This window comes from Carassius carassius, chromosome 48 (genome assembly GCF_963082965.1).
Source record: "Carassius carassius chromosome 48, fCarCar2.1, whole genome shotgun sequence".
Lineage (NCBI taxonomy): Eukaryota > Metazoa > Chordata > Actinopteri > Cypriniformes > Cyprinidae > Carassius > Carassius carassius.
The window spans coordinates 1,248,831-1,488,830 of NC_081802.1; the positions used below are offsets into that span (position 1 = coordinate 1,248,831).

The window sequence follows — 240,000 nt, forward strand, 5'->3', positions numbered from 1 at the left end:
TTAAATCTTTAATTATAATCCAATGTCAGAATTCCTCTGAACTCATCGTCAGCGGTTAATTATTATTATAATTAATTGTTATTAATTATTGCAGCAGCTACACACAGAGAAAGCGGATCCAGAAGCTCAAAGCTGCTACAAGCACACAGACTGCACTAGTGAGCGCTCGCGGCTGCTCTCTAGGTAGGCAGCACACTAGGTCTCGGGACGCGGCCGGGGGATAACGGCTTCTGTCGCGGCTCACCTGTGAAACTCAACGCGAACTTCAGCCGCTGTGACCGGGAGGAAGCCCCGTCGGAAGGTTTCGGTGCCGCGGGGTTTTGTGCTGGTTTGAGGAAGGGGAGGCGCCCAGCTGCGTCTCTGGGTGCTTCTCAATTCTTATTTGTGCATCCTCGTTTCCTCTCCTCGCTTCCTTTCCTCGCGTCTCAGCTCCGCCCCCTGTAGGATGCGAGGGAAGGCTGCAAGGAAAAGACGCGAGGACGGAGGGATCGAATGAAAGCTTTTTTTACACATTGGAATCCTTGATCACTCGAGCGTCACTTCGTTGCGTCATCAGCAGCGCTCAGAGGATCTGCCCTCATGTTGTTGAAATTTGTTTATTTAAGAAATTCATAATAAAGAAAGATACCCTGTTGAAATATGTGAGGTGTGCGGTTTATATAAACTGCAAAAGTAAAGTAGAAATCAAAATTATTGTGACCGATGTGAAGGGGGAGGAGAATTTATACGTGCGTCACGTTTTAGTCGATAAAACTCTTCCGCATAGGATGCACCTGTGTATCCTCGCTCATGACTCCTTTGGAAGCCTCCTCCCTCCTCGATCCTCGACTCCTCGCGGTGCAATAAGAGAATTGAGATGTCCTTCAAGATGGCTGAGCTCGATCGGTTTCCGGGTCATAGGATAGAGGACGGAGGAGAGAGGAGACGAGGAGGGATATTGAGAAGCACCCTCTGTCTGCCCTCGCTTGCAGCGAACATCCAGTGACTCCTTCCGGTGCGGCAAAATAAAAGCCTTTTGAATTAAATACCACAATTATTAATTTAGTTACTTATAGTTATGTATTTCATATAGTGCTATTAAGAAGTATATATTATTTACTGTATTTATTACGTAAACATTAATGCATTGATATAAAGGATAATACCTTTTTAAAGGATTTTTATTATGTAAATAGTTGATCATTCACGCATACATGTATTATAAATTATGATTATATGCATCTTAATAGTTTAATATTAATTATCATTATTTCTCAAAATACTGATAACGTATTAGCAGACTGTAATAGTTATAATGTCAAATCAAATTATTGTGTAATATTAAATATTTCACGTTATATATACAAAAACTTTGTGTACAAATAATAATTATATTTTTTATAGCATTTAATTTAATATTTCATGTTATTTAAATGACCTATTTACCAAAATTGCATATATATATATATATATATATATATATATATATATATATATATATATATATATACATTTCTTAAAATGCTGTAATAACAGACGGACACAAAATAATATATTTTTTAAACAAACAAGTACCATACAGTTTTATTTACAATCACAGTAACACATTTTGCAGTAATAAATTATAACTCCACTATAACATATTCATTGACGCACATTCTCTGAAACACTCGTCGAGCCGTATCCCGGATTTTCCTCTCACAGTCCCGCGTGACGTAAAGGACAACATTCCTACTCCGTCAGACTGTGATCGTCTGAGATCAGAAGCTGCTGTTTTTCCAGATGTTTCTGAGCAGCTCAGTACACCTTTACATCAACTTAAAATAAATAATAAAAAATAAATAAATAAATAATTTACAATATAAAATTAAATAAATCATTTTTAAAATCTAAAACATTTAAATGTTTAATTATTATTAGCGTAACATATTACAAATAATAATTATAAATATTATAAATCTACATTATATTAAAGCATGCATCAAAAGTGATCAAAAACATTGACATCGACAGTGACTTGAACCATTCCGATGGGAGATAATCTGCTGAAGGGGGAAAAAATAAACAAAAGTTTTAGCGGTTATTTGTTGCGTATTGACAACTAATAACACTTTGCCGTGATTAACAAGGATGTTTAGCGTTGCAAATAAGTTATTTTGAATTTGAATGAACATGTTAAGTCTATGCATTTGCTGCTTCATGTTGTTTGAAGGTCATTTCTTCTATGGTAGCCTACTCTTGTGATTTTTTATTTAAAAAAATTGTTGTCTTATCCTTTCTTCTTTTAAATAAAATAGCATGGATAAAATTGAAAATACTCTTTTAATTTAATAAATATAAAAAAGCCTAAACATTTTTCTACAACTTTGTTCTACAAATATTAGCAATTTTTAAATAGCTATTGTAGTCATACCAAAACATCATATTTGTTTAATAGTAAAAATTAAAAGTAATTTAACTACGTTTAAAACTTATTTCAGTTGATGCAGTAAAATTAAATAAAATTTAACATTTTTGATTAGTTTAAGTTGAAATAGTAAAATGCCTATAAATGGAATAAAAATATATAAAAACTAAGACATTTAACAAAACAAATAGAAATTACTAAAACTTTAAAACTTAAACTTTAGACCAAAAAAATACAAAAACATGAATATATATTGAAATTTTTAATAAACATAGATTAGAAGATGCATTTAAAAAACTACTTGTTAAAACTTTATAAAATAAAATATATAGCTAAAATAAAATTAAAAATAATTAATTTCAAAATATTAATAAATACTAAGAGAGTAATAAAACAATTATAAAAGACAAAAACTTTGAAACCAAAAAAATTAATAAAAAAAATCTTAATATTAACAAATAATAAAAAAGTAAATATAAAAAAAAATACAACTTTAAAATAAAGAGGGAAAATCCAAAACAAAACAAAAATTAAATGGAAAATATGAATAAATACTGAGCTAATATAGCAATGGTACTAAAATGACACTGCTTTACTAACATGCAATACTTTACATGCATTTCAAATGACAGATGAGTTTTAATGGTAAATATTTATTTGTTTTTATGAAAAGCTGTACAGAACATTTTTCTGAAACATGAAAAAATAAAACTACTTGATTGTCACACTTTCAACCTTGTGGCTTCTACCAACTACTGATGACACGATACAAAATACAGTTCAACAAGGTAGTCTCACGTCAACAAGATAGAAGATATATTTCATGTTTTATATTTGGATCACATATGGAATGATAAAATAACACAAGAGCAGTGTTAACACAGCTTTATCTTGCTTTGGTTGATTCTCTTGCTTTGCCTTTCGACCTTTAGAGCCATAACAAGAGCATTGAATCTGAAAGTGTTCTGGCCATAAGTGCAGAATCCGGTCGAGTAAAAAGTGCATCAAAGCTGCTGGAGAAAAGACAGCAGATACTGCCGAAACCGCACGCTCAAAACATTCAGAACTAGAGCAAGAGGCTTTCTGAAGGATGGAGGAATAAAAAAAAAAGCAGCTTAAAAAAAATAATATCATCTAGGATATAAACTAAATGAATTGTAAGCTATAAACTTGCAATTGTGAGAAAAAAGTCAGAATTCAGGTAAAAAAAAACAAATTCACAATATTTTTTTAGTGATTGAAGTAAAAAAAAAACTATTGTGACATAAGCAAAATAATTTAATCTCGCAATTCTTTTTTGTGCCACTGAATAAAAGAGTTAATTGCAGCTTTTATTTAATAGATTTTTATATGATCTAAGATATAAACTAAACGAATTGTAAGCTATAAACTTGCAATTGCGAGAAAAAAAAGTCAGAATTGAGGTAAAAAAGAAAAAAAATTCTCAATATTTTTTTAGTAATTGAAGTAAAAAAAAAAAAATTGTGACATAAGCGAAATAATTTTATCTCGCAATTCTTTTTGTGCCACTGAATAAAATAGTTAATTGCGGCTTTAATTTATTAGATTATTATATAATCTAAGATATAAACTAAACGAATTGTAAGCTATAAACTTGCAATTGCGAGAAAAAAAAAAGTCAGAATTGAGGTAAAAAAAAAAAAATTCACAATTTGTTTTAGTGATTGAAGTAAAAAAAAAAAAAAAAATTGTGACATAAGCGAAATAATTTTATCTCGCAATTCTTTTTTGTGCCACAGAATTAAAAAGATAATTATGGCTTTTTTATATAAATGAATTATATAATCTAAGATATAAACTAAAGAACTGTAAGTTATAAACTTGCAATTGCGAGGAAAAAAAAGTCAGAATTATTAGGTAAATATCACAATTTTTTTTTTTTACTTTTTATACCGTAGCTGAAAAAAAGACAATTATGGGATATATACACAGAATTGCTATATTTTTTTGTTTTTGCCACAGAATAAAAGTAATTGTGGCTTTTTACAAGATAAATAAAAACATGAGAACTACGAGATACAAACTCAATTCTGAGAAGAATTGCAATATATAAAACTCGCAATTGCCACAAAGAATCTAAAAATTGCGAGAATCTAAAATCTAAAAGTCGCAATTACTTTTTTTATTTTTCCTTCAACAAAAAACTATTACGAAATATAAACTAAAGAATTGAGAGACGTAAAGTCAATTATGTACATGTTCCAAGAAAATCATCAATTCTGTATTTTTTTTCTGCTATGGAATAAAAACGGTAATTGCGTTTTTTTTTCTTTTACTCACAATTCAGCCTTTGTTTCCCGCCATACTGATGAAAAAAAGGCATAATTGCGACATTCTGAGACCTAAACCTGAAGTTGTGAAAAAAAGTTTCGAAATAAAAATGTAAGAATTGCGAGAAAAATCTGAATCGTTAGTTTACCTTTTTTAATTCTGAGGCAGAAACAAGCTTCCACAGTAGTTAATCGCCTTGAGTTCTGCCAAATATTCTTCCTAATGCAACAAAGAGCAAGTTCAAGCAAATCGATAATTGGCGAAAAAAGTAGTCGCGTTATATTTTAAGTGCAAGAGCAGCTGCCGAAATTCAGCATCTTAAAAGTTCGCAAAACATTTCATGAGCAAAGCACAATGACACGATAGTTGCTTGAAGCTTCATACAAAATGAAAATACATACTAATCAGTAATTAAGGAGAACAAAATAAAATATATATCTCATATATAACAAATCCTATATTGTCTGAAAACGACAATTTGATGACACAGAAGAAACTCATACAAATGGAAACATTTCAAGTACTTTGAAAAAATAAACACTTTGTTTCCTCGTGACCCTCGTATATATATTTCATCACGGCCATATTAAGGAGTATATATTATTCTATTTTACTACCTAATCAAAATACATATATATATGCTCATGTATATAGAAATGTAGTCTCTCAACGCTACAAATGTGCATCTCATTTCTTCTTCCGATCCTGGGTGCATCGGGGACAGAACCTGGAAGAAGGAAAAGAGACGTTGGTTTTTGATGTTGGAAATGGAGATATTGACAATTTCTGGTTAATAAAGCCACGTACCATTTCCCTTTGGGTTTCGTTGTTAGATCGACGCAGGCGAAGTGAAACCACTCAATGGGACACTGTTGAGAAAGGCACTTTTGTTAAATAAATACTATGAGGAAAAGCTAATCAACGGTTTAAAGCGTTCGTTTCTCACATCTGTATTGTCACATCCGATCATTTCTCCGTAAGACACTTGGTGGCACAGACAGTACGTGGGTTCATTGGGGTCAACAGGCATGTCTAAGACGTCTGACGGATGAACTGGAAGGATGGACTCAGAGAACTCAGGTCTGTGGAAATACAGAAAACAATGTAAATGTCACGTTAAACCTGCATTTTTGAGTGAAATATCCTTTAAAGGAAAGTAAGAAGGCCATCCAAGATTAAGATGAGTTTGTTTCTTCATCAGGTTTTTAGAAATGTGTCATTGCATCAGTGTGTCATCAATGGATGCTCTGGAGTGAATGGGTGCCGTCAGAATGAGAGTCCAAACAGCTGATAAAAACATCACAGTAATCCACAAGTTGTCTCCTGTTGTCTCTCACATCCTAATCCAACCACATATTTGTTTCAAAACAGATTGCAGATTTCTCTCCTCATAAAGACTAGAACACTTTTTCACTGGAGGAAATGTTATTTTGGTTAAAACGTCTAAATGCTGGATTTGTTTCATCTTTTGTCTTCTCCAGATGTTAAGTGATGGACCGGAGTGCTGTGGATTATCATCAGACTCTAATTCTGACGGCACCCATTCAGATCCATTGGCGAGCAAGTGATGCAATGCTACATTTCTCCAAACAAACTCATTTAGATCTTGGAGGTTTTCAATTGTGGGTACGTCTCACCTGTTCTTCGTTTTCTTTTTCCGCGGCGAGTCGTCGTCGGAAGATTTGCGTGCTCTTCCTTTCGTCCGTCGTTTTTCCTTCAGGCCTCCTCGAGCGCGTGCCTCTATGAAGGACAAGAGTTCAGTTTTAATCTCCTCGTATATCATGTTGATTATGACATTTGTTATATTTGACCAAATCGAGCGATGTTCTTACTCTTGGCCGTTCTGCTGTCTGGACTTTCGTAGCCGCTGACGTCCAACTTTTCCTTCAGCTCATTCTCAAAGCGAGCGAGATCTGCATCGAGCCTTCGGATGTGTTTGTCCACCTAATGAGAAAAGCCTCATGTATTTTTATCAAAATGAATGCAGATTCCCAGTGCAAATGTACAATATTTTAATCAAACTATTTTAAAAAAGCATTTATTGACTATTCAATACTACTTATAATGTACATTTCTATTATGATTCGGAATGAGAAATACTTTTATCTGATGTCATTTTTATTTCTTTATTAATGTCAAAACAAATGTCAATATTGCATTTTTCTTATTTTTATCTGTTTAAAAAAAGGTAAACTAAAGATCATATATATATATATATATGCATATTCTACTCAAATATTTTAAAGTGGAGTATAAAATACAGAAAGTTCAGAAAAAAAATCTTGTTCTTGATAATTAACCCATTTCTACTCAATATTTTGGACCGGTGTATAAAAACAAACTGTATATTTACTATACTAAATCTGATTTTTGACAGTAAAATGGTTTCTAATCAATTAAATATTTCATGAATGAATGTAAAATATACATAATTATACCTACTACTAAAAAGGTCTGTGATTTTTGACAATAAAGTTATTTATATTTAATTAAATCATTAATAGCGGAGTATAAAATAAAGAAAATGACATTTACTATAAAAAATATCTGTGGTTCGATATTTCAGAGCGTAAAATATGGAAAATTATATTTGATACCAATAACAATTACATGAAATGTGACAATAAAACTGATTCTACTAAATATTTTGCTGATTATAAAATACTGAAAATTAGATTTATTATAAAAAATTCTATGGATTCTATGGACCCATTTTTTTTTATATATTTCAGAGCTTAGTATAAAATATGGAAAATTATACCAGTTTCAGTTTATTGTCCCCTAAGGGAAACTTGTCTTACAGCCAGGTAAACACACAGGTAGCACAACAGGTAAACACCACATACACATACAAATAACAATACAACTACTAATTAAAAACACTGTTACACTACTACTCATCTAGATCAAGAATTATGCAAGTTTAGCAACCGAATTGCACTTGGTATAAAAGAGTTCTTTGTCCTATTTGATTTAAAACGAGGGACTCTGAATCTCAGGCCTAAGGGGAGGACCTCAAAAGAACAATGAAGGGGGTGATTTACACAATCCAATATGGCATCTGCTTTCCTCATAACCTGCCTCTCATAAATATTTGTCAAGGAGACCTGTGGGCAGCCTATTGACTTACCAGCCACCTTTACAATATAGCTGAGGTTATTCTTTTCCCTCAGGCTGATGCCCCCATACCAGGCAATAAAAGCAAAAGTAAGGACAGATTCAATAAAAGATTTATAAAATAAAGACAGGATAACCTTATCAACATTAAAAGAGTTAAGCTTCCTTAGGAAGTACAATCGTTGTTGTCCCTTTTTACAGATCATCTCTGCATTTATGTTAAATTTAAGTTTATTGTCTATCACAGTGCCCAGATATTTGTACTGCTCTACCACCTCTATGCTAAAACATGTGGCTGGATAGTATTAAAAGCAGAAGAAAAATCAAAAAACAAGAGCCTGGCATGTGTACCAGGACCCTCTAAATGTCTATACAGGAGATCTAAAAGTGTAATCTGGGCATCCTCTACCCCTCTGCTAGCCCTATATGCAAATTGCATGGGGTCCAGGGCCCCACCCACCCTGAACAGCAGAAGCCGCTTTACAATCCTTTCAAATGACTTCATGACCAGTGAGGTCAATGCCACTGGTCTGAAGTCATTTAGTGTGCTCACAGAGTTGCCCTTTGCCACTGGAACTATGATAGACTCCTTCCAAGCCATTGGGACCCTTCCCTGTTCCCAGGACATCTCAAAGATGTCGGCAAACACCCCACAGAGCTGCTCTGAACAGCACTTCAACAATCTCCCAGTAATTCCATCCGGTCCTGGACTCTTATTTACTTTAATTCTCTTAAATACAGACCTAACCTCCTCTTTTGTAATTGAGAAAGGAATAGATTTTACCTGAGCCTGTTCCTCGGTTAATTTCTTTAGTTTGTCTGAAAAGTCATGAATATCAAAACGTGAAAAAAAGGTGATCAATGCTTCAGATAACTCACTATCATTTGTATACATTGGCAATTGGACTGATTTTTTTTGTGTTTTTTGCAACCCTATCATTCTTTTCACCCCATCCCATGCTACCTTCAGGTTGTTACTGCCCAGTCTTTCCTCTATCTTATTTTTATATTGCAATTTAGCCTTCTTGATTTCTGCTCGGACCTCCTTCGTTGCCTCCCTTATTTCATGCTCATCCCCGTTATGAAAAGCACTATGCTTTTTCATTAATACTTGTTTCAATGAGCTAGTGACCCATGGCTTATTATTTGCATACACTTTGACATGTTTTTTTGGAATAATAGAATCCACACAAAAAGAAATATAGCAACATACAGTATCAACAAGCTCATCGATATCCGAAGCAGAGTCAATGAAAACAGACCAATCAGTGCAGTCAAAACAACCTTGTCATTTCAGAACAGACTCTTCGTCCCAGATCTCAATCTCTCTAGTTTTAACTTCCCCCCTCTTGAGTATAGGTCTGTACACCGGGATGAGATTAATAGTACAGTGATCTGAAGATCCTATGGGAGCCAGAGGAGAGACCTTATAAGCCTCCTTAATTGAACCATAGCAATTGTCCAAAGTCTTATTTTTTCTAGTTGGACATGTGACATATTGATAAAAATTGAGGGATTTACTCAGTTTGCAATTATTAAAATCCCCCATAAGCAGACATGGGGCATCCGGGGAAAGAGATTGAAGTCTTTGAGTCACTTTACGAATAATATCGGCAGCAGTTTGTGTGTTTGCTTTGGGATGAATATATATTACAGTCACAAATATCTGGGGAAATTCTCTCGGGATATAGAACGGACGAACGGAGATGGAAAGCAGTTCGATATCAGGAGTGCATATCTTTTCCCTGACGGTGATGTTGCTACACCACCGCTGGTTTATATATACACACACTCCACCACCCTGAGATTTCCCCGTGACTTCAGAGTCTCTATCCATCCTAACAGGCGCCCAAAGCCGCTGATCGATAAGTCCGTGTCGACGTCTTTAGACGACAGCCACGTCTCACTGAAGGCCATAATACAGGCGTTCCTGTATTCCTGTAGATAGTTCGAATTTGCTTGTAGCTCATCAATCTTATTTTTGAGTGACTGAGCATTTGCAAATATTATTGAAGGGAGCGGAATACGTCGTATTTTTTGCTGCTGGTCGCTACAACAAGAGTAGCGCCCTACTCTACATATTTACTACATATAAATGTTCTGCGATTTTTAATAATAAAACTATTTCTACTCTATTAAATATTACAAAGCTTGAGTATAAAATATGGAAAATTGTAATCACAATTACCAAAATAAAAAAACTTTACTTTTTTTAAATTAAGGTTTTTAACAATAAAATAGATTAGAAACATATTCCATATAAAAAAATCTTAAAAAAAAAAAAAATCACAAACGAACTTCTAAAATGTGTAAAATTTCCTCATTTGTAATTCGCTTTGGAAAAAAGCGTGATCTAAATGACTAAATGTAAACGTAAAATCGCGAATCGTTTACTCACCATTTCATACGTCTGCATGGCGAGCTGCACTTTGTCGTCGCTGTATTCTTTGCATTTGCTGAATCCGTTCTGGATCTTCTGCAGGTGCTCCACTCTCTGATCCGGAGCCAGATTCCGGACGTTTTTAATGTATTCTTCTGCGAGCTTATCGATTTCACATTTCTTTTCTGCAAGAAAAGGCGGGAAAACCCAGTCAGATATCCACCAATGAGCTGTAAATGCTGTGCTCTTGGTCAATCGTGTTGAATGGTCAGAAATGCTCCCTAGGTAGTCAGCACACTACGATTGGAGACCTCACCCTCGGCTCTGTTGTCAAGTTCCCTCATGAGTGTGAAGTTTCTCTGGAGCTCACAGGGAAGGTTTTCAATGCCTAGGAACATAAAAAACACATTTGTTGTTGAGTATACTGTTTACTTGCATGAGGAAAGTTTTGGATTGTGTCTCTGTTTATCTTAGAGCAGAAAACACGTGTATTAATTTCATAAACACATATAAAATCCCACTTAAGACATGTAAACAAAAGGTTTGTTGACAATTTAGCATGTTGTTAGCATACTGGCTAACTACTTTTTTTCCCTGTATTCATAACTCGCTGTGGTTTTACAGTAAGTTACATGTATATATATTTACATAAACAACAAAACTAAATAACAAATTAAACAAATCTACACAGATTCATGCGGTCGAAATTAAGCTAATCACTTTGTAGGCTAGTAAACTACGGCGCTAATGCTAATCTCACATTAGCCATCAAAGCATCATCAAACTGGAGCTTTGAAAACGCCTTCATTCCGCTTAAAATGACGCTAAATCCCGGGTAAATGAAGAGTACTCACTATCGAGATAATGTTCGAGATAAATCGCTGTCGCCATGGTGACGATCTTCACGAGTTCGAAGCGTGTTTTTCTCCCACAGTGCGCGTGAGGTGGAACAACATTGGTATGTCATGAATAATTAATGAGGCAGCGCTCTGCTAGTGGCTGATAGGTGGGGGTTTTAAATGCCGTGTTTTGATTGGCTGCCAGTGGGGCTTGGCTCATTAGCGATCTTTCCATGTCCATCACCACAGATCGATAGATATAGCAATAAAAAAAATATATATATAAATGATAATAATATTTTATCTTACCTAATATTTTATATATATATATATATATATATATATATATATATATATATAAAATATATATATATATATATATATATATATATATATATATATATATAAATTAATTATATATATATAAAATAAAATAAATTATTAGATATGCATCATGTTTAAAAAATTACTTGGATTGGATTTAAAAAAACATTTATCGAAAGCAGTTTATATATATATATATATATATATATATATATATATATATATATATATATATATATATATATATATATATATATATATATATATATATATATATATATATATATATATATATATATATATATATATATATGCATTAATTTTTTTTCCTATAGGGAGAATATAAGGGAGAGTATTCTGTACCCGTGGGTTGAGAAAATAAGAGAATATTTAAATTAGAAAAACTCATTTTGGTAAAGTCCAATGGTAACAGATAGTTGTAGTTATCTTTATATATTTTTATAATGATCAATCAGTATTCAAAGTGGCTTTTCTGAAGTAATAACTTCATGTCTGTGATGATAGATATGAGGTTGTACAGTAGAGGGCAGACTCGTCTGAAATGTGATGTGAGGCTCAAAATCTTTATTATGCAAGACTGATGCATATCTAAGGACTGTATACTGTAAATAGGTTTATGACTGTTATATATATTGGCATGCCTGTTAATAAATGTATTTAAACAGCTCTTACGACACAAGTCATTGGTCATTAATCTTCCTCACCTGTCTTTACTTTTAACATGCCTGGTAAAGCAAATGTTGATTTAGATGCATGTTATGTTGGAAGCATTGCTTTGCAGAGTAAATCTTTTCAACTTTTTATTTTGTAAAAGGAGAAACTCTTACAAAAATAAGGAGAGGTCAACTAAGGTCCATTAAAGACAGACTGGGGAGAGTATTTGGATTTTGTCTCTTAGTGTTTAAGCCCCACTAGGGGTTTGTTGTGTTTTGTTGTGAGCGCCTCATTTTTGTATAAAGTGAACTCTATAAAGCACTGCCATTTTTTCCTCCGGCTTTTAAGGAACACAGTGTTCCACCAGCAGATGGAAATTACACATTACAAAACCAGAAAAGGCAGATGGGAAAAAAAGCTTAGGTGCTCGATGTAGAGGAATCAAGCAAATGTTTGACTCTGTGGTTGCATCAGTGCTTTGAAAAGAATAGGAGACATACGGCGTTCTCTGCAGAAATATACAGGAAGGAGGCACAATTGAAACAGGTGCACAGGGGCCTGCTGGCAATCAGGTACACGGCCTGTCATTAACCTAGAAGTAATAGACCCTTCAGCTCATGGAAAGCAACCTCTTTTGATTGTTCGAAACTGGTAGGTGGAGAGCAGCTTCTCAGTAACCAGGGAAGTTATAAAAACTCGGCACAATCGTGCTGTAAATGGTGGCAGAGTTGAGAGATTGTAGTGTGTAGTTAACTGTGCATTGAGAAAAATGGCTTGGATTGGATTTAAAAAAAAACATTCATTTAGCTGACGCTTTTATCAAAAATGGGAATTTTCAAATGGGAAAATCCCAAGCAAAAGAAGGTATTTTGGAAAATGCAGCAGTATTTATTCCATCCCTACAAGGAAAGTCAATGGGATCCAAATTCATTTGGTTCCCAATGTTCCATGAAACATCTTAATGGTGCTTTTAGCAAAGTTAGCTTCCAAATGGGAATATCCCAAGCATTTTGTCACATATCGCAAAAGAAGATATTTAGAAAATTGCAGCATGTCATCCATGCAATGAAAGCCAATGGGGTCCAAAAGTGGTTTGGTTCCCAACGTTCTATAAAACAGATTTAATCAAAATCAGTTTCTAAATGCGAATATCGCAAGCAATTGATCACATATCAAAAAAGAAGATATTTTGAAAATAAAAAAGTTTTTTATTCTGTACACACAATGAAAGTCAATGGGGTCCAAAGTCAACATTCTTCAAAACAGCTTCTTTTGTGATCCGCAGAAGAAAGTCACACTGGTTTGGAACGACTTGACAAACTAATTTCCAAAGTTAAACTGTGGTTGTGGGTAATATCTGTGCCAACATGAGGTCACATTTACAGTTATAAATGCATTTGGCAGATGCTTTTATCAAATGCATTCAAGGTACACATTTAATCAGTGCTTTCTTTGGAAATTGAATGTACAACCTTGTAATTGTTAGCATCATACTCAACTGTTTGAGCTATGGGAAGGTGTGCTAAAGTCATGATTAAAATAACCCTAAGATACAGAGTGGTCGGTTGACAGAACCTCCGCACCTGAATATCCAGTAAGTCCAATCTCTTAATGGAAAGTTTCTGCGTTCACACTTTTTCCCTGCATATTGAAAAAATTGTGAATCGTCCCAGGATGCAAAACGCTGGAATGCTTTTCAATCCAGTAACCCAAGTTCAGGTGGCATTTCTGCTGATCCACCTCAAATCTCTCTTGCCTTTGTTTGCCAAAATTATTGCACGCAGGATATTGGAGCCATGCGTTTGATTGATAAAGTCTAATTGGTCGGATAAAATGCACACACAGCAGTCTGCTGCGGCGAAGGTAGATGTAGTGCTCAGTTTCCCTCACTGTCACAGACCTCGGCATTGTGGAGATATAAACGTAATCGATGAAAAGACTCGCGCTACCTTGACAGAACCTGCCATTTTCACCGGGGCTTTAAAAGTCTCCATAAGGTCAGGGCAAATCCAAGAATTGACATCAATTGATGGGTTTTCTCAGCTCTTCTTAGGTGGAGAAAATCTTTTTTTTAAACCTTATTAAAGAAGGGAATTTACTTTGTTAGCTTGTGTCGATAACACTTTTTTTCTTAGTAGTTTAGTCTGAGTTTGGATTTAGTTTATCTGTTGCATAAAGATGCTATAATGTGCATAAAATGTCCCGAAAGCATGAGAAATCACACTCCATGATGGTGCCTTTGTTTTTGGCTCAATCAAAAAATGTGTAGATAGTGGATGCATGTCAATCATTTTTGCATGTTCAGGATTGGCTGATTAGGTTGGGAGGGAGAAATCTGAGGAGGAGTCCAGTATATCTGTTACATAATTTCTTGTTGTTTGATCTCCCATCATATAGGACTTTCTTGTTATTATCCCGTAATTGCAACGTTAAAGTCTTTGATTTGTAGTTCTGTCTGCCAGAAACATGCTACAATAGAACCTAATTACACATTGGTGCAAAAAATTCTTTCAATCTACAAATAACATCAATTGGTTATCAATTGTAAGTGCTACTTGTTGTTGCATACTGGTACAAATAGTGTGCAATTTACTCTAGGCTTATCACTGGTTAATGGTCAGACGATAGTTAGCTTCCAAACACTGGTGTACGAATCCTTAAAAGCTATTGTTTTTGATGGACAGCTCTCCCACGCCTTTCGCTGATTGTGATAATTGCGAGTGAAATTATGTATGAATGTCAACGGTTTTAACATGCAAATGTGTTTCCATGAATGGTGCGCTCAAGAGAGAAATGGAGCTCCAACTGAATGGAGGGGACAAAATGGAAATGGGGCGCGTGACTAGCCGTCCTGTTCATTAGCCATCCCATTAATTATTTTAAGTCTCGCCTTGCCACAGGTTCTTCGTAAGGTGCCACACTGTGGTTAAGATGCAGAACAAAGGACACTCAATTACAAACAAACGTATCACATCTTTCACCATTAGACAGCTCTTATAGAATCTAAATAACATGTTTGTAGACATAACAAAGCTTGAGTGATAAGTCTTTAGAGCAGCTTTCCTGTCAACGGTTCAAGATGACCAAATTAAACGACTGTAACAGCGCTAGTGGGCCTAAACAGACCTTCTGATTTGACCTTCACCCATAAGTCTGAGTCTTGAAATCCTATCAAGACACCTGGATATAAAACACATCCCTGCTGACAAAATCAATCTCGAGGGTGATCCACTGCATAAGCACTTACTACAAACCATCAGGGCAGAAACTGTGTGACTCCAGGCAGTCTAATCACTGGAGGAATGCAGTTTGTGCCTGTCAAAAGCCATTTGTCTAGAATTTCGTTGTTGTTGGTTAAAAGATAAGTCTGCTCACTTTCAACCAGCTTTGTATTGAAACTATGTCTGTAGTAAAAAATGAAAACGAACAGTGTGTACTCTTTCTCTTGCACCTGGATATCCACATTTATTTGTCAGCAAAAGGATGCAAAATACATCATTTTATGTTTTCAAAGGGATTTGTATTCTCGCCCATGGACAGTTGGATCGACTTCATAAGGAGAAACAGGATATAATGTTCCCAAATAATGTGGGTTGTTTTGTTATTCACATGTATCATTATTTTCTACGCTTCTTTTGGTTCTTCATAAGGCCATTGTAGGAGTCATTACGCTGCAGGGCCCAGCCTCCATCAGGATTCATCGGAGACTAAGACTCTTTGAAAAGTGATCAAAGACTTCACATTTTGGCCTGTGGTTTCCAAAATTTGTCCTGGTTTGCAAAATGGTGGCTCAGATTGTAGTAAGGCTTATGTTGGGTTAGCTCGTCTTACAGAGTAACCAGTGTCCAAAATCCCTCTAAAACCATAGATGACTAACTAGACTCAAGCTAACCACCTTGGCAGGGATTTTATGTGGGATATCAAGTCCCTTGAATACTAGTTCTGATGTATCTAGTGTGTGCGGACAGGCCTATTTAATAAGATTTGGCAAAAAACCTGCATTCAGTATGCCAAGCAAATTGGAAGCAATTGACGACAGCGACCTTGTGTTGTTTACTACACCGTTCATTTATCTCGAGATCACGACTGTGACAGGTTGCTCGTGTCCTACAGAGAATCTGTCTTTTGAATGATTCATTAGTGTTTTGAAGACACAAACGGCAAAGCTAAATCAAGCCCTTGATTACCAGTTTTGAACATCTGTTTCGTTCGAACTTGATTTTCTTTGTTTCCAAATGAATGTTTTGGCTTTGACGACTCCGTGTGCGATTCCGAAACCCCATTGTTTCGCTGTGATGTGCTCAGTATGCGTGCAGTTGTTGCTTTTTTGTGGTGCGAATTTTACATTATCGATGCTAATTTGATCCCCCCACACGTTTTGGTAAACAAACAGGCCTAAATATGCGCATCTCCCAATACACGGCTCTCGTGCACTTCGGAAGAGGTAACTTAATCTAATATCAAACTTCAGAGGGAAGGTAATTAGCGTCTTCCCTCATCAACTCAATGATTACAGGCCTAATACTCGACATTGTCATGAAAAGTGCCGCCTCTCTTCACACTCAGCAACCATCAGCTCTGTTTTTACAGTAATTATGCAGATTAGATGCTAGTTACAGCAGGTTGTGTGGTGAAGGCCCCTCAGAGAGATCAAAAGGTTGTGTTTTTTTTAATATGTCCGTGGGGGTATGAATATTTACGTCTGACACTGAGAGGTGGGGGTGGTTGCAGAAAAATGGAAAGCAGGCAAAGGTCATTAAAGCTTTGGAACCAGTTTAATTTTTTGACGAGCTATAATTAAATTCCCAAAATGGTTTGACTCAGATTTATTGAACTAAATAGGGAAGAAAAGCCAAGCGCACCTGCGGTTTCAGAGGTGTTTTCTGGTGAGCGTTCAGATCTTGAGACAGATGTTTTTGACCCACTTTTCCCATTGTTCCCTGATGCTGAGAAAGGGCATACAAATGAAATCATCCCTAGTGATATCTGAAAAGGGATTGTAATGGGTTTTAAGCCTCTATGACCATGGAAATGGGGACATCAGATGTTAAAGGTTCTCCATTGAACCACAGATGCCAATGTAGAGCCTTTATTTTTGAGTGTGAAATGTTGCATTCAATTTAAGTTTAACGTGCACAAAAATTCTGCTTGTGTTTCATGAATGAGGCACTTTGGGATGTTTCCATGCTTTATTTATGTTAGTTGCTTTGAAATCTTAATGGAAGTGCACTTTGGTCCTTTACATTATGTTATGGGATGATGCATTATGAGTTATGTGTGGTTTCAAAACAGATGTTAGGGACTGTTTGCATTCAAGAACATTTGATGATTAAGGAAACTTGTGAGAGGATGTCACTGACCTTTCTTTATTTACATCTTGAGCACTGTTTATTTTAATCATTATATATTGTTTTCTCAGAGTGAAATGCCTTGCATACTGCATTGCGTGTCCTTTGTAGACTCGACGATTGATTGAAATGTGCAATGGTCTAATAAATTCGTTTACACCACTATTCATTGGTCTGTGCATGTATCTGTGTTTTTAGACGGACCAGAAATGGGGAAGACGGTGACAACAGAGGAAGAAGGTCATGAATACGACACGGACGATCTTCCAGACTACTCTCAATTACAAATAATTGCATTGGATTATTTTGCACAGGCCTATTTCACAACACACAAATGACTATGTTCTTAAACTCATTCTACTACTGTTAATGAATTTGGAGGATTGTAAATGAGCGACTGCATACCCAAGATTTACAGACATGCCAAGGCCTTTACAAACACAGTCTGAGCGAACATATGATTCTCTCTAAAGATGTGCTGCAAGATCCTTGAACTTATTCACTGTTTACGGCTAAATATATTTGTATATCTTTGTATAAAATCGACTCTTGTAGTGGTTTTTACATAAATTCCGACTGCATTTTAGTAGGAAAGTTAATGGTGAATTATGATTTGTTGGCAAAAATGTTCAATGTACAGACTTCAAGTTATGCGTATGCATGCTTAGTAAATGAGACCCATTGTTCGTGGCTCCTTTTTGCACGAAAAGCGGAAAGTTTTGAAAGCACTTGAGCTTTGAGAAAGTAAATCGGGTGAGTTTTGACTTTTAAAACTCCTTTCAAAGTGCCACTGACAAGCACGTCTTGTGTAAAGCAATCCCAGTTAATTAGTCATTAGTGGCTCGCCAGTCATTCAAAGGGCTGCTTTTATTAGCTTTTGTTGTTGTAGATGAAGAGTTGCCACTGATTTAACATGGAGAGACTATGATGGATAACCTCATTTAGCCACAGTGGTGACTCCTAAACAGGTGTGACTCATTACCCTTGTTCCCTTTATCAGATCACAGTAGACTATGTGTGCCAATTAAACCCTTTTTCTTGCCAAAGATATCAGGAAACCTGTGTTTAATAACAGCAGTCATTATTTCACATATCAGCACTCGGGGCTCTAGTGCCCTCGGCGCTCGCTCTCGGCTCTTTTTAACTTCTAGAACCCCTTGTCGAATCCCTCCCTGTGCACTGCCCCGTGTGCCGGTGCAAACAGACACTTGACGTGTGATGGAAGCGACGACGTTTACCGTGCCCAGCTTGATGGATGTCCCTGACGCGCCGGCTCTTGCTGCATTATTACAAGCTGCATATAAACCTCTCTTCCCCAAACTTCATTATCTTCCACGTCCACACTCGTGTAAGACAGTCGCAGTCGTTTTTATGAAACTGACTGCACAGGTGTCAGCATTGTGTGTCGGCCCGGGGACATTACAATGCGCTTGATATTGCAGCCGTCGTGAATGACACTCTGCCCTTGAGTAAGATGTTGACATTTCCGCCACTTGTTCATACATAAACCCATTTTTTTTGCGTGATTGACAGTTTGAAGCCAAACGCTGACTATTTATGTGTTCTGATTTGGGCTATCCATTCGATCCGCCAGCATTATACACAGTGGGTTTATGAACCCATACAGATGGTAATTTTAAGTGCTGGAGTGTTAAATTTTAGTAAGTAGCTATGGAGTTTATTTGTATTTTTTTTTATACATTTTCTTATGCAGTTGCTTGGGTTTTCTGGGTGGTTTTTATCTTGTTGCAATGCAGTGTTTGTTTAGAATATTATGATGCAATTTATTAGGGTAGGTCAGCATCATTTTGAGCATTTAAATCACAAAACAACAACTGTTTTTACTGTCTAACCCCCTTTTTTGCATTATGAGGAAATCAGTCAATGATTAACTTATTGTATGAAGCTGTTCCCATTTAAAATAAAGATGAGACAAGTTTGCAGTAATGAGTCTGAGATGATTTTCAGTATAATGCAGTTAATGCAAATGAGGAGCTTTATAAAAACTCGTTTGAAATCCCCCAGACAAGTGAGGAATTCAATTACAGTTCTTTGGTAAAATTAGATGGTAGATGATGTTTCAGACGGAAGAGTGCTTGATTGATGTCATCTGCTCTACATGTGTTTACTCGTTATAATCCATTCTGATGGAAGAGCATTAATATATTTTTTCCCCTTATCTTTTCTTTATCTTTATTTCATCATTGTCTTTTTCTAATGAGCTTTTTCTATCTGCTTCGCCTCTCGGGGCCTCCAGAATGGATGTTGTTATTCAGCTGGCATCTAGCTTCATCCATGCTGTAACTTTAATAAAGTCTGGAATACACTACACAACTTTTTCTCCAATTTACAGTCTGGACAAGTCTGTGCTAGTTGAGTAAAGTCAGAGCCAGACTGCAGATTTGAGATGACAGATTTCATAGAAAATCACGTAATGTGTAATGAGCAGGGTTTTTTTTAGCATCAGACTCTGATTCCAATCAGTCAGTTTTTTTCAAAAATTTTTGATATTTTGATTTAAAGTTACACATAAAAAGTGTGAGGCACTTTTTATGATGGATGGATGCACTTTTGTGGGCTTCAAAATCTTTACAGCTAGAGAAAGTCATTCTTGGTTTGGATTCTTGGTTAAGAATCCATATTTTGGGGGGGGGCATTGGCAGGCATATCTCCAAGTCCCTTTTAGTTCTGTTGGGATTTCAGAGGCCATTTTGATGCTTTTTGATCTTTTGATATTGTGTGATCAGCAGGAGCTTCAAAGTTTGGCCGAGCTCTAATTTTCATAAAAGCGTAGCGTTGACAGAAGTTTGTAAATGAGTTTGTCTACGAAGCGAAGACGCCAGACTCTGGTGGGAACATGCACCTGTTTGTTCAGCATCTTCACAAGCTATAGATCTCAAAACATTTAATTGGATTTCCGTTCCGCACAAAGACGTTTTCACTAACAATAGCCCAACAAAAAGCCTAAAGCAGCCTCCCAGGAAATATCAACAGGGTTTTTAAGTTTAAGAGGATGTTGCTTTGTATTTCCTGCTATTTGCTTTAGATCAGCAGTGATAAAAAGGCAACATTTGCACACAGCATTCAAAAGATATCTCATTAGCCTCAACCCGACACTGGTGTTCAGACGAGAGTATTAGCCAGAGAGAAAACAGATCAATCGCGCTGATAGGGGGCTACAATTCGTGACAAGTTTTTCTTTTGGGGGAGTGCGCCACTTTACATATTCATTAGCATTGAGCTTGCTGTTTTTCTCGACTCATGAATGGAATCGCAGTCGAGAAGATGGTTGTATTTGTCCACCATTCTTTGGCTACAATTAAGTCTGTCTAAGAAAGAACTGGACCTATTTTTGACTCTCTTTCTTGATAAATAATGGAGGGACACTCAGCGTAAACAGGCCGAAACCCATTTTGATGGACAGAAACAACTGGCAGAGTCCTTCCCAAGGATCTTATTGCAATATTTGAAGTCCTTGGTGTTGTGTACAAAGCAGATTTATGCTCACGTGCCCAGCTGGTTCGTTGAGCCAAGCCAGATATTGCCAGTAAATCCATGAAAACCCTGTAAACACTGTGTTACAGGTGTGTTTTCTAGTGCATTGCATCAGGAATGCGTTGCTTCTTGCGTAAGCACCTGTCCAATGCTAGTCATTTCTAAGCAATGTTTTTGACATACAGTGTTCATGGTGAATTTAATGTAATTCTCTTTCTCTGTTCAACTCACAATTTGCTGTAGTGTTAAAGCAGGGAACATTTTGTCAAACAAAGCTCAGAACACGCAACGATATTCCAGTTTTTGCTTCACATCTGAAGGCCAAACTCAGGCAATCAGAACAGGACTGTTTACACATGCTTCTGCAGACGGAGATGTAACATTGGTCACACAAGAGTTATCCATGTAAATTTATTGAAAATAGAAGATTTGCCTTTGTGAATTCTTCCTTGACTGTAAAATATTTTATAAGAGTATCCTGCTTTAAATTAAACGAGTCAAATGTTTTAATCAGAAGGAACATTAATGGACAATTTCAAAAAAGTCTCTCCTCATAAATATTAATATTTTTAGCTAACATAAATTTTTAATTATAAAAAAAAAAGATCTATATAATTCATTGAAATATTGTTAATGAGACTATTTAAAATTTATTGCATTTGTTATGAATATTGTCTTTGACTATGATATGGCGGAAAATTATAAATAACATTTCTCCAGATGCCATCCAGGTATATTTGAATGTGCTAACTGATGGTTCCCATTTTCTGCAATCAATTTCTCTTCATCTATGTGTTATTATACATGAGTAGATTGATTTTGGATTTAACTGTGGTTAGGGCCTCTCCCATAAGGTTAAAATAAAAAGAAACCAAATGGCCAACCAGTTATAGTGGTGGAGGTCAAGTAGTTGAGTACAAACGACATCTACTGGTGTAGAAAAGATTTTTACTCAGAAATTAAGTTAAACATGGAATTTTGAAGTAGAAAACCGAAATGGTAATTTCTAATAAAAAAATTTTTTATTTACAAATGAAGGGACTCATATGCAACTATTAAAGAAGGTTCAAACGCTCACTGATGCTCCAGAAGGAAACACGATTAAAACCTGGGGGTGAATACTTTTAGAATTTGAAGTTCAGGGTAAATTTTACTTATTTTGTATTCTGGGAACATGTAACTATCTTCTGTAGCTTCTGAAGGCCAGTACTAAATAAAATAAAATAAAAGATATTTAAGCAAAATAAGAAAAATGTACACCTCACCATTCTGTTCAAAAGTTTTCACACCCCGGCTCTTAATGCATTATTTCCTTCTGGAGCATCAGTGGGTGTTTGAATCTTCTGTAATAGTTGAGTTGGAGTACCTCGGTTGTCCTCAGTATGAAAAGATGAATCTCAGAATCATACAGCCATTGCTGGAAAGGGTTCAAATACACAAAACCAAAGAATTAGTGGGAGCTGAAGGATTTTTCTGAAGAACAGCAGGCAGTTTAACTGTTCAGGACAAACAAGGGACTCATGAACAACTATAACTGTAAATCATCCAGGCAGCAACACAGTATTAAGAATCAAGGCGATGTAATCTTTTGAACAGGGTCATTTTTAATTAGAAATATCTAATTCAGGTCCGTAATAAAAAAAAAATAAAAAAAAGCATTTTGTACGATCCCTCTTATTTTGGTAAAAAAAAAAAAATGACATTTTGCAGATTCTGCAAGGTGTATGTAAACATTTGACCTCGACTGTATTATTTACCTTGCTTCAAACAAGCTTCTATTTATATATATATTTCCAGGTTGTGAGTTTTAGGTTGCTGTATTTATAAAAAAGTTTCATTGTCAGATTCAGCCACGAGTTGTTTACGGCCGGACCTGTTGTGGCAGGAGTTGGTCGGCGTCGCAATAAGTTGCTCTTCAAGTCTGCTCGTGTCTTTTGAAAGAGTGTTTTATTAGCCTCAATATATTATGCACACACCCATCTAACACATACATTCTCCAGATGATTTTTAAACCACCCTACAGTCCTTTAAAGACGAGCTAGGACTGAGAAATAAGCCTGTGTTCATGTGTTGGTGTTGCATCACTGTGAAATGTTCTATTGTTTGCAGCCTCTTTCCAGCAGTTTTAGTTATTCACATATGTTTATATTCGGACGCAGATATGTTAGAAAAGGCTTTGGGCAATTTTTCATTTATATGTATATATTATCTTGCAGGTTCAGAAGGTTCTGAATAATTTATATGAAAACAAGAAGTTAGCAAGTGCCACTCACAATATCTATGCATACATATATTTCTGTTTTTAATTATTTACAAAGATTTGCATTTGTCAGGGCAAACACTATAATATTTGAAGGTGTGTGTTGGTAGAGTAATTTACAACAGCGTCGATGGCGACTCTGCCAATCAGAATCAAGGACCGGAACTATCTGTTCTATAAAACCATTTAAAAACCACCCACAGCACCTTAGTCTTCTTGAATTGGTACATTTTATCTGGTGAACAGTATTGTTGCTTTATGAAAACTTTGAGCGTGAACTTTGTGATTTAACACCGATTGGCCACTTTGTTCACACTAGATACCCAAAGAGAGTGTTGAAATGCCTGTCATTCCCGTTTCTGACACACTTGATGGGCCATATGTGGTGAAAGGTCTCTTCGGGAAGCACTGTGTCTCTTGGCTGTCAACACTGTGCTCATTTGCTGCCTGCATCTGCTGCTGTCTTTCATTCCCAACTATTCCCCAAATGATGGACCTCCTGCGCTCAATATGGAAAAGCCTCAGCGGGGCGTCACAGTTTCCCATAATCCTCCCTGTGCCTGATATTACGCCTCATCCAAATCCTCGTCCAATTTTGCTCTAAAAAAATTTTGACTACGAAACTTCAGACGCCTCACAAACGCGGCGTAATGCAAAGTCTCTGGTGCCGCGGCGGGCTGTTTTTGGGAAAGTGACCCTTGAGGGTCCACTGGGCAAAGAGCTGTGATTCGTTTTTGACATTTACTTAATGCCTTGGTGTTTTCATCAGGATCTACTGTGAGGATAAAAACTCTTTCCTGCAGGATGGTGAGGATGATGGAGAAACTGCAGCGGGGGGGCCGACTGCTCCATCGTTTGCAGGTAAATGCACGTCTGGGTCAGGTGTTCATGGGAAATATTGAGCGGTGGATGTTATTCAGTAAAGGGTGGTTTCGATGTATTTGGATCATGGGTTGTATTTGGTTTGTTTATTCTGTCTGCTGGGTATATTTTGTCATTATTTCTTCTGAACGTGCATGCTTCTCTAAAAAGCAAAGCTGGGAAAAAATACAAGCATATATATTTGATTTTGTTTGGGATTAATTATTTGATTATGTATTTTTTTTAGGGCTGTCAATGTAATGCATAAATTTCTGCATTAATTATTCATATCAAAAATATTATTTAACATTACTGAATCAACTAAAAGCATTCATTTATACCCACTAAACTAATTTTAATGAGTTGAAACCAAATAGAAATAGCTATATAAAGTAACACTTGAGGGTTAACTATTGAGTTAAGTTTCAGACAGTGTTGTTGATGTAGTCTTTTTTTATCAGCTTCGCAAAGGAACATCTCTAAACAACACAGCAGTGATTTATTACTGCGAGTGAGTCAGTGATTCATTCATAAATATTCTTGCTTCGATTCTGAATGCAACAGCCGTTGGAATGAATCAGTTGCATGAATGATTCAATGACTCGCTCATTAAGACAGTGACTTACAGTTTTAGTTTCATATTTAGTGTCATTAAATTTTTTTAAAAATCATTTCATATTTAAAAATTCATTTAAAAAACATCAATACCCATTTATTATAATTATTTATGAAATATTGAGTTATTTATTATTTCTAAAGCTACATTTAAAAAAAAATCATCTTTTTTTGATGGTAATTTCTCAACTCAAGTTGATTTTAAAATATCTATCGACTTAATGTTTTTATTTTTTTAAGGGGTTTAATTTGTAAACTATTTTTTTTAAATCAGAAGGCATCACTGTCTTTAAACGGTGGTTTAAAGCACTTGATCATGAAGCGTTCAGCAGGCTGTGCACGTGTCAAACGTCAATGGCACTCTTTGGGATTATCATCCGTCCTCCTGTCCTGATCCCAATTCCTTTCTTGCTATGTCAGATATTTGCATGCTGATGGTTCATTCATCCATAATGTTTGCTCTTATCTCCTGTTCTCAACACCCTTCGGTGTGAAATACAACATGACACTGTAATCTCTACCCACTTTCAATAAGATCCTACCAATAAACCCATAAGCCTTTGTTAAATTTCTCAGAAAACAGAGCATCTGTTTTTCCAAATGATTTGAGTTTGTGATTATGTGATTAACACTAACTGTGTTACTGAAACCACGCCTTCTTTCTTTGCGTAAACATTTGGGCAGCATTACGCAAATATTTCCACACAGTGATGTAGAGATGTGGGGGCGTGTCTAAACGAGGTGTTTTAGGGGGCGTGGCAGCGTCTTAACTTTGATAAAGAATATCTCTTTGGGTTTGAGACTTTACAGATCTTCATGCAGAGCTTGTAACACTTCAAAGAGAAATTGGGGGATTTAAGGTGAAATGGTTACTAATGACTTTGTAGCAACACTTAAGGGAACAATTGAATAATGGCCTCATTAAAATGTTAAATGGATTTTATTGGAAAACTGCTGTAGGAATCTAGAATATTGCCTGTTTGTTGACCTCTTTCTTGGTGCATGAATGAAAGCTAACAGCATTGACATGAGCTCATTTAGCTGATTGGAGTGACGGCATGTTTGAAAGGCTATTAATAGCGTTGGTGTGTACAGTTGGGTGATATTTCCCTCCCCTCCGGCTTCATCCTCGTGGTAGTGCGAGAAAAGATGCAACAAGCCAGGACTGTAAAGACACTTGAAAGCTGTCATTCGTCACTAAGAGTGTATTTTGTCTGTTTTGTGCCTTTAAAGCATCTCGTGGGCTGTGTGGGGTCTTGGGGGAAATGTGGCATGAAGGAAACGTTTGTGAATCAGTGGCGCGTCACTGAATGTTTAACTGTTGAAATGAATTCATAAAAAGCATTGACTGCAGCCAAAGCCAGGAATGAATCTCATACGATGTTTCAGATGTCTAATTGTGAAAAAGACTATTGGTTTACACTGAGATGACGTTGTTCTGCAACATCCTTCATTTGCATAAGTCTCCTGATAACGCATTTGTTTGGTTTTCAAGCACTAAATGTTCAATGCTCCATTTTTTTTTAGCTACGTCTGTGAATCTTTATGGAGAGAAGTTCTCCTCTCGAGTGTCCACTGAGTGTTACTCATCCCACAATCACAGTGTTAATGTCACACAGAAACAAGTTATGAGGAGATTTGCCGGCATGCGCCTTACTGCTTCCGAGGATTCATTCGTTTCTCGTTTTCTTTCATTTCTGTGAAATTGAGGCCTCGTGCACAGCGGCAGGTATGCATCATCGTATACGTGTGATATGATTTAACTAGAATTCATTACCGAAAGCTTGACTCAATTGAATTAGCATGTGCTTTTTCAACTCTTTTGATAATGGACTGAATGAGTCTGTTTCCGAACTCTGCATGCCCAACAGTTGTTTACTTGAATATCTCGCACAACTAAAGAGACCATTACGCCAACCTGCCTATTAAAGACCAGTGGGTCTTTTTGTAAAAGTCGTAATTACTGTAATGTGAGCATTTCGCTATTTACAGTTTTACTTTGTTATGACACTCCAGAATTACTAAGTGAGCCTTTAAATGCATTAGTCAAGAGATGATCCATGCAATGCTAACCGTATTAAACTCATTCAAGAGTCCTTCTCACTGCCGTAATTTAGATACAGATTGTAGTTCTGCATCTTCACATTCTGGCTTCGAGGAGAACGCAGTAATGCATCTTCATGATTCTTGGTGAACTTGTAGTTTTATTTCTTCTGATTGGAGCCATCAGCTCGTATGGATTTCCTGACACTGTGCATGTCTCAGGCTCAGATGCATCACGCTGTTCTTTCAGGGTGAAGATGAATGTTGTGTTATCTTCGCAGTTTGAGCCCGCTGACTCATTGTGTTCACATTCTGTCCACTGCTGCTCAAGAGTAATTAACATACAATGCATAATAATGACCACCGCTGTGCAGAGTACCTGGGGCACGAGGACGTCACGTGTGGAATAATTAACACCGAAACACTCATTTGGACACATTTGGGTCCCTTGAGACGCAATCTAAATACTAAAAACAGTCCGAAGGATGTTAACAAGCCTTCTACTGACGTGTGAACTGGTAGAAATGACAGTGACATTATTTATAGCACAGTTGCTTTATTGCATCAGGGAAATATGCAATATTAGTTATAACTTAAATTCTTCCTGTAGACCGATAGTGAAGGCTCGCAACGCAAAAATCGACTTCCAGTAAAGTTCTCAAATGTTCACCTTGAAATCTAACAAGCTGTTGTTCACAGGACTATGTATTTTTTTACTCTTGTGAAGAAATGTTTTCCTTTAATGGGAAACTCACTCATATTTTAATATCAGACTCTCCTGTTTAATCAAGTTATTTCATAATATGATTGTTTGATTGTATCATTATTGTTTTATTACACTAATATATTTAATCAAATAGACTGGAGTTGGCTTCACATTCATCAACACCCGCTTCAGAAACAATGACAACAAATGAGATACTTGATGTGTGATGCCCATATGACAAGATAAATGAATTAAATATCAGAGTATTTACTAATAAAGAAGAGTGCACCAAAAAAATTAAATATAGCAAACATAGTGTTCGGCTTTGTGATGTAGCGCAACAAAGGCTAAAAGGCTAATACTTCACCCAAAAATGGAAAATTAGCCCATGGTTTACTCACCCTCAAGCCTTTCTAGGTGTATATGACTTTATTCTTTTTAGACGAATCCAATCAGAGTTATATTTAAAAATGTCCTGGCTCTTTATAAGCTTTATAATGGCAGTGAATGGCTGTTATGGTTTTGAAGCCCATAAAAGATGCACTTTTTTGGGCTTCAAATTCTCAAACCCCATTCACTGCCATTATAAAGCTTGGAAGAGCCAGGATATAGTTTTTATGTAACTCTGGTTGGATTCATCTGAAAGAAGAAATTCATATACATCTAGGATAGCTTGAAGGGAAAACATTCATACTTTCTTCCCCTTGATCTCAGTTAATGTTCCACAAATTCAGGCCGTTATTGATGCCACAGCCGAACACTGTTCTAATTAAATGTAGCGTCATGCTGTAATTTAATGTTAAACAGATGTTTTTGACGTTATTATCTTTTCTCCAGCAGGAAGCTCTTCATTTCAACTCTCCAAGTCTTATCACTTGTCTTTTATTCTTCCCTTTCAGGAGGAAACATCCAAAGCTGGAGGGAAGAACAAAAGACCTAAGGGTAGGAAGGCAAAGTGAAAACCATCCTAGAACTGGAATGAAGAACAGGTTGACGACTAGGAATGCTGATAAATAAAATAAAATAAAAATGCTGTAATTGTGTTTTGTAATGGTTTCAAAGCATTCAATGTTATGATGAGTGTTAAACAACTTCAAGGTCATATCAGAAATATCTTGTGTATGCAGTTGAGTTTAATGGTCTGTTGCTACGCATTATTTCACACTAAGTGTTTTGTCTTATGAATAAAGATTTTTATGAATTGCAAATGAGGGTTTGAGGCTTGCCTGAAGTCACAAGGACAAACGAGTGTGAAACCGGTAATAGATACCCCTGACATTCATCAGCGACCTCTAATCAGTTTTTTCCCCGGTTTAATGATGCTCTAATAATGTAATTTAATAAATCCTGATAAAAGTAGTTTGAGCTTTTCCAGGAGCATCATACCAAAAAGTGCATTTGAGGAGACTTCTTATGGAAAACGACAGCTTAAAACAGACCCTGAAAGTGCATGAGATTTGTCATTCCCATTTTTGAGTATCAAACATCCATTGTCTAGTCCCTTGGAGAATCGCTCTGCAATACTGCATTTTCGCTCATACTTATACTTTTGAATATTGCATGCTATTTTTTATCATTCAAACTTTGCAGGGGCCAAAGTCCACTGCCACCTGGTGAGTTTGCAGCGCTATGACTTGAATGCTAATTGTCCTTAATGAGCTCATGTGAGAATAACTTGATCATTTTGGCGTGCGATGTTCTAATAAGCAGATGCTAGGTCACGGGAGGACTGTCTGAATACCAGTCTGGAATTGCAGGCACTTGCCTCACAGTTTGGTGGCGTGTCTTGGAAAGCAACTAGTTGGTTTGCTAACATCCCTGAATGATTTCAAGTCTTTGCTCAACCTGTGGAGCTCAGAATGGTTTGCAACAGGTGAATTCTTCTGTGGGAATGAGTCATCCAGCTACTCGAGTGCTTTTTGACGTCTTGTCTTGGTTCCGCTCACAGGCGCACACACATATCATTGCTGTCTTCCTTGTTAAATACCATTGGGTATTTGAGATTCTGGCCTCTTTTGTCTCTGCACCGCTAGTTTTCTCACTTTCATCCTCCCTGCATGCATCTATTCCCTTTTCTCTGGACTATTCTTTCATGCCTGTCTCTCTCTCTCTCTTTCCTTGTATTCCCACTCTTTTTCCTTTCAATGAACATTGACACACCTTTTGACTGTCAGCGCCTACTCTTTCAGATTCAATTGCTTGCTTTGACTCGAGGGGCACTGCTAAATGCTTTGGTGATCTTTCGCTGTGACATGTTTTCTATGTACGAGGATAAATCTGACTTGCATGCAAAACTTGCTCAGGTTCTGTTTGGCACCTCATCTTTGCCCTGAAACATGGACGTTTTTTTATTTGGTCTACAGAATCATGGCAGCCAATGTGAAAATCCTTTTCCAAAAGGACGAATCTCGGCTAATACGGTTTCTGGCAAGGAATCAAGCTTCTCTGCAAATAACTCTGAAGTACATAAGAAATTGCAATGCTGCACATTAATGTTTTTAGATAAATCAAACAAAAATGCTAATTGTCTACTTGACCGCCCCTCAGTCTGAACAAAAATCTGAAATATAACCAACAGATCTCTCTTATTTTGGGCACAGTATCACATAGTGTAGATGGCATCTGGTGAGGAATTGTGCTATACTTGGAGAGAAATTTCTTCTACACCAGGCAACACCATTCACTCAATGAAAATAGATCTGTGACTATGCTAACTGCCAATTACATGTCCAAACAGTTCTTGGAGAAAATATTTGTTATGATGTGCAAGGACAAGAAACAAGCTAATGTTTGGTTCAAATAATTGCAATGCTGTGTTCCGGCAGCCTAAACCATACCTCCAGAAAGCGAATTGTTGATTTTTACAGGACAAAACTCACTTAGGGCCTGTTTTGCCCAGGAATCGTGCTATATTTGGATATAAAGAACTCCACAATACATCAGACAATACCATGCTGTGCATTGGCATTTTTCAAATATTTAATGCCAAATCTGTGACATGCAAATTGCCAATTTGATGGCCAGAAAGTTCTTTGAGTTTTATTGTGATATGCAAACCTTAATTTCTGCCAAAGAATTGGTTTATCTTTGGTACAGGTAGTTGGATGGTACACTTGAACATGCAGTGCTGTTTTTCGCCAGCTTAAAACATATCTCCAACTTGCTAATTATTGATTTGACTGGAAAAAACTTGCTCAAGGACTGTTTGGCTTCCCATCAGTGCTCCAACTAACCAGTGTCTTTTATTTCCCCCACAGTTAGAACAGTTTGCCCAAAAGACAACTCTATCGTATTATGGCTAATACAATCTCATGAAAGAATTCAAACTGTGCTTTACTACAAATATCTTTACAGAACATTAGAACATACCATGCTTTTGTTTAGGTATATTTTAAGCCAGATCTCTTTTAATGCTATTTGTCCATTTGATGTGACTCACTGTAAGAGTAAATGCAATATTGAACTTCGCAACTCGACTTTACCAAATAATATCCCTCTAAACATAGACACCAAGAGAGAGCCATTAGCATTGCATGAAATTGGCTTATTTGCATAGTGGATAAGGAACCTTTCCCTTTTGTATCCTTGGCAGACAGCAATATTAATGAATAATAATAATCATTGGAGAAATCAAATCAGCACATTAGCTGTCCTTGGCCTTGAGGAGCAAGAAGACCAGAGCAGAATGGTAATTCATGTTGTTTTATCATCTCAAGTGGCATTGGGAGATGGCCATTGTTGTTTGTTCAAATAAGGGTCAGGCCTCTTCATCTCTGGAGATCAAACATCAGAAGGGAGCAGACCGAAGCTTGTTTCTTAAGAGTCTCTCCTACTTCTTTAGAAGGTGATAGAGCAGATCCCTGTTGAAATGATTTGCAGCTCTGGGCCTTTGGAATATGTGGAATTCTACTTCCACTGCAAGAAAAATACAACAAAGAACTTGATTGCTATAAAAAGGCTCTTAGCCTCTTTTCCACGTTATCTTCTTCTGGGACCTGTCTCTATGTTAGCATTAGCAACATGAAACGCCACAACTTGTAACAAGACTATGAAAGCATGAACCCTTTGAAAACCATCTGCTCACAAAAAAGGTGTGGGTTAAGATACAAGTTGGACATGGGTCTTATGTCTTTATTCTTTAGAATAATATGCATCTATCAGTCAGTGTCAGTTTTGATTTCATGTTGACTTTTGAGTCATTAAACCAGTTTCCGGTTTAGCGGAGAGGTCTTCCGGAAATGAGTTTCACTGTGCTTTTATAGCATTTGTTTCACGTTTTAACACCACACTTATGCTAATCGAATGGCTCCCCAGCCTCTCAAGTGATCCTCTTAGGAAGTGATTGATATCACTATGGGGACTAGGCAAGAAATCCCGGGTTAAGAGCCCAGGGGTTAATTAGCACTTCATAATTTAAGTAGAATTACACGTTTAAAAGGGTTTTAGACAGAGTTTAACTGCACAACTGCTGGAACTAATGGAAGTCAAAGGAGCTGCACCATGCAGTCCCGCTAAATTGGATTTCACAGATGCACCATTATTTCAGTATCAATGTCATGCACGTGTGTGTGAAACGCAAGGGCAAAGTGTCTGTTATCATGGTGCACAGCTGAGAGAGCACTCACAAGGCTAAAGTTGGTCTTTTGTGTCAGTAGGGAAATGACTCATGCAGGAAAAGAAGACCACATCTCTGAAAGCGAGTGTAATTAACATTTTTTTTTTTACTTTGAACAGAATTTGTGAGCGTGTTCAGGAAGAGGAGGCGTACTGTACATGGTGTGTAATTTAAAAGTGCAATTATGATGCTTATTTGTCATGCCTTTGACGTCATGTACGCAGCTGATTGAGGCATTAGCATTTAAAAAAAAAAATGTAGACGTTGGAATTTACTCTCTATTTAATTGGGAAATCATGCATACTATGTAATGTATGTAGCTGAGGGACAGCCACTGAATAGGAAAGGACTGCTTTGAAGAAATGAACCAGCCCAAGCTTTGCCTAAAAGGGGATGGTAATCACTGCTGTCCATGGTTCTGAATCCACTGAACAGTGCAAGAGCACAAATACTTGAACAGGATTTCTGTTGGAATTTCTGTCATCATTCAAAACCAGTCCTAAAGAATCTGAACAACACTTGACACCACTGGCAATTTTTTTTATTACTATTATTTACTTATTTTTTCAAAATATCTTCTGTTATGTGGAACAAAGATGGGGGTTGGACTAGAAAAATACTGAAGTATCATTGCCACTGTAAACATATTAATGAGTGTTAATAAACTGAATTTATTCTTTAAAAATGTCCCAGTGCAACCAAAAATGCAATTCAAGACAGATTATCTGAAAACAATGCATAATGTTTTTGCTTCATAGGTAAATTTATGTTGCTTCTCAATGCATGGGTTATTCATACATTTAAAATAACTATTCGAGCAGAGCAATGTACTGAATCACACTCCTGATCCTGTATGATTGTATAAAACATAATATTTTGTGTATTTGGACACATGGAGAGAGAAAAGGGTTTATTGCACTGTACGCAAAAATCAGATCTTCACAAAGGTTAATTTGCTAAGTGTACCGCGCGAATCTCGGGATCTGTCTAAGGACACCGCGGTATTTAGAGAGGCGCGAGTGCGCAACAGTTGACGTGCACGCCTGACGGGAACGCGCTATTCTGTTGGAAACTCTGCGCTCGGTCTCAGTGCGAGGACTTGACAGCTTCATGGAGTTCCCACAAGAAGGAGTCGTTACATGTCATGTGTTTCAGCTATTGCTGTGGACGCTTCAAAGATGCGCGCGCTCCGCAGGCGTTTGGAGACTCCAGTGGGAGGCTTGTTCTGCCGCGCGCTGAAGTTAACACAACCCTAAAGGGATGTAAACTCTCCTGTCACCAGCGTCAGCGGGAAAAGGTTCATATGATGACTTCAGACCTGTTGCTGGTTCTCAAAATGTCCTCGATCTGACAATGGTTACCTGCTTCAATTCTTCAAGCGCCAACAGCACGGCCGTCAGCTCGGATGGGGCTCCGTTCCCCGGGTACACGATGGTCATTCTGGCGATCCTCATGATTACTCTGGTGGTCGTGGTGGTGGTGGGGAACGCGTTGGTTATTCTGGCCTTCGTCGTGGACAAGAGCCTCAGAAATCAATGCAATTACTTCTTCCTTAATTTGGCTATATCGGACTTCCTTGTTGGTATGTATAAGCGTGCATTTGATTAAACTCCTACTCAAAATGCTTCGTATGTTTTTGTGTTTTGTATTGCAATTGTGCATGTGAATATAGAATATTCAATCATTTAAAAATTATCTCTATGCGAATTGGGGAACCCGTTTGTTCTACAGGATCAAAGCATACTGTAAATCCCATATACTACTCTACATCTTATTAGATCTGAGGGAATACTGGCTCCAAATGAGAGTCAGTGCAAAGAAAAGTTTTGTAGATTAGGCTACACCTTAATTGATAAAACACATAAGTGTAGCTGATGATAAGTGATGTAAAGTGTGTGCATACACGATGCAATTTAATAACAGCAAATCAAATATGCAAATGTACAAAACGAATATTTATATTATCCATGTATCATTCAATGTTGATAATCTTAAAATGGTCAGCAGTGTCCAATATATTGGTCTGGTTTTTGTGCATTGGTTTCTCTCCCAGTTTTACAACTCACTAGTCATTAGTAGGCCAGACCTCTCAAATTCACAGAAACGATCATGCATAGTTATTCTAATATATATTATTTATTTAGCAATTTGGAAATTAAGTCGATTGGGTCAGTTTTCTTTTTGTTTCTGAATTTTGAGTAGATATTGTATGAATTAAGTGTTTGTTTATTAAATTGTATTTTCTGTATTGTATCACCATTATATTGAACGATAAATCCCAACAATGGTCGTCCAATAAAGCTAACTACATCCAATGTTCCCAATGAACCATTTTTATAAATTCTAGTAACTGGAAGTGAATGGGGATCCATTGACAAAGACTCAAATTTCCCAGTGAGCCATACATTTATATTTAGACCATGATCTTGGCACACTTTCTTAGCAAAGCGAGGTTGAAAAAAAAATAAACGTTTACATCCACCTGCAGTACTGAGACGGAGAACTTGTTCTTTGCTGCTCAGTGGTAAACAAGCACAATAAATTATTGCCTTGGATTAAGAGTGCATTAAGAGAAGAGATCCTATCTGCGGTTCATTTCAAGATCGGTGCTGTCTCTCGGTCTATTCACCAAACCCTCTCGGCCTCCTTGAGTGTTTATTTGTGTCTCACAGGCATTAGTGCTCAGACGACGTAGCGCTCATTGCTTTCACAGTGGAAGTTCTTTGAATAAAGAGATAGGAGGTGCCGCTCTACCTGAAAACGTGCCTATGTAGTTTAGATAAAGAGCCCAACAAGAGCGCTGCTTTTTCTTCTCAAATGCCAACCAGCTCAAAAGCTCTAGATAATAGAGCCCACAGATGAAAAAATCTCAGCATCCTTCAAAGATTAGGCAGCGATGAGATTGCTGTTTTGTACGCATTTGTGAAAAAGCTTTCTCTTGATGCCGGTGCATTGACTTTGTGCTCTGAAGGGCTTTCATTGACACAAGCCTTATTGTACCAGCCAAGGTCTGTATAATACAGTAAAATATGCTTGTGTCTCTTTCCAGGGGCTTTCTGCATCCCAGTCTATATGCCCTATATCTTGACGGGCAGGTGGATGCTGGGCCGTGGACTCTGCAAGCTGTGGCTTGTGATGGACTACTTATTGTGCACGGCTTCTGTCTTCAATATCGTCTTAATCAGCTACGACCGCTTCCTGTCCGTTACCCGAGCTGTAAGTATCAACATCCAATTATTCTACAAAAAGTAATAGTCAGTAAATGTTATTGCATGGTGTTTTCTTCAGTGGAGCATAAAGGAAATAGGTTACTGCACTGGCTACTGCTTTCCAGAAATTGAAAGTGAATGGGGATCTGCCAGGTTACTTTAGACTTTAGATCGGATTGAGCTAGTTTTATCAGGAGTCTTCAGCATTGCATTAAAACTATTAAAGGTTGACATTTTTCTTGCTTCGTCCACCATATCGGGTTTATGTTTTCTCAGCGCAGTGCATTCTGATCAAGTCTTGTCCCATTTTTTCTTGAGATTTGTAAGCATTTGAGATTGACCGATATATCAATTTACCAATATTTTCCCCGATATTTAAGCATTTTACCATAATCGGTTATGTAATATAAGAATCACCGATAAATACCGGCATCTGCTGGGTGTTTTGAGAATTGTGCGCTGGATCGACATTGCAGCGCGTCTGACACGAGACAACAACGGCATGCAGGTACTTGATTTACTGTAGTTAGTAAACATTATTTAACATAACAGCCGGTTATGCACAAATTAGATGCATTACATACAGTAAATAAATACAACTCTATGGAAATGTATTATTTATTATCGCGTGAGCGATCACAGTTTGAGTATATAGTTCTGCATAGATAAACCGTGCTGTCAGCAAGCATGTCATAATCTAAGGACAAAAACAGTAATATATTTGATGTAACATTCCAGCTGAGAAATGCAATAAAATATTATGTTCTGTTCGTTATATTCCAATTTTCCAGAGAATATCATTCAGTGAATTAACATTATCCAATGAATTATTCTTGACATTGTAGCTATTACACACCTTATAAACCTAAAACGGTAGTTTAAAATGAAGTGGATATGACTCCTGTCATTTATTTATTTTCTCCATTTGAAAACATTAGATATTCTATATTTATTTTGCGTAACGTTATTATTATTATATATTATATATTATTAACGTTGTTTCTGTTGATGCTTTTTATAAATAAAATGTTTTTGTTGTTGCAATATAAAGATTGAATTTAACATGAAAGATACATTTTCAACACTTAAAAAAAAAAGATTTGACTGAAAAGAGGAAAAACCAAAATGAAGTATGTTCTTACTTCACTCAGTCATTTATTTACTTTATAACAGTAAATAAATATCGGTTCCACATATCGGTTATCGGGCACATAAACATGCAAATAATTGGTATCGGCATCGGTTATAAAAAAAAAAAAACTATATTGATCGATCATTAGTAAATATCTTATTTGTTTCCAAGAAGAATTTGCAGTGCATCATCTGAGACACAAAGCCAAACTTGTAATTCCAGTATTTCGTTTTTTTTTTTGTCCATAATGCTGTAAACGTTTTATGTTCTTCAAATATTCCAATTTGTTGTCTCGCACAAACACATGCAAAGTTTTCGCTTTGTGCCTCAGATGATGCGCTGCAAGTTTCCCTTTTTGTCTAAAACAAATGAGTTGTTCACAAAACCCACAAGACGCTGAAGACAGTGCTATTGCAATCAGATGAATAATAAGCGAATGACTTGCTGCCCCGTTGATAGATCTTAGATAAGAGCGGCCCACCAGACAGATGAAGCCCACATCCTCTGTGGATCCAGCGTTTAACTGCTCTGTGGTCATGAATTTTTCAGTGCAATTTACTGCAAATATCTGCTATGTTAGTCATGGACAGCATCATCATTTTATATTCATACTTAAGACAACAAGCTATTAAAAAACCCAAACTTGGGCTTTGCTCCAAAACCAATTGAGCTGTCTTGTGTTCACATCCAAACTGAAATGAACCTCATAAATTACCAATTTAGAAATGTTTTACAGTATACCCTTCAAAATAGAGGTTACACAGGGAGGTTTTCACAGCAATGCTGTAGAAAATCCACTTTAGGTTCTCCAAAGAAACTTTCAGTGAACAGTTCCTAAAAGAACAATTAAATCACCTAAAGAATCTTTTGTTAAATTGAACGTTTGCATTGAAACATTGACAGCAATAATAGCCTTTATTTTGTGCATGCAATGCAGTATAGATATGCTTCCGACCTTTTAGAACAGCTTTTGTGTAAGAAGTGCCTTAAAATACTTATAGCTCACTAGAAGATGGGTTTTCTTTGTAATGAATGTAAAAGGAATGGGAAGTATTTTTTAGTTCTGTATTGCACTGCACCGCTGTATTGTTGCGTAAGTGTTTTTTAAGTTTCCATCTCCAGTCGTTCTTGTAGTTTGACTGAATTCAGGTTTATGACTGGCACGCTACGGACAGCTATTATACACCTCTATCTCTCTTATATATAGCATTGGGAAGCAAGCGGATCAAAGTGTACATTTATCTGTCCAAGTGTAATGCTGTCACTCTAATCAAGATTAATTCATTTAAATCTCTTGTTTTTGAGCCAGATAAATACTGCTCTGATTACATTTTATCATCTGAAAGATATATATTGAACAAATACCATGCACTTGAATTGCTTTTATGTAGTTGTCTTTTTGTTTGTGGTTCTAAACTGGTTTTTAAGCAGTGGCTGCCCATCGATTAAATACGGTAAATCATAATTTGCTTGTATAGTTTTTAAGTAGCTGGATCTGAAGTGGATGCACACCAGCTCTTCTGGTGAAATCATAAAAGGAAGGAAGGGGAAGGAAGTTCAAGATGTTTTCCATTCAGTGTGTGCATTTATTTAACAGCGAAACGATTCTGAATTTGGGTTCTTGAGGTCCTTAAATAACCGCTCCTCACATACACAGAAACTGTTGAGCAAAATAAGCTCAGAAAACATGGGAACGATGCCCTACTGTGAAAGACGAATGCGGTGAGTGAAAAATGCCTTGTTTCAAGCGGCTTTTGACGTTCCAGAGCACCGTTTGAGCAAATTATGAAATGCAAATATTGATTTCCTGCTGAGAATATAGTATCCAAAAATATTATGTGCTCCAATATCAAATTTACGAGAAACTGCAGAAACTTCAAAAGTAATTTAGCTGCTTGTGATTGAATATCTAAAGCATTACTTTTCATAGATTATGCAATGGCATCTCAGCAGTTTATTACGTGGCTTCATGCATAATGCATTAGAATTTGCATATTTCACGAATACATTTCTTATCCAGCTCTTCTGAAGTACTTATTGTTTAATGTCTTTACTTCCTGTTGACAACATGTCAATGCGCTTTATCTGTGATTGCTTTTGAAAGAGTGACGATTCGTCATCTGTCATAAATGACAAAGTAAATTGCTTTTCAAATGATATTTCAAAAAGACTTAAATAGTAGTTTATATGTTAGTATTAGTGGCATTAGACAAAACATGTCTGACTTCATTTATTTATCTCCGACTGCATGTGTTACAATAAAAGTATTACAATAATCCATAATTAAATGATGATAACTAGTGGGAATTGTGTTTAAACAACATCTAAATGATTATTTGAATCTAAAGTAGGCAAAATATAATTTTGGTACCACTTTCCTTAAAGCTTTTATTAAAAATGCATTATAAAAGTATTTTTTTATGCATTTTTAATCATGCATTGTGATATATTGTATAACCTCATGAATAACTGTAACCACATTATAATACACCTTTAGAAAGTATATATCATTAAAACTAATTTAAGATGTAACAAGGAATTTGCAATTATTATTATGCATTTCAGCTTTGATTACACTTATTTTGGGAAAATAAATAAATAATGCATTTTAATGCACATTATACATATCTCTTTAATGAATTATACATAAAGGCTCCAATTAAAGTGTTGTCATCATTTCTTATATTCTGTTGATTTGGGGGTGAAATATAATCTGGACAAATGTGTTTGTTTTTTTCAAAAGCTTCGTGTTTATTTAAATGCTAATACTTGTTGAGTGAGTGGCACATGAACTGAAATGGGCATCATGTCAACAAAACGTATTAAATAGCTCCAGTTCCCCAGAATCCAGTTCAAGGGTGTTAGAAGGTGTGAAACACTGTGATGTTTGTCTTTAGGTACTGTTACCATCATGTTCCTCACTCCCTAAAGACTGTTACTTGCTGTATTATCAGGACTGAAATGGCATTAGTTCATAACAAGAAAACACCCTTGAGAGCTCTTGTCTTTTATGAAAAGATGATTGCTTTCTCTGGTTGTCATTTTGTAAATGACTGAAATGAAAAGTGTTTTGGGGCTAGACTTTAGAGAGCGAGGTGCGATGGCGAAAACCGTCACACTGTCCAACAGCGAAGACAGTTACGCTTGTCAATTATACACTGCTATATTTCAGAAGATTTACAGTTAACTTCAAAGGCCTCTAAATTATCAACATGATCGAAACTTTTATTGAATAAAAAAACTTTGATAGTTAATACTTTTTTTTTGCAAGTAAAAGGTAATTTAGTATAATTGTGCAAACCTCTCTTGCTGTGAAATCTTCAATGATTTTTATAAAGTAAATGTAAAAATAACTTTGATATAGTTTGTGATATAATTCAAGATGGACTGAAGCAGCTTCACTTTGATAATCCAGACATCATTTTTTAGACAGATCAAATATGATCATTAGGCTTTTAAGGAATGTTTATTTGTCCATCTCTCAACAATCAGCCTTGAATTGCATTATAGGTTTTGATCATAATTGTTTATATATATATATATATATATATATAATTTTGCTTGTGTTATTGCCAACTGCATACATTTTGCCACAGGTGTGTATTTTTATGGGAATTTTACTATTTTATTTCCTTTAATAAATCTGTTTTGCACTTGGTACATAAAATTATTCCCCTCTCAGGACCTTAAGGACAAAAATGTGCCCATTGAAACCTATTAAAACTTTTTATCGCAATGTCATTTAACTCTAAAATGATGCATTTTTGTCAGTAGGCTTTCATTCAGTTGGCAAGGTTTTAAAAATTAATTGTTGCACTATATTTATATATATATATATATATTTTTTTTTTTACCAGATGGTGGCATTTTTCTTTTCAGGTTTGGCCTATAAAGCAAATACTCGCTTAATTCCTGTTTTCTGCTTCTGCATATTATATTAAAAAATGCAGCTATAATTGTGTGGGTGTGTGGTTTGTATTTGGGTCATAAAAAAAATTGTGTGTGTGTGTTCTCGTAAAATTTGAGAGAGAAAAACTCAGCATCAGCAGAGTTTTGCTGGGATCTAAAGGGATAATTTGGTACTGCGCCCAAACAAAATCTTACTGAAAGATAATTTTTTGAGATATCAACTTCAAATTTGGAACACAATTTGTTTAGATTTATGGCTTTGATTGTCTAGCAGGTATAGAGTTCAACATGTTTCATAAATATATATTTTATATAAAACATTGTTTATAAATAATTTTCATAAACCTAAACCAACTTTTTATTTAAATTTTTTTTTTCACTTTTTATACTTTTTTTTTTACTTCGGCAATAATCTGGCATGGGTATTCTTTAAAATGAGACCAAACTTAACTCTGCCAAACCAAAGTTTGTGCTTGTGCTGCCAAACCAAAGTTTTTTGACATGGACATTTTAGTCCTCTATAGACCTATGTGTAACTTTTTTTTTAATTGACGCACCAGTATTAAATATCATCCTTCTAAGATATATTATGAAAAATTATATTTACATAATTTTATGTAATTATCTGCTATAAAGATAACTGATTTATATAACAAGCTCTCAGAATTTCAGAAAAATGTGGCTTATAAATCTGAGACTTGTTGTGTAAATCCTCCTATTTCCCCTTCTCTTTTTATAAAGGCCGTAGACAGAAAGGCAGATTGCTAAGTTTTGAAACAGAGCCACAGGAAGTTGTTTGCAATTTGCAATTTGCTCAGGGAAGGAAAAACGGTATTCATGGTGTAAAGTGATTTAGTCACTCGTCTTGATCTTTTATTAAATGTAAATTCTAATTTTCATGTCATCAGATTATTCAGACACACTGATTAATTTATAATAGCCATCAAATTAGTCCAAATCATTAACCCACAGTAAAACCTGGCAAAAATGAGTTCCCTTTCCACGCTGTGCTCAGAATCCTAGGCTGTGAATTGAATAAATCATGAAGAAGAAGAAGAGGCAGTCACACTGTGCATGGATTTTATTGAGTGTGATGGCTGCCAGGGATCACTCCCATGCCAATTTATGTATCTCTCTCTCTCACTTGACTTTAATATTTCGTCTTGTTCCATAGGTGAGGTACCGGGCCCAGCAGGGCGTCACTCATCTGGCAGTGGTCAAGATGTTGGCGGTGTGGGTTTTGGCATTCCTCCTCTACGGACCAGCCATAATCTTCTGGGAACTGATGGTTGGAGAAAGCATCGTTCCAGAGGACGAATGTTTCGCCGAGTTCTACTGCACCTGGTACTTCCTGCTCTCCGCGTCTACCTTCGAGTTCTTCTCTCCATTTATCTCCGTGGCCTTCTTCAACTTCAGCATCTATCTTAACATCCAGCGGCGGAACCGGAGTCGATTGGCGCATGTGGAAGCCGAGAAGGAGGACGGCTGGAGGGTCATAGATGGACAGAAATCATCCGTCTTCTTCGTCAAAACGCGCAAGGTGTCCTCAAGCGGAGCACCGGCCGTTTTGGACGTGATCGAAGACGACGAAGAGGTTTCGCCATCGTCAAGCGGTGATCCCAGCAGCACCCAATCCGTATCTTTAACAATGAAGACCACCATTAAAAAGCGAGGATTGTTCAGTGGTTGGGTAAGGACACGTATTATACGAGCGCAGGAGGCATCGAGTCAATGCGCCCCTTGCAGAAGCGGAGGACATGCGCGTCTCTCGAGGGATAAGAAGATTGCCAAGTCCTTGGCCGTCATAGTGTGTGTTTTTGGGGTGTGTTGGGCACCGTACACTCTCCTTATGATCATACGGGCGGCCTGCAGCGGTAGCTGTGTGGAACATCATTGGTACGAAGTCACTTTTTGGCTCCTTTGGCTCAACTCGGCAATCAACCCTTTCCTCTACCCGCTTTGCCATAGCAGCTTTCGCCGGGCCTTCGCCAAGATTTTGTGCCCTAAGCGGCAGTCTGTTCGACCACACGAGGAAAGCCCTTCCTGCCAGTGACAATCTGATGGCAACAGAAGGGATTTAACACTTTCACACTGAATACTGAAGAAGGAAATAAAAGCACCAAGGCAAGAAAGCGAAACATTTCCACCACAATAGAAATCCGTGCCATTTCTTGATGGGAGTAGCATGTTTTGTTCTTCTTTGATGAAACTTTCTGACTTGAAGAACTGCATAAACCATGGATATAAACAGTGCTGTTGTTATTTATATCTCTTGTCTTGCAAAACAAAGGGGCCGGCGTTGTTCCACTCTTGTTAGCTAAAGTAAGTTGCATGTTTTGGGACATCTGTGGTATAAACAAAAGTGATGCAGATTGTGTTCAGAACAAATTCAGTTGACAGTTTCGCCCATATTAACTTTATTTACTGGTTGTTGTATATTCCATTGACTCGCACAGTTCAGCGGAGAAGAGGTGATCCATGAGAGACTGCATTTCAACTCAAATATGTTCTACTATTACTATCTTCAAAGAGACACTCTGAAAATCTATATCACCTGCTATGGACAAAGCTGAAACCATTAATGTTTTTGAATGGGTTTTTTGTGAAATGTCTATTAAGTTATTGATATATCAGTTAACAATAATCAGATGAATACACTTTAAATGGACAATTCACTTGGAAGTTTCATTTTATCATTTGAAGATATTTGCAGATTGTCTGTAGTATTTTTCTCAAGTTTTAATTCTCATTTTTATAAGCTGAAAATCTTACGAATTTCAATCAATTCTTATATGAAATAATTGGAATGTAGCAACTGTGTCATGTGGACAATTTTATATCATTTATAACGATTTTAATCCCTTTTATTAAAAATTAGCTCTCTGGACTTTCTGCAATTTCTTCTTTTTGTGTTTCATGGATGAAATAGTGTCACACAGCTTTGAAAGGACATAAGAGTGAGCAACTAATGAAACAATTTTAATTTTGCGACATATTATCTCTTATTATTTGTGTTTTATTTTAGTTTTTCTTGACAAGATTCATAGTTACAGTGTCAACGTCAACACAGATGAAATCATTAAAATGGCTGTACAACTTAAAATGTTTTAAAACTTGTTTACAATCATTTCAGTGTTTTTTAAATGGTTTTAATATTGTAAATCCTTAAACACAATACACTTTCTTGTTTTGTGCATGGCAAGTTTTCATCTTAGACCATTCAGTCTGTGCATTCAATTTCAAAGTTGTCAAGTGACTTCAGAAATCATGTTCTTTATGGATTCAACCAAGTTATCCAACTGAGGCCAATTTCATATGTGTAGCTACGAGTGAGAGCCTCCCGAGTTCTTTGAGATTAATTTTACTGAATTTGTTTATATCACAGAGGGCAACATGGATAATCTCCCATAGACTCTAGAAAAACTTCAACAAGGTCCAAAGGCAAGGGCAATAGGATGATCTTTCATATGATATTCAACCATATTGGTCAATACTTATAGTCTAAATTATAAAGCCCCAAAACATCTAGCAATCACAGGTATTATTCTGCATATACCTCTAAAAATCAGGTCTTATCCCTGGAGCAATTGCTATGCTTCTGTGGCTCTAGTCGGCATTTTGCTTCAGTGAATTAATAAATGGCTTTTTTTTTCAGATGGCTTTGAGAGTACTCCATTTATCTGTGCTGTATGGAGCTCAAGTTAATTAAACCCCAATGACAAGCATCCTTATCAGATCCTTGACTTTGAAAATCTAGAATCATGAACATGGTTGTTTACATGATCAATGGTTTGAGCATTTAAAAAGCAGCGTTTGAAGTGACTTCTTGATGGCTCAAGAAAAGATTTGGTTTAATGTATCTTTCTTGCATGTTCCTTTTGTAGTTGTGCACCAAATAGAAAAGCAGAAAATTGTCATGACAGTTGGGGAGCGGGAATGTTGGGTTTTAGATTATTAGGCATTGTGTATATGCAAACAATTCTACAAAAACTATCAAAGGGAACGTCTGGGAACAAGTCATACCACTATCGAATCAGATCAGCATGAACCTTCCCTCAGAGCATCCCATTGCCTACGGATGATAACCTCCCACATGAATGTGTGGATGTGAGGCTGTCCTGAATTTACGCTGATAGAATAAGATGCACAAAAATAAATTTGTGGCCAAACTCCTTTGAAGATGTTCCACTGAACTGTGGAAGTCTGACTGACTCAAGCTGTTAGCAAGAACCAAGTTAAAAGGTTTAACCTTACAATGCATTGTTGGGTTTAATCAGGGGCTTATATCATAATTTTCTGTATGATTAGCGCCTTCACAACTATAAGAAGGTAATTCAACCTACTGAAGGCAAGCTTAGACCACCATTCCGTTTGGGGTTCAGGCTGGTTTATGATAGTGTGATAGATAGATCAACCATGTTGATCACCTGCAAAACTTGGCTGGTAAAACATATCTACCAGTATGGTCTTTCTGATAAAATCAAATGATCATTGGTAGTTTTATTGGCAATGCTAGTACTGGCTAATCCCAGCAAAACAGTCACCAGACAGAAGTAGATAAATTAAAATCAACCCGTCTCTGGATTGGTGGTTGGGTGTACTTGATCATAATTGGATTTTATCAAGGTTAATACGTTTTTGACCATGATTTGCTGTCTCTACTGTGGTAAAATGTAACTATTATTATTAAATTCTCCTGCAAACTTTAGCTGGTAAAACTTGGCAAACAGCACATTTTTTGATGTCTTTTGAAGTCTTACTGGTTTACCTAGTTAAGTATTGTGGTACTTTTTTGTGGGTGATGTGTTCCGGCAAAACAGGCACCAGACAGAAGTACATTAAAAAAGATCCCATCTGGTAGCTGTTACAATGTGATAAGGTATGCATATTTGACGTTGTTTTTTTGTGTAGAGGAAAACGTGCACACAGTCACAACACAAGTAAATTTGTGCTTAGGTGGAACATAGATCAAAACAGTTTGGGAAACACTAGGCTAGATGCCCTTCCTTAGATTACTAATATTTAAATTATTGGTCCATGGGCTTCTCCAATGCCGAATATTATAACACCTAATTACCAAAAGCACAAGTGGCTCCAGGATTATGACTCAGATTTTGTGAGACCTTTGCAGTGATTATCACAGGCATTCACCCCATTGTTCACCTTCCAGCAGGAAGGCATTAAAGTTAACAGACAGTGGCATGGTAAAGTCAAAAGCATGATAAGGCAGTAAAGGACACAGTTTGCGCCAATTTAAAATCATACAAGCACAACAAACTCGACGGGGGTAAGCTGTCCTGCATAGCAATTGGCTGTGCTTAATGTGTCATCATGTTCATATTATTACTTTACGCATTCTATTTTGCCAAGATTAATATGTTTTTGACCATGATTGTTTTTATTTTGCACTGACGCCCCTGAGCAGACATGAGTATTAATTTGGTGCCAGTTAAAATTTTCTCCGGTCGTGCAGCGTTTGCTGTGCTTTCTGTGGTAAAATGCAAGTTTGATTAGATTCATAGTGGGCAACTGGTTCTTGAAAGTCCACATTTTTCAATTTCATCCTGTGAAAAACCCATTTAAGGAGTGTTGTTGTTGTCAATGTATAGCCATATTCCCCATCAAGAGAAATGTTTTTTTTTTAAGTTAAGCTCCAAAAACTGACGATAGAAGGCAACCCTTACACTATATTCTCAGTCTTTTGAAGCCATACTACAGCTTTATGGCAGTGCACGGATATTGTATTTTGAATTTACTGTATTCTAACACAAAAGATATGAAATGACATAAAGGCAAGTAAGTGTCAGAATTCTTGTTTGTCCCATGGGACTGTCACTATCATTAGTATGATTTGGATAAAGACATCTACTAAATAACTGCTGGCTTACGATTATTTATAGCCTACTTTTATTTATGCTTATGAATGATGGTAACTTATCCAGACCTCTTTACAAATGTTAAAAAGCCGCCCTCCCACACACACACTCTGCTGCAACAAATAAGAAAGATTTTCTTTAAGACAGATGGACAGTTAATTTGTTCCAGGACTCTTTTGTCCTCTATTATCTGAAGGTTAATCTTGTTGAAAGGTAGGAATATTTTAGCTGTGGTCAATCAGTGCTTGTTGTCAATCCCTTGAGGTGAAGTACCACCTTTGATCGAATCAGAACATCCAAGTTCCCTTTCATTTTTCAGCCTTGACATTTTTTTTCTTTTTTTTTGCGATAAGCTTAAAGCTGATGCAATTTTTAGTTTCAAAATAATCTCTTGTAATCTTAATATGCAGAGACAGCTATAAGTAAGGCTTTTGTAGGTGGATTTCCTCTGAAGTGTGGCTCTATCAAACCACTGTTCTTTTGCATCAATGTGCTTGTCCAACCAATGATAAACAGGGGGAGAACTGTCTGAAAACAGTCATTATTTATGCATTATTTTTAGGTTTATTTTCATATTGATGTCCTCTGGGTCTGTACATAATTGGACTTTAAACAAGTGAAAAATTAAGACTACACTATAAACTCTTATGTATGTATGGAATGGAAAACAAATATGCTATTCGAAGATATTTTATAAAAAAAATTGCTTGAAATACTTGTGAACTTTTTTTGTAGGATGTTGCTGCAATGTACTAGCTAAATGTGTAAAACTAAAATCACAGTTAATTTACTTCATCATTAAGACTTGAAGCCTGTCTGGCTTGGCTTGGCCTGACAAAAACTCTATAACTTTTACTGTCATACAGATTCTGTATAGAGAGTTTATCTCTCTCAAGGTAGAAAAACTTGGGACTTGACTCTTGCCTACAAGGTGAAGACTTCTTGTCTTAACAGGGGACGAGGTTGGATTTAATGTGCACTGGAGTGGAACGTGGTTAAGTGCCATGCCAGAGAATACAAGGGAAGTGAAGGAAATATGAATCTGGGTTACGGGGATTCATTTAAGAGCTGCAAATTCCAAGGACATGTTACTGGAAGATGTAATAGCAGGTGAAAAGGGTTAGCATACTGTTATGTTGTGTACACGGCAAACTTTTTTTCAACAGGAGAACTGTCCACAGTGACAATGGCACGATTCGCCCCATGCTCTGGAGCCCAGTTATTTTTAGCTCCGTGCTGCTCCAGTGAATTTTAAAATGGCTTTGGCAGGTTACTGTGCAAATGGTTGAATAACCAATGCATTTTGATTCATGGTCCTAAATTAATTCCCAGTCCTCATTCCTGAGATGATCGGATAACAATTTTAAGTTCATATTTAGATTTAGAAGAAACTGATTTTAAGAGATAGACTGCCAGAAATTGGACCCTTGGGACCAAAATGCAATCTATGAGAGGCATTTGGATATTTAAAGGCCAACTGCGAAAACAATTATTAGATAACCTTTATTGAGGAAAGACATAATTAACAGTAACTTGTCTATAGCACTGAAGGTAAGAGAGCACCAGATGAAATGGGAGAGGGCAAATAATGAATGGCATTGTGTATCGCTATGTTGTTTTGTTAGTAAACAGCAGCTTAAAGACGCCCCATTCTCATTCGCAGTGGGGGTGCTGTCAGTTGGTGGGTAGGCGTTCAAACTGGACATTTGTAGTAATGTGACAGTGACACAACAGAATAGCATTCGGCTGGACTTTCAGTGCGATTTTTAACCAAACCAAAAATGGTTCTTCTATTGAATCGCAGTGAAAACCCTCTTTTAAAGCTTGAGTGTAGGATGCTACAATGGAACTGCAAAGGCGTTTGGGCACGGTATTTCTTTTATGCCAAAAATCATTAGAATATTAAGTAAAGACCATGTTCCATTAAGATATTTAGTAAATTTCCTACCGTAAATATACCAAACATTATTATCATTAGTAATATGCATTACTAAGAACTTAATTTGGACAAATTTAAAGGTGATTTTCTCAGTATTTATATTTTTTTGCATCCTCAGATTCCCAAATATTGTCCTATACTAACAGACCATACATCAATGGAAAGCTTATTTATTCAGCGTTCAGGTGATGTATAAAATCACAATAAAACCTTATGACTCTTTTGTGGTCCAAGGTCAAATATCTATTGTTACAATACGCATCACATGATTGACAAGCTGTTTTCTTTGACAAAAATGCAGTATCAATTTGACCTAAAAGCCAAAATGGAGAAAAATGTGTTTTCAAACAAAAACATATCAGTGTGAGATCTTTAGGAGCACTGGATGATTACAGACAGAAGTGTTAGAGCAGGGCTGGAACTGAACTCTGCAGGTAAGTAGATTTCCAGGAACAGGATCGTGCACCCCTGTGTTACATTATTCAGAAAATGTAAAATAAAAAAAACTAGGTTCTTTTGGGAACCCAAAATGGTTTTTCAATGGCCGGGGTCACCAATCCTGCTCCTGGACAGCTAGGGTCAATGTCTTCAGGGTAACTTGGGTGTGTCTCAGGAAACCCGTTCTATGGCATCACTGCGAAAACCTCTCTTGTGGTCTTTATTAGAGTGTATAGTAGATTGTGGGCATCTAAGTATGAATGGTATGCACTCCCCTGTTGATTTGTTTGCTTTTAAGAGCCAGAGTCACTTGGTACGTGTCCAACGCGGAGCACTTACCACACTCTGGCTCACCAGCGCAGTCTGGGTGTTGAAATCGTGGGTGTGTGGGAGCCTCGGCCAGCGTATGTGTGATTGGGGGTGAGTGGGAGGAAGAAAGAGAGAGAGAATGAAAGACAGAGTGAGAACGAGCGACCTTTCCTCACTGCAAGCATAACAGAAAGGTCTAGACGGCCGGGTCCCCACTGCAGCACACTAATGACTGAGAGACAGCGGGAAGAGCAGATATTGAGTGCGTGGGCGGTCTGGTACAAACACACCACGCTCTGCACTGAAAGCCCTTTTTTTTTCCTGAAACACTAAAGACGAGCTTGTTGCTCTCTTTTCTAGCACTGGCTGTGTGAAGAACGTAATATTACGGGTTTTCAGAGGCGTTGCTGAAAACAGCACCTAACACATAGAGGTCACAGAGTGAAAACAAATCAAAAAGAAACAGCCAGAGATATTGCATCTGTCATCAGTTGATAAATCAAAACATATTTTAAGAGTGTGGTGCACTCTAGTGGGTAAACGGTGATGCACAACATACTGGCGACTGATACAATGCTGATGAATATGGTAATAATAACAGAACAATGCCTCAATTTAACTACTTTTTTGGCGCATCTGTGCATTTCAAACATGATATTGTCTTGAATTATTCATAACAGCAACATACAGATGTCTATACAATTCATGCATTAATAACTCAAATTGATTGTGCCACGTACAAGAAACTATTTCCATCTCGTCGCTTCCATATTATAAAAACAAAAATGCAAATAAACCACCTATAAACACTAATTTTAAATCTTACCTGGTGCTTGCCGTTTGCCTTTTACTGTGATGGGTGTTTTTGGCACATTATGTTAAAACCACAGTAAAGTGGTAAATCATTTAGAGTTTGCTTCTCATAACAGACAATGGCACAACTTAATATGTAAAAGATTTATTGGATATTGCATACAAAAGACAAATCAAAGTAAAATAGATTAATGAGACGCTTTTGATAGGCGCCCTCCTCTTGTAGGCTTTCGTACAATTTATCCCATAACAAATTGGATTCATAGTTCACAATTTATGGCTCATTTTTTTATGCCATCATCTTTTGATGGTAGTTCAAATACCAGCTTTTACTTTACAGTAGATTACTACAATCACAGATTGACAATTTCGTATTAAATATACCAAAGCACATTGTATCCGTTACATTAGTCACAGCCCCGTCTAATAAAACCTGAAAGAACAAGGAAATGACTTTCCTCATGAAAACAGTGTTCGTAAGTAAAAGAAGCTACATTTAAAATTCAAAGATGTGCATGTGTTTGATTTCACGTCATATGAAGTAAACTTAACAAAAAGGTAGATTTTATTAGCTCAGAGGCCAAGTAACAAATGTACACAAATACAACTTTACTTGAACTCAATTTCTCTTGAATTTAACAAATCTGTGTGCCCCAATTTACCCTTGATATGCTATCAAACAATTGGTTCAAAGAACCTTCGAAAGAACCCTAAAAAGTAAACGTAGATAATCACCCCATTAAAATAAAAAAGTTACGCAATGAATTTCCTTTAAAAAAAAAAATTCTTAAAATGCTTCCCAGGTCATTTTTTTTTGTACACACCACACTGAATATATTCACAAATTTATAAGACGGTTAATGTAAGTTTTAAATGTATTTAAAGTCTCCATGTGCACTAGGATTTAAAAAATCCTTAGGAAAAAACTATCAAAAATATATGATTGTAGCTAAAAACCAAACTGCTGTATTACGCAGTTTGCGTGAAAAGTTGAAGCATTAACTCTAGAGCTCACAGTAACACTCTTATAAAAATATTTGTCACATGCATAATTGTCTAAGAAACAAATTGTAAAACTTAAACGCAACCGAAATCGACAGGGTGGATGGATCCAGATTACTCACTGGATTCAGCATATAAAGTACGGGTTTTAGTTTTTTTTGGAGTGTCTCAAGTAGGTTGTAATTTGAGCAAAGCAAGAAATAAAGGGATATTTTACAAGTCAAATTGGTTTCATTCATTGTCCATTTTTTATGTGGATCTGCATGAGCATCTGCGCTTTTGTAAAAGTGTATTGATTCTGGTCCAATTTCAATGCAGAATTTAATAACTATTAATCACATGGTAAATTCAATTAAATTAAACATTTAACCTGAATTTTCCTTCATATTTGAATAAACTGAAAGTGTTTTTAATATTTGAATGAACTCTGAAACACTGTACTCATTAACTTCCATTGACTATTTAGATGGGGGGGGGGGGTTGTTGGTTTCAAAAATGTCTCGATCACTGATTCCAAAATACATAATACCATGTAAAGCATGAATCGATAATATTACTTTAAACAGTTTAGAAGTCAACGAAACAATCTGGTTTCGTTTCCACCCTGTTAATGTGGTTGGCGAAGCACAAAAACATAAGGTACGCTAAGCTGTCAGTTACGCGCTATAGTGCACTACAGAACAATAATAATAATAAATCCCCCATTCATAACCCTGCAGTGACGAGAACACATTATTCATTGACATGAATATGCTGATTCATTAGTCATCGGCTCGCATAAACACTCTCTGATTTCAGGTCATTTGACTCATTCTCAGATGGTATTCACCAAGGCTATGTACTGGGATGTCGCCGCCTTTGGGAAGTGCTTTGACTCCTACGGCGGGCATCTGGAAAGACTATTCATTGATTATCTGCGGCTGAAAACAGCATAGTTTGCCGCAGCTCAAGATTAACTGGATTTACAAATGAGGTCCGTACAAATAAAGGATAGAGGGAAGGGTGTTATGAACTCATGATTCGAAAAATACAAAAGTAGTGGCTCTACAAAAAAAGATAGAATTGTGTGGAGGAAAACACTAAAGGTGCACGGCTCCATCACATGACGGCACATTCTCTGGATTGGATCTTTGGATCGCCCTGGAAAGGAGCAAATTTGGTTATAACAACCTCTCAAGATCGTCGTTCTAGATCTCAAGTTGTTCAATACCAACCTGCTTATGGAAGAGATCTTCATCATCATCACCGTTCTCCATTTCTATCACGCTTTTCTTGACCGTTCGCTTCGCCACTTCCTGGAAACCCAAGTTCACATTTTGTAATTGGATTCAAAGACAAAGAAGAAAAAAGCCAGAAATATGTTCTTTATACCTCTCCGCTTGAATTGACCAGTAAGGTGAGGATTTCTTCTCCGGTGCCCCAAGAGCTCTGGCTCTTCCACAGCAGGTCTGAAGGAGGACTGTGGGACACGCCGGCGTCAGCGGCCCACACCTTGCACAGAACCAACAGTTTAACAATCTAGTCAACGTCCTGAGAGAAAAAAAATTAAATGAAATACGGTCCTATTTGCTTACATTTACTGTCTGACCAGCCTTCAGGACAAACTTGGGACTGAATTTATAAGCGATTTCCTCTCCATCACCAATTTGTCTCTTTAGTCGCCAGCTGCCCAGAGATTGATCCTAAATTTGGAATTTAAAAAAAATATTATATGTATGTAATATATATATATACACATACACACACGATGAATTCGTTTTTTCCTTTGTTCTTTTGGAAAGCAAGGCACAATAAAGTAAAATATTATTTAAACATCACCGTACTATGGAAGCCCATTTCTGACAATGAATTAAAAAAAATTGAATAAAATGTAATTGTGATTTCTCACTTTTCTTACCTAAAGTCAAAACAAGAGATTTAAACTTGCAATTGCGAGAAAAAAAAAAAAAAAAAAGTCAAAATTGCAAGTTTTATTCTTGTAATTTTGAGAAAAAGTCAGAATTGTGAGATAAAAGAACATCACAATAACCTTTTATCTTCTATTCATTGGCAGAAACTGGCTTCCATATACTTAAGTAGTTGATTTCATTAAAGGGTAACTAAACCCCTGGTCAGAGCCTGACTCCACCCACTGACAATATTTGAAAAATGCTGAAAAGTGGGCAGATCACAGCGGAGATAGAGGGGACGAACCTAGGGCGGGGCTGAGCGAGCGCGGCGTGATCCTGAGACTCGCAGTGACGGATTGATTGACAGCTGCTCAGAGACGCTAAAATGGAGAGTGACTGTAATGACGCAAGTAGCTTTGCAACAGAGCGATCATTTGAAGTAGAGGACTTTTCTCCCCCACTTTCACCTGAAGTGGAGGGTGTCGAGGTGTCTGTTCAAATAAATTCGAGCCGCTGGCTCAAACTGCGGTCTTAACTCCCGCACCGCATCGCTTTTCAGCGCGAGCTGTGTGGAGAAGCCCATTTCCACCTCCATTGCGTTGGAGAAGCAATCCCTATAACTATATAATTGCTATGCTAAATAGATGCTATATTAGTCTATCCTGGTCGTTACCAATACTCGCAATTCCAGCTCCTGACTCACTACAGTGATTTTGATGGTTTTATACTGCCAAGGGCGTGGTAGCTCGTACCAAGGGGCGTGGTGAGCTGGAAACTGCTTACGTCACTTGCCACCGCAACATCCAATAGGAAAAATCAACTGCAGTAGCCACCGTTCAACCTGAAGAGGGCAGCACTCAGACGTTTTTACACCATATATTGTAGAATTAAAACACTTTATACTCAAATGTCAAAAAAGTTACTCGAATCAATGAACAGGACTAATAAAGCCCCATTCTTATAGATCACTAACTAAAAAAAGTTGGTTTAGGGTTTAGTTACTCTTTAAGTTTTGTGAAATTGTATATTTAAATATTTTAAATGAGGCATAGTCTAATTAAATATGCACTAATTTGCATACTTTCCAGAACAGAAGCCAGGTTACATTTTTTTTTAGATATACATTTTTATAGAGATCACTTTGGATTTAACTTCTGACTCCACAAATCAGAAAAATTGCCAGATGCCAGAAGAAAAAAAAGTTTTTAGAAATAAAATGTATGATCAACCCCCTCAATAAACACCTTCAAAATATAGTCAGGATTAAAACTGTAAAGTTTGGTGTATTTAAGTGCTGCTGAATGTGGAGAAAAAAAAAAACGTAAAGAAATGTACTTCCTTGATGGCTGGCACTTTTGGCCAAAGGCATGTTAGAAGGGACGTTGAAAGCCTAGCAAGTATTTTTGCACACTATTTAAAAGCTAAAATGCTCAAAAATGCTGTCATGGTTGGCAACTCACTAGCTTGTATAAAATCAGTTGAATGATATATGAACAAACCCTTCTGTAAAAACTTAAAACATAGGAATAAAACTAAGTTTAAATGCTGTTGAAGTGGAGATATAAACTCATTAAAGATATGTATTAGAACTGAAATATAAAGATGCAATAAGTAGAATAATAAAATCAAACGCATGATATGAAAAAACCTGAATCTGAAATAATCTGCATACAGAGTGCAATAAAACATAACAAAAAGTGGTTTCTTTCCACTTCATTTTATATAAAAAAAAAAAAATAGCCCAAAATGTCTGAAGTGTATTCACTTAATACATCAAGGGAAACTTGTGTAATGTGATATTTATTACGTTCTCCCCAAACTCCCCATTGACTGTACCTTGTCAGAGTTGTTCCTGAGGGTCACAGATTTCCCCTCCAGGTCGATTTCCTCGATACTGACGCTTCCTGTCGCTTCGGCCTCCTGACTGATCTGGACTTTAGGAGCAGTGGTGGACGCTTCCTCCAGCTCCACACGCTTTCTCTTGGCACGGGAGCCACGTGAAGACGAAGAAGTGCTGCTCGCTGTGGTGCGGGACACTGTGACCCGTGAGGACGGGCTGGGGGACAACTTCAGCCTAGAGGAGACGGGACGCACATGCGTTTAAACAAACAGGAAATCACGTATGTGATTGTAAAAAGTAAATATAGAAAAGATGAACCGCACCATTAAAACTAGGGATGCACGATATTGGATTCTTGCTAATATCCGATATTTTTAAACTCATTTTGGCCGATACCGATATATTTTCTTTTGTTTAAAAACAACAAGTCTCCGGTGCAGAAATTATGGTTAGATTTGAAAAAAGAAAAAAAAAAAAAAAATTACACATTGAATGAATAAAACTGGATATATGAAATTAATTTATAAATATGTTTGACTTTTTTTATTCAGCTATAGCTTCTGACTTTTAAATCAAAATACACTCGTGATTTTATGAGATCGAACATGCATTATTCAGAAACACAAGCTTCTTGTTGATATGTGTATTTTGTTTTCATTTTGACTATCACACACTGAATGATTCATCTTTGTACGTACATTTTTTTAATTAAATGCAGGGATCTAAAACAGTGAATCTAATCATCATTCATGCAAAAGCTCACTTCAAGAAGACCACACCGTTTACGTGATGTAATCGCTAGCACACTGAGTTAATCCTCTTATTGGCATATTTTTTTAATATCGGGCCGATGCCGATATTCGCACTTTAGGCCATTATCGGCTAATACCGATATTGAACCGATAATATTGTGCATCCCTAATAAAACGAAATGTTTACACGACTTCGCTGTCATCTTACCTTTCCATCCTATCATCTGTGCTCCAAATATCTCAACTGCAGACTATCTTTAATTCGTCTCAATCTCCCAGATGGTCTAAGCTGCCTGGTCTTCAAGTCTTCCTGTTAAATTAACTCTCTGGGCTCATGTTTTTCGACAGAGCCGCTTTCGGTTCGCTCGAGTATGAGTGAAACATACAATTATCATTCCAGCGTGACATTTTACAACCTACCCTGCTCTTCAGACACATCAAGTATGTCAAGTATGAAGCACAAAAAAATGTGAAAAGTGTTTGCCGTTTCTGAACAAGTTATGGACTGCAGCTATCCATGAAAGACGATAATAATCAACAGATGCAAAACACTCAACAACACCTAGTTTGTGTGCATCGTTGACAAATGCTTGATTGTGTCACAAAACCAAGTGGCTTCCTACCTTGATGGCATTTTTTTCCCACAGACTTGTCTAAAGCACTAGAAAACCCTAGTAATCTGCCTAATACTCGTGTTCAAACACGTTTCATAAGTTAACATGTCACCATTTGTAGACAAGGTACAGCATTCTTAGGTCTTGAAGTCAGTTTTGAAGCATTCTGGACATCAGACACATGAGAAACTTACTCCAATGTGTTTGATACTTTCTGATGCTTTCTCAATAAGCAGCACTTTTGGCCACAGGAAAGGGTGCGCGATAATGACAAAAAATCTCAATGTTTTCTAGAATATTTTCGATAATACGTTGAAGATATGTTGTTGAGCATGTTACACACATTTTGTACGGTGGTTAGTTTGCAGGAGTAAAAGAAGTTTAAATAGATTTTTACCTTTTGTGGGCATTTTTACCTTTATAAGGCTATTTTTTTTTACGTAATTAAATGTATGCATCATTTTTTTGGGGTCAAATACTTACATTTAATCAATCAGTTTAAACAGTAAGAAACTACACAATCTAATGAAATCGGTATCAACAAATTTTTGTGTCTGTGATACAGAGATGGCACAGGATCTGCATCTGAAGTGTCGTTTACATGAACCAAAACAGACTGTTTAATGCAGAACATTAATGCAGTTATAAATGCATAGTTAACGTTTTGATGTTTAAAAAAAAAAATTTCAATAGTGATATTATATAGTGATATAATTTTGGGGCGAGTCACTGAATCACTCATTCAACCGATTATTTGATTCAGTAACGCAAAAGAGTTCTGCTGTGGCTTAATTTGAAACTAGGGCTAAAATGATTAGTCTGTCGACTAATATTTTTGTTGTCAAATTGATCTCATATGAACTGTAAGAGCCTGCAATAACACTGTTTGACCAGTGTGGTGCTGTATTCAGCTCTCACAGATGAAATTCAAGAGGAGACTCCGAACCTGAAGCAGAGTTTAAATGAATCTGTAAAAATGTCCTGTGCACTTTACTCTAAATAATTAAATAAACACAACAAATGACAGTGGTGAGAAAACAGCGGTTAAGAAAGCATCTGATCATAGCAATGTTGATAAGTTTGCAACAGCTCTGCAATCGGCTCTTCAGTCACATTATGTTTGTTTCAGCCCTTTTTGATACTATTTTCATTGACTAAAAAAGAACTGCTGTGTGTAAAATGTGAGTGAATTAATATTAACTGTTTATGAGACGGTCTTGGAGAAAAAAAAACTGTACTCTTTATATTACCCATTTCAGAAGATATACATATAAAAAAAATCATACGGGGAAAATATTTGCACCATTATCTCTAATTTTGTGGGAATTGTAAATGTATTTTAACAAACTTAATCACGCAGTGAAAGCGTGAACTCTAAATGCGCTCGTGCAGTAGTCTAACCTACATCTCAAATCGCATATAGTTTAGACACTTATGATATTATCGTAGATGATATATCGCACTCCCCAAACCTGGCCTGTCTGAATGGGTTTCAAAAGCCAAACGCCCAAAAATGCTGTTTAGGATGGCAGCTCACTTGGCCTCCATTTCTACATGATTATTAGTTTGAGCGTTTAAAGACGTGGGTCCTGTAGATGCTCACCTGTCCTCCTCGCCCTCCAGCAGCTTCCTGTAGGCGTTGATCTCCATGTCCAGGGCCAGTTTGACGTCCAGCAGCTCCTGGTACTCGTTGAGCTGCTGCTGCATGCACTCCCTCAGCTCGGCCATCTCACGCTCTTTGTCATCCAGCTGTCGGCGATACTTGTCCCGGTCGCTGGATAGCATGTCCTCTAGCTCGCGGATGCGCTCCTCAGCGGCAGACGCCTGCGGTGGGGCGACAAAAAACAAGTTGTGAATGACGGGTAGCAATTCATCAGGCCATTTCTGCTGCTCAGTATTTGTGGTCGACCGATATATAGCCAAGGCCAATATATCGGCCGATATTTGGCACATATCGGTCGACCACTATTCAGCACAACAGTGTGGTGTTTTCCTCTAACACTACAGGAGAACTCAAAGAGAACAGAAGTTTAAACTCAAAAGGCTTTCAATTTGGACATTTAGACTTTAGCTTTAGGCCATCTGTACCTGTTTCTGCAGAGCGCTGAGCTGATAGCTCAGGCCCTCGATCCTCATGTGAGCTTCCTGGAGCTCCTCGCGGGCCGTGAGCACTGCCTTATCGTTCATGTCAGACGACACCTTGGCGTTATCCAGCTGCAGAGACAAGATTTTAGTTCACACACAAACCACGTTTCCAACAGCGAGTTTATTTGTGAAGCTAGTGTTTCTGACTTTGGCCCTGAAGGTCTGCTGGAGCTCGTCCTTGTAGATCTGCACTTGCTCCTCGTGCTGTCTGCGCAGATCCTGCAGCGCCTGCGCTAGCTTGAACTCGTAGTCCTGCCGTACGCCCGAGTCCACCTCCACCATACGCTTCTCACGATGCCGGCGAGTCTCACGCACCTCCTGCATCACACACACGTGTTACATCTGACCTGGGCACAGATTGACTAGAAAGCAATGGTTGGCCGAAATTGCAGGTGAAATTAACTAATAATTAATACTTTACTAAATATGTTTAAATGTGCAAATGTCCCTGTGGCTCAGTGGTAGAGCATTGTGTTAGCAGCGCAAAAGGTTCTGGGTTCGATTCCCAGGAAACACATAGTGGTAAAAAGTCACTTGGGATAAAAGCGTCTGCTAAATCATTTATAGCACAATTGTTTATACACTTATTCATTTGCCAATTTGTAATTCTCCTGTAAAATTTTTTTTTTTTTTTTTTGTCTGTGTGTTGTTGTCTCTGTTTACTGGAAGCTTATGTCACTAAAACAAATTCCTTGTATGCGCAAGCATACTTGGCAATAAAGCTCTTTCTGATTCTGATTTCTGATTTTCTAAATGCATAAATGTAAATGCAAATGGGCGTTATTTAATTAAATATGCACTAATTCACATGAAGTCGATTTCAAAATTCTTGTTTAATTTTTTTTGACATACAAAGGGAACTCCGGGTATCCCTTTTTAAGTCACTCCATAATTCAGAAAACACTTTAAACAGCCAGAAAACAATATATTTCCATTATTATATTTCCATTATTATAATCAAGAAAGTTATATAGGAACAAATCCCTCAGTAAAAACCTTCAGAATATAGACAGGAGTAATTAAGTAAAGTCTGTTGTGTGTAAGTGCCACTGAATTGGAGATTTATGGCTCAGTGTTGGAGAAAAAACTTATTTTGAGAACAGCCTTTAAAAATATGTATTATATTTGAAATCTATTGACACAAATAGATAAAGCGCTATAAAAGGAACATGTAACGGTGTCTTTTGGATGTTTTCTTTCCATTAGTCTGAAAAAACACTTAAAGTGAACTTTAGGCCAAAAAGCCCAAAATCAAAAAATTAACAGGTGCATGATTTTTTGCCTGCAATGTCTCGCATTAACTAATTGGCCAATATTTTATCCAGACTTTTATTTTGACACCATTGGGACTTTTATTTTGACACCATTAAACTGACCTCCTCAAACATGCTCTTCCTGAACTCCAGCTCCTCTGTCAGACTCTGGCAGCGGTTTTCCAGATCCACCCGTGCTAGCGTCTCCGTCTCCAGCTGTTTCTTAGCCACGCCGTGAGCGTCTTCAGCCTGAAACAGGAGACGAACGCCTCCGTTAGACCTCGTTCTGAAGCCGAGGAGGCTGAAATGTGGCTTGAGGGACTTACTTTGGCCAGCTGAGTCTTGAGGTCGGCGAGTTCGGCAGACAGGGAGTTGTTCTCGCTGAGGGCCGTGTTAAGAGCCGCCTCTTTCTTGTTGTACTGCGCTTCCAGTTCCTTGAGCCGAGACTGAGCCAGAGCCAGGTCTCCATCCTTCTTCTTAAAGCTGGAAAACAAATTCAAAAAGAGTCAAAATCGATCTTTAACAACGGCTGTCAGTGGATTAATCATGTTTTTGGAATTAATTTAATTCATCCGTTAGACGGTGTGAATAAAGATGTATAAAGTAGAGCTTTAACTGTACTACGATATAACAATAATAGTAAATTAGCTAAAATAGTAAATAAGTTATTATAACGAAATAAAAACGCAACAAGATATAAAACGTAAACATATCATAAAAATACGCAATATACAATTAATGATACATAAAAATGTCAAAAACAAAAGGTTTTTAAAAACTACAAATAGAAACATTAGAAGAAAACAAAGTTAAACAAATTTAATAAAAATACACCCTTTAAATATAGATGATAAAAGTAAAATACAAACAATACAACCCACATGAAAAATTATTAATTTATTTTATTAATATAGTAACAAATATTACTAGAAATATACTTTTTAAATGTAAACGATAAATGTAAGATATAAATTTAATACAGACCACAGTATTAATAATGTGATATTATATTATATAAAACAATACTGTTGGCTTTTATTAAAATAAATATACTTTACAGTATTTATCGCAAATTAGAATCATATTAATGAGGGCTGGGTTTCACACGCTTCTCAGTGAAACAAAACATTTAATCCCTCTTCAAATTATTTCCTATATTTTTTTTCAGTAGCTACGACACGAGCTTCGCTAACATTTCATATAACGTAATTCAGATTCTCCCCAAATGCAGATAAAGCTGGTGTAATCTGCGTGACAAGTTACAGATGTTACACACACACTGCTGTGGGTAAACCAGTCGCCCACAATCAGGCACCTTGCAACAGCCACTTCCTGTTTATTTGCGCTCATTAGCCACGAGATCAACCGAACATGACATCTTAAGCAAATGCATGCAAGTTCTGTTCTAGTCGAATTATACAAAGCAGCAGATGGAAGCGGGTTTAAACCAGGTTAGTTAAGCCCAACTTATGTTTAAAGACCACTTACTTAAAGCCTTATGGGTAATTAAACTAAAGCAATAAGCACAGTGAAGCCGTGGTTTACAGTGAATTTATAACATAGGCATGACGCTTCATGGGGCTTATTGCTTTTATAAAACGGCTAGTAAGGTTTCACAAAATAAAACAGAGTAAATAAAGTGTAATGATATTAATAAAAACAGTATTCTTCCACCAAATAATGTAGCTTCTCAGAAACAGGTGTGGTTCTAAGAAAGTGGTTGCCGAGCAACACACAAATGTAAACAAAGGTGTATGTTTGGCTCAGCCAATCAGAATCAAGGACTGGAACTCTCTGATTTATAATGGGAAGGGTGTTTTCACATAACAAGTGTGTTTTTGAGTCGTACTCACTTGCGTGTGACCTCCTCGAGATCAGAGTTGGCTTTTCCCAGATCGATCTGAAGTTTGGCTCGTTCCCGCGCCGTTTCGTCAAGCACTCGCCTGGTGTCCGCGAGCTCGGCCTCATAAAGAGTCTTAATCCCAGACACCTAAGCGAAAAACACACCATCAGTATCATCGTTAAATTAAAGCAGGAAAAACAAACTTTCGCGCTTTTAAATTTTTTTTTTTTAAATAAGATAAACGATTTTAAAAACGTATTTGAAGTTTATTGTATAAACGTAAGAAATACACTCGTTTTAACATGACACATTTTTATTTATATTTAATTTTAGTAGTAAAACAAAACAAAATAAACTAATTAAAAAAAATGTAAACACTATACGATAATTTTTATTTAGTTTAAGTTGAAATACTAAAGCTAAAATTAATAAACATTAATATATACATTAAAAATGACAAAAACTCACAATCACTTACTAAAACTTTAAATTAAGGTAAAAAAAAAAGAAGCCCATTTCTAAAACAAAATGTTTCTCTTTAGCTCATTTAACTTTTTTGCACATTTTTTCATATTTCGTTTACATTTGTGTGTGGCTTATAATTTACAATCAACAAGATTAAACATTTTTTTATAATATATATTATAGTATAGTAAACTTTTATTCTTTCTTTTAACCTATAGTAAGGTTTCGCGTTGTCCATATTTTTACTTCTGTTGGTGGTTGAAAATTAACACAATGATTTTTTTTCTTACATTTCAGTGCAATTTGAAACATTGTAACACAAATATGCCTTATAAATAAATAAATATTACGCTTGTACTACAAAAACAACCAAGGAAAATTTGACTTGATAAGGCACTGAAAGACCTTTTAAAAAATACTGAAAGACCTTTTTTTATTATTATTAAAATGCACTCGGAACTTGCATCAATGATGCCACAAAAAAAAAAAACACTGATTCAAACACATAACAACAAGATGATTTCAGGAGCCTACAAGTCCTTGAGCAACTAAGTTACTAGCAGACATTATTAGTAAATAAACTAAGTTTGAGAGGAAAGTGCATGACAGAAAACAAGACTTTAAACCGCATTTAAGCCATTTCTTTCCTCATGTCTGATCTATGAGGGGTGCAGTTTGATGCGGTCACCATTCAGATCAGATTCAAATTTCAAAAGTGCATCTGGCCACTCCCAGACTTTGAGGAAAACGCCCAAACACACACTCAGGAGTCCAGGACAACACATAAAAGTTTAGGAATCACGCTTTCTAACGTGAATTTGATCACACACACACACACACGCATTGCTAACTGATCAACCCATGCATAAATAAAAAGAAAACGCACAACTTAAGAGGCATGTGGAGACAGTTAACTGGCCACTTTATAGAGCTCACATACATTTGCTTTTACATGCAATGCATTTATGAAAATAGATTTGCATTCGCAAAACACGGTTTTCAATGCACTTGCTTGATTGTGTCAAAATGCATAACGTTAACTTCCTCGCGCGATTTTTCAAATGCTGTGCCATCACTCAACACACTGCTAACGTTTTAATGATTTAACGCATACTAGAAGCGCTAAATCTACACGCAATGTCAACGAGAAATCCGAGTTAAACGCTTCGGAACGGATCATTGCTCGAACAGGCAGATCTATCGCTCGTGAACGCAGCACAAAGGAACGGCTCCGCACCTCTCTGGTCGAGACTTCCTCCTTCTCGGAGACTTTGACGAGCAGCCGGTCGTTCTCGAGCTCCAGGGAGCGCACGCGGTCGATGTAGACGGCCAGGCGGTCGTTGAGCGCGCTCAGCTCCTCTTTCTCCTGCAGGCGCGTGATCCGCGCGGGGCTTAGCGGGGTTTGGGCGGCAGTCGCGCGACTCGACTCGCGGCTCGGGGTTGCGGTCGCCATATCGCTTCACGCTAGAGATCCACTTCAGCTCAAATAAACACTTCCTCCCCAGTTCCACTTCGGCCCGGTGTACGCAGCGGCCTCCGAGTCGCACTTGGAACGGTTTCCGGTGGTGTTTGGTAGTTTTTGTCTGTTTTGTGAGTTTTTGAATGAAACCGTGTTTTGTAGTCCAAGTCCTGGTTGGCTGTCTCTGACACGGAGGTGTGAAAAGAAAATGGCCGCCGCGCTGCTAACATAAAACCGCGCCAAAATTCCGCCAAAGTGGTTATGGGAGTTGTAGTACGAAACCCCAAAACCTCCAACAACTATGTCTGTCATTATTTTTATATTAAAATAATATTGTTTAGATTTTCGAAGAGCCTTAACGAATTTTTTTTTTGCTTATAATTCACGAACAACGAGGTGGAAACGACTTTTTTTTTAACTATGTTTTGTGTTTTATCTTTTTTTTTTTTTACTTTTGTTTGTGGCACATGATTCACGCATTGATTTTTCAATTTCAATTTGAAACAAAATTAAAATACTACAAAAACAACCAAGGAGACTTTTAAAGGCAATTAAAAGCGTTTAAAAAACCTAATAAAAGCTTTTTTTATTTTTGGAATTGTAATGCCAAGTATATTCGGAAACATCCAACAAAATAATATAAATATAAAAAAAATATAATTCATAATAAAAATAAGCAATATTTTTTTCTTTTATTATTATTTGTATTATTTTCCTATTTAGAGAAAGAATGCAGAATGAAAATAAAATGTGATTTAATTGTCACATTGATTTTACTTAATAGAATGGTTCTTTTATTATTAGGGTTAAAAAAAACACATGCATTAAAATAATAACTTTAAAGTAATCTCTCGTAAAGACGAACTCCAAAAGACCGTTTAGTCTCTTCTAGGCGGCGCCACTTATTTTTCCCGCGAACTCTTTTCTTGCTGTCGCGCGTGAAAGGGCAGCTTCCGCCCCGCAGCGGTCCTTCCGGTCTGGACGCCATTAGCAAAGCGCAGGTATGAATCACTAGAGAACCTCGAGTGATAAAATCCCGTTGATATCTTATCAATCGCGTCCCAAACCATCCCAAAATCCCTCGTTTTTTTAATATAACTCAAACCGAGCGATCTCCAGCCATTATTTGTGAAACTAAACCGCGATGTTTGTTGGTTTTCCACCTCAGGTATCCGCGACTTTACCGCTGTCATAATAAATGAACCGCAATATATATAATATAAATGTGACATATTCGCACTTATTATGGAATATTATAATATATCCTGACTTTAAGCTGTTCAGTCGGCCGCCTCAGCACACATGACAGTGTTTTCACATCAATGATGTTATATAAAATCTTGTTTTTCTCTCTCCACAGACATGGCCATCAGGTATCCTATGGCGGTTGGTCTTAATAAAGGCCATCCAGTGACCAAAAACCTCTCCAAGCCCAAGCAGAGCCGCAGGAGAGGCGTGAGTCACATCTATCACTTTCTAAACCTTAATTTTAAAGATTGGTTTAACCTTCAAACTCGTTTAGCTGAATTCAAGCCTTCAGAAACCAGAGCAGAGCATCTTTTAACCCGTTAACTACCACTGGCCCGCCGGTGGGTCTATTTGCCATTACATGTTTTAAACCGTAATATCTTAGTCTGAACCAAAAGTAATCTTGACAAACTGTATATCGTTGGAAAGCATAAAGACTGTAATTTTGATATTTGGTGTCTGGTGATTTTTGAAATATATTACAGAGCAACAAATTTATTAATATGCAAGAAGAGTACTTACTCATCAGAGTCAGAGAGTGTGTTCTGACCTTTACTTTGAAAAAGTGATAGATGAAATTCAGCATAGATGAAATCATGAAAAATCCTTATTCCTTTTCAAGGAGAGTTTTCAAAAGATAACATCCATTGTGTGTGTATGTATGTATGTGTGTATATATATATATATATAGATTTTTTTTTTTTAAAGGTCTAAAAGTGTGTTTTTTGAATGGTTAGAATAAGCAATAGCTTTTTCTTTTTTGATGCATTGTGAACTATAACGCAAGTCCAGGGTTCTCGTAGCAAGTCTCTAATGTGTTTTTGAGGTCAAATTGAAATCAAATACTGACATACTGACCCTTAATGCTTCTGATTGTGATGTCTACTACTTAAATATTGAGAGAAGTATGTAAAAATGTTTCAGGTCACAAACCATTTATGGTAATGAAGTCGCCCTTAAATGGTTAATAATGGGGTTTGATGGTCATCTAGTGGAAAAGTTTGGTACTACGCCCAAACAAAATCTCACATCAACCTTGTGTAACATAACTTTTAATTTTGGTTTGGATTTTCTAGCAGTTTTAGAGTAAAACATGTTTGTAAATATTTAAATTATATTTTCATAAACGTAAATGTCCATAACTTTTGTTATATAATCTTTATAACTTTTTTTCACTTTTACAATAATCTGCTTTAAAAAGAGACCAACCTCAAGTCGGTGGACCAAAGCATTCAACATTTATAGTTGGAAATGTCATTTTCAAGTCTATGCTTAAAAACTGGAACTGACAGTTAGCAGGTTAAAGTGACCTTGTTCTTGTGTTCCAGCGTCTGACCAAACACACCAAGTTCGTGCGTGACATGATCCGCGAGGTGTGCGGTTTCGCGCCCTACGAGAGGCGCGCGATGGAGCTGCTGAAGGTGTCCAAAGACAAGCGTGCGCTCAAGTTCATCAAGAAACGGGTACGAGCTCAATTTCATTTATAAGCGACTTGTAGTGTAATAGTGGGAAGAAATGTCCCTAAAAAGCTGAAAAAATTCACTTTTTTGTTTTCCCATCAAAGCTTTAATCGCATCGCAAATCGTGCCAGACAAAATTGGCCTTTTTTTTTGTATTTAGTTTGGTTATATATTGGTTAGGCGGATCATGCTTGGAATAAAAACATTTGAAACAACTTTTACAATTTTGTAAACAATTTTTACAACTTAAAAAAAAAATGTTATTGTTGGGACAAGAAATATGATTTTGTAATTCTTTTTTTTTATATATAATTAAAACGTTTAGTTCAGATTCTGTTGTTCTCTGATACTAAAGGTTGTTACTGACATTTCTCCATATTAGATTGTATTTAATTTTTTAAAATAATTTTTATTAAATTATTGCATTCTATATTTAAGATTAATTTATTGCTTTTCAATGAGATTTTTATGCATATTAGATTGTATTTAATTTTCAATTAAGTAGATTTTTTTTATTTTGAATTAGATTTCAATTAAATTGCATTATATATTTGTAAGATTTTTTTTTATTGCTTTTGAATTACATTATTTTTGCAAATTTGTATTTAAAAAAATTATTAGGTTTCAATTAAGTTATTTTAGTTTCGAGATGCTTTTAAAGTCTTTATTAATATTCAGTTTTTTTGCATATTAGACTATTTTAATTTAATTAGATTTCCATTAAATTATTGCATTATAGATTAAGATTTCTTATTTTGAATTGAATTTATTTTTGCATATTTATTGTATTTTAATTTTTTCAATCAAATGTATTAATTTCAATTAAATTATTGCATTATATATTTTTAATATTGCTTTTGAATTAGATTTTTATTTTTGCTTATTAGATTGTATTTTATTTTTTAATTACTTTTATTTTGAATTAGATTTCAATTTCTTGCATTATATATTTTTAAATATAAATTAGATGTTTTAGCTGAAATTATATATATATATATATATATATATATAATTTTTTTCTCTTTTCAATTAACTGTCATAACTAGAATGATCCTGCTTCTTACCTTGTTTACATGTAGCAACCACTAAGTTATATTCAGTACAATATCCTCATGATCTGGTTGTTTTTCATTGTGTGTGTGCAGGTGGGAACTCACATCCGCGCCAAGAGAAAGAGGGAAGAGCTCAGCAACATTCTGGCCGCGATGAGGAAAGCTGCTGCTAAGAAAGAGTAGCCTGTGTAATGATGAATAAATCTGTATGTGTGAAAACAAGCTTTAGTCTCCTGTGCTTCATTGAGATGCATCAGTCGACTGGAGTAACTGAAAACACCACAGTCAAATCCATGGATCGCAAAGTGTGTTTAACCAAATAAACAGTCCATGTGTTGGGTATTTAATGTCTAGAACCATAAAAATGGATAAAAACAAACAGCAATGAGGTAAGCTTTCTACTGAGAAAGAACATCCACACAAGCTGTTTCATATATATTTAATGTTAATGATTTGAGAGAGTACAATTAAGGCAGTTATTTACAAATATGACACGAGATGTGGATATATAATCCTCACTGGAGGCTGCATTGCAGCAAGTTCAGGATCCCAGAGTCTCTAAAGGGTTTCGGGAATCTTGTCCACGTCGCTCAAGACTTTCTGATCCACGTCTCACGAATCGAGAGGCAACGGCATTAACCTGCTTCTGTGGGTTTAAAACTAACAGCGACAGACAGAAAGCACCGATTAACCTGGATCTGTGTGCTTGTGATTTCCTGACACAGATGATTCATAATCACAGCATATCGAAAGTTAAAAAAAACGCGAATTATTATTATTGTCCAGAGAACACGATTTTGTAGATCTCGCTGTAGTTTTCTACGAAATGCACTTCTAGTCCTTCAGTGATGTATTCTGCCAGGTCTGAAAAGTCCTTTCTGTTTTCTGCAGGCAGGATGATGCAGGTTACGCCACATCTCTTCGCCTACCGGAAAGAATTAAACACATTAGTGTCAGTTTTTTTTAATTTATTGAGATTTACGCATCATCTGAAAGCTAAATAAGCTTTCCGTTTGAAAATCTGGAATCTGAGGGAGCAAGAAAAGCTTAATGCTAAGAATCATTAAAGAAAGTTGTTCACATGAAGTTGTTAGCAATGCATATTACTAATGATTTTGGCAAATATACAAATCTTGCACAACGCGGAGTGGTCTTCCTCTCCGTTTACTTACAGCGATGGTCTTTTCCTTGATTCCTCCAACAGGCAGGATCTTCCCGGTCAGGGACAGTTCTCCCGTCATGGCCACGTTCTGACGCGCTGGTGTGTCGGTGGCCAAGGACAGCAAAGCAGTCACAATAGTGCATCCTGCACTCGGCCCGTCTTTGGGAGTTGCACCCTAAACAGATTCCCAGCTTTAGTTATGACAAGAAACGTACTGCTGTTTAACACTTGCACCTCTTAACACACCTGAACAAGGCAATTAATTAAAGTCTTCAGGATTGCTAGAAACATCCAGGCAGGTAGAAGCATGTCATGAAACAAACAGCGGTGAGTTCACTCAAAAATTAAAAAAATCCATAATTAATGCACCCTCAAGCCATCCCAGGTGCATATGACTTTCTTCTTTCAGATAAACACAGTCGGAGATCAATTAAACGTCCTGGGTTTTCCAAGCTTTATGATGACGGTGAATGGGTGTTGATTTTGAAGGCCTAAAAAGTGCATCCATCCATCATAAAAAGTGCCTCACATGGTTCCATTGGATGAATAAAGGCCTTCTGAAGTAAAGCATTTGTGTAAGAGAAATATCCATATTTATAACTTTATAAACTAAGTTATCTCTAGCTTCTGTCATGTAGGGTTGTAAAGATATTCAAACCAATCCGACCAAAAGAGTACGAACCGTTGGTGGTGTATCGTGTTTTTTTCCTTAGTGGTTTGAATATCGTTACAACTCTATACGACAGAGATAACTAGAGATTATGGTTTATAAAGTTTAAAATATGGATACGTTTAACACACAAATGATTGAGAAGGACTTTATTAACCCCTCTGAGGCGCTTTTTATGATGGATGGATGCACTTTTTTTCAACACCCATTCACTGCCATTATACAGCTCGGAAGAGGCACTTTTTGATATAACTCCGATTGAAAGGAGAAAGTCATATACACATAAGGATGATTTGAGGGCGAGTAAATCATGTCGTAATTTAAATTTTTAGGTGAATTGTGAATTAGGTGAATTCCTTTGACGTCTACTTTAACCTTATACTGCAGGATTGTCCAACCAAACTCCTAAAAGGCCACTTTCCTTAATTCAACACACCTGAACAAGTGTTCAGGAATACTAGGAGCCAAACTCTACTGAAAAGTGGCCCTCCAGGAGCAAAGTTGGATAACTTTGGACAACGGCAATCTTCACCTCAGGCACATGGAGGTGTATGTGGGAGCCCACAAGGAAATCGTTGTCGGGTTGTTCCTTCATGAGGAACGAGCGCGCAAATGTGTAAGCAATCTTGGCGCTTTCTTTCATCACGTCTCCCAGCTGCCCCGTGAGCTCCAGCGATCCCTCTTTGGCACCATCTTTCCCTTGCGGTTCTCTCGGTCGCCTCAGAGATGTCTCGATGAAGAGCGTTGAACCCCCTGTTGGAGGAGAGTAGAGTTGTTTCTTTAAGGGTTTGTGGACTTAACATCTTTAGGAGTGTCCCCACCAAATCTGAGCGTTGTGAAAGTTGGCTGGAAGCTAGTGTACCAATTTTTGGCGTGAATGTTCTTGGTTGAACCCTTACCCATTGCCGTCCACGCCAGTCCCATGACGACTCCCGGCGGTGTGACGTCATACATCCGGTCCACGGTGAAGATGGGCTTCCCGACGTAATCCTGAAGGTTCTCCGGAGTGACGTTGACCTCCGTTTCCTCGCAGTTGACGATCCGGAACGCTACTTTCCGGAACACCTGCAAAGGTACCAAACTTAGCCACACTTACACAACCCCTCAGAAAGACGTTAGTTGTACCTTCTCGACTTGCTTCTGAAGGTTCCTGACGCCGCTCTCCCGGCAGTACTGTCTGATGAGGACGCTCAGAGCCTCAGGGGTGATTTTCGCCTTCTCCGTATCCAAACCGCATAGAGTTCGCAATTGAGGTACCAAGTATTTCTGTGGTGGTTTTGAAGACCGGGAAAGGACTAAGTATAGTCGAACTCTTGTGCCAACAGCATTGCATCCAATAAAACTGACTGTTCATAAGTTATTCCAGTAAAAGAGACAATCCCTTTGAAGTGACTTAAGAGTTTAGGTGGGGTTTGGCTAAGTCGAACTCTGATGCCAACTTCAATTCATGCAGAGAAACAGTTAAGAGTTTGGAAGGCCACTTAAATGGACAATCGCCTTGAAGCAACTTAAGCGAGTTAATTGACTTGCTCACGGCTCACTAACAACCGCTCCTGAACCAGCAACCTTCCTTTTTATAACAGATCCAAACTGTATATCTGACCCAAAAAACGTTGAGTTTCAGGTAAAGGGATCACCAGGTAAACGTACCTCAGCTATAGCCAGTTTCTCCTGAGCAACGTAGCCTGATATGTTGATCATTTCCATTCGGTCTCTCAAGGGCTCCGGAATGGTGTCGAGAACATTGGCTGTACAAATGAAAAGCACCTGAAAACACCAATGAAGATCCAATGAAACCAGAGTCTCCTTCAAACGAATTTTTGGATTTTTGCTAGTTTATACCTTAGACAGGTCAACGGGGACATCCAGGTAGTGGTCAAGAAAGTTAGCATTCTGTTCTGGATCTAAAAGCTCAAGAAGCGCCGAAGATGGGTCCCCCTGGTAACCTCGACCTATTTTGTCCACCTGCACAACAAGAAGGTTAATACAGTATCAACATAATTAAAATACCTAAATTGTAGTATAGAGTAGGGTTAAGATTCGATGTGCATGTCATACCTCGTCAATAAGAACCAATGGGTTTTCAGTCTTGGTTTTCTTTAGACATTGGATGATTTTTCCCGGCATTGCACCAACATATGTTCTCCTGCAATGTACAAACATAAAAATGTATTTTACGGGATACATGAAAATAAGCACATAATGGTCATTATCCCATACCTGTGGCCTTTAATTTCCGCCACATCTGTCATGCCTCCCACGCTAAAGCGGAAGTATTCGCGATTAAGGGCTCTGGCGATTGAGCGGGCTATACTGGTCTTTCCAACTCCAGGAGGCCCATAGAAACACAAGATCTTTCCCTGTGTGCTGCCTCTTAGCTGGCTTACGGCTATGAACTCCTGCATGAATGAACAATGACTGGGGTTTATAGGATTAAGAATGCACATTTTTCCCCATTCTCAGGGAATAAAGGTTGAGGCGCTCATGCTCGTGTTTTACCAGAATGCGCTTCTTGACGTCCTCCATTCCATAGTGGTCTTCTTCCAACACCTCTTTGGCTCGAGCCAACTCTAAGTTTTCCTCGCTGTTGGTGCCCCAAGGCATGGAGGTCAGCCAGTCCAAGTAGTTACGGGTAACACTGGGGATTTTAAGAGTAAAAAAAAATAATCAAAGTTTGAATTAATAAAATACCACTTTAAAGAGGTTAAGTTTGTGGAACATGGCGGCTGGTTTGTTGCTGGTCTATAAGGTCAAAACTAGGTCAACCAGCTTCTAGTCTAACTGAGCAGCCATCTAGTGCTGCTAAAGACCAGCTAGAATCCATGTACAACCATCTTAAGATGGTTTTAACTGGGTTTTGTCAACCTTGTTTCTGGTATAAGGCGGTCTGTCATGTTAAAACCAGATCTATCAGTTTGTAGTTAAACTGATAAACCATTTAGAGCAGTTTGGAACAACTAATGACCAAACAGAATCCGTGCACAACCATCCTAAGCTGGTTTTATTAACATTTATGTGGTTCTAAGGTGGTCTACTGGGTCCACCAGCGGTTAGTCCAATGGATGAACCTTCGAGAGCAATTTGGAGTAGCTAAAGACCAGCTAGAACCCATGTACAACCATCTTAAGCTGACTTTAATAACCTTTATGTGGTTCTAAGGTGGTCTACTGGGTCCACCAGCGGTTATTCCAATGGATTAACCTTCAAAAGCCGTTTGGAGCAGCTAAAGACCAGCTAGAACCCATGTACAACCATCTTAAGCTGGTTTTAACTGGGTTTTATCAACTTTGTTGCTGGACTAAGGTGGTCTATCAGGTCAAAACCAGGTCCACAATCTTGTAGTCCAACAGATCCACCTTTTAGAGGAGTTTGGATCGGATAATAACCAAGTAGAACCCATGTACATCCATCTTAAGCTGGTTTTATTAACTTTTATGTGGTTCTAAGGTGGTCTACTGGGTCCACCAGCAGTTAGTCCAATGGATAAACCTTCAAAAGCAGTTAGGATCGGATAATGACCAGCTAGAACCCATGTACATCCATCTTAAGCTGGGTTTAGCTAGGTTTCCATCTTCCTAAATGCCAGATCCTTGAATATGGCTATTATTATAGATGGGTCAATTCGTTTACAACCATGACAAACTCTTACTTGAACTCTGAGGAGTGGTTATCTAACAGTGCCAGTTTGTTCAGCTCCTCGTTAATCACGTCCATGATGTGTTGAGGTACAGTCCGATCCTTCAGCCTCTCCCTGAACTTCTCCTCGATGGCGTCTTTGTCCTCTTTCTCCAGACCGAGCTCCTTCTTAATGATCTTCAGCTGCTCCTGGAGGAGGTACTTCCTGTGCGTCTGCTTGATCTTCTCTTCAACCTGAGCATCGAGACGAATGGGCATAAAATGAAAGGAAACCCAAAAGAATAAGCAACAGCGTCCCAAGAACTGTATTCATGTGTTCCCTCACCTCCCTGCCAAGACGCTGCTGTAGTTTACTAAGCTCGTACTCTTTCTTCAGCAGCGAAAGGGCCTTGTAGAGTCGTTTGGGAATCTGCAAACACAGTTTTCACGTTAAGATACTCATAAATGTTCAGAGAAACCTGTTTGGAGGTCATAAACGTACGTTTGTTTCCTCCAGGACGTCCTGTAGCTCGTGCGATTCGGCCCCGGTCAGTGCCGCCCCCATGTCGCTCAGGTAAATGGGATTGTCCACCACTCTCTGACCCGCTTGCATCATCTGGAGCACAGACTCTCTACCAAACAAACGACAGACGAGCAACTTCACTAATCGCGCTTTAGCTTGCCATTTGAAACACCTTCTTTACCTGTACAGTGGATTCAGAGCAATAATGTCACGAATAGTCTTGACGATCTCCGCAGTCAGGGCCTGGTTTGAGACAATAGAGAGTACAAATTAATTCTGAAGAGGTGACAATAAAAAAAATTAGTCAATTATTAAGACATTTTATAATAATAAGCTTTGACTCAATTAATTAAAATGTAAAAACTTCAACCAAATGCTAAAGACAAGATTTGTTTTTAGTTTGAGTTGAAGTACTAAAAAAATAAAACTGAAATCAAAATTGAAAAACATTGACAATTTAGTTTGCATTTTAAAATTAAAATAAAATAAAAACTATACCCATTTTAAAATTATGACTGAGATAGTTAAATAAATTTAAACTGCTAGTTGATAAAGGCAACATTTTTAATTTGTGTTTAGTTTAAGCGTAAGTACTAAAATGACTAGAACAAATATAAAGACAAACATGAAAAAAAAAAAAAACTGTTAGTTTGAAGTTATTTTTGTACTTCAAGCTAGCAAAAAAGTTTTAAATATATATATTTAACATTGACTGAAATTAAATAAAAACAATATTTAAAAAAACCCCTTAAACTTAAGGTAGCTGCTTAAGGCAACACTCATTTACATTTATAGTTAAAATAAAAAAAAACTGAAATCTAAAAAAACTAACACTAAAACGGAAATAAAAACATAATAAAAGTGACAAAAACACTACAAAGTCATAAAAACTTTAAAATATAATTAAAAATAGTATTGAAAACTACAACGTTCCCAAACGGACACGGACCTTGACCTCTTCTGTGACCTGGAAGTCCTCGTGGACCACGTTGTCCACCTCCACCATGAGGACGCCGGGCGGAGGAAGTGCCTCCACCATAAACCCCGCCTCCTGCACCTTCTCCTCCATCGCCTCCGGCAGCGACGCCGAGTCCTTGCGCAATCGTTTCTGCTTCCTCCGCAGAGCTTTCGGCTGCTCGCCTTCTGCCTCCAGCGACTCCGGCTCCACGTCCAGCTGCTTATTGATGCGGATTCTGGGAAACAATGGACGGAAAGGTCAGAGAACTGTCCTGGACTGCATCGTCTTCAAATACCATCCATTTTAAATAATATTAAATAAAAATTAAAAAGACTAATTTAACAAATTCCTACATTTTTTATTTCCCTCTAGAGGTTCATGATGGAACTACAGCTGTTATAAAAATGACAATGTAAATTAAATACATAAAAATAAAAATAGAATTTCTATTAACGTTAGATTAAATAGAAATAATAAATATTAACATTTATTTTTCCCTAAATTAAAAGTGTCAATTATTTATTTATTGTCATTTAATTTAAATATCATTTGTTACGTAATTATGACGGCATACATACTGTTATTCTATTTTATCTTATCACTAGCAAAGCCTAGCAACTAATCTAGGACATGTGGTACAATATGGTAAATCATACTAGACGCAAGATGCCAAAACATGCTAGCAATATGCTAAATCATGTGATAAACATGCTAGCAATGTGTTACCATGTTAACTTGCTAACATGTTAGCTATGTTTTAAAAGATGTTAGCAACGTGCTAAAACGTGATAAGCTAACAATATCATGCTAGCATGCTAAAACATAACAGTGTATTAAAACATGTTAGCTGTTAAAAAAAAATGTTAGCGACATTCTAAAACGTGATAATCAAGTTAACAATATCATGCTAGCATGCTAAAACAAGTGTATTAAAACATGTTATCTGTTTTAAAAGATGTTAGCAGCATGCTAAAATGTGATAAACATGCTAGCTATGTTAAAGTGAGTGAATAAGTGACGTGACATTCAGCCAAGTATGGTGACCCATACTCAGAATTCGTGCTCTGCATTTAACCCATCCGAAGTGCACACACACAGAGCAGTGAACACACACACACATTGTGAGCACACACCCGGAGCAGTGGGCAGCAATTTTTATGCTGCGGCGCCCGGGGAGCAGTTGGGGGTTCGGTGCCTTGCTCAAGGGCACCTAAGTCGTGGTATTGAGGGTGGAGAGAGCACTCCCCCCACCCACAATTCCTGCCGGCCCGAGACTTGAACTCACAACCTTTGATTGCCAGTCCGACTCTCTAACCATTAGGCCACGACTTCCCATGCTAACTCATGATAACGTGCTAAAACATGCCAAAAATGTGCTAAAACGTGATATGCTAGCAATATGTTAAATTGTACTAACAGTGTTCACTGTTTTAAAACATGTTAGCAATATGCTAACCGTTTGCTAAATCATATTTGAAACATTCTAAACCATACTATCAGCATGCTAGCATCATGCTACATCATGTGATAAACATCTAGCAAACATCTTAAATAATGCTAACACCGGACCTACGATGTTCACAAAGCCGACAAAAAAGTGGGTTAAAAAAATTAGAGATGTTCCGATACCCTTTTTCTCTTCCCGATACCGATTCCGATACCTGGGCTCAGGGTATCGGCCGATACAGAGTAGGGATGGGCGTTTTCCACAAATATCACATTCGAATATTTGAGCTCACAAAAAACGAATATTCGAATATTCGTTTATTTAAATTAAGTTTAATGAGTCAGACATTATTTTTCAGCAACATTTGTTTTCGTCATTTTGAACAAGCTTACAATAAGCTTGAACATTACACCGTGTTTTGTAGCTGAAAACCTTTAACAATGCGTGCAAACAAACAAAAGTACAGATTAAAAGCAAAAAAAAAAACAAAGAAAAAAAAAAAAAAACGTAAAGCAGCCTGCAGCAATTAGGCTATTGTACAGAATGAAAAAGTGAAAAGTGAAAGTGAAGTGACATTCAGCCAAGTATGGTGACCCATACTCAGAAATTGTGCTCTGCATTTAACCCATCCGAAATGCACACACACAGAGCAGTGAACACACACACACACTGTGAACACACACCCGGAGCAGTGGGCAGCCATTTATGCTGCGGCGCCCGGGGAGCAGTTGGGGGTTCAGTGCCTTGCTCAAGGGCACCTAAGTCGTGGTATTGAAGGTGGAGAGAGAACTGTACATGCACTCCCCCCACCCACAATTCCTGCCGGCCCGGGACTCGAACTCACAACCTTTCGATTGGGAGTTCGACTCTCTAACCATTAGGCCACGACTTCCCGTAAAAGTAGCTTACACTTAACTTTTAAACTGTCAGCAAATCTTTTTTGCTTTTTTTCTATTGTTTCAAATGTTCTTGTTAAGAAATACGGGCATGTAAACATGATCAGAGGAAAGTCGGCTCCTTAGTCTGTTAACAATAAGGCCGGCCGCGGAGAAAACGCGCTCTGACGGCACAGACGTTGGCGGGACTCACAAATAACGGTGTGTTAAGCGAGTACGTTTTGTGAAGCGCTTCGTGTTTTCGTTTCACCACTGAATACGATCCTCATCTGGTGGAATACATGGCTCCAGCAAGAACTGTTCCCACTCGTCTCGGCTGGACTCTCTGTAATCATCGCTGGAGAACTGGCTCAGCCTTTTCAGACGAGTGGGCATTGCATCTTCTTCATCGTGGCGACTGCATCCGCACCACTCGCATCAAGGGAAATGATCCGATAATGTTCAAAAAAGTTTTTTTTTTCTTACTTCTCTCATGTTTTCATCGAGAAACCTGAGATGTTTGTGCCGAGGGTCTAGGGCAGACGCGAGAAGAGGAGTTTCCACTGTATTCTCCAAGTTAGCGGTGTTTATTCGTTGCTTGAGAGATGCAGCAACAATGTTCTTGAATTCGGTCACTTTCTGTGATTCTCCACGGCATATTTGAAGTACTGTAGAAGACCGCAGCTCTTAGGGGGGCGTTCACATATCGCGTCTTTTGCATGCTCAAGTTCGTTATTTCCAATGTATGCGCGCGGTATGCGCGCTCATAATGGAAGCGACGTGGTCGCGATGCGCACGCGGTGCGACGCGGTCCCGTTATTTCCAGGCGCGTCCGCACAGCATTGAGTTAAAAACATCTCAACTTTTCAGAATGCCGCAAGCAAACCGCGGGTCATGTGACAAGAACTAAACATTCAGCTTCATCCTTTCCTGTAACAACGTTGAAAGCTCAGCCAAGATGAAGGAACAGCTGATCATAGCTGTATATGGATTGCCATTTTGAAATAAATTTAGTAGCAGAGCTACTGAAAGCGATTTTTTTTGTGCTGCAAATCCATTTATTCTTTGCTGAAATTCCCGCGTCTTCATGGAGAGAACGCGTAGCCTCAGGAGCGCTTCTGCCCGAGCGCTTTGGAAAGAAGGAGAAAGCGGTGCGCATAGCCTTTTCCACGCCTTATTAGGCACGATATGTGAATGGCCCCTTAATCATTCATTAATTATTTTATGCTTGCATACACCTTCAAATATGCCGTGGAGAATCACAGAAAGTGACCAATTTAGGTTTTATTGTGAATTTTATTTTTTTAATTTTTTTTGCGAAATTCGAATATCATTTTTATTTATCGAATAATTAGAGCAGAACGAATATTCGAATGTTCGACTATCCGTGCACATCCCTAATACAGAGTACTGATCCGATACCTGGGTGTGTATCTGTATTTACAGCTGTATATACTACTAGCCCTGTGTAAATTGCTAGAATTATTTTATGGTGTGCTTCAGACTTATCCCTTAATAAAACATGAACAAATGCATGGTGAACTACTGTATTTATTACAGTATTTTTATTATCTGACATGAATTAGTCAGTAATATTTATTTTCGTAAGCAAAAAGGAACTTCAAATGCATCCAAAAAATAAGTCTAGGAATATAAAAAGTTCTATATTAATCAGATAATCTCTTTACAACAAAACAAGTAAAAAACAAGCAACCGTCTAGGCATAATTATTATTATTAATGGAGACGTATTATTATTACTACATAGAGACGTAGCTAAATCTACTGTAGGCTACAACAGTAGCTTAATATATTGTCAATTTACTCCGGTTAAACCGAACATTTATTTTGATGGGTTGCCATGAAGATCTTTGAGTGTCTGTGGTTGATATGACAATTTTCTCAAATGAAACGGTAAATTCTCATGAAGTGACGGTATATGCGTTCGTGTCCTCATATAGTGACACAGGGCAGAAACTACAATACAGCGAGCTCCCGTGCATCTGCGCCCGTCACCCACAGAGATGGAGAATTTACATTTTCAGCACCGACTTGGTAGTGAAGTGCCAGTACTTTTGGCATCCCTAGTCGCCGTTTTACTGTCCGGTTGGTCCAGTCTGAAATACTGCTAAACAGCGGACATACCGCTAACGCGTTTTCAACCACATTTCTTCTTCGCTGCTCCAAACAGGGGTTGCTTGTGGCAACACAGCACAACTTACTGTGTTTGCAATGCATTCTGAGCAGCGAAGAAGAACAGTGCAGCGGTTAGGCGAATCTAGCGGTCATAACTAGGTCTTGTTTAAGTGACCAGTGAATAGCTACATGCTGAATCAGGCTAAGAACTTTATAAAACTCCATAAAAAAGATCTGTGAAAACTACCAGCCACCTAGCAAAATGTTAGTAACCATAGCAACTGCCAAGCAACCACCCAGGATATCCTAGCAAACACCTAGCAACACCATAGCAACCACTCCAAACACCCTAGCAACCACCTAGAAACACCCAAACAACCACCCACAACACCCTAGCAACAACTCATAACACCCTAGCAACTACCCATAACACCTTAGCAACACCCTAGTAATCGCTTAGCAACAACCACCCACAACACCCTAGCAACCACCCAGAACACCTTAGCAACACCCTAGCAGCCATTTAAAAAACCCTAGCAACTGCCTAGCAACACCCAAACAACCACCCAGAACACCTTAGCAACACCCTAGCAACCATTTAGAACACCCAAGTAACCGCCTAGCAACAACCACCCATAACACCCTAGCAAGTACCCATAACACCTTAGCAACAGCCTAGCAACCATTTAAAACACCCTAGCAACCGAGAGCTTAGTTTTGCCACTACTTTCAATTATTATTAATTGAAAGGTCTCAGCTAACTCAGGCGGTAATTCAATGTAATAATATAGCTAAGGATGTAATATAACTAATAAACAAACAGTGAGGCGAGGTGTCAGATTGAGCTTCACCTTCTGTGTCCCATCACGATCATCCGAAGCTTGTCTCCGAGGTCCTGCATCTCGTGGATCTGCACAAACGTCCCGGTGTGATACACCGCATCCAGACTCTCCACCACGTCCGACTCATTACTGACAAACACACACCACAATCAACACTAATCATCAACACTAATTGTCTTTATGTGTTCAACTGGTGTGTGATCACTTACTTGTCATCTTTCTTCAAGAAAACCCCAGCGTACGGCTGAGCGAGACGCACTTTACCCCTCAACAGCTCCACCAGTTGCTTGTTTTTGACCTAAAGATGGCAAAATATTCACAGACGCACATATCTTGAGTGGTTTCATTCAATACTTAAAATGCAAAAAGTTACAAATAATACATGCATTCTTTCAATTAATCAATAAAACCTAGAATAATCAGTAATATTTATATAATTATATGTTGGTATCCCCTACACTGCTGTAAAGAACTCAATGATTTACACTAAAAACATCAAAATTGCATCATATGAATATCAGCATCTGCACCAAAATTTCATATTTTTTTATTTCAGTTTTTCCTCCATATTCTAAGACTATATGAGTCATAAAAGCCTGATGGATACAGAACATAAATGTGCAAGCTTTCCAAAAATAAATAAAATAGTAATAGTGTAAAAAAAAAAGGTATTATTTTGTGTCAGGATTTAGAAATAAAGCATTGAGTTTAACATTTCTTCAAATAATAACCATTTTTTTAATTATTTAATTTTTAATAATAAAATAAAAATAAAATAATTATAAATTAAATCATTGTATTCTAAGTTAAATCATTATTTTATTAAAATAAATGTTATTATAAATTAAATAATTATTTAATTAAAAATTTAATCATTTTATTTAAAATATATTTATATATTTGTAATGAATGCATTTTTTTTTATCCGATTAGTCTGTTAAATAATTGATCAATTGCTTATCAACATAATCGTTCCCTACTTTAAGTCATAAAATGTGAAAATATTGCAAGGAAACTTTTTTTTATAGATAATAAGAGTCAATCACATAAAAAACTACTTCTATCAACTACCCAAAAACTGATAAGTACCCCAAGGTCAAACCGATTTAAAGTACTCATGGAGAACTTTCTAGATGCTCCATTCACTCACTCACACACACTCAGTGGATGACGAAATCCTCAGCAAACAACAAACACACAGTAAAGCACAAAAACATCAGACTTCCACGTCTTTAAACGCAAACTACACCGACGTATGTCACGGTTTAGTAGTTGTTCAACTTCTGATGAACGTTAGTCGGTCACCTCGATGATTTTGATGAATCTGGGGAACACCGGGTTCCTGTTAACGGCGATGAGAGGCACGTTCGGGAAGACCTCGGGCACGAGCATCGTGGTGAGCGCTGTCATCTCCGGTGGAGGAGGAGGGTAGGGGCCTTCATCACCTCCGGACTCATCATCTCCAGAAGATCCGGCGGTGCTCTCGGCTCCGTCCTCCCCAGAGAAGCCACTGCCCTTGTTCCCGAACAGAAAGCGCCTCTGACCGCCGCCATCGAGGAGTGCGGAGCCCGCCGTGACCCGACTCCACCTGTCACTCAGCACGGATGCCGCGATCCTGGCGTCGCGTAAGGACTTTCTGCAGGAGACGCTGGAGTAGGAGCGCCGGAGGTGGAGGTGGAGGAAGCGGCGCGGGAGCAGCGCGTGTAACCCGGCTCTGATCGCGACTGAAGCGGCGGAGGACGCGCTGCTGGACGCCGGACCCAACGATCTCCACGCTCGCATGTACGCCGCCATCTTTGATCTGGAGGATTCTATGCGAGGAGCACGTGACCACGCCGCTGTCTAGTTCTGATGACGCGACGCCACGCCACGCCCCCGTGTTTGCATATTATAATGAGCATCAGAAGAATGAACCTAATTAATATTATGCGGTCGATAAAATACAAGAAAATATTATAAATACAAAACCAAGACAAAAACAAAATGTTGCCGCTTATTAGTCGGTAAGTTGGTTTCTGAATTAAACCATAATTTCGAATTTAAATAAATCTTAAAATGGTACCAAATTAAAAAAAAAATTATGTGCTATATGTATATTTTTTTAGCCTGTTGTGTTGTTTGTTTGTTCTAGCTATTCCTAAATTCGAAATCTACATATTTATTAGTCTATTAATGATCCAATTTCAGAGATGCGATTTATTTTACCATCAAATGAAACATTAAACTGATAACATTACAGCTGAAATTATACAAATATGCCATGTTTTTAATTGTACAAAAACTAAAAGAAAATTATTATTAATAATATAAAACATAATTTCATGTTCTGTGAAAAAATCTCTGTTAAGGCTAATATTGGTGGAGTTGTTATATTATTTCTAGTTATTAATTTATATATATATATATAAAATTTAACTTCATGTTGATTGACCAAATATTTTTTTTCTATCCATCTATTTCACCAAAACTCATATATGAAAATCATATGTGAAAATATGAAAAAACTGAGTAATCTCTAAAATTATTTAAATTTTCTTATTTTTTATATTTGCTTTTTATTAATTTCATGTTTTTTCATACTCTTTACTCTGTAAAGTTTTTCAAATATTTGAAGAATTCTTACAGTGCATTGCTTTTTATCAATGTTTTATGTTTTTGCAAAAGAAAAAGTCAAAATATTATTTTTGCATTTGTCATTTATTTTTTTGCAACAAATTGAAATAAATAGAAAAATAGATATTCATTAAAATACAAATAGATTATAAATTAGAGATAAATTAATTATATAAATTTTTTTATAAATGCTTATAGGCTGGAGTCTAAATATTTGTATCATCTGTATATATATATATATATATATATATATATATATATATATATAATGAAAAAAAATGTTTGCATGAACAAATGTACTTTTCTTTCTTGCAAAAACAAATTTTTTAGAAGTCTGAGAACTGATTTCTAGAAATTTCCATTCGTTTTTTTCTTTCTTTCCTTCTTAGCAAAAAATAAAACATTTAAATAAAATAAAATTCCTATTATTTTCCAAAAATGAAATTAAAAATAACTATTCATAATAACCCAAAAATAAAAAATTAAGTGTTTTTGTTTGTGGGTGTATTAGAGGTATGTCTCTGAACTAAAACTCAACATGAGCTCATCATCAGCAAACATGGCAACATGAAATAAACAGCCTTCAGACTCTTTCTTAGTTAGATTATTTTATTTCTCCAACAGGATAATACTGGCATTACTACAGTCATGTGGTTATAAATCCAGAAGACAGGAGTCCAGACAGTGTTTGACCAGAAGATGGCATTCAGAGACAAAAAACCATCAGATGAACAACAAACAGCACAGACACGGATCAGATTTCATTTCTACATCCCTGACTGATCATCAAATACACAGAAACATATCAGAAGCGCTTTTAAAACATTAATGTAAAGTTCACTGAAACATACCCTAATTTTCAGTAGAAGTCTTACTTTTTTCAAGCAGCTTATGCGAAATAAAATCTTGGCATAATACAACATTACAAAAGCTTTTAGCAGAAATTATTAGCAAACTTTTTTTTTTCTTGGATTTCTTTTTTTGTAATTTTTTTCCCCACTATGTTTGTTGTAAAAACATCGAAAAAATTATAAAACCATATGTATTTACATTCATAAAAATAAAAATTCCAAAATCAGTGCCAAATGTTACATGAATGCTTAACACAACTTAGGTTGATATTTTTTATTTATAATGTATATAAATCGTTTGACTTTTGTAAATACTTGTTAAAAACTTTTTAACGAACTTTACATATATATATAATGTTTGCTAAAATCAATTTTGATGAGAGAAAATATAAAGTTGACTCAAAAGGAAAAATATACATTTAAAGATTATCATTATAAAATTACTTTAAAACTGCACATGTAGCACAAAAATTTCAGATCTCGGTTAGTTTGTATTTATTAATACCATCATCAAACTTTACTGGATGTATAATTAAAAATAGATTTTGTATGAAAACATGTTTACACAAAAATACGCATGTGTATTTCATTAAATAAAACTAGCGTAAACATTTTCTTAATAAACCCTAATTTAATGTTCCAAATTATTTTTTGCAAATTAAGGCTCCAAGTCAATGTTCTAAATGGTCCACCCAATGTTCCAAATTAAGGCTCCAAGTTAAGTTAATGTTCCAAGTTAACATTCATTATTAATTATTAATTATTGGCCAAGTAACTGGATTGGCAGTTTTCCAGATTGGCCAATTTAATGTTCCAAATTAAGGCTCCAAGTTATTGGTCCAAGTTAATGTTCCACGTTAATGTTCCAAATAAGGCTCTAAGTTTTTGGTCCAAGTTAATGTTCCACGTTAATGTTCCAAATTAAGGCTCCAAGTTATTGGTCCAAGTTAATGTTCCAATTTAATGTTCCAAATTAAGGCTCCAAGTTATTGGTCCAAGTTAATGTTCCACGTTAATGTTCCAAATAAGGCTCTAAGTTTTTGGTCCAAGTTAATGTTCCACGTTAATGTTCCAAATTAAGGCTCCAAGTTATTGGTCCAAGTTAATGTTCCAATTTAATGTTCCAAATTAAGGCTCCAAATTGAATGTATATTCATTGCGTGACCCTGTTATAATTGCACTCATATTCCTCACTTGTGGTTTGTTTCGAGAAGCACAGTTTCCATGATGATTTGGTGGCAAAATAATAACTGACGCAGTCGAGAGCAGAGTTCATGCTGGACACGCACATCGCGCCATGAACGAAATTATGTGCGAAAAACTGTGCATCGCAGTCGTGCCCATGAACCTCCAAGAGGTGCTTGAGGAGAAAGCCAAAGTGGAAGGGAAAAAAACAAATGACGAAAACAGTCAGATTGGCGGCGATGATATACATACACTGGAGCTTCTCACAGCGGGAGCCGATTCCCAGCTGTTTCTTCAGTTTGAAAATAACTCTAAGGGAGCAGAACAACATGATAAGAAACGGCACAAGGAACCCAATGATGTTCATAGACAAAATGAAGCTCAACGGTAATGCAGTTTTTTTGTTTTTCTGAAAGCACTTGAACGTATCATTATCATCATTATCTTTGAACTTATCATTATCTTTCTGTTCGTCCACGCGGTGGAACGCGGCGCTGAACGAGCACGTGACCAGCCAAATGAGCACACAAACCACCAACGCGTTTCTACAGCATAAAGCCTCCCGCGCTTTTAATGGATACTTGATGGCCACGTAGCGCACGACGCTTATAGCGGTGACCGTGAAGATGCTGACGTACATGTTGACGTAATAAGCCGACACGAGGACGAAGCACAGCTCTTTGTACTTTTGGTCATTGAGTACCAAATCTACCCAGAAGTAGGATGCGATGCGGACGGGGAGGAGCGCGAGCACGACGCAGTCGGCGATCGCCATGTTGCTGATGTAGATGTTCATATAGGTCCATTTGGTTCTGGGACGTCGGCAGAACATCACCAAGACGTAAATGTTTCCTGGGACACCGAGGATGAAGGTTGGTATGAGCGCGACCAGCTGGAAGTTCTGGATGCCTGTGGTGATGTTCAGCGTGCAGCTGGACATCTTCAATCTGATAGAAATAAAAGAAAATGAAAACATCTGGCCAAAATACACATCTTAAATTACTTTTAAATATATGCTGTAAACACTGAAGCAAAATAAAATCTAATTGAATGGGATAACTCGATTTTAGAATGGTTTAATAAAGTTTAAATATATGAAGTGGCATGCGAAAGTTTGTGAACCCCTTGTGGAATCTGTGAAAATGTGAATCATTTCAACAAAATAAGAGAGATCATACTAAATGCATGTTATTTTTTATTTAGTACTGTCCTGAGTAAGATATTTTACATAAAAGATGTTTACATATAGTTCACAAGACAAGCTGAAATAATTAAAATAACCCCGTTCTTAATACTGTGTGTGGTTTCTCAGATGATCCACGACTGTCTTTCTGTTTAGTGATGGTTGTGCATGAGTCCCTTGTTCGTTCTGAACAGTTAAACTGAGAACTGTTCTTCAGAACAATCTTTAAGGTCCTGCAGATTCTTCAGTTTTCCAGCATCTTTGCATATTTGAATCCTTTCCAGCAGTGACTGTAGGGTTTTGAGATCCATCTTTTCACACTGAGGACAATTGAGGAACTCAAACACAATTATTAAAAAAAAGTTTCCAACATCCTGTGATGCTCCAGAAGGAAACAAGATGCTTTAAGAGCTGGGGGTTGAAATCTTTTGAACAGGATGAAGATTTCAAGAAGAATTTTTTTTCCATTTAGTTCTGCCCTTCGGAAGCAACAGAAGATACTTGCATGTTTCCCATAAAACAAATTAAGTACAATTTACCTTGATCTTCGAATTTCAAAAGTTTTCAGCTCCTAATCCATGGTGTTTTCTTCTGGAGCATCAATGAGTGTTTGAAACTTTTTTAATAGTTGTGTTTCATTGCCTCAATTGTCCTCATTGAGAAAATACAGTATGTATCTCAAAATCATACAGTCACTGCTGGAAAGGGTTCAAATATGCAAAGATGCTGGAAAACTGAAGAATCTGCAGGACCTGTACTGATAAAAATGATTTTGTGGTGCAGTAAATACTACATAAAAACAAATGTAATTTCTACATTAAATAACTAAGTTAAGTGAAGAAATAAAACATATAAAGTAAATTCTATGTTAGTACTCAATTTAAGCTTGTAGAAATTAAAGTTGGAACTCATACGTATATTTTACTTGGAACCGTTTGTTGTTTACAAGGACTCTTTAGGTAAATATCAAAGTTATGATCCCATATTTCCCATCATGCAATGGGACATGAATAATTAAAAATGTTACATTTTTCACTCTCTTGTTGTTAGTTGTTGTTTGTTTTAGTAACATACTGTTTTGTGACACCTGGAGTTCATTTTCTATTCAAAATGACCCATTCATACTCAAACACTTTTGTTACCATCATTGTGTGTGGTGTACCATGTATTGAGGTCTTTGTGTTCATTTGGATATACATTCACAAAATCAACCAATCAGAAAATAAGAGGTCAATTGTGATTGGCTGTTGGTCTCCAATCAAATCGCTAGTAGAACCAAAGCCCGTCTGGTTCATGAACGTTTAGATCATTTCATTTTCTAATTAGAATACAATAATTAATTATTATTTTTTTTTCAAAAGAAAAAATGTCAAAGCTCTTTACATTCTTTGCATGTGATTTATCAACACCTAGTACATCTTAAAATATAAAAAATATGAAATTATGAAAAATAAAAGTTCCAGATGGACAAACATTAAATGCATAAACCAGTTTGAATAAACTATATCTTAAAATAAATTTAGATGTAGGTTGAAAAAGCCAGTAGTTGTACAGCTTGAAGTGTGAAGTTTATTCTTGTACACAGATATGGCAGTACACATGAAATTCATGTATATATTTGTCATTTAAACTAATGTAAACAGAAATCCTGTCGCCCCCTCTAGTGGACATTAAGTGTTAAGGCCTTCATTGCTCGGGTAACAAAAGTCACTAGGATTTTTTGGGAAGTTAAGTCTGACCAGTTATACAGCAACGCGAGTCAGACGAGTCTGAAGATCTGAGCTGAATTTGGTGAAACATTAAAGTCAGTGTCAATTACTCTCATAATAAATAATAATAATAATGTTTAAATATATGTTGGCTTTCTCAAGCCCAACAAAGAAGACTAAGAAGAGAAACATCATTCAATTTAGTATGTAATAAAACTAATATTACTAATTTATTTAATAAATTTAACTATATTAATTTTCACAATTATTTATTAATGTCACACACACATACCTAGTGCCTTTTGACTTCAAAGATGAGAATGGTAAATGTTACAGACATATTATCATGGAACTGTTCAGTCTATTATTGATTTTTATTTCCACTTCACTTTTATCCAAGGAGACAGAACTATTTGCACTGTATTTATCAGTGGGACAATATTCATACAATACTATAACCTAGAAATAATTTAAATGGGTCACTTGCAAGTCACAGCAGCAGGAATTATGTGCCCAGCTACATCTGATTCAAATATTATGCTAATTAACAGGGAGCGGTGGTTTCACACATTACAGTGCTTCACTCGCACTGACTCTTATTCTGCCTGAAAGAAAAGACCGAGCTGAAGGTTGAGCGATTCGACCAATCAGATGAAAGGAGCGTTTCAGCTCCGCCCACAAGTGCGCATGAAATATTGAAGCCATAAACCGATTTGTAAACCCCAAAAGACAAAATGAGATATAGAGCCAAAAACTCATTTTCCGTTTAACGGAAAAACGTTATTGAATTATAAATAGGAAATGATAGGGCTTTGGTTCTACTAGCGATTTGATTGGAGACCAACAGCCAATCACAATTGACCTTTAATTTTCCGATTGGTTGATTTTGTGGCACACTTGTAAGGCTGTTGTAACTTGAGCGAGTGTAACGGGTTGTATATAGTTGTTAAATTCCTGCATAAATGGGGACAGAGCCATCTGCTGGCGTCATTTGGTATTGCGCCACGGCGCTAAAAGCAGCGAATTCTGGGTAATCCACAGCAGAACATTTGATAACTGCTGTGGTAAGTCGCATGTAAAACGCTGCAGAGACAATAATAGCCTAAGTGCTTTAAATATCACTACACAATGTTTTATTTCACTGTATTTTTATTTTGATCCAACTCTGTTTGTTTGACGTCGAGTGAGTCATTAGTTTTAGAGGATAATGTTAAATGTGGTATATGTTGCATGGCTGCTGCTAATGCTATTCCTCCTCCTGATTTACTGTGTGTCGTGTAGGGCTGTTTTATTCTCTGTCTGCGATGTCATTCCATTCCTGATTCGTGTAGTTTCCCCCTTGTGCAGGTAATATATTGAATTTGATGTTTATTTTTGTTGTGTGAAAAATGTATGTTATATAGCAGCAATATTCCTGCTGAAAACAATTTGCTGTTTTATATACTGTGTTTTCATATAGCAGAAATGCTTTAGAAGCTGGAGATTTTATTTATTTTATTTTACATTTTACTGTGGAAAAGACAAAGAATTGTGAAACATGTACATTTGTACTTTTGTTAAAAAAAAAAAGGAAGAATCATTCCACTATACGATCACATTTGAACCAGTTTAATAAAAAGAGCAGAACATTTGATAACTGCTGTGGGCTGTTTTATTCTCTGTCTGCGATGTCATTCCATTCCTGATTCGTGTAGTTTCCCCCTTGTGCAGATGTTCCACATACACAACGAGACTGAAACATAGAGGACCGTCACATTGGTGCCGTGACTGTGAGTGAGTGGACGTCTGCCTGCCATTGACGGACCGCTGTAGCTGTGGCTTCGTTCGGACATCGTGGACTGCCGTTTCCTGAAGAGGACATTTCTATGTTATCCTTTGCACATTAGAAAAGGACTCTAAATGCTCTGATATTTTTTTTAATAATTTTGATTATTTTGGGTCAGTTTTCTCTTGTTGATCTATTTATTTATTTTTTTCTCTTTCCCTGGTCTTATTGTTTTGAAGCGTAGTCATAATGAGCGAAACAGGACTTAATTCGCCAGCTCGTACTCCAGCTTCTGTTGGTAGGGGGAGAGGTGTACTGCAGATACCTGCTTCCTTTCTTGGTAGTCCTGTTGTTGGCAGTGATGTTGCATTAGGAGTGAATAGGGTTGACTTTTCCATTGGCCCCCCTGACATCACAGATATGCGTAACCCACATAGGCAACCAGTCACTAGTTCAACACCGCACACTGAACATGTTGCCCCTGATTTGTTAGATCAAGTAGGCTCAATTGCTCTAATGATTGGAGAACAGATAGCCGACAGTATTATATCTCGTCTTAACCCACCGAGCTTGGGGTCAGACACACAGAGCAACCCACATACTGGCAGTACCACTCTGACTCGACCTTCCAACAATGTAGATCTATCCCAGGCTCACTTAGTCACACACAGGAACGTCAAAGAGCCGCCTTCCTTCAGAGGGGATGGATCTGACTCAGTTGACATAGAGGAGTGGGAAGATCTAATGAGAGCTTTTGTTAAGAAGGGAAATATGAATACTGCCGAGCATGTTGAGGAGATACTTGTTCATCTGCGGGGCAGAGCAAAGGACGTAGTAAAATTTTGGATTAGGAACAGCGAATCTGACACCCAAACCAGCCCCAATGCCATTTACAGTCTCCTCCGTAAGCATTTCAGTTGCAGTCAGTACTCACCAGTTCCCCTCTCTGACTTTTATACCACTTTGCCTAATGAGAATGAAGAGCCTTACGATTACTGGTTGAGGCTAAACAAAGCAGCAGATGTAGCCTCTGAATGCCTGATGGAGCAGGGCAAATCGTTTGATAATCCAGGAACAGAGATTGCTCACATGTTTATCCGCCATTGTCCCAGTAAAGATTTGGCTCTGACCTTTCGATCCAAGTCTATTGACAAGTGGTCCGCCCATGAAGTGCAAGCTGTGTTAAATGCCCATAAATCAGAGTCCAGCTTCAAACCTGCTAGCATGACATGTTATGGAAGGACTGATAAAACTAATGTTTGCAAAGTTGATGTTAATGCAGCTTCTGTCGCTTGCAAGGACTCTGGATCACAGCAGTGTGGATCTACAGAGCAGGCTAATCTAGAGAGAGTGATCGACATGCTGGAGAAAGTTTTAATGCGCAATTCCTGCATACGACAGCCTAGCTCAGGTCGACGCTATGTCAGACTCCCAAGGATTGATGGTTTAGACGCCTTACCTTGTGCTATCTGTAACGATGGAGCTCACTCTGCCCTAGTCCACTGCCGTGAGCATCGCTTGTGTTTTCAATGCCTGTCACCCGGCCATGCCCGACGCAACTGTCCTGTGCCACGGGTTACTCTGCCTCCGTCCAATCAGGGAAACTAACAGATCTGCGCGAGGGGGAGGGCAGTGTAGATCTAATTAGTCAGCCTCCCATTTGTAATACTGAGGATTGTGAGTCTGTCTATGAGGTACAAAAAAGTATTGCCCCTTCTGACAAGACTGTTATTTTTCAATGCTTACAGCACGTTCCCATGACTGATAGTCTGTTCTATACCCCTGTGTCTGTCGAAAATGGTCCAACACTGAAAGCACTGATTGACAGCGGCTCTATGGCGTGCACCATAAGCGAAGCAGCAGAAGCTAATTTGTTGAAAGCCAATCCTACCCTGATAAAGACCCCAGCTGATAATGTCGTCGTTGTTGGATGTGGAGGTCATAGAGTTAACCCCAAAGGGATATATGATGTCACAGCCTCCGTTTATGGATGTAAAATGATGATCTCTGTTCTGGTTGTGACAGGTCAGACGGAGGAACTGATTCTTGGCAGCAATGCTATCAAACCGCTGTTGACTTTACTGAGGACCACCGTCGGCTACTGGAAGTTGATGAACATGCCAAGTGGAGATGGAATGGATGAATCCTTTCAGTTTTTGTCTTTACTTTCCAACACAGAGAGGTGGAAAGGAACTATTGTGCCAGACAAAGTGGGTACAGCCAAACTTAAAGGCAGTGTAACATTACAGCCACAGAGTGAATACCTAGTTTGGGGTAAACTCCCTAGCAAGGCCATGGTATCTGTGGGTAGTACTGTAGTCATAGAGCCCACTCAATCTAATTCCAGGTCTAAACAGATCTGGGTCGGCAGAGTTATCACACCACTATTTGGTGATGGCTTAGTACCAGTTAAACTAGTTAACCCCACTAATCGCCCTGTTACACTGAGAAGGAATGCAAAAATCGCTGATGTATCCCCATGTATTGCAGTAGAGGATTTCACAGAGGTTGAAAGTGTCCAGTGTAACATCCAGTCAAGTGACCAGTCCTGTCACATCTCTGACCAACCACTACTGTCGGAAGAGGAGTTGACCAACATTTTGAGGGACTTGGGATTGAACGATTTAGACCTAAGTGCATGTGAAGTCTCTCTCGAGTGGAAGAACAAACTCCTCCGCATAATCACAGCTCATGAGTCTATATTCTCAAGGAATAAGATGGATTGTGGCTTGGCCAAAGATTTCGTGCATAGGATCCGTCTGGTTGATGACTAGCCGTTTCGTCTACCTTATCGTAGGATACCACCAAGTCACTACGAGAAGCTCCGGACAGCTCTGAATGACATGGAGGAGAGTGGCATAATAAGAAAGTCTAACAGTGAGTACACATCACCTTTGGTAATTGTGTGGAAGAAAAATGGTGACCCCAGGATCTGTAATGATTTCAGATGGCTCAATGCCAGGACAGTAAAAGATGCTCATCCTCTCCCACACCAGTCAGACGCACTCGCTGCTCTAGGTGGAAATGCCTTCTTCTCCACTATGGATCTGACATCCGGTTTCTACAATGTGCCACTACATGAGGAGGACAGAAAGTATACAGCATTCTCATCACCATTCGGACTCCATGAATACAATCGCATGCCACAAGGCCTCACAAACAGTCCCGCTACATTTATGCGGATGATGATGTCGATTTTTGGTGACAAGAACTTCACCAGTCTGTTGTGTTACCTTGACGATCTTTTGGTCTTTGCTCCAACAGAGCAGCTTGCACTCGACCGACTGGAGATGGTGTTTTCCAGGTTGAAGACTCACAATTTGAAGCTCTCACCAAAGAAATGTCATTTTCTGAGAAGATCTGTGAAATTCCTGGGCCATATCGTAGGTGAAGATGGAGTCTGTACTGACCCTGCGAAGGTTCAGGCCATCACTGATGTGCAGGTGTCTGATTTAATGGACTCCGATGGCGTCACTCCTTGTCCTAAGAAAATCCGATCATTTTTGGGTATGGTGTTGTATTATCAACATTTTATTGAGAGATGTTCGGCCAAGGCGAAGCCCCTCTTCAAGCTCATCTCCCAGCCAGACACGCAGTGCCTCAAAAAGAGAGGGCGACATCCTAAAAAGAAAGTTGTAAATGTTAAACTCACACAATCAGACTGGACTGAGGAATGCAAATGTGCATTTGAGACTTTAAAGCATGACTTGCTTACAAGTGTAACGTTAGCTCACCCTGATTTTGATGACCATTTCATATTGGCCGTAGACGCATCTTTCGATGGGTTGGGAGCAGTACTCTCACAGATCCCCAGAGGCAGTGACATGGCGAGGCCAGTGGCTTTTGCGAGCAAGACACTTTCACGCTCCCAGATGAACTACCCTGCACACAGGCTTGAGTTTTTGGCCCTAAAATGGGCAGTATGTGACAAATTCCATTACTGGTTGAAAGGTCGTCATTTTACAGCTTGGACTGACAACAACCCGCTCACATACATACTCACCAAACCAAGACTCGATGCATGTGAGCAGCGATGGGTAGCGAAGCTGGCATCCTATAGTTTCGATTTGAAGTATGTGCCAGGAGCTAAGAACATAGTGGCAGATGCACTCAGCAGGGAGCCTTTTGTCAAGTCCAGTGTCAGCCATCGCCTTGTGACAGAGCCATATCATGCTTTGTTGAATCAAATGAATGGTGTGATGGATGAAACAGTTCAAGATGCTTTCAGATGCACAAACAACTGCCAACTTGTGAGTATGGATGTTGAACCAGGCTCTGATCTCTCCCACCCTCTTTCTCAGGGCAAGTTAACATCTCAGGAAATCTCCGCCCTCTTAGATGCACATTGCTCTGGTGGGACAAGTCGTATAATTGGGACGGGGGTCATCCCTCATTTGGAGAAAGAGGATTGCACCACTGCTCTGCCTAAAAGCGCTCTTCTGACTATGCAGGAGCAGGACAGCACCGTGAGTAGAGTGGTTTACTATGTCCAGAGACACAAGAGACCTGACAAACGTGAGCGTACAAAGGAGCCTCGTAGTGTGATCAAGCTGCTCAAGCACTGGAACAAACTCACACTGAAAGATGGAATGCTATTTAAAGTGAAAAGAGATCACAACATGAATAAGCAGCTCTATCAATTCATTGTACCAGATTGCTTAAAACAACAAGTTCTTCATGGCATACATGATGCCGCAGGTCACCAAGGACGCTCACGTACACTCTCATTGGCCAGACACCGTTTTTTTTGGACAGGTATGGCGCATGATATTGTGCATTATGTCAGAAACTGCAAACGTTGCATTGTTGGTAAGACGCCGGAGCCTAATGCTCGTGCTCCTTTGGAGAACATTCACACCACAGAGCCCATGGAATTGATTTGCATTGATTTCTGGTCAGCAGAGCAGGGAGATAAGTCTGTTGACGTTCTCGTAGCGACGGATCATTTCACCAAGATGGCCTTTGCTTTTCCTTGTAAGAACCAGTCAGCAAAACAAGTGGCCCGCCGTTTATGGGATGATATTTTCTGCATATATGGCTTCCCGAAGCGTGTGCATTCTGATCAGGGGGCTAATTTCGAGAGTAAGCTCATCAAGGAACTGTTGGATATGGCTGAGATAAAGAAATCGCGCACTACCCCTTACCACCCGATGGGTAACGGGATCACAGAGCGTTTCAACAGGACCTTGGGGAGCATGATCAGAGCCTTACCCCCCAAGTCCAAAGCGAAGTGGCCCCAGTCATTAAGAGCGCTGACTTTCTGTTATAACTGCACTGTCCACGAAACAACCGGCTTTGCTCCATTTTACCTCATGTTTGGGAGGATTCCCAGACTTCCGATTGATGTGATGTTTCAACATGTTCTAAAGAACGATCTTGTCATTACCCATTCAGAGTTTGTGTCCCATCTCAAAAGAGACCTGAGTGAGGCAGCAGAGGTTGCTCAGAGGCACAGTTCAGCCGAACAGGCTCGTCATGCTAAGCTCTATGACCGCAAGGTAAAAGGCTCTCCATTGACTGTTGGTGACAGGGTTTTGTTGGCAAACAGAGGTGAGAGAGGAAAACGGAAAGTTGCAGACAAATGGGAGTCAATTCCTTACGAAGTGTTGTCAGTGAGATCGGTAATCAATGTCTACCGTGTGAAGGACACAGTCACTGGCAAAGAAAAAACAGTTCATCGGAACTTGATCCTTCCTGTCAGTTTCTTGTTGAGAGATGATGTAGTTGACCTGTTGTCTGATTCCCTGTCAGTTGGAGCTGGAAGTGATCATGGTGATGCTTTGCCTCAAGACCAACTTGACAGCGATGAAAAAACATTGCAGTGGATTTTGCAATCTGGAAAGAACGCTGGACTTAATGAGGTTGTTGTCGACTTACCCGGTTCATCCGATGCTGTAGAGAATCCTGCTCTCGTGGATGATGTTGTTGACAACAGTCACGTATGTACTGGCCGTGACAGTGATGTGAGCCAGTCATCATTCTTGGACGATCAGTCTGCCCACAGTCACCCCATACAGCTCCCCACAGACTCGCCAGCTGATGCACACACACGTGTTCCCAGTAGTGTAGACTCAGAATCAGTTGAGCCTGTAATTTGCACCCAGCCAAGGCGAGCATTCCCGGGCATGACTATGACTAGGACTGGTAGGACCATTAAACCTCCAAAGAGATTAATTTGTGAGATGAATGACCAGGTTGTGGAAGATTCAAGATCTTCAGTGAGTTCTTTTGTTACTCTTATGAGACATGTTTTTGCAGTGTAGCCTTAGACTTTATAATGTGCCTTTTGAGTAATTCTGTTCCTGAGTGTGGACAGATACTCCATTTTTCTCTGGAGTTTTTGAGCTGTGTCAATTAGGAGAGGTGTACACGGCATCTCTTGTGTCTATGTTGAGGTTTAGGTTTTGGTACCACCCTATCCTTGCATATCTCTGTAGGAGGAGTTTTGTAACTGACTATAAGACAGTCACGCTCAATGTAATTCTTTTTTTTTTTTTTTTTTCTCTCATTCCCTTCTTTCTTCTGTTTTCTCTGTTTTGGTTGCGCTTCCCTGATTTAGCAGAAATTTAGGGGGGTGTATGTAACGGGTTGTATATAGTTGTTAAATTCCTGCATAAATGGGGACAGAGCCATCTGCTGGCGTCATTTGGTATTGCGCCACGGCGCTAAAAGCAGCGAATTCTGGGTAATCCACAGCAGAACATTTGATAACTGCTGTGGTAAGTCGCATGTAAAACGCTGCAGAGACAATAATAGCCTAAGTGCTTTAAATATCACTACACAATGTTTTATTTCACTGTATTTTTATTTTGATGCAACTCTGTTTGTTTGACGTCGAGTGAGTCATTAGTTTTAGAGGATAATGTTAAATGTGGTATATGTTGCATGGCTGCTGCTAATGCTATTCCTCCTCCTGATTTACTGTGTGTCGTGTAGGGCTGTTTTATTCTCTGTCTGCGATGTCATTCCATTCCTGATTCGTGTAGTTTCCCCCTTGTGCAGGTAATATATTGAATTTGATGTTTATTTTTGTTGTGTGAAAAATGTATGTTATATAGCAGCAATATTCCTGCTGAAAACAATTTGCTGTTTTATATACTGTGTTTTCATATAGCAGAAATGCTTTAGAAGCTGGAGATTTTATTTATTTTATTTTACATTTTACTGTGGAAAAGACAAAGAATTGTGAAACATGTACATTTGTACTTTTGTTAAAAAAAAAAAAGGAAGAATCATTCCACTATACGATCACATTTGAACCAGTTTAATAAAAAGAGCAGAACATTTGATAACTGCTGTGGGCTGTTTTATTCTCTGTCTGCGATGTCATTCCATTCCTGATTCGTGTAGTTTCCCCCTTGTGCAGATGTTCCACATACACAACGAGACTGAAACATAGAGGACCGTCACACGAGCGTGTGTCAAGAGATGAGCGCGCACAGTATTAAGAGTTTGAGAGAGAGTAAATTTGTAAATTTACTAGCCTTTTCTGAGTGAAAAAACTTATCAAGTGTTTCCAAGTAGATCCTACTCTAAGGTTTTTACAGTGTGGAGGATTTTTCTGAAGAACAGTTCTCAGTTTAACAAGGGTCTTATGAACAACCATCACAAAACAGAAAGATCGTGGATCATCAAAACCAAGGGTTCACAAAGGTTTGAACGGTTATTTTAATAATTTCAGTTATTTTCTTTTTTGTAAAATATCTTACTAAGGATATTACTAAATAAAAAATAACATTCATTTAATATGATATCCCTTATTATGTTAAAATTATTCACATTTTCAGATTCTGCAAGGGTTCCCAAACTTTCGCATGCCAATTTATATATATGTATATATATATATATAGAGAGAGAGAGAGAGAGAGAGAGTAAAGGGGGGTTAATCATATGCAGAGCAAAATATATTAAGGCTATTAAAAATATACCAAAAAAAAAACAGCCAATAATATATTCACGTAAATATGTTTAGAAACATATTTTAGGAAATATATTTTGCCAATTTTAAATGTTTTTCAAAATAAATTTTCCTTTTTTCTTTTATTTACAACTGTAGGAAATTGTTTGAAATCAAAGTCTAGGAAAATCAAGAAATTGTAAACAGAACACTCTTTATAGTATTCTTCATGTTGCTTATAGCCCAAACTTACTATTCTCATCTGAACTAAGAATTTTACATATAGCCTTTAAAAAAAGAAAGAAAAGAAAAAATAATAAAAAATGTGAAATATAATTAAACTGCATGTACAAGTAATTTCATGTTATTATTATTATTAATTAATAATAAACAATAAATACAACAAGCCAAAACATACTGTTCTACTATAATCATGAAAGTACTTTCAAAAACCTTTGATATTTAAATAATATATATTAACAATAAAATATATAATCAGTTTGCATTATGTTTACAATGCTGTTCTTGTAATAAACCTTACTGTTTGTTATTTTAAGGGCATTTTTGTTGTATAATAAACAGCTGTGCTATAACACGGTGTTGTGTCTTTATGAGTTAATAAAACGAGCTGTTGAATGAATGAATTCACTCATTTCTATACAGCGCCATCTCTCTAGCAAAGCATTATGGGAAATGTATTTTTGATATTAATGTGTTAGCTATATCAACTTACATTTGTAATTATATATATACACACATACATATTGCACACTGATGTCAGTAAGTGTCTTTGCTCGTGTATTTCTGTTTCTAAAGGATGCACAGATGCACAGTGTCAGGTGACCTCATTGTGGTTTCTAGCCTAGTTGTAAAACCTGTTGTTTTTTTCTTCCCTCTCTCTCTTTCTTTTTTGTAGATCTCTTTATAGGTCATGCATTCTATAACGCAGTGTAGTCTTTCTTATTTAAATACAATTCTTGATTAATATGTCATTAAAATGTGCCAGAACTGAAATTCAGAATTTGTAGATGCACGACATGATTCATTAAATCAGATAAATTACTAATAACTTCTTATCGCAATGGAAAAATGTAAAACATTGCCATTGTGAAGTGTGACAGACAATTTTAAAAAGAGAAGTCCAGCCAACACACACACACGAGATCATCACTGAAAGAGTAAAATCATCAAGAGACTCAACTCACCGTTTCTTGCGCTCACCTTGAGAAAACAACCGAGATCTGTTCCAGTGGAAGAAGACTCATATATATCAGATCAACATCGGAAATAAAAGTGTAAAACATAAGTCCTTAAATGCAGTGCATTATACACAGATCTGTGTAATGCATGAGACAGAATAAGATCTCTAGCATTGTTCAGAGCTGATAAATTCGTTCTGTGTGGCTTTCGCTTTTGTTACCGTCTTCCTCCAGGCATTTCAACAAACCTGTCTGTTCGAACAGTTCGTTCAAATGAACCGATTCGTTCGAGCGCAAAATGAAGCAGCATCCAAGCGGCATTTTACTACTTTTTTTTTTTATGAATTATTTTAAGAATGACTCCCATTTCCTCCCACTCCCGTGTTGTTGTTTTTCTCTCTTTCATTTTTTTCTCGGAATCTGTTAGTTACAGTAAAAAATACTGTACAGATCACAGCACGCGATAAAAAATTCCAAATATAGTTTGTCTTTGTTCTTTATTGAACTGAAAGCCAGCTTAAACAATGCACAGTGTGTGTTGCACACACATTACAGTTCATGGAAATCATCCATAATAACGTTTTCTATTCAAATTTATTTTTTTCGTTTGAAACTAGACATTTCACTCTTTATATTTATCATACATGGAAATTCACGAGTTCATCATGGACTGTGAACGCATGACTCGCCTTGGATGAGTGTGTGTGTTTTATTAATACAGTTATGTTTCCCTTTCATAGGTCACTTCGATGCTGCGGTGACGTCACCACGTATGGGAACACCTTCGGTGTGACGAATGTCTGAAGCCCTATACCATCCCGCCAATCCTATTGGCCAAATAGCGCGTGGCACCGCCCAGCATGCGTAGGCATATATATACCTGGTGCCGCGCGCCATTTACCTCAGATTTCATTCCTTCAGTACGAAGCGAATCTTCTGTGCCCTATTGTCTCGCATTCTCAGCGATCGTCACGAGCAGTATACTCCTCTCCGCGGACGCGATGAGTTTCAAGAAGTGCAAGGACCCGTGTACCAGGTACATCGTTCAGGGGGACACTCATGACAGGTGCGTAGTCTGCCTAGGCTTACACCACGCACAGGAGGCGCTTAGCGGCCTTTCTTCATGCCCCCATTGCGATGGCCTGCGACTCAGGGTCCTTCGCTCGAGGGTAGATGTGTTCTCCGATGTCGCCGTGTCTAACCCCCGCCACACCACTTCTGCGACTGCCGAGGCACCGCACGAGGTGATAGCTTGGGGTGACACGTGTGACATGGAGCTCGAGGACAGTTCAGCGATGGAAAATTACTCTCCACATCGCTCGCTCTCCCCTACCCTAATACACAGGAAAACTTTTGAACCTGTCGTCTTTTCCTGTGAGGATTTACGGCCCACACCGGGGGCATGTAGTGCCATCTCCTTCGGTTGTGACCGCCATGATGACGACGTTCTTTCCACTGCGGCCTCGGGGTCCGAGGACTTCGCGGCCGACACGAGCCCTCTCCCTCCTAGTGGACAGGAGAGGCGTGTTTCCCCCTCCTACAGTGAGCTGTTGGATGTGGTTTCCCATGCAGTGGGTACATTGGGGCTGGAATGGGAGGTTGAGAAGGCCGAGGCCCAACCTTCTTCGAAGCTGGACGACCGTTTTCTAACTAGTCGGACACCTGCGCAGCCCCGGAGGCCTTTACCCTTTTTCCCGGACCTCCACCAGGAGGTTTCGAGGTCCTGGAAACAGCCGTTTGCGGCGCGCATCACGAACGCTGCGGCCGCGGATTTCGCCACCATTTCGGGCATGGCGAGTCACGGCTATACAGCGATACCGCCGATGGAGGAGACTCTCGCCGAACATCTTGCGCCTAATTCGGCCGCGGCGTGGAAGTCCCGCCCCCTCCTCCCCTCGAAGGCGTGTCGAGTCACGTCTAGTTTAGTGGGAAAATCCTATATGGCCGCTGGTCAAGTGGCTGCTTCGCTTCATTCCATGGCGGTCCTTCAGGCCTACCAAGCGGAGCTGTTAAAAGGATTGGACGAGGGGGACGGCATTACACCTGAGGCGGTCAAGGAACTACGGCGAGCAACTGATTTGGCGCTTCGTGCTACCAAACATACTGCTCGAGCAGTGGGCCGTTCCATGGCTGGATTAATTACGGTTGAGCGCCACCTCTGGCTTAATCTCACCGATATAAAGGAAAAGGATAAATCTTTCCTCATGGATGCCCCTGTGTCTAAGGACGGTTTATTTGGAGAGGCGGTCACTTCAGTGGTGGAGAAGTTCACAGCAGCGAAACAACAATCAGCCGCTTTCCGCCAGCTGATTCCCCGCAGACCCAGAGAGGTTGAACGCCGTCAGGCGCCCGCGCGTTCTCGCTCAAACTCCTCTCACCGCCAGCGAGTGCCCTCTCGGGAAGAGCCTTCACCTATGGCGCCCCCTCGCAAGGACTGGGGCCCTAGGGTTGTTCCACCGGCTCAACAACGCCAGCGAAAAAGGTTGAACCTGAGTTCGACGGCCAAGGCCTCTCGTTCTCGGGCACATAACAGCAGCTCCTGATTTTTTCGCTGCCTGCCAGGGACTGTGCCCTCCGCTAGAGAGCGCTGTTGGACCGCTTTCGCGCATCCAACACTCTCATTGCAGTCCCCACGCTCAAACCCTGACTGTTTCGCCGCAAACAGCGCCTCGAACAGCATTGGAGCGAACTGTAACACCAATCGCTTCCTCAGACACTATGCACGATCCAGTTTTCAGAGCTCGAGGAGCGCTTCAAAGGGTCTTCATCGAACGGCCCGTCATGACGGCTCGCTCAGCCGCCGCTGTTTCGCTAGCGGCAGAGCCCGATGCTCAATCTGTTGGCCTAATTCCTGCCGTGGACACGTTTCAGGATTACGTACAACGAGATACAACGCCTGCTCTGCATATACTTCCCCTGTGCACGAACACCGTGAGTCTTTCGTGCCCGGACATTTCTATGTGTGCAACAGCGTTGCAGGAAACGAACATGTTGAAACCGCTAATATTGTTTTTTCTCAATGGCATTTTCTCAATTGGCATTTCTCAATGGGTGTTACGCACAATTTGTCACGGATACACCATTCAGTTTCGGAAAGGCCCGCCCCCTTTCCGCGGAATTCTCTCCACGGTGATGAAACTGATGGACATGGCGGTGCTGAGACAGGAAATGTTAGCTCTACTGAGCAAAGGGGCTATAGAAGAAGTACACCCCTCTCAGATGGAGTCAGGGTTTTACAGCCGTTATTTTGTGGTACCAAAAAAGGACGGCGGATTACGACCCATTCTGGATTTACGCCGTCTAAATCTTGCACTCAGGTCGAGCAAATTCAAGATGTTGACGGTAAAATCTATTTTGTCTCAGATTCAACCAAACGACTGGTTTGTCACGATCGATCTGAAGGATGCTTATTTTCATATTCAGATCATCGAGAGACACCGGAAGTTCCTCAGATTCGCTTTGGAGGGCAAAGCGTATCAGTACCGCGTTCTTCCCTTTGGCTTAGCGCTAGCTCCCCGTACATTCTCAAAATGCATGGATGCAGCTCTGGCCCCGTTGCGGCTCTGGGGCGTCCGTGTGTTAAACTATCTGGACGACTGGCTGGTGTTAGCGCAATCTCAGACTCAAGCACACTCTCATCGAGATATTGTGCTAAATCATTTACACAGCCTGGGTTTGTTATCATAACTGTATAAAAACAGGTGTGTATTTTTAGACTTTCCGGGCAGCGAACTCCTCCCACGCGGGTCCCTCTTTAGCCAATCAGAGTTTAGCCTGTAGATCGACCAATCATAACCCGCCCTGGGCGTGCCTACCTGGATGTTGCGTCATCAGCGCGAGAACACTGTTCAAGTCACGGTTCAACAGGTGTTTGTTTAACTAGCCTAGTGTTGATGCATTGTTTTATTTCTGCATGCTTACTTTAGATATTTTATTTCTAGTCTATAATCCATTTAAAATGTTTAATGCATGCGTGACGTACACTTTTCTGTAAACTGAGCCCCCAAATTATTTTTAATATGTGGGGGATTGGGACAGCACATTTTTTTCTTTGATTTAAAGCAGTGTAAGAATATTTACTGTATTGCACAAGTTAGTTCATAATTTAATATAATTTTCACATGCAATTTTTCATTTTCTGTTACACTTTATTTTTCTCTTCATGAATCCATCAAAAATTCATGCAATAAAATACATATAACTGAGGTAAAAGAAGGCTTGAAGTCCAAAAGTCATTGAAAACATTTAAAAACCAAATATTAGAGAAGTAAAATATAAAAATGCTTCAGGTCCAAAAATTAAAAAATTAATTGTTTAAAAAGTTAAGCAAAAACAATTAAATGTTTGACAAACATTTAACCTGCACAAAAGTTTAACAGAAACATGAAAAAAAAAAAACATTAATAGGGGTCATATGATGCCTTTTTAAAGATCATTATTTTGTGTATTTGGTGTCACAGAATGTGTTGGCATGCTTTAATGTTCAAAAAACAAATTATTCAAATACTGTACATTACTGTAGGTACTCTAAGCCCCGCCCCTTTCAAACGCATCACAAAGTCTCGCCTTCTGACAAGCGCAGTCTGCCCTGATTGGCCAACTGACCCAGTGCATTGTGATTGGCTGAACACCACAAGCACTAGCCGGAAAAGTAATGCCCCTTTCCATAATCGCGAGCTTCATCTTTCAAAATAAATGTGAAGATAGTTAATAATGTCCTTAGTTTTACCATCAGTTCAAGCTGAAAGAGGAACAAAGTCGTGACAGACAAAGTGATGTGTTTGTGTACACAAGCCACGGACGGTTAAAGTGCCCCTATTATGGGTAATGAAAGTTTTCCCAGATCTGAACAAACAAGTGGGTGGGAATAAATATGCATATGTTTCAGTTTGACTTCACTTTGAAACAGCTAAAGATTCGTTTTAAAAATGACTCGTTTTCATGACTCTGAGTTGACTCTTTCTTTTGAAAGACAATAACTTTATACAAGGTGCACTTTAGATTTTGTGTGTTACACACTGCATGAAGAAATTCCATAAAAAAATCCATAATATGGGCACTTTTGACTCCACTCTCTCTCACACACACAAACTGCACAAAACTCTGCATTTGCACAGTCAATAGCAAATACTTAAACTAATAACAAAACATACTTACAGTATCTGATTTAGAAACGCCAGATTGTGCTTATAAAGTCAGAATGACCTCCTCTCCTAAATTTAATGAAACTGTCGTCCATAAAATGTGTTGCTGTTCTGTAGTAAGTAATCTTAAAGATTCCTGAATGCATCTACTTTCGGAAGAACAAATAAAGTGCTTTTTTTTCTCCCATTTTTTTTAAATACCAGTTACACAGTAAATCTTAAACACATCTTAAAACAACAACAACAAAAAATTCACAGTCATTTTTTTATTTTTATAATATAATTTTAATAAGAACAGAACATAACAGAAGTGTGCTGTAATAAGTCAAATGAGTGAATAATTGTGCGATAATATTTACTTCTAGTACGTCTCACCAGTCTTTCTCACTCACAGTCTGTCAGGGACAAGGAGAGAAAAAGAACATTAGCACATAATAACTAGGCTCATACATTATATTATTTGAATATTACACATATTATTAATGAAGTCACTGCTGCTTTGTAGCCCTTTTTTAAAAAAAGAACATTTTAGCTACTCGATAACAAAAAATAAAGGTTCAGTACCTCAGTTTTGAAGTCACATTTTGAAACATTTTTGGTACAGCTTTGTATTTTTTTTTATTAAACAATGGTTTACTGAACAATTTGTAGCTCTAGCTTTAAATAAACTAAATTATAATGAAAAAAAATGTCTTAAGGATAAGAACTATCTCAGCCAATAAAATAGAATAAAAATAATAATAAATAATAAATAAAATGAATCAACAGAGTTCAAACTATTAAATACCGTTTCGATTTATTTTTAGATTTAATAAACAACACGTGAAAATATAATGTAAATTGTAAACATAAAGAGGAAGCCAATTTCCATCGCCACTAAATAAGAACTAAAAGTGTGACTTTTTGCATCACAATTTAGACTTTTTTCTCAGAATTGTGTGATATGAACTCGCAATTCTGACTTTTTTCTCAGAACTACAAGTAAATTGTGCAATTCTGACTTTTTTTCTCATAACTACAAGTAAATCTGGCAATTCTGGCTTTTTTCTCAGAACTACAAGTAAATCTGGCAATTCTGACTTTTTTCTCATAACTACAAGTAAATCTGGCAATTCTGACTTTTTTCTCATAACTACAAGTAAATCTGGCAATTCTGACTTTTTTTTCTCAGAACTACAAGTAAATCTGGCGATTCTGACTTTTTTCTCATAACTACAAGTAAATCTGGCAATTCTGACTTTTTTTCTCAGAACTACAAGTAAATCTGGCGATTCTGACTTTTTTCTCAGAACTACAAGTAAATCTGGCAATTCTGACTTTTTTCTCAGAACTACAAGTAAATCTGGCAATTCTGACTTTTTTCTCCTGTTCAGTAATCGCAAAAGACAGCAACTGAGAAAAGGAGAAGGACGGACGCGGGCGGCCCTTCAATCCACTCTGGTAATGACTAATAATACTAAGTCAAAAGAAAGAGGGCTAAGATTTATATCCTGGAATACAAAGGGGATGAATCCCAGTGTCAAAGCCGGCAAAATACTGTCACATCTACAACTTCTTAAGGCTGAGATTGTATTCTTACAAGAAACACATTTATGCTCAAAAGACATTCTTCGCATTTAAAGGGCTTGGATGGGCCATGTATTTCATTCTAAATTCTCAAATTATCATCTGCAAATTTGTCCAGTTTGAACCTGTTACAACTATATCTGACTCGAATGGACGTTTTGTTATAGTTACAGGAAAACTTTACAATATCTCTGTCATACTGGCCTCTGTATATGCCCCTAACTGGGACAATGACAAATATTTTATTACATTTTTTGCAAGTTCTCTCTAATGTCAGTGACCATTTTATTATTATAGGTGGGGACTTTAACCTAGTGCAGGATGTTTGCTTAGATAGATCCTCTACTTGATTTCTCATCTCGACTGGTTCTTTCGGATCCCTGGAGATTTATGAATTACCAAGATAAAGCTTTTTCCTATTTTTCCCATGTCCCTCAAACTTTTTCTATAATAGATTTCTTCCTGTTACATAACCAAATGGTGATGCGTACAGCATATAACATCCTGTAGTGATTTATTATCTCTGACCATCAGTCGAGATAAATCTGTGTCTAGGAAACTACATGTTTAGACCTCGGAGATTTCCTTCCTTTAAACTGTCAAAGGATTCATTTACAGATTTTGCAAAGTCTCAAATTGATTTGTACTTTGAACTTAATTAAACTTCTGAACTTGGATTTTAATACTGACTTACATTCTTCTGGGAACTCGTCTAACTCTCAGCTAGCAAGTCTAGCTGAAGACCTGGGCGCCTCTATTACCGAAGCAGAGATATTGGTAGTAATTGGGTCCATGCAATCCAATGAATCTCCAGGCCCAGACGGCTTTATGTCAGAGTTCAGAGCGTTTAGACCTTCTCTAACCCCTTTATTAGCAGCATTGTATAATGACTCCTTTATAGTAGGCCATCTCCCACCAATTCTTAATAAGGCCACAATTTCCATTATGTGGAAGTTATCGACCAATTTACCTGTTAAATGTTGACTTTAAAACTTTATCAAAAATTCTAAACCTGCGTCTCCAGAAGGTCTTACCATCTCTAATTTTGCAAGATCAAACAGGTTTTTCCCAGGGAGACATTCTTTTTTTTATACAAGGATTGATTGTTGTTTAATACAAGGCTTCTTAATATTTTGTATGTACTCCCCTTTCTCAGTATCTCTGAAAGTCCTTGTATCCTTGGATGCTGAGAAAGACTTTGATAGAGTTGAGTGGGATTATTTCTTTTGTGTTTTAGAAAAATTTGGCCTGGGGTCTAATTTTATCTCTTGGATACGGCACCTTTACACCTCGGTTCATACAAATCGCATGCAGCCTTCTTCGTTTCCTTTACATCGAGGGATACCACAAAGCTGCCCCCTTTCTCCTCTTCTCTTTAATTTACCCATAGAGCCTCTGGCAATTTGGCTTCGTAATCTGGTGTAATTAGAAGGTATCCCTCATTTTGGGTTAACTCAAACTCTCTCTTAATACTGATGATTTAATACTTTTTGTCTCCAACCCTTCTTACTCTATCCCTCCTATTCTTGAAGTTTTGGCCAAGTTTGGCCACCTCTCGGGCTATAAAATTAATCTGCAAAAACGTGAACTATACCCTGTAAACCCTGCAGCTAGAGAACTTTTGTTCTCCCAATTTCCCTTCTAATTATCCATGGTGGGTTTCAAATATTTAGGGATATTCTTTACTAATCTATATGGTTGAATACTTAGCCTTTTTTTTTTACTTCTCATTGATCGAATTAAGGAGGACGTGACAAGGTGGTCCACACTCCCTTTGTCCCTAGTCTTATTAAAATAACCACATTCCAATTTTTATCACTAGATCTTTCTTTAAAAATGTAGACCGCACAGTGCAGCCATTCCTTTGGGGGAAATAAATTACTAAACACCCACGACTTAAGAAATCTATTCTTCATCTTCCCAAGTATAAAGGTGGCCTGTCTCCAACTTCCCAGCTCTATTTTTGGGGGCGTGTAATATTAGTAAGATTTCTTACTGGAATAACTCCCACTTACCCAAAGATTATCCACCCTGGGTTCATGCCAAAACTTCTTCAACTAAATACGATTTACATTCTGTTATCACTTCTCAGCTTCCAAAATTACTTCTAATCCAGTCGTTTCAAAAACACTTAGAATTTGGATTCAGTATAGAAAATATTTTGATTACACAGAGCGTCTATATATATATAAAACCATGCTTTCTCACCATCTTGTTTGGACCGTATATGGGTATGTAATAGTATACACCCAGAATATGCACTAAACAGCTTTTTTGATCTGAAACCCAATGATAAACATCTTATCTCAGTCATTTGTAACTTAATACATTGATACCTGAACTTTCAAAGCGTTTCAAAGAGATTTGGGTACATGACCTCTCGATTCCTATTTCAGATGAACAGTGGGCATACATCTTATATCGAGTGCACTCATCAATAGTCTGCGCCAGGTATGGTTTGATTCAAGGCAAAGTACTTTACCGAGCTCTCTTGACAAATGCATGATTGTAATAAAAAAAATTCCAGACAAGAATGATGCTTGCAACCGTTGTAAACAAGCTCCAGCTGATCATGTGCACATGTTCTGGTCATGCCCTTGATTAGTAACCTTTTGTTCCAATGTGTTTGACACACTGGGAAAAGCACTTAAATGTTGAACTGAGTCCCAATCCATTGACAGCACCATACACCATTTACTCTAGTTCCATTACTCTGGTAGCTAGAAGGAACATTCTCCTTAAATGGAGATGTGCCACTTCCAGTATTCTTCCATCTTAGAAACATTGCCAAGCTACGAAACATGTTATCTGTTTCTGATGCAGAAAAGCTAGTTCATGCATTCATGACCTCTAGACTGGACTATTGTAATGCACTTCTAGGTGGTTGTCCTGCTTCGTCAATAAACAAGCTACAGGTAGTCCAAAATGCAGCAGCTAGATTCCTTACCAGGTCAAGAAAATATGATCATATTACCCCAATTTTACAGTCTCTGCACTGGCTACCTATTAAGTTCCGTATCAGTTACAAATTATCATTACTTACCTATAAGGCCCTAAATGGTTTAGCTCCTGCGTACCTAACTAGCCTTCTACCACGCTACAACCCATCACGCACCCTAAGGTCACAAAACGCTGGACTTTTGGTAGTTCCTAGGATAGCAAAGTCCACTAAAGGAGGTAGAGCTTTTTCACATCTGGCTCCCAAACTCTGGAATAGCCTTCCTGATAATGTTCGGGGTTCAGACACACTCTCTCTGTTTAAATCTAGATTAAAAATGCACCTCTTTCGTCAAGCATTTGAATAATCTATCTTAAATGGTGAGTGTAGTTGTATCTGATCAAATGTGCATTCTTATTCTTTAGCTTGGGTTAAACTAATTAATTTTACTTTGTTGGATCAGCAGCTATGCTAATGATGTCTCTATTTTTTTCTATGTTTAACTAGGATTTACACAAGCTCCAGTCAGGATCCAGAACACCTGAGAAGAGATGATGCTAACCCTCAGAGGACCCCAGATGATGCAAACCCTGAATCAACAAACAGAACTAACAATTATTGCTACTTACTATGCAATCACATTATAATTGCAGTTAATAGTGTTCATCGTTTGGTTGACTATGTATTGTTTTAATATGTCTGAAAATTCCTGTCATATGCAAATGAACTGATCACCACTTATAAGCTTAAAGGCCATGTTGCAGGTTAACCACCACTTTCGATTAATGGGTACATAAATCCCTAAAGATATGTATAGCATTTTTAAAATGTCTCAAAAATGGTCTTAAAGACCTATTTTTTAAGTTTTTGGTATTAACGTTTTTTTTATGCAACTCGGTGATGACGTCACATTGGGAGAAGTGGAGCAAAGGTAGCCTCAGTCTAGTATGATGTTGCATTCCAGGTAACCCGTAAGCCGTGTTTTTCCAACCTTAAACCCGTGAAAGTGCACAGGAACGGCAATCAAACCCATGACTTCCCACCCGTGAACTCGTACTAGATCGATGTAGGCTACTCCGAGTTCCAACGTCACACAGCACGCGAAACAACGATAGCAGCCCCTACGAATAATACTGCCTATGCAGTTTATGCAAGTGGCACACGTTGAAAGGTCAATGTAACGTTGCAATAAAATAAAAAAATCTAGTTACAATTCCTTGCACTCAGAAAGTTTGGCGTAACTTGCCTGGAACGGTACAAAGTCGTTAGTCGTGGTATGAAATAGTGATTACGAGCTCAAAAACCTGCCTGGAACGCAGCATCAGAACTAACGTTATAGCGACTGACTGGGCTGAGGAAGAGGTGGCAAGAGCCAACATGTATGATGACCTGCAGCTGTGTAATTTCGAACCTGCCAGATGTGAGAGGGCAAATGAGGAATTGTTAGCCGCGTGTGTGTCGCTGTGTTTGGCAGGTGCTTGTGTGGGTGCTGTCCCATTGAAACCGAGCTGAAAAGCTTGTGCTGTAGGGAAGCGAGTGCGTTTGGGTCGCTGTTGGTCGATATCTATCTATCTGTCTGTCTATCTATCTATCTATATCTATGTATTTATCTATTTCTCTATAATCTGCGCTATCTGAATACTCTCGTCTACTACTCGTCTCTCTCTAGTCACTCTCAATGCTCTCAAGGCTGGCTTTGGTAAATTCTCTCCCCAACGCAGTGTTGCCAGATTGGAAATGCCCAAGTATCGTACCAGAAGTTCAAAATTATCGTATTTGGAAGAAAATTATCGTACACGAGTCAAAAGAGTTATTTATCTATTCTAAACCAACAACATTTCGACACGACCTGCAAATTACCACAATAGATAAGGCGTATTGTTGGACGGAAGCAGTGAGACAAAATACTATCCCATTATTTTCAGTGACTGTCTCGGGCGTGGCGCATATTAAAACATATTTAAATGATTTTAACACTTGCTTTGTCGCATCCAGTTAAGAAGGAATTTAGCTGTTTCTGCGTGGTGCAGTTAACTCCACATCTGAGCCGCTGTCATCGGAATCCTGCGTGTTGCCAGATGTTGAAGGGGTTCTTTCTGTCATGGACCCAACTATTGCTCGTTGGCTTTAAAGCAGGGCACCCTCCAGCATTCTTAACACACTCTGAGGTGCACACGAATGCATTTAGAGTGTCTGTAATGAGCCGATTTCGTGTATGAGTAAAGAAGCCCTATGACTGCAACTACCACCATTTAAATTTTCATAAAATTCTGAAATTATCGTACATTACGGGATTTTTTTCATTATTGATCGTACATCGTACAGAGGTGAAAATTATCGTACAAATACGATAATTATCGTACGTCTGGCAACACTGCCCCAACGTGACGTGATGCAATGCATTATGGGGGAAAGGAGACCGCTGTAAGATAGTACCTACTTTTTCGTATTATATTCCGTTTTGTGATACCCAACAACATAAAATACAATGAATAACAGTTTAAATGTTTATTACCAACAAGCAAATTGCACAAATTCGTTAAAAAATTAACCGTGCAACACGGCCTTTAAATATTGTAGAAACTCAATCTCCTGTAAAGTTGCTTTGCAATGGTTTGTATCGTAAAAAATGCTATACAAATACACTTGAATTGAACAAAACATTTTTTTTTTACATTAAATTGGAGAAATTAAGGTTTATGCTTCAAAGTTCCCTTAAAGCTTTCAGTATACCTGGAATCCCTTCTTGAATTTCATTAAAGGCCTATATTGATCAGTTTGATGGAAGTTTTTTTTTTTCTTTTTTACGCTGTCCTGACAAAATGCCAATAAAATACAAACTTGTAATTCCCACCGTTTTTTTCCTCAGAAGTGCATGATATAAACTAGCTATTCTTTTTTTCTTTTCATTCTTTTTTTTCTCAGAATTACTAGAAAATCTTACAATTCTAACTTGTTTTTTCTTCTCACAACTGTGAACTAACATCACATAGTTCTGGCTTTTTCTCAGAAGCACACGTTTACATTTCACAGTTTAGACTATTTTCTTGCTTAGCAAGTTTAAATCAACAATCCTGAATTTGTAACTCGTAATTGGGAGTATATATCATGCAACGCAAAAAAAAGGGAGAAAAAGTTAATTGTGAGATAGTCACACCTACCTTGTTTTATTTGTTATTCTGTGGCGGAAACTGGTTTCCATATTTCACTAAAAGGCTCTTTGGGGACCTTCTATGGCATTGCTGCGAACCCCCCTTTATGTTTAATTAAGAGTCTCTGAAAGTCATGCAACAGTTTGTATAATGATTGTGCAACATTTGTTGGAAAAGTAAAGCCAGAACAGCCTACTGTTAGCCTAATTCTCTCTCTTTTTTGAATGACATTGACAATGACACATCAATGTTAATCTTTTAAATGAACGTTCCATTTAACATTCTAAGAAATGGATATTTAAACAGTCAAAACCCACATACAACACAAGGAAGCAAAGTAATGTGAATTTCCAGTAGTCGATCAGAAGCACAATAAAAGAAATGTATGCTCCTGATGAAATCTGGAGAAAATCCGCTGTTGATGTTCTCAAAGCCTTTAGAGGTGAAGTCCTAGATAATGGGTCAATGCACCAACTTGCATGATCTTTTCCAGACCCACTGCAGAGAGAAATATAACAATATAGATCTTCATATGCAGATCAGATCACAATAACACACCCCCTTTTCTGCAATAGCAATGTGAACTTTTATAAATCTCCATTTGTTCGTTAACTTTTAAACGCATCAATATGAGATCAACAATTTGAACAAATGATTTATTGCTGTTGTGTAATTAATATGTAATCCATAAAAAAAGTAACCATTTGATATGATCAAGCACTTATTGAAAATCTACAAATGAGGTTATAAAATGCTTATAATCTGCTGATAATTGCATTAATCTGATTATCCCCGTCTACAGCAGAAGTTGGACATCCTGAAAGTCGCATAAACAAATTCCAGTAGACAGAGCTAAATAAACACTGGAGACAATGGCTTTCCTTAGCACTTGATTTATTCAAACAATGCCAAAGCCAGTCTCACAGAGACCACTTTGAATTACACATTAGGCAATAAATAGATCAAACAAGAGGTTTACTGACATACTGATAGAAAAACAATAACAATTTAATAGTGCAATACAAATTATGAAAGTTGGGTTTCTTTGCATTGTGGTTATTAGACAGTGGTCGAGGCGACTTTTAGGTTGCGACGTCCCGGCGACTGGACGAAATGTTGTGCGAATCCATTTGCACGAATCACTCCAACGAGGAATCTCAATTTCAGGAAAAAAAAGCATGCATTCGTTTCGAGCAAGAAATTCCCAGGCGCGTGTTTCACCGGGAACCAGCAGATGACCAAGATACCAAAACTGAGGTGCAGCAATCCCATAATGCATTGCGAGTCAGTTTCGGCCCTGAGCGAGAGGTTCTTAGCAGCATCCAATGCCTCAAACCCTCAAAACAGCACCCCCTCCAGGACTGGAGAGCGTCTCCACATTATAAAGTGCTCTCGAACAGCTACACGTTGCTTCTCTCTTGAACATATTCCAACATATTTATACGAACACACATATACACACGCACACACAAATCATGCATATTTTGGACCACGCCGTTTTCGTCAAGAATCGGATTCATCTCCTTATGAGTCCTGAATGGAAATGCTCCGTTTAGGTTTGCACAAACATGCGCTTGGTTCAGCCATAAATCGGACGCTTAACAATACAACGTCCATCTCTTTTTTTGCACAAAGTTTATTAATTTTTCTCGGATTACGATAAAGACCAACAATGTTGGACTACTTCGTCTCCTTAATGTATAAAAAAAAGACAAAAAGTTACAAAAACTTGTTAAATACCTGATTTTAGCGTTTCTTGTGCATAGACTATACATACAATAATACTAAGGGCTGGCTAGCTAGCTTAGCACTTTTTTAGCGTTAAACCAAACCAGTGATTATCGCAACTCCTTAATTCGATATCGTTATTAAAGACTTTATTTTTGTAATGTTCGTAAAAGTGGCCAAATAAAGGCGCTGCGATCAGTAAGGGTTGGTTAGCTAGCTTAGCTCTTTTATCGTTAAAACTTAACCTGTAATAAATCGCAAGCCTTTTTTACGGAAAAAAAAATTGACGAAGAACAAACAAGACAAAGCTAGCCATTTAAAATAAGGAACTTGGGACAGGAAAAATGGACAAAAGCTATTCGTGAAATTTTATGATGCTCGTAATAACGATCAAACAAAGGTGCTGCAACGAGTAAGAGTTGGCTAGCTAGCTTAGCTATTTTTATCGTTAAGCCGAAACCAGTAATATTGCAACCACTTTATACAAAAAACAAAAAACTTAAGACTGAAAGACTGAAGAAAAAGACATTTATCAAAAATAAGGAAACTCAAAACATACGAAGAAAAAAAAAAATATTTGCGACATTTTTGGATGGTTGTGAAAGTGATCAAACGAAGGCATTGCAATGAATAATAACCGATGAAATGCTTTTCCACAGAAGTCCTTGACACTCCTCAGAGACAAACCTGTTGTCTTTGGTTGTTTTTTTGGGAGAGTCGCTGTTGCGCTAACACAAACTGAACGGCTGCGAACGAAGATACACCCGCGTTTCGTCAACACCAGTGTTTCAGCGAGTTTAGCAGCTGGGGCATGTGCAAATAAAGGTCCTTCCCAGCATTCCTTGCAGCAGCTAGTGGATCTTTAAAAACGTTTTTTGGTGCTTCTTTCCAAAGTTCAGATGGATGATATCTCTTACGTTTCTTTGTACCTGAAATGCCAAACAAATAACGTGATTTTCTAATGCTTTCAGATGTAAAAACATCAGTGTAATATGACCGTATTTACCCGCTTTGTAGAGTGAATTTGGGAAGGGCTCCGAGAGACGCCAGCTGCTCTTCTAAGGCCACGATACGCAGGCCAATATAGCCAGACGACAACAAGAGCAGAAACACCCTGAACGAGACAAAAGGTAGATTAAACGCATGTTTGTCATCAGACCTGGAGGACGTGTCATATCACGCTAATCATCACATTCCTGTACTGCTGAAATCTGACAAGACGAGACTCGTTTGACTGGCAAGAAGTTACATTTTGACACATAATCAGGCTGAGAAGAATCTCGTCGCTGAGCTCAGGTCACTGAAATTACAAGAAACATTGCAGCCTACTGACAGAACTGGTTATGCTGCTATAGCTGACAATACGACCGTTTAACACAAGTGTTTGTTTAATTCAAGTAGTTTTAAAACCAAGGTGTGTCATCCAATTCAAAAAAAAAAAAAAAGTAATTATTATTATTGTTATTATTTGTAATAATACACATTTGTTAATACATTATAAAATGTTATACAAATATGACCAATTTAGTAAATATTAGTTAAATACTTATCAAACACTAATTATTTTTTACTAAAATTCTTTAAGCTAAATATTTTAGTAAATACTTAATATTTAAAAAAAAAAAAAGGGAAACATTTGCATAACGTTCATAAATCATGTTTTCATTTTTTTCTACAAATTATTTTTTACTAAATATTCATAACATTTATAAATTATTTTTTTCAAGTATTTCATAAATGTATCTAGTCAGCATTTATGAATGTTCTATAAATTATTTGAGTAAATATTTATGTATTTTGGAATAAATAAAATATTGCATTTAGAAAATATTCATATAACATCTATACTTTCTGTAAAAAAAAAAAAAAAAAAAAATCTTAAAAAGATAAATGTTTTAGTAAATATTTGCATAATTTTTACTAATTAATTGTTCTTTTATAAATGTACGAAATATTTGCATAATGTTTTTGAATATTTTTTCAGTAAATACTTTATATTTTAGTAAAAAAAAAAATATATATATATATATATATATATATATATATTCAATAAATTGTTTTTAGTAAATATAACAAATTATTTTAATACATTTTAGATATTCTTTTTAGTAAACGTTTACTGTAACATACATTTTGTTTAGTAAATATTTGATAAACTTTTTTATAAGTAATAGTATTTACTATAATATTTTTTTTTTTTTACTAAATTCTAAATACTGAAATGATGGAAATATAAAAAAAAAGTAAACTGCATATTTCATAAATATTTTAATATTTACAAAATTATTTCATAAATGTAATAAAATGTATTAATCTTTTTATAAATATTTTGTAAATATTCAATAAATTATTAAAAGTCAATATTTCCAAAATGCACATTTTTTTGTCGTACACCAATTAGTGTTAAATCTATTTTGGTGAGTATTTCCTGTAATAAGCGACTGGTGTGTTTTCCTCACAGGATCAGGTAGATGAGCAGCACAGTGTTGAGGTTGTTGACTTCTCTCTGGACGAGGAGAGACCGCGCTCGATCCGTCACGCTCCAGACCCACCAACTTCCTGCGGCGACAGGAAGCAGAATCTCTGTTAGCCAATCAAACACATGCTCACTCAGAGTCCCTGAGATGGGTGTCGTACCGGTGTCTTCGTCCCCCGAGCTCTCGTCTGGCGTCCGCGCTGGGCTCTCGATCGCAGTGTTTTCTGAAACACAGAAGCGGACAGTGTTTAAACACACTCATCACACGGCCGTGGGACGTTCAGTGGGACGTCTGTACGCACCTGGAGCGAGTCGAGACATCGGAGGAGACGTCTGGAAGGACTCGTCCAGACTGGACTGACTGGAGCTCTCCTGAAGCCCAGAGCGCTCACTTACCACCGCTCTGACCGCATCCAGGCTGTTCTCTGCCGATGAGAAGAGAGGGCTGCTGTTGGCACTTCCTTCCTGTCAGAGAGCAGAGCGGCGAAGCGTCAGGAGCGAATGAAAACAGAAGAAATAACGAGAGCAATCGCTCACTCACTCACCTCCAGCGGAGCACAGACGGATCGCAGAAGCTTATAGCAGCCTTCCCTGTTACGCAGAGACACGAATAAATACTGCAACACACAGACACAACAATTCATGTGATTTAATAGCGATAATAATTATATTAATAATCATTTTAATAAATATAATCTTATTTTTATACACCGATTTAATACATTACAGATACAAGTCAATCTCAAAATAAATTAATATATTAATATACAACAGATATAATTAAATCTCTTAATAAAATGTTTAAGAAATACGTATTTGTAAACGTAAATCTCTAAATAAATAAAAAAAAAAAAATATATATATATATAGAAATGGAAAGAAAAAGTGATGTAATATAGATGCAGTATTATAGAGAGTAAAACTCAAAATAAAATAAAAACTGATCAAATATTTCAATAATAAAAAAAAAATTATATATATATATATATATATATATATATATATATATATATATGTGTGTGTGTGTGTGTGTGTGTGTGTTTGTGTGTATACACATACATTTAACAATATTAAAATAAAAATAAATAAATTATTTAAAATTTGTTTGATTAAAATAAATGTATAAAAATATAAAGTCTTGGGAATTTTTACTTGTGCATTTCTTTGCATTTAATTCCCATTATTCTCAATGCTTCACTTTTTTATATAAAATGTAATGCAATGTAACTTAATTACATTATTTGTATTAATTTGAATTATTCAGTACATCGCACTAAAATGACTGCAACATTTATTTTCATTAATTACAATTAAATGTACATTTCCACAAAAAATGACTGCAGTACATTATTTTTTAAATAATTAGCATTAGTCAGTACATTTCACAAAAATTTACCGTGATACATTAATATTGATAATTAACATTAATCAATACGTTTCAGAAAACATACATTTAACCAGTCTTAAGTGTCTATTTTTAAAGCTGAATAAATCATCTCTCCATTGGTGTGTGGTTCAATATTTGTCTGAGATACAACAATCTGAAAACCTGGAATCTGAGGGATGCAAAAACATCTAAATCAAGAGAAAATCATCTTTAAAGTTGTTCAAAAGAATTCTTAACAATGCATATTACTAATCAAACATTAAGTTTTGATATATTTACTGCAGGAGATTTACTGAATATCTTCATGGAGAATGATCTTTACTTAATCTCCTAATGATTTATGGCATAAAATAAAATTACGATTTTGACCCATAATGCATTTTTGGCTATTGCTACAAATATACCCCAGAGACTTAATAATGCTTCTTTTTTTTATTAATCAGCATCATTTTTTTTTTCACATTACAGTAAAAAGTATTTCACAGGAAAAAGGGGATTTTAGTAATAGCCCTTAAAATGCACTTGCTCTGTTGATTCTGGTGAGTGTTTGTGGATCTGACCTTCTCTCCGTCTGAGGTTCGGATGGAGATGGCGTTTGGTACGAGCAGCGCTGTGTTCTGCTTCTTCAGGACGCTCACGCTGGCGACGGGAACCAGCAGCTGAAACACACACACACACACACACAGGAGGCTGTTAAACTGGGCTGTGATCGGGGCTCAGGGCCTGTGGATCGGAGGCTTCCTCACCTTGGTGTCTTTGAGCAGCACGGAGGAGAAGAAGCACAGGCTGCTGTCGGTGATGTACAGACGGCCGTGATAAGGCACTTCCTTCTGCAGCGCACACACGTAAGCTGGGACACACGATAACACGCGTCAAACGGAGACTGACGTCACAGACACGCCTCAGATCCGTGCGTGAAGATAGATAAACTCACCATGCAGCAGGTCTTCAGTCTCAGGGACTTCTGGGAAGAGTCTGTGGAAGGTTTTGTTGTGCTTCATAAAGCTCTGAGAAGAACGAAGGAAATGGGAATCAGAAGTGTTTTGACGCGTCACACTCGAAGACATTAATGAAACGTGGTCTTACACTTCTTGAGTTGAGGCTCTCGCTTCTCTCCAGAGGTCTGTCCATATCAAGAGTGTGAGAGCTGACGATAAAACGTGTATAGAATTAATTTGATACATACAGCTTTTTATACTTTAGCATTTCTTTTTTAAATATATTAAATGTTCTTTGTATATGAAAACCCAAGATATTTTATAGATATAAATGTACTTTGCTTTGAAGAAAACAATGTATTTTTTAATTAATTGTCCCTTTGTTAAATGAATAAAAAAAACAACTTTATGTATTAAAATTACATTTTAGATATCGGTAAAGGCATAAAACATTTTAAATATTATAAACATATATTTAATATTTTATATTTAATAATAACTTTTTAAATAGAAAAATAAATAGTATAATTTTGTCTTTTATTATTATTTATATATTTACTTATTACATATTGTTTAACGACAACGTATTAAATGTAAAGATATCGGTACGTTTTAGATATCTAAAACGTGTTTGAAATATTATAAATAGTATAATTAAATACTACATATTAAATATATCCATTTATTTTTCTTTAAAAAAAAAAAATCTTTTTTTATTATTTATTTACTTATTTTAGGTTTGTTTTACAACAATAAATGTAAAGATATCGGTACATTTTAGATATCGGTAAAAGCCTAAAACATGTTTGACATATTATAAATATATACATTTAATATATTATATTTAATAACTTTTTTTAAAGAAAAATAAATTGTATAATTTCTTCTTTAATTATCAATTTGTTTATTTATTTAAGGTTTGTTCTAAAACAATAAATGTAAAGATATCGGTACATTTTAGTGTGTATATATATATATAATATTTATATTTTAATGAACATTTCAATATTTTATTAATTGTATATCCACTATTTTTAAAGACACCATCTAGATTTTCTTTTCTTTTTTTACACGAATACACCACTTATTTTAGATATTAAGATAATAAAACAAATAAATATTTAATATAATCATTTTATTGTATTTTGTTTATTTATTTATTTATTTTCACACACACACATTTTTCTCTAGATTGAAAAGAGATATTGGTAAAAGTCCTTATAAAACCCTCCTAAAATGGTTTTATTTTAATTTTATTCCCACCCATCCATCTATATTCAACAGCTTGCTAACAGTGTTGTATTGACCACTGAGTGATTGTTAGGCCGGTCTACAGAAGCAGAGCTGGTTAAACACAACACTCTTGTACCTTGGCTGGTTCAGGCTCTTGGTCTCCAGCTGATTTTCCTCCAAACTGAGCGTCTTCTTGCTCCCCAGCTTGCTTTTGGTCCTTCCCTTCTTCACCTTGGCAGGGATCGTCCCGGCGTCCACCGCATAGCTGTGAAAACAGCAGAGAACCACTGTCAGCTTCAGACTACGCCGCTCACAAGCTTAAACACTGCCTGACTTCACGAGGTCACACCAACAGATGGGAAATACTGGGCATTTAATAAGGTCAACACCATATCTAACACATAATGACATCAGATCAGCTTTACGAGTTTCTCTGAGCGTTGATACCAGTGTAATGGTTAAACAGAGTCAAACAACGGGAAAGCAAATATATTATAAAACAGGCCAACAGCACTTCACTCCGACCTCAATAACACAACCACAGCAGTAAAAACTCAAGAATAAACACTACAGACTGAAAAACAACCTTCAAAGCAAACCCCGCACCAATTTTCACTTGGAAACTGCTAGTAGAATTCAACAGGTAATACACTGAATGCAGCCCATTGAATGTAAACCTACTCTAACAGTACAAATACTCCAATGCTCTTGCTTAGAGAGGACTTCCTTACCTGTAGAGATTATTTCCATGCCTGCGAGATAAGCGTAAAGTCAACGATCTGTTCATTCTCAGTACAAAACTGGCCTCAAGCCATAACGCTGGAGTCTGATGCTCGGCCAAAAGCAATAAATAACGAGTACAGGCTCAGTCTAGAAAACACAGGGCTGATCTGCGGCCACTTTCCAGTGGGAACTGCTGCCTTCCTCTGTATGCAAATGAGAGGGGCGGAGCTAGAACTCAGCTGTGGTCTGCGGTGGCTCCAATGGGAGCTGCTCCCTTCCCACTGTATGCAAATGAGTGGGCGGAGCTGAAGGCTGAGTTCTGGTCTGAGGTTGTGCTGCTTTTTCCTGTATGCAAATGTCAGTGGGCGGAGCCTCTGACCTCAGATGGTGTGACAGTAATGAACACCTGCACGCAGACGCAGGAGCTGCAGGTGAAAACATGCTGGGAAACACTGGACAAGAAGTGAAAGCATTTACAGTGAAAATGAGATGATTTTATGAAGCGAAAGTCGAATCGCTGTAATTCTTCACCTGAAGGAACTCAAAGTAACTGCTTCCTCATTCAGCACTGAGTTTTTTTTTGTAAATATCCATTTTGGCCGCTACATATGTGAAGCACAGCTGCTGGAAACCACGTCACCTTTCCCAGTATTCAGAGCCATTACATTTATGACTCGATGACAAACTGGTGACTTGCTGAATTATATATAAGTTAAAAGACAGCACATGACATGTAATGATAACACTTACAGTCATATGACTATGTATCATACTCTAACAAGAAGGAATTACGATATTTAATTTGCTTTAAAGTACCACTTTTTTTCTACATGAAAATATATTGTGTATATCCATCTAATATATATATATCTAATATATATATATATATATATATATATATATATATATATATATATGTGTGTGTGTGTGTGTGTGTTTGTGTAGATAAAATCACTTATTTTCCTTCATTTAAATAAAAAATATAAAGAAAATTAATTTTGTAAATGGCAAATATATATAATACTTGTTGAAAAATGGTAAATATTTTTATTTTTTCTTCTCTTTCTTTAAATATGAAAATAGCAGATATATGTATATCTTACATATGTAATTTGTTTGCAAAAAAATACATTTTATCATTTATTTATCTTTACTTTTATTTTATTTTTTCTACCTAAATGAAAACCCCTATTTTTATATTTTGAAATAGCCAGTCTTTTATATATATAAATAATTTACAATTTATTGTTATTAAATATATATTTCTTTTTTTATATTAATTTAATTTTAACAAATGTCTATGTGAAAACAATATTATCAAAAGCTAAATAAATAAAATTTCTTTAAACAAATTAACGTTTTTTTTTTAAAGAAAACTTTTCTTCATACATAAACTTGCCACATGTACACACACACACACACACACACACACACACACACACACACACACACACACACGTATAATAACATTAAAACCTATTACCCAAATAAAAAGAAAAATAATTATAAACAATGAGCAGGCATGCAGGGCATGTCTTACTCTATAACGATGGGCGTAACGATTACGAATTACTCGCAAATGCCACGGAAACATTCCTGAGTTTATATGCGAGCCAAAACAGAACAAAAGAATATTGCGACACAAGGAAGCTGGCAGCCACTGAAATAACGTCTAGAACCTGACAGAGTTCAGCCAGCTATTGTTTGAGCGTTTCATCTCGAAACCTTTAGATGCCAAAGCAAATAAATGTGGCACGCAAACACATTCAAAAGCAGAGCCGCACCTGCAAGAGGATCATCTGTGTGTGTGATAGAATAAAATGGGAATTATAACATTTTCGTTTTTAGTGCTGATATTGATTGACTACTTTTATAATTTCACCAAAATTATTAAATTGCAACTACTACTACTACTACTAATAAAAATGGATAAAAATACAAATAAATAAAATTATACTAATAACTATTATTTAGTAGTATTAGTATTCCGTAATATATTATTTGATCAATTATTTTGCATAAAGGAAATTAAAGAATGTAATAATGAAATATGTCTCAAATGGTTGTTCTTATAACGTGATTCTGGTAATACAGTAACTTTTTCCTGTATTACATAAAATATTTACACAAAATGGTTTAAGCATGAACTACAACTTCTTTCGCTTTTGCAATCAGCGTAAAAACACTCCACACGAGCTCTCGATGTATTATAGACGCTGAAGCACACGTCATATTGCAGATCTATTTTAGATAGCTTCACCTTTAACCGGCATCAGTAAACCCCCAACCACAGTGTTTTCTCATGTCTGAGGTTGTGTTTTCAGGCTAAACACAGGCATTTTAGGAATCTGCCGCCCTGCTTTGGGCGTTTGGAAGAATGAAAGCCGGCAAAGTCACCTGAGAAATGAAACCGTTAAATAAACCGTTTGATTCAATGCCATTATGATTTCAACTGTGTCACTCGGGTTGAGTGGCACTAGAACAATAATAAAGCACCATGAGATCCTGTTTAACAGACATATATCTCATGCACAAACAATGAACCTCGCCACTTCTATTTGGTCTGGAGCTGCATAGTGATTTAAAGAGGAGATAACGAGCATCAAACATACCTCGCTGATTCGTCTGATGCTAAATAGATACAGCGCGAGACTCGCAGAAATGCCATGAGAGCTCAAACCAGATGAGATAAGCAACAAGCAGTGGCATACATACCAAACAAGGAAATGTGTTGGAGTTCAAGGCCAGTTCTCAGCGATAAACGCTTATCACGCTCGCCTTTGTGCTGACTGCGAAAGTTCAGTCTTTGCAAATGAGTCAAAATGTTCCAGAACCTCTGGTTTTGGTGATTTAATTGGCACGAACAAAGACAGAACTAGTCAACGTTTAGGTCTTTAAAGTGGTTTGTATTCGATCCGCTAGCTATCAAAAGAAATCCCCAGCAAGCTATCAGCTCAACGGCGTATTCGTAGCTTCTCACGATTATATATATATATATATATATCTCAGAGTTAAAGAAGTTCGAAATGTCTCCTACCTTCCCAAATCCTCACATGCAGCTGTATCCAAGCAGTTTGGATCCTTCTCGCCATCCATTGCGGCGTCTTCCCTGCGCTAGCGACTATTGAAACGCTTTTGACCAGCTGGACTAGATGCGGAGCAATAGGGTCTAAAGGTTTCCTTTACAGCTGTTCCGTTACACAAGCGCAAGCCATCGGAAATAAAGTGAGATAATGAGGCACAGGAAAACCAAAGTGGGAGTCCAAGCAGGGATGAAGGATCCTCTGCCGGCCTCCAACCACAAGTGATGGAAGATCCCACAGTGGCCCATTTGAATCCCATTGAAGGAATGCAAACTACTGAAGACATGCAAACAAAGCCTCGCTGGTGGCCAGCTATTGTCTTTGTGATGGTGAAGAAACCCATGGGAGCTCCACAACACTGGGAGCAAGGATCTGATTTGGCCAATACTGGAAGAAAATAAATATTTGAAGGATACTGGAAAGTTTCTGTGTGAACCCGAAATAGCTTTCCAACAGTTAAATTCTGACTTTTGAGAGTGCCAAAAATGGTTACTTTACAATTAAGATTTTGGTATTTTTTTTAATCAATTAGAAATCTGAAAACAAACGCAAAACGATACATGAGAAAACGGACCAAAATCTTAAGTAAAACCATTTAAATTCTCTGACTTAAAATGAAATGGTTACTTTGAAATTTAAAGGCTTTTTTTTTATCCATTACAAATCCAGACACAACAAATGCAAAACATCACATGGAAAAACTGACCATAGTCCAGTTTAAACCTTTGAAAACGCTAAATTTAAACTTTGAGTGCCAAGAAATGGTGACTTTGAAGTTAAATAAACAAATATTATTATAATATATATTTTATAATAAATTACATATCCAAAATCAAATAAATGCAGTATAGAAACTAACCAAGGTCCAGTTTAAACACGTAAAAACAGCTAAATTCTGACTTTAAAAGTAATTAATAATAATTTAGATTTTTCTTATTCAATTAAAAATCCAAAAGACAAAAAATAAAAAAAATTCCATGCAAAATGATTCAAGGAAAACCAGAGCAAAACCCAGTTTTTATGTGAAATAGATAAATAAAAATACTCAAATTATAGTTTCGAACAACATAAAAATGAATGATTTTTTGTCTTTTTTTTATGTTGAACGTCTAAATGGATATTTATTGTAGTAATTTTTTATTTTACTTTTAGTTTCAGCTAAGGAAGTCAAGATAACCATAAGAAAATTCTAAATGTTGTAAATTTTTTTTCTTTTTATTACCACTGAACCTTTTCTCCATCTGACTCCTGACCTGCTTGTGCCATTATAAAGATGATTCATCTCTGGCCTGATGCACATTCACATACTCAAGCCTTCAAGGCTAATGTTTGTCAATGGAAACGCATTAGCTCATATACATCATCAGCTGCACGGTGACTCACCAAAGATAGCTTAAAAGATCCTTGTCCAGGCCTGAAAACAAGAAGTTCTGCATTTATTTTTAATCAGGATTCCTCAGGGCGTTCTGTACTTCTGTTTAAACAAGACGCCATGTTCTAACGGAGACGTTTAAGTGAATGTTTACCCAGTTTCATGCTAGCATAAAGGGATATGGAGAACATCAGGTCAGTTTTCATTGCATAAGCACAAGATTTTCACGCTCTGTAAAACACAAGGGTACTAGATCACCATTGGTTGACGGATGGGAGGAACTGTCGACTGAATGCAATTCAAGATTAGAGATCGACCGATATGGGTTTTCTATAGCCGATGCCGATGCCTCGAGGTCAGGGTCAGGCGATGGCCGATCTGTGCTGCCGATTTTTAGAGCCGATATCTTGAAGTTTTCCCCTTCATTTGCATGCTAAAATGAAACACTAATAATAAGTGGATGCACAACATTTCTAAACTTCAAAGTCAATCATTTACATAAAAGTTTTAGAGCATTTATCAAGTAGAATTTTTCAAGTTTGTTAGAACATAAATGTAAACTTAAATATACATCTAAATAAATACAATTTAAGAAATAAAAATCAATTAAACTGAAAAATAAATATCTAAAAAATAAATAACAGTAGTGCTGCAAACACACTAGCATCCAGCAACATGTGTGTTTGGTATAAATGACACAGAACATCTAAAGTGCATTCTAATTTCAAACTTACATCGCAGTCTGTTCATTATTAAAATAAAGTAGAGTCAACCAAACATTTAAAAGGTTACACTGGTCAGTTTAACACTCTGCTGTTAGACCAAGGACGTTTTTGCTCATGTGTAGAGAATGATCTGTCCGTCTAGTTTACATAAAAAAAAAATATATATATATATTATAGTTTAACATTCAGATACATTGCGAATATGGAAACATTTGGATATGTGCAGAACGAGACGTGAGCAATAACCTCCAAATACATCTCGTCAAACCGGCGCTCGCATCATTTTTCGGATCAGCAAAAACAAAAAGGCCAAGACAAATAAACATACCTTTTGTCTTTTTTTATTAACATTCAATTATTAAATTAAAATATATGAAATCAACTTAAAGTGCACATGGCATAATATCTTCTTTTTAACATAATAGCCCGACTTCTCATCTCCCAGTGTGCTGTGATGAAGTGAGCAGTTATCGTCACAGAGCTCTCCGTCCCCCTGGACGTGCAGTTGCGTTTTAAAATACAACAACGAGCACCACAAAACCATTTAAAGAGGCGCATTCAGCGGTCTCCTTGACAGGAAACAGTCAGCGAAGTAAAATGATCTCCAACGTATGGCGCGCGCTCTTCATTTGATCAAATGATCATAATCACATCTATTCATTTTACAGTCCTGCTACTAGCATTTTATTCAGACTAAAACCCCTTTAATTCGGGTAGGAAAGCTTTTTTCCAAGTGGCTTTTGCACATAATAATAAAAGGTTATTAATTGATTGTTAATTTAAACGACGATCGATCATGGAAATTATCGAATATTGACATCCCTAAATACAAATGAGTTGGATGGAAAACTGGTTATTGTCTGCATCAAACCATGCTTCCGAACAAATGTGATTCACGGTTCTGGGCAGCTCCAGGACAGCTGTCTCTCCGAGCGAGGTGCTGTCTGTGAGCGGCGGAGTAACGGAGCCCTCAATCACGCTGCAGTGTTTGTAAGAGCTGACAACTTCTCCACCCCATTTACAGAGTGAAATCCTCTGACTACCTTTATCTCCCAGGACTGTTGTTGAATCTTCCAAAAGTTTTGGCTTGGGGTCCTTCACAGCAGAACTTTCCACGCACCAACAACGGGCTGCCCACCGACGTGCCTGACTTTAAATCGGCGCTACTAAACACGGATATCGGCCGATGCCGATATATAACAAAATGACAAATATCGGCCGATATATCGTCGACCTCTATTCAAGACCACTGACAAGAAGCGACATGTAAATCAGAGATCGACGGGTTGAATTGTGTCAATCCTGCACACCAGGAAACCACAGATCATTTTCAAGAAAGCCTCCGTTAGAATTCAATAGTTGAGCAAGTCGCGTGTTACTCGGCTTGCAAAATGATTGGACATGAGAACACGGCCACACCACTCGTAGAGAATAAAAGGTCTTTCATCAACGTGTGATAAATGAGCTGAGTGGGTGTTTGCTGAAAAAACTGTGAAACCACATGAAAATTTGAGCTGCACCATTTAACCAATAACAAACCACACTGGGTTGTCCTATACATCTAAAAAGAAAAAGAAATAACATCTAAACACAGAAACTACATAAAGTCCAAACTTCATATTCATACACCAAAACTTGGTCTCAAAACTCAAGATGACTTAAAAAAAAAAAAGAAAAAAAAAAGGTCAAACTCTAAGCAAGACTTTTAACAATTGGTGTAACCATGAAACCTGATCTAACATTGTCAAAGAAAGGAACAGAACAAGGTTTAGGCCTTTACATCTATCGAGCCATGATGTCCATTCAAGAGACAACACCAATCCCTGTGGACAAACAACTGCTTGCCTCTTGTGGACCAAAGCTATGACAAAGAGGACATTTGTGCAAGTCATGTGACCTGAATGCATCTCACTTCCTCAGCCTAAACAGAAAGAGGTCTTTCTTTGCATATACCAATAGAGTCCAAAAAAAAAAGAAACAAAAAAGTGTGGAAAACCCAGACAGGAATCACATGCAACAAGTCATATTTTGTTGTTGTGGTTGTTATTATAGCTTAGGGGAACTTTGGTACATCATGCAAGTGATGGGTTTTTTCAGTAAATGTGCTAAAGGTACAGGGTTGTTTTCACCAAATCCGTGTGAAATGCTGGGGACTGCAACGTTGAGTGTTTGCTTGACTTTCACAGGCAACATGTTAATGAAGAATCAAGAATATTGCTTTGAATTTATACACTAAGAGGCAGAAAGACGTTAATGCACTAAATCCAATCTTAATCATGGGATCCCAACTGATCTTCTAAAATGACCCCGAATCTATCCTAACAATGTTCCTGATGTAGGAGCGATGCTCAAAAGCAGTTGTGCAAGACCTCAAGTATAACTCAACGTCCTTTACTGATCATCTATATGAATGATAGTTTTCTTATCAAGGTCCAGAGAAGCTAATTCAATTCCAATGGGAAGCCAAATTAGCCCGGACAGCTTGCTCACACCTGGCACAAGCTTTTGGGCTAAAAATAGACTCTGATAGATAACGTGACCCACATATGTTGGAATACCAATACAACTGAGGGTCTGCGAGATCATCTGTTTATTTGGTCAATCTAAACCACTTACTAGGGCATTGTGATGTCGACATTTACCACATGCTGTAATTTAATTATGACACATTCCTGCTCCAAATTACATTTAGCACCATCACTGAAGACAATGCCGTTTGGTCACACTGAAGGAGTTAATTGAAAACACACAACTTGATGATGGTTAGGAATTTAGAGCATACTGGCAATGTGAATTGGTTTGTTTATGTCACAATTGGAGATGAGTGCTACACTGGTGTAAGTATAGCTGGACTGAACTGATATATTAATAGGCATATTTTCTTTCAAATGGATCAATGTAAAGCACAAGTAACCCACTCATTGGAAAATGTGAGTCAGGGAAATCAGCTCTGGTCTAAAAGTATCCCAGTAATTCCTTTACAATAACATGAATGATGCAATCCAGGTACAGGACCGGCTTAACGACTCTAGTAATAACCAACACAAAGACTCAAGTCCACACAGGAAGCTGATATTATAGAATGCTGCATGGCTATTTTTTTAGGAGTTTGGAGGTTTTCACGGAGGCTGATTTCGTAAATACAATAAAAAACATAGTGTTCAGATATGAATGTATGTCATATATTACCATATACATACACAATATTAAATATGCACCATTTGTTATACCATAATTCACCATGGCATGCAAAACACACACTGGTACTAGCATGATACATCAAAAACAGCATTACTATTATCAGCCATGGTAGATGGCATTTTACCACTGTATTTACTTTAAAAAAAAACATACCGTGACAGTACCATAGTGGTTGTATCAGATGCTATTTTAACATGTACCATAGTATTTCATAGTAATCCAATGCTCTACCATGGTATGGACCTGTTTTTTTTTTAATAAACACCAATGTTTACATCTTCACTGTACCATAAATGGAATGCAGTAAAAAGCATTAACGACATGGATATTTAGGAAAGGAAAAAAGCTATTTTTATACTATAAAAGCATATAAAGTAATAAATAAAATGACATGTAATCTGTATTTGAATAAGATAATCAGTCAAAGGGAAGCAATAATGTCATCACAAACGTACACATATAGGGAGGACTATAGCTATAAAACATCATCAGTCTGACCTATATCAATAAAAACAACGCACATCACACAACCTTATCAAAACAGACACACTAGTGCCTTTTAATTATAATATGAACACAACATTAACATATGTAAATGAGCTGCGAATAACCGGATGTTATGTTACTCACCTATCCTTCATTAAATGCTTGATTTTCGATATGGCGCTCTCGTCGAGCTTTCTCAGAAACGTTTTAAATCTTTCCCTCTTGTTTTCCAGCATTCTTCCTCTACGCAGATCGACACACGCCGACAAAACACGCCGGTGCACGAGGACGCGATGATCCGGTTTCTCTCCGGCGTCCCGTCCGTGAACGCGGCCTCATTAACAAAATGAGACAAAATCGGACCAAGCGCTGGCGGCCAATCAGCGCGCATCTGATCAGCCGCGGAGCCCAATCAAGGCGCGACACTAGCGCTCTAACTCCGCCTATGCCCTTTTATGGGCAGGACGCGTGTTTGCATGCAACGGGGTGGTAGGAGGGAGGAAGTCAGGGTGGAGAACTAGTGTGAAAGGCTGATTGTACACTTACAGACCAGTCTAGTGTTTTAAACTCTTGTTCTCACGTTTGAACAGGTCATGAGCATCTAAATGTTCACTAGTGATGGATTTGAGACATCTATTTATTATTTTTATTTTTTTCATTTCGCTTATGTGAATCACACATATGAAACTCTTCAGTCCCCCGGCTGCATAATTTCATAATCAAATCATGCCCTACTGCAGAAATGATCATTTCAACACAATGTTCCACGGGATCATCTCATCGCTTTTGCACACATGACCGTGTCACATGACATCTCATGACCTGCATACACCCTTACGTATATGCATAAAACATAGCGGGCGCCATGTGTGTGCAGTGTTTGGAGGAAGAAGTTGACACATCAGCTCATGTTACACTCTCCGTCTGAAAAGAAAAGACACTGTACATCTACCAGATCCACAGCCAGTTCCTGGATCTTCCTCATGGAGACTTCAGTCATGAGCCCAGTTTATTCAGTATAATTATGAGGTTGAGAATACAAATGCTGTTTGTCAAAAATAGGCTTTAAATGTAATTCCCAGTTGATTTCAAGACTTGCTACATTGCTTTTCTTGAAAAAGAGGCAGCAGATATTGCCAATCACTACATTTTTATACAAAAATATAATGCAGTTGAATGAAAAGTTCTTTTCTCTGCTCTGCAGTGAATGGGTGCCGTCAGAATGAGAGTCTAAACATAATTCACAACTACATAATTCACAACTAATCCAGTTAATCTTGTGAAACCAAAAACCGCGTTTGTAAGAAACAAAGACACCAAGAAGTTTTAAACATTAAACAGTTGATTCTGGCTAAAATACGAGTCCATAATCTATTGATAATGTGTTCTGGTCTGAATCAGGTGAGAAATCTGCACAGATCAAGCACCGGATGTTGTGGCTGGGTTTTGATGTGAGAGATAACAGGAGTGTTATTATGGATTATGGACTCATATTTTAGATCTTAATGCTGGATTTGTTTCAGCTTTTGTCTTCTCCAGATGTTAACTGATGGACTGGAGTGCTGTGGATTACTGTGATGTTTTTATCAGACTCTTAATTCTCATGGCACCCATTCACATCCATTGGTGAGCAAGTGTTGCAATGCTACATTTCTCCAAATCTGATGAAGAAACGAACTCATCTACATCTCAGATGGGCCGAGGGTGAGCAGATTTCCCTCAAATGTTCATTTCTGGCTGAACTACTCCTTTAGATCAGCTACATATTTGACCAAACACAGCATCTCTGTTGTGATCAGCGTCCCCTCCGACAGCTCTATAGACAGATGGTCTCCAGGTTCACTTCAGGTGTTCGTCCGGCTCTCTAGTGTCACCCATAAGATCTCTAGCTCAACCGGTTTTGGGTTTCCACTATAAGCAGGGCCAGAAGCCGCTCACCTGTGCAGCGTTGCCTGGCTACACTCATCTTTAATTTAACACGGCAGGCCCGAGTACAGACGGCCGCTTACGCCTCGCTCTTCACCATGCAGGAGTCCGAGAAGACGATGTGCGACCCAGAGCCCCTGGAGAACGCAGAGGCCATGAGTCCAGACACGCAGGACTCTAAAGGACCGGCGGGGGACGAGGAGAACCTGGGACCCGTCCCGTCGGCACCGCCGCTTCCCCAGGAGCATACTCCGTGTCCGAGGCCCAAACTGGTGTTTCACACACAGCTCGCACACGGGAGCCCCACGGGACGCATTCACGGCTTCACCAACGTCAAGGAGCTTTACGCCAAGATCGCAGAGGTCTTCAACATCTCCGCTTCTGAGGTACAGCGAGTCTTTGCTACTCTATTTTTGGGGGTCAAAGGTAAACGCTTCTGGTCTAAAGAGAGATGTTTGGGACATTCGTTTCTTGGGAAGTATGTTGGAGTGCTTGTGTTCCTTGTGCTTAAATTAATTTGCTAGATAATATATCACCATCACATTAGTTGTCTTGATCATTATGCATATAAACATTTATAATATATATATATATATATATTTATCTCTGTCACTAAATTATGTAAAAATATTTTCATGTATGCCTGTCACTAGTTAATAAAAAATCAAGTAAATAAATAAATGTTACATCTTCAAATATGTCAGTGGTTAGAAGTTGTTGTTTTTTGGTATATGCCAGTGGCTAGTAAACAATAAATACTTGAATTCAACACATTAATTATTAAAAATAATAAATAAAAATGGTAAATGTTTTCAAATTTGCAAGTGGCTAGTAAAGTTAAACAAACAAACAAACAAACAGACAAACAAATAATGAAATAAATGTTCTCCTACATCTACTATTAAACTGTTTCAACAAAAAACTTTTTATTAAATTAAATAGCTTGAACAATAATAATAATAAAAAACTATTAAACAAAACAAAATTCCAATGTTTTAATTTTGTGTTTTAACATTACACTGCTTTATATATATATATATATATATATATATATATTATTATTATTATTTAGTTTTTTAAATGAACATACCAAAATGTTTTCTCAAATACCTGAGAACTTACCTGAACTTTCTGGAAAGTATATTTTTATTCCATCAATTAGTTGAATACTTGCGTAAATAAATAAGCTTTGTATGTTGTATGTAATATATAGATTTTAATATAAACATACTGATTTTTTAAACGTATTCGCGTAAGTATTTATATAAACTATAAAAAGAGTCAAACTATTCATAAAAACGTATTAAACTACTATTTATTAACCAAAAACACTTAACGATAAAAATCACACAGACTTTAGGAGAAAATGTCCTTCAGGAACTTGTTATCAAGGATCAAGGTCAAGGCGGGAAAAATTACGTTTTTATCTCAAACCGAACAGTATGAAAAAGTTTAAATGATCACGTGAACAGTTAAGCGTTAAAACCGATCCTTACTTACATTTATTTGTGTCTAGTAAATATTTTAATGGAAATTAACAAGGAGACTCGCGCCTGAATGCTAGCAAAGCAAACATCTGTGAACATTGTAATACGAATACAAATAAAGTTTTAATCAACGTAGAACGATGCTAACTCCATATTGACACACAATATTAGTTATATTGGAGAGTTACCGTGAAAGTACTAGTTAACCGCCACAGCTCTAGCGTGTGTGGTGCGCGTGACTGGGACCACGCGCGCGCGCTCACGGTGGAAAAAGCCGTTAAGGTTCTGCTCTGGTGTCTGTTTTTTCTCTCAAGATCCTCTTCTGCACGCTGAACTCGCACAAAGTGGACATGCAGAAGCTGCTGGGCGGTCAGATCGGTCTGGAGGACTTCATCTTCGCGCACGTGCGGGGAGAAACCAAAGAGGTGGAGGTCGTCAAAACCGAGGACGCGCTCGGCCTGACCATCACCGACAACGGCGCGGGATTCGCCTTCATCAAAGTGCGTTGACCAGAGTAACCATGGTAACCGGCTAACGGTCTCCTGGAAAACTAGTGTTGAGAAGAGTAACATTTGAGCTCCCGCGAAAAAACAAACAAAAATAAACAATAAAAGCAAAACAAAAAAAGAATGAATGAATGAAATAACTTTGGAGATTTTTTGAATAATTACGACCAGTTTGGTACAATTAAGAAGTTGACCCTTTAAAATGAAAATAGAACAAAAATTACAGAAAAAAAAGAAATAATGAAATCAACCAATCAATTAATCAATAATACTTTAGGAATAATTTTGTATGGAATATTAAAAATCTTAACATTTGAGCCCCCGAAAATACAATAAATAAATAATAAAAATTATATATCATTATATATATATATATATATATATATATATATATATATATATATATATATATATATATATATATATATAATTTCTATCATGTTGTATGTTGTTTATATATATATATATATATATATATATATATATATGTATATATATATATATATATATATATATATATACACAACAAAATAAAAACAAAAGCAAATATGAGAATGAATGAAATAACTTTGGAATATTTTGGACCAGTTTAGGAATATTAAGAATTTGAGTCTACAAAATGGGAAAAAAATAAAGAAAAAAAATTAATAAATCAGTCAATAATATTGTAGTAATATTTTTGGGGCAATATTGATTCTTAACATTTGAGCCCCCAGAAAAAAAAAAAAAATGCAATGAATGAAATAACTTTGGAACATTTGGGTGTAATTACGGACCAGTTTTGGAAAAAAGTTTGGAATATTGAGAATCTTAATCTAAGCTCCTAAAAAAATTATAATAAAAAGGAAAAAAATTATAATAAAATGTAAATTATATATATATATATATATACAGTATATACAATAGAATAATAAAAAAAAATAGAAAAAATAAGAGAATGCATGATTGAATGAATGAAATGAGTTTGGGAATGTTAAGAAATTGAATTAAAATACAAAAAGGGAGGGGGGGGGGGTAAGTTAAATTGCACAAACAGCATGCATTTTGCAATGAAATGTTACTTCTGCATGGAACTTAAACTATATAAATACATATACAATAACAAAAGAAGTAGAAAAATTAAACAAAGCAGTTAAAAATACAATTAAGTTATAAAACAGTTACAAGCTTGTAAGAAAAACAGTGTATTTAAATGTAAAACAAAATAAAAAACAAAAATACACCAGAATCGATAAAATATCTCTATTTTATATTATTTTATTATGTTTTACATGATTATGCAATAGATGTTTGCATATGTTTAAGAGGATAAAGGAAGGCAGCACCATCGACCGACTAAAGACGGTGTGTGTCGGCGATCACATCGAGGCCGTTAATGACCAGAGCATTGTGGGATGTCGGCATTATGAAGTGGCGAAGATGCTGAAGGAGCAGCTGAGAGGAACACCGTTCACCCTGCGTCTGGTCGAGCCCAAGAAAGCCTTCGGTGAGTCAAGCAAACACATCTGACGCTTCGTCAGAAGATCCACACCTGATGCCAAACATCTCAGACACATCCACTCACACTGGAGCTTATGTTTAGGAGAACAGCGCCATCGTGTGTTCACACTATATTAGAGTAGCGTGCTAATGAAAAATTATAATAACAATATATTATTTTATTATATACATAATATGTGATTAAAATAATTATTTTATTAAATCATTGCACATGTATTCATTTAAAAATGTACCATATAAAACACAATTATTTATATTTACGTTTAAAACATTTAATGTATGTAGTATGTTAATCATTGTTTTGTTAGCTGTAAACATATTTATTTATAGAATATTATTTAAATGTTTACACACACATACACACATCTCATTAAAATATTTACACACAGCATATTAAGAAATTAATTTAAAACAAATTGTTGTGGTCTTATATTGACGAGTGGAGCGCCACCGTGTGGTCAAACAGTGGAAAATAAATGTAATTTAAATTTGCAAAATGCGTTTAAAAATATAAGTATTCTATGTTTTTTTTAAAGAAATATGGGATTTGAGTCATACATAACTATAGTTATTTAAACTAAATAAAGTTTGTCAATACAAACTTTCAGTTGGCCTGAGAAAGCCGGACCAGAAAGTTTGATGGTTTTCAGTCTAAACTCTTTTGAAGTTTAAAGTAGCTTTAAAAGCTTAGAGTTTGAATGTTTTGAAGGCAATACAGTCTGTCAGAGATAGATATATATTTAAATATTTAATATATAAATGTACAACATAAAAAAAAGTATCAAAATATGTAGGCTAATGTTGAAGACAGTCCTTTTGTCTTAAACAGCCGAATTAAAACATAAAATAACATTAAATTAATAAAATCTAAATGCTGTGATTAAATGAAAAATTTGTTTTGAATCTCCTACTTGACCAGAAATATATATTTAATAATAAACGCATATTTACATATTTATTGTTATGAGATCTATACTATTCATTTACGTTCTATGTGTATTTTATAGAGAGAGTAGGCCTAGCCTACGTTATGTGTAGCCTACTATTAACATTAATTTATAAAAAATGTATTTGTTTATTTTATATACAAGAAAAACACATTAGCCTAGCTTTCAGAAAGGTTTCAGCAGCTCTTGAACACAAACAGGCCATTTAATCAGATTTATATCGTTATGTCACAGTGACCTCAAATAACTGTGAACTCTTGAGCCTGAAGAGGACATTTCCTCAAATTGTACTGTAAATAAGTTCAGTTTTAAAGACCGACATCGACGGAAAAGCGCCATTAATCAAGGAAGCGTCGGAAGGTTTAACAGGAGCTGCTTGAGAAAGCAGGTTCAATGCATTTGAACCGCGTCTTTATGAACTACTAGCCTTCATAAACGAGCTAGTAATTAGCCCTCGCGCAGGTCTGAGTAATTACAGACTCAAAGCAGTAAATAGTGATAATTAGCTGAAGCGCGCGCACAGCAGCCTCTGCTGTCGGTGACAGACAATTACTGCCGTTAATAATTGAAAGGCCTTTGATTATCATTATAGCATTAGCTAATTGGATGTTTTCGAGTGATGGATTAGCCTTTGTGAGAGAAGCGCGCGCTCAATCCCCTCACTGTGTTTGTACATAGAAGATCAAAGGAACAAAAATGGCCGCCACTGGCTAATTTTCGGCTAATGCATACCTTAGCAAGCCGTGTCTTGCTAAATAACTAAAAAAGGAGTGATTCCTGGCTACTCTTCAATATAGCACCACAATAGTTTAGTATAGCTTTTATGCTGTAGCTATTTTAAAGCGATATTGTCTTTTAAAATTGGGTTAGTGAAGTTATCCTTTTGTTTGTGGCTTGTAGCAAATCTAACTCCTGTTTTAAAGGTTTAGCTTGACTGTAGTTGAACTATTATTGTAAATTAAAAGCATATACAAATTACGGGGACAACTATACTATATATATTATTCTACTGTTTACTGATTATTGTTATATCATAATAAAGATAAAGATATTAATTAAATAATTTAATTGTTAATTTATGTTAATATATAATACATATTAATTAGTGATGTCAAATGGTTAATCATGATTAATTGATTTAAATTAATATAAATTATATATATATATATATATATATTTTTAAATGCTGTGCATCAGTGATTCATTATTTTGATTTGCCAGAAAAAAATATTTTGTATCATTATTTAATATAATATTATATCATAGTTTTAGTAATTTGTTTTTGTCATTTTGTTAGATTTTGTTCCACATCTATATAGTTTTCATTCCTTTTTATTTTTCAGTTTTAGTTTTAGCTATTTCAGTACATGAAGTAAAACAAAACAGAAATCGATTGATGAAATTATATATTATTAAATATCATGCTTACATTTACTGTAATCCCAAAGCGGATATGAGTCGCGTGATTTCTCATAATTTTTTTTCAAAGCCATAACAGGAAACAGGAATTCATCAATCGCTCTCTTGATGATTCAATCTGTTTCTTCCGTTGCACCCACATCATAACAGATGGCGATCGCTAATGCACTGAAGCGATTGAGAGGTTGAGTGTGTTTGTGTTTGTGTTTGTGTCGATCAGATATGATTGGCCAGAGGACGCGAGCACCAAAGTCCAGCGAGGGAAAAATGGTGAGCGGGAAAGAGACGCTGCGGCTGCGCTCCAAAGGATCGGCTACGGTGGAGGAAATCGTGAGTCAGGCTGCACATCCCAGGCCTTTTCAACCTTAATCTTGCTCTCCATCTTCAACCATTTGTCTTTCAACAGCCCAATGAGTTCGAAGACAAGGCCATCGAGAAGGTCGACGACCTGTTGGAGAGCTACATGGGGATTCGTGACCCCGAGCTCGGTGAGATTCTTCTGAGATTTGGACGTTACCGTAAAAGGCCTGTGCGACTCGAGCAGAACCTCTCTGTAATTCCCATGAATTCGGTGCATTTCATCACAAGCTTCATTGGAAGCATTCCATGGCCTCCTGGGAGCCACTCGTTCCAAAAAAAACGAATTATAGGAAATAGTTCACCCAAATTAGCTGGCAATTGACTCATCCTCAGGTCATCCGAGATTTAGCAGGTTTTAGTTTCTTTGTCAGATTTGGAGAAATGTAGCAATGCATCACTTTCTCTGAAGTGAATGGGTGCCGTCAGAATGAGAGTCTGATAAAAGCACCACAAGTAATCCACAGCAGTCCATCAGTTAACATCTGGAGAAGACAAAAGATGAAACAAATCCAGCATTAAGACATTTTTACCTCAAATGGAAGTCCATAATAACACTTCCTCCAGTGAAAAAGTGTTCTGGTCTGAATCAGGAGAGAAATCTGCACAGATCAAGCAGCGTTTAAACCGCTCTAAACAAATTTCACTGGAGGAAGTGTATTTGAGTTAAAAACATCTTAATGCTGGATGTGTTTCAGTTTTTGTCTTCTCCAGATGTTAACTGATGGACTGTGGATTATTGTGATGTTTTTATCCGCTGTCTGGACTCTCATTCTAATGGCACCCATTCATATCCATTGAGGAGACACTGATGCATTGCTAATTCTCGATCTTGTGTCCTACAGCGACTACCATCGTGGAGGCCGGGAAGAACAAGAAGAGCCCAGATGATTTCGCAGAGGCGCTCGACTCTGTTCTGGGTGACTTCGGCTTTCCTGACGTCTTTTTAATTGATGTTTGGGAAGCTTTGGGAGACGTGAAGAATGGACGCATTTAGAGGTAATGCCTGACCTAAGATATTTTGAAGGGAAAAAGTTCTTCCTTTTTTGTCCTGTAGTAATTTTTACATAAGTATGATTTTTGTACATTTTAATTTTTTGTATTTAAATATAAATTTAATATATAAATATATTATAATATATATATATATATGTCAAATATAAAAAAATTAATTGTTTAAATATAATTATAATATTAATAAATTCATTTTATATATATATATATATATATGTATATATTTTACTTATTGTTTTTTTTCTTCTGATCTTTCATTTAACGATTAATTTGCATTGCCTCAAATGTGCGGCAGTTTTCATAAATCGTAAAAAAGAATAAAAGTATATTTCGGTAATTGAGGGCTTCAGACGAAGAACCATATAAGTCCATATTTTCAATTTTTGAATAATACATTTTTTTTTAATTTGGACTCTGAATATTATATTACTTTTTTTTTTTTAATTGAAGATAGACAACAAAATCTTCCCAATTCTAATGAGATAGGATTTTTTAGTATCAATCTTAAAAATAAAAAGTTAGAGTAATTTACATTTCTGGAATGTGGAAGAACAGTATATGTCCAGTTAATGTGGAATAACAGTATAAGTCCAATTAATCATATCAATTTAAACCACTGGAGATTTAATTCTTTTATCTTAGTTTTAATACAGTAACAGAACCTTAAAGAAAATATTAAGCATTTATTTCTTTCAATTTCTTTTATTTTTTGCCAACGTAAATCACAGAACAAAAACGCGGACAATACGGTACGAACAATGAACAATACATAGGCCTACTTATAGTACAGAAAATAAACGTCAGTACAAACAAACCGTACATACTTACAATAAACAATACATACAAACAATAAACAGTAATAACGGTAAACAATACATATTTACAATACAGACATACATCATCTTCATTCCATGCTGGTTCCATATGCTAGTTTACCATATATGTCTTCCTTTTTTTGGTTCTAAATAAAATAAAATAAATACCTATATATTACTATTATACAACATAAGATAAGGCATACAAGATAAGCTACAGCTACTTTTATGATTCATTTCACACAATATACACAATATATCCCACCTTTCCCTGCACATGACCTACACATACCAGGCTACTCTTCACATTCTAATGTCCCATAAAGTGCTTGGGCCTCCGCTGGCATGTAGGCTAGCATTTTCATAAGGTCATGGTGCTTCTCCTTCTTGATGGGCAGAGGGTCCTCATAAGCACGAGCATACGTGGTGGAAAACAAGGGAGCTGGAGGTGGTTGATTCTTCCTCTGTTTGGTGATCAGCCAATGCTTCCATCCCTCGTAGAGGCTGTGGCTCCCTTTTGTGTGGACACACCATGGATCAGTAGCTGAAATCATGATTCAACAAGAAATTCAATAAAGATTCTTCCTTCACGCACATATCCCCAACACTGTTAATCTCAGAAAACCAGTTTAGTTTTAGTCTAGTTCTTTAGTTCTTTAGTTTTTTACCTGTCACTTTCAACCACATCATGGATGTGATTAGGAAGCCAGGTGGATGCTTTAATGTTGCATCAGGGAGCTGCCTGAAGTCCGCACATTTCATGTCAATTACTTTAAATGGATGCAGCTGCCTGGCTCCACGGATCATCTCGGCGACATCGCTGGGGGTGTGGAGTGTGGACACCTTACGCCTCTTGTCCAGCGTGGCAAATGAACGGTCACAGGGAAGGAAGGAGTGACCAGACACCATGAACTTCTGCTCTATCTGACTGAAGTACCCTCTAGATACGAGTAGGGCCATGAGATTTAGGACTCGCCAGTTGTTGTTCTGCCCACAGCATCGGTCACTATAGATGATGAGCTTCCGTTCCTTTGCCTGGACTAGGGGAGCGAAAGATGTTTCTGCCCACTTCAAAAGACAGCTTGCCACCTCGATGGAACCTCTGCGAGCGATGCCCTCATGCCAGAGGCACATTGTAGGAGGTTTGTCAATGCCCATCTCCTGGATACAGAGGTTGTAGTTGGCCAGCTGCCGTTGATAGTACACGTTGGAGTGTGTCAGGTTTGGCGTGAACACTACCCCCTGCATGTCAATGCAAATGACATGGCAGTCATCATTGGTTTTGGCCCACTCTGTGTCAGCCTGCAACTGGGTGTACGCTTTTTCGCTTTCCGGTGGTGAAGCTCACTCTCGGCTGCGATCTTCAACCTTTCTCCATCTGTTGTAGCAGCTACTAATTTTGAGAACAGGGCGTCACATTTTGCACAAGTATCACTTCTTGGCTGCCCAAAACTGAGGTTTTGCTGCTTGAAGATGTCCCTATAGAGCCAGAACTTTGCAGTGGATGCTGGATTGTTTTCCTTGTATAGGCGGAACATGCGGAGCAGGTTTAAATCAGGACTCAGGTACTCCCTCTCCACATCTCCCTTCATCCGTGAGTAGTGGTTCAGTTGGCGTGGGAAGCTCAGGATGTGCTCTCTTATCCCCTCTCTCACTGCAGGATGAATGCTATGAGGCCTAAAAAATAAACAACACAACTCATGAACAAGGGAAATATAATAAACTGGTCTGTTTTGCACAATTGCATCGTTTCTGTGACAATAAAATTTAATATAATTGTAAACTTTTCTCTAAACTATAGGATTTTGTTTTTCACAAACAATCATTAAAGGGATACTTCAGGATTTAGCATTTAGCTTTGTATTAGTAGAAAACCAGTAGTATTTTCGAATTACCATGCTTTCTTCCCTCATATCCCCCTGAGATGAGAGATTTATGTATTTTTTGTCTGGAAAAAATCCTCAGATGATGCAAAAATTGTCATTGTTTACATGCACACCTTTTGTTTCAATCTAACTGAATTCATTCTGATTGGTGAATCTAAATGTTATGTTTACATGAACGCTAAACATGTGATTGATTGATGTGTGCGTTTTAGCATTGCAAAGAAAATTCCCGCTCCTCCGTGAGAGACACGAGACCCGTGCGTCTCACAGGTGTTGCTCACCAGTAATCACGCCACCGGCCTCGCGCCGTTCTGCCGCGGCCCTCAGTCTCGTCCTGCTCGCCACAGTAAACACAGTGAATGGCAACTGTAGAACGCAAAAGCGAATCCCGGACATTTTGGCCAATCTTAGCACTTTACCTCTGATATCGATCTCAAAGTGCAAGAATATGTTTCCTGACTGGGCAACAACAGTGAGCTGAATCCTAACCATTACAGTTTGTGCATGCTGGCGTTATAGGGTGGCAAGGCACCCGACGCCCTATAATGCCAGCGTCCAGTGCACCATTAGATCAGGCAATGTTGTAGGGCAACTGATGCTGACATTGGTGCAGCTTTAAAAACTAACAGGACGAGAGCATGAGGTCCTTCAAGATTTTTTTTTTTACCTGTTCTTATGTTTTCCTCTGAAGTCCTCTAATGGAGACCTGACTACCTGCTCTGTTCCCTCAGACTGACTGCCTAACTTTTCTTGAATAACCTTTTCAAAGATCAGTAACTTTAAATAAATATGTTATGGACAATGTATTTAATTAAAATCATGCATGTAATAAAAAGTTAACAAATGGAAAAAGCTAGGCTGTATAAAACTTGCCTGTAGGCGACTGTTGGTCAGTTGAAAGACTGACATAAATGTGAGCTTACAAACAGCAAGTCTTTGGCCTCCTTGTTGCATATGGTACTTGAAGGTGTACTTCCTCTTTGTATTCTCAGTGTCGGGCCCACGTGGTCGTCTGCGACTCACCTTGTGCTAGAAGTAAAAAGACATATTGGGATGATCAGTGATCAGGCACATATGCAGTCTTAGTGAATTAAAGGCATACAGTAGTATTCAATTCACTGGTTATTTCATGGGCCTACATTGTAATGCATTGCATACTGTTGACATGATATGGTCATGAATTGCTTAAGTTAGCATACCTGCATACCAGCTGGGCTGCACCTAAAGCGTTTCGATTAATTTCTCCGTGGTTATAAGGAGTAACTTAGAGACATGTTTAAAACGTCCCCTGAATCCTAATTTTCTCAGCTTTCATATCGACCCATTCATGACTTGAGCCTTAAACAGAGTGAGCTATATGAATGAACTGTAGTAGACGACGCCCAGTAGCCTACACGCCCCTCTGACTGTAACCGCTAACTTTATGTAGATACTTTGTATACGGTTTTTCACTCACCTCTTTTGGTGGACATTTTCCTCGTTTTTGCTCTCCTCTCCGGTTCACATATGGCTTCCCAGCATCCCTCAAAGACTTCCTTGCTCTGTCCTTCCATTCATTCATGTTCGCTCTCCTTTTTTTTACCGACGTTTCGTCTATTAATGTCCGCAGCGGACATGAAAGCAACCGGCGTCTCCATTTTTCGTTAGTGGACATAAACGGTTTTTCCGCGTGAGACTATTTTAAATTCAGAGTTTTGGTCGCGCGAACAGCCCCCAAAGTGATTCTGTATACAAAGTGGCACACATACATTGAAGTCACATGGTTATCTCAATTTTTGTTTTTTTGGACTTATACTGTTGTTCGTCGCATGTACTCAATTATTGCTGTTTATTTCATTGTTGTACATAGCAGATTTATTTAATTAAAAAATATTAAACATTTTCAATTACTGGAATAAAACAGCATATAAATATAAGATGAAAAACCTACAAAATAATTTTGAAAATGCAGAAATGTTGTACAACAAAATAACTTGGAAAAAAAAGTAAGAAATAATCCAATATAAAAGTATTAAAACAAAAACTGTGATAAAACTGAAAAAAGATGAAAAGAAAGGCTAATTTAAAATATTAATAAATACCATATAAATATGTAAAAAATATAATTAAATATTAACAATTAATATGATTCTTCCAATTTAATTAGTCCTTAAAAATAATTACTTCCGAATGGCTGTCAATGGAGATGCATGTAAAGTTACGCAATCTACCAGCACACGGAGAACACATAAAGCCGGTAATCTCAGGAGGCGTTTATTTACGGGCAGCTTTCAAACACAGACACACTTACAGAAAACCATTAGTGTCGTCTTACTTCCTGACGCTGGACAAACTTCATGCTAATGCTATCTCACACCAGCACATGCTTTTCCTCATCTGTGTTTTTCAGAGAACGTAAGACATCTGAGAGAAATTCAGCTTGATTTGTGACATCTGTCATCTGTTTTCATATACACAATCCTCCCAGTTCCCACGCTAATCCTGAAGACCGGAGAACGTCAAGGTATTAGCGGCTAATCAGCACGCTAACGCAAACATTCAAGTCTGTAGAGTAGTATAAAGTAGGTCAAATTGTATTTCCCACCAATGTATATAGCTAACAAGGGTGTAAAGTGTTTAACATTTATTAATTTGACTTTTGGAAGTATTATGATCAAATGTACGTTAGCTTAGCTTAGCCTAGCTTCTGTTTGTTTTGCCGTCTGTTGTGTTATTTATAAATACATCGTGTTACAGGTGAAATGAATGATCTTTTACGATTAATGACAGATCATGTGACACGATTAGCTTGTGTATATAAAATAATCAAATATTTAATCAATTCTATGCAGACATTCAATGTGTATTTGACTTGAAAATGTACTACAAAAATGTACGTACCTGTTGTAGACGACTGATATTTGAATGTGTGTAAAGATTAAAAATATACCACAAATGGACTTTTTGTGCATTCACAATTAATTCACATTGAAGAGAGCCACCAAAATGGCTCCTAAATCTCCTTTAGTCACTGTGAAATCAAAATTACCACTATTTACTCTGTTAAAAACCAGTTTTTGGTCTTATAGAGTCCAGAAGTAAAAACAGCAGAATTCCTTGTGAAAAACTACATTACCCATGATTCTGCAGAAAAATTCCACCAATCAGAGAATGGTGACAAAAGCTCCGCCCACTGCGTGAATGATGCAACCTTTCTATGCTCTCAAACTACTTCAATATTTGTTTTATATACATATATATATATATATATATATATATATATATATATATATATAAATTCACAATAAAATGTACGTTATTTCCATACAATACATATTTTTAAACCAATCGTTTTCTATTTTGTCATCGTTTCTAATTTGACACATTCATAATTCGTACTTTCCATCAAATATACTTAGTTTTTTGTCTGATTTTCAAATAGTTTTTTGTTTTCAATCAGAGATTTGGGATTTACATCATAGCTTGTTGGTTTGATTGTGGCTTTTAACTCTTTACCGAAAACTTGAAAAAAACAAAAACACGATCCTTCAATCATTGGCCAACTGATAAAAATCAAGCCCCGCCTACTTTTCCACTCTAAAACCAAATTTAACATGGTTTATTTGCAGCTAGTCTTGCTCATGCTTGTTTAGCATTAACATTGGTAGCTGTGAATTGGCTGCAGAACGAGGAAACTGATATTAATCTAGTTTGCGATACTGATCCCTACTTGTTTTCCTGTTAGCCAAGAACACAACCACAAGAAAGAAGATCATGATCATGATAGACTGTGATCAAAAACCCCTTGCTTGTAGCCTAGTTGTGTTTACAGGCTATTGAGAAGTCGCAGACGCCAGACGTTCACTGAGTCCAAAAAATGTTTTGTGTACACTAGCTGATAAGCTTCTGTTCAAAGGGTACACCAAAAATGATCTCAATCAAAGATGCAAATACTTAACAGAACAATTGGCCAAAACAATCCAAACACAAGAGGACTGAATTATGATTTTATGCAGCAATGCTTGGATTTACATGCAGTATAAATAAGAAATCAAAACAGATCATTCACACTGACAGCGTCTGATGCTAACCTTATGCCTACTCGCACAATAATAATCAAATTTGTGCTAGTTATGATACATGTTTGATTCCTCAAAAGACAAGAAACCAGCAATAAACCAGAATCGGCTTTGTTGCCATTTTATCTAAGTGTGTGGTCCTCATAGTCTTATCTGAAAGGAAAAGGAGGGTGTTTGCCCGGGAAGTGAGCCAAAACTTCCTTGTTGTCCCAAAGCAAGTCCATTCCAAAAATGCCAATACATTTTAGCTTTAAATCAGAGTTAATTTTGTGGTTTACCTCTTAGTTGGTTGGTTGGTTTGTTGCATTTAACTCTTTAAAAAAATCCCTTTGGGAAAAAACACTCGAGGAACCACTGAAAGTGGGCGGAACCTACTGTGCAAAGGCTCCACCTACAAAATTACATCACATATTTATTTTTCAACTGTGTTTCACCTCATAGTTGGTTGATTTGGTTCATGGATTGGTTTAACTCTTAAACAAATGGGAAATTAATGCAAAAAACTACATTAACTGATGGAAAGTAGGCGGGCACTATTGTGCAAAGGCTCCGCCCCCAAAATACATCAAACATGCATACTTTTCAACCCCTCCCCCTCCAACCGTCACTTTCCATCCTCCAATCACCGGCCAACTGGAAAAATCAAGCCCCGCCCACTTTCCCACTCAAGCCTGCAAGTTTCTACAGTACGTTTTCCTCGACAGCTTCGCTCTCCAAGTTCATGTAAGTTTGTAATGTCGTAAGAGCTCAAATATACACTTCTCAAACATGTACGACTAGAGAACTTCTCCACACACGAAGGGTTCAAAAGGTGGCTCATGCCTTACTTTGGGCGCCATATTAGACAGTGAATCATTAATGAAGTAGAAGATAAATGCCAGTCTTGGCTGCTAAATGGAACTAGACTCCACAGTGGCGTTCTGCACAGGTAGAGATGTGTTCTCTCGTCTGGGTTTGTCTGGATTGCGGCGGTCATGATCCAAACGGTCAATCGTCCCTCCAAGAGAGGCGCGTGTGAGTTTTCGGAAGGACGTGGAGAGCGTAGGATAGAGGCTGATGATGGAGCCGCGGGACCAGTCCATCTTGGGAGCCATGCGTTTCAGAATGGCACGTCGGAATAGGATGTAGACCCAGGGATCCAGGACCTGGTTCCCCGTCGCAAAACGAAGCCAGAGAAGCAGGCTGCGAACGTTGAGCTCGCTGCCCGACAGCACGGTCTCTGCAATAAACACCTGTTGAGAGGAAAATAACGAGGGGGTGATGAGAGGAACGCAAGAAGAAACACTGAGCGTGAGCCGACGCTTGAGCTCCACTTGAGTCAGTCAATAAAATAAACACAATCATCACAGTGCAAACATTGCCATTGTTATGGGCTTTGTCATTTCAAACCGTTTACCAAATCGAATGGATTTTTAAATGAATGTAACATCTGGAGATGTTGGACACAATTTCCAGGAACACAATGTTGATGCTAAATATTTACACTGCAAAAATATCCCGAGAGATGTGGAAAACAAATGTATTTGCTAATGTTTCAGGCATCTCTGGAAATATTTTTGGAGGTAATTCTGTCAGGTCATATTTCAGCACAAGACTAAAAGATGGAAACGAAGTCCATTAGACTTAATTAATCAACCATTCTTATTTACGCTGTGCAAATTGAGTAATTGAGTTGCCAGCAGCAAATTCTCATTTGGACACTGGAACGTTTTTATTGTTTTTTTTTTGGATGAAACTGATGAAATATCATGACCTTTCTGGATATTTTCCCAAATAGCTGCAAGATAACAAATAGGTTCGATGCTAACATAAACACTTAGCAGTAATAAAGCAAATAAAGTGCTAAAAGTATTGAGCTAGGCATTTCTAAATTCATTGACCTCTACTGAGTGTTCACTCCATAAAATACATATGCTCACGCACACACACACACATTTGGTGGAACATGACACAAAATACAAACATTTACCATGGTAAGTAAATTTTCTGCCAAAATATGATTATTTCTATAACAATTACTGCTACAAAGAAAATGTGGGAAACTGGTAATACTTAGTTTGAATTAAAATGTACACACACACAGTAGTGTTTGTGTATGTATATATATACACACTTGTGTGGTATTTTGGCAGAAACTCTGATTAGTGTGTTTGGGTGGATGATGGATGTCATTATGAATCAGCACAGAGCCAGAAGTGGTTTGAAGCATCCGATGTCGTTACTGATGAGCACGTGAGTGTGAATGGTGTTAATTCGGATCACAATCTGGATTAGCCATCAGCCTTTACTCGCCTCAGTCTAGACTCCCGACAGAGGATGTAAATCCAGGGGTCACAAATCTGATTGCAGGTGGCCAATCGCAGGTAGAACAGAACGCTATAGGGGTCGACGGCTAGCGAGGACACGACGGTCTTCAGTATGTACATCTGTCCAGAGACACAACATCATCAGACGAGGACAGAACAGCTCCAGAGAGGTATTCCTCAAATGCAGATCAATGGCTTCGAGTCCAAGCTGTTTATTTAACTATGGGATCTGTGGCTTATCCTAAATAAATACCACTTTTGCATACTATGACAACATTTCTGGACAAAGAATAAAAATGTTAGTTACACAAGTAATATTTAAAAAAAATTTATTAAATAGTTTGTGTAAAAAGGGATGTAAATTATGTTCACACAATAAATGTTTCTTTTTATTTTATAGTTTGTTTCCGTTGTATTTGTAATTCATGCGAGGAAACAACAAAATATGAATGTAAAAATATTAATGTATCTTATATTTCTGTAATGGATTTTCATAGTTTTAGAAGTGAAAAACAATCAAATCTAAACATAAAGGGCAGATTAGGATGATAATAAAAATAAATAAATACAAAACAATTTTAATGTAAAATATTACAAAAAATACCTGTAAATTCTGTACTGATTTCTATATTTTAAAGTTTAAAATTTAAAACGCTCGTACACCGCTACAGTGTTTAATGTTTTGTAATACATGTTAATTTTATTAAATAAAATAGAAACATATTAGTTGCATTAAATAGAAATATATCACAGAAATGTATTTTTTTTCAATTTTTTTGTTAAAAAATAAATAAATTTTTATGTAATATAGATAAATAAAAGAACAATAAAAGCTATACACAAATAGCCATTTTATAAAAAAAAATATGTATATATATATATATATATATATATATATATATATATATATATATATATATAAATTTCATTATTTATAAAAAATTGCATTTATAATATATGCATAAAAAATATGCATATATTGCATATATATATATATATATATATGACGAGTGGCGAGTGGCTAACAACGAATTTACATTTTGTTAAAAATAGGATATATGTGTTTGTTGGTGAGGACTTCCTGTTCTTCCCTTCTACAGGAAATAGCTCTTTCTCATCTGTCTTATCAGCAGTCCTCACACGACTCCATGTTCCTCGACTGGCAGAACACGAACAGTTTCCTGTGCGAGAAACCTGACGTGTTATTAGACGAGAAAAGCGTCCAGTAGCGCACCTGCGTCGCGTGCTAGTGTTACGATCAACAAGACTGAAAACAAGCAGCGTCACAAACAATTATAAGCGATCCGGACGATTACAGAAAGCAATTCTTGTATCATCACGAGATCAGTCGAGTTGAGACTGTTCCAAACCTAGTAAGCTGCTTACACAGGTGCTATTTTAAGACCAAATTGTAATGACTTGTCCCAGAATGCATTGCACTGCATTGAGTTAAATGAAAAACAAATACAAAAAGGTGGATGGGATACTGAAAGGTTTCAATGGAAAAGGCAATCGTTTGCTCAATGCATGTATTCTTATGCTTATTAGAGTATCGCACTGTTAGCTTAGCCACACGCTAACGCAAACTCCACTGGAATCAATTGTGAAGCGATTTGTGTAGCATTAGCAAGTTCAGCTCAATCGACAGCATTTGGGGCATTAATGTTGATTACTTTACAGCTTTCAACTTTAAAAGCATCCCTTATTTTCTTATTATAAATATAAATAAATAAAATAGAAAGGTTACAGTGAGGTGCTTATGAATTTTAGAGGATTAAACAAATTTTATTTCATAAAAACACTTTTATTCTGTTCAAGCCTGTGTGTTATTTGAGCTGTAAAGCTGCTTGAAAACTATTTTACATTCATTTAATTATATTACCTAATGGAAGAATTGTTTTTATAATAATAATAATTATTATTATTATTAATGTTATTAGGTTATGTTAATCATATTACTTAATGCAAGAATGTTTAGGCAGATAATAAAAAAAATAAAATAATAATAATTTTAATTATTAATAATTTTGTAATATTACCATTATTAGTAGTAACAGCTGAAGTAGTAATTTTATAATCTTTATTAATAGGTCAATTTAATTATAATACTTAATCGAATCATTTTATATAAATAATATAATAATCTTCCCCTTTAGTTATACACACTTTATATATAGAAAACGATGGAAAGTGGACATTAGATTTGTGGTAATCAATATTATGCTGTACTCGCATTGAACTGCCTACTTGGTTACAATGCCGCCTACTTTGTAGGCAATCTTACTAGGTTTGTAAACAGTTACTAGCATCTCATTTTAGTCCGTTTTTTCAACACACGTAGCATTTGTCAATTGTCCATTCAGTTCAATCACTCACCAGTAGAGGGCACCAGCAGACGGAGGCGATGGCCATGATTAAAATCAGCTGCACCATCATCTCCACTTCATAGTCTCGTCTCCGTTGAGAACTGTCCTGTCCGCAGCACACCTTCAGTAGGGTGACGACGCTCACCGTGTTGAGCAGGAACGACACGGCTAGCGACAGCAAACCCACGAGCGAGAAGATCAAACCGAAGGTCATCTCCAGCGGTTTGGAGCTGATGTTGAGGAAGCACCAGGAACCAGGGATCTGGAGATGGTAGCTTCCCAATCCGGCCAACGGCAGGAGACTGATGCAGCCGGCCGTGACCCAAACCATGACCACCGTCAAACATGCTCTGCTGCTGGATTTGGCGGTGCAGCGCGCGAAGGGTCGGTTGATGCCTACGAATCGCTCCACGGCCATCGCGGCGCCGAGAAGCAGCGGACAAAGGCCGTAGAAGACCATCGACATGCCCATGAAGTTGCAGAAGTGGCAATGAGGGTCCAGTTGGCGCCAGTTGAAATGTGTGATGTGGAAAGACACCACGATGGACCCGGTGACCAACAGCCCCATGAAGTCGGTGAACACCAATCCGCCGAGGAAGAGCAGGAACGAGGAGCGCGATCGGCTCTTGGTGTGGTGGAAGGTCTTGGCCAGAACCACCAAAGCGAAGAGATTGGAGCTCAAGCCGAGGCCGCTGAAGACCGCCGAGAAGTACGCCGAGGTGATGGTGTGGTTGTGAATGAAAGGCGGGCTGTTGATGGAGAAGCAAAGTGGAGTCGTGTTGCTTGGCGCTGAGGAAACCATGATGAAGACGGGTTTATTTCATGCTATGAACCTGTAATGGAGAAAAACCATTGGTGAATGCTTAATAAATGTTTTCCAAGCACTGCATCGTCCAGGATTGTGTACTAGCTCGTGACTCATTTGGTTTTGGGATATTGTTTTGCTAGCAAACGGAATAAACGAGTCACATCCCTGCGTGTGTTTTCCAAATGTCTTGTGCAATAGTACAGGACGCTTTATTCTCAGCAGACGCTCGACGGCACACAGAAACTAAAACATAGAGAGTAACGGACCAAATGTGCTCATGCAGTGTCCAGCGGCGTTTTAGAGCAAACCGCGTTAATGTCAACAGGAAATAAACCAGCCCCAAACATAACATCTGCTGAAATGTTATGTTTATATTTTTTTAATTATTAATAATCTAGAATAATGATAATAATCTTTGAGTAAGTGATATAATTAATAAAAGTAATTATTCAATTACTATGAATAATAATATTACATATTAGGTATTATTAATAATAATAATTTATTATTTATCATAATTTTGTATAGTAAAAACATTTTTGCACCAAGTAATATATTTAAACTTGTTAATAATAATAATTACAGTAAGTTTAATTTCACGTTTTATTGTTATTATTATTAAAATGATTAATAATAATAATAATAAAGTATTAAAATAATAATTGCTTTTTTTCCTTTTTTTATACTGGCCAAGCATTCTTCCATTAGGTAATATATTTATTTATTTATTAACAATAATAATAAGAATAAATAAATATTTTTATTACCATTATGAAACATATTAGGTAATATAATTTATAATCTATAATAAAACTATCATTAGATAATAGAATTAGCCTAACCTTTTATTATTGTTATTAAACAACATTCGTTATACATGCATTTTGGATTCTAACTTCTGATTGGATAAGACACATTCAAAGCTGACAAAACATTAAAGCTTATATTAATGAACCAAGCCGCTATGAAAGATTAAATTCTGATTGTTAATATTAATAAATGCAACTATTAGCTGAACATTAGTCTCTTATTAGTGTCATATTATCAATCAAGGCCAGAAGTTACAGTGCCTTTAACACCGTCTTCTCATTAATATCCCTTAAAATCACTTTAATGTGTGTCCTTGATTGCTTTATTTTGCATCATGCTAAAGCTGACACTGTAAATAATGCAAACTGATGCAAAGATCTGAAACTCTACAACATATTCTAGGGCTGCAACTAACGATTATTTTGATAATTGATTAATCTGTCGATTATTTTTACGATTAATCGATTAATCGGTTTATGTACTTTATTTTAGTTTTTTCCATTTTCCCCCCCAAGTAAATTATTAATAAATGGTCTTTATCCTTCAGCATAGATTTTTAAGAGATTTTAACCATTTTGCACTGTCATATCCTAATCAAAAATATACCTGGAGTTGTTTTATTGTGTTAGTAATCCTTTGTCGAACTCTTCTGCAATCAGAACACTGACCCATACTCTAGCAAATTTCACAAGGAGATTTCAAATAATGTTTTCACCATGGCAGTCCTTAGAGCTCCTAAAGTAGTTTAACATCCCGAACGAAGCTTATTAAGGAATCTTTCAGAACATATTTTCACGAAGAATAAGGATAAAACAGAATAAAATTGCAGTGCATTGTATTTTATTATTTACTGGAAAACAGCTTTATAGCTTATGCTGTGAAATTGTAAACAATCCTTCGAATAAAGTGCCAGTGGCATGAAACCTGAATGGAACTCACAATTTAAAGTAAAATCCATCAGAAGGTTGTCCAGAAAAAAAAATTGGACACACACAAAAAACCTGCTGTGTGAAAAAGAGCAGTGAATACTTAGAAAAAAAGTGCATTTCAAATATCTTTAAACATTTACCTCTCTCATTCAGTCATAATTAGGCTGCACGACTGAATTTTGAACTGGTAAACGACAAACTGATCACAGAACATGTTTGTAAAGCTTTAAATGTTAACTGTTAGAAAGCAATGTTATCAGCTTTTACGACTAAACATTTGCAAACAACATTGTACTGGAGAATCTGCACAAATAAAAGTCTTAGGGGCCGTTCACATATCGTGCCTAAAAACGCGTGGAAAACGCTAGGCGCACCGCTTTCTCCTTCTTTCCAAAGCGCTCGTGCAGAAGCGCCCCTGAGGCGTCTGCCTTTGCTAAGCAACCATGACGTGCTCTCTGCTTGAAGACGCGGAAATTTCAGCAAAGGATAAATGGATTTGCAGCTCAAAAAATCGCTTGCAGTAGCTCTGCTACTAAATTTATTTCAAAATGGAAATCCATATACAGCTATGATCAGCTGTTCCTTTCATCTTGACTGAGCTTTTAACGTTGTTACGGGAAAGGATGAAGCTGATTGGTTAGTTCTTGTCACATGACCCGCGATGCGCTTGCAGCATTCTGAAAAGTTGAGATGTTTTTAACTCGATGCGGTGCGGTGTTGGAAATAATGAACTTGAGCGCGCAAAAGACGCGATATGTGAACGTCCCCTTAAACAGTTCAGTAGTGCAGAGTTTACAGGTTACTCTTCTTTTTTGAAGGCTCAAAGTAAAGTACTCCCAGTCTCCCACATCCCGCTAAATGCTGCAGAGACGCTGTTCGGGAAGCACGTGACATAAAACAAGGCCAGCTATTGGCTATTCGCTACTTCTCCTGTTGTACTGGCTGAGTAAAACCTCCGGTGGCTCATTACTGCCACACTTTGGTCACCGCAGATTTGAAATATGCACGAAATGAGCCGCTTACGGCAAATAAAAGTTATTTAGCAACGAATCGATGACTAAATTAGTTGACAACTATTTTAATAATCGATTTTTATCGATTAAATCGATTCGTTGTTTCAGCTCTAATCAACCCTCAAGCTTTTGCAGAAGTTCAGTGGATCTGGATAAAAACATCCAGATTGAGCCGCATCTTCCTGAAAACACATAAATCCCAGAGGAATGTCAAGTGGATCCACTCCACTTTGGCCATTAAACATGAGTGTCTTCATCCACAAACCCGTTCAGATCGATACCTTAAGTGCCATTATTTATCATCAGGCAAAAGCCTAAACATCTCAATACATTCTTTGGTATTTCCACTCATATAATGGCCGTTATTGAGCATAAGGTGTACAGAAAGCTGAGGCTGCTGATGGTGTTTGTGTGCTTCTCTTAGCAGCGTAATTCCAAAACAAACTCCATTAGCTAAACACAGAGCTTTCCACGGTGCGCTCCTAATCAAATTCCATCAAATGAAGCCCAGAAATCAGCTCTTTGGACGTCAGCGCCTGGGAGTGGGCTGGGAAATCTGCGACTGGTTTGTATGTGTGTGCATTCACATCTTTAAAGTATTTTTAGCATTTGGCTGCATGCATGAGTGTAAAACATCAGCAAAAGAGATTATTTATGAAATATGATCACGGCTATATGCTGTTTGGTTGTATAATCGGAGTATTATATGATTCTGTATCACAGAGACTCTAGAAATGAAAGCTTCTTGCAGGAACTCTTCTTACCAAGAGCAGTTTTCAGATGTTTGTTGTGGTTTAATTTGGTGGGTTAGTTGATGAGTAATTTGGTTTCTGGGTTCTTTTATGCACCAAAACATGAGAGTTTTACAAAGAACTCAAGACAGGCCTGGATTAGATTATTGTGAAATTCATCAACAGATGATTTTTTTTTTGTGGCATATTTATTTAATGTATTTTTTACTTTTTGTGTATTTAATGCATTTTTTTTTGACTATTAGTATTTTTTCTCACCCAGCCACAAATGTGCTAAAACTCAAGATTAAAACAATGCTTAAAATATCTTAATTTATAAAATTATAGCGTATACAAAATCCTCCACCAATAACTCCTAAATGACACAAAATGTATTAATAAATTACAAATTAATGCAAATTAAATAAAAATCCGTATTAATGAACAAAAACATCGTTTATTCAACATTCATGGAATGATTTATTTCTTAAGAATTTCAGCTGGACGTTTATGTTACTTGTTTTAAAACGTTCAGAGAACATTCAAAGATAACACTATCATACGTTTGCATGTTAACATTGTTAACTTGAGAAAACAATTTTTTTTTTTTTGCTACAACGTTAGCAAAACGTTCTTAAAACACATTTTTGGTAGATGTTAATAAAATGTTGGCACAAAAACAAAAATACATGTTTTTTTGTTTAAAGTCAGTTTATAATTCTATTAAAATAACGCAAGTGATTCAAACTGAAACCGTCGGATCATATTTTAATATCATCATGTTTTACACCTTCCGAAACGTGCACTAGGCTGAAAATGCGGACTACGTTTTGCCATTGACGTTGTTTTTGCAGAAATATGTTTAACATATAGCCTAACATTCCCGCCGAGTACATCCAAACAAACAAAACACAACAGCTCTGCGACGTTTACAGCATCAACTTTAGTCGAAAGCGAAACGTTTTTAAATGGAAAATGAGTTTTACCTGAGAACGTGTGTTAAGTCCGGCGCGTGCTCCTTCAGCGTCGAGTCCAGAGATCCTCAAGCTCTGCCTCCCTTCACCTCCATCCTGAAAACTCTCTCAAACCTTCTCCAACCCCCTCAGATACACTCATGACCCTGAGGGGGAGGATAAAGAGACACCATCCCGTTCCTCCTTCCTCCGATATTCCCGGAAGAGTCCGCCAGCAACCTTCCAAGTCTACAATCAATACCAGAAACTCTCCGATAGCTTTAGTACCAACACAGTGTGGGCTGAAAATGTTCTGTGATGTTTGAATAAACAGATGGTCTCTAAACTGTCTGTGTGCGTGTCTATCAACAGCTCAAACCACTTTAATTTTGCACGAGCGGTTATTGGTTCTATAGGAAAGTGGTTTCGCATCTTTATATTTTAATAATTCACGACGGTCGAAAACGAAGAGCTTTTTAAAGCACCTGACGTCAGTGACTGTGATGATCACAAACGATCTAAAAGATACTTTGCATTCAAGTGAACAAAAACTTTAAAACATTATCTTTAGAAATAAACAACTTAGCCGTCAAACGTTCTTACATCTCGGAGACGTCTATTTGACGTCTGCACACACACACACACACACACACATATATATATATATATATACACACACACATTTTTTTTGAGTTTTTGCTCATCGTTTCCTATCAGATGTCAAATGGACGTTTAGAAGATGCCTTTATCTTATCATATTAAAGACGTCTTTTAGATGCTTTCCAGGTTAATCGATCTTTAACAGACGTCTTGCGGACATTCCTGTGCTATCTCTATCTGGGTTGTTATCTGTTCTTTTCTGACGTTCTCAAAACATTGTTTATATACATCGTTTATGGAGCGTTTTATACCTTAAATGTTTCCGGTTTTTTTTAATGTTACTGGTTTCAGAACGTCCAGAGAACATTCAAAAATAACATGTGCATAATATTTGCATGTTCCCTTAACATTCGTGAAACCAAGATGTTTTTGAATCAGCTGTCTTCAAAGGGTCTATTTTTCTGAAAAGTATTATGCTTGATCAGATGCGTGTGTGAAGCTAAAAGCCCTTTGAGCATTCATGACCACAATAAACAGTTCATAAATGAAGAATCTCTGACAATTATGGTCCTTAAGAGAACATAACGTGTGTTTCCACTTAGCCTAGGAATCTTTTTAGCATAACATGCTACACATCCATCAGCATTGAGAAAACATGTGTTGTGCTGCGATTAGCTGCCACAACTATCTCTTTCACTCTTTTTATTCAACTATGAGACAATAACAACTGTGGTAATGACATGTCATTGAGCATTTAACGCAACGCAACGGTTAACATTCACAATCAGTGCTAAACATCTGGCATTTTGCAAGCCAACACAATTAGCAAGAAAAACATATTTGATGCATAGTTTTGGTTTGTAAATAAACTCTTTCTTAAAGACATATGTTTATTGCCCTGGTGCCTTTGATAATTGAAGCTCTTTTCAGCATCGCACATGCATTCCTCCAGAGGCCTTCCAGGTTTATCTGATCACTCCCCTCACGAATAACACGAACCACATGACCGAATGAGACACTATAATCCAAACACATATGGCTGAACTTTTGACCTGATTTATTTTATGCTACTGACTTTTATGGCTCGTCTAGAGTTATTTGCAGACTCTGACTCTCAGCCAAGCTATGAGCAGACATTAGATTTTATCTCTCAGAGCGGTGATTGTGAACTGCATGTCATTTGAGCGTCTCCAGGGAAGGGTGGGATGATATCTTCCAGTAGTATTGTTCCGCCAGGTTACATATGCTGCTTTTGAATAGCTACTTATTTTGGGACTAAAACATGCTGAGCAACATGGTAACTTATACTTATATATGGCAACATATTTCACTGCCATTTACAAACCTGCTCACGAATATCACTTAAAATCTTTAAAAAATAAGTAAATTTTATAAATATTGGGGTTTTTTATGCAAATGTTCCGTGAACATTCCATTTAAGAATTTTGCAAACATTATGGGAACGTTACTTTTGAAATGTTCTCTCAACATTCTGAAACAAGTAGTAATATTTACCGCCATGTTAATTCGCACCGAATCCTAGCGGTAGGATTTACAAGACGTAATTTCATCCTCTCCTCCCCGAAAGACATTAAAGTAAGTTTCCGGTGAACTGGGAGAAGAGTAGAGTGTATATGATATCAAAAAACATTCAAGTCATCAAATTATAATTGAATGGATTGCTGCTTCCATAGACATCAGTGTGTATTTTACAAACTGTACATTTATTGTTTTGCTAGTTTTTATGTGTATTTAAATGTCTGAAACCTAAATTAAGCGTTACATGGTTGAAAACACGTGAAAAAAGTTGTGATGTGATAAGAGCTCAGCGTGTTCGTATCTGAAAGCAGATGTGAATTTAGCAGTTGATCACGTGACACACCGTGTGTGATGGTACGCATCAATGAGTTAAAAAAAAACATGCATCTTAAAAGTTTCAGAAATAAACCGATCCATGAACAATGTATAAATATTGCTTTTGTGCTAACGTTTTAAGAACAATATTAAAGTCCAGTTAAATCCCAATATGTTCTAAGAATATTTTGTTTACGTTTCATTTATTTCTGAATGTTCTGAGACTTTAAACGTACAGTTTTTAAAACCTTTTTCTTGGTTTCACGAACGTTAAGGGAACATGCAAACATTATGGGAATGTCATTTGTGAACGAAACAAGTAGTAACAACAAACAAAAAACATTAGAAGATTTGTCCTACTTAAACGTTTCGAATGATTTTTAATGATTTATGAACGATTAACTATTTATAAATGTGTATGAGCTTGCTGCATTTCATTAAATTTGGTAGCCCAAAAAAGGCGACCTTTCACCAACACCACTTGAAATGTTCTTCAAAATATATTTTCAGATGAACTATCCTTTTAATTCTACGTAAATCTACATACAAGTCAGTTGAGCTTTATTGCTTTATCAGGCAGACAGATCCATGATATGCTGCGGTAAGTCCTCTAGCGCATTGAACTCGTGTTAAAGCGTTAGTTCACCCAAAAATGAAAATTATGTCATTAATAACTCACCCTCATGTTGTTTCAAACCCGTAAGACCTCCATTTATCTTCAGAACACAGTTTAAGATATTTTAGATTTAGTCCGAGAGCTCTCAGTCCCTCCATTGAAGCTGTGTGTACGGTATACTGTCCATGTCCAGAAAGGTAAGAAAAACATCATCAAAGTAGTCCATGTGACATCAGAGAGTCAGTTAGAATATTTTGAAGCATCGAAATTACATTTTGGTCCAAAAATAGCAAAAACTACGACTTTATTCAGCATTGTCTTCTCTTCCGGGTCTGTTGTGTGAGGGTTCAAGTGTAGTGATATCCAGTTCGCGAACGAATCACTCCATGTAACCGGATCTTTTTGAACCAGTTCACCAAATCGAACTGAATCGTTTGAAACGGTTCGCGTCTCCATTACGCATTAATCCACAAATGACTTAAGCTGTTAACTTGTTTAATGTGGCTGACACTCCCTCTGAGTTCAAACAAACCAATATCCCGGAGTAATTCATTTACTCAAACAGTACACTGACTGAACTGCTGCTGTAGACGAGTGGCGCCGATACAGGATGGCTGCCTCCGTGACGTGCTCTGCAGTTGTTTTTGTGTTTTTGTTAGTTTGTCCTGACTTTAGTTATATTCCTGCAATCAGTTTCACCAGGGACGAATTGCTGGATATTCGGCAACACACATCTCCCGATATTTCACCGGTTTTCGACTATTCTGATGTTTTGCTGGACATTCTTGTCGGCGGAGCGGCTGCCCTGATCACACGCTTCAAGAGGACGCGCAGGCGGGGAAAGCGAGCGGGAGCGCTCGTGAGACTCAGAAAACGCGGATTTCGAACGCCGTTGCCTAGCATCCATCTGGCAAATCTCCGCTCTCTACCCAACAAAACGGACGAACTGCTTCTGCTCTCTCGGACAAATAAAGATTTCTCCCACTCTGCTGCTCTGTGTTTCACGGAAACTTGGCTGAATGACGCCATACCGGACAGCGCACTCCATCTGCCGGGCTTTCAGCTGTTTAGAGCGGATCGCGATGCAGAATCAACGGGGAAATCGCGCGGCGGCGGGACATGCTTTTACATCAATGAACGGTGGTGTACAGATGTAACTGTGTTAAAGAAGACGTGCTGCTCAAATCTCGAAACGCTCTTCATTAACTGCAAGCCGTTCTATTCGCCGCGGGAGTTTCATTCGTTCATTCTGGTTAGTGTTTACATCCCTCCTCAAGCGCACGTGAGCTCAGCTTTACAGAAACTCGCTGAGCAGATCACAGAGACAGAACAACAACACCCAGACTCTGTTTTAATCATTCTTGGGGACTTTAATAAAGCCAATCTCTCCCGTGAACTGCCAAAATACAGACAGCATGTTACTTGTCCCACAAGAGACAGTAATATATTGGATCACTGTTACACAACAATAAAGGATGCATTTCACTCTGTTCCACGAGCAGCTTTGGGACGTTCTGATCACCTTCTGGTTCATCTTATACCGACCTACAGGCAGAAACTAAAATCAGCTAAACCTGTATTAAGGACTGTAAAAAGATGGACTAATGAAGCAGAGCAGGATTTGTATTTTTGAAGCTGCTGCCACCGATCTGGATGAACTCACAGAGACCGTAACATCATATATCAGTTTCTGTGAGGATATGTGTATTCCTACCAAGACTCAACTAAATTACAACAATGACAAACCGTGGTTCACTGCAAATCTCAGACAGCTCCGTCAGGCCAAAGAAGATGCTTACAGGAAGGGGGATAATGTCTTGTATAAACAGGCTAAATACACACTGGAAAAGGAGATCAAAGTGGCAAAGAGGAATTATTCTGAAAAAATAAGGACTCAGTTCACTTCGAACGACTCCGCATCAGTGTGGAAAAGTCTAAAGAAGATCACCAATTACAAGACACCACCCCCCAGCACTGTGGAAAATCAACGACTGGCAGACGATCTGAACGAGTTTTACTGCAGGTTTGAAAGAACACCCATCACCTGCCCTGAACGCCTCCCCACACAACCGTTCACACCAATAACAACTCCTGCAACCAACCCTGAATGCCTCTCCACACAACCGTTCACACCATTAACAGCTCCTGCAACCAACCCTGAATGCCTCTCCAAACAACTGTTCACACCACTCACAACTCCTGCAACCCACCCTGAACACCTCTCCAATCAAGCGCTCTCACCATTCACACCTCCTGCATCCCCCCTCTCCCCCACACCTGCAATACAGATCAGCGAGGATGCGGTGCGCCAGGTCTTCCGGAAGCAGTCATCACTGGACCCTTGCTGGATCCTCTTCAGTTTGCCTACAGAGCAAACAGGTCTGTGGACGATGCAGTAAACATCGGACTGCATTATGTTCTGCAACACCTAGACAGACCGGGGACCTATGTGAGGATCCTGTTTGTGGACTTCAGCTCTGCCTTCAACACGATCATCCCAAACCTCCTCCTGCCCAAACTAACTCAGCTCTCCGTGCCCACCTCCGTCTGTCAGTGGATCAACAGCTTCCTGACAGACAGGCAGCAGCTAGTGAGGCTGGGAAAATACACATCCAGCACCCGTACAATCATCACTGGTGCTCCCCAGGGCTGTGTTCTCTCCCCACTGCTCTTCTCCCTGTACACTAATGACTGCACATCTAAGGACCCCTCTGTCAAGCTCCTGAAGTTTGCAGATGACACCACACTCATCGGCCTCATTCAGGACGGTGACGAGTCTGCTTACAGACAGGAGGTTAAAGAGCTGGCTGTCTGGTGCAGTCTCAACAACCTGGAGCTTAACACGCTCAAAACAGTGGATATGATCATGGACTTCAAGAGAAACCCCCCTGCACTCCCCCCACTCACCATCATGAACAGCACTGTGACTGCAGTGGAGTCATTCAGGTTCCTGGGCACCACTATCTCTCAGGACCTGAAGTGGGACATTCACATTGACTCCATTGTGAAAAAGGCCCAGCAGAGGTTGTACTTCCTTCGCCAGCTGAGGAAGTTTAACCTGCCACAGGATCTGCTGAAACAGTTCTACTCCACCATCATCGAATCCATCCTCTGCACTTCAGTAACTGTCTGGTTCAGCTCAGCTTCTAAATCTGACCTCAGAAGACTACAGAGGGTAGTCCGGACTGCTGAGCGAATTATCGGTACAACCCTCCCATCTATTCAAGAACTGTACTTATCCAGAGTGAGCAAAAGGGCTGTTAAAATCACTCTGGACCCCTCACATCCAGCACACTCCCTCTTTGAACTGTTGCCATCTGGTCGACGCTACAGAGCACTGAGCACCAGAACGACCAGACACAGGAACAGTTTCTTCCCTCAGGCAATCCATCTTATGAACAGCTGATAATAACTGTGGGACACACTACACTATTTATATTTATATACACTACACTTTTTATCCAACACACATACTTAGCGTACACGTAAATCTTTTGCACATAATATACATGTACATACATGGAACACACTATACTACTTATATTTATATTTATATAGACATACACTTATTTATCCAAACACACATACTTAGCGTACAGTTAAAATTTTTCCACATAATATACATGTACATACATAAATGCTCATTTTAATATACCTGCCATACATTGTCAATTTGTATATTGTCAATCCTTACCCACCTATTTGTATTTTTTTGTATTTTTTATTCCTTATTGTGTTTTTTGTTCTGTCGCTGTTATGTTGCACTGCGGAGCTCTGTCACGAAAACAAATTCCTCGTATGTGTGAACATACCTGGCAATAAAGCTCATTCTGATTCTGATTCTGATTCTGATTCTGAAGAGAGAACTGAAGATGAACACCGAGTCGAGCCAGATAATGATTCGTTCACGAGTCAAGAACCGGTTGAATCGGTTTTCGGATCACCAGTAGTTCTTTCGGACAGTTCGATTCAATAAACCAGTTGAAGAAAACGATTCACCGGTTCTCTTGCGCTCGAAGTAATGGCATCATTTGCGATGATTGCCCTTTATTCAAGCCTTCGGTTTACCTGGGCTCATAACATTAGCACAGAATCAGTTCAGAATCAATCACCAAAAGAATCAGTTCGGTTCAGACGCCCTGTGTGTCGGTCTGCTTCACGCTGAATCACACATGCGCAGTATCATCAGCTCCTCGATTCTCGAATCGGACGCGTCTGACAGAAACGGTTCTTGACTCGTGAACGAATCATATCTGGATATCACAAACTGCTTTGTTTTGAACTCTCTCTCACAACAGACACGGAAGAGAAGACAATGCTGAATAAAGTCGTAGTTTTTGCGATTTTTGGACCAAAATGTATTTTCGATGCTTCAACAAATTCTAACTGACTCTCTGATGTCACATGGACTACTTTGATGATGTTTTTCTTACCTTTCTCTACATGGACAGTAGACCGTTCACACAGTTTCAATGGAGGGACTGAGAGCACTCGGACTAAATCTAAAATATCTTAAACTGTGTTCTGAAGATAAATGGAGGTCTTACGGTTTGGAACGACATGAGAGTGAGTGAACCAACTCTTTAATAAGCCCAAAAAACCCATCAGCCAGCACATCTGAATCCAAGCGCTCTGTCAGTCAAGTGGCAGTCATCTGCAGCTAACAAACAGACACGTTCTGCATCATTTCACCCCGAATCAGTGCATTTCCATGTAATTAAATTCAAGGCCTGCTGCCATGCCCACCGGGCAGCTTGTCAAGCCACCCCTTTAATTGGGCACGACACCTGCAGTGAAGATGCCAACACCTGATGCCCACACCGGCACCCTGGCACACGGGTACAGATCAAGGTCACGGCCATCCCACTGTTTCACAACACGACGTGCGAACACACACACACACTCACGGCTCCAGGAGAGAACAGCGATAAGCCTCGACCACAGGTAAGAGCCTTTCAGAGCAGCTCTAGTCAATTAACCCAGAGAAGGGGTGTGTTACAGACGCCCTCTATTTGAACTCATAAGGAAAAAAAACCACAGTACCATTCCAGACAGATCATACTAACAGCTTCCAAATCAACATTATGGATGGACTGGGTAGCAAACAGATATTTTAGTGATATAATTCAACTAAAACATGCGATTTTATAGATTCTACATGGAATAGTCTATTAATTTAACAATAAAATAAATACAAATAAAAAGTACCTAAAATGTAGTTGTCTTATTTTTATCCTAAAAATTAACTTGCTAACTACCCTTGTAGTCATGATGCTAAACTTACTCATCCATATTGAAAATATTTTAAGGGGTTACCATTGCATTCTCAATGCAATAGGCGATATCTGAATTATTTTTCGTTTTCTGTACAGAAACGCCATTTTCGCGCCATTATGTAAATCTATTTTATGCCATTCATTTCAGACTCTGGACAACATATGCAGCTGGCTTGTTTACATATAGCTGTAATCGCTCCGACGTCGTATAGCCTATCTATCTATAACCCGAGATATACTTTGCTAATGCGCGTTTTTTTCCGTCTCACGTCGAATGCATCCCGATTTTCCTAAACGCGCTAACAGTGCACGTGGTTCTGCGCATGCGCCACTGGCGTACAGCCGCGCTCACTGATATATAAATCACATGATTTTTCAGTAAAAACCAAGACAAACAAATCAAATATTCCCCAACAACTAGCACTGATTTTCTTGTTAAGTAAATATTCCACAAACATCTCCAGACATGTTCAAACAATCTCTTATAAAGTGATCCATCAATCACTGCAAGGAGCCTTCAGCAATAAACTCTGACAAGACAGAAGAAGATCTACCAAATAAGGCTGCTGACGATAAATTCTGACCTCAGGAGGAAATGCTTTCGAAAACAAACTGTTTCTGATGTCTAAATGACTCTGTGCTGATGTGAAGATCCGGGCTCCTCAAAACAAGCCATTAAGGAAGTTCTAGTTGAGCAGGAACAAGCTGTGCATACAAACTGACTGAGCTAGTCCTACACTGGGCGGCCGAAGCTAATTCAGGAGGTACATAGACCATGACAGAAAATCAGTGCATAACTTCAACCTGGTATAAAAAAGCCTAGGCTAATTAACAAGTGGCACAGGTACGTCTACAAGATGTCTGTTAAAGATCACTTCATCTGGAAAACATCTGCAGTGAACAAACTGTGCACATTTAGCTGGTCTTAGCTGTTTTTTCCCCCCAGAAGGGTTAGCAGATGCTGGAAGCTTCACCTGAGGAGATTTCGAGGCTAAAATAAATGCTACTTTCAGTTTGATTAAACAAAGAAAATGAGATAGTAGTATATTTAATTTTGGGGTGGTACTTGGATTGGCCAATCAGATGTCAGAAGTCTCTGCATACAGTGTTTTATGTAGAATCCTTTCGCTACTGCTTACATAACAGTAGCAATTATGAACACGTTTTGGACCCTTTTTTTAGGAAATATATACTATGACAGTACCATGTTTTTTTGATGTATGTATTCTTGAGAATACTATGGAATATTTCAAAGTACCAGTTTATAGTATATTATACCAGATTATATAATAATGACCAGTTTATGATGCAATTCTATCGCATGTCATCTTCATCCACATTCATCTTATAAATAAACATGAAATGTGTTAATATAAATGAAGGTTATTTAGTCAACAACGCGTTCTTTGTGAAATATCCAGTACAGATGGACTGGAACTCTGGAAACCTTGAGATGTCACAGCAGAGCATTTCAGGAGAGAATTATGTTCAAATAAGAAAGAAAGAAAAAACACACTTGAGATTAGATGTTTTTGTCATTTCCACAGAATCCGTTTAGCTATATAAGATCTTGTCTCATTTCCCATAACTGATATTATATAATCGGGTACATTATTTATTTTATATATAAAAAACATCTTTAGAGTCCATTATGAGCAATATGAACGTATTTGGGCGGGAAATCATAGCGTATTCCTTTAGGCTTCGTTTTGAAGTAAGAGATAGCCTATCGTTTCCAGTTTCTGTCACAAGAGGACAGCACACTCATGCTAGTGAATAAAACTAAAGTCCACAGACACACTGAGACGTATAGTATACTCTTTATAGTGCAGAGAAATGCTTTTGTTCATCTCCGTGAGATAATGAAAACATCTGACACATAAGTGATTTTGAATAATGCTACTAACTTCACAAATGTCAGCCTCATAGCAAACGAAGTACATCCATCCACTTGCGCACATTGTTAGCCTTAGAGAGCACACAACAAAAACACTTGATGTGCAATTATAAAATAGACACTATAACGTTTAGCTGTGTTCATAACTCTATTACACAGAGCAAAATGAACAAATATGGAAAACGGTGACAATAACACTAAATATATTCCAATGACAAATTACACATATTCCGCGCATGCGTAGTAGAGAATGGCGGGTAGTTCAGTCTTTTGTGAGAAATGACCTCAATACAGTATGATAGTGCACTACAGTTGCCAATAGCTAATATAACAAAAAGCACAATGAAGCTTGTTGGTCGTGCAGCTGAACTCAATTATTTAGAATAAGTCAACAAGGTCATAGTTAGCCAGAAACATTGTTCCAGGGTCAATAAAAGCTATTGACCCAGCAGCACCCATTGTGTTTGGCATGTGAAACGCTCTGTAAGTGTTTCGAGAGCATAATTAGTTAAAAGAGCCCAGAAGCTTCGTATAAAGGCGCGCGCCCGTGCCGCAGAAAGCAGTCCGTGAACAGTGATTATGAAGGGTTGCGCGCAATCTGTCAAATTGTCTCATTTGCATAATAAACTCGGAGAGCAGCCATTCTCCTCTCGCCGAGATAAACCAAGTGTATTCAAGCGATTTTTTTTTTTTTAGAAAGAATTCATTTGCTTCCCCAAAAAAGATCTTGGTTTAAGGTCGCATAAGAATTGGATTAGCATAACAGAAAGCTCAAACCGCAGTCTGAGATACTTAAAGCTGAATTCAGTAACATTTGATCATATGTTTGCGCTCCAGAAACATCTGTAATGGGGCCCCGGGACTGAACTGAGCTGTTTCGACTTCTGGCGTATAATGATTAACTCCCTTCTAACATCTGCACACAAAACAAACAGAGCAAGCTAGCAAACAAACAAACAAATAGCACATGCCGAACAAATTATCATGTGAACAACTGTCGCTATAGATTGAATATGGTTGGGTGCAACCTGTTTTCTCACAAAATGTGCGACCTTAGGACTAAAATGAGGCATGTTCGTGAAATACTGTATGAATGAATCGAGAAAAGTGGTTTCAAACGGAAAACAGGCATAAAGTGATTGCTGTGGTGTTTATCAACATTGTCAACATTCGAGTGCAGCAGCCATTTTGTTTTTGTAACGTCACTTGAGGGAAATTATCTACAAATTCCAAGAAATTCTCAACATTTTATGTGATGATTTTGACATATGGTGCTGAAATAAAAAGGTCAGCCCAATTACTCACCAAAATCTGTTGCTGAACTTAATTGGTGATAAATTTAAAGATGTTCAAGAACAAGCCATCACATTTCTGAAATGTTTTCATTAATAACTGAAACATGCTGCGAAAAGGCATTTAAAAAAATAAATAAAAAAATGGTGGTTTCAGATGGAGCGAGTGATAACATCCACATTTCTGTAAAACAAATGGAAATTTAAACTCATGTTAGAAACATTCAAAATCATTCTGACTCACATTAAAGCATAAATGTTACCTTTTCCAAAACAAATACCATGCAAACATGTATTATCACATGAATCAGTGTTCAAACCACTGTTGTATCAAATGCATTTGAAAGAATAAATTATTGATTAGATCTGAATACAAGTGCATTGAACAATTTCCAAGCAATTATTCTGAGCAAAAGACATTCTATCTTGTTGATCTCTCAAAGATGATGTCTGGCTCTTTCTCCAGGATTACTCTTCCATGGCTTGATTCAATTGATGTGCCATTTGTAGCTCAGCTCTGCCACGGGCGGCGGACGGTCCAATTTACTTCGTTCTCATTTATTTGAAATGTCCATGGCTTTTGGTTGCTCTGATGCAAACGGCGCTTTGATGGGCTCCCAAGGAACAGTGCTAATGAGTTAGATGACTGACGAGAAAAGCAATTAGCCCCAGATCTCCTTCACCTTTTCTTTTGCGTTAAGCATTAGGATTCTTGAGGCTTTTAACAAAGATTTCATGTTGAAAATAAACCAACCTTTTGTTCTCTCGTCTTCAGCAGCATCAATAGGAAAAGCATGAGATGAATGGTTCAAACCTCCAGACGAGCCCAGTGGCATTTGTTGAAGATTTGCACCAAATACTGACTGTGAGGTGATATTTAGAGCTTTCTAGAATCACTTGGTTTAAATCACTTCCTCAACTGACTTTTCAAATGCTATTAATAATGCATATAATTGGGCATCAAAACAATGTGTGGTTTATGCACACATTTGTAGTCATTCTACATGTTATGTTATTTACAGTCGTGGCCAAAAGTTTTGAGAATTACATAAATATTGGAAATTGGAAAAGTTGCTGCTTAAGTTTTTATAATAGCAATTTGCATATACTCCAGAATGTTATGAAGTGAAAGTGAAAGGACATTCAGCCAAGTATGGTGACCCATACTCAGAATTTGTGCTCTGCATTTAACCCATCCGAAATGCGCACACACACAGAGCAGTGAACACACACACACACACACTGTGAGCACACACCCAGAGCAGTGGGCAGCCATTTATGCTGCGGCGCCCGGGGAGCAGTTGGGGGTTCAGTGCCTTGCTCAAGGACACCTAAGTCGTGGTATTGAAGGTGGAGAGAGAACTGTACATGCACTCCCCCCACCCACAATTCCTGCCGGCCCGGGACTCGAACTCACAACCTTTCGATTGGGAGCCCGACTCTCTAACCATTAGGCCACGACTTCCCCTTCCCCTTTGCATTTCCCACTGCATTTCATTGCTGTCATTAAAGGACCTGCTGAGATCATTTCAGTAATTGTCTTGTTAACTCAGGTGAGAATGTTGACGAGTACAAGGCTGGAGATCATTATGTCAGGCTGATTGGGTTAGAATGGCAGACTTGACATGTTAAAAGGAGGGTGATGCTTGAAATCATTGTTCTTCCATTGTTAACCATGCTGACCTGCAAAGAAACGCGTGCAGCCATCATTGCGTTGCATAAAAATGGCTTTACAGGCAAGGATATTGTGGCTACTAAGATTGCACCTAAATCAACAATTTATAGGATCATCAAGAACTTCAAGGAAAATAGGTTCAGTTCTTGTAAAGAAGGCTTCAGGGCGTCCAAGAAAGTCCAGCAAGCGCCAGGATGGTCTCCTAAAGAGGATTCAGCTGCGGGATCGGAGTGCCACCAGTGCAGAGCTTGCTCAGGAATGGCAGCAGGCAGGTGTGAGCGCATCTGCACGCACAGTGAGGCCAAGACTTCTGGAAGATGGCCTGGTGTCAAGAAGGGCAGCAAAGAAGCCACTTCTCTCCAAAAAAGCATCAGGGACAGATTGATCTTCTGCAGAAAGTATAGTGAATGGACTGCTGAGGACTGGGGCAAAGTCATATTCTCCGATGAAGCCCCTTTCCGATTGTTTGGGGCATCTGGAAAAAGGCTTGTCCGGAGAAGAAAAGGTGAGTGCTACCATCAGTCCTTTGTCATGCCAACAGTAAAGCATCCTGACACCATTCATGTGTGGGGTTGCTTCTCATCCAAGGGAGTGGGCTCACTCACAATTCTGCCCAAAAACACAGCCATGAATAAAGAATGGTACCAAAACACCCCCCAACAGCAACTTCTTCCAACAAACCAACAACAGTTTAGTGAAGAACAATGCATTTTCCAGCACGATGGAGCACCGTGCCATAAGGCAAAAGTGATAACTAAGTGGCTCGGGGACCAGAATGTTGAAATTTTGGGTCCATGGCCTGGAAACTCCCCAGATCTTAATCCCATTGAGAACTTGTGGTCAATCCTCAAGAGGCGGGTGGACAAACAAAACCCCACTAATTCTGACAAACTCCAAGAAGTGATTATGAAAGAATGGGTTGCTATCAGTCAGGATTTGGCCCAGAAGGTGATTGAGAGCATGCCCAGTCGAATTGCAGAGGTCCTGAAAAAGAAGGGCCAACACTGCAAATACTGACTCTGTACATGTCATGTAATTTTTGATAAAAGCCTTTGAAACGTATGAAGTGCTTGTAATTATATTTCAGTACATCACAGACACAACTGAAACAAAGATCTAAAAGCAGTTTAGCAGCAAACTTTTTGAAAACTAATATTTATGTAATTCTTAAAACTTTTGGCCACGACTGTACATCCCAGGGTTGCTATGATAAATTGCGAGCAGTGGGTGGCAAAATGCACCAGGATGAGATGATTAGATTATGAGCATGTTGAGCTTATGGATGTGTTTACCATTCAGGTATCAGGCCAGATTGTGAAGTAATTTAATGGTTCTGTTGAGATGCCATGTGCGATGACAGCTGATTGGTCCTCGTATATATGTGGAGGAGAATCAAATTTATTTCGCCATCGGTCTTGTCAAACTGAGCTCATGAAATTTTAATGATCCCATGGAAATCTAATGCTAGACTTAATGTTAACTACATCCATGAATATTTTCAGATCAAATATGAGGCACACCAGTATTTGCAGACAACATTTCTTTAATACAAAGTCAACATATCTACATACACAGTGGTTTCAAACCAATTATTGTGTTTGTCAGAAGTAACGGTTCGAAAGTGATAGCACTTGGCCTTCGTACAAAGATAAACTATTTTCACGTTTGGCTTTTTTCTTCGTTTTTGTTGGCCATGGTTTTAATACCTTCACTTTAGTTTATTGGTTCTTCGTTGTTTGTAGACTAATCGAATCACACCTTTGGCTCCTGTTGTTGAACGTCCTTCCATTGAGCAGACGAACAGGACTTCAGAGTACTTTAGCCGTCATAGTTGTCGGAGATCAGTCCAACAAGTCCAATCGCATGAGTGTCCTTTGCATTTTTTTTTCCCTTCCAAGGAAAAGTTTGTTAGAAACACACAAAACTCCCAACAGTTTAAAAGGCAGCACTGGAATTTCCAGATTCCATGTTCTCTCGTACTTCGTCCCCTTAACATAACAAACTAAATTATAAAAGTGAACTAAAGATGGTAGCTGTAAACGTCTAGCAATGAACTACTAATTAATAAAAGATGAAGTGCAGAGGCAGTTGTGAGAGACGGTTGTGTATTTAAACTAGTGATGATTACATGAAGCTAATCACCAAACGCGCAACCAATTCAAGGCAGTTCGCTCTTGCTGTTCATATGGCATTTTATAGGCACTGGGCATTTTATAAGTCCTTCTTCATCCCAATCTAACAACACTCTGAGTCACTCAGAATGAAAAAAAAACACACAAAATGACAAAATTTGCTGTCATATTTCACTCCCAAAAACAAACAAACCCCCCCCCCCCACAACAATACAGTATTACCATAGTTCTTCCAAAATTCCAATTTTTATGACCATAATGCAAAAAATTCACATTACTATAATGTGAGAAACATGAAAATAATTGATTAAAAACAATTTGTTGCACTGATTCCAATAACACGTCGAATTTAAGTAATTTTTAACTGTAGAATAGAGAAACATTTATCATTTTATGTACAATAATTATAATCACCACTGAATAATGAGAAATACTGTGTTTTTTGTGGTGAAAGTCTTTTAAAATTTTGTAAAAATAGGTTTTATTTTCTTTATGCTTTTTGATTTTGGAGTAAAATCTGACAGACATGTATTAGGGATCTTACAAAAAATAAAAATAAAAATAAAAGAGTGATGCACAAAGTCTATTGGGAAAAGAAGCAGCGTGATTTCTCTCACCACTGGACTGCAGTGTGTGTTGGCTACGATAAGCGAAAAAAGTGAAGAGTTGGGGAAAACAAATGAACAAATGGATCAGGAAAAAAGAAATAAAGTAAAGAGCGAGAGATAAACAGAGCTGTTAGCATGAGACAAAGCTTTCAAAACTGTGCAGGGTTCTCATTAGCATAAACATTTTTTGTTGGTTATTTCAGTTTTGTTCAAAGACAGAAATATTCAGGGTCAAATTATACAAATACATATAATATATATTTGTTTATTTACAGGCATTATATTCAGAATCATAGTTGATATCAACAAACGATTGAACATTCGGTGGTTTGAAAAGTAAAAAGACAAAATAAAATGTTTCAAAAAGCTTTCACAGATATGGGCTGTAACAAAATTTTTTTGTTTGTTTTTTTTTTTAAGTAAAGTTTCGAAAGTAGGGATGATTGCATTTTTACTTTTTTTTGTTCAATTCAGTATTTACTAAACCAGTTGTACATTTTTTATAAAAGTAATACTTCAGTTCATACTACCACTATTGATGAACAACAATAGGATTGCAATCATAATCCAACCTTCATTATTGGGCAACAGGAAGTCAAAGCTCTCCCTGCAATGATTTATGGGAAATTTCTGCATTTTTTAAAACGAAACCAAATAAAAAGTCATTCATGATTTCATACACACAGTTTCACAATTTCATGGTGGTATAAAAATGAGCGCCCGCTTCAAAAACGAAAACAAAAAAGGCTATTCATATGAAGATTTGGATACATCTTTATATTCTGCATTTAAATATACTATATGTGAGTGTGTATGTATACATTCTCGTACCATTGGTCTATGTATACATGCACACAAACACATCTCACATTACATTTCTACAGTGAAAAAATAGAATGTCTTTTAACGTAAAATGAGCAAAATGAGCATTATTTTTCCTTTCGAATAATACAAAAAAAAGAGTACAGTATCTTTGCTAAAAAAAAAGCAAAACATTAAACCAAGAAATCAAATGTCTGTTAAGAAAATAATAGTCAAAATAATACAACAATAATGTATTTAATTTTTTTTTCTCTATGATGTTACAAGAATAAGGCTTTTTGGAAATAAGATTACACACGGCTCCTTTCATTCTCTCACCAATCAGAACACTCCAGGTTCAAGCATTCTCCAGTACAGCCAATCAGCTCTAACGGCAGAGTGCAGGCCCCTCCCCCTCATACGCATATGCATGAGTGTGTAAAACAGTCCCACCTACAACAACAGTTTCACAAGTTGTACCGCAAATTCAGGGTGCAAATCTATGCCTGCTTCTTGCTTTTCATTAGCCAAAATCCATTGACGAAACACCTCAAAAACAACCATCAAATAAACGCAAGAAATCCCAAAGTAACCAGGAATGAGTCGTTGATGATGATAAAATACTTGCTATTTAATCCTGGGAGACTGTTGAGGCATAAGGAAATGGATTGACTGGTGGGAGCAACACACGTAATCATGCTCTCGCACACTTGTGTCCATTAAATCAGACTCTTACTCTCACGTACAGCATAATGAAGCAAAAGCAGCATGTTTGGTATCAAGAGAAAAACTAAAAAAAAAAAACAGTTGTAAGACAAAAAGTTGTTTGAAATGAAGGGAATGAACGTTGTTCACTGGGGACGTCAAAGCAAGATTTAGCCACACATCCCCTATCCAGTCAATGTATCGGATGTATTCAGCCAAAGAAACTCAAGACTTTCTTTAGTGGTTCCTCTGGTCCTAATCTCTAGTTGACATAACATTTCACGCTCCAATTGGCTCTCGAGAGGTGGAGATTGGAGCTACATTGGCAGAAATGTTCACTAGCATGTCTTTGAAAGCACCAAAAAAACTTGTCCCCACCTCGAGAAACTGATGTGATTAGGTTTCAACAATTTGACGTGTCGACTTCTCGTTTGGCGACTTCAGTGGTTTCGAGAGGAGGGTTATGTTCTCAAGTGGAGGAATGGTTTGCCTTGAATTGCTTCTTAAGTGGCTCCCAATTTTGTCAGAATGGCAACATGTCAAAGAGAGGCTTGGGCCCAAGACGTGAGCAGCAAAAGAAGTCTTGTTTGTACAGTTGCACCATCTTCCCCATTGAAGATATCAGTGAAGTCCGCTGCTAGACTGATACTTGTCCTTTCAATGAAAATGTTTCCATTTTAATAAACAAAGAAGGATTTTAAATGCCAATGAATCAGGTGCTCATAATCTATACTTTAATATGTGGACCTGTTGTATCTCACCAACTTTTCCTTCATGTCTTTTTGTAATGTGTTCACAGAGTTAGTTTGAAACGAAACGATGTTTGTCCTCCATGTCAGAACACTTGAGGTAAGGTTAGTGGTCCGACACCCAGACACCTACACCCTGAGCCAAAACGATTGGTTCCTCCTTCACGAGCTTGGGATGTAGAAGGGTTTGGGATTCATTTGCACTTCTCCAGTGTTGCTTGTCCAATTGGGGTTATGCACAAAGCGTTTTGATTGGTTCCAAAAGATGATTATTCAAAAAATTTTAATGAATTGTGTATAGTTGTCATCATTTCATGTTTTCAAGCAATTTTTTTATGGCTCAGGAGGCTGTTGGGGGGAGGGGGGTAGTTGGTTGGGGGAAACAAAAATGGCTTTTTACGTTGCATAGTGATCAAAACTTCCAAGGTACTCCAGAGCTGCCTGATAGCAAAACTGGTACTCGTCCTATAAAGCAAACACAAAGGCATTAGCATAGGCGTTTGCTATTACTTCAGTTTGCCAAACGTCCAGCAATTAAACAAGACAATCTGCAGGAAATCAGAAGCTCTGGACTCTCACCTCTGTTTGCACCATTGCTGGCCGTTGTGTTCTCAGCATTTTGACCGTCTGGAAGATGTCCACCACACCCTCGTAGCGCATCCTCTCCAGCACAATGCTTAGCGTGATGAAGACCCCGGTCCGGCCCACACCAGCACTTCATTGAGGAAAGCACAAGCTTGTGTTAAAAACACTCTCTGAAACCAAGAACTGATGATGGTACAGTAAAAAAAGTTTGGTTTGTGAGCATCATTTTTTCTGCATGGTAGTAACCTACATGAAATTAGTATGTGAAACACTAAGCAGTAATGTTGTTGCATCTTTCCTGAATCCATCTTTTTTTTAAACCCATAAAGCAAGATATGTTTACTATATATCTGTATGAAATGTAATACCATAATACTGCTACATAGCATTCCTCAATTTGAAATTAGTATTTGAAACTAGTTATGTAAATAAGTATGTAGTGTTGTTGTCACATGACCTCACCACACTGCACCGTAAGTTAACGTCTCAGAAAAAAATAGTTTTTTTTGTATTATTCCATAAAAAAAAAATAATAATAAATTATATATATAAATAAATAAACTAAATAAACAATTTTCCCCACTTAAATCCATTTATAATAAATACAATACAAATAAAATAATAATAATAATAATAATAAAAGAACAATAAATAAATAATTAAACAAAAATAAATATGTAGACTTAAAAATGAAAATATTATAAAAATACTAAAATTAACAACAAAATAAATAAACAAATAAAATATTTAAGGAGCAATAAAAATAAGTATGTGAATATTTAAAAAATAAATCTAAAACGCCCTATGCTAAATCAATCAATCAGATTTTGGTATTAAACAAGTTTTAGTGGTCTAACAAATCGTGTCTATTCATTTGTCACACTGTAAGTGGATGTTCAAGTGCATTGCATTGTGGGATACAGTATTCCACACAGTGTACTTTTGCATGCAATGCACATTATACATAATGCATACTACACTATTTCAAAAACCCTTGCTAGTATACTATTCTGAATTCACCCAATAGCCATCTATTTCAACAGCAGTAGAATAAATCCAACTGGTTTAATCTGAACAAACACGCGCGAGCGCTAAACTCGCCTCGTTGTGACAGCGCTTGAAATAGGAGGAGTCTTAAGTCTGATTTTTAAAGCTGGCTTCATGAGCTGCTTTAGCGCAGAGTGATTTCACCAAGCCAACAATAATTGATTTGACAACGGACTTATTTTTGGCTTTGCCTCCACTTGGCAAGATTGAAAGTGACAAACGGCTTGGGAAAGCAGCGAACGGACGGTCTCTGATTGGTTTAGATGCACAACCAATCACAACGCGGCATTACAATGATGTAATCTCGGCAGAAGAGTCGGGCAATCTAATGAAAAACTGCTTCAGAGTCTCACGACGGTCACTGTCAGGAAAACAAAAAACGCTTTTGACGTTTCTGTCCATCCATGCTGCCAGAACCCTACAGAAAGAAGGCTAAAGAAAAGAAAAGACGGAGATATGTGGTTGGGTTGGCAGCCGGTTGCAGACTAAAAACCAAGCGCTGGTTAAACAGACAGACTTTCAGATCTGACAGCCGTGAAGGATTTACACTTCCATTCAGTCGACGTAATCATGCTATTAATGACTAAACCATGTGGCTCTATTAGATATGAAATCTGGGGAGAGATGGATGGAGAGGAGAGGAATACGAGAGAGAGATTAAACCAGCACCAAAAAAACCTCAAACCTCGTCAAAGACAAAAAGAACCACATTAAAAATCTATTGTTAATCCATTTTCTAATGGAAAAACATTCTTAAAACAAGATAAATTCACTTGGCAAGCACATTTGCATGTAACTATTTAAATTATTTGTAATATTTTTTATGTATGTATAATGAAAACAAGTAAATTGTAATTACAGTATTTGTTTTGTTTGTCAATCGATTTTTTCTTGTTTTCCAGTACTATTCATAAACTGAATTAGTTGAGCAGACAAATATTTAAGTGCTGTTTTCTGAAGAATTCATCAAAATGAAGTGAGTTTAAGTTTAAAACGAGAACAAATATCTGCCAGTAGAGTCAGAAAAATAAACTTCATTCGAAGGAAAGACAGGATTATTTAAATGTAACTTAATTTTGATACATTTGTCCGGGAAAAAATACTTAGTGTGTCATTTCTGCATCTCGATTTTAAAATGTTTCAATATTTTTACTGGAAAACAAGATGATGCAATGCCTTCAAGATCCAAAAGGATCAAAACCAGCGTAGAAACGGCTCTTTGATGGAGACGTGGCGCCACGTGAAGCAGAAGCTGAAGACGAAGAGACGGAGATAAAGATGGATGAGAGATAAAAAGAAAGGAAAGCAACTCTAGTCTTCTGTTGCTCCATAAACACACACTTCCCGCTCAAACGTTTGGGAACAGAACGATCTTTAATGCTTTTACAGGATCTGCTTCTGCCCTGCTACTTACACGTGTCTAACTTTATGTATGTTTGGTCACACTTGGGACACTTTACAGAGTGAGCGCTGGATAATAGATGTTTATTCACCTGCAGTGGACAGAAATGGGCCCGTCTTGTCCAAACTGCTCCTTAGTTTTATGCACCTGTCCGATGAAGTCAATGAATCCCTCTCCTGATTTGGGAACGCCCTGCTCCGGCCAGTCGGTGAACTGGAACTGCCGAACGGTCCTGGACTGGCCGTCCTGAGAGAAAAACACAAACACACACATAAACGCCAGTCTCTTTTACTCCCACAATCCTTGATTTCACAAGACAGTGGCTGGATGGATGGCTTTATCTGACGGATGTGGGATTTAAACATCTGCGGCCGAACTCCAAGCCGAGTTGAGGGAAATCAATGGTGCGTCTGACGAGCGTCATCTCGAAGAGATGCTGCTAAACGGCTGATCGATGGTTTGGAGAAACCCTGGCGGATGAGAGGAGAGGAGAAAGAGAGCGACGGCCGAAACGATCGAAGGGAAGCTCAGGCAGAACCAGACACAATTAAAGCTTTCACAGAAGAGGCCGGAAATATTCAGCCAGAGTCTGACGGATCAAACACCGTCAAGGCTTTCTGGATCACACAGCAACACTCGGCCGCTTCCTCAACAGTTATAGATCCTCTGGCGCGGGTTATTTGAGTTTTTGTGCTTTTGTAAAGAAAAGGATCGAACTATGTTTCAGTTGATCACATGAAACTTTAGTATTATTTGGTTCATGAATTTATATTTACAAATTTGTTTAATGTTTAATAATTTTAAATATCAACATTTTAATCATTTTCAATAATTAATCAAATATTTAATTAGTATATTTAAAATTATTTTTTTTGTGTTCATTTTATTTTGATATTCAAAACTGTAATTAAAATTCTATATTATATATATATATATATTTAATTCATGTTTTTTATATTACATTGTTTTGGAGTATATATAATATTAAAATGATATTGAAAAATTTAATAAAACAATACACATACACTTTTTAAATGATAAATTAATAAATATAAGCAGAAACTCAAATTATAAGTAATACTAACCTGATATTAAATAAAATATCAATACTAATAAAAATATTATATAACAAATATATTACAATAATATTGTATTATAAATATTTATATTATTATTATTATATTAATGATAAATATTCTTTCTTGTGTTCAGTAAAATATACACTGATTATTTTTAACTACGCAACTTTACTCTGCATCAATGTTTAGTTTTATTAACATTTTAATTCTACTTTTAGTATGATATATATATATATATATACACACACACACACACACACGTGTATATATATATATATATATATTCAAATTATAACAAAAATATAATTGAACTCTTTATAAGTTAATAAAAACAGGTTAATAAATGCCTTTTTGTAATGATTAAAATCTAATTTTAATTACAGTATAATATTATTACTAATAGCATAATAATATAATAGAATTAATAATATTAAATGCTATATTTAATTATTATAATTACAAATAAATATTCTTGTGTACATTAAAACACACACACACACACACACACACACACACACACATTATATACAGTAACTTTGCAACAACATCATTAGTCAAAATGATGGTTCCTCTGATTGACACCTATGAGTAATTTCAGAACAAATACATAAACAGCAACATATAAACTGAATATTGTTTATATAAATCATCTTGAAAGGAGTCTTGCGCTGTGCCTTTATTCTTCTCCGTTTGATTAACTGCAACAAGCAGTGTGTTTTTGCTGTAACATGAGAAGGGTGAAAGAAAACGAGGCGTAAAAGAGCCCGGACCGAATCATGTGCACACCCTACAGGCCGAGCAATGTGTGTCCAATCGTGTGATTAAATACGTGACTTGTTCGCTCCACGTCATCCCATCATGCCTCAGTCCAGGCCCCGCCTCCTTCAGTCGGCTCTGATTAAAGCTCTCTTTGATTCTCACTGCAGTCTGATTACTGGAGAGCCTGCCTGGACGATTCAATCACAATTAAAGTGCTTGGCTGGAGTGATGCTCGTTTCGTCTTGGCTCAGAGTGTTTCGAGTCATTAAATGAGCGGTTCTGCTAGCAGTCGCTCGCTTGATGGGATATTCAGCCATTTCTGGAGAAAGACCTACTGCTGAGACTCATGGGGAGCATGATTTTAAGGCATCTAACAGTATTTTAGCTCAGAATGGATAGAGAACTTGAAATTGATATAATCTGCTTCCAAAAACAAGAAGAAAACAATGATCTTTGAAAAGTCTTGGAGTACCAATGTCAAAGTACTACTGTATTAGATTATTTCATACGTAGTACCATGATAATACTTTGGTTTTTGGACATGTAACATATTAATACCACAATAATTCTTGGAAATACCTTGGAGATATAATGGTTTTTAAATGGTACTTCCAAGAATATCACTGTAAATGTCCAAAATAACATTAAGAAAACCTTGATATTCTCTGAAGTACCTGAAAATACTATGTAAATATTTCAGGAAAGGTTCAGAACCATTCGGCACAATATGTTTTTATTGTATTCCAGGACTCACCCGAGCATCGGTCACTTTAAACTCTCTGAGGATGTACTGAGGCATGTTGTACTCTGCCATTGGATCCACCACAAAGTACTGATATCTAGCGGAGCGCTCCGCCGGCCAGTACTGGTGACACTTTTCCTGCAAAAACAAATGGAAACATAATTAAATCACATGTTCTGGAGCCTAAAAACCAATTGTCTCAAAGAGAGAGACACTCACACGTCCCATCTCCCTCAGTTTGGTCAGCATCACCACGATGGTGGAGTTGTTCTCCCACAACATCCTCCAGAAGTCTTCAGTGGTCTCCGCTAATGGGCCTTGTGTGGCTATATAAGCCTTCTGTTGTCTACAGGAAAGAGAAAGTGAGTCCCTGTGAATTAAGGTGCTCTGGGTTACTTTTCCACTGCAGATCACTGTTGCAGTACCTGTATCCGTCAATGAAGCTAGCATTGATATAGTCGGATCCTTCCAGCCCTCTGATGGGCTGCAAGCACACTCGAGTGCTCTCATACGGCATGATGTTTACCAGGCGGTTTTTAAACTTGTTGCATGGCAGATTGGCACTTATGAATCTGGATGTGTGGGCTTTGGAGTTCGCCAAACGCTGTGGGAAGAGAAAGACAATTGATCAAGTCATTTACATTTACAGCTTAAATACATTTACATTTAGTCATTTTGCAGACGCTTTTATCCAAAGCGACTTACAATTGGGGGATACATAAAGTGATTCTTCTTAAAGAAGCAAACAGACACAGAAAGTGCTTGTAATTCCAAGTTTTAGACATTCGCTTGAAATTTGTCATTGATTCAGCATTCCGGATAGGGGTGGGAAGATCAATCCACCAGCCAGGAACGGTGAAGGAGAATGTTCCGGAAAGGGATTTTGAGCCTTTCTGCGATGGTACCATAAGGTGTTGCTTACTAGCGTATCTCAGACTTCAGGAGGGGATGTAGATTAGTAATAGTGAGTGGAAGTAGGTGGGTGCTGAGCCTGTGGCTGTTCTATAAGCAAGCATCAGTGTCTTGAACTTGATGGGAGCCACAACCGGTAGCCAGTGCAAGGAGATAAAGAGAGGTGTAAAATGGGCTCTTTTGGGTTCGTATTAGAATGAATCATTTGAAGAGGTTTGATTGTGCTTGATGGAAGTCCAGCCAAACTAGAATACAGCTTACTTCAAACACTGGATATTTAGGCTTGAAGGACATTTCTTGCTGCATGGGAGTCGTTTAACCATTCTGACCTTTCATTTTTTGTTTAATGCCTCTATTTTTCTCAGTGTCAGACTGTTTATAAATGGGCGAGACTGGGTGACCCAGTTTACTTGTGCTCGCAGGAAACCTGTCAATGCTCGTTGCCATTATAATTACCAAAACTCCTATTTTTTTTCCATCAGGTGACACGAAACCCAGCTCCGATACAACCGAAAAGTCATGCAACTTTGGAGGCAATTGGCAAAGTGGGTCACTGTTGCTTTTAGGATGCTGCTTTGTATTCATACTCTGACTGGACACCACCGTTTTGTATGTGCACATACACCTCGTACCCATGTCTCATGATCCAAATTAGAGCTTGTAACCATCAATTAACATCAACCGAGCCACAGTACCCACAATTCTTCTCCGTTTTCTAGGTCAGTTGTCTGGAAGCATTGTCTCCTTTTAACTGGACGAGCCTGGCACATCTAGGAACTGTGCCGCAGTCTCTCACTCTCTCTCTCTTCTGTTCTGCCAGGTAATGCCTTTGCCCGGTAATAAATCCATTCAGTTCCTGCTCCAGGCCTAGTCTTTTTTACCCTTTTTTTTCAGAAGCAGCTACTGGCTGTTTGTCTTTCCTTTGAGTCTTTGAGTAGCTTTCAAAGAAGGACCTGGAAGGGCATGAGGCATTCCGGTGGGAAGTGCCAGCTATGAACCGAGCTGTTGAAATAACGATGCGTACACACACACACACACACACACACACACACACACATACACACACACACATTTTGGCTAGTTTGGCGGGGCGGGTAGAGTTTAAAAGAGGTTTCTGACATGGTTTACCCTGTATGCACCTTATTAGTACTCTCATCGTGTTGGGAAATATTCTATCCCCCATGCTAACCATATAAATATGACAAATAAAAGTCATAAATTAGTATAAATAGTCTGCCATCTTATCATTCCTTTAGTTGATTAGCCTGAAAACTTAGCATGTTGTTATTTGATTTTCTGGCTAGAATGGCATAACTCTTCTCAATTACCTTGCTACATTGACGGGCTACCCAGGAGGAACCATTTCTGGCCAATTTGCAAACCAATTCAGACATTTTTCTAAATAGTTTGATCTCTTTAGAAGAACTCATTCATTAATGAATTGGACATTGCTAAGATAGCTGTGTTTTAGCAACACTAGATGCACAACTTGATAGCACATTTGGCAATACTACCCTTACGAAAAAGAAGTATACTTTTAAGTTTATTTTACTAAGTATAATTAAGTAAAGTTCAAGTATATTTTTAAGTATACTTTATGTAGCAAGAAAACAAATACCAGTGTTCTAGTAGTATACTTGTAAGTGTACTGTTTCAATACTCCTTCGGACTAAATTGGCCCACTTTCTAGTATTTGAAAGTATACTTTAGGTATACTTTAAGTATAACAGTAGACTTCGAGTACACTACTAGTTTACTTCTATGTTTGTAGTTTGTACTGCAATTATACTAACAGTGAACTTATAGGTTTACTGATAGTTTACTAATTAAATACTTTGTACACTTTGACGTATAGTCTCAGTAAACTACTAGTTTAGTAGTTTTATACCATAACGTTACAGTTTTGATGCTGTTTCATGTCAGATGATCGTGTTAGATTACATGTGTTAGTATCCGTTGTTTCTTTTTTCTTCTTCACTTGTGTTATTTTGGAAATTCTGTGCAGAACATGTGTACTAGCGCCCTCTACCGTAACATAATGAAACCACAGATTCTAGGAATAGCTCGAATATATTTAGAATTTTTGTATGCGATGTCAATTGTTACTAGCTTGATTATCTTCCTACTTTTCATATGTCTTGTGGTTACCTTAAACTCCAGCTCCATGCCACTGACGTGCTCTCCGGTCTCCACCTGCGCCAACTTCTGGATATAGGAGAATAGGCTTCGTGCTGCCACCTCCGTGTTCCCGCAGGCAACGGCCTCCAGTAGGGCATCGTGGATGAAGCTGTACTGGTCTTCCGTCTGCACCATGTAGTTCCTCTGGGAGCGCATAAGGGTCACGTGACCATAGATGTCCACCGTCTTCTCATGCTTGATGCGCTCTAGCATGGCGTCAATCACGATAAAGCAGCCTGTGCGGCCCACGCCAGCACTGAAAACACATTTTGCACAAGTCAGGGATGAAAGTTGCAGGAAAGTTTACTTTCATTACCAAGAACCAAAGGCCAACTTTAGGGAACGACGCCAAACTTGACTGCAACTTTGATCAATGAGACTTCCTGACCAGTTTCTGGCTTCGAGAGCCCTGAAAGGTAGGAACAGGGTTCAGACCTGCAATGGGCGATGATGGGGCCGGCGTCCGGTGGATTGCAGGTCTTCACCCTCCTGAGAAAGGCCAGGAATGGAGTAGGGTACTCGGGAACGCCGTGGTCTGGCCATGCAGTGAACTGGAACTGTCGAACCTCTCGCTTTTCACTGGAACCATTCTGAAAGAAGAACGAGTGCTGTGATGCTAAGTTGCTTGAATGCACAGAAATAAATCTTACCGATAATGTGGCGATAAATCTAGCACTAGTTCTATCAATGCACAATTTAATTGTGTTAGCATGAGTTCAAGTAACTTGCATGCCAGTGTCATAAGTATACTATGATATACACATTCTGGAATCACCAAAATGTCTTCTACAGTGTATTATTTTAACAAAACAAGGGGGCCAGAAACATGTCTGCCGCAAAGGAGATTTCATTAAGAAGAGGGAGAGACATCAGTGTCTTGCTAGTTCTAGCTGTTAGCCTTTATTTCTCATTCTGGATGTCTTTAAAGGAAGGTTTTGCATTTCAATGTCACTGCTGTTCCAACAGAGGCTCCCTTTGAATAAATGAATAAATAAACTATGTAATTAAGAGCAAACTGGCCCAGTTTTGCCGAATACTTCACCCCAAACACCCACTCCCCCACCCCGGCTGTATTCTGCAGGCTGTTTCTCTGCAGTGGATGGGCTTGTGCAGGATTGTTTTTAAGAATTCATGACTCTGTGTTTACTGTGTGTGCGACTGCAGGATATGTGCACACATAAGTACACAGTTTCAGCAAGAATGTGGGTAAGGGTAGTAAGCAAACTCTGACTATTCAGTCCAGCAGTGCAATACAACTTTGATGCCACAGAAACACCTCATCTGTATTTGAAGATAGCCCTTTAGTAAAAACAACAACAACAAAAAACTAAGCAATTACATCTATTCTAGACTGTCCAAGAAGACAATTTAATTGCTCATTCATAGCTCAGAAGATCTCTTCTGAAACTAGAGGATTACTGGGACAAATCTGAGAAGATCCAATTACTTTCTGTGCTGTCTAGGAGAATCAATTGAGATATAGAAGAGATCTCATTTCTCTGTCCTAGCACACCATAAGCATGCTCTTCATGCTCTGTGCATCAGTCTCTCTTTAATCAATGCTTCTGTTCATGTCTTACGTGTGTCCTTCGCTACAGTAAAAGCTCAATCCATTTTAATTCATGTTACGGTCTGACCGTGCAACTGGCTGACCCCTTTCTATCGCTCCCAACCACTTCATGTTTACTTGACCGCTGCGCCGTCTGGGATGCCAATTTTGCTCTGGCCACTTAGCTAAGTGCCTCTCTTTGGCAGGCGTAGCATTAAAAGATGATGGATGTGGAATGAGGAGATTATAAAAAATGCATGTGTGTTGATGTACGCAGTCGAGATGAGAATGCTGGGAACGTTTCGGAAAAACGTTTCTGTTTGCAATCATCCAAGTTGTATATGTCTATTGAAGCCCGAAAGCAAAATTGTGTAATGTGTCTGCTCTAAGGTCCACAGGGAAATAAGAGGCCCATACACAACGTAAAACTCTTTAAAATGTCTAAAGCAAAGTGTTCCTAGGAAAGTGAGCACATATTATCTAGGAAATGCCTTTTTTGTAGACTGGGGTGTCCAATCCTGCACCTGTAGGGTCAAGGTCCAATAAATGTTGCCTGGAAGTTTCTAACAATCCTGAAGACCCCGATTAGGCGGATATTGGCTCTTTGGGAGCAAGATTTGGCACCGCTACTGTGACTGAATTGGTTTGCATTCTACTTAGGTGGACACAAATAGTCTTACCTTGTGTAGAGAGAAGGTGCGCACACAGAAAGTGGCGAGTTCGATGGTGTCCAGGAGCGTCACTTGAATCATACCGTAGGTCTCCGTCCCTCTACTTGGCCAGTACTGGTCACACTTTATCTGCAGAGGGTGAGGTAACGTTAACATACCTTATGTCTTTCATGTGAGTTTAGCTGTCTTTTTTTGGAGGTCATTGACTTTGATTTACACAGACATCTCTATGCAAATGCCTTCCGAATGTCAGTGTGCTGAGGAATTACAGTGCTATTGAACTAAATCTCACCAAGATTGGATCAAATAATCATCTGGGAGCTACCTAAAGCCTTTTCCAAAGACACTAAATTACTAAATGAGAAGTAAGACTAGTAACAGTCTCTGATTCACAAATAATGACTCAGTCCTGGGGGTTCACACCTGCAATCTCAAACCCTTCCCGTCTACCCACGTCACATCAATACCCAGGCATAATGTTTTTCTTCCCTCCTCCGACACCTGGCACATTGACAGACCCCTGGCCTGCTCCAAAGATGCACTCAATACGGAGCATGGCGAGCATTCGGGCTGCCCTCAGTGCCCTGATGCGATGTGACAGCTCGCTGCTTGAAAAATGTGCAGGTTAAATGCGTTCTTTGCGCTTATGCTGCAGATTGAACGGCTTACTCTGATCGCATCTGACAGAGCTCTAATACACCATGTGGCGCCCGCTAAGATGGTGAAAGAGAGTGAGAGGGGGTGTCCTGAGATATCGATGGAGTCTGCTGAGCCTGACAGGCTAGGGTGTGATGGAACTTCTAGATGTCACAGTTTCAAGATGACGGATTTTTAACTTCCTCTTTCTTCTTTTTTTTGTGGTAAACGGGCCGAACTGCCCCGAATAGAGCCGAGAGATGATTTCCAGTTGTTATCGGAAAGTCCCATTTCCCTACATTTTTCTCCATCCCTTTTGTTCATCCACTCAACCGGCAATGGCATTCCAAGTGGAATAATGTTAATTTGTTCAGTATGAAGCTCAGACTTTTTTTAACAAGGCTAAAACAGACGACCTATTATCTTCTTAGGGACTATTAGCTCCCTTCCACAACCTAGTGAGCTGCCTAGCTACCCAGGATTTTAAGACATCACCAGATGTTAAGGTTGCTTCCAGAGGTGGAAAGTAACGAATTACATTTACTCGCGTTACTGTAATTGAGTAGCTTTTTTGTGTACTAATACTTTTTAAAGTAATTTTTTAAATCTGTAATTTTACTTTTACTTAAGTATATTTAGTTTGAAGTATTGTAATTCGCTACATTTTAAAACTCATTAATTACGGAGTAAAAAAAATAAAAATAAAAAAAATAAACCGCTCCCTGGAAACTACGGCATAATGGGCAGGAGGGCAAACCGGCGCTAAAATCACAAGAAAGATGCAGACGGACAAAACAGGCGTTAGTGGTGCAGACACCGCTGAAAACGAAACCCCGTCATATTCTGAAGTTGAACTCGATGGAAATGAAGTGAACCCCTGGCCATATGTATGCTCTATTATGCAGTGTAAGCTGTACTTGCCTAGGAAGACCAAACTAGCAACTTATAAAATATAGATTTTTTTAAATAATTAAATTCTTATCATTTCAAATGAGTATTCAACATTTTATCTCTTGTATATCAAAACATTATTCATGCATTTGTAACTGCAGGTTAAATGCATTCTTGTCCTGCACTAAACAGTGTAATACATCTAAATGCCACTTCCAATGAATCTTCTGCATTTCCTCTGCATTAAAAGATGAGTTTGTTGATACTGATTTGCCTGGTAACAGCCCAAATGTTTTATTATTCTAAATAACTGATTCCTTTAATTAAAAACAACTAGTTTGAGATTAATAGACCTATCCCAGGGGTGTCAAACTCAGTTCCTGGAGGGCCGTAGCCCTGCAGAGTTTAGTTCTAACCCTGCTCCAGCACACATATCATGTAGTTTTCAAATAAACCTAAATGATTAGATTAGCTGGATCAGGTGTGTTTAATTAGGGTTATATCTAAACTGTGCAGGACTGTGGCCCTCCAGGAACTGAGTTTGACACCCTTGGCCTGTCCCATTTTTGACTCTCTCTCACTGTTAAAATGTAACTAAGTAATTTTTACTCTTGAGTAAAGTTTAAATGAGCTTCTTTTTACTTTTACTTGAGTAGATTTTTAGACTGGTACTTTTACTTGTACTTAAGTAAAATTTCATTAATGTAATGGTACTTTTACTTGAGTAGAATATTTTTGTACTCTTTCCACCTCTGGTTGTTTCAAAATGTAAATGTATTTCTTTTAGCAAAACTGAAATTCTGTCTTTTGCGATAAGACAATCCTAGAATGCACTGCAAACCATTTCATTTATTACTGTCAAGTATCAATATAAAATGGACCATTTTACAGATTATTTACATATACTGTACATTTTTATGCTTGAGGATCAACATGCTAATTCAATATTCTCACTGTTTTGTGAGACCTATGTATAGTATTCCAGATTAATCCTTTTTTTGTTGTTGTTTAGCCTCACCCTTGACTTCTCTTCTAGTCTGGTCATCATGACCACAGTGGTGGCTCGTTGTTCCCACACCATTCTCCAGAAGTCTCCGAAGGTCTCCGGCAGTGGCCCCTGTGTAGCTATGTAAGCGTTCTGCTTCCTGTAGCCGTCAGTGTAGTTAGCATTGATGTAGTCACTGCCTGTGATACCTTGAAACAAAGCAAGTAGGTTGGTAACTGTAAGAGCTAGGGCCAGAATGATAGAAATGTCCACTTTTCAAGGGACGCATCATGAAAAAGCACGATTTTGATTGACGCTATGCTACATAACACAAAAACGCAGCGTTTACGATACAGAAATATGAGTACATCATCAACATATGACTGGCACAATGCAGAGCTTGTGACAGATATCCATCATAGAAAATAATCCCCATGAAAGAAAAGCCATCGAGCCCCTTCACAGCCTTTTCTCACTTCCTTCCAGCTTTTTCTGCCTTGTCTAGCTCTCTGAGGGCCGGCCAACAGCATCCACTGCAGCTGATTTAGGGCCAGATGCTATACGATGGAATTAGGCTGGTCTAGGAGTAAATCAGCGAGCAGAACACACGCCGGACCCCATCTCGCTTTCTTTTTGCCATCGCTCTGTGCGGCCCATAGTAAATCTCCCATAAAGCAGCCAAACATTCTCCCGCCTAAGCTCAGGATCCATGAGGCAGTAAAGCCCTTGTGTGCCACTGCTTGACGTAACGATCTTGTGGTCTAGGTCGTGATATCTCTCAAAACCACATAAATATGACATTGGCCCTCAAAATTGGGATCTCAGAGACTTTAGGGTTACTTCCTGGTCTGGATTTGGGCCTTAAAGGGGTTCATTGTTGGTCTGAGTACCAACATGTAATTCTCATTACAATAATAATAGAGGTGATTTAATAAGCCAGTTACAGTACGTGGCAAAGAAATGTATTGATGAATTACATTTTGATTTGATGCGTCAATCCTGTACATATAGCACAAATGGTGAGGGACAAATTATACAGCAAAGTTCAACACTTAAGGTTAGGGGTTTGTTCAAATCCCCCAGTAGGAAGCACCATTAATTCTCTCAAACAAGTCACTTGTAATTACACTCTGGGTCTGCGCTCGCTTCAGACCTCTGGCAAATAACCTATGAGAGGCATATTTAATTGTACAGTTTATCCAACACAAAAAAGCTTTAATCACAAATACAGGCCCGCGGTGCTAAATTGTTGTTTTCGTGCCTTAACAACGAACAATGAAACACTTGGCCGTGATCATTTTCTAGGTTGGAGAAAAAGGCAAAATTAGCAATCAGGGGGAAAAAAGGATGCCATTAAAAGCCTCTTCCCCGTCTCACAAAGCGCTCGCAAGAGTGTTTCTCTTTAGTCATAGCTAAGTGAACAGAGAACGGCTGCCTGCACGAATTGTTCCACCGCTGTGTCTAATGGCAAAATCACTGCACTGTAAAATGGAAATTTCGAACTTGATTAATTTATGCATTTATGGGCGCTGTCTTTGTGATGATTCTGTTACGCTGTTTTATTGCTCATCTAAATTGGGTTGTGGTGAACTGTAGCAAAAATCAAGGTGACGCGACGACGAGGGAGGGAACCTAGGGGGGGATATAGCTATAAACAGCACAAAGGAGCATTGAAGATTGACAGTTGCCTCTGGATGGAAAAAAGATGGGCATTTTACCAACATTACAGAAGAATCTCTGCTGATTTTCTACTGTTTCTTCCAAAAGCTTGACAGCTTCTATACCTCAACCGAAGGCACTCTGTGACATGGCTGTGCAATTTCAGCTGCTTGTGAATTATCTGACTCCTTGTCTGACTTGTTATCTGACTTGTTTCCTGTATGTGCACGAACAGACAATAGAATTGTGTGGGAAGGGAAGAAAGCAGATTAATTTATACGGATAAACACTATAAGGTTTTAGGACCTTGCACTAGTAAATTTCTCAAATAAACAGCCTTTTTGAAGACCGATGCATCTGAGGGCGACAAGAAAGTTCAGTCGTTCTGGAACCTTTAGATGCAACACTTTTCTTTGAAAGAATCAGTGTGTGTGCAGTTCTGTCCAACCTTCAATGGGTGCCAGGATTACGCGGGAGTGGTCGTAGGCGATGACGTTGGCGTAGCGGTTCTTGGGTTTGTTGACCTCCAGGTTGGAATGCTCCCAGGTGAATTGCTGACCCGGATCGATGGACTGTGGAAAGAGAAAACAGAGTGAAGCAACCCTCAGGGCTTTTTCCCAATCCCTCAGCATCGCTGGCATGAATGCTAATGTGAGAAGAGAGTGAGTTTACATCCGCTAGAACATCAGAAGGCGGCAAAGAAACAGAAGAGAGTTCAACACTCAGAAAGCAGGGTTGAGTGAGGCCACGGATCCTGGGAGGACTAAAACTAACGGAAACTAGCAAATTTGAGGATCCTACACAAAGCTGCTAGGATAAACATTCACAACAAGATAAAAGTCCTCCTGCCGCAATCACAGCCGCACATTAAAGTGCTATCGTTTAAATATTCAACAGCATTTGACCAGGTAGCTTTGTCGTGGACAGTGAATAATAGCAAAGGAAATGCTGATAAAATAGTCTGTTCCTGCTTGTGTTGGGGTGAATTATCTGATGCCAGCAAGATAAATGTCACCACATTCCCAATATTTCTGAATAAATATTCTATTCCCATGTTGGGGTAATTTAGTATTCCATTATGATTCCAAGCCTGTTCTCGGGCAATGGCTCCGTCCCAGCTCTTCTAGCTTGAGGGATGTTTTCATTTATGCGACCATCTCTGCATGCTGATACTGGGGCTAAATAACCCACAATGTGGGGATTGATGTAGCTGTTTACCCTGTGATGATTGCAGGCACAAATAACAGAGCATGGATCCTCCACAGGTTGTCCGTGCTCTCAAACATGTCTCTTTTATCATCATCTACCCTGCAAACCGCCCATGGGTTTCAGTGCACACAACTTGGATTGTTTTGATTCTCCTTCAAGCCAAATGTCACACTGTAATGGGAACTAACGGATCACAGATGGATGGAAGCATGATGACATAATCTGGAGTTTTCGTGATCCACAGCATGTTTTTGCATAAATCCCAATCCACATCCTCATATCATATCAACACATTTATCTGCTTCAAATCAGCCTTGCAGTTCCATTGTAAACTCCAAAGGGTTCATGGACCCCCTTCTTATTCATGAAGCCAGAGCAGATTAAATTGTTTTTTTATTTATTTATGTAACTCCAAAACTATCGAAGGTGATCCTGTCTATGCCATTGCTGAATACCTATTTGCAAATGGCTGAGGTCAGACTACTACTCAGGCTTAGCTGTTTATGAATGGTGTTCCTTCATTTGGATAGCATATGCAGCTAATGCTAATATATGCTAAGCCATGTCCCAAAAATAGTAGTGGGTTGGCTCAACTCAAGCGTGCCTATGTTCCTGCTGAGATGTCAGGTCTGGCTCATGCTGGGAGCCTTTTAAGATGGCATTAAGCCCCGAGGGTGTTGATGGCAGTGCTGCCGTAGCATGCTGTGATTTAAGATGGACGACGACATTTATTCTATGCAAATGAATGCTGATTCAGCAATAGCAAAGGCTAATCAGCAGCCACTACGTTTGCGAGCCCAGCACTTTAAACCAATACATCCGTGCCACTTCAAAACCCCATGGCATGTAAGGTAAAATAATTCACTGGCATTTGTTTTGCAGGAATACCCACACTGTTGTACAAGCAGCATCTTTTTAAATGGCTAACAATCTTATTCATAACATAAAATGGTATTTCTGTATAAAATGCAGTACCTCATACTCCTGGGAGAGCTTCAGGTTGTCATTGGCCTTCAGTAGCTCTGTGTGCTCGGCTAGCTCAGAGATGGGTATCGGAGGGTGGTTCATCATACCTGTGCACCAATCAGGAGAAGACGACACAGAAAGATAAGGTCAGAAAGACCAACGGGGGGCAAGAAAGATAGAAGTAGTGTTATCAAAAAGTACCGATGTCGGTGTTAGTCAGTACGATACCAGCATTTCTGCAAGCATTGTTGTAAGGATTCTCAAACACTGTAGCCAATCACAGACGTATCTGTTGAGTGTTGACACAATGGCCAATCAGAGCTGTTTGAGAATCCACTCAACAGTGCTCAAAATGCACTAACATTTCACTAACAATAAACATTTCAGTACCGATTGGTATTGACATTAGTACCTTTGACAACACTAGATAGAAGCCAAATCCCAAATGTTGGTGGAGAAAATGGGATCGGTGGTGGGGGGAAAACACCCAAGCAAATGAGACAATGAGGTGGGGACTGGAGTGAGGAACAGTGGGTGATGTTAGAGACACACTGTGACCAGGCCAGAGCTCTACATCAATCGGACCAATCAGGATTGTCCTAATACAAAAAACGGGATGCATTTATATAGAAAATATGAAGGAAACGACCTACGGATGATTGCTAAGTTGCTGCAAAACCCCCAGACCAATTACAAAAATGATAGTGGGTCAAATGGTTCCTAACAGCATTGAAATCTCTTCTTTCTCACTTCGCTGTAGCTTAAAACGAGAAGCAGGAGGACACTTCATATACTTGGTTGGTAAGACAAACCATACGTTTGTCCTCAGCGGGCTAAGACAAGGGGAATAATGCGCTTGATTGCCTTCGTGAAACCAAACAAATCTCCTTTCAAAATGAGTCACAGGAACAATAAATTGAAACAACCCCCAAGATCTGCCCTTGAGAAATATGTTCATGTCTGGAGAGCTGAAACGTAATAGATTTAATCAAACGCGAGACAAAAGGCCAAAAGGCCAAAAGCACACTACCAGTCACCCTATGTACATTGTGTCTGGAATAGGAGAATGGTATACATTTTCCTTATGCAGGTTTATGCTATGCTATGCTAACCTAAAACATGGGTATCCAATCCTAATCCCGGAAGGCCACCTAGCTTAATCCCAAATTTTATTTACCTGATTCAGCTAATCAAGGTCTTAAGGATCAATAGAAACATTTAGGCAGGTGTTTCAGAGCAAAACTCTTCAAGAATTTATCTCTCCAGGAGAAAAATTGGACACTCCCGCCCTAACAGTAACCCTGTCAAGTAGGCAATTCTAGCATTCAGAAACTGCTGGCTGTAGACTTGTGTATGAGGAAACACAAGCTTCTGTCTTGTATTTTATACTAGGCTTTATAACCAGACTAATTTGCATGCCGCCTTGCACGTAACCAAAATATGGACTTGAACTGCTCTGGGGGGAAAATACTGGAATGCTTCCACACTAAACACGAAAAATACGAGCGAGCAGGAGGTAAAAAATACAATATTTCCTTTCCCTGGAGTACACCTCTAGCCTTAATATTTCTAACAGCTTTTCTTTTGGCAGGAGCATGCAATAAGTTCCTGATGTAATCCTTCATTTGCGAAATGATGGGAAATAAAGCTCTTGAGGTGGAGGGGAGATGATGGGGGTAATCAGGGTAAAATACTGGGTTTATTTGAGAGTTCTGGCCTGGGTTAAGATGACCCGATGGTCCCGGTGCAAAGTTAAAGTATTCTGTGCTTCAGTTCAGCCAAAGCTAAGCAAGCATGTCACAGAAGCAGTCGCCCATGCTTGACCTTTTCTTAAACAAGCACTAGTTTTACGGTTTGCTCAGACTAACACCTTTCTATGTCTCTTGCTGTGGAGTTTATCCAGTTATGAATTAGTAATGGATTATGGCAGAAAACAGATATCGTCACCAAGCTCTTCCTAAAATGGACACCAACGTTTTTATAGAGAGTATTGGACTTTCTTCAATGTGAGGTCAAATTTGTGAGGTTAAATGCTGACTTCTTTCAAGAGTACTGTGATTTAAGTAAGCATGGACAATCTGCATAATCACATTGAGCCATCCTCAATTTCACTTCAAGTTTTTTTCTTCTTGTAATATTGTGCGCCACAAATGGTTTGGGTTTGATTGAGAAAGGACGCTTGCTAAGTCTCAAGATGCAACGAAAAATTCCTAGCTGTTAGTTTCCAGACTTCCATGCAAAACAAAGCCAATCAAACTATACTAATAACGGTTTTCCCTCAACCACACAAATGTTATTCTCATCAGCTTGGCCAGGCACTTAGAGATAGTCTGGAGTCAGTTTTACCCTCTTAAGGTGAACCAAGGTAATATATGCCAAAGCACTCTCAAAGAAGATGTGAAGGGCACCTTTGGCAAACAACCTGAGATCAAACCTGCATGCTAAACACTAACAGCCTTCATAATGCAATGAGAAAGGCCATCTAGAGCCAATCAAAATCCAACAAACTCTGAAGATTAGCGCTTTTCAATATCAACACATTCCTCAACTTTGCTCTGTGTCAACAACAATTACTCATGTCCCATCTTTCCATTCCATAAATAAGCTGTTATTTGTTTGTTCTTATACATTTTCTCTCTGCAAGATGTAAGAAACAATTACATTCAATCCGATCGGGTGCAAAAAAAAGCTTTTTTTGGTTATCAAAACTTTCACAGTATGCTGTGTCAAATAGCTGCACACCGTAAAAATCCTCCAAATGAAGATTATCTAAGACGTTAACGTTTTTGTGGCAGATGAAAGCACCAAATACACATTACAAAATTGGCCTTATGTGAATGACCTCATATAATTATAATTAACTACACTGAGTTTCAAGTATTTATGCGAAAGATGCTAGAAAGGCTGTTTAAGCGTGGTCCAATAGGATATAAACTCTTTCAAGGACAAATTCCTCTAGCTGTTCATTTCCTGTCTGCTCTCTCTGCCAGGATTTCCGTGTGTCTCTCTCTCCACCGCAGAGTCTTTTTATCCCATGCAATCAAGCCCAAGATCAGCGAGCACGAGAGATGCAAACAGTCTAATTACATATTTTCAGTCTCTTATTTGAGCTTGTCAGGTGATGCAAATAACAAATCCTTTTGATATCCGCTGCCGCTGTTCGCGAAATGATTTTATGCGATTGTTCATTTACATATAAAAGGAAAAGCACTCAGTATATTTCCCCATAAAAACGACAAAAAAAGGTAGTCGTGTTTCTCATTCCTCTGTCTCGCTGGGGGGCAGAAGGGATGTATCAAATGTCGGACTATTGTTTTTAATTAATTCAGCTCGTTATCTCCGCCTGCAGAAAGACCCCATCGGTGGAGAGAGGAACAGGATGCTGGAATGTGTGAAGACTTGTGTTAAAATCATACAGCAGAGCTGTCTCTACATGATCTGCTGCTTTTACTGTGGATTAATAGTGTGCAGCCAAAAGCCGGTGAGAACGAAGCAATCAACAAGCAGAAGTTTAAGGGAAAAAAAGACAAAATCAAAGGCTGTGTTACGAATAAAAGTTAAAAGTTGTCATAATTAAGATGAAACAGTAAACCGCATTCGCATTTTAACTTCCCACAGATGCAGAACAAATGTCTAGAAAAACTGCAGTCTCACTGTTAGTTTAAATTTGTATATATTAATATAATTAATATTATAATTAGCATTATAAATAGGAATTAATAATAAAGCAATATAAAAATAGAGATAATTATCATTTATCTGTATCCTTAAAAACTAATAATATTAATCATTAATATAAATTATATTTGTTATCAGCAAAAACATTAATAAGGCTTAATTATAAAATAATATTAAAACAATGTTAACATAATAATTGTATATTGATTTAAATTACATTATATTAATATTAAAATACTAAGGTATTAAGATATTGATTACAGGAATTGGAAACATAATAGAGATATAAATCATTGTGTTCAATGATATTTATGTATTTTTATTTAAAAAAAAAATTATTAAATATAAAAATTCTTTAACTATATTAACAATTATTTCTTTATTCAAATGTTTAGATATTAATTAATTATAATCATAATTATAAATCCTTTTTATTTAAATTGAAGTTTAAATATGGCCAGGTTATGTGTAAAAAGCAAAACATGATGTTGGAAAAAAAAATAGGGTTATATACTTGATTTGATCCTAAATCATGCATCTCATATATGGAAAGAAATTGCTAATGAGATTTAGTCTTTTCATTTCATTTGAATTATGATTCCTTTTAACTTTTCCAGGGTTACAGGAGTGAGAATTAGCGCAGCTCCAGCAGTTTGTGGGGTGGGGTCATATGCAAATGTAGTCAGAAAACACAACCCATTATTTCGGATGTGGGGCAGACGCATTAAAAAAAGATTTGAAAACACCAAAACTCAGCGCGAGATGTGAGCACTAACTTTCATAGTCAAAACCGGCTTCACTGACAGGACTGCTTAGACCCGAATCTGTGAAAAACAGCAAACAGCAAAAACATAAAATAAAAGCATCCCTCTTTCAATGTACTGATCATTAGTTGAGAATCAAATCTTGAAATGGACTGAAAGAAATGGGAAAACAAGATAAATGCAAGGAAATTAATAAGCAAAAAAGTAGAACTTCTCGTTTATGCATTTTATCCCTCCAATAAATTTTTTTTGACTATATTGTGCATTTTTAACCAGGCAGGAGAACAGACCACCCCTGCTTTGAATGAAGGAGGGTCCTGACGCTGAAAGTAGGACAGTCACTCACATAGCAGCCGTCCTTCATCCAACATCACAGCCACTGATGGTTTTTTAAAGAATAAATCCTCAAACTATCAGATGGCGGCGTTGATCGAGTGGTAAAAAGACATACGGTCAGCGTTTAGTGCTCGACTTTTGTCCAGCTGTCTGAAGCGTGAACGCATGAGGAGCGTCTTTAGCTTCTGTTGTCGAGGTCTGAACCATCTGTGATGACTTTCGGCACACGACACCTATGCAGATGCCCAGATTAACACACTGGCGAGTGGATCAGGTCCGAATAAGCATTGGAATTAGCAGTCCTTTGAGAACAAAAGTCAAAATATACTTTTAATGCTTTATGTTGGTTAAAAAATAGTAAAGACTGAGATTGGGAGGTCATTCAACCAGCTGGGCAATAATTATGTTATCCTGATTTTTCCTGTTATCTGAAATTATTACTAGCATTATAATTAAGGATTAATATTATAATTAGCATTATAAATAGGTATACATAATATATTAAAAAATTAATTAATAAACCAGCATAGAGATAATTATCGGTTATTTGTATTTATCGGTTGTTTGTGATTGCAAGCCTCATAATTCAGGATTAATATTATAATTAACTTTATAAATTTGGTATGCACAATATATTGGTGACCAAGTACAGCCAATAGAAATTAATAAAAAAGTAATTAATAAACCAGCATAGAGATAACTATCGGTTATTTGTATTTATCGGTTGTGTGTGATTGCAAGCCTCATAATTCAGGATTAATATTATAATTAGCTTTATAAATTTGGTATGCACAATATATTGGTGACCAAGTACAGCCAATAGAAATTAATAAAAAATAAATAAATAAAACAGTATAGAGATAATTATCGGTTATTTGTATTTATCGGTTGTGTATAATTGTAAGCTTTAAAAATATAAATAGGAATGCATAATGGTGAACCAGTACAGCCAATATAAATGAATTAAAAATTAAATAAATAAAACATCATAGAGATAATTATCTGTATAATTATCTATATATTTATCGGTTGTGTATAATTGTAAGCTTTAAAAATATAAATAGGAATGCATAGTATATTGGTGACCATACACAGACAATAGAATTAATATATCAACTGCATAATTATCGGTTATCTGTATGTGCAAAAATAAATAATATGATTAAACTTTAATATAAATCATTACACCAATCATTAATTAAAATGAACTGATTGGTAAAAATCAACAAAATAATTGAAAACTAATATTAAAATAATTAACAATTATGAGTTATCAATTTAAAATAAGATGCATAGATGCATCACTTATACACACCAAAACGGCATATGATTTTAAAACATTGAATCTTAAGCCTCTCAAATCTATGTAAATCTTAAAAGTCAATATAAAAGCAATTATTCTTCTATAACATGATTTATTAAATCATGAGTAAAATGAGTAAAATCAATAAAGAAAAAAATAAACAGTGAATTGTGGCGAGATGTTAGACAGCAGCCTAAAAAAATTACTAAATAGGATTAGGACAAGGAATACAAATCTTCTGTTTACAGACACAATTATCACAGGCCTGGAAAAACCATGAGTTTTTGTGAACGTTTCGCATTAAACAGTTTGCTAATAAATATGTTTGTTTTCTAAAATGATTCATAATATCAGTACAAACATACTGAAGAGGATACAGAAGAACTGAGCAGAACCTGACCCTAAACATGTTACAAACCAAACCGAATGTCGTTGTCTCGTCTCATTAGGATAAGTTGTGAGCCATATGTGCCAGTCATCCATGTGAACTCAAGTGTGCTGCTTTGAACAATGGCCCCTATTAGCTAATGGAAATATTGCAAATGTTTCCCCGTCCCAGTTAATTGAGCTAAAATGTCCACTTAAATGAAAATTCACCAAGCAAAGAGATAATGACACCCCACGCTTAAAAAGAACAACGTCGCGTAGCAAATTGAACGCTCCTCAATTAATAAAGTCCAACGAGGATGGCTTTAACGAGGCGAGTCTCTTTATACTGTTGAAGCAGACGAAAGAGGTGAGAAATAAGATGAAAGTGCGCCGGGCTCATTTCAGATGTGTTATTAGGCGGCTACTGGACAAGATGCCCCACAATGGACAGGTGATTATGGGAAATGAGGTTGCGATAGTGGCTTTCTTGCATTCTCCACCTCCATTTCTCAGCTGGCACTCGTTTTATCTGGGCTGAAGAAGGACAGCTCTCGGGCGGCCGTGGTGAGATTACCGCCTTTGAAACGAGAGCTGTTTGATGGGGAGAGCAGACAGGAGAGAGAAGGCGTCGACAAATTCACTCCGCGCCACTTCAAGCAGCCGGAAAGAAATGTCAGGCTAGGTTTAGCGTGCAAAGCTGGCAAAAAATGAAGACACTCTTTGAACTGGAGGATTTGATTGAGACAAAAGATTGTCTGCTTTAGAACGAGACGAGGACGGAAAAGGCAAAAACATTTCGGAAGCTGCTAGGACGTTCAGTCTCTGTTTACAGTGTTTATTGGTTATCTGTAATTATGATTAGCATTATAATTCAGGATTAAATTTAATTAGGATTGTTAATAGGAATGCATAATATATTGGTGACCTTATACAGTCAAAATAAATAAATAAATGCATACATAAATACATTAAAAAAACAGCATAGGCATAATTATCGGTTATCAGATAGATGTGATTATAAGCATTATAATTCAGGTTTAATATTTTAATTAGGATTGTAAATAGGAATGCATAATATATTGGTGACTTATACAGCCAATATAAATAAATAAATGCATACATAAATACATTAAAAAAACAGCATAGGCATAATTATCGGTTATCAGATAGATGTGATTATAAGCATTATAATTCAGGTTTAATATTTTAATTAGGATTGTAAATAGGAATGCATAATATATTGGTGACTTATACAGCCAAAATAAATAAATAAATAAATACATAAATACATTAGAAAAAAACAGCATAGACAATTATCGGTTATCGGCTAGATGTGATTACAAGCATTATTATTCAGGATTAATATAATAATTAGCATTATAAATAGGAAATAAATATATTCTTGACCTTATACAGCCAAAGTAAGTAAATAAATATATATAATAAAGATAATAAGTATAGATAATAATATTAAACATTAATATAAATCATAATGATAGTCGAAAGTTACAAAATTAAAATAATTTAATAAAAAAATACTATTAAATATAAAAACATAATGATCCATCAGCGATATACAAAATCCTTGGTGCATTAATTTAAATATATATATATATATATATATATATATATATATATATATATATATATTCGAAACAGTATTTGTAATTTAAATTGTTTGGCTTTTCTATCTCCCAAATCTATGTAAATCTTAAAAGTCTATTTATAGCCTAGTTTTAGCACTCAAAGTCGGCAAAAATGAAGTCTTTGAACTGAAGGATTTGTACAAAACAAGAGATTGTCTACTTTTGAATGAGAAGAGGACGGCAATGGCAAAAACGTCTCTGAAACTCCTTGGACGTTCAATCTTGTTTGGACGTTCAAACCATGAACCAAACATAAAATAAAGTTGACTGATAGGATGTATGCAATTATTAACCAATAAACTGCATCAGTGAAGAAACTAATTAGAAATAACAACTCTTGCACACTTCAAAGTGCATGTCTGAAAGGAAAATCTGAAGAATGATAAGAAAATGATGTTGAAATACAAAAAAAGCTCTATTTTCTTTAAACAAAATATACTTTTTTTAGGTGAAATATGACCTAAAAATAAATATGACATGGCCTTCGGACAGGTTTCGAGAGATGAACCAGAGAAAAGTTAATCTTTGAAGTGATTAAGGCTGTTTGTTCACGTCGATATACCTGGAGTTTGGAAGTTGATTCGTCTCATCTCCACTGGGTCTGTGGGATGGTGAGGGGTGATATCAGCATTGTTCAGATGACATTTCGTCCGTGGCTCTGACTCTTTACGTTTGCTGCTTTAGAAAAGGAAAGAAAAATGCAAAGACTTAATGAAATTTAAAAAAAAAACGAGACAGAAAAACAACAAGTGAATCAAACCACAAGTGCACAAAATGACCACCCAGTGTTTCCTGATCGATTCAGTGCATGATTCAGCTCAATGACTCTTGATTTAGAATGACTCAATCAATCTTAATGATTCAATTAGTGCCACACACAATGTATACATGCAAGTATCAAATTTATCAGTGCAGAAAACACCACAGCCGAGGGGCACATTGGTTGAACCCACTAGTTTTTCACTGCCATCTAATTAAAAGTTGCTTTTATGCTGAAGCATGTTGCTTTCTTTTGCCCCCTTGAAAACAGCAATAAAGTACCTTACCTGTCAGGCTTGCTGCTTCCGAAGAAAGCATTGAAGTGAAATAAATAAAATGGAGAAAACACAACAAAGAGAACAAGGAAGAGGAGAGGAAAAGAAATCAATAGAGTGCATTTAAATTCACAGGGTAGACTAGCGGAGCCAGATTATCTCATCTGCATTTGGACAAACCAGTAAAAGATGTGTGTTTGTGCCCACCGGGGGGGCTATACGATCTCCAGACACCAGAGGTCAAACTCAAGGTCCAGCCGAGGGAGGAAATACTAGCCAGGAGTCGTCCGCATTTAACCTGGCTCAAGAGGCGCTAATGAGAAATAGCTTCCCTCTGAGTTTCAGCACGATTGCTTTGGCCGCGCTCTGAAGCTAATAGCTATTAGCCTCATTAATTTTTGATACGATCGAATAAATTGCTCTTCTTAGCTCCGCTTTGAACTTCTCTAAACTATGCCAATGCTGAGGCCTAAAATAAGCTTAAATCCTTCTTTTAGCATTTATTTACCTTTCTGGACTCACTACTCCTTATATGAACAGCTTAAATTTGTGACAGCAGAGTAAATTATATTATAATAATATATTAATTATATTGATAAATGTCCTTACAAAATATTTTAATGAAAAATAATAGGAAATAGTCTTTTATGCATTTTCTATTGAATTTATTGTGACCAACACTTACATTTATAATTAAATATAAAATATGATAATTCTAAATGTCTTTATAAAACGTTTTAATGACTAAAAACTAACTATGTTATTTTATTATATTTACTTTACATTTTATTCGATTTAAATATATTGATTCAGAAACAGAAATTTTTAAATACATTATATTAATATACGCATGATAAATATCTTTACAAAATATTTTAATTAATATAGTAATTATAATTATATTATTTATCAAGTTGAATAAATGTACATTAAATTTTGTACCTTTTAATAAAACTATTTCATAAAACAGTATTATTATTTTTAATTAAAATGTTTTGTAAAGACATATATATCTTATAACAAAACAATTTAATTAATAATTAAATTCATAGTATTTAATTACATTTGCTTTCCATTTTATTAGATTTACATTTATTGTAATTGAAATGTATTACTAAATTATATAATATTAATATGTAAATTATAATTATAAATGTCTTCAATATAACAAAAAAGATAACGAAAAGCTTAAATGAGTTCTCATTTTGAGTGGTCGGAGCTTGGCTATCGACAAAAAACGACCATATAGGTCGTTTGTGCAAGCACCTAATTACGACCTATATTTACGTTTTAAAGTTAAGTGGCCTCTAGAGGGTGTAAAAATAATGACAGTAGCGCATTACGTCTGTCGTCATGAAATGACATATAACATCATTACCAATCAAAACGCACGTTAATTTAAATGCAATGTGTGGACTTTTTACACCGATCTCAGTAATTTGTACATATTTTACAAGGTGGCTTATTCGTTCGAATGACCACACCTAACCCCACCCCTAAACCTAACCCTCATAGAAATCATGTTAAATTATGATTTATTGAGCATATACATATTACGTGCACGTCCGTTCTCTGGGATCGAACCCATGATAGCATGAGTGCATATCAAGGTATAACGCATTAATTTACCAACTGAGCTACACGAAACGCAAATCAGAGTGCAAATAAAAGAGTACAAAAGATTAATATGAAAACATCCTTTTGCCGATAGGGGCGCAATTGTAGTATACACTCTGATGGGTCCTATTTCAGGGATTTGGACAAACAACCTATACGAGCGTATTGGTTGGAGGACTGGTTGGTGGTCATGTCCACTCACTTCTTGTAGAGGAGAATCGCGATCACAATACAGATTATGAAGACCACAGCGAGAACAGGCCCCACTACCCAGATGAGTCCATCCCCTCCTGTGTCTATGGGCTTAGGGTCCACGTCAGGAGCCATGACTGGATCCGTGTAGGGACTGGACGCAAACGATTTCTGCACAAAAGCACAAAAAGGTTTTAGCTATCTTTGCACAAGTCTTGAAACTCGAATTAAAAAGGCTCCTCCACAAATTTCACTCACCCCTCCAGTGGTGTTGAGCTCGGCGAGGATGAAGAACACATATTCCTGCCCGGGCTCCAGAACCCTGTTTTCAAAGCCACTGTAAACCATCTGGTTGCCCAAGGTGAAGGACGGTGGCATGGATGAGGGCTTGAAGCTGGCAGCGATGTAAGGCCGCTTCCCGTCCACCTGCTTGAGCTGACGTGTGGTTCGAGCGTGGCGTTGACCGAGTCTTCTATCACCAAGCAACTATCGGAGAAAATACTGCTTGAGAAGAACTGAAATCAACATCTAAAACACTGCATATTATATTTGATTCTTTTGGGAACACAACCGAAACTTTAAAATTATCAAAACAAAATGTATTATTTACTCAAACAATCACCAAGTCAAATAACACTTATGTTCAGTTGAGTATGTTCACCTCTTCTAGGTCCAGTTCATCTGGGCTCTTGATGTGTCGGATCGGACCTCTTCCCTTCTTCAGAGGAACCACCACAACATAGACTGTCCTGCAAGAGGTCAAGATGGTGCATAAAACCATTACAAAAATAACTAGATAAATAACTGCCTATCCACCAAAGTTGATTATTTTTCTGTGCTGTATCTGTCAGAGCATAAATATCGGAACATCTAGCGAGGCGATTTCCAACAAAACCTGAAAAATTCCCTACACAATTATTCTAACGCAGCTGTTTCAAGTTAGTATTTACTGCATTCTCAGTATGGCCACAAGGGGCACTACAGCAAACTATTTTTTATTTTTTTTTGTCATGGCTCCAACATCAACATTTTTAAAGGACCCCCACATTTCCAGTTTGGTTGTGTCTGCATTCACATGCTTGTGTAGAATGCGTTTCTGGCTTAGAACGGCATTTGGTTTTCCTCACTTTATCAACTCTTTGGATTCCAGAGGTGGGAAGACAATAGTCAGCGTACTGTCCGGCTCTCTTTTCAGGTCAAACTCTGGCTTTCGGACCAGAATAGGTGGTGCTGTTCGTGCGATGAGCTTGTGTTTGGGTCCACCGTCGCTGCTTTCCTGGCAGCCGATTCTAAACTCATATGTGTTGTTGGGTCGCAAGTTGATGATGAGCGCTTTGGCCATCCTAGCATCAATGTCAACCTTCTGCCGGTTGTACTCAATCTGTGGACCAATGTGCATTGATAAATTGTGTGTAATAACATCATGAATTAAGTCAGATACAAAACAGGATTCATTAGCTTGCTTACCATACAGCGATATGGGAAGCGGTTATCGAAAAACTTCCAGGTCAGCAGTACTGTAGTTTTGGTGACCAGCTTCACGGTGAAGTTCTTAGGAACATCTGTCCAGAGGTGAATGGAGGAAACAAATTGAGAAAGACACTTCAGAAATGGAAAAATACAACAAGTCTGAAGGGAAAGAAGGCTGACAGAGTGTTCGATGCTTGCGAACAGTTTTCCCCCAAAGGAGAGGGGCTTTGTTCCCTCTGAGTGAGCGGTGTGTGGAGTTAGCTGTGAAAGGGAGGTGGGGAGGCGCTCAGTTGGGACAAACAGCACGCTAGACTGGACTGGTGAACACAGAACCACAGGATTGCACAGTACTCTGCCTGCCCTGGCCCGGCAGTGCCGCCCCAACAAGAACATTTGGCAAACAGTTCCCATAATCCCCCATGAACGATTCCAGAATAGCTGAACCCACATTATATTTGAGTAACCCACTGCTGCGTGCTCTTGAATTTGGACAGGCACTGCCGTTGCAGAAAGCCGACAAGAACGAGGACAAACCCCAAACACAGTTGTCATGCCCACACTTGTTAGCAGTGCATCATGGGACGCCATGCTGCAAACCATCCCAGTGTGGGAGCAGGGGGAAAGGTGAGTACAGAAAAGAGGAACTGTTAAACAAAACGAGAAAACCCTAAAAAATCCAAAAGGAAACCCAAACAAAGTGCGCCTGATTTGACTTCCGATCTGGGATCACCTTGACGTTTTTCTCGCCTACCTTGGAATACTTGGGGAGTTTTGTGATTGTATGAGTGAATGTGCTGGGCGTGTCTGACCAATCGGCACTTACCTTGCAAAAACTGATGCTCCTCCCCTTTCAAAACTGACTGACTTCAACTTACTGACTTATTTTACCTTGTTGTGGGGGAGGGTGTTAGTGAGGTATGTGGCTCCCAGAGATTTTATATAATCGGGTGTAGGTGCTTGCATTGTAGAGGTTTGTCCCTTGAGCCGGTGAAATGAGCAACCCGTACCTGCTTCGTAGGCCACTGTTCGATACTGGATCGGTGGGCTGTAGGGCCCTGGACCTACACTGGTGTGCGCTCGAATTTTCACATCATACACTGCATTGGGCCTCAGACTCTTGAGAGTGTAGCTGTCCTCACTTGCCGGCAGACGCAGTTCTTTGGGTCCACCGGCTGTTCCGGCCTCCTGGTAAGCCACTGTGTATTCTGTTATAGCGCCATTGCGCTCTGCTAGTACCGGAGGCAACCAGGCAAATTGTAGCGAGCAGCAGGTGATGTTAGACCCTTCGATTATTTGAGGATACCCTTGAGGAACCTCTTCTGGGACTTTTAGTTCTCGGGTAGCCTCTTCGCCAAATCCTGATCTGGACTTGGCGGACACTTTGAAGATGTACGTGGCCCCTCGATGGATATTGCTAATGGAATATTCCAACTCCCGAGGGCTGAACTCCAGCGTGGCCAGGGGGCTCACGTCCTTTCGGCCGAACTGTAGGCGATAACCCTCCACCTCGAGAACCGGAGCGACGAAATCAGGGGGTTGCCAGCGTACTAATGCAGTAGTTTCTGAGTTCTGATTGACGGAGAGAAAGGGAGGCCCCGACACTGTAGAGAGAGAAAGAGGAACATTACATTCACTTCAAATGAACCGTATCTCACTTAAGTCTGTTGTAGCATAACCAGGTGTATTTTCATCTTGGTACTCCCTACTAAGGAAAAGCCATCTAAAATAACTTTAAAGGGATTTATTACAAACTCTGTTCCTGTAAAGTACCATTATATAAGCATGTATGTTTTGTAAAAACTGTCATAAAGGCACTAACACCACATATACTCCATACTCCAATGTTACCCAGAAAGGCGAGTCTGAACAATCTGTTTTGAAAAAGCTATTAATTTTTAAGTGACTAGATGGTTGTTGAACAGATCACTGGATGAGAGATTGTGGGTTAACAGCCATATGATTGAGAAGGAGAACATAAGAACAGATAGAAGGACGAATCACTACTAAAAAAAAACAAAGAATTGCTGATGAAGGTGATGGGGAAATGGCGTAATCTGCCGCAGCGAGAGGACAACGAGGGTCAGAGACGCCGTGATTGTGGCCAGCTTCCCCTCCTCTGAAGCACTCCAGTCCACTCCACTGGACGACATACAATCCTCTCCATGGGACCACAGGCACGTTTCTCATTAGGCCTTGCATTAACGGTCACTGTTGACCCACAGCCACTGATTAAGATAGGATTGAATTTCACACTCATGCCACACACTCCCCTTCCCTTATTCCCTCTCTCTCTCCGTCCTTCTCATCTCCAGTGGAGGAGAAACCTCTACGAAAAAGAGGAACAAAATCAAATAACCTTCAGCTTACATGCAATTAACCTGGCGACAGGATTTACAGTGAGTTATATTAAGCGTATAAAGCACGACTGCAAGCTGACATGACTTAGCCCTGAGAAACTGCAGCGCTGCATTCTGGGCTGAACTGATATCAAATATACAAAAGACAAGGGCAAAACCAACCAAATATGTCTGAATATAACCATCCAACTAAATGTCCTTAGAATATGATGACAAAAAGGTCAAGGTAATTACCAGTCTTTAGGTTTTCTACAATATACAAGAAATGAATCAAAGCAGCATTCCACAAATGACCATGTTTTACTGTGATTTTACCATGGCGTCACACAAGCATCAAGCAAAATTAACAATCATGGTCAAAATGTATTTTTTTTTAATTTATATCACCTATTCATGATATTATTCTCAATAAACAAATATTTTGCCAAATGCTCATCTAGCTGATTAGCACTTTCAGACAAAGTAGCAACAAGATTTCAAACGCAACGGATCCATAAATATAAACATATTTATAAATACTATAATGCCAGTTTGTAATCCGATAAACCAAAAACTGCAATCTAAAGAAATTTGAATTACATGCCACAGTATCCTGGCATCGGACGGTATTAGAAGCTCCAGAGACCAAAACGAGGAGCTTCACTCTCCACAATCAGGACTGGAGCAAGTGGCCCTAAGTGGACCAATTAATTGAAGAGAATAACCACAGTGCCTGAAGGATTGTGAGTCATCCAGACTCTGTATCCCGAGCCGTGGCAGCCATCCAAGCGGACACTTGTGAAGAACACCTCCAGCCCCTGCATTAGCATGCAATCTGCTCATCTCCAACACGGATGAAGGGAGACAGGAGGAAATAAAAAAAAGGAAGGCTTGTACTTGATTGGAATCTGGCCTACCGATGCCTAATCTTAAAAACGTGGCGTTTTGCATTTAATGCATGTGGAATAGCATATGATAAGGCGTATTAGCAAAGGGTTTGACGGTGCACACATCAATCAGTACATTGGCTCTGAAATGAGAACAGAATCAATCATTCACGTGTCGTTCCTCCTGGACAACAGGCAGCATCAATTAGATCGATACAAGGACATCTGCTTGGAGATCAAGGCACAGGAAACTTATTACGGGCCTCTTTGAACGCAACATTAATAATGCTTGTCAATACGGCTGAAATGTACTTAAACATGACACAAAAATCATTCAAAATAAAAATACATTTTGTGCATTTAAACCAGCATTATTTTCACTCATATACTGTTATAGTTTATACAAATATTTTTTTATTTTTATTATTTTTCATTGTTTTATATATATAGTTGTATGTTTAAACAAAAATGAGAAATGTTGCCTTGACATTAAGTGAAAGATGTCAGAACACCAACATGTCAGTAAATACAGCTGGATAAAACAAAAACTTTGCCCAATTTCATTTCTGGCTGTAAAGCATCAAAATGTGATTTACTTTATTTTCTATACCCATTGTTTATATATATATATATATATATATATATATAAATTTTTTATTCCTTTCTACCTAGCTATTTTAGTACATCAACTTTAAATGAAAATGAGAAATGTTACATTGGCAAATTGCCCAAATGTAATTAATAAGTTGTATTTCAGTGAATGTTTTACGTTTTTAGTTCCATTTCAACCACTGAAAATACCAATGCTGACTCTAGTACACATTATTTCAGCCTTTACAACAGAATGTCATCTCGGCGTGACGGGCTTCACGCTGCCCAGTCTCCGGTCTGAAGTGTATCTCTGACATGCAGAATGGCAGCTCGTGGACGGCCAGCTTTCTCAGATGACAAGCGGCCTTGCTTCGGGGTTTGAAAGGGGCGGGTCGGCCGTTATCAATACAATAAGGCAGGGGCTTAAGTTGTCTGACAGTATTATGTAGCAGAAATGAGGCATGAAAGTGCCCCAGAGAGGCTCCTCTGAGCCCCATTGGTCAAGCTTCCCTTCTCTTCAGGCACATGAAAGAGCGATGCCGCTTCTTTAAGTTGGGCTGAGTCTTGTTTATTTATTTATTTCTTCTGTCTGCTGTAAGCGTTTCCCCACACTTTCTGAGGAGGGAAGAGAAGGGAGCTCCTTCCTTTGACTGCCCAGGAATGTATAAAACACAGTGGGTTGTCTAGTGAGCAGTTGGCTTGTAGAAGTAAAAGCGTAATGATTATAGCGCTTAAACCATGTTAACTTAATGTCAAGCCTTACAGCGAAACAATCATGATGTCAGATACATAAAGGTAAAACACGTTAGTCTGCATGTATAGAAAGAGAAAGTACTTATAAAAATACTATAGTATTATTACTTCCTTGTACATAAAGACTAACTTAGCATAGCAGAGTGAAACAGAGTGCTAACGTTTTCTAAAATCTAAAAGATGCAATGCTCAGGACACAACCAAAAATTCAATTAATATAAACCAACAATTAGGAAACACTTTTAGTCTGAGAGTTCGTTAAAATGGAATTGTTTAAGTAGTTTAGCATGCTGTTTCGCTTACTGTTAATGCACTGAATCACTGTTAGCATGCTAGTTTACTAATCTGTCATTATTCTGACCCAAACCGCTAATGTACAATCCCAGCTCTACATTCCCTTATAGCTTGTATGTACTCCAGACACACTATACAGGCCATGTTTGTTTTTTCTTTTTCGACTGAAGTCCCTCAAGGTTAATTTTGCTCCAGAAGCTCAAAACACCTGGGCTGCGGTGCTCCGGAGCTCAGCTAATGATAACGGTATTATTACCGACCTGCTCCTTTAGTCACCACCAGCTTGGGTTTGCTGCGGGCTCCGTCTCCTTTGGTTGTGTAGGCTGCCACAGTGATGGAGTACGTGGTGTCGGGCTGCAGGCCCCCGATGACCATCTCCTGTGGTTAATGGACATGAAGAGAGAAGTTAGCACTGTGTTAGGGGACTGGATTTTTTAAAGACGCACATGCACGGCGTCAGTTTCCCCTCTTTTCAATGTCACGACCTGCAATATGTACTCTGCTGTCTATTTTAAAGGGGTCCTATTATGCTTTTTCAATTTGTTTTTAACTTTAGTTAGTCTGTAATGGTACTGTCTGAGCATTAAAAAGATCTGCAAAGTTACAAAGCTCAGAGTCCAATTCTAAAGGAGATATTGTGTTTGACAGAAATCACTTTTCAAAAACTACAACGAACGACTCGTTTGGACTACAATGCATATTTTCCGGGATTTTTTTAAATATATAATAAAAGATTCTAAATATACAGTACAGACCAAAAGTTTGGAAACATTACTAATATTACTGTTTTTTCTGTATTTTTGCAGACTTGATGAGCAGAAGAAACTACTTTCAAAAACATTAAAAATAGTAATGTTTCCAAACTTTTGGTCTGTACTGTATTTGATCGCATTTTGTAAATATAAATATTGATAAATAATACATAATTCTTGTTCTCTCTACATGCACTATACACACACACACACATATATAGATATATTCAGAAGTGCACCTAATTTCTACAGAAGTGTGGATCATTATTATTGACATTTAGCATGTCATCCAGCATGACCAGGTTATAGATTACAATTCCTGCTCATCTACGACACATGTCTGTGAATTAATTCAATAGAGAGTCTGAGCAAACAGACCGTCAGAATAATGAATTTCTCTCCGGGTCGGCCGGTAAGCTGTGCACACACTCGGCCTCCTGTTTTCCAATATTTCACGTGGAAGCGAGTGAGCTTTGATCAGCGTGCATGACGGAGAGGAAATTAATGCCAAGCACTCACAGAGAGAAAAGCAACTGCAGGTCCTTCTGCTTACAGGGAATTGAGCTTCACATCAAACCAGTTCAAAATATTCATGCAATTTTTGGGTTTGGCAAATGATCTACTTATAAAAATAAATAAAATGCATATCTCATTTCTTCAAAAGGTCGCTTGAATTTTGCACAAAATAAGCTTAATCTTTGTTTGTACTATACCTAATGCACAACAGCACAGCACAAAACACTTTCATGCCAGGCATAAAGGAACCCTGATGTTACATCATTCCCCCTGTGCACCATTAATATTTTTCTACCGCCATCACACACACACACACACACACGCACACACACACACACACACACACACACACACACACACACACACACACACTGGACATGAGGTTGCATTAGTTGGTTTCTTTCTCTGACAAAAATTAGCTCATTATAAAACTATATCAACACAAAAACTCTTTGCATGACACTTTAATTCCAACATACATGTGTGAATCTATATGCATCAATCAATTTTCTTTGTTTTTATGACATTTTGTCCAAGGAAAAACACCACAGGCGTTATTTACGTGACCTGGGTTTATGCCTCTGCTATAGACCCAATGACTCATCGTTTGTCTTGAAATATCTCACTTTTTGCCAACTTTAGAGGCCAGTTTAGAAAATATTTATACTCTGATGATACTCTGCACCACTAGGACTTGAAGGGAACACGTTTTTCTACCAATCTGCCAATTTGTACAAAGCTAGCAATTATAGTTCCTGATATATGATACCCCAAACATGGCTTCTCAGATGTGTTTCGCAATTAAATACCCGAAAACGTTAGAATCTACATGAAATATACACACCTCAGTTCATTATAAAATGTTTATGACTTTTCCCCAGTAAAAAACACCAGAGTTTCTGCCTGTAAATACAATAAATGACCGAGATACAAAGCAGGTCTGATGTAACATCACAGGTTCTCCCGAAAGCCATACTCACGTATTCAGCTGTGTCGTCCATTTCCCACTAACATCCCCCACCCGGGAGGGGAAAGAGGGAGGGCGGTTTGAAAGAGAGGAGAAAGACAGACAGAAAGAAAGAGAGGAAAGCATAAGATGAAACAAGGTAAAAGTGCCAAGGAAATGGAAGAACGGCAGAGTGTTTTAAAGTAGGTCAGTGTGGATTAGAGTGAAAAAAATGGTGAAGATTGAAGACGAGGCTGGAAATTGAGTGGCCACTGCTATCTGAGCATGTCATTCCTGTGGTTTTTTCACCATTTCATTTACTAAAAGTGTAAAATGTCTGCTGTGGAGTTTTAAATCAGATCATAAAGGCAAATCTTCGAAGAAATACTCCAAGATTTGTCTTATGCAGTGCAAATTTAACTTGATGCATAACAGCATGGGGATAATTCACCTCAAGGTACCGTAGCGATATTTTTACACCCCAAAATGTATTTTCATATAAAATTTCTAATGAATATTTTAAACAAATGAATATACCATGACATTTTATTGGAAAAACTAAACGTTTGGCTAAAACAGAAAACTACAGTGATATTTACCTCACAACACTGAGAGTCAATATTAAATCAAAGTTATTTGTATATTTAAATTTATTCTAAAATTCTGATTTCTATATATTTAAATATTGAACAGTGTTGGGAAGGTTACTTTGGAAATGTAATAGGTTACAGATTACAAGTTACCCTGTTTAAAATGTAATAGTAGTGTAACTTTTTCAATTACTTTATTAAAGTAATGTAACTAATTACTTTTGAGTACATTTTGATTACTTTTCTAAATTTGTGAAAATTAAAGAATAATAAATAAAAGCATATACATCAACTTAAATACAGTTATCTAATAAGCATGTGTCCTATTCTGTGTAATAAACTCCTGAAACATTGGTGTTTTTTTTAAACTGCTGTCTCTGTATATGATGATAGTTTTCTCAACATAAGTAAAATGCACATGAAGTGACACAAAGCAGTTCTAGAAATTATGTTTATGTGCTCGTGTACTCCTATATTGAGGCGGCAGAGGTTGAAAACACTGCGAGCTTCAGTAGGCCTATGTGTAGTAAATGAAACCATGTCTTTGCCATTAATTTACAGGAGGGGCGGACTGGGAAAAAAATTCAGACTGGAAAAATTCAAACTCGTACAAACAAATTCATGGACAAAACTATTTTTTATTTTATCTATTTCGTCTATAATCGTTTATCTAACGATTTTTATCTATTTTAAATCTTTAATTTGGGGACATGCAAAATAATTAAAAGTTGTCTCCTGAACTGCACCTTCACTTCCATTTTTCTCTTCAGTCTCTTTATTTTGCCGTTATGCATCTCTCTCATGACTTTAATACTCAAGATTGAACAAAACTATACTTTACAATACAATACTCTACAATACTACAATATCTTTATAGAAAAATCCTAATACTGTAGGCCTACACGAGTCATGTTTTTCCCTTACAAAAATTAACCTTGCTTTTATTAGCCTATATAAAAGTAAAATAACCTTTGTTTAATTTTTTTTTTTTTTTTGCAAATGGATTTGTATTTATTTTTAAATAAATGCATTTGTAAAATAATTTAAAATTTTTGGTTATCACAGTTAAACAATAGTAACCATTTTCTCTGGATTTATAGTTAAATATTAAAATGTAAATTTTCGTAAGGGTTGTGTTGTTGTCTGTCGTTGCTCCCCCTAAACCTATAAAAAAATCGGATTTTATTTTTCAGATAAATTACTACTGTAACATTACTACAGATAATAATGATGTCCTTTATATAGTATTTTGAGTGATGACTGATGAGCAACGTGCTGCTGCTTGATTAAATAAATAAAAAAACAAAGACAAAAAAGCATCTTTACAGATGAAACTGACCTGAAAGCCTGAACAGTAGTTCTGCTTCTCTGCTCCAGCAGTCTCTCTCTCTCTCTCTCTCTCTCTCTCTCTGTCTCTCTCTCTGTCTCTCTCTCTCTCTCTCTCTCTCTCTCTCTTGCATTGATTACTCTGAGTCTGATCCAAACCGTGTGGCGGAGGCGCGGAGAGCGCGCGAGTCACGACTAACACTTCATGATTTATTAGCAGTGTTGGGGAGTAACTAGTTACATGTAACGGCGTTACGTAATTTAATTACAAAATAAATGTAACAGTAATCAGTTACAGTTACTAAGAAAAAATGAGTAATTAAATTACAGTTACTTATGAAAATTGTAACGATTACAAAGAGGATTACATTTGAATATTTACACACATCCACATACAGCTTATTTCTTTCCCAAATTGCACTAAGACATATGGCCCATAATCTCCGAGACGCGGAAAACACATTCGAATCCAGTCATAAAAATGGAATTCAGCCTATAACGCGGACGCAATATGCCACATTTTGGACGAATAAATCAAAAGTAGGTCAGTACACTTGAATCAAAACCCGATATGGACTGATGTCTGTGAATATTAAGCCGCAAAAAGACTGAATATGAATCCTGCACGCTCTGCGTGTCTGTGGAAATCAGGCGCTGACTGGACATCGTGAGAACCGGGACTATTCCCGGTGGCCTGGCAGACGATTTGGCCTTCTACTTTAATATTGTTATTGTATAATTGCAGGCCGAATATACTAAAGCGATTATTTCCGAATCCGCCATTCGATAATTAAATCTCTAATAAATCATGAATCGGTTAGTCGTGACTGGCAATGGTTGGGCTCGCGCGCTCTCCGCGCCTCCGCCGAACGGTTTGGATCAGACTCCAAGTAATCAACGCGAGAGAGAGAAAGAAAAGAGTGGACTGTGTAAGCGCACAGCTGGAGCAGAGAAGCGACACTTGTGTTCAGGGTTTCAGGTGCAGGTCAGTTTCATCTGTAAATATGCTAATGTAGTTTTGTCTTTGTTTACTTAGTCAAGCAGCAGCAGCACATTGCTCGCAATCACTCAAAATACTGTATAAACGACGTCATTATTATCTTTTGTAATGTTACAGTAGTAAGTTAGCAGACAAATCATCATATTTTATCATAGGTTTAGGGGGAGCTAGTGGATACAAAAACAAAACCCTTAGGAAAATTAATGTAGCCTATTGTATGGCACTAACCGTGGTTTAATTATGGAATTTGTAGTAAAAATAAATACAAGTGGTAATTCATTTGCCAAAAAAACAAAATTGCACTTACAAAACATGGTAAAAGTCAAATAAAAATCTTCAGTATTAAAGTCATGAGAGAGATGGATGGATAATGGAAGTGAAGGTGCAGTTCAGGAGAGAACTCTTAATTACGTTGCATGTCCCCAACCTAAGGATTCAAATCTTTTTCATGTCAGGTCCAAAAAAAAATAGTGTTGTCCATGTTTCAGAATGTGTTGTGGGTGTATGAGTGTGAGATTTCCCAGCCTATTTTTTTTCCCCAGTCCACCCCTCATGGAAATTAATCTCTAGAACAGTCACTTCATGAGCATTTTTTACTTATTTTGAGAAACTATCATCATATCATATACAAAGAGACAGCAGTGTTTCAGAAAGACACCAAGTTTAGTACACAAAATAGTACACAAGTTTAGTACACAAAATAGGACACATGCTTATTAGATAACCGTATTTGAGTTGATGTATATGCTTTTATTTTTTTTATTAACTATTTTTCCCCAAACCATTGTTAGATGCAGTTAGATGCCTGTAGTTATGCAAAGATTTGGTTTCAAAAACAGTATCTATAAACTATTTCTTTTGATTTTAAATCTGCTTTGAACTTCAGATCAATCTCTAAGTAAAAGGCAGTACTAAAGTCTGATTGTGTGGTGGATGTGTTCAAATGTGATCATCTTAATTCAGCTGATGAAGAATGATGAAAGTCTGACAGTATTGAGCACTACTGTTAAGGTTAAACCTGCATGGTGTAAAATGGTTGAAGATGATTAACAGTTGCAAATTAACATTCATTAGAAATTTATAAAAGTAATCAAAATGTACTCAAAAGTAATTAGTTACATTACTTTATTAAAGTAATTAAAAAAGTTACACTACTATTACATTTTAAATAGGGTAACTTGTAATCTGTAACCTATTACATTTCCAAAGTAACCTTCCCAACACTGTTTATTAGAGATTTAATTCTCAAATGGCGGATTCGCAAATGATCGCTTTAGTACATTCGGCAGGCAATTATACAATAATGATATTAAATAGTGGGGCAAAATCGGCTGCCAGGCCACCGGGAATTGTCCCGGTTCTCCCGGTGTCCAGTCCGCGCCTGATTTCCACAGACACGCGGAACGTGCAGGAGTCATATATTGCATTTTTGTGGCTTACTATTCACAGACACTAGTCGATGTCATGTTTTGATTCAAATGTACTGACCTACTTTTGATTTAGTCATCCATAATGTGGCATAATCCGTCCACGTTAGGCATTCCGTTTTTATGACTGGATTCTACGAACCAGACTGTGTTTCCGCATCCCGGAAATTATTAGGGCGGTACGTCTCAGTATAGTCAGTGCAATTTGGGAAATAAATCAGTTAAATCTGTATGTGGATGTGTGTAAATATTCAAATGTAATCCCCTTTGTAATCGTTAAAAATTTCATAAGTAACTGTAATTTAATTACTCATTTTTTCGTAGTAACTGTAACTAATTACAGTTACAATAATTTTGTAATTAAATTACGTAACGCCGTTACATGTAACTCCCCAACACTGATATTGAATATTTACATATATAAAATGAATTCAATGTCAGATGAATAAAAGATTGTGATATATAATGTGTGTGCAGGATAAAGCCACATATCGGCATAATATAAACAAATTCCCACGCAAGAGACAACTGTACATGATCCTTTCATTAATTTAAAATCTTAAGTCAAGGTTTCCCTTATGAAAATTAACCATGGTTTTACTACAAATAAAACCAAAAAACCATGGTTACTATAGTTAAACCATGGTAACCACAAATTAACCATGGTTTTGCTAAATTAACCATAGTTTAACCATGGTATTTGTAGTAAATCTGTGGTTATACAAATGGTAGTCAACACGCCAAAAAACCATAGTTTTACTATAATAAAACCATGGTTATTTTTCGTAAGGGTTGTCCAAAACTGTAATATTTGCAGCTGTGAGGAGAATATCTGTAATTTCACTGCTGTTTTCATGACAGAAGCTTGTATTATAATTTTAGGTAGCAGCCAGAGGCACTCGCTTGCTTTTTCTTCTTTTGCCGCTTGTGCTTTGAAATGAAATATACACACCTCAGTTCATTATAAAATGTTTATGACCTTTCCCCAGTAACAAACACCAGAGTTTCTGCCTATAAATACATTCTTTATAAAAGGATTTTCATACAATTGTTGCAATGGCCATGTGTGTGTTAAATACTGGCAAGAGTTAACCAATCATCTGCGCACCCTTGATGATGTCAGATGACAAAAAACGTGGCAAGTAAAATAATAACGCTACAACTTTTTTTGCAACAAGAAACATTAATGATCATTGTCGCGCAAACATACCTGTGCATCGGCTAGCATGACATCCTTGATGAGGGGCAGGCCGCGAGATTCGCCGTTCTCCACACGGACGTAGTGCACCTGGTACCCACGGATCTGCCCGTGCTGTTTCCCTGGCAACAGGGAGCGCCACATCACCTTGATGGCGGTGGAGTTGAGCACCTCGACCTCCACGCGGCGAGGGGGGGCCCCAGGCACTGCGATGGGAGAAGATGACGCCACGAGGGATTGAAATAACCATTTTATTAACATTAAAACTACATTTAAAAAAAGATAATGGTGGTTTTTGCCTGTGCAAAACTCACCAATATGATACTATGGTGTTCCTTTGCACTACGTGAGTTACTTACCTAATGTTTGTTCATATTACTGTTAGTTTGAGCAATAGTAGCTGTGATAATGATGTAAACGACATACGAAGGTGAAGTTTTACAATCAAAACACATTAATTGGTATCTTTAGTCTTTAACGCAAAATTAACATTAACTTATCTAGATTTTTTTTTTTTTTTTTTTTTTTACTTTTTACCAAAGTTAGAGGCCAGTTTTAAAAATATTTTCATCCCCATGAGACTCTAAAGCACTTGGACTTGAAGGGAACACATTTTTCTACCAATCTCCCAATTTATACATAGTTTACAATCATAGTTCCTGAGATATCATAACCTAAATTTTACTTTCCAGACTTTTGGGGCTTAAAAAAAAAAACGTGAAAACACTAAGATATACATGAGATACTTTACACAACCTCAGTTCATTATAAAAATCATGCAACGCAATAAAACTGTTTACATGAGACTTGAACTTCAACATATACTCATATAACAATGAGTCTCTGTTGACTACCATTTGATCTTAAAGAATTGTTTCACTATTTACCAAATTTAGAAGTCAGTTATGACAATATTTCAATCCCGATGAGACTCCGAACCACTTGGACTTGAAGAGAACACATCTTTCTACATAGCAGCAATCATGGTTCCTGATATATCATTCCCTAAACATGGCTTCCCCAGCATTTATTAGCTATAATGTCAGGATCTACATGGAATATTTTACAGAACTCAGTTTCAGTCCCATATAAACAATATCATCTTTAATTACATCTGATTCGACATGGATAGACTTCCAAAATAGTACAATGTACCAATCCTTATGGAGCACCTCAAGAGCATACGATATGCCAACCTCTGTACGGATGAAAAGAAACTAAGCCCTAGCGTCTCAGCTAGTACGTACATTCAATTATGTGAAACCAGGCTACTGATTAAGCGCTCATCTTCAGGGACATTTAATCAACTGTAATATCACACCTCCATATACCCGAGCTACCATTTCATCCCCTTCCATTTCACTATCATTCCCTACTGATCAGTTTCTCGAGTCTGCCGTCTGCAGTCTTTTACCTGCGAGCTAATGAAAATCCTTTTATACGAGGCCTTGATGTTTAATACCTCCAGTCATTCAGCACTGCTGTAAGGAGGAGACCCATTTCCTGGATGGTCGATAAAAGACGGCATAAGGGCAAGTACTGTATATTGGGGCCCGATTATTCCGTGTTAGATGCTATAAGGTACAAGTCCCAAGGATGTGACTGCCATAATGTATTGCTACCCAAATAACTCCATGTTTTGGGTTGGACAAATGAGATTTCCCATCAGAGGTCTTGGGGATGCCTTCCCGCTCTCCTGACCCTTCTTTAGCTTTGACCAGCCCGTCAAAACCATCCATCCTAGGGCGGCCCAAAGCACCAGTAAAAGGCTGTGCTCCGTATTGATTACTAGCTTGTATCTTGAACTAGCGCTGTCAGTCATTGAGAAAGACTGCTGTCATCGGGGAACATCCGACACAATTTCTTACTCGAGCTGGATTTATTTCAGTGCTCATAAACTGTCCGACTGCTTTACAAAGAGAAGTGAAGGGAGAAAATGACGCTAAGTCAATGTTTCCTCTATCACGTAATGCTAGTCAATAGATCTCCTCCCCAAAAGAGTGAGCTGTCTTCGCAGACATATAATCAACATTCCTCTCGCCTCCTTCACCTTATTAGATTTACTTTCTTACTAAGCTCGGCCAGAGACCATAAAAGGTCACTGGAAAACAAATGGGGGGAAAACATAAGACCAAATATGGTGGCTGTAGGAAAGTAGGTCCTGCCTTACTTTATACTTCCTTTTTAAAGGCTTGCTTATATGGTATAATTTGAAAGCTTCGATTTGAATCTTTACAATGAATGCCATAACTTTTGGTTTTATGATATAAGAAGTAGTAAAGTTAGGCATAAATATGCATTTGTATCGCTTTTTGATTTTTGAAACCAATATCATAAGAAAGCTGTCATTCTCAGGAATTTCACAATGTATTTTCACGTTTCTCTCTGCTTTTGTCATTTGAAATCTGTTTTGTCACAGATGTGCACCACAGAAAAAAAAGATTATTATTTTGAAACATGAAAGCACAGCAAATAATCTGATAAAAATTTTTCTGACAAAAACTTACAGTGGAGGATGCGGTATGCAGAATGGAATAAAAATACCATTTCAGTAAATATCCATTTTGATTTTGTAAAATTGCTATTATTATAATGCAAAAACTGTGTGCATAAACAGTGAATTCTTTGTTTTAGTTTGTGTTGAAGACTAGTGAGCAGCAGCAGCTGGCATCTCATCTCCAGGAGGCAGGCGGGATCCTGAGGTGATGCTCAACACACGAGACAACAAAGATGCACACGTAAGGAATGACAAAGATGGAGGATGTGGATTCTGTTTTAGATTTAGATTTTATAATTTATAGGTATATAAATTCCCTTCAGTTATAATTCAATAACTCCTGTACGCTCTTTTGGGAAAAAATAGTTTTGTTTTTTTCTGGAATCAAACAATATCAGTCGCAGATAGCTGGTCTAAATAGAACCTGTCTGAATAACAGACTTTTAAATACAAAAAAAATAAATAAATAAATAAATAAATCAAGAAGCACCTACTTTTCGTAGTGTTTATTGTAATATCTGAAACATATATAATGTTATTCATTGAAGAATTACAATCTTATTTTGTATTTCAAGATGTTTTCTATACAATGTCACCATTTGTATGTGTGTAAGGTAAACATTTCAAATTGGGTATGCCAAATCCAGGTGGAAACCCCCTAAAGGACCACTTGTTTTGTAGCTTAAAGAAGTGTTTTTTGTCTTGGTGAACTGGCACATTTCTCAAAGTTATTAAAGATTAATAATGAAATACTATTTAAAAATATCATGTTTAATTCAATGCATTACTTGACATTTTGTTTTAAGATTCGAGATTCTATATATGAAAGCAAGTTAGAAAAGAAGCTTTGAAGTGAGTAATGTTAATGAGGGTTTAAGTACCATCCTCGTCTGTATGGCAGAGCTGCGGCTCACTTGCGGGACCCGGACCCACGCTGGTGGAGGCTGCCACAGTGACTTGGTACAAGGTCCATTTCTCCAGCCGTTGCAGCAAGATTGTACTGAACGTTGGTGGCACCGCTGGCTCCTCCAAGGGCTCCGTGCTGGCCCCGGCCCCCACCACTGCGTAGCGCACTATGTACCCGGACAGTGCCCCGTTTTGGCTCTCGGCCGGCGGAGGGCGCCAACTTACCAGCAGGGTGGTGGAGCTGGGGCTGGAGCACTTAATGTCTTGAGGGGGGGCGGAGGGCTCTGCTCAGGTTTGGGAAAGGGGGGGGGGGGGGGGAGGAAAGGGTGGAAAACAAAAAACGAAAAGATGGGAAAGAGAAAAAGAAAATGATAAAAGGGAAAAAACAACTGAAAAAAAAATTAAGCAGAGACGTACTGAAACATAAAACCAAAAAAACACCAAATGCAAACGGAAAAGCTTGGTTTTGAATGGGTCGGGGTGTTTGGCATGCATACATTAATATGAAGTATGAAGGCTTAACTTTGGCTGGATTTCTGTGTCACAGATCTAGAAGTAACACCACAGATGTTGGGTGTAAGATACAACAGTTTAGCCAGCTATAACCAGCTGTACGCGAGCCAAAGATTTAACCCATCTTTCACAGTAAATACCCTGGGCTCTCAGGATATATTTCCACCATGAGGGGAAAATAGATCACATTATTTGCATTTGAATGAAGGCCATTCATTGCAGTATTTCGGGGCGTCTTTGTCAGGTACTTCCCCTCGCACATATCAGAAATTACAACTTCTGTGCCATTCTAAATCAGTATAAAAGTCTCGTTTAAAATGCACAGAGTGTCTGCTTACTAAATGCTTGAGCATAGGAATGCATTATACCGTTTAAAGGGCTGTAAAATATTTATCTTCATTGTAAAATCAAGAATTAAAAGTCGTGCTGATCCCTGAAGCCATTACTAACACAAATGAATAAGGGGTAAATGGACAGATGGGGATAAAATCCCAATAATTTGTGACTGAAATTCAAATGGATGAGCACCATCATTGGAAAACAAAAGAAAAGTCATTCAAAACGGATTATGGAAAAATGAGGAAAAACTCTCCGCAAAACAATGGTTGGAAAGAAACTGTTAGGACCGAAATTTCAACTCAGAAGAATCATGGAAAGCCACCAAGCTTTAAACAGAAAGGAAGACCATTAAAAACAGCAAAAACCAAAACAAAACCAAAAACACAAAAACATTTTCTTGTACATTATACGTACCTGACTTCTTCAAACACTAACTTTTAAAGACTTTCTTACCACAAGCACCCGATTCGAGGGAGACTATATTTCCCCAGAGTCGGTTGGGTTCGGCCCTCTCCTTCTACTGCTGAGCTCACCGAATACAGCTCAGATCAAACTCTTTATGTTAATTTAGTTTAGTCCAATAACACTGAAGTCTGGATTTTTTTTTTTTTGGTTGGAGGGAGAGAGCTTTCCCTGTGCTTTCATCAGTCTGCACTATTCACTGTTTGCAATAGCCTGAGGGTCCACAAGATTGAGATCAGGGTGCTAGCACCTCACTAACATCCAACCATTCATACCCAAGTTATATAATCCACTCCAATTCAACCCATCAGCAGCGCAGCTGTGCTTTTGTTTGAGAAACAGATTTGTCCCGTCACCAGCCAGCTTTCATCATAGGTGTCACCCGTCCCAGAGTTCAGTGAGTGACATTATTCAGAGCCCTATTTATTACTGGATTTCCATCCTCCATTTGAAAATATTTTCTGAAGGTATACTTACTCTCTTGAAGAATATTTGCATTCAGTTCTCATAAATCAACTCGGTTTGAGTGCGGGAGGAAAGTTTAGTATCTGAGAGTTGCAAAACTACCTGAAGGTTTAGGCTCATGATCAAACAATTGATTGGACTCAATCTATATGTAGACTTGTGGACCTCCAAGTGAAATCCCTCTTCAAAAAAAAAAAGAGTTCTACCACAAAACCAATATCGAAAGATGTTAACGGTTAACAGAATGACGTAATACAGGTACAAATTGTGACGCTGCTTTGAATAAAGGTGAAAAACAAATGCAAGTACAGTTTTGTTTGGCTAAAAAGGTTTCGCAATTAGTTTGCGAGCTGGAACAATTGACCGAACTGATTGGAATCTACTTGTGGACCTTCAAGATGGTCTTGCACTAATCCCAAGATAAAGACTGGTGCGGTAACCCTTGCCCCCAGTTTGTGGACCCTCTATGACCATGTTTGAAACCTGTGCATCACTCAATAACCATTGACTCTTAAGCACATTTCCCTCTTGCACCTACTTGGTCAAGGTAGGAGTGTCTATCTCCACTAACCCTCAAGAGTTTGGACACATCCCCCAAAGTTGACAACAAGTTGGGGGATATGGAGGGTGAGGTGAGTACTCTCTGCCAGACCATTTCAGGGGCTTTGGTTCGTAACTGTGGCCTGACCCACCAACAGTGACCTGACTGGGTTCCAACTGAGCAGTCCTGTACCAAAAAAGCTACAAACACAATAGACTTTCCTTTCACGCCTTCGTGAGGAAGTCCAGTCTGCCACTTGGTGTAGTTCAATATAGATCTACAAAGAGGGAATCCTGAAGTTGAACTGGCCAATAAGTGTTTGAACATCTTGGGAATTCTCTGTGAAGACGATGGCACTCTTTCTAGCCTGCACAAAGTTGTGAAGGGATCTGAACCAATTCTGCAAGTGTATGTGACAGTTCTACACCTCAAGGTCACTGTACGCCTACAAATAAGCACTGTAAAGTTGGTTATGTGGCCGACTGTTGAAACGTGAGGTGGCAGACTGGGCTTTCCTCTGAACGACGGTCACTTACCTCTTGGGAAACCACACTGTAATGTTTGTTTATATGTTAGGTTGAGGTGAGTTTGTGCTAAATTGCTTCTAACTGTCCAAGCTTGTCGCCTCCCTGACCTTGTTATGGGTAAATCTGCACTACTTTAGTTTATGCTCGAGGGAAGACGTTGGCAGATGTAGTGAACCACGTCTCACATCTCTGTGAGATCCTGCGGGACAAAGTGAAATCCCGTAAGCCTACGGCTGTCCCACCGGGATACTTACTCTCATCTTTAGTTTAATGGATTTGCATTGGCAATGCTAAGCACTGCTGCATGTCGAGCTTGCACGTTAAACTTAACCACAAAAATAAGAGCAAAAAAAGCTGTTTCCTCAAGTATGTTAGAGTAAAACCAAACTAAAATGAAATAACGTTGAAAACCTGCGTAATGAACAGAAATAAATTTAAACCAGGTGACGTCAAGCCAGAGCAGGTGAGCTTTAGTTTCATTTCAGGAGACAAAGTGAAACAGAAGAGCTAGAAAGAAAAATGGAGGTAGAAAGTGCACCGCATTGTTCCAGGATACAATATATGAAGACACCGACAGTGGGACAGACATATAAAGATGGAACAGAAGGGAACACACACAGTGTACACAACATGCCAGAGGTCAAAGGATGCATTAACAGAGCGCCCCCCGGGGGTAATGGGAGAAATACATGCATTCACTGCTCTCTCTCTTTTACAGTGTGTGTCAATGCAGCAGGTTTATTGCATCCCAGCACTCACTCACTCACCCAACCCCATCCCACCCCACCCATTCTGCACCAACAAGCCACACAGGTAGAAACAGAAGATGAGTTAAAATGGTCCACATCTGCTGCCATGGCTTTGTGGCATCTTCCACACACTGAAAGTGTATCTGAAGAATCAAATCTTGTAAAAAAAAAACTTTAACCAAAAGGAGCATCTAACGTCAACATGAAAACAAAATACATTAATTTTTGCAAAGTTACAAAGAGAAATACAAACTTTATCTTGGTAATCAAATGTACTAAGTTGCTCTGCCTCCAAGCCTTTTTTTTTTTTATCAAAAAATGTGTTCTCCAATATCCCTTACATCAGATTACAAAAGTAAAATGGGTTTTGAATGCCATTTCATGTTGACATTAAATTGAGTTTTTAACCTTTACATTAAAAAATAATCTAAGCTCAATTATAGGAATCATTCTGAAGGTGCACATCATTTTTTCTTTGTTGATCTGGCATGGGAGTTAGCTATAATCATGCAGAATTGTGAAAATGCCACATTCACAAGTGCATTTGTCACCCATTATTCATTCAGAAAGTGGTCTGTGCTCAATAAAAAATAAAATAAATTAAAAGAACAATTATAATTTCAATCACTCAGAGAAATATAACTGAAATGTATCTTAGATTGGTATAAAAGACTGAGACCGCAATGGAAATACATGATGTTTGGGGGCAGTTCAGCTTCACTCACAAATTACTATGCTTTGTAAGGAAAACCTTTGCAAAATAGATGCATTTTCACTCATGCTCTCAGACTTCTGAGCTGAATACAAGTAACAGCAATTTTTTAACACAGGGCACATGCCAGCTGCAAGGTTTCCTACAAGCTCAGATGATTTCATGCACCGAATCATGATGCGACTCAGCAAGGGTGTATTTTTAGGCCGGAGGCTTGAATAATTCAGCCGGTCTCCCAGCGTAAATGCTGACTACCTGCAGGTCACTGACTGCTCTGCTTTCAGTAATACACAGTCAGGGACTAGATGTGGTGGAAAGCCATGGCAGACCCCAGAGTCAATAATATTTTGTGCGCCTCAATCAGATGGGAGGAAAAAAAGTACATTTGCTGTTGACACATGAAAAAGAAATACGAACACAGAAGAAAGGAGGGAGCGCGCAGGGGAGCCAAACGGCACGCTCACCGCAGATCAATCAACCCACATTGATTTGTTTGTTTCACATGTAGGAAATCTCTGAAGTACATAACTGTGACATAGAGAGACCCAGATGAAAGAAAAACCAAACAAAGAAGAAAAAAAAAGTGTGTGTGACACCATCCCGCTGAAGGGCAAGGAATCCATTAAACTAAACAACACAGGCCATTGAAAAGTTTGGGCTTTAACCTTTATCTTCCAAAAAAAAGATATTAATTATGTTTAAAACATCAGATTATGTGTAAAGCAGTGATTTACATAAGAATGTTTTTACAAACAATTTGTTCTGCTCGTTTTTATCTTCTTTTTAAAACAATTCGTCAACATGCACAGAAAGGAATTATTCAAGAGCATAAAGCTTTGCCAACTCATTTTGAAAAATTCTCATCAAAACAACATCACCTTTGCAGTTTGCATGAAACAAAACTCACTTCTGGCTCAAAAGTGATGCTGTTTTGTGTCATTCAGATGCATAAACAAAGCAAGGAGAACCACTGCCAGAAAACCTGAAGCAGAACACCTGTCAAGAACCAGGGACCAGACAAGCATTCAGTCTGCTGCACACACAAGCACACCATTATCATTTACTTTTGACATTTCTGTAGTCGATAAACAATATCCCTGGATTGGAAAACGAGGGTGAAGGTTACAGTGGCCCTTTCATCAGTGTGGTGTTGTATCCCATCGAAACCTCAAAATAGCCATTAAGTCTTGGCATTTCTTAATCAAAATACAATATTAGACCCCCCAACCCTTCATTCATGTCCCTAGGAAAGGAAATGGACTACATACTGGCTTGGGACGTCCTTTGGGATATTTCGTTGGTGAAGGCTCCAATGCCTTTGTTGGAGACGGCAGCCAGAGAGAAGAAGTACTCTGTATTTGCACGTAGACCCTCCACCACATAGGAAGAGGTTGGGCCGAATGTTTTCTTTACCTGTTTGGCCGAAAATAATAACGTTACTGCTAATGACATGTACAAAAGTGGTCCTGATAACATATCTGAGAAGATCTGTGAAGAAGGCACCTGAGATTCTTGCCTGCCCTCTCTGTAATGCAATTCGTAACTGATGATTCCCTCTTTCTCGAAGGCCGGTTCCCATGTTAGCTCAACACTCGTGTCTGACACCTCACCAACCTGGAAGTTGGTCGGCTGTCCAGGGACTACAAATGGAGCCAGTGTTGATAATTTAATAGACATGAGACTAAATAAACAAAGAGATTTACAACTGTATATTTAGTGAATGTGGTGCAAACATTTGCCCAGTGGCAACTGAGTTAGAACAATAACCCAGTTTAAATAGCTTGCTCACATTTAGTGACACTGGGTACAAAATACATTTATAATGACGTTTACTAATCTTGCAAACTTTGAAAACAAACATAGCCAATTGCTAACCTGTTGTTTTTGACTTCACAACAATAAAAAAGAACATTTCCAAATATTGAAACTATTTTTAGCTACATATTTAGTTAATTCAAGACTGACAACAGAGACTCAATTTCCTACGTCTTTAGCCAATTGAACACTGAAAACAGACATTTTTCAATTTCTAAACTCACTTTGCTACACCGTTAGCTCACCCAATACTAACAATGTACTTTTACAATTACAAAACTCACTTTGCTACATCGTTAGCTCACCAAACACTGAAAACAGACTTTTTCAATAGCTAAACTCACCTTGCTACATCTTGAGCCCACCAAACACAACAGTCATTTTCAATCGCTAAATTCAATTTAATACACTATTAGTTCACCGAATTTTAGCAACAGACATTTTTTTCAGTTGTTAAACTCACCTTGCTACATCATTAGCTCAACCAATACAATGTACATTTCCAATTGCGAAACTTACTTTGCTGCATCATTAGCGCACCAAACATGAAAAGACATTTTTCAAATCACCAAGCTTACCGTGCTACATTGTTAGCCCACCGAACACTGAAAACAGACTTTATCAATATCTAAATTCAATTTGCTGCACTATTAGATCACCCAATTAGCAATATTAGCAACAAATATTCTTCAATTGCGACACTCACCATGCTACATCTTTTTCTCAGCCAACACGGAAAGTAAACACTCAATAGACAAACTAACCTCCTTGAAGAACTTTGACGTGAATGGGATCTGAGAAAGGTCCGTCTCCTACGGATGTGAAGGCCAGCACTCTGATGGTGTAGGTCTCAGTGGCCACCAGACTCTGAATGGTGGTGATCACGCTGTCCTGTACATTATGGATGTGCCACATGTTCATGGGCTGAGATGGATCCATGGTGTAGTAGACCCGATAACCCTTTATCTGTCCATTGGGCTCCTCGGGTTCATCCCAGCGTACCATCATGGTGTTCTGGGAGATGACACGGGCCTGGATATTGCGTGGTGGGCTAGCGGGAGCTTGCTCCCCAGTCCTAGCTTCAACGGGTTCACTGGGTGGGCCTTGGCCAATGGTGTTGTAGGCTGACACCCGGATCTCATAATCGGTGTTCGGAGAAAGTCCTCCAATGCTGTAGCGAGTGGTGGTGATGGAGTCCACGGTCTCAAACTTGCTCTCGGGAGATTTGGCGCGATACTGGATGATGTAATGGGAGACGGGCTCCGGGTTGCCACTGTCCCAGGTGATAGTGATACTGGTGGCGGTAGTTTCGGTTACAACAGGAGTACCTGGAGGTTTCGGCAAGGCTGCAGGGCAGGATAAGAAAATAACATAGATGTAAACATTCAATACTGGGACTAGACATCATTTGAAATACTTGCTTTGGCTTAGTTTTAATTTCTTTTGACCAGAGAACCTTTGAGTGACCTTGGAGAAGTCTTACATTTGACAATGATCTGGGAATTAGCCTCGATGATGCCCAGGCTGCTCATGGCCACACACGTATAGTTGGCCGACTCACGGACAGAGTTTAACTCCAGAACGTTCCTGCCCACTGGCATCTCATCCTCGGGTGTCAGGTCCTCAGAGTTAAGCATCCACTTGACGTAAGGCATGGGCGAGCCAACGGCGACGCAAGTGATGTTAACACTACCCCCTGGCATGATCTCTTGCATGGTGGGAGGCAGGATGGAGAAACGTGGGGGCACGCGACGAACTGCAAAGGGCGGAGGAATGGCGACAAGAAAAAGAGAAAGAGAAAGGTAATGACACGCAGATGAAAATGAGCCTTTCTTTAGAACTTACATGATGTTGTCTAAAGAGAGGACAGCAAATTATTAAAAACAACAGACTAAAACTTCACAAACATTTGGATTTATACAAATTAAAATAATGATAAAGTAACTAAATTAACAGAACTTCTTCACCAACAATAAAGATTGACATTACAGAAACAAGTTGATAGCAACAAGGTTCCATTGACCAATATTTGACCCATCACAGCACAATTAATTGCACAAAAATCTATTATGAGTTTCTCATCTTTAAAATTTGATTTCTATGTGGCTTGTAACTACAGTAAACTAAATGAAAAGCATGCATTATTGTTAAAAAGCAGAAAAGGTTTACAGTTTGAACAGAAAATACTCTAAGAGTACAGAGTAGCGTAAAGAACAAATATTTTTAACTTCCATATTTTCCGGACTATAAGTCATACTTTTTTTCATAGTTTGGCTGGTCCTGTGACTTATAGTCAGGTGCGACTTATTTATCAAAATTAATTTGACATGAACCAAGAGAAAACATTACCGTCTCCAGCCACGAGAGGGCGCTCTATGCTGCTGTATGCTCTTGTAGTCTACACTGAAGACATAGAGCGCCCTCTAGCGGCTGGAGACGGTAATGTTTTCTCTTGGTTCTTGGTTATAAATAAATGCGACTTATAGTCCAGTGCGACTTATATATGTTTTTTTCCTCATCATGACGTATTTTTGGACTGATGCGACTTAGGTGCGACTTATAGTCCGAAAAATACTGTAATTGTTTTTTTTTTTTAATCTGCCCTTGCTAAAGAAACCTTACATGTATGTAACTGTACGTACATATCTGTACATACATGCACTAGTAATGTTGAGTCCCTCCAAGAGAGACTAAAGATGAGAAACCTTAATCAGATTTTTGTGGTTGAGAGTAGATCAACTAGACAAAGCCTTTTTAAGATCTGACACGCTTCCATTGATAGATGCAGCTGTCATTTTCACAGACATCATGCAGAAATAGGTAGAGGTCAACCAAAGAGTAAATGGGAACAATAAAACCAGAGAGAAGAATTTGAGATCAAATGCATTGAGGAATATAACTGAAGGGTCGCTAGCATGCCCGGACAAAAGACAACTGGAGAGGAAAAAAAGGAGATATAAGAGAATAGAATGTGCAAAAGAGCAAGAAAGGGAAGGGTTGGGAAAAGGAACGAGGCAGGGGGAGGGGAACCCACTTCAATGCAGAGAAAGGCTTTTTATCGTCTCCAGCCAATATGACGTAATGTGACAGGATCATATTGTCACATTGCGGTCCTGGCTAGACGTAACAAAATTTATTGTGGAAATTCTGGATTCAGTCAATAAGTAGCTTTCAGTTCAACTCTACTAACTATCATACACATCAAAAAACAAAAAGAAAATTTACTAAATAAGGTCACATGACTCATACAGATGCAAGACTACGATGATAACAGCGATGCACCTCAACTACTGAGATGCCAAACCTACACACGAGAGAAAAGATGAAGGATCTGTTAGGGGGAAAGGGTTGGATATGAGTTATGGCAGAGATGGAGTTGGCCAGGTTGAGCTTTTTTCATAGCCTGTCTGGCATGTTCATTCTTGGTAACCTTGCTATTTTGACTTGAATCGTTGAAAAGTCTTTTCAAGAAAAAATGGAAACTTAAATGACTCTAAAATACAGACTCTGTTCCAAAACCTAGCAAGCTGGCTAGGCCGTTACCTTCTAAGGGAACTGTCTAAATACACAAATCTTTCAAAGACCCAACTCACAACTTTTTCTAGATCTGATGCAAATATTGGGCAAAGCATCACAGTCTTAATTAGACTGAAACATCTTGAATGGCATTATTCCATAAACTTCCCACTTTTGAACTTTTGGTGGATTCTTTGACCCTTTACCAGAAGGATACATTTAATTCTATCTTATCACTTAGCCAAAACATATGATATCTTCATAAAGGAGCTTATAAAACACTGGGTGTTAGGTGTATGTTTATACATCTAGTTAGTTATCTTACAAGGTTTTGGAATAGAATACAATTAGAATACAGATGTTACTAGAAATAAAGCAATAGCATTCAGGTTAAAGACGTGCTACTTGTTACATGTAAAATTTAAAATTGTGCCAAACTTTATAGATAGTTTCCCCCAAAGAATCGTCAAGGCAACTGCCTTAAATGACAATGAAACAGGAAGTAGTGTGATGCTAGGGGTGTCCTAAGATGGTGGGTGGTGAGGGGGTCATGCCTCATTTACATTTTGCAAGAGGATAAAGGAAAGACAGACGGACAGCAATGGGTGCTGGGGTTAGCTCAGAAAGAAAGAAAGAAAGAAAAAAAACTAATTCAAATGAAAAAAAAATTTACAACCCCACATAGACAAAACGAGGACAGGAACAACTGGTAGAGACGGGCCGCAAGGCAGAACGAGACCTAGGCTGCAAGACAGCAGACGGGGGCCGGATAGACTGGAAGGACAAATTGGTGGACGTACAAGTGGGACAGAGACAGAAGGGAAATAACACGAGTGAGAGGTGGGGATTGAGGCAAAGAGGAGACTGTAATCCTGGGCCAAATGGAGTAAAAGCATGTTGGTTTGACTTCTCACACAATAGGGCTTGGAATACAGGAATCACCTCTCACCATCGCCTCGGACAACAGCAGCCAAAGAGCTTAAAATCTTGAATTTGTAAGTAAACGCCATCGAAAGTTCAGTGGTTTTAAATCTAGCTTGAAAGTTGCCTTTTGAAAATAAACATTACTAAGTACTTTTAAATTTAGAAATACTGTTATAGTCAAGACAACAGGCTCTAGCTTTACATTGTAAATTCTGTATCTATACCTTACAGCAATTATTAAAGATGAATATATTCAGTTTCAGAGAGTCAGTGTGATGGATGACCTCGGTTGGTGTCCAGTGACTGAAAATCACAATATAACTCAATCCATTTCATAATCACTGTGTAAACAAGATCAAATTAACTTTGTCATTAGTTTATAAAAGTATAATATTTATAATATGTTTAACACATGTTGATACATTTATCTATTTTGATACTGATTTTTAAAACTAATTTAAGTTAAAAAGTTAGCATTTTATTTCTAGGAAATTTCCAGGTTCATCTGAAGTCAAGCTCTATCCATAGCATGTGAAGGTATAATGATGACTTCCATAAAAAAATTAAAACAAAAACATATTTTTTAATTAAAAAATTATAAGCGTGGCTAATATGGCTATTTTCTGTGGTAATCAACAATACGCCACAAGTGCAACAGAGCTTTAATTATGGAAAAATACTTCTTGATTTTTTTAGAAAACAAAAACAACATTAAAATAAACAATGACATACTGAAACGACCCCCACCCCCATATAAATGCATACTGAACAAATGTTCAACAAAAGTGAATGGGCAGCCCAGAAATCACAATGTGCATGCATGACTATAATTGCAGGAATGATGTTAAACTATCACAAAGGCCTACAGCTACAGTCAACACATATTTGAGGCATGCAACCCTCCCCAAGTGCAACATTTTAAGGAATCCACACAACTGAAATGTCAGAAATTGGTGACTTTGACACAGCACACAGAGATAATCACAGTGCAGGTGTGTTTTAACAATGACAGAACACAGTGCAACGTGACAATGACAAGACGAGTGTGATTCTTCTAGTGTAGATTAATGATGGAAAGGCCCAGACGTAATTTGTCGATGCTTTTGCATTTCCGACACTGATTTTATGGAAATAAATATGGTAAAATGTGGTAAATATGTTAAATAAGCCAATTTATTAAACAAATACACATTATATATGAGTTCTGCTGGCACATTTTGCGTGTGGGCCTGAAAATGGGTGATGCAACATTTGGCCATTCTTTAATCAAGTCTGCAAGAGGCTAAAAATGGATGTTCGTTTTCTTATGGTCAAATTCGGTTTGGCCAATTGCTAAGGTAGTTGAGCAAATGAGGGCTGCAACCTTTCACCTTGTGAATCATTCATCCTATTGATGCATGCTCAATCTTGAACGTTCCCGATTATAATCAAAATTCAGACTCAGTCAGGTCATTTTCGAAATGGGACAACCATCTGAAAAGACCGTGAGGAGCCTGGCAACTTCAAAGTTACAGGCAACAAAGCATCGTGCACAAATAAACTGCGGCAAAAGGGGGAATGATAAGTGGGTCTAATGTTTCTCGGATGCATGTCCACATTTATGGCTACCCGCTATCGATGCATCTGCCTTTGAAATGCAACTGCATGAATCCATTCTGGGCTTTATCTAAGTCCTGACACATGGCCCTATAGCTCAAATCCTGATGTTTGATGTGCGATGGTGCTCTCCGCTGTGATATTCAGAGGAATATAGAACAGTCCAATTGGATGGACATGCTCCTCATTCACTACCACCAGGAGCCCAGCAGGCCGAGAGCAATCTCTTTGAGGTCCAGAGACGAAATCCCATTTCAAGCCCAATGTGGAGAGAAAGACAACTCAAGAGGTCTTAAAATGGACAGAGAAAGACAAAATAAAAAGGCCAAAGAGTGCCTCACTCTTCGAAGGTGGACATTCATGGCCATTTTGGTGAGACAGTCTGTCCAGCCCCAAAATGAAGGTAGGAAGGAAAGCCAAAATAAAGTGCAGCCTTTAATGTCACCTTGAAGCTGAGATTACACCCTGTTTGATGTCCAAAACCTGCAATAATCCCTTTCGCTTGAAGGTAGAGATACCATTTGTATGCAGACGGCAGGGGTTCCCTGTATTATTAACACACACACACCTCTGCTGCTGCAATGCAAAGCAGCCTCAGTTGGGGTTCGGACTAGTTCTAATAATGAAAAATGGAGCATTTGTAAAACACTACCTCCTGATTGTCTGGTCAATGCATGAATAGCATTTAGTGAAAATCTGAGGCTGAACTGCATTTTAGATTTGGCAAAAAAAACCTACCCCTTTACGACACTTTTGGATCAAAGTTAGACGGACTTGCCTTCGTTCTGACAAGTAGAGGGTGTGATCTAGCTTGCATTTCTATTTGTACAACAAAACAGCATGCAAGGACATGCAACACAACCCAAAGTGGTAGCAGTGGGGTTCACAAGCATCTACATGCGCATGCACCGAACATCCTCAAAGCATGTAACATGGCATTTTGTACAGCTCAGTCTTCCAGCATCTCAGAGTGTATCTGTGAGGTCTCGCTTTCCTTGTCTTGGGGACTAATTACTATTAATAATGCTCTGGAAACATTCTGGGATCTTGAATCCTTAACCCTTAATCCTTAACATTTTGGCATTGTGTGGAGTTGAATGGAAGAACAGTTGAGAGCTTCACTGTCAGGCGGCAAGAATGAAAGATTAGAGACTTCATTGTAACAAGAAGAATTATAATTTTGGTTATTAATTCAAAGCAAAAAAGAAGAAAACTAGATAAGTCTAGGCTCAGAGGGGGATTTTGCCATACAGAGGCAATTAACTTCAACGCCTGAGGTAGACAGCTAACAAGAAGACCTAGTCAAAAAATATCGAGAGAATTGTGAGTGGCTAGCCACTTTTTAAAGTTGTTTCAAAACAAGCAATTCTGATCAGTTTTGCTAATGGCTAACACACTCTAGCTTGCGAATATTCACAGTGAAAATGAAACATTTCCAAAGAAAATGTTTTTCTAGTCTCATTTTCAAGCTAAAGCACGTTAGCCACTAGCACTGCTACAACATTTTTTTAATATTTAAAATTTATTTTTGTTTTTGCTAACTGTTCAGTCCAATTAACGTGCAGCTAGGGAAAGCTAATACGTTCATTCTGTTACACTATCTACAGGCTAGGCAGCAGTAACCAGCTATCAGGGTAAAGGGGGCACAGATATCACAGTGGGAACAGCCGGATATGAAAAATAAAGCTCTGTCAATAAATGCCAGACCCTGAGAGACAGAGTAGCTGCAAAGCACACTTCATTATTTATACCCTCAATTCATGTGGCGTCTCCCTCCTCCCAACAACACAGTGTCTGTAAAAACTGAATTATTCAGAGAGCCATTTAGTCTAAGACATCTCAAGATAGCCGGCAACACGTTAGCATTAGCCAAGTGAAGCAGAGGCTCCTGTTCCATATCATTATCCCTGACAGACAGACAAACGGCCATCTGAAACATCACTACACTGGGGAGAGCGATGAGATATTAGCCGAGAGTAAGCCATCCGCACGATTGGACAAACTTGTCTGACTAAATGCAAGCTTTCCGCATTATTCATCATTGTATAGCTACAAAAAAAATCTGCAACACATGTGACCATATGTGTAGGTAAAATATAAAAATTATTAAAATTGACTTGAGACACAAAATGTTGTACTCTAATTATACTTGTTTTAAATGTAAATTTGTTTATTTATTTACTTATTATTTTATTTATTATTATTTTATGTTGTTTTTTTTGTGTGGAAAATTGTTTTTTGCAGTTAAGCATAAATCGAATCAAATTTTTTATGTTTTAGGACTTAAAAATTCCAAAAGGGGACAAGGAAAAAAACTACGCTATTTAGAAAAAAAAAGATTTAATCTTAAAGTGTAACTAAACCCCTGGTCAGAGCCTGACTCCACCCACTGACAATATTTGAAAAATGCTGAAAAGTGGGCAGATCACAGCGGAGATAGAGGGGACGAACCTAGGGCGGGGCTGAGCGAGCGCGGCGTGATCCTGAGACTCGCAGTGACGGATTGATTGACAGCTGCTGTCAGAGACGCTAAAATGGAGAGTGACTGTAATGACGCAAGTAGCTTTGCAACAGAGCGATCATTTGAAGTAGAGGACTTTTCTCCCCCACTTTCACCTGAAGTGGAGGGTGTCGAGGTGTCTGTTCAAATAAATTCGAGCCGCCGGCTCAAACTGCGGTCTTAACTCCCGCACCGCATCGCTTTTCAGCGCGAGCTGTGTGGAGAAGCCCATTTCCACCTCCATTGCGTTGGAGAAGCAATCCTGTGTAAAACGCAGTTTGCACACTCCAGCTCTAGGCGGGAACTTGCGGTTTTCCAGGCCAAATGCATGCAACCACTAGCGCTTAATTTTAAAGTCTGCTGGTAAACTATGCAGTCCAGCAGTGCTGTCGCAACCTGCAACACACCTCCGTACCATCCTGACCACTGTACTAAATACAGATAAATCTACGCTAACTTGAAGATCTAAATAACTATATAATTGCTATGCTAAATAGATGCTATATTAGTCTATCCTGGTCGTTACCAATACTCGCAATTCCAGCTCCTGACTCACTACAGTGATTTTGATGGTTTTATACTGCCAAGGGCGTGGTAGCTCGTACCAAGGGGCGTGGTGAGCTGGAAACTGCTTACGTCACTTGCCACCGCAACATCCAATAGGAAAAATCAACTGCAGTAGCCACCGTTCAACCTGAAGAGGGCAGCACTCAGACGTTTTTACACCATATATTGTAGAATTAAAACACTTTATACTCAAATGTCAAAAAAGTTACTCGAATCAATGAACAGCACTAATAAAGCCCCATTCTTATAGATCATTAACTAAAAAAAGTTGGTTTAGGGTTTAGTTACTCTTTAAACATTTAAATGTAAAAATTTGTTAAAATAAACTTTAAGATATAAACTTAAACTAATAAGAATTTATATATTGTATTAGTTTTTCTTCCTTTTTTTTATTTTCCAGTTGGAATTTTTTACTTTAAAAAAATCCAACTGGAAAATAAAAATAAAATAAAATGATTTTTAAATTTAAGATATTATCTCAGTTTTTATCTAATACAGAATTTTGATTTCTCAAGTAAATTTATCTTGTTTTAAGTATGCTTAGATACTTTATACTTTCTGAAAATCTCCCCAAAACTGTGAACGGTCACAAAAATGGTAAATATTAGTGGTTGCTACAGCTCTGCATGCAACCAACAGGTAAAGCTAAATTACCTACAAGCCAAAGGCAGATGGGACTTCGATATGCATATGAAACAGGCGTGCAATTACTGCACTCAGCTGCATTAGCAAAGGATTAGCATCGAGAGACTCACAAACAAAGCACCAGCTTTTTGTTCTGGTCCAGTTTGGGGGTTTTAATACGGCACGTTGTGGTGATGTAAGAAGCGCTTCAGATGTACGCTGGCAATGAGGACTCAAGTGGATGATAAATCCTGATTTGATTGAGCCTGCGGACTGCGAAAGGGCAAGAGGCAGTCAGTCATCACAAGGAAATATTGCTAGCTTTTTGCATCTGTGAAATAAAGCCTGTTTTCTGGTGGGGTGGGGGGGCCGCGTGAAGTACAGAGATCATTATATCTGCCAATGATCCATGTGGCACAAAAAACTAATTAGAAGAAGTGAATTTGCAAGCTTTTGTGTGCAAGAACGGCTTTGTAATTGAGAAGATGGTAGGAAAACTGTCTGTAGAAACAGCCTACAAGAGACAACCCTAAACACACATCTAACAGACCAGAAACTAGAACAGAAAGAAGAAAACTAAGGGTGCACATCCCACAAACACCACAACACAAGGAATGACTAAATGAGTCGCCAACAAAGGCTCAAACTGTTGTTTTGGACAAAAACAAAGAAAATAATAAACCTCATGAAAACACAGGAATGCAACAAAGCACGACAGCCAAAGGAGTTGCGTCTCGAGGCATGCAAGCGCAGTTACATTCTCCCATCATGCATCAGTGGTTTACTTTCAAATGCAACATTTCCATGACAGCATAAGCATTTTCTTTGGGCAAAAGCAATACTGAAAGATGCAAACGAGAAAAGGCCCCACAATGCAAACTTAAACGTAAAAAGGAAAACGAACCCAAATTAACGGGTTAGTTACTAGTTTATGCAATTAAATAAAATATCTCAGAATTTAAAAGTTATTTAGTAGCTTAATTTTAAATTATGAAACTGCCAATGACCCTTCCAATAGATCAGTCAAGGGTAAGGTTTAATACATGTTGATTTTGCGTTTTTAATGTGGGTTAAAAAAAGTGAAAAAAGAAAAAACACACCAACCTTCTCGAAGCTCTGAGGGATGTAAAGGGGTTGATGCAGAACACAATGACATGAGGAGAAGAGAAAAATAGGGGAAACACAGAGAGAGTAAAAAAGGCCACCTCAAGGCTTTTAGCTCCTACATTTCTCTGACTGATGTCGCCTGATTATTTCTAGCGTGACACGCGACATGTCTGCCGCGTTAACCTGCTTTGACCCACACAGTTTGATTTACTCCAGTGGTTGCGTTCGCCCACTGGAGTCAATTAAAGCATGCTATAACAATGTAAAATTACTAGGTCTTAAGCCACCTGAAGAACTGCCTCTGCGGCTTTAATTACAGAAACAAAGACAGAAACAGAAATCAATGAAACAACCCTAAGTTCAAACCAAATCAAATCGACCATACAAATAAAAAAACAGATAATTAGCATTAAAGTTAGCAGCTACAATCGAAACAACCGATTCTAAAAGCATTGTGCTATTATGCGACACGTAAATGCAGTTTAGTTCGTATAAATGGGCGGGTTGTTTCCTTCATCGTAGCTGCTAATTTCAAGTGCTGTTAACTCAAGAACAGAAAACATTGATTGTACTCAATTATCAAGCTTTGAAAACAAAACAAAAGGAGACGGGATACTGTCTTAATGCAGTATGCGCATAATCAGTGAGAAATTAGCATACCTATGTTGAATTAATTATCACTGCGGTAATTTGAATGGATTTCGGAAATCTCCAGTCGGCCAATTACTGAAATGTCACTAGACATCAGATCAAATGTTACTGCACATCCCAGACTGTTTAAGGTCTTATAAAACTGAATGACTAAAATATTTCAAAACAGAGTAAAATAGCAATAATCCACATAAAGTCATAGTTTTACTCTGACTTTACCATGGTTAAGAGATGACATAAGGTATAATAAGCCCAAAATACCCAAAAGTAAGGCCTCTTGTGGCTTGTTTCATTAATAAACAGGTGATAACTAATAGAACACACCAATAGTCAATCATTTATCATTTATGCTAATCACGATAAAATATCGTTTTTTTTATAGCCGCATTAATTTGTAAATTAAATAATAAATAAATGGATTATTCACCCGTAAATGATCATTCTGTCATCATTTACTCTACTCTAATGTCGATCCAAACTTTTATTTGTTCTTCTGTAGAACACAAAAGAAGATATTTTTTGTCCATTCAATGAAAGTAAATAAAATCTAATGCTGAAATATCATCATTTGTATTCTACTGAAGAAAGAAATTGAGACAGGCTTGGGTCCACATGAGGAAAAGACCGAATTTCGATTGAAAATGTACCGTCGTTTTGAGATGAAGCGTCTGCATCTTTTCTAGTGGGTGAACAATAATAACTATAATAATGAAAAGACAACTCTCTGACCCATTTTATAATGGCCAGTGAATAATTTATCCAGAACAAAGTTATTTGGTACACAGCTGGTGAAACCCATCACACACGGTGTATTTTTTAATATGCATTAAATAAATAATACATGCGCAAAATGCATCTGCCTCGATTTATTAAAGTCATCAACCTGGAGATTCAACTCCTCTTAATGTTAGCATCAAGAGTCGTCTGTGCTAATGCACTGCCTTAAAACAGTCTCAGATGGTTCATTATATTAATAACCTTTAAACCAAGACAGACTGTTAATTATTTAGATTTAGCAATTACTTGTTAGCATGTTAAATTTTTAATGTATACATTTGTGATTAGCAACATGCATACTGTTCACCTCGCAACATTTACCTTTTTACCTTTGTGGATGAAATAAGATTAGCATTTTGATTGGTTTAGAACATTGGCCAATCAAAATCAAGACTTACCATCATCCTCTTCAACCTGAAAACTTGATTAGACATCATACCTGTACGACCCAACTTTCCACACGTCAAACAGAAGACAGAAAACTACCCATTAAGTATCGAAATTGTGCCTATTTTGTTACTGCAATATGTGCTTAAGTGTAAAGACTCTTATTAGTTTAAATACAACAGGTCATGTGACCAGTCGTGCATCTCTAATTGGTTGTTTTCGATGGGCTCCACAGCCAGGTTTCTCCCTACCTCGCACATACAGGTTGGCAGAGGAAGAGTATCGGACGCCTTCTACGTTAGACGCCACACACTCGTACTTCCCCTGGTCGGTTTCCTCAGTGTTTTCTATCTGCAGAGCACCTGGGAGCAAAAAAAAAAATACACCCCCAAAGAAAGGGATGAAAGACAGAAAGAGGGAAAAGACAGCAAACTATTAGAGGTTTGAAAGTAACAAGACTGTCAGAAACCATTTTATTTTGTATGTTTGGTGCAGCATCGTATCCTCATAAATTGCTCAAAGGCCTTTCCTGTTGGAAAGCCAACTTCGGCTTTTAATGCTAACTCACTGTGTTGAATCTGAGCAGTTCCACACTCAAGGCAAAAAACATTAGACTGATCTAAATATGTCTGAATGCATCCCATCAAACGCAAATGGAAAAGAACTAGCAGCAATGTTGTGGTGTTCGCAGGAGTGCTGGATCGCATCATTCAGTGTGCCGGGAAGTATCAGGGTGTGGAGTCGAAGGAGATAAACCACTGTCGTTCCCAATGGGAGGAAGGTTGGTGAGGGTAAACTGTGAGCTGTGATGTCGAAATGTGCTGCTAAGGGCTGAAGCTTAGCACAACACTTGAATCCCAGGGCATGAATTATTCCTGTCGGTCCCCCAAGAGCTGTAGTAATACTCTGGATACTACTGCGGGACTGAGAATGGCTATTGGCCGTACATGATAAACACTAGATATTCCCCCATATTAGGCCCCAGGGTTGAAACCAAGGTTATTGTCACCGATGCCGAAACATATGCAGTTTGAGAAGTTTATATTAGGCTCCACTTAGCATACAAATTCTTATTCAATGAAAAGTATGGTGCAACTTCACCAGGAATAACCTGAAGACATGCTAAAGGTCTTACTCATGGTAAGAACTAGGGTTAGGGGCTAAAGGGCTTAAGGGTTTGAAAAATGGTTTGGATTAAATGAGTAGCATAGCCCCCTCCTATACTTTTGAGGGCTGTCAATTGTTTTTTTTTTTGTTTTTTTGCAGCCAAAATTCTGTAGTTATTAACAGTGGCTAATTTTTTTGAGGCTAAATCACCGAAACCAACCCCCTAGTTCAAAATTAATAAAAGGTATTTTGACTGCCTGTGAAAACATTTTATTTTACTATATGTGCTAATTTGTTTTGAGGGGTCTTAACATAGATGGTTGGATTCAGTTAGCCACGACTGCATTTATCACCTTACTTTTAAAATCCGTTGATGAAAAAGCATGATTTTTGCAAATCAAAATTCTGTTGTTACCAACAGGGATACATTTTCTGAGGCTAAATCACTAAACCCTACCATCCCAGTTCAAACTTAATAAGTGGTATTCTGACTGCCTCTGAAAACATTTTAGACAAGCAACATTTTCATTATATTATACAAAATGTGATAAATTGTTTTAAGGGCTCTTAAAAGCATTAAACGCACTTTCATGTGGTTTTTAGTCTTCTGCTGATGCATTTGCAACTACAGAGTTCGCTTGAAGCAAAGATGGCAGAATTTAGGCCTTAATGTAGCACTGGAGCAACTGCGATTGAGATGACTAGGAATGTTAACAGCTTTCCTCTGTAGCCAAGAACCTTTCTGTAACCACTTGTGCTTTACCCACCCCAACTCTTCTTTATCTGTCTTCGAGTACTACCACTGCTTTTCGACAGGTAGCATCAATGCAGTCCACACTCCCTAAGAGACATGCATTCTGGTTGAACGAAGACGTCAACCTTCGGCTGCTGCCTCATGCGGCGACGGGACATCAACAGCAGGGACTCACGCTGTGGTTTAAGCACACAGTCTGCATCCTGTGGAACAGTCTGAGTGCCAATGAGATTGTGGCTTCTGGGTCGATGACTCACACCTGCTCGCGGCAGATCAACAGCATGATGGGATCAGGGAGTTTAGAGGCGTGGCAGGGAGAGACAAATATGGAAGCTAGTTTCTAAAGTGTGTGTGCTGGTACACGGATCGTTTGATGTGCACATTGGCACAGCGGGCGGCCGGGCGACAGCAGGTGGGCTTGGAGAGCATTCTAAAGTCTCCTCAGGTGTGCAGCCGAAAGGGAATCGCTCTCGTGCAACCTGTGCTACGTGACGCTGACGGAAAATCTGGTGGAAATCTCCACTAGGCGTGCGGCCTCCTTCTCCCGTCAATTATGGAGCGTCGGACTGCAGAAAACAGGCAGGAATTTTAATGTTATTGGAGCAGGGGCTGATAAATAAACCATGCCACAGTGGTGTGCCATTTCTTGGGGAGCTCTGAATTCTCCCCGTCTTTCTTTCTTGTCTTCGTTGGGTTGTAACTCTTGTGATGACCTTTTCTATGAAGAGCTAACTAATGATTGAGGAATGCCATTGAGGAAATCTTAGCAAGGAACATAGCATATCCAAATTCATTAAATTCAAATTAATTCCCAGCGGCTCCAAACCAAGCAAATTTTCTCAGGGCTCCTTCCTGCCTGAACTGGACTATTTTTGCTACTCCTGCTTGCTATTCAACCGATTGACAATTCCCCACTGACTTCATTACATGTTTTCAGCTGTGTTACCCCCCCACCCCCACCCTGTTTCCGCTTGGGTTCAGATAAGATCACTGAGGGAGGGAGGGAACAACACTGTTTCTACTTAAGTCTTTCTCAAATCTGTCAATTTATTTTTCTTTACTTCTCATTGGTACATATAAACCTTATTAAGGTGTCTACATTCTCTGTTCCTTTCCTAGACTTCCTAGACTTCCCTGTGCGCCCCATTTTGTGCTTTTCAGCTAAACCATTCCCTGACTATATTTAACATGTCGGAAACTGAACAAAATGTTTTTGATCCCCTCACTCTTCCCTCAAAGCTCCCTTTTGCTTAGCTCGAGAATGTTTTCAATTATTATCTGTTACGTATAATTACATGTTGAATTTCCATTATCCATCGTGCCCATGGTGTCTTTGAGGCTGCTGGTGTAGCCCTCCGTTAGCAGCAGCGCTAGTGCTCAAAGAGTCATAACGCCGCACAATACCCTTTATGATAAAAGGCAAGTGGAAGTCATTTTCTGAATATCTGTGCCGAGACACAACCAGCTAGCTGACATGAGCCCTCTAGCAATGAATTATTATCTGAAGCTGAACAATAACGAACACATTAACAGATTCAAATGCCTTCTGACTGTGCAAGCTGACTGACAATTAGGAAAATTCAGGGGGGCGTGCATTTTTAGAATTTGGTGGAGTTTGTTGTTGAAGCCATATTAGTACAATCATACAAGAATTTAATGTACAAACACACAAGGTCTTGGTGATTGACAATGGTTCAGATTCTGTGGAAATCTCTCAAGCTCTACAGGCCTACTGACGGACTTCTGCTGATTACGCTCTGCCGGCAAACCCAAAAGCTATTTTTGGTAATTCTCCACTGCTTCAGTGTCAGTATGACCTGTGTCCTTTAAACTGGCCATTAAGTGTTTTTGTCACGAACAGCCGGAGTTGGCGTGTTCTTGTGACTGACGGACACGGGATAGCCATTGACCTGTGACCAGTTCAGGGTTTAGCGATAACCTCAGGAGATGAAGTCTTGTCATCTCTTGTCATCCATCCAATCCCAGTTCATGAGGGAAAACAGGCTGGGCTGTCTGTTAAGCGGAGGATGTGTCAGGAGGCAGCTCTGCTGGGGCGTGGAGCTTGGCAGCCAGGTGTGGAGTCGAGGGGAACCGTGATCCGTGACCATGCTACCATGCAGCTGTCTATTAGAGCCGTGTGCATGTGACGGCTCTGGGCATGCTTGTTCAGGCTCAGTAACAGCTCTCAACCAACCATCTTCAGCACACACACATTTTTTCCTGCATCTAGAGTCCAATTTGTGTAATTC

At 37.9% G+C, this 240,000-nt stretch overlaps 11 protein-coding genes and 1 long non-coding RNA gene across 33 annotated transcripts in view; 4 read left to right on the forward strand and 8 right to left on the reverse strand.

Moving 5' to 3' along the window:
• The window catches only part of LOC132131248 (serine/threonine-protein kinase PAK 2-like), a 15,355-nt gene extending 14,987 nt beyond the window's left edge, over positions 1-368 (reverse strand). Inside the window, exon 1 of the mRNA XM_059543269.1 lies at positions 245-368. The gene's annotated coding sequence lies outside the window, so the exon portion shown is untranslated. The remainder of the gene's footprint in view (positions 1-244) is intronic.
• Positions 369-4,817: 4,449 nt separating this feature from the next.
• Positions 4,818-11,134, reverse strand: LOC132131155 (inhibitor of growth protein 5-like). Its single transcript, XM_059543143.1, has 8 exons — positions 11,030-11,134; positions 10,492-10,563; positions 10,194-10,360; positions 6,511-6,622; positions 6,316-6,418; positions 5,625-5,760; positions 5,486-5,547; positions 4,818-5,405 (listed from the first exon to the last, which is right to left on the reverse strand). Exons 1-8 carry the CDS (start codon positions 11,064-11,066, stop codon positions 5,366-5,368), a joined length of 729 nt encoding a protein of 242 aa, XP_059399126.1. The 5' UTR covers positions 11,067-11,134; the 3' UTR covers positions 4,818-5,365.
• Positions 11,135-32,917: 21,783 nt separating this feature from the next.
• Positions 32,918-42,658, forward strand: LOC132131453 (histamine H3 receptor-like). The gene is made up of 3 exons (XM_059543479.1): positions 32,918-33,538; positions 35,006-35,172; positions 41,381-42,658. The coding sequence occupies exons 1-3, from the start codon at positions 33,310-33,312 to the stop codon at positions 42,257-42,259; spliced, it is 1,275 nt and encodes a 424-aa protein (XP_059399462.1). The 5' UTR covers positions 32,918-33,309; the 3' UTR covers positions 42,260-42,658.
• Positions 42,659-49,710: 7,052 nt separating this feature from the next.
• On the reverse strand, positions 49,711-63,049 carry LOC132131918 (lamin-B2-like). The gene is made up of 12 exons (XM_059544086.1): positions 62,622-63,049; positions 60,930-61,066; positions 59,403-59,559; positions 59,200-59,325; positions 57,971-58,141; positions 57,767-57,892; positions 57,282-57,502; positions 54,309-54,546; positions 52,158-52,265; positions 51,955-52,074; positions 51,798-51,878; positions 49,711-51,723 (listed from the first exon to the last, which is right to left on the reverse strand). The coding sequence occupies exons 1-12, from the start codon at positions 62,835-62,837 to the stop codon at positions 51,682-51,684; spliced, it is 1,743 nt and encodes a 580-aa protein (XP_059400069.1). The 5' UTR covers positions 62,838-63,049; the 3' UTR covers positions 49,711-51,681.
• A 670-nt stretch (positions 63,050-63,719) lies between these two features.
• Positions 63,720-66,825, forward strand: LOC132131053 (large ribosomal subunit protein eL36). Of its 2 annotated transcripts, none has more exons than XM_059542975.1 (4): positions 63,720-63,844; positions 64,204-64,298; positions 65,420-65,554; positions 66,697-66,825. In XM_059542975.1, exons 2-4 carry the CDS (start codon positions 64,206-64,208, stop codon positions 66,784-66,786), a joined length of 318 nt encoding a protein of 105 aa, XP_059398958.1. In that variant the 5' UTR covers positions 63,720-63,844; positions 64,204-64,205; the 3' UTR covers positions 66,787-66,825. The 2 variants fall into 2 exon arrangements, with proteins under 2 accessions (XP_059398958.1, XP_059398959.1); XM_059542976.1 differs by lacking the exon at positions 63,720-63,844 and adding an exon at positions 63,887-64,011.
• Positions 66,826-67,028: 203 nt separating this feature from the next.
• lonp1 (lon peptidase 1, mitochondrial) lies at positions 67,029-80,624 on the reverse strand. The gene is made up of 18 exons (XM_059542974.1): positions 80,136-80,624; positions 79,040-79,128; positions 78,840-78,959; positions 73,523-73,766; positions 72,755-72,816; positions 72,553-72,682; positions 72,397-72,480; positions 72,085-72,305; positions 70,935-71,073; positions 70,656-70,834; positions 70,494-70,581; positions 70,278-70,400; positions 70,086-70,202; positions 69,561-69,701; positions 69,335-69,500; positions 68,968-69,188; positions 67,776-67,940; positions 67,029-67,528 (listed from the first exon to the last, which is right to left on the reverse strand). The coding sequence occupies exons 1-18, from the start codon at positions 80,622-80,624 to the stop codon at positions 67,379-67,381; spliced, it is 2,928 nt and encodes a 975-aa protein (XP_059398957.1). The 3' UTR covers positions 67,029-67,378.
• Positions 80,625-82,669: 2,045 nt separating this feature from the next.
• On the forward strand, positions 82,670-83,059 carry LOC132131914 (uncharacterized). The gene is made up of 2 exons (XR_009428972.1): positions 82,670-82,970; positions 83,018-83,059. It is a non-coding gene; the product is annotated as an uncharacterized LOC132131914 (long non-coding RNA).
• Positions 83,060-83,445: 386 nt separating this feature from the next.
• Positions 83,446-97,459, reverse strand: gpr35.2 (G protein-coupled receptor 35, tandem duplicate 2). The gene is made up of 2 exons (XM_059543460.1): positions 97,239-97,459; positions 83,446-84,426 (listed from the first exon to the last, which is right to left on the reverse strand). Exon 2 carries the CDS (start codon positions 84,417-84,419, stop codon positions 83,448-83,450), a length of 972 nt encoding a protein of 323 aa, XP_059399443.1. The 5' UTR covers positions 84,420-84,426; positions 97,239-97,459; the 3' UTR covers positions 83,446-83,447.
• Positions 97,460-112,547: 15,088 nt separating this feature from the next.
• On the reverse strand, positions 112,548-127,724 carry LOC132131204 (GRAM domain-containing protein 2B-like). Of its 3 annotated transcripts, none has more exons than XM_059543210.1 (12): positions 127,529-127,724; positions 117,931-118,059; positions 116,710-116,770; positions 116,558-116,630; positions 116,370-116,473; positions 116,184-116,282; positions 114,782-114,853; positions 114,539-114,701; positions 114,398-114,460; positions 114,220-114,319; positions 112,767-112,874; positions 112,548-112,689 (listed from the first exon to the last, which is right to left on the reverse strand). In XM_059543210.1, the coding sequence occupies exons 1-12, from the start codon at positions 127,618-127,620 to the stop codon at positions 112,674-112,676; spliced, it is 1,080 nt and encodes a 359-aa protein (XP_059399193.1). In that variant the 5' UTR covers positions 127,621-127,724; the 3' UTR covers positions 112,548-112,673. The 3 variants fall into 3 exon arrangements, with proteins under 3 accessions (XP_059399193.1, XP_059399194.1, XP_059399195.1); XM_059543211.1 differs by lacking the exon at positions 127,529-127,724 and adding an exon at positions 121,555-121,704; XM_059543212.1 differs by lacking the exon at positions 127,529-127,724 and adding an exon at positions 118,526-118,693.
• Positions 127,725-128,798: 1,074 nt separating this feature from the next.
• LOC132131281 (PDZ domain-containing protein GIPC3-like) lies at positions 128,799-142,180 on the forward strand. The gene is made up of 7 exons (XM_059543309.1): positions 128,799-129,696; positions 131,112-131,297; positions 132,609-132,789; positions 135,390-135,499; positions 135,576-135,657; positions 136,372-136,525; positions 141,631-142,180. The coding sequence occupies exons 1-6, from the start codon at positions 129,409-129,411 to the stop codon at positions 136,521-136,523; spliced, it is 999 nt and encodes a 332-aa protein (XP_059399292.1). The 5' UTR covers positions 128,799-129,408; the 3' UTR covers positions 136,524-136,525; positions 141,631-142,180.
• A 1,549-nt stretch (positions 142,181-143,729) lies between these two features.
• On the reverse strand, positions 143,730-153,633 carry LOC132131770 (thromboxane A2 receptor-like). Of its 2 annotated transcripts, XM_059543869.1 has the most exons (4): positions 153,249-153,633; positions 147,982-148,804; positions 145,592-145,725; positions 144,259-144,531 (listed from the first exon to the last, which is right to left on the reverse strand). In XM_059543869.1, exons 2-4 carry the CDS (start codon positions 148,771-148,773, stop codon positions 144,399-144,401), a joined length of 1,059 nt encoding a protein of 352 aa, XP_059399852.1. In that variant the 5' UTR covers positions 148,774-148,804; positions 153,249-153,633; the 3' UTR covers positions 144,259-144,398. The 2 variants fall into 2 exon arrangements, with proteins under 2 accessions (XP_059399851.1, XP_059399852.1); XM_059543868.1 differs by lacking the exon at positions 145,592-145,725 and having other exon boundaries at positions 143,730-144,531; positions 153,249-153,630.
• A 17,259-nt stretch (positions 153,634-170,892) lies between these two features.
• Positions 170,893-240,000, reverse strand: part of LOC132131136 (receptor-type tyrosine-protein phosphatase S-like) — a 131,888-nt gene continuing 62,780 nt past the window's right edge. For 2 of the 18 annotated variants that reach the window (XM_059543096.1, XM_059543099.1), the window contains 30 exons: positions 236,142-236,252; positions 224,725-224,997; positions 224,006-224,587; positions 222,930-223,066; positions 222,695-222,839; positions 217,094-217,402; positions 213,728-213,921; positions 208,209-208,235; positions 206,221-206,338; positions 202,107-202,700; positions 201,097-201,191; positions 200,757-201,010; positions 200,291-200,378; positions 199,888-200,115; positions 199,640-199,800; positions 197,833-197,847; positions 197,349-197,461; positions 193,145-193,192; positions 188,700-188,797; positions 186,964-187,087; positions 184,890-185,065; positions 182,354-182,473; positions 180,560-180,714; positions 180,095-180,380; positions 177,460-177,638; positions 177,254-177,380; positions 177,047-177,172; positions 174,546-174,700; positions 172,000-172,135; positions 170,893-171,885 (listed from right to left, as the gene is read on the reverse strand). In XM_059543096.1, the coding sequence (XP_059399079.1) occupies positions 171,817-171,885; positions 172,000-172,135; positions 174,546-174,700; positions 177,047-177,172; positions 177,254-177,380; positions 177,460-177,638; positions 180,095-180,380; positions 180,560-180,714; positions 182,354-182,473; positions 184,890-185,065; positions 186,964-187,087; positions 188,700-188,797; positions 193,145-193,192; positions 197,349-197,461; positions 197,833-197,847; positions 199,640-199,800; positions 199,888-200,115; positions 200,291-200,378; positions 200,757-201,010; positions 201,097-201,191; positions 202,107-202,700; positions 206,221-206,338; positions 208,209-208,235; positions 213,728-213,921; positions 217,094-217,402; positions 222,695-222,839; positions 222,930-223,066; positions 224,006-224,587; positions 224,725-224,997; positions 236,142-236,252 (5,243 nt within the window). In that variant the 3' untranslated portion in view covers positions 170,893-171,816. Of the gene's footprint in view, positions 171,886-171,999; positions 172,136-174,545; positions 174,701-177,046; positions 177,173-177,253; positions 177,381-177,459; positions 177,639-180,094; positions 180,381-180,559; positions 180,715-182,353; positions 182,474-184,889; positions 185,066-186,963; positions 187,088-188,699; positions 188,798-193,144; positions 193,193-197,348; positions 197,465-197,832; positions 197,848-199,639; positions 199,801-199,887; positions 200,116-200,290; positions 200,379-200,756; positions 201,011-201,096; positions 201,192-202,106; positions 202,701-206,220; positions 206,339-208,208; positions 208,236-213,727; positions 213,922-217,093; positions 217,403-222,694; positions 222,840-222,929; positions 223,067-224,005; positions 224,588-224,724; positions 224,998-234,072; positions 235,085-236,141; positions 236,253-240,000 lie in introns of those variants that run through there. The other 16 variants (XM_059543102.1, XM_059543101.1, XM_059543103.1 and 13 more) reach the window with 12 other exon arrangements.

What these genes read in the sequence shown, in the direction of transcription:
- LOC132131770 (XM_059543868.1), bottom strand. Translation starts at nt 148,773, where the DNA reads ATGGTTTCCTCAGCGCCAAGCAACACGACTCCACTTTGCTTCTCCATC. An exon ending in TCTGCTGGTGCCCTCTACTG is followed by an intron (nt 144,532 to 147,981) that starts GTGAGTGATTGA and finishes TCCTCTCAACAG; the next exon opens with GTGTTTATTGCAGAGACCGT.
- LOC132131281 (XM_059543309.1), top strand. Translation starts at nt 129,409, where the DNA reads ATGCAGGAGTCCGAGAAGACGATGTGCGACCCAGAGCCCCTGGAGAAC. An exon ending in CGAGCCCAAGAAAGCCTTCG is followed by an intron (nt 132,790 to 135,389) that starts GTGAGTCAAGCA and finishes TGTGTCGATCAG; the next exon opens with ATATGATTGGCCAGAGGACG. An exon ending in CGGCTACGGTGGAGGAAATC is followed by an intron (nt 135,500 to 135,575) that starts GTGAGTCAGGCT and finishes GTCTTTCAACAG; the next exon opens with CCCAATGAGTTCGAAGACAA.
- LOC132131053 (XM_059542975.1), top strand. Translation starts at nt 64,206, where the DNA reads ATGGCCATCAGGTATCCTATGGCGGTTGGTCTTAATAAAGGCCATCCA. An exon ending in AGCAGAGCCGCAGGAGAGGC is followed by an intron (nt 64,299 to 65,419) that starts GTGAGTCACATC and finishes CTTGTGTTCCAG; the next exon opens with CGTCTGACCAAACACACCAA. An exon ending in TCAAGTTCATCAAGAAACGG is followed by an intron (nt 65,555 to 66,696) that starts GTACGAGCTCAA and finishes GTGTGTGTGCAG; the next exon opens with GTGGGAACTCACATCCGCGC.
- LOC132131453 (XM_059543479.1), top strand. Translation starts at nt 33,310, where the DNA reads ATGGTTACCTGCTTCAATTCTTCAAGCGCCAACAGCACGGCCGTCAGC. An exon ending in TATATCGGACTTCCTTGTTG is followed by an intron (nt 33,539 to 35,005) that starts GTATGTATAAGC and finishes GTCTCTTTCCAG; the next exon opens with GGGCTTTCTGCATCCCAGTC. An exon ending in TCCTGTCCGTTACCCGAGCT is followed by an intron (nt 35,173 to 41,380) that starts GTAAGTATCAAC and finishes CTTGTTCCATAG; the next exon opens with GTGAGGTACCGGGCCCAGCA.
- gpr35.2 (XM_059543460.1), bottom strand. Translation starts at nt 84,419, where the DNA reads ATGTCCAGCTGCACGCTGAACATCACCACAGGCATCCAGAACTTCCAG.
- LOC132131918 (XM_059544086.1), bottom strand. Translation starts at nt 62,837, where the DNA reads ATGGCGACCGCAACCCCGAGCCGCGAGTCGAGTCGCGCGACTGCCGCC. An exon ending in TCAAGACTCAGCTGGCCAAA is followed by an intron (nt 59,326 to 59,402) that starts GTAAGTCCCTCA and finishes CTCCTGTTTCAG; the next exon opens with GCTGAAGACGCTCACGGCGT. An exon ending in TCAGCGCTCTGCAGAAACAG is followed by an intron (nt 57,503 to 57,766) that starts GTACAGATGGCC and finishes GCCCCACCGCAG; the next exon opens with GCGTCTGCCGCTGAGGAGCG.
- LOC132131204 (XM_059543210.1), bottom strand. Translation starts at nt 127,620, where the DNA reads ATGCTGGAAAACAAGAGGGAAAGATTTAAAACGTTTCTGAGAAAGCTC. An exon ending in AAGAGCCTGAACCAGCCAAG is followed by an intron (nt 116,771 to 117,930) that starts GTACAAGAGTGT and finishes TTTTATCGTCAG; the next exon opens with CTCTCACACTCTTGATATGG. An exon ending in CTGCTCATCTACCTGATCCT is followed by an intron (nt 112,875 to 114,219) that starts GTGAGGAAAACA and finishes TGTCTCGTTCAG; the next exon opens with GGTGTTTCTGCTCTTGTTGT.
- lonp1 (XM_059542974.1), bottom strand. Translation starts at nt 80,624, where the DNA reads ATGGCGGCGTACATGCGAGCGTGGAGATCGTTGGGTCCGGCGTCCAGC. An exon ending in ACGTCAAGAAGCGCATTCTG is followed by an intron (nt 70,835 to 70,934) that starts GTAAAACACGAG and finishes TCATTCATGCAG; the next exon opens with GAGTTCATAGCCGTAAGCCA. An exon ending in ACTGGCGTGGACGGCAATGG is followed by an intron (nt 69,189 to 69,334) that starts GTAAGGGTTCAA and finishes CTCCTCCAACAG; the next exon opens with GGGGTTCAACGCTCTTCATC.
- LOC132131155 (XM_059543143.1), bottom strand. Translation starts at nt 11,066, where the DNA reads ATGGCGACAGCGATTTATCTCGAACATTATCTCGATA. An exon ending in ACTTGACAACAGAGCCGAGG is followed by an intron (nt 10,361 to 10,491) that starts GTGAGGTCTCCA and finishes CTTTTCTTGCAG; the next exon opens with AAAAGAAATGTGAAATCGAT. An exon ending in ACGAAACCCAAAGGGAAATG is followed by an intron (nt 5,406 to 5,485) that starts GTACGTGGCTTT and finishes TCCTTCTTCCAG; the next exon opens with GTTCTGTCCCCGATGCACCC.